Consider the following 247,251-nt stretch of genomic DNA (forward strand, 5'->3'; position numbering starts at 1 on the left):
CAGCAGCGCTGGCCAGACTGGAGAGCGAGTGAGTGCTGCACACTGAGCCAGGCCAGTGGCATGGGAGGGGAGCCCTCAGGGGGAGCCAGGGGCAGAGGTTGCACTGTGGCATGGTGTGGTGAAGCAGGACACCGTGAGAGGGGGGAGCGAGAGTTCCAGTCAGCCCTAAGGGCTGGTCTTGGCTGTGGAGTAGCGGGGCTGGAGTATAGGCCATGCTCTGTGCAGCTGGCCTAGGTCTTGGAGGAGTCTGGTTAGAACTCTAGCGAGGGGCTGCCAGCCAAGAGGGTCTGACCCCAGCTCCCTACAGATGTGCCCAGCTGAGGACACTCCCTTTGGAGCAGCTGGTAAAGCAGTGGTCTTCAGCCCAGGAAGATTCTGCTTACGAATGCTCAGCCCTGGGTAAGATCCAGTGCCTGGGCCGCAGGGTCAGAGGCAGCCCTTGGCACGAGCCTGCATGTCATGCGGCGGGGGGGCCTCTGCATGGTGACTGCATCGACAGATGTGACGGGCTCCCACGTGTGATGCCAAGCACGCCTGCATGAAGGAGAACATTAGGGTTGAGTGGAGATTGCACCAAACACAGCCCTCCTCCGCCACCAGCACCCACAACAGCAGGTACAAGCAACAAAAAACAATAGGGGACACCTTCCTGTTGCAAGGACAAAGGACTCAGTTCCAACCATCAGCCTGGCACAATGCCCCATGGGGCTGCCCTGCCCCCCAGAATCCAGAGCAGGAGAGGTTGCATATGAACATGGGTCTGATGTTGAGGGCGGGAAGGCGTGCAGTGAATGCATTGAGTTGTGCGTTTTCCCTTCCCCATCATCCAAGCGGTTTATTTTGTCTCAGGTTGTTCATTTGATATTTTGGACGACAATCCGGAGCATTTGGCAACCAATTCGACTTCCCCACGGCTCACAGCTGAGTCTGTAATTGCTGAGCATCTGCTCAAAGGATTCAGACAAGGAAATGACTGATAACCAAACAGCTGAAAAGCAAGCGTGGAATATTGGAAAGGACATTGATCGATACAAAAAGGACCCCAGCAGGCATAGTCAGGCAGAAGGAAAATACATTGGAGCCAGGGAAGTGCTTTGCCAGCCTTTATGTATACTGTGGGTTTCTATTAAATCTCAAACGCTCCAGAGATAAAAATACAGCCTTAGACTATTACAGGGTTTGGAGGTATTTATAATTGTCAGGAACTGAGCAAATACAGATATTCCTAAGTAAATGCTATCATTTACAGGGAACAATTTCATCCATTTCTCAACATGAAATATTTATAGGCATGTGTCTTCTACAAGTGTCTCCCTATTCATCTGCAAAAATAGAAAGTCGTGAGCACTTTACTAGCTTCCTTCTAATTCGTAAAGCTGTTTGGACAAATTGTTTTCCACTGCAACACGTTCAGTCTGTCTAATGGTACATTTATAGAGTTCCTTCTCCCCACCCCCCAAAAGGATCCCAGTGCAACATGCAAACTGTACCAAGGGCTGCTTCTTCCACCATTGAAATGCAGCCACCTCTGGGGTACAACAGAGTAGGTAACTGCATGCAGGAACACTGTACTACATTTTAAGCAGGAAGTAAAGAACACTACCCAGCTGAAATTATCCAAGATAGAATAGAACTGGAAAAGAGCTATTGTCAAGTTGGAGAAACTCTTCCTGGATACTATTGCACTAAGAAAATCCCACAGACACATCTAGTAAAGATGGAGAAGGATCGTCTAGTGGTTAGGAGCTAGCATGGGGCTTGGAAGAACTGGGTTTAAACACCCTGTCCTGCCTCAGACTTGCAAACCTTGGCAAGTCACTTATCCTCATTTCACAGAGAGGAAACTGAGGCACGGGGAGACTAATAGCACTTCCCTACTTCCCAGGGCTGTTTGAGGGTAAAGGCAGTAGATTGAGTAACTCATGGAATACCACACTGAGGACCCTACAAGTTTATGACAAACGGAGCGTGAAGTTCACGGGATTGTGACTCTGCTTTTGTTTACTTCCTTCTTTGTGCATCAGCAGCAGTAACAACCTCCACCCCACACTGGGAGCAAGGTCTGGTAAGACCCCAACCTGTCTGGCTGGCAGCTCTAGACACCCAAGTCCTCCAACTAACCAGACACCAAAGCTGTAGCTGCCCCCCCCATTTCTAGAGCCGAGGTGGAGGGGTCAGTGCCCCCGGCCCATTCTGCCCTGGGCATCTCTATCACAAGGTGTTCGGAGACCAGCATCTCCTATCATGAGGGGCCAGCCAGCCCTTAGAGTACCAATGTTTGACCATTATGCACCTGGAGCAAATTCAAATGCTCTAGAAGTAAAAGGCTCCTTCTTGTAGTCCATCCCCAGCCCCCTGAGCCCATCCAGACCACTTGTGCAATAGCTGTGCCAGGGAGGCGCAGAGTGTATGACCCCACTGGGCATATACGGTGGAGTATTGGATGAAGGCCAGCTAAGCACCTCATGGGGTGGAGGAAGAAAGGATTAAATGTATTACCCCACTAGGAAAGAAGTCCCCTCCAAGCCAACAAGAAACCCAATGGTAGTGGAACCAGACAAAGCTTTGCAAGCAGATGGGGGGGTGGAGGGGGAAAAGGTCACACCATGAATTAAGCTCTTAATCTCAACTAAGCACATTACAGATCCGCTCATCAACAAAAATCTAATTATTATGTGTGAGGCCAATCTTAATTGCTTGTCCTTGACATGAATAATGCACCACATAAGCCTATTACCCAGTGTAAGCCTATTATTGTTATTATCACACTCACTGTCAAAAGTATAAAAGTAAAAACAGTCAAACGGGGGGGGGGGGGGAGGGAGAATAATGTTACGCAATTAGCAGCAAAATGCCAGACAAACAAGCTCATTAATTCTTAAAGCAAGTAAGCACCATCAGTGATTGTTAGATGTACATTTGGGGGCTGGGCAGGGGATGAACCCCCTTCATGAACACAGGGATCCAATTCTCATCCACTCCTGACATAATTCTACAACACATTCACTCTGCTGTTGAAAGAAGCCCAGAGCGGTTTGGGGCTTGGGTCTGGTCTCACACTGGCCAGCCCATGCTGTGAGCTGCTTTGTTGGAGCAGAGGGGAGATAGAGGTTATGGCTTTCCTGGCTGGGGGTGATTTGGATGCAAACCTCCCCAGCCACTAACAGGGCATGAGAGTGCTTTCTAGCATTATCATTGCAGGGAGGAACTTGGGGAGCAAGGAAAGAACACTGACCATCAGCATGTAAGAAGAAACCATTTGCTTTCTGATGTCAGGGGAGCATAAGGGGTTTCCCTGGTTGCATTTGTCACCTGCCCTAAAACATTCCCCCTTATGAGCCCTGTCAGGGGGATGTTTGTACTCACCCCTAGAACACTCCCTCATGGCTGGGCACAGTATAGCAGGCTCTCCTTTTCTAGCAGCCACAACCGACAGTCACTGCAGTCCCGTAGTGGTCTACCTCTTCTTGTAATTCAGCCCTCTGGAGAGGTCATGCTTTGTCATCATCCCCCACCAGCATGACAAAGGTCAGCAAGAGAGTCCATTCCCTCCATGCAGGCTCACACCCTCAGTACTGGGACCAACAGTCCATGCACTTTTTCCTCAGGACTCCCGGTTGTCCCCTTCTCACATGCTCCTTGCCATCTACCAGCAGCTGGCAGGGAAGCCAGGCCCAACTACTATAGAGGGCTCCACTCCAGAGACCCTAGGACAGGTTGTGAACATTCAGTCCACCAGAATCCTGCCTACAAAGCCTTTTCCCCTGGGCTTTCTCCTCACCCCACCAGAGACTTCCAGCATATCTTCACTCCTTGCTATCAGGAGAGTAATTGCTCAACTCTCCCTCCCCAAGCTTCTTCTACTGCAAATGTCCTCTATTTATAGCACTCCCAGCCCCTCCCCAGCTGGGCTGCATCATTAATTAGGCTTGGCTCACCCTCCAGATGCAACCAGGTGGGTTAATTGGCCTCTCTGACCTGCATTATTCCTTCACCCCCTGTGTGAAAGTAAAGTGTTGCTCAGCAGGAAAGGGCTGAGGAACAGCTTGTGCGACCAAAGTCCCTGGGGCATGGCGCTTTTCTCCATCCCCAAGAAGTACCACAGCTCCTGTATAAACCAGCCTCTTCGTTCTAAGCTTCGGACAAAGGCAGGCGTTAACTAGCCCCACTGATCTCCAGGAAGTGATGCCAAACTTCCACCAGCTGAGGATCTGGCCAGTTGCACTGGGTTGGACCCATGGCCTTGATGTCATAATGTGCCGTCCCCAGTGTGTGACGGTCAGGAGAAGGAGTGGACTGGCCTGGGTTTGGTTACTTCCCTGAGATAACCAGTTCTCTAACTGCCTAACTTCTACAGTAACCCATCCTCACAGTGATTGCACGTGTCCCTTGGTAGGGGGTAGGGGCCTCCCATCACACCCCGCACCCACCTCCCGTGCATTGCCTAGGGGCTCATGCACTCGCTCTCTCTGAATGACAGCATGGGAGAGAGAGAGAACTGGATAATTGCCCCATCCCTTCCCCAGGCTGATGCTGCAGTCGCCCTGGTGCACATTGTGTGTCACTATCTGTTTGAGCCTCCCACTGACTTTGGGGAAATGAGCAAAGCCCCAAAGTGGGTAGCTCGTATCTGAGCCAGCCGGCTCCAAATCCCCCTTGTAAGGATATTCTGTAGAGCAGCAATAATGAGCAGGTGTTTCAGGATGCCGCAACTCCCTTTGACACGGGAGCTGTCAACAGCAGAAGGGCGGAATGAGACTGGCTAACCCCCGCGGGGAAGCAGGGATAACATGGAACAAAGCCGTTGTCCCACCCCCGCCCCTCCTCCTCACACAACTGTCAGGCTGCTGCGTCCAAAGGCAGCTTCTCATCTGCGTGGCGGCAGACAAGCAGCCCAGGGGCCAGAGTCTGTCATGCCCACGCCGAGGGACTGCAACACAGCCGCTAACACGCACATGGGCCCCAGCTCAGCCAGCCTGGCCCCTAGAGGGCATGTGTTAAAGGCGTGGAGAAGCGCTGCTAACTTTCCATCCTCCTGAGAGCAAGGGACTGGTGACACTTGCTAGGTCGGACCCGTAGCTCTGCCAAGGCACCCCAGCCCGGCCCAGCAGCCCCAGGCTAATCCAGCTCTGGGCACTGGTGCCTCTTTCAGGGCTGCTCAGCCTTGAGCTCTTTTACTAATCCAGACGTATGGCCCCTCCACAATTCCACTTGCACCACCTTGGACTAGTCAAGTCATGGGACCCTCTGCACAGCAGCACCCCAGCGGCCCTCACCTCACACACCTCTTTTGCTGCCCTTCAGTCCTGACTACACAAGCCCTGGTAGCACAGATCTGGGCCCCGTCCCGCCACGCTGTCAGTGCCCCTCAATCCGGACCCACAGCCCCCACAGTCCAGCCTTGGGCACAACACCTGCAGCAACACCCGTCTGTCTCCTAGCGTGGGGGCTTGGTAGGCTAAGCAGCTGGGTGGGAAAGGACACCCTGGCAGCGTGGGGCAGCTATTGATTGCATGCTGGGGGAGCGCTGGGCAAGTGAGTTACATGCCTCCCTTCGACACTGTCGGAGGCTGGGTTTCGGGAGTAACCCACAAAGACCCGAGTGGTCCCCTGGGCTCACCCAGTTCCTAGTGCTGCAGGAGCTGCCCCCAACTCACATACAGCATCTGCTCAGGCAGCCTTTCTCCGCAGCATTCCCCTTCCCCCTGCCACCTCCCTCTCAGCAGGATGGGGCGGAAAGAGCTGGTGCGGGCATGCAGCCGAGGGCTGATGCACACAGCTCTGCCAGATGAGACGCATTCACCCGGGCTGATGCAGCAGTGGTCCAGGTAGTGGGGTCCAATAGCTATTCGCATCTGCTCTGCACACCGAGATAAAGGGGAATCGATCACCATGACAGAGGGTCATTAGCCATCCCACGGCTGCTGTGCAACCCAGGCAGGCCTGGCTCTGCAAGTCAGTCATCTTGTTAGCATCGCCCTGCTCCTGGGGAAAGCCAGCCCAAGGAAGCAGAGCCCTGAGCCCAGGGCTGCCAGGACAGTGTCAAGCCAGCCCCCTCCTCCTCCTTACCTGTGAGTTGACCCTCTCCTCCCAGGTTGAGCCCCGGGGGCTATCCCTGGAAGGGGGTCTGTGCAGTCAGTGTGCCCCATGGATCCATGGTGGCCTTCTGCCTCACCTTAAAACAGCTTTGCCCTGTCCACACACAATCCCAAATGCTCCAAGGGGCTTGGGATCCTCCCCTTCAGCCCCATCGCTGTGAAGTTCCCCATCACCCACTGGTGGAGAAGAGCCAGAGAGCCCCAGGCTCCAGCTCAGTCCTTAGCACTGGGGGCAAGCTTCCCTACAGCCTCCCTCCTAGTCCTGCCAGGGCTGAGGTGTGGGGGGGGGGAAGATGAGGGCAATCCATGCTCCGTGGGCTTTCTCTGCCAAGGTGGCCAATGAGGGGCCCATGCAACCTGGGACACATTCACCTGTGCATTTATCTTCTGGGCTGAACCTAGTGTCTCCCAGACCTTCCCACCTCCACCACTGGCATAAAAAAATCTCTGCATCCCATTCTCGCTGGAAGGACAGCGTCAACAAGGAGCATCCGTGCCCGTAGCAGAGCATGCTGTTGCCCGGAGGGACACCTTCAACGATCCCTCTCACTGCCCAGACATGGGGCGGGTTGTTCCAGGTCCTGTCTCAAATGCAGCCTACAAAAGGCACATCCTCAGTGGAGGGTTCTCTGCACCCCACCTGGCCTGTCTCTCTGTCCATCCATCATCCATCTACCCTCCCCTAATCTCAGTTTCTTCTGCAGGAACGTAGGCAACAGAAGACCCCCTGGCCCAAATAGGCACCATGGCTGGCCATGTCAGCAGAAAGACCAGACCCAACTTGCCTCTCTGCGCATTACCCTCGGCACGGGGTTGAGGTCATCATCAAGGGGGTGGGCGGGACGCTTGCCTTGTTCATCCCCAGTCCATGCCAGGCCTGGGCAATTGGTTTGTTACTGCAGAGTTACATGGGAGCACTGGGCTTGCTGGTGGGGTATGGCAGGGCAGCGGGCGATTCTTTCTATTCTAAAGGCACAAACCCGGCTGTGCGAGTCGTTGAAGGGGAATTCCCATCAGAGTCTCAGGGACTTTGCAAAGAGACAGGACGCAGTGAAGGCAGTGACCTTTTGGGGCCAATCAACCCTGGCTGAGCCCTTGAGCAGCAAAGTTACTGTATGGGTGTTTGACTGAACTGAGCTCTCAGCTGTGAAATTCAAGCTTCATGCTGGCAGTGGCAATGCCCAGGCTGGCACCTCTCCCCCATCATCTGAAACCAAACGCTGGCCTGTCCTGAGCCCGGAATCACACAACTGCTGCTTGGCTCCTTCGTGTCATTTGCTAATTAAGTCCCCTAATGAGAAAATCGGGATTCAGGAGCCGGCTAAGCAACGCTCCTTCCTGCACACGCACTCCGTGCGAACTTATCACTAGTCACAGGATGTTTACAATAATTTTTAATTTGTGCAATTATTAATCATTTTTCTATCTGCCTAATTTGCATAATAATTAGTCTGCTCAGCATTTGCCATGACTGTGAATGACAGTGTTTTAAATTAAATTAAGATTTTAATTTTTTTTAAGCTAATCAAAGTCGCCTTGTGACGCCAAGACCGGGGCCACTGCCCTTCTAGAAGCAATAATAAAGGGATCCACTCCTGGGTGCTGTTTGCTTTATCCCAGAGGCTCCCATGGCATTTTACAGCCTCGCTGCAGCCAATAGCTCTGGGATGGAGGCTGGCAGCCAAGCAGGACACAAACCAAGGACCCTCTTACAAGACATCCCATGGGGATTTGATGGCCTTTTAGAGGCCTCCCGGGCATGACGCAGACACAGAAAACTGCATGGAACATGGCAGGATTAAGGGCCAAACCCAGCCTGATGGGAACCCCTGGGTATGTTGGCCGTGAGGAGCTAGACATTTAGCCAAGGTCATTGGAATGCTCTGCGGCTCTGGGTTCCAGGTTAGAACCCAGGGCTCTAACCTTTGCCACTCGCCTGGCCTGAGCACCTTTGCACGCACCCACACGTCATTGGGGCACAAGGAGGTGGGAGGCACAAGCCCTTTTGCTGGGCTGGGGAGAGCCAGTGGTGAGCCGGCAGCTGAAGTACCATATGTTAGTAGCTAGGGTTGTTTGTCCACCTGAGATAAAAGTATCCAAAAGTCAAACCCAAAATTCTCTCTCTTATACTAATATGTGTAAACAAAGGATAAAGACATTGTGTGTGTGGCTTCTGCCTGGCCAGATGGGTTTGCTAGTATAATGGGAAGAGATAAGGGATAGAACTAAAGTGTTAGAGGGAATGATGGGAGTGTAATATGAGCATACACTGAAAGGCTGCCTGACTCCTTTCTCAAGCCTAAGATAAGCAATCAGCCAGGAGAGGAAAAGGGAGATGGGGGGAGGAGGGGAGGCATAAGAAACACTAAAAGCCAAAGAAAAGCCTGGCCTTGGCCAGAACACAACCTCACTCCTTACCCCTCCCATGGGATACAAAAGAAGGGTGGGACAAAGACCCCAGACTCATGACCCTCCAAAACAGAACATGACTGTAAGTTGTCAGGGGCGTGTCTAGGGGTGTGCATGGCAGGTATATTTGGGCCTGCTAAGGAGAAGGAGGTGGGAATGGGGACACAGGCAAGGCTCTGTGGCATCAGAGCTGGTAGGGAAACACTGGGAAATAGACTCTGCCAACGTATAGAGCTCTGGACATGCTTGCTTGGAACTAACCCCAATAAACATCGCATTGCCTGCACTTCAGACTTCTGCTCTTCTGCTCTCTGTCTGCATGACAAGAACCAGGGGAGGGGGTGAAGAGAAAGCCCTCTAACACTGTACAGCCCGCAGCTCCTTGTTGTGCTCTAGGGACTCGACCCAATGCCCACCGCAGTCAATGGGAAGAACCCCATTGCCATGTGATGCACTCACCCCACCCCAGACCTCCCCTCTGTTGCAAACCCCTCCCAAGGGAATAATCAGGGAGTAGCTTACCATCCCTATCGCCAGGACGGCTCACCCACCCGCTGCCTCGCTGGACACAGGCAGCTACCCCTGAAATACGAGCCTGGCGAGAGAGGACATCTGCTTGCCTGGCTGGCTGAGCAAGAGGCACATGTCCTGTCCATGTGGGAGCCCTAAACGTTGCCAAGCCAGCCATTTGGTAGCACAGCGTCTCTCTTTAAGGCTCATTAGAACCAGGGTTCTTCACAGAGTGTCCCCGCAGGCCACCTGAGTCCATCCACTTACATTCCGGCATGAGCACATCTCTGGCCTGCATCCAGATATCCTCAGGTAACGGCCCCTGAAAGGGGTCGTCCCTCAAACATTTCACCAGGCCACCACTTTGCAACAGCTGGTATCATTCATCCCATGGCTAGAGGGAGCTAGGAATGAATACCGTGTAGCATAGATATACACAACCCCTGGGAACAATGGATGCAGACACAGTAAAGCACACAACAAGGATACACACAGCCTATGCATGCCTAAAACTGCTATAGCACACAGGCACCATGCACTCAGCAACGCAGCTGTTTGAAGCAGGGACCCATTAGTGATCTGTTTCTGCACATTCTGATCTGACTTCCATTCTGTTCTGTAGCCCAGCACAGCTCTCTCAGACCAGGGCCTTCTGACAGCAAAAACCAGATCCAAAGCATGTGGGTACTGTAAAAACAGAACTCTGTATCTGCAAATAAAGAAACGCAAGCCACTCTGTTTTGCACAGACCAACCCATAATGCTTTGTGGCTTTTTGGGCGGGGAGGGGACGACATCACACACCTGAGGTGGAAATGTGGGGAGCAGGATTCACAAAGAATACAGCAGGTGTGCATGATAACACAACTGCCTCAATTCTGGATCCAAATATCCCTGATATCCAGAGGTGACTGGATCTAGGGGACTGGTTTGGTACCCAGCCCTGCCCTGATTCCAGCCTGACATGTAAGATCTGGACACTTTCCTAAGGGCACCACGTTTAAGGTACTGCAGGGCCAGCTACTGCCAGCTCCAGTGAGGAAGATGAGGGGTGTGTGTAAAATCTTCCCTCAAATGATCCCCAGGCCCCCAGCTGCATTAGCACTAATTAAGCACAAACATTAGCAGCTCAGTTCAGTGCCACCTGATTAATGACACTGTCAGGTGGGAGTTTTTCACTCTCTGAAGGCAAATGACCTGTGATGTCAGCTACCTGGTATTGTGTTAGGGGAGCAAAAGTCTCCTGGGAGGGCCGTGAACCTCCACCACTCCTGCCTGGCAGCTCTCGGGCAACAGATTCATGCTCATGCAGGAAGAGAGGGGTCAGAAGGAGAAGCCAGAGAGCTGAAAGCCCATCGCTGCCCCTCCCAGCGCAGCAGGTGTACGGACACTTACAGCAGTCAGGCATGACCAGTCTGAGGGCTAGTGAGAAGCTCTGGCTTTGCCACTGATTTGCTGGGTGACAAGTCACTTCCCCTCTCTGTGCTAGAACCCTGTGACCCGACCCGAACCCAGCCACAAGTGTTGAGAAAACAAGCTGACCCTCTCAGGGCAGCTTTCCTCCTCCTGGGATCAGCCTGGGTCAGCCACGTGCCCCCCCTCGTGCCAGCCACGGCCACCTCGCTGCCCTAGGTCCAGAACGGCAGCGCCTCTCGCTCTGGAGGGAGTGGGGCATGCAGCCACACCAACCCCAGGGGCAACTCAAGTTTGTGTTGGGGTGGAAAATGACACAACCCTCTCAAGCTCAGGTGGGCTTAGATCCAGGTCAGGCCCAAGCAGACCACTACTCTGTGCCTCAGTTTCCCCACCTCTAAATTGGAGATAGAGCCCAGGAGGTGAAAGCCTATAAAGCCCTTTCCGTCCATCCCAGGAGGGCTGAGCGCTGGACATCATGGCCATGGAAGTTGTATTTTTAAATAACATCATGCCAGGTGTTTGCGGAAAGGCCCATGCTGCCATGGGACCTGGCCACCCTGCACAGGGGGAGCTGTGACCCCCCACCCCCAAGCTGTGGCTCTAGGGCTGGTTAGACACTCCAGGCCAGTGGTGCCAAGGGGGCAGGGCTGCAATGACAGACTCGCACTCACCCCCCACTCCCAGCCCCTTGCAGGCCCAGGGCACAGATAGCTGGTGTCAGAGTGCCCTCTGGTGGGCCCGCAGCACCTCGACTACTGAGACTATAATATAGCTCTGCACCTCCAGCTAATTAGCGGGGAGCACCCTCGGGCAACCCACCTCCAGCCTGGGGAGCCAAGGTCATCTGTGAGGGAAACCGCCCAGTGCAATAATGGGGGCGTGGGCTACTTGGCAAGAGCCACGTGGGGCTCGTGAAGACTGAGCACTGAAATGGGTTCCAGAGGGAACAGGGCTTCAAGGAGCCCCACCCATCCTGGCTCAGGGGGAGCAGAGGCCTCAGGAGCTGCCCTCCCCCCGACACACACACACCGCCAGGCAGGGAGGAGAGAGGCATCTCCATGCAGCTGCCATTGTTACTACTTCTCTGGGGCAAGGAAACTAACTGGGGGAGGGGAAAGCAGGGCTCCTCACCCCCCAAAAGCAGCCAGGAGAGCACCCGGCACAGAGGAGCAATGCACGCTCCACCTGTCCTGCAGCCCCCCCTGAGCACAGTGCACTGAGCTTGGAGGAAGCACCTGAAGTGTTTGAATGGAGGATTCCCGTCCTGATGGAGGCTTTCAGAACAGGCAGGGGACAGCTCCTGGCCCCTTGCTGTCAGCACTTCCCCCCATGATGGGATAATGCCCCCTCCTGAGCTCCTGGCTGGGGTAGGAGTTGCATGGGGCCTCCTGTGCCTTGCTTCACCCTGGGGTCAGCCCCCCACCAAAACAGCCTCAGAAAGGTGTGATGGGACAGGCTCATGCACATGTTGGAAACCCCTCGGGCAGCAACTGTCCACTTCTGAGTGCAAGTTCCCTCCCTGCCCTCCCCAGCTCAGCCTGGCGTGTGGGCCGAGCCATCCCCTTCCTGGCCCCTGCTCTGCCATGAGATATGTCACTGAGCCCTGCAGCAGCCCCAGCCTTTAGCTTCAGCACCTGAATTAACAGCTAGCGAGGCCAATTCTTCAGTGCCGGGGAGGGAACTAGTTCTTGGTCATAAATTCAGCTGGAATCCAAAGAGATTTCAGAGGCTTCCCTGTTTTTTCTAGCTGCATCATTTAATACTTGAGTCAACACCTGAAATGTGTGCTGTCCCTCTCACGTCCCGCGCTGGCTGGCTGTAGGGCTGCTCACTGGCGCTGACGGGCCATGCACACCGCACAGCGGCTTCTGAGGGCTGGGCTGCCTGTTGGGTGGTGGTTTGTTGTTGTGGGGCTGTTGTTGTTATACAGCAACCCCCGTTGGGTGAGTGTAGGATCCGGCTTGGCTACTGGGCAGCCAGGGCTGGTTTCAGAAATGCTTAGAAAGCCAAACAAGTCCAATAGAAGCTGGGAGGTGAGACCGACATTCTCCCTCAGCCCTGAGAGGGCCTGGAATTAAAGCAGAGGAGATATGCTTGTCTTTGAGCAGCTGGAAATGGGTATTTCCTGCAGCAGGGCGTGGGTGGCGGTTGGGGACTAACCCCATTACACTCTGTGCAGGGTCAAGTCACAACAGCAAGTAAATTATATAGACACACGTCACCAAACATCATTACCGGAGAGGGTGGGCAGCCCTGTGTCCATCAGCACCACTGAACTGCTCCTTCACTTTCACAGGACTCGTAAGAGACCAGCCCCCGAGGCAACTTAGGGGTTTTTAATGCATTTTGCTGGGAGTTTGGTAAACTCCTGAGGGAATGGGCTCAAAAGGGTGGGGAGAGAGAGAGATGACCTATGTTCAACTTGGCCAAGTCTCCAGGGCTGGAAGGGAATGGTTTTCTGTTCTGTTTGTTCTCGGATCCAGTCCAGTTAAGAAGAACAGCAAATACTGTCAGACTCATAAAACATCTGAGAGCTGGCAACACTGTACATTTATTATTAAAAGTCCCAAGCCTGGGACTCAGGTTATTAGCTGAGGATCCCGCTTTAAAAAAAAAAAGACAGACAGCTAAGTTCCTGTTGCTCATGGCTGTGGAGAAAAGCTTGAAAACATGAACCCAAAAGCAAATAAAAATAACCGTTGTCTCCAATTACTGAGCAGTTACCCCCTTATTAACCAGTGAGAAGGAGACTCTTCTGCATCCTGCCATTAACATCTTCCAGGACCGTTCAACTTGTTAATGAAACAGTGCTTCAAACATTTAAATGACTGATGACACTCAATTAACACACTGATTGGCCTCTCGGCTAATTGGTGCTGGCTTGGCCAGCTTCTTGTTGGTGGTGACTTCAGCCTTGAACGGGTCCTCAGCAGCTCCGGCCCCAGGGAAGCCGTTGGCCGGATCAGGCAGCTTCCTGCAGCCATGCCAAAGAGCTGGCTCTGGAGATGCAGACCCGCCTTGAACAGTGCTGGCCAGTGGCTCTCCAGAGTCCCCCAAGCCTGGGGGACATTCTAGCTAGCGTTAGAGAAGCAGCGTGGAAGGTACCGGCCTGGGAGTCAGCAGCCCTGGGTCTAACCCCAGCTCTGCTGGACAAGTCACTTCTCTCTGGGCCTGTTTTCCCCTCCCTTCCTTTCACTATGCAGACAGGCCCCTGCCCCAGAGCTCACCAGGTGTGCACAGCACCTAGGGGCCCCCGTCTGTGAGTGACTGTCCCCTGCCAGAGGACTGCGTACTTTCCCATGGTTGTTAGCGGCCCTGTGGAGCCCTGCTGCTCCCAATCCTGTCTCAGTTACAAACCTAGCCTGGGAAACACAGCGCAGCCCTTCCCCTCCTCTAAGCTCCTAGTAACCTGGCATTCGTGGGGTTGCTAGAGCGGCATTCACATTCAAATCACTCTTGGGTGAAAGGCAGGAGACCAGGAACCATAGCAACCTGCAACACACACTAAACCCCTAAGCTCAGCCCAAACAGAGACTCCATAGAGCCCAGAAGCAGCTGCTCAGAGCACTCCTGGGTCCGTACCGCCAGCCCTGTAGCCCGTCATCTCTAGAACCAGAAACTGCATCTCATGGGTGGGGGGCGGAGGGATTCCCTCCGCCTGCCTGACCCACAAAGCCTGGGAGATGGAGTCCCTGCAGTTCGCTTGTCTCTGTGAACTCTGCGACTGTGGGTAAGTGAGCGCCCGAACAGGCACAGACAGACACACGCCCTTTGTGTATTTTTGCTTAAGGCTTCGAGAGCAAGAATTGGTTCGTTTCCCCACTCCACACACACTAGCCCTGATCTTAAGCAAAAGCTGCTGGCACTGAGGAGTGCAGGCAGGCTAGAAGCCATGGGCAGCACACAGAAGGACAGCAGCCTGCTCTACATCTCTCGCTGTAGGGCTGTCTCTCTCTCGGTGTTAGTATGGAGCAGCTTTACAAAGAGCTATCATCACTTGTACTGCAGCAGTACCTAGAGGCATGAGAAAGTCTCGGCCCCACAGACCATCCACGTGCGTGTGCATGGATGTATTCTGTCGCGTTTACCCATGTCCCTGGGGACTTACAAATTTTAACCACCTCTTTTCAGAACATGACAGAGGCCTGCAGCTGTGCCCTGAGCCGTGTTGGTAGTGGGAGTTGGGCAGTAGCAGGCGGGGGGGCAGGGTCATTTCACAGTATTTGGTAGCTTCCAGCTCCTACCTCCACCACAGGAGAGATCTCTTCCTCTTACCAATAGCATCCGTCTCCCCAGAAGCTCTGAGAGATGCCAGGTGGAGGGAAGCAGTTCTGGGGGTGCTGAAAGCTGCAGAGCAGCTGCCACCCCGCTGCCCAGCACACAGCTCCCAGTGACCAGATCCGGCTGCCTGAGCAGTCACCTCCCCTGGGGCACACAGGCTGGATGTGGAGAAGGCTCCCAGAGGGGAGGGGAGCCCGGTTTCAGTTCCTCTCTCTCAGCTGCTTCTCTGTCACACTCAGTCGACACAAGCGCCACAAGAACTGCAAGAAGTGGAGCCGGCCAGCGCCTCAGGACTGCAGGCGGCCCCAGCTGTCCCATTACAAGGCAACTTACACCCAGCCACCAAGTAAGCGAGGGGAACCAAAGCAGTCTCCCTAGTTTTACACATGCCCCGTGAGCCTCCCGGTCACCTCCTCACTCTTCCTCCCCTCCAGACGTGCATCCTCGAAGTAGCAAGAGGCCACTCCGCACCCCTCCACACCCCAACCCCCCAGCCATGGCCTTCAGCACCACGCAGCGGGCAGAGTTCATTCCTTGGGAGCTGGGCCAGAGGACCAAGCCGCACGTCCGGGTAACGCCAGCACCGCAGCTGATCCAGGCTAGGTTCCTGCCGTCCCCCTCTCCCGAGAGAGAAAGAAGAACCCCTTTCTCCCCCACCCCAATGAGAAGGCCAGGGCTCTACCCCACCCACACACCTGCCCTGGCAAGGCCTGCAGGCCAAGGGGGCTCTGTGAATTAAGCCACGCGTCACCCCTCACGAGGGGAGGCGCCCTCTGCGGCTGGACACTCTGGAACCCAGTCAGCGCCAACGGGGGCTGCACTGCCCGCTCTCCACTGGGCCCGGGTTAGCTCAGCGGGTCGCTCCCTGGGAGTGGCGTGGGCCCAGCCGCCCCACGGGGAGGAGACAGGCTGACCTTTCTAGCCCAAAGCACGGGGCGGTCATGTTTTGCAGGAGGCGTATCAGTGCCCAGAGGAGCCCTTCCAAAGCCAGAGTCTGTACCGCCTCCACTTCCCGCCCAGGGAGCCGGTCGTGGCCAACCTCCGGCGGCCCCCGACTCACAGGCAGTCCGACGGCTCCGGCTTCCCCCACACCACGACCACCAAGGAGAGCTACAAGGGATGGCGAGTGGAATGCCCAGCCTGCTATGCAGAGCCGCCAGCCCTGGCAGGTACCACTGGGACCCCCCCGCCCCGCCCCCCAGGCTGAGATCGGCCAAAGGGGCTGCATTAACTTGGGGTGCCCACAGTCCACGTGCCCCACCCCTGAGTCCTGGATCTGGATAGTGCCCTGAGTGCTCGCCGGCGCTACAGAAGCCAGGAGGGCCTCTCCAATGCCAGACACCGGGCCCACAGTGCCTGCCACGGGGCTGGGCTGTGCTGGACTCCGTGCCCGGGAACACGCCCGAAACCCAGGGTTCAGCCCGACCCGGTGCGCTGGGAACACTGAGCAGCACCAGCCCTGTTCTCTCCACCCCAGGCGCTCTCCTGTCCCCTGACCAGGCGGCCGAGATGGAAAGCACCACACAGCGAGAGTTCACGGAGAAACGCGTCCCCAGACCGGAGCTGGTCAAAGGCCTCCAGGCTCAGCTCACCATCGAAGGTAACAGAGAGGATGAAAGCTTCCAGCCCCACATCCACATGGGCCCGGAAGCAGGGCTGCCCCCGCATAGGCTCTGCAGCACGCAGCCGCCCTCGCCGGGATTGCGCTCGCTGTTGGCGTCTTAGCAAGCCCGTCTCCAACACGTTCCCTCGTTTCAAGCACGGCCCTGCTGGTTTTATGGCTCCCTCTAACCAGCTTTGCTGGGCACAGGCCCGTCCCCCAAACATCCTCCTGGTCAGGGTTTGCCTGGCCTTGCCACTTTCATAGAACTGCCCTCCCCAGGCCCACTGGCCCCTCCTGGGGCTCACCACTGGTTCGCGCTCGTGCCTACCTTCTTCCTGACGGGCCGCGGGCTGCGTCGCCCCAGGTACCCCCTTCCTCCAGGCCCTTCTCCCAGCTCACTCAGGGCTGTCCCAGCCTGTCCCAGCTCCTCTCTCACGGGCTCCTCCCAGCTGCGTTCTGCACCCAGTGTGCAGCCAGCTCCAGGCACCCGGGACCCATCCTTAGCCTTGTCCCCATCGCACCCTCAGCTGGGGCTACATCCGCCGGGCCACAGCAGGGCTCAGCCCAGGTCCCCTTACGGGGCTGACCGGCCAGCCTGCCACAGGGCCCTTTTCCTCCAGCCCCAGCGGCTCCCAGGTGATACAGTCTCGGGCAGTGGTGCCCACCCTGCGGCCCAATCAGCCCAGAGCTGTGGCCCATGTGACAGCCACAGGGCCACACAGGGAGTATTGGACGCGGCCCACAATGGTAAACAGGGTGAGAGCCACTGGTCTAGGGCAAGAGAGGTTCTCAAGCAGGGGAACACCGAGGTTTTTCAGGGGGTACATCAGCTCAGCTAGATATTGGCCTGCTTTTACAACAGGCTACATAAACAGCCCTCGTGGAGTCAGTACGAACTAAAATGTCCTCCAGACGACGACTTGTTTACACTGCTCTATAGACTAGACACTGAAATGTAAGTGCCATGTTTATATTCCAAGTGATTTATTTTACAATTCGTGGTAAAAACAAGAAAGTCAGCCATTGTTCAGTACTGGTGTGCTGGGAGAGAGCTGTATTTTTAGGTCTGATTTCGTAAGCAAGTAGTTTGTAAGGGAGGTGAAACGTGGGGGTGCGCGCCAGACAAATCAGACTCCAGAAAGGGGTACAGTAGCCTGGGAAGGTTGAGAGCCCCCGGTCTAGGGGTACATCTACACTGCAAGCGGCAGCAAGTCTACGGACTGGGGCTCCCGTTCGGTGCTAAAACCAGCTGTGTGGAGCTTGCGGTTGGACCTCGGGTGCTCACCCCGGTCCCTCGGGTTCTGAGCCCAAGTATGAACAGCTCCACATGATTCTTAGTTCTGTAGCACAAGCCCTGAAGTCCCAGGCTCTGAGACTCACTGCCCCTTGCAGTGTAGACACACCCCAGGAGGCACTACGCAGGAAGGCAGGGATGGGGCTGTACCATACGCACAAAGCAGCACAAAGTTTCAGAGACTAACGAGCATGGCAGAGCTGAGCTTACCGGCTGGGGGGGCTCGTTTCCATGTCATTTCTCAGCTGCCAGCCCAGGGGCTGTCAGAGTGCTGAGACAACACTGAAAGCCTGGGCTGAGCTCTCTCTGGGGTACTTTCCAAACCAGAACTTGGAAAAGCTTCCCCATTCTCCAGCCTGAGTTTACTATCCAACAAGTTTGAGACCAGCTGTGAGATGTATCGTTTTATTAATCTGGCCTAAGACATGGGATGCTCTTGATTTCTGCAGCCCCTCTCACTAGGGTTGGTGGACCAGCCAAACCCTGCTCCTATAGAGAGGGGTAGCCCCTCCAAAGACTAACATGGCATGGGACAGTACATTGCTTTCTGTTCTGCTAGGTGATCATGACATGACGACAACCCACCAGAGCACCTACCAGTCTGTGCCCTTAGGGAAGCGGGTAGCCCAGTCAAGCGATAAGGGAGTAGTGCCAGCAAGGAAACGAACACAGGTGGAATACATGACCAAGTACCAGAGTGATTTCCCAGCATGCAGCTTGTTACCTGCACGGATTTGGCCTGCTCAGCCTCCTCTGGACAACCTGGCAATCAACCAGGGCTTCAGGTGAGTGCAGCTACCAAGTAACCCCCATGGGCAGGGTTTTATGGGAATGGGAAAACCCCAGGCAAAACGAGGGGTTTGTCTCAGCATTGCAGCAAGGGGGCTGTGGATCCCTCAGGGGGCAGAGCAGGTAAGCTGAGCCTTTGACAGAGAGCTAGCACAAGGGCCCTCCCCTCCTCTCAGTCAGAAGAAGGCTGCATCCAACCCCAGCAACAAGTTTTGGGAAGAGGAAGAAAACAGGATTTTGTTCCTAAAAACAACATTGCCAAGGGCTTTGAGATCCTCAAGTGAACAGTGCCCGGCGGGTATTCACTGATATTAACGCACACACTTACCAAACGCAGGAGCTCAGTGTTGACCCCATTTTACAGATGGGGAAACTAAGGCATGGAGCAATGAAGTGACTTGCCTGAGGTTGCACAGCAAGTCCTTGGCACAGCCACAAATAGAACGCAGGAGATGCACAGTGATGGCTGGTGGTGCAAAGCTCTAAGGAACACCTGATTCACCTTGCAGCTGAAGTGTTTCCCTCTTCCACCCAGCACAGATTTTCAGACAGTGCAGAGGGAAAGCTACCATGGCTGGGACACCCGCAGATACCCTCGTGCCAGCCTCACCAAGCTGAAAGAGGAGCTGGCAGACTTGGGGAGAGAGTGGGATGGAAAATTCAGTGGAGACACGGTGACCAAGGTAACGGGAAGGAGAGGGGGGTTATATGGAGATCAAGGGACTCTTTGAGCAAAGTTAATTTCAGTGAATGAATAAAGATGATTCTCACTGACACAGTGGGAATAAATCTAGTGATTAGAGCACAAGGTCTAGGAGTCCGGGTGCCTAGGTTAATTCCCAGCTCTGTCACTGCCTCGTTTTATGAGCTTGGGCAAGTTTCTTCCCCTCCTGTCTGTAAAATGGGAACAGTGACACTTCTTCGCCCCACAGGCTGGGAGGCTTTGAAAATCTCCTTAATTAGCCAGCGTTTGTAAAGGGGTAAAGGGGTGTGGCCCATGCAGTTCCCATTGATGAACTGGTTGGAGATTCTTGGACAAGCCATGCCAGAAGTTCAGGATAATTATATTTTGCATTCATTCAGTAAGTCAGTAACTCTAAGCCAGCGTGCAGGGTCAGGTGGGACCAGTATCTGGGCACCCCTTGGCTTTTGTGCCGAGGGTGCAGTGGTTGCTTTGTGCAGCATGGACAGAGAATCCCTTATTGCAGTGATCCTGCCAGTGGGGAAAAAAGGAAGCTAAAGAAAAAATGAGATGGAGGGAACGCTGCCTGAAACACCCCCCCCACCCTTGGGTATCAGTGTCACTTTCCAGTTTTGTCCAGTCCTGCCCCTGCATGGCAGAAATGGGCTGGCTCCCTCTTGCCCTGGTGTCATTGTGACCCAGTAGTAAACCATTGGTGTAAATCTTGCACTCAGCCATTCCACTCCCAGCTCCACACCTGGAACAGCAAGTGGCATTTCCCAGGGCCGCGTTCTCTAAGTACCAAGGGACAGACTTTTAAAAAAAGAGAACTCTGCAGTGTTCTCAATAGGAGCTACAAAGTGCAAAACTCTTTTGAAAATCTGGCTCTGCCTCTTTGCAATGTAGAGATGAAAAGTACTATAAAAAGCTTGTGGTTGTTTTCTGACTCTCTCTTTGTCTCTTTCCAGCTCTCTTACCCTCCTCTGCCCTTGGACAGGCCTCTGGAGACCATCCAGTGGCCCCCCACGGTGCTGAGATCCCTCCCTGCAAAGTTTGACGATTCCACAGCCCACAAGTTCTTCTTCAGAGACTGGGGAGTCCAGCCCCGAATCCGGCAAGGCGACCCCCACGATGGAGTCTACATCCGACCTCTGGTAATACGATGGGGTCAGGAGACAGCTCCTGCTAAAGGGCTGCCCATGGCTGGTACCCTCACACAACACAGACGGTCCTGTGAAAGCAGAGTGCATCCAATAGCCTCAGCACAGCCTTGTACACCAGACAAATTCCACAGGGTACCATAAAGACAGAGGCCACTGTCCCATGAATGATAATGTGCTTGAGAGAACAGCAGCCAAATTTCAGTCAGGGTCCTACCGTGGCAGGTGCTGCACGGACTCCCCAGGCATGCAGAGTCCCTGTCCTGCAGAGTTTATTATCTGAATAGACACATGGAGAGACACATGGGGATTCGAGACACAGGCAGCGGGATAGCTGCAGATATCACCTTTAAAAGAAGAAGTGTGGCACTAACATGATGGGAGGTGAGGCAGGGAGTTGCTACCTGGGCCAAAGAGGTGTGGGAGAGGAAGCTGGTGGGCAGGGAATGAGGGAGTGGAACAGGAGCTTGGAGCAAACATCCAGTGAGGAAACAATGACCGGAACAAAGACAGCCCTCTTGCTGCAATGGGTAGGGCTGGAGCTGGGCACCCTACTGCTGCCACCAGCCAGTCTAGGTCGTCTACTGCTCCCCCCAAGAGGGGCACATCTGAGACAGCAAGAGGTGGAGGAAAGCAGCCCTTAGACAAACATTCACCAAGTTAAACCTGGGTATTTTGAATGCTACCCTGGCAGCACACACATGCTACTTTATGTCCCAGACCCCCTAGCAAACAGCATTCAGGAACATCCAGAAATATAGACGGCAGAATCCAGACAGGCCACGTCTGTCTGCCCCTCGCACAGCCTATTGTATATTTACAAGTGCCTTACCTCATCTGTTCTGTGACATTGGCAGTGACAGAGCATCTACAACTGACCGTGGCAACAACAGGGGAAAAACCCTGCTTCCTTGCTAACATATTTTAATATTTCCTAAAAGCAATTTCCTATCGTTCTCCATTTATTTCTTTTTCAAATGTAATTACCTCTGCTCCGCATTCAGAATGGAAAGGAAGCTGACAAGTTGCTGGTATCTCTAGTTAGCAGTTGGCTCATGTTTAATGTAGCCATTGTTTGGGCAGGGGCCACTTTGATAGCGTCTCCCAACACCGTGCAGTATAAAATACAAAAAAAAGGGACTGAACTCTGTGACTGTTTGGATTTCTAGGCCAAGTTTGAAAGCCAAACTACCACACACAGCACGTTCCTGCCCCAGAGAGCGGAGAAGGTGAAGAACTGCAAACCAGAGCAGAAACCAATCCGAGCACAGGGAAAGCAGGATTTCTCCACCGTCCACAGGGAGTCTTACAGGTACGGCTTCTTTCGGTGACTGAGTCCAGGCAGGCCATGGCAGCATTCTGATTGCTGCCATGCAACAACGGCTTCGCTTGCACTAGGCATACATCCACATAACTGGATTCTCCACACTCTCTTTCAGGCCAATCCCGCTCCCAGTCTGTCGTTTGCAAATGTACTTGATCCAGCAACAGCAGCAGGGAAGAGAAGCAATGAATTCTCTTGTGCCCGTTAAAGCCTGATATGCAGTGTAGATCCAGGTCCCTCAGCCAAATCAACTCTGTCCCCAGGATGCTAATGGGCAAACAATTACTAACTAGACAATTTGATAAACTGTTTTTTGTGCATCTTAGCAACATTAAAATGGCATCATCTAAAATCTCTGAGATTGAGTATGCCTATACTGCAGAGGTGTGATTGCAGCTCACACAGAAGTACACATGCTAACTTTAATCTAGCTAGCGTGGCTAAAAACAAAGACGCAGCAGCACAGAATAGATACACAAGTACATACCAAGGGTTCTTGGCAGGCTTGTACAGCCTGCATGTCTTCGCTGCCTTTTAGCCAGGTTAGCGAGATTAAAGCTAGCGCGGGTAAGCAATCACCTCCGATCACAGTGCAGATGCACACTCAGAATAGCTACTGTTAATCTGGCTGTTGTGCATGGATGTGGTATTTGTTTCTTAAGATACAGCAATACAAATGTAATAGTCATTGAAATTACACAATAATTGTACCTAATTTCATTGTATTTCCTGTTTGTTTAAGGATTCTGTAGGAATTTTACCTTTAATAACTTCTAATATTTTAACACTAGCTTTCAGAGTGTGTTAGCCTATTATTTTGCATTTTATTTTAAAGATAATAAAAACTGTTTGTGCTTAGTGTTAGCACTTAAATGGTCCTGATTAGACAGATATGCATTCCTCAGCAAAAGGAGCATTTCCAACTTTCTCTCTATCTGAACAACGCCAAACAGTAGTTTTCTGCAAAGCTGGAGTAACAGAGGAGCACCAGCAGCACGTGACTTATCAGAAAAATCAGATGACAAAAACAAAAGTATATTTACATACGTCTATCTCAAGAGGGCAAAGGCCTACAACTTACATTGACTTAAAAAATCCAAGGGTTAATTTTTTTTAATCAATTCAATCTTAATTGTAACTGTTGTGAAAGATTATAATATGATGTCTGCGCCATGCATACATTTATGCTACACGTGTATTTGTGTTTGGAGCTGGTCTTCACCAGGAACTTAAATCGGTAGAGCTACTTGTCTCAGGGGTCTGAAAAATCCACACCCCTGAGAGACACACCTATGCCGACTTAACCCCCGCTGTAGGTTTAAAGTTTAAAAAAACCACCCCGCACAAAGAGCCAGCTAAAAAACAAAGTTATTATTTACAATTGTACATCCAGGTTACAGGACTGCTAGAAATTTAACCTGTTAAATAAAAAAGGAGCATGACCTTTTGACCAGGAGAAAGCACCACCCCAAGAATCACATTTCCTAAAAAAACGTTTGCAATATACTTCCCACCCAGCACCCTCATGCAACATGAGACCCATGGGAGCCTAATTCCTATCCCAAGACCCAGACTGCTACTAAGGCAAGGGCCTTCCATGGAAACAGCTGGGGCATTCAACACCTTCTCTCTGCAAAGTAAACAAGAGAAAATTCCAGCTGCCTGTGAGATCAGAGGTGCTTTCTCAACAGGAGGGACCAGGCCACATTGTCTCTCCCTTAACTGTGGCTCAGAGTCTTGGCAGAGCGGTCATCTGTTCTGAAAGTTAGATTTCAGGTTTAAACGAACATGCAAACAGCAAGGCTGTGACTATGCAACTGCCAAGCTAGCTTGGTACTATCAGACTGTTCGATAGAGACCAACCCCTTGCCATCAGATACTCAAAAGAAAATCACATTCAGGGTAGTACATTTAAACCCACCATTACCTGCATCTTTCCATAAGCAGTTAAGCCAGACCAACTGCCAGAGCTTTTAGCCAGGATGGGTTTTTTGTCAAATACAACAAAAGAGTTTCTCCCCCACACCCCTCTCTCCAAAAACCCCATTTAGGAAGGGACCAGATAGTGATGTTACACCATATGGAACAAGGCATTGTAGGAAATATTCGTCTACTTAGCTTAGCTCACAGCTAAGAGCAGGAGGGGCTTCTGCTTTACAACTTTCACCGCCAGTCGAGGAATCCACACATTGCAGGACAGAAAAGCCACTTCAGGGTCCTTAGCAATGACACCAGGCAGACTTTCTGGGGCACAACAGCGACAAGCCAGCTGATGGTATTAAAGCACGAGCTGCCACCACTGCCTACAAATACCTGTTGAGCTCCCCACAGCTGAAATCTCAACTTTTGGTTTACAATCTTGACACGCAAAAGCATAATTATTCTATGAAGTAGTTTTCTTTAATCCTCTCCGCACCCCAGAGAAGCACCTGAGATTTGGGACACAACTGAAAACCAACAGATCCCAAAAACACCTCCAGGGGACCAGGAGTTTGGCTGAAAATAGGGTTACAAATGTACTTATATATAATTTGTTAAAAAAATATTAATGCCAGAAACTGGTGTCTCTTCTGCAACTCACAGCAGGTCCAAGAGAGCAGAACAGCTCCTGCAGGTAGCAGGATACTGCACTTTGCCTCTGCATTCAACCTGTTGGCTGCTCGCAGTAAAGCTGTAGAAGTTCTTCTCTGTGCTCAAGGGACCCAAAGTTTCCCCCTTCTCCTCTCTGCCTGCCTGGACAGAGTGACCTGTTTTCATCCTCTTCCAGGAACATCTTGAACTTTCCTTTAGAGGCAGCCTTGTCATCCCCAGGTAGTCCACTTTAACACTAAATGCTATGGAGAAGAGGTGTTCAGGGAAGAATAAGCCATTTCTTACAGCTCTTGCAACGGCATTAGGTGTACTGAGGTCTCTCTTCCTCCCCGCCAGGGAGCCAGGAGCAGTCTTCCATTTGGTTTTCTGTTTTGTTTACATGTCCTCAACACTCCATTTATATGCAAGCTCCTGAACTGCCTTCTTGCTGGCTAGCCTGGCAAAGCGCTTCTGTTCAAACCCATTGGACCTACAAAATAACATCAACAAGAATGTGGGTTGGTGCACAATATACTTTACCAAGCTACTTCTGAGAAATGAAACCTTTCGGAATGACCAGATTGCTCAAGCTCCCCTCCATTTCTAGATTGCTGGCTCAGTTTCAGCTCCATCCGTAGTTAACAACAGCTGGTGCCATCTGGTGGCAGTTCAGTGGCCACTGTACAGCAAATTAGGTGGGACTCCTTCCAGTTTCTAATGATAGATGTCCTGACTGCAAAAGCCACGTATCCCCACATTGGCAAGACGGACAAACTATGGAAATTGGTCTCCCAGCTCACCATAGCAAGGGTCTGCAAATGTCAGCACTGAGGCATATTAGCAAGGGGGAGAGCAGGGTGTGGAAAGCACAGATGGTAAGAAAATGGCAAGTATTTTCTGTGAAAAATTAAAAACATACATTTCATGGAAGTTTTTGATTTTTCATCAAAAAATGAAAAAAAAGTTATATTCAATACAAAAAAGACCGGTTGAGGTCCTCCTCCCACCTCACTGGGGAAAAAAGAGGGGGAGGATGGGAAAGGGGAAAAGAGGAAGGGGCATGCACCTGCAAAAACCTGAAACCCAATAATTGGTCATTTCAATTTGACCAACGATTTGTAAAATTGCCAACGCAAACATTTTTCGGTATCACTGAAAAGCCATTTTCACCCCCCAAAAATTCAAGCAGCTCTAACGAGAAGCCTGCAGTGCTGCTTACCCAGGCTGCTCCCCTTGTGCTGGTCAACAGAGGACTCTGGTCTTCCGGGGCGTTGAGCCAGCACCTCACTCTGGCATGAAATTCACATCATTAAAAAAAAAAAAAAAAAGCTTTGGAAGCTCATTAAGCCAAGAGACTGTGTGCAAACGCCTTTGTGTGCAGGCAGTACAGCATGCTTCTCCTGTGCCTTTGTCTGGGTTATCCCCTGAGCTAAGGGTAAGCTCTTCAGGGCAGAGGCCCATCTACTACCTCTACCGCCACAAACTTAACAGGAATGCCTACCTGTCCACTCCATCCCAGCGATACCCAGGCCATAAGTTAAACCTGTTCAGGGGAGGTGCTGGTCCATTGTACCTGGGCTTCTCTAGAGACAGAGAAAAGCAGCAATATAATCCATTACTATTTCAGCCCAACCATGTGGTTATGTTAACATCAATCGAAACCAGTGTACACACACAAGCGCTGAATGCTGAGCCAGCCCGCCAAGCACTGACCGTTATTCATGGAGGCAACTTCCAAATGCTGCCTTTAATCTAGTTTAACTCTGTTGGTTCATAAGACCATAGCACTGTTGTTCACCTGGTCTCTAAGCCAATCAGACCACAGCTGGCCAACAACAGTACAGTGAGTTATTACCACTATTGCACTAACATCCACCAGAAACAGACTGATCTGTTACGGTGAGTCTTGTGCTGTGTATTTATTCACAGCAGCCTTGTTCACCAGTGCAATCACTGGAGCCCTGAACTGCCATAACAAATACAAACCAACCTCTCTTATCCTTGCTCTCTTTGGCTTTCTTCTTTTTGATGAAGTTAGCCATGGGGTCCCCTTCTCTTTCCTTCTCTCGAAGCATCTGATCCAAGTCTTGGTCATCAATGTAACGAGCCAATGGCTTCTGCATCTCCTTTACTGCATCCTCCACATTCTGCTGCTGCTGCCTACTCTGAGCCAAGCTTGAAAAGAAACATATGAAGTCTTATGTTAGAGCAAGTCAGACCCAGGGCACATCCTATTGCTCGCTCAGTGTGCTTGGCTGACTGCAATCCTGTGCTACCAACAAGTGTACGGCACTCACAATCCACACACCAGTGCTGGACAGGAAGATTCAAGAGATCTCTAAGATGACAGAGAACATTTGGTGTCCAGGTCACAGGTTCAAATCCAGAATCTCAGTGCCTGGTCAGTGCTCCCTGGGAAAGGAGTCCAGTGGTCTCACTCCAGTCACAAGTGGGCCTGCATCCATATCACTCAAACCACCATCAAAATGGCCATCTTTGTTGGAAACAGAGGTGTTACATCATTAGGGGGAGGGGATATTATGCCATGGAACAGAAGGACTGAGCAGTTTGCTATTGAACTCTGGGGCTTCTTACCCCTTGCCCCACTTGGCATAGAGCTCATCTCTCTCAGATTTCGCCTCCGCCTTCTTCTGCTGTTCAAGTCGTTCCTGCATAAGGTCCCTCTTGCGGCCTGACTTGTCTCGAAAGACTGTTTCAGCATTTTGGGATTCATCTGAAGACATGAGAAGTTGCAGGTTAGTCATTTTAGAACATTTCCAAGATCTCAGTCAATTCAGTTAATCACTTCTACGCACTTCAACAGCCTTGTGTTTTGCTTGGCTGATGTATATTTTTTTGTTTTTAAAGTATTCCAGCCTCAGAAAAAGGTCACCAACCAATAACGACAGAACCACAACCACCAGTTTCTAGCCACTGACCACAACTGTCCTTGTAGGTAGGCCTCTTCAAATCTCAGTCTGACCCTGTTCTTTTAAGAAGTGCTCCCTGAGCCTGCCTAGCACCCTGATGCAAGTCCCAAAAGCTTCAGCCCTCTCTATTATTATTTCATGGGGAGCAGTGCTCGGGGGTGGGGGGGGTTCCACCATTTACATTTCATTTACTTTACAGGCCTAGGGCCCTTTGTTTTCAGTTTTTATTTAATTTTTCCCAGGAATTTATCAGTGTTTATTACCACAACACCAAAAACAGGTGAAAATCAGTGCAAAAAACTATTAATAATGTTTCTAGGTAAGCATCAGGATTTATTTTGGTGAACGGAAAGATGGGAAAAAAGTATTCAGTAGATGGATTAATGCTTTGAATTCCGTTCAATGTGGTTTGCTACAGAACTAAAACAACTCAAAACACAATGCCACTTCTGAGTTTAAGAAAACAATATATTGCTAATCCCCAAACAAAACTTTTCATTTGAATAAACAGTTTACTGTTGTAGACTTAGAACTATTAACCTATAAATATTTACATTTAATAATTGGGCTACACCATTTGCCGCGCATACACTCAACTTCATCCTTTTCTCCTGATTTTGGGGTTTTTTTAAAATTTTGAATACTTCCTTGTGTTCTGAAATGTATTCTGACATAGATTTTAGTTTTCTTCCCATTTTAGTGTGTCAAATCTTTAAACCGTTAGCTGCTAACAGCTTGAAATGTGTACGTGGTCGGCATGAGATTTATCAGTATGTTCGGATGCACACACACGCACTTCAGAGCTTGCATGAGTGCCTGTTTGTTTATTGTGTGTACCTTATCTAGGTTAATACGTAGCCTTACCTCAACAAGTAATTTTGCATGTACACACACGCAGAGTATTGTATTATCGTAATACATATATCTCATGCAATGTCTTGTATTTTCCTAATAAAACAAGTTATTTTTTATGTATTTGAATGATACAAAAGTATGATGAAAATGAAAAAAAAAAAGTGAATACTTTTTGTAAAACCTGGGACTTTTTTTTAGTAAAAATCGATTTAAACTGAAAATGAAGGGGCTTATACAGGCCCTTCGAAGGCCTTTCAGAGTGCCTAGATGCTACCCCACAGAGAATCACTTCAGCCAGGGCCCACCACACCCAAAACCCCTACGACTAGAACAGAAAAAAGCAGTAGGAACCAGGCTGTAGGTTGAAAGAAGGTTGATGCCCATTACAGTCTCATTAACTCTTTACCTTCCAAGTGTTTGTTATTTCTGTCATGTCTCCTGTGCTCCTGCTGTTCTCTCCGCAGCAGGTCAGCTGATACCAAGCCAGCTTTACCCCCAGACAGCATCTGGTTGGTCTACAAATCCAAAAGGGATACCACACATTATCACTAGCTGAAGGCTGTGGAGGCCCATCCATGTAATGAGCTGGTGATCTCAGTCCAGTTCTTAGGAGAAATGCCCGTATCACCAAGCCACCTCCCTCCCCGGGGCAATAACTGGCCCCCTTGTGGGCACTCTCAGCAGACACACAAAGACTGAGTGGGCCAAGAGGACAAAGCTAATCACTCATCCTTAGCAATGCTCACTGCAGGACGGGGTGAGGCAGGTAAGGAGGGCAGTGTTGGAAACGTATACCTTACAAGCTTACCCTCTGATCCTCTCCTCTCTCCCCCTGGAAAGATCTTTTAGAATCTGGGCCTCGACGAGGAGGCAAGAGGCCAGGAGAGGTCCTTGAACTGTGGAGTTTCTTTCCAGCTGCCTGACTCCTTCGGGGAGGAGATAAATCAGAATCCGAAGATGTGTTCTGATTCCTCTTGGGAGGAGAGAGTTTGGAGTGGGAGTCATGGTGTAGCAGGCCTGGTCTGCGACTGTTCCGAAGGGGGGAAAGGTCAGAATCAGAGGAATCCTGGGAACTCTTCCGTGGCAGTGAAGAATCAGAGTCATGCCTCTTGCGCCTTTTAGGCGACAGAGCCTGTTTAGGCTTTTTATTGGCTGGAGAAACGCCTGCAATAATATAGAGATATCAAATTATAGTCACAGAAGAAATACAGTTTGGAGCCCTGTAAAAGCCTGGACACGCTAGCGTCTGTGGTGCATCTCTGCAGAGCTAAACTAGCCAGTTTTGGAAACCAGAAGAAATGTTAAACATGCCATGTGATAACAGGGTACACAGACAGCTAAGCCCTGCCTGGGCACTCCTTTTAGAACTCTATATCAAAGTCTAAGAACAGCCCCAACTGGTCCTGGACATTATTTTGAAAATCCCTCTTCTACACCTATAAAAATACTGGTAAGTACTAAGGTATAATCAGCATTGCTCCAACAGCTTCGTTCCTGATTGAGGCTATTTCCCATCAGCATGGGCTAGGTCAGCTGTCCCTAAGGCCACCTCTTCACGTGCAGGGAAAAAGGATATTGTTAACATTCACTAACTCGTGTTTGAAATATTCTTCTCTTTCCATGGGGTTCCTTTTACTCAAATCTGCCTCTGATATCGGCACTTGGAGTTGATTTTTAACCCCTTGCTAAGTCTGTGCGGAACGGGACTGAGAGACTTAGCTTTACCATTACAAAATGTTCGTTACTGGGGATTTTTGTACTTCTTGTAAGATAAGTCCAAGTCCTACCATCTTTAACTTACCAAGAGAAAGTGTGAAACACTGATTCCAAATCCCACGACTGGCAGCAGTGTGCAAACATGGTCACAGACTGGGGCCTGACAAACGTTTAGAAATAACACGAACTTGAGTGACTTGCTGTTCCCAAGAGCACCCGGCTAGCACTGGATGATCTCATACACACTCACCTCTTGTGCTGCTTTGTTTTTTCAGCCCACTAGGTGATCCAGTTCTCTTTCTCTGACATGGTGATGTGGCTAGGTCAGAATTGTCTCTGTTCTTCCTGGGGGGTGAAAGATCTGGAGTTATCTGCCGCTTATGATGTGATGAGGACTTGTGTGGGAAGCCGGATCTCAGATTAGATCGCTCTCCTTGGATTCCTCCTGGTAGCGATTTGTCCATAGTTTTGTTGCTTTTTTTTCCTGACACTGAGTCGCGGCAGCCCCGGCGGGGCGGCGACAGGTCCGGCGAGTCGCGGCGGCCCCGGCGGGGCGGCGACAGGTCCGGCGAGTCGCGGCGGCCCCGGCGGGGCGGCGACAGGTCCGGCGAGTCGCGGCGGCCCCGGCGGGGCGGCGACAGGTCCGGCGAGTCGCGGCGGCCCCGGCGGGGCGGCGACAGGTCCGGCGAGTCGCGGCGCTGATTCCTGGATGGAGACTCATCTGAAGAATCATGACGCTGCTTCGTGGGTGGAGAGATCTCAGGCGAATCATGGCGACCTCTCCTGGGAGGTGATGGTTCAGACGAGTGTTTAATTTTCTTTTGTTTTGTGGTTTCTGAACTGGAAATAAAAACAAAACAAGGGGTTTGTAAAGCAGCCAGCGGGGTTTAAAGGGTGTTAATAGCCCTCCTGAATGGAGTGCTGGTTACCAATTCACATTTGGTTTTCAGTTTCACAGACAGACGTTCACACAGATTAATTCCTGAACTTGTCACCTCTGATCTGTCACTACCACACAAAAACCCCAAAAGGGCTCCTATACCTGGGCCCTCTGAGCTCCGGCCGGGTTGGCATTTAAGTTCTACCAGAATCACTTTATGACCAACATGATACTTAAAATCTGTTTCAGCCCCTTCCACTATTATGGGCAGTCGGAATGTTTTCAGGAGTCATACGAGAATATAAAGATCCCAAGGCTGTTATGAAAACGAGGGAACTCTACTGTCCTCATCACATTCCAGCTTTGCTTGGCAGCACGCAGTCACCAACATTTTCCCTACATATTTAAATGACTATGGAATAAATCTGCTTCCTGTGTTCAAGTGTTGTGTAGTATTTCTGTACACTGTAATAGACAGTTACTGCGTTCTCCCCCAGAGATGAATGCATTTTAGGACTGAATAAAGCAATCCTCATATATCCCTTTCCTACATCATAAGGCTTAACTGTAAAGTACTGTGAGACCCTGTGATAAAAGAGGCGACGCTGAAAACAAAGTATTATACAAAATAAAAAAGAACCTGGTAACCACAACCCCAGGCAAAGCCCCATACCTTGCTGTAGACTTGGCAGCTAGAGAAAGGTCTGAGCTTTGTGAATCTTCATTCTGATCTAAAAAAAGAAAAGATCATCACTTAGATTCTTGTCATAGTGGACCACAAGCTAAATATGAGTCAACAGTCTAACACTGTTGCAAAAAAAGCGAACATCATTCTGGGATGTATTAGCAGGAGTGTTGTAAGCAAGACGAGAGAAGTAATTCTTCCACTCTACTCTGCGCTGGTTATGCCTCAACTGGAGTATTGTGTCCAGTTCTGGGTGCCACATTTCAGGAAAGATGTGGACAAATTGGAGAAAGTCCATAGAAGAGCAACAAAAATGAGTAAAAGTCTAGAAAACATGACCTACGAGGGAAGACAGAGGGGACATGATAACAGTTTTCAAGTACATAAAATGTTGTTACAAGGAGGAGGGAGAAAAATTGTTCTTCTTAACCTCGGAGGATAGGAAAAGAAGCAATGGGCTTAAATTGCAGCAAGGGAGATTTAGGTTGGCATTAGAAAAAACATCCTGTCAGGGTGGTTAAGCACTGGAATAAATTGCCTAAGGAGGTTGTTGAATCTCCAGCACTGGAGATTTTTAAGAGCAGGTTAGACAAACACCTGTCAGGGATGGTCTAGATAATACTTAGTCCTGTCATGAGTGCAGGGGACTGGACGAGATGACCTCTCAAGGTCCCTTCCAGTCCTATGATTTCTCCATAAAACGAGAGCACATCTCAGGACTTGTGAGGTACATGCTTTTTCTGTTGGTGTTTTATTTTTCAGCTTGCAGAGGCAATACATTCAGGGGAAGGGAATGGAAAGTTAGCCCAGATGTGCTCCCTAGGTGAAGTCAGACAGGGCTCCCTGCAATCAACTAAGAGGGCCCCTGCCCTCACATCTTCTGCAGATGATGACTATGCTCACTTTCACCCTCAATTCCATCAATGACAACCTGACAATTGCAGGGCATCACCTTGCTGAAGTCAAGCTGAAGGTCTTGGCTTTATCTTCAAACCCATTCACAAGTACCCCCATCCGCATCTCATCCTGTGTCCCACTGTATCCCATCAGTCCCTCTGTTCTCTGTAAAATGCCAGTCCGGAATCTCTCTTCATTTCCTTCTATCACTTTCCACGTGCAACTTTCCATGATGCCTCTTTCCTGTGGAACACCCCTTCTAAGCCAAACCACTTCTCTTTGGTCAAGTTCCTCCTGAAAGCTCTTTTCTTCTGTAAGGCTCATAAGACATATGTATTGAAATGTGGAATGAAAACCCTATAAAACCTAAGACTTCTCCATCTCTGGGGTACAGAGTGTTTCCTATTTCCTACATATCTATCTTTAAGTGTAAATTAGTTGGAACAAGGACTTACTACATTTGTGGGTACTGTACCAAGCTGAAAACTTTACTGGGGCTAAAACAACCACAACCACCACTCCAAGCTTACCTCCTAAAAGCTTCCATTTATTGTTTGTCCGGAATTCTTCCATCCGTTTCACTTCTTCTGGACGCTCATCAATAAACTCTGCCACCTGAATGTAACGTAGCAGTGTTACAACCAAAGAGATTTTCTACTCAAAAATAAACACACTCAGGCAACTAATGTGGTTTGCCTGTAAACCTCCATTATTCTGCTGCACAGACTTCCTGTACATTGATATCAAAACATACAATATTGCTAAAGCCTCTGACTATGTATTAAATGCTGGGTTGTTCTCTGTAACTCTAGAACAGAACACATCCCTTACTACTTAAGTTGCAAAGTCTAGCTCACAACATCAATTGCACAGGCTTATTTGATTTCATTACAAGAGGTTGTTTTAAAACTTTCCAAATATTTCTCTCATCTGTTGCTTTTGTTTTGGAACAGCTCTCCTCTGCTTCTTTTTCATTTAAAAATCAATCTCTAAAGACCCACCATGCCAACCAGTCTCAGATCAAAATTTAGATTTGGCTCAAAAACAGAAATTAGCAAAAAAAAAAAAAAAAAAAAATTATCAATTCCAATGGGAACTTTGTTTGTTTGTATTTGTTTGAAGGGAAGTTTTAAATCTAAACAGTATCTGTTCACAAGACATTGAAGATGGGCTACCACAAAAGAAGCAGTAAGTGAAACTGATCGGTCTCATTAAAAATCTTTCAGTATCTCAGGTGCTGTTAGTAACTCAAACAAAGGCTTTTAAAAATATGATTGTTAACTCAATAACATCCTACTAAAAGTTGCTAGTTACAGTCTGTCTACCTACAGTATGTCATTGGAACCTGAACTAGACAAAGCACAGGAGAATATGCTCTAGCACAGTAATTCTCAACGAGGGGTCCGGGGCCCCCAAGGGGGCCTCGAGCAGGTTTCAGGGGGGCCTCCAAGCAGGGCTAGCATTAGACTCGCTGGGGCCCAGGACAGAAACCCAAAGCCCCACTGCATGGGGCTGAAGCCCAGGTCCCTGAGCCCCACCACTCAGGGCTGAAGCTAAAGCCTGAGCAATGTAGCTTTGCAGGGGCCCCTGTGGCATGGGGCCCCAGGCAATTCCCCTGCTTGCGACCCCCTAATGCCAGCCCTGCCTTTCATATGCAGAAAACCAGCTGTTGCAGCAGAGGTGGGCTGGGGAGTTTTTATAGCATGCTGGGGGGGCTCACAAAGGAAAAAGGTTGAGAATCTCTGCTCTCGGAAGCAATTACCCCAGAAGAGGGACATGAGTCATGAAGCATAATGGTCTCTAAGTGCTTTTCAGTTACTTTTAGACACTCGCATCCTCGATTCTCTATGGGACGTGTAGTGTAACACAGCCCTTGTGCAGCCACATCTTTCACATGTGCTCTGGGACAAATCTGACACTGATTAAGGCCAACAGAGTTGCACCCACTTATGCTATTGGTCAATTTTACTTCCTATTTCTGAAACATCTTCACAGAACAGCAGCACTGCAGGGTCAGCTGCTCTTTCCTTTTGCTATAATGTTGTTTTGTTAATTTTTTTAATGTAAGACAGAGATGTAGTAAGTAACAGTCCCTATCACCAACAGCTTAGAAACCAAATGCTCCCTTTGCTGACAGTTGTACAAGGCCTAGCAGAACGAGGCTCCAGTCTGCTTTAAGCTTTTAGATCTACCGCAATGCATATATAAAAAATCTGAATGCAAAGTATTATTCTTTCTAGGATGCTAATGAGATCTCTCTATAGTTAAACCAGACAAGTTATTCACTTTGTCCACTTACACAGGCAGCCATTCCCCCGGGCACTGCTTGGCAAGTGTTTCCCCCCATGATGACAGCAGGAAGTTTGTAAGGGTGCTCAATAAAATCAGTAATTTGGTTTTTGATAGCACAAGCCTCCCGACCCTTGAGTACCCACCACAGGCAGATCCCCTTCATCCTCTTCCTCCTCCTCTTTCTCTTGTGCAGCAGAAATGCTATTCCAGCTCACATCATCATCCACTATTCGCATCCTGAGAGGAGGGGGAGAAAGGTAGTGGCATTAGGAAAGGACCATGGCTCAGGGGAGTGAGTACAAAGCAAATGAATGAAGCAATAAGGGGCATGTGTGTCCAATGTACGCAACTCAGGTGGCAGGCAAAGAAAGGACCCTCAGAGACACGGCAGTTGCATTTTGCATCCCCCTAGTCTACTGCTGTGAGACCAACCACCCCCAATCAGCCACCTGGGGGTGATGCTCTAGCTATACCTCTCCCCATATGCAGTGAACAGGGCAGGGGGAGCAAGAAAAAAAGCTACACAAGCCCCAAGCCCCAAACACACACTGGGGATGGGGTAGACACAACGGTTCCGGTCTCAGAGGGGAGGAGATGCCTGGTGGGCCCCCATGGTTAAGGGTTACTTGGGGATCCTTCAGAGTGGACGTGGGGGAGGTGTCTCAGATTCATAGATTCCAAGGGCAGAAGGGACCATTGTGATGATCTAGGTTCTCATCCTGCAGCCCACGGGCCGCTTATGTCCCAATCGGCACAGAGCAGCAGCCCATGTGACATCCTATGGGCCACACAGGTAGTATTGGATGCAGCCCACAAAGGCAAACAGGTTGAGAACCTGGATCTCCTATATGGCACAGACCAGGGAATTTTCCCACAATAATTCCTAGAGCAGATCTTTTAGAAAAACATCCAGTTCTACCTTTCTCTGCTAGATTGAAGAGCCCATTATCACATATTTATTCCCCATCTAGGTTCTTACAAACTGTAACCAGGTCACCCCTTAACCTTCTTTTTGTTAAGCCAAATAGACCGAGATCCTTCAGTCTGTCACTATAAGGCAATGGCTCTCAACCTTTCCAGACTACTGTACCATTTTCAGGGGTCTGATTTGTCTTGCGTACCCCCAAAGTTTTATCTCCCTTAAAAACTACTTGCTTACAAAATCAGACATAAAAATACAGATGCGTCACAGCACACCAGTACTGAACAATGGCTGACTTTCTCGTTTTTATCTTATAAGTGTAAGATAATCAACTGAAATATAAATATTGTACATACGTTTCAGTGTATAGTCTATATAGCACCGTAAACAAGTCGTTGTCTGGGCTTTTTATGTAGCCTGTTGTAAAACTAGGCAAATATCGAGATAAGTTGATGTACGCTCTGGAGGACCTTGGCGTACCCCTAGTTGAGAATCGTTGCTATACAGCACATTTTTCAACCCTTTAATCACATCCCTAAGCGCTGTGGGGAAAATCCTTGGGGGGGGGGGGTCAGGGAGCCTAGGAAAAGTCTGGAGGAGCCAGGGGAACCCTTAGGGCGGGAGCGGGGGGGGTCCCTGGGAGCAAGAGGGGACTAAGGGCTGGGAGAGCCTAGGGACCCCTTAGGGCAGGGGGGTGGGGAGGGGGGTCCCTGGGAGCAAGGGGGTCCCTGGGAGCAAGGGGGACCCTTAGGGTGGGGGGGGTCCCTGGGAGCAAGGGGGGGGGAGCTAAGGGAGCCTGGAGGCTCCTTAGGGTGGGGGGCGTCCCTGGGAGCAAGGGGGACCCTTAGGGCGGGGGGGGTCCCTGGGAGCAAGGGGGACCCTTAGGGCGGGGAGGAGGGGGGGGTCCCTGGGAGCAAGGCGGGCCCCACTGCGGAGCTCGGGGACCCGGGGGCAGCGGCGCGGGGCCCGAGGAGCCCCGGGGGCGGGACTTGTGCCGGGGAGCCCAGAGCCAGGGGGCCCCCGGGGAAGACCCGGAAGCGGGGGGGGACCCGGAAGCGGGGCCACTCACCCCCTGCCGCCGCTCCCCGGCGGTTTCTTCCTCCGCTTGCGCCTGCCGCCCTCGGGCCCGGCCGCGGCCGCGGCCCCGCCCAGGTAGCGCCGCAGGTACTCGGCCTTGGACAGGCCCGGGGCCGCCATGGCGGCGCGGCGCGGACGGGGCGGCGACGGGGACAAAACGGCGCGCGGCGCGCACCGGAAACCGCCTGGCCCGGCCGCCGCACGTGGGGCGGGGCGCGCGGGCGCTTCCGGCGGGGGAGGGGCGCGGGGCGGGGCTCCTGCAGCGAGGAGTTCCCTTGGTCTCCGCCGGCTGGTGCGCGCTGAGCGTCCGTGACTGAGGGAGCGGGACTGGGGGCAGGGACCGCCCTAGGCCGCAGCGGGGTAAAGTATTAAAACTGCCAGTCCGGACATTAAAAGCCCCCGTCAGGCCGGGGGCCCTGCTGGAGGCTTGGGCTGGAGTTGAACCAGGATCGGGAACTGGGGGCCACGCAGCCCAACTGCAGGATGGTGGTGTGGGTATTCTTAGTAAGAGGCAGGGACAGGGCCCCTGTAACAAAGAAAAACTCACAGCAGGTCAGGACCTGGCTGACTTCTGCTTTTTAAAAAAAAGTTTAGGACAAAAGAGGGAGCTTAGCTACAGGGTGCACGCAGCGGGTAGGGAGCTGTGGAGGGCCCCTGCCGGCTGCCATCTACAACCAGGGGGAGCTTGCAGCTCCCATGGGCTGAAATCAGATTCTGTGGCTTGCACGACCTCCATGAAAAAATCATAGCCTTAATTATAAGAAGACAGCCTCCCCCTTTACTGCTGCAAGTGGAGCATAATAGTGCAGTACAGCTGCCCCGCTTTCTCAGGCTGAAAGTCAGACAAACCCATCTATTGTCAAATTATTCCTTTTTTATTTTGAGCAAAGCTCAGAGTACACTGAACTGCGTCTACACTGCCAAACCCCTCACTTGGTTAAGTATTAGCCATAATCAGAGATTGTGTTGATCCACCACTAATTGTTTTGTTAGCTTTTCCTCCCAAGATTCAAACCCAAGCTTCTCTGTGCCTGGAGTTCTCAGCTGTGAGCTTGAGGACATGCACAAAAAAACAAAAATGAGACATGGAACTATGCAAAAGCAACACTTTGTTAATTAATACTTTACATTGGAACACAGTGTAGAGAAGGTGAGGGTAGTTTTCATTTAAAAACAGAAGTGTACCATCAGTCTGGAGACACTAGCTGCAGAGCCAGCTGCTACTCAAGGATCTAGCACCAACTGCTGCTGGAAGAGGGGTTCTACTGATCCCAGTTAGTGCATGCACAGGAAGACAAAGAACACAACTGAAACCCAAGCAAAACAGGTTTTTTACATTTTTCTTTATGCAAGTATAAACCTCCAAAATAAGGTAATTAACACTCAACTTTTGACTTTAAAGTCTGCCCACCTGCCAACTTCCAAAAGGTAAATTAAGCATGTGTAAATTAAGCACAAAAAGCTTGCTTCCAGTGCAAGATAGGCCAGGTCCTTAGCCCTATTACAATAGTAATAACTTAGTGACAAGAGTTTGGCTTTTCTGTCCCTCCATGTGCTGCTACCGCTCAGAGGTCAGCCCAGTTTCATAGCCCTCAGTTCTCATGTCATTGAGGCCCAGCTCCTCATTCTGTGCAAACGTGCGCTCATAGTGCTCCACTTTTAGCTCTGGATCTTCCTCTGGAGCATAGACGTTCTTTGGTTCAAAGAGAGAAAGAAAGAAAGTTAGTTGTGCTTTGGTATGGTCAGAGCCTCGCATACTTACATGCGCTGCACTTCTCCAGCAAGTTTCAGCCAAAGGATCACAAAGCATTTTACAGATAATAGTTGAGCCTTACCCTCCCTTTTAGGAAGGCAAGGGTCAGCCCCCTTTAGAAGTGAGTTCTGTGAGGCAGAGAGATCAAGTGACTTGCCCAAGCTCCCACAAGTCAATAGCAGACAGAAACAGACCTTAGGCTCTTAACTCTCAGCCCCTGAAGAACCACGTATCTGCTTTTTTCCTACCACCACCACTGGGATCGCCTCCTAGAATGGAGCTGACCGACGTTAAGGTACATGGAGGTGAAAAACCAATTCTCTTCCCACCTCAGGTCACCCCCAAAGTGGTTCCTTGGTTGTTTTGAATAGCATTGGGTGGAGGGTGCATCTGTGGATTACTGCATTCAGAAGACCCTAAAGGGAAGTCTCATCATAAGTGCTCAATACTCTACCTGAAGGTAGCTGTTCCCTGCAGGATCATCCAGAATGAAGTGAGCCTCCATGTGACCCTCCATAATCTGAGGAAATGGAGACAGATTAACAGCCAGGACCCCACATGCTCCATTTGAGCAGTGATCAATCAAACCTAAAATCCAAGTCCCTGCTGCATCTTGCAGGTTGTCAACATCACACTCAACCTTGCAGAGAATGCTACCTCAGGAGCTACAGACACCTTATACACCATTCTAAGAATGCGCAGTGCTCGACAGACAGCTAGGACATTTCCTGTGTATACCAGCATTCACTCAAGACAGGACATGCTTCAGGTGAGGAGGCTTAGAGCTGGACAGAGTTCCAGGCAAAGGAAGCAGCAAAGCACTGCTGTCATGCTATCTAGTCCCTGTTCATATTGTGAACAGTTGCAACATTTGAAGGTTGAGGAGTCTGGTGTAACAAACGAAGAGTGTGTGTCCCAGCTCCATCATCCAGGAAACACACAAGCCAATGGTAATCTGCAAACAGAAGTGCAGCTTCTCACAGCTGTCCACACTGGATAATATGGCTGGGCCTTGATCTCCCAGCATGCAGTGCTCCATCTTGACCCCCATCAGTTGAATCATTGCATGCTGGCAGACAGAGCCAAAGCCCTATTACATTACTCTTCTGAACACTGACTATCAGAATACGAGTACAGCCAGTGACGTGATCTATGTCCATGATGTATATAGTTATATGTACTAGATTTGGAGATCCTATGGCACGGAGGTGCCACAGAGCATTAGCTCAAAGTACATAGACAGTTCGCCCCTTTTGGCCTGGACTGTGCTGCAGCATGGCAGGTTTGTCTCATTTCAGTGACAGGAAAGCTCTGCCCAACACTTAGGTGGCCAGAGGAGGGATATTAAACATCTTTAGTCTAGTTTGTGTGATGGTTTGAGGTCAGGGCAAGTTTCAGGATTACTGTCTTCATTGGGTGTAAGCATGTTGTGTTAGGGGATGCTCCCTGCCTAATGATATATGGTGCAACATCAGTGGTCCTGAAGCAGGAGCCACAAGCCCCCTCCCTGCAGAAGGCTTATAGCATGGCTACACAGGACATTGGTGGAAGGTGGGAACTGAACAGGATGGCAGCGTAAGGAGGGGAAACTTACATGCCTGCTGAGATTCCACAAAGTTACACACTTCAGACTTGCAGCAACGCTGCCAAAGAACACATCTGACCAGGTCATTTGCCAGGTTCAGTGTGAATAGGACACCAAAGCTACTAACCTGATACACCTTCCTGCCAAACTCTTGGAGCTTCTCCACTCTGCTTGGAGTAGAGCTGTCCCCCAGAGTGAAGGGGTTTTTCACAATCTGCAACAGAAAACAGGCTCCTTCACATTCTGCTACACTGAGTTACTACTGCAGAATACTTCGTGGTACCTGCATGTGAGCGATGCCGCCCAGCCTGGCCCACGGCATTTGGGGAGCCCTGGGAAGTGACTAGTTAATAGGAGTTGGCAGCTGGCTATGATAGCATGCTGCTCTAGGCAACCCATAAAAGGCTTTTGAAACCTTGTTTCCTTTAGACACAAAGGGCTTGTTCCTATCTTTACATCAGTCAAGGAGAAGTCCTCAGCTCAGCGGGGTGTCTTAAGAATCAACATCTACAGTGAAGAGGCCCTGTACAGAGTGAGCTGGAACCAATGTGCTGAGATCTCTTTAGCTCCTAGATCAGGTTCTGAAGGCAGAGGGACACTGTCCATTCCATCTACTATGGCCTCAGAAGCCCACTTCTACAGCCTGCCTTCCTGTGGGCATCAGTGCGCCAGAACAGAGCAGGCATTAAGCTATGCCACATATCAGAGCTACCCTCAGTTGTTCAGATGGAGAGAGGCTGGGATGGCAACACATCCAGAGTCTAAGGAGGGAGTGATTGATGCTGCTCCCAAGTAACCCTCTGAGAGATGCACTGACTAGCTCAGGGGAGCAGGATCTACAAGAACAGTTGCTGTGAAACATGGAGAAGGGGAGGGAGGAAGAGGAATTCTGAAGGACAACCCACCTCTCCCCAGAAGAGCATGAAAGCCACTGTGTCTGACGTGCTCCCCCCTCTCCAGGCAGGGCGAGTGAAGGCTGCAGCATAACATGAATGACTGTTCAGTGGTGCTGCGCACTTGCGCTACATACCCAAGTCTACAGGAAGCTACAGGTTCTCAGCATTTAGAGTCAGTTCATTGGCGCGGGGGGGGGGGGGGGGGGTCCTATGCATCCCAAATGCAGCTACAGGTACAAACCTCAGCTAAACAGGAGCTTAATATACACCACTCACCAGATCTCGGATATCTTTCAGCAGCCCCTCCAGAGTGGTGAATTTCCCCCCCAGTGCTCCCATGCCAAGCTCGAACTCCAGCTCTGGAATCTCCACGCTACACGTCTCTGACTGCAGAGAGACACATGGTATGCTTATTTCCAGGTCATCCAAAAGAGTGATGTGCTAGAGAGCAGCTTCCATCTGAGGGATTCAGCGGTGAAGAGCCAAGACCGCAGAAAGTCTATGGTGAGCTGGGAATAAATCCCAGAAGCCCCAGCTAGACCCCGCTTCCTTCATCAGTAGGGCCAAATTGAGAGAAGAGGTCCCAAGAAGTAGCCACACACACATTTAAAGATTATCAGGTATCTGAAGGAAGAGATTACCTTTAGTATATCTCTTGTCATGTCTGAAGGGTCTGTAACATGAAGGGTGATCCTGGTACCCAGCGGTTCTATTGCTCCTCCAGATTTAACCTAGAAACAATCTGTTAGAGTTAGTTTACAAGTGACAAAGCATTCAGAATACTTTAAAGCACACTGTAGTGGCAAGAGGATTAAGAGTTGGTGTGTATGTCTTGCATTTAAGACTCTGCATTGGGCCAGCCAGATCTAGGGTCATTTAGGGTCAGTACCTCAACCTTAGGTTTAGGACAGATTTTGGGGGATAGAAGAGTTAGTCATCCAAGTCAAATACTTAGTGGATTAACATGTTACAGCTGCAGGTATTTGTTCCAATGCTAGCCACTCAGCTGCTGTGGTCCTACCCACCCGAGTTTTCTACAAAAGACATTTAACAAACCCCCATCTCCCCCAGTCTCCTCTGTCCGATATGTAATCCAGGAAGCCAGATTATGATCAGGAGTGGGGTGCAGGCAGGGGACAGACAGAAAAGTCCATCCCTTTGGAGAGCACAGGAGAAGGCTGGCATGTTCTGAAGAAGACATGGTCAGGTTTGCAGCTCACCTCATTCGTCCTGTGCCCACAGGCCTCGCAGTTTGTAGCCATGATGACCACTTCCTTGAAGTGTGGAATTTCTGGGACAGACCGTTAGGGAAGTTTGCCTGAAATAAGAAACCTCCAAGACAAAGAACTTCTGTCTTCCTTACACAGGACTAAGCTACCTCCCAACGACAGGATGCAACTTTGTTCAGAAGAGCAGTCAAAGGAGATTAGCATGTCAGTGCCAACGCAGGTGCTGAGCACCAATTCAGAGAGTCCTGTTCATAGGCACCAATAGGTTTCCAGCCTTTTGTTCCTATTTAATGGGATCATCCATTGAGATTCAAACATGAGCTTGTTTCCAAGCCCTAAGTAGCTCTTAGATAGGTCTCCAGAGTCAAAGGCTTTGCTATCCTGGGTCAGACATTTAAGCCTCTCTCTGGCAGAATACAGAGCCATAAAGCACCAGGCCTGTGCACAATACTGACCACCCCCTCTCGGCACAGCAGGAAAAGGTCAACTTGTCCTGTCACACCGTCCCATCAGAAGGATACGCACTAGCTTCATGTTAGTGTTGGCTGGGGCATTACATTCAGGACAGTTTGTGTTGAACTGCAACACCTGCAATACAAGAACACGCTGAAGGGTCTGATCTGTTGCACTATGGGCACTTACTTGCCTAAAGACAGATACCAAAGACTACTGTAACCGGGAGCAATACGTGAATTTAGCTTCCATCTCAATACTTATGGCCCTGATCACTGTAGCTTGGAAAAAATTAGTCCAGCAAATGGGGCAGTTTAGGTATCGGTATCCCTATGTCTGCGCCCACTACCATATGTTCCTCGGAGCAATCAGGACACAGCTGCAATCCAGTTAGAGAGCTCCAGGTGGCCAACCAGGAACATTACTCACTTCATTCCTCAGATCCTCCACAGAGTCAGCTGGGTTCTCATCAGTCTCCTCTGTCTGAAACAGCATAGAGGCCAATATCAGTATGCCAACTCAGAGGCTCAGATAATTATACCTCATACATCTTCCCATTCATGGATCTCTGAACAGACTCTTTGGGACAGGATGGAAGAGAAGAATGCCTCTGCTACTCAGCAGCATCCCCTCTGGCATATAAAGGAGGACACAGATTAGGATCTGAAGGGGGCATTTTCCTTTCCATTATGGAAGGCTAGCACCTGAATATAGGCCACGGAGGGCAGGAATGAGGGAAGAACTAACACCTGCCAGGCCTCCCCTCACTTCTGACTTTTAGACACCTTCCCCACCCAGACATAATACCTCCAGGCCAAGCATAGCATCCTGCTGGGCAGTCCTCCTGTAATGTGTAACCACAAGAGCATCATCTTTCTGCGGCGCACGAGGATTCTCCACAAAGCTATTACCTGAGGGGTCGTCTATGATCTGACAGAGGGAAGTATAAGAAAAGTCTTCAGGAATCCTCCTTGTTTTGCCCCCAAAGAGAGGGGCAGATGCATTTCCCCACCCTCCTGCTAATACTTACAAAGGTGAAAGAAGAATCCACTTCCTTCAGCTGCTTGAGTTTGCCAATAAACTCATCTATTTTTCCTGCTACACCTTTGTCTGCTGCCTGTGAAAGGAGAGATACTCAAGATCAGATCGGATCTTTGGTACCAGCCTAGACCTTCAGATAGGCCTGTCACAGGCACACAGTGCCAAGCCAAGAAGCGTTCTCAGCTCGTCATCTAGCAGAGGATGTGTAACTGTGATAGTTACAGAATTTGTAGACAAGTGTAATCCGTAAGCGGACATCTGTTTTGAGATTACCTTCTTGAAGCACCTTACCCTGCGGACTGGCTGATCCTGCTCCAGGCCAGCGACAGCTCTGTCAATTATTCCCTCGATTGTGGTAAGAGCTTGATAGAGGGAGAAAGCAGACCTAATTACAGTATTAAGTACACTAGAGCAATGTTGTTAATCTTCTAAATTTATGATCCCTAGCCCACCAATCCTTCCTAGAACTATTTATTCCCACAGATGGGAAAACAAGAACTCTTAAGAGCTCCTGCTTTTTGGCCTGGTATTTCTAGTCTCTTCCCTACTCAGGCAGCACTATCCAGCTGCAGATTCACCATGCACATGTCAGTGGACAGAAGCCCAGACCTCCAACAGAAGAAGCTGCTGCTGCCAACATGAGAAGCATTCATGAAGGAAGAGGCGCCTCAGGGCTAGGCTGTGACACCGTCTCCAAGACACTGCAGGATTTGGGAGAGCTAGCTTTCCATGCTAGACAGTGACTAGCAGCAGGATAAATTGGGGTCCAGAGTACAAGACAGTAATACCACAGAGCCTAGCTCTACCCACCTCCATCCATCATCCAGTCAGTCATCTCAGTAAAGCTGTACTGGTGTGAATCAGTTTATGCCCCAAGATCCAAACCCTGGTCTAGGCTAGGTCATACTCAGATACAGGGTAGCAGTCTATTCCAGTAGCCAAAAGTTGTTGCTGTACCAACACCTTTGCTAAATTGCTACCAGCCACCCCAAGCCGCAAACGAGCTCAGATTACATACCTACCTCCTTTCTGAGAAAAAGCAGGAATTTCAAAGTCTAGCTCTGGGATCCTAGCCGTGGCACAATCTGTCTTCACCACTTCCCTATTCATATCCTGGATAGAACAATGTATAGGAAAGATTAAAAACAAAGCTACAGCAGGCCAGGAACCCTACACATGCTTAGCAAATAAGAATGAATTCAACCCTGAGAAGCACATTGGGAACACAGTGGTAGCATCCTCCCACTAGAAGATCATTCGCACACAGAGCCAGTGAAACCAATGTTTCCACTCACTGTTTCCCTGGGCTGCCTCTCCCACCAGTTATTTGCCCATTCAACTTAAGTGTAAGTTACACTTCAATGGTGGCCACCTTAAGCCACCCCCATCTCCTCTGCCCACCTTGTAAGTGCAGATACATCAAAGCATCAATGAACCTGACAAAAACAACAACCTTTTCTGACGATAGATGCCACGCATCAGGGCAAACACTGATCCACTGACTGGCTCTCCCTTCCTCAAATGTTCACAACGTCTCCACAGAACAGCCTGTTTTAGCATGCTGTGTGGACATCTTACACCAAAGTACTTCCCAGAGAGTCAGGATCCCATTAATGAGCAGCTGGTAGTGCCTCATTAGTTACTTTACAGTAGTCAGACAAGCAGAATTGCTGCCATATTATACTCTGAGGACAGCTGTGCTTTATCCACAAGTAGTGGCAGTCCTAGGGTCCTGGTTAGAACCTGCTTACCTACATTCCATCCCTTTCAACCTGCACTATAGTTTCAGTCAGGATGCACAGGCACAAGCATGGTCTTCAGCCATGCAGACAGCCCAGGATCAGCCACTAAATTTCAACAGGCAGTGGAAGGGTACCCTGTGCTTATCCTGTGGGGCACTCCTTCCCCCTTCAGTGGCTGGGCAATACACAGGTTGATGAACCTGCTACAACCTTGACTAGGAGAAGTGGGTCGACTAGCTCAGGCAGTAGGTGTTCAGGCTTTCATAGCATGAGGCCCCAGATTCAGTCTCCACTATCAACAAGATACTCAGGAGCTTCCTATTATATCACAAAGTGCTGAACGCCTAAAGTCAGGCCATTAGTATCCCCCAAGCGGAGGCTTTTGACAGCTTTGCTGGTTTTCAGCAATTACGTTTCGACTGATCCAGACAAGGCCAGCAAGCGGCAGGCGGCAACTAGGCGACCGCAGAACTGCCAGGGCACCCTCCACCCAGCAGTGGGTGAAGGCTCTCCCCACCACCAGGTCGGGCCCTGCCGCCCCCTCCCGCCCGGAGAGGCGGACGCGGGGGGGCCATGGCTCACCTGCCGTGCAGTAACAGCGAGGGCGTAGCGCACCCCCTGCTCCTGGATCCGCCCCGCCGACTGGATCTCGGTGTTGGACCAAGCACAGCTGCCGCAGGTAAAGGAGCTGACGATGATCTCTCTGAAGAAGGGGATCTTGGTGAGCAGCAGCCGGGTCACCCCCTGGAAGAGCAAAGCCAAGGGAACATGGACCCACCGGGGCGGGGCGGGTGCCCCCCTCACGCCCGGGCAGGGGAGCCGCCCCCCCCCCGCGGGACTCCTGTACCCCGCTCCCAGCCCGGCCCCCGGCCCCCGCGCGGGGCGAGCCCCGGGGCGGCCGCTCCCGGCCTCACGTTGCGGTAGCAGCTCATGCAGAGGGACTCGATCTCGTCCGGCTGCTGCTCCTCGTCCTCGGCGCTGAGGGGCCGGAACAAGGGGCCGCCCCGCACGGGCTCCAGCTCCCCGATCGCCGACATGCTGCTCGCCTTCGCCTCCGCTTCCGCTTCCGCCTCCGTGCCGCCCTCTGACCCGGAACTTCCTTGGCGGGCCCCGCCCCCTCTTTTAAAGCGGGGGGGCGCGGGCCCCGTGGGGAGGGAGGAACGCCTCGGCGAGGTCACGTGACGCAGGGCTACTCCCACACAGGCTTGAGGGTCGGGCGAAGGCCTCCGCCTGGCACAGGGGATGGCGGGAAGCGGGGAGCGCACGCGTCAGCAGCCGATGCACATGAATGGTCTGGGAAGAGGGGTGAGCGGGGAGGTGGCACAGTTTGCAGACGATGCAAAATTATTCACGGTAGTTAAGTCCAGAGCTGGCTGACAAGGGGTCTCGCGACCCCGGATCACAGGGCAACGCAATGGCGGAGGAAAACCAATGTTGAGAAAGGCAAAGCAGGGCACACTGGAAAACATCATCCCAGCCAGACCTAGAAAAGTGATGGGGGCCTAAATTAGCGGTTACCACTCGAGAAAGCGATCTTGGCGTCACTCTGGATAGTTCTCTGAAAACGTCCGCTCAGTGTGCTCCCGCAGTCAAAAAAGCGAACAGAATGCTAGCAACCACTAGGAAAGGGATAGCTAGTAAGACAGAAAATATCACAATACCACTATATAAATTCCTAGTATAGCCACATTTTGAATACGGCATGCAGCCCCCATCTCAAAAAAGTTATATTTGAATCAGAAAAAGTACAGCAATGGCCAACAAAAATGCTTAGGTGTATGGAACAGCTTCCATATAAGGAGAGATTAAAAAGACTAGGTCTGTTCGTCTTAGAAATGAGACAACTAAGGAGCGATATGATAGAGGTCTATAACATCATGAGTGGCGTGGAGAAAGTGAATAAGGAAGTGTTATTTTCTCATAACACTGGAACCAGGACTCACCCAATTAAATTAATAGGCAGTAGGTTTAAAACAAACACGAGGAATTGCTTCACACAACTCACAGTAAACCTACGGAACTCATTGCCAGGAGACATTGTGAAGACCAAATGTATAACTGGATTCAAAAAAGAATGAGATAAATTCATGGAGAATAGCTCCATCAATGGCCATTAGCCAAAATGGTCAGGGACACAACCCGATGTTCCAGGTGTCCGTAAGCCTTTGATGCCAGAAGCTGGGTCTGGACAACTGGAGATGGCTCACTCAGTAAATTGCCCTGTTCTGTTCATTCCATCTGAAGCATCTGGCCCTGGCCACTGCCAAAATACAGGAGACTGGGCTAGATGGACCAGTAAGGCCATTCTTATGTTCTTGTGTTATACCGAGTGCCCAGATGCTGAGCTGGGTTTTGAAGCCCAGATATCTGAGCACAAAGTAGTAGAGAGAGACAAAGCAATGTGACTCCTACATAGCCTTTAAAAGTCTACACGTTGTGATAATGTATTCATTGTACAATTTCAACAGAAAAAAAGGAAAAACCAACTCCAAAGAAATCTAATATGTAACTTTATTGAAGCAGATTTGACAGTCGTTTAAATTGCAGGGGAAGAAACTATAAAACTGATATAGCAAATGGCCTCTCAGTACTGTTGTGGCAGTGACTTACAACATCCAAACACCTGAATTTTTCCCATCAACTGTTCCATAAAAAATGCTGTGACTATAGAGAGGGATATTTTATATATACACAGAATGTGCAAGGAAAGGGTTAACACTGTGGAGTAACCTACATAGGATGCAGTACACTAGCAGCTTGTACTATGCACTCTAGTAACACACTGGAGATTGTTAAAGTCTAGAAGTCCAGCTTCAAGAGTTTAAAAATAATTCAACATTTCAACTCTGTATTAATCCAAAGATATACAGTATGGACCAGATTCTGGACCTTTTACTCCCACTGACTAGTACTTACTCACCTGAGTAGTCTCACTGAAGTCAATGTGAGTAAGGTTTATAAAACTGGGCCATATATCTAAATGTATATTTATATACATATATACATATATAGTGTATGCTATAGGTCAGAGGTTCTCAAATTGTGGGTTGGGGCCAAAGCTGTTGTTAGACTTGCTGAGGCCTAGGGCTGAGCCAAAGCCAAAGCCACCACCCGGGGCTGAAGCCCAAGCCCGAGCCCCACCACCCAGGGCCAAAGCCCGTGGGGCTACGGTTACATGCTTCCTGCCCAGGTCATAAGTCCTTGGGCTTCAGCTTTGCCCCCCTCCCCTAGCCCGGGGCGGCAGGGCTGGGGTGGGCTTAGGCTTCAGTCCCCCCTCCTGGGGTTGTGTAGTAATTTTTGTTGTCAGAAGGGGGGTCATGGTGCAATGAATTTTGAGAATCACTGCTTTAGGTAATTACAGGTGTGGTACTTATTCCCTCTTTCCTGCTGCTGAGATAAGCACTCTGACCATTTGGCTTTCAAAAGACCGCAGCAAAGATGGTTTGTGGAATTATTTTAGTAAAATTGCATGATTTGATAAAAGGAAAAGGAGGACTTGTGGCACCTTAGAGACTAACCAATTTATTTGAGCATAAGCTTTCGTGCTCACGAAAGCTCATGCTCAAATAAATTGGTTAGTCTCTAAGATGCCACTAGTACTCCTTTTCTTTTTGCGGATACAAACTAACACGGCTGATACTCTGAAACCTGCCAAATGATAAGGAGTCACAGAATTGTATCCTTCTGACAGAAGGTGACTTTGTGGCTTTATCTTTCTAAGAGAGAGCAGGTTGCAGTGTTTTTTCAACTGCAGGGGACTGCTGGGCAATGATGGAGGGGCTGGCTGAACTCCCATCAGATTTGAGAACTCTGGACTAGCACTGCAACTGGACAGAGCTGTACTTATGTGGCACGAGGAGCCATGCTGATGGCATGTTATTGTTATAGTTGTCCACGTCATGGTCACAGGTGTCCTTAGCCAACAGTGCAGTAGAGTAGGACATGACTTCTTGACAGTTTTTCTTTCCCACTGGCATGGTTTAAGCATGCCCACTAGCACACGCACACACTCACACACACCCCTCTCTATACACAGGTACAGGATTTCATTGTAAATCGCTGCTTTTCTCATTTAAACTCTGGGAAATATCCTTCCACAGAGAGTCAAGCCGGACATGCAAATCCTCCAGAGGTGCTGAGCTGTCCTGAAACTCCTCTGAGTATGAGGACAGTGGAGACAGTTTGAACTTCATTTCTTCTGTCTCCCGGTCAATGGTCCTGGTGAAGTCATCTATCTGGAGGAACGTGTCCCTTCTGAACTCCTCGATTCTCTGCTGCACTTCTTGAGCCAGGCCCTCCATGTAGGGGTCCACAGCCCAGTTAGGGTCTACAGTAGTGCCAGCAATGTGCTCCCTGAGGCCACTGGGGTAAAGGTGCAGCTGTTCCTTGAGGTGGTTCAGATTCCTCTGGATCTTCTGGTGGAGATCCCTGGCATTCTGGGTCAGCTTCTCAGAGAGCTCCTGGATGTACTGATTGAATTTCTCTGGGCTGACTTTGGTGTGTGGGGTGACGTTTCTATGGAGCTCTTCCATGTTGCGGTGGATCTCAGTCACCAGTCTGGCAGCGTACGGATGGAAGACTTCCTTCACTTGGTCAGTATGAAAGGCTATTTTATTGGCATACTGAGCCACAAACCTCTGAACTTCATATACGCCTTCCAGGAACTGGGCCTTCATGTCTCGAGTTGGGGTGAGGTGCTGCTGGAGCTCCCTAGATTTCAGCAAGACCTGGTCCAGGAGCTCTTCGGTGAATGGGGTCAGCTGGAAGCGAAGTGCTTCCAGGTTCTTGCTGATTTTCTGGTGCACCTCATCCACATAAGGAGACAGTTTCACCCTCAGGCCTTCCAGCTCCTTCCTGATGAGCCTTCGCAGGCTGTCGGAGTCTTGGTAGAACCGTGGCTGAAGTCCTCTGTTAAGTGGGGCCAGTTTCTCAAGGAGATTTCCCATGTAGTTGACTCCTTCTTGGATACTTTCTTTCACTTTTCTGTAAGAAGCAACAGACGCACACTTAACTGCCTGAGCTCTGATTCCTTGTCCTAGCACTTTTGTCACTTTACTAGAAATAATGGCTGTACAGTTGAGCGCTGCATTAAGAAAGGGGGCTCTCAAGGATATGTAAAGCACTAACTTTTCACCCCTTGAGACCTGGGCCTTGCGTCATAAGTGAAGATGAGTCTGGTGGGTCTCATCTTAGATTAGTCCCTTGTGGACTTTGCCCATAGAACAAAAACTGCATGGCAGAATTCGTCATGAGTCTAAGCTCAGGAGAGGCAAGCAGGTAGTGCGATAGATTAGGAAAGAGGTGCATTGGCAGAGCTGGGGTGAGGGTTATGAGTGAACAGCAGGGAGGGGACGCAGGTCAGGAATGAGGGGCACTGGCAGAGCATTGGGGTATCACAACTGCAATAGAGGAGTACAGGGAGAGAGCCCTCAGAGAGCTGTTTGCATAGCACTTGCCTGCGGTGTTGCTGGGCTAACCAATATTACTAGCCACGCCAGTCTCGCTGCCCTGTCGCAGCAGAGAACCCTTGCCTGCCATCCTCACTCCCGGTCTTGGCTGCTGGGCCAGAGCTCATGTTCGCCGAGCTGCAGGAATCACTTTTTGGTTTCCACTGGGCTTTTCTTTGTTTTATTTCAGTCATTATTGGGTAGGGCCAGCTGGGAGATCTCCAGCCACATAAGGAGCCTGGATAGTATTGAGTCAACTGATGACACCTGTTATTTGTTTTTGGAAATGCCAAAATGCCTATATATATATGAAGGTTTTAGGGACACTATACCTCTCTAAAAATCAATCAATAAACCAATCAGCCTGGAAGCAATTGGAAGGCATAGTGCAGGAGCCAGATGTGCTTGGGTCTCTGACAGGGCAAGGGGCTTCAGGGTACTACCTACTAATTCTTTAACCCCAGAGAATGAGGTACTCACTTGATCTCTTGGTCCAGCTTCATGCTCTGGGTATGTGCCATGCTGTCCTTGTCATGAGTGAGCTGGCTGAGGTAATCCCAGAACCCATTCCTCGCCTGATCAGCCTGAGAAGCTGCATGGGTGGAACAAGAGCATTTAACAGAATGACCTCAGGAGAGCCTTGGTGGCAAACCATGAGCTTGGTAGCAGGGAGGTGGCATGGAGGAGCTCTGTGAAGGGAAGACCCAGTGTTGGGAGCTGGTCTTAAACTGATGGAGCTCACAGTCTGTAATCCTTGAGACAACATTTTATCCCTGGGATGGTCAGGAGTCTTCTCTACACTGACAAGTCCCAGGGGCGCCCCCTCCCCAAAGTAATAAAGGCCCTGATTTCCAGAGCTGCAGCCCCCACTAACTTCAGTGGGAGTTCTGGGTGCCAGGCCCAGCATAACCAGAAGGATTCGTCGGGGGGCTGACTCACATGACACAACGGAAGTGGAGGCCAGTGACACATGTTGGGTCCAGCGGCAGAGTCAAAGGAACAGTGCCTGAGACTCCCGTGACAGGGTCAGAGCTACCCTGCCTTGGGGTACAGCGAGAGCATCAAAGGAGCAACACACTGGGGACCTGTGACTGGGCCATCTTACTGCGACACCTTTCTCGTTTGGGGCAAGATGGGTCAATGGACTTGTCCTCTTCTGTTCCAAAATACTATCTCGCTAAGCTGCATCCTCTTGTAAGCAGCCAGGGACCCCTGCCGCGCGGCTGAATCTCCAGCGGGGCAGGGAGACCTTTCACCTTTCATGTCTAGAGCCAGGAACTGAGTCCCTGCACATTGTTATGGAGAAGACCACCAACCTGAGAAGGTGGCCAGGAGCAAAGCCAGAAGTGCAGCTTTGTGAGGCATGGTCTGTCTGGTCACTAGGCGGGGACTCTGCGGAGAGAAACCAACCAGAAAGCAGTTAGTGGAGTTCCTGCCACGACCCAGGCTTTGCCTTCACTTTATCGGTTCATGGGTGGGGCCAGGTTCATTTTCCAATGCCTGGATCTTCTTTCTGGGTTACTGCTTTTTGCAGTGACTCTCTTTAGATTCAAACACATTTCAGGTGGGGATTTAAATTGCAGCTGGATGGCACAAAATCCAGATAGTGAATGTAAAATACAGCCAAAGAGACCAGATTCTGATACCCTCCCATTGAGTAGCACCTGACCACTTCATTGATTTTATTTCAGCAGGATCGCTCAAGGTGTAAGGTAGTCTCAGTGTGAGTAAGGGTATCAAAAACTGGCCCCCTTGGTCAGCAAGATAAACTGCCTCTGAGTGGGAGCAAATGATGCACATAAGCAATGATTCCTGGTCCATGACTAGGGCTCCCTAGGCACTATCATAATACACATAAATAAATAATAACCCAAGTTCAGTGGTCCTTGTGACAAGAGCACAGGTGACCTCAGTTTGCACTCGTGCATGGTAATCACCCCTTTGTGTCAATATCACCGTTGGTTTGAAATTAGTTTTTCCAAACGATCAGAGAGCTCAGCTCTGCCCTGGGCACTGTGTTCAAGACAATAACTCAGAAGGCAGCTTTGGGTGTCTAGGAACAACCTCAGGGAAAACCATTTTAACAGATCCGTCCACTGACGTCATGGAAAACTCTAAAGCCCTGATAGAGATTCATTTCCAAACTCCTTAGGGTGCTCTAACGTGAGACCACCCCCACACCTCACAGGTTTATGCCCTTGTGGAAATCCATACAAGAGCACTATACCTGACTAAAGCATCTTTTATCCAAGGCTTTCAAAGAGCTTTGCAATCTAAGTAATCCAGCGTCACAGGCCACTGTAGCACACAGTAGATCGGCATTGTTATCCCATTTTATAGCTGGTGAAACTAGGGCTCATAGAGATGTGACCTAGATAGAGTGTGTCAGTGAAAGAGTTGGGTCTAGAATTCAGGAGTCCTTCCAGTTCCCTGCTCTAACCACTAAACCATATCCCCCCGATGCAGAAATGGAACCCAGAAAACATGACTCCCAGTGTCCCTAAGCACTAGATAACATTTCAAGAGGTGGGAATAGAACCCATGAGTCCTGGCTCACAGACTTCTGCTCTAACTTCTACACAACACTCCCCGGAAAATGCCTTGAGCTGCTGCAGAATTAACGAATTGTATCACCTGCACCTTACCTAGCTGCTGTTCACCTGCTGTCCTCTGTGAGTTGGCCCCCGTCATATGCTGCTCCTTTATATATGGATCAGTATTAGGCAGAAGTGCTCAGGTGACAAGAGGTCCCATATGCCTCTGCAGAGCCAGTGGCTTTGGACCTCACTCCATGTAAATACAACGTGGAGGTTCAAAGACATTCTCAGGGGATGACGTGAGTACCAGTCATCTGACTGGCTCTCCCAGATCACTCACCAACCTCGCCCCACCCATCTGCCAGACCAGTTCAGTTCCAGCTTTCCCAGCCAACCACCTCCCTCCCCAGTGGCTTACAAACAAAGTTAACCCTTTGCATGCTGCAGAAATGTATGTGCCAGACAACCTATTGTGCTGGATGCTTTACAAACACATAGTGAGAGTCTGTCTGTCACTGCCCTGAAGACCTTACAGACAGACAAAGGGTGGGGGAAAGGAAGGGCTATTGTCCCTACTTTACAACTGGGAATCAGAGGCACAATGAGAGATGAAGTGAGTTGACCATGGTCACACAGGGAGTCTCTGACAGAAAGGAATTGAACCTAGATCTCCTGAGTCCCAGTCCGGAGCTGTAGCCACAGTAGGTTTTCTTTGTAGGAACCACCTCTCTGTATCTGTCTGCACAATGCCCAGCACAATGGGACCCTGATCCAGCTGGAGCCTAGTGAATATAAATATGAAATAGTAATAATTAATAACAAAAGGGAGAAAAGATTTGGGAAAATGGTGTCTTTGTGTCCTGAGCCATTTCACAACCCAGACAGCTCATCTTTTGCCCAATTTCAGCAAAATGGCTATTTTTCCATCCAGAACACCCAAAATTTAACTTTTTTGCATGTTTTATTCATGTATTTTAACCGCTGAAACAATTTCAAATTTTGTAAACAGTATTTTGAAAAGCATGGTAGTCACTGAAAAACCAGCCATGCTGAGTGAAAGTGGGGCCAGTTTAAAGTGAAAATCCACGTTTGAGGGCATTTTCGAAAACTGAGCCATTTTCAAACATTCAGAACAAATTGTGGGCCCCAGGTGCCTTTGACTGGCATTTCATATTCTCCACCCAGAGCTTCTCCTGAGGCTGGCAGGTTAGGAAATGCCCAGCACTCAGGAGGGTCATTTCATACCCGTCACCCCATTTGACATCCCCCTGTGTCTGTACTGATGTAGAAGCAGTGACCAGCAGCACACCGAACACAGCCAGGCGAGGCAGGAAGGAGCCAGCAAGAGTAGTCAGCCTGATGGCTCCAAGACATCTCCAGCACACAGGTGATCCATGGAGGTGTATGAGGATCCTACCTGAGCTTCACTAATACAACCAGATGCAGAGCCACGGGGCTCTGTGCAGCATAAACTGTGAAGGTGCTTCGATCTCCAAGCTGACTTCTAGACTGTGCACTACTACTAAGATATATATGTTATCTATACGCTTCCACTGGGCTCAGGTTGCTACAGCAAACCAAAGCAACGTAATAGCTGGTGAACTCTGGTCTGGGCACACTGGTGGGTTAGTGCAGGGCTGCTCACAAGCACTGGGCTGCTGGCACTGCATGTGAAATAGAAAAAAAAGCTTGAAAATATTTGTTTTGAGGGAAGTGAACCACACTCTGTAAACAGTGACAGGAGTAAACCCCCCAGACGCTGTCACTCCACGTCTGATTTGCTTATTCCGAGAATTGATCTGCAAACCTTTACCTCATTTAGCTTTTGTATCACATTAGTACCTAAGGCCCTTCTGGGAAACAAGCAGACAGGGTACTTCATGTTTTCAGCCTCATTCCCAGTGACAACATGTTATCTGCATGCAGATCAGAGGAGGTGACAATCCACGTATTTGGCAAAGTCCAGCCTGAGGCAAGGGTGAAGTTCCAGGCAGTCACTGTCCCTCCTCTGACACCAAAGTTCACCTCTCTCCCCTGAGCCATGCAAACAGGAGTGGCTCACAGGGCGCAGGGCTGTGCTGAACCCCCATTTTCCTCTCCACCTGACCCTGAAGTCACTCTCCAGCCTGGACAGGTAGCTGGGGAGCTGCTCCTGCGTGATGCTATTATAACTCCCTCTAATAGGGCACTTTCCAGCCCCCAGAGGAACTTGGCCCTAGTCTGTCAATTTCTTCCATTATTATTATTCCATTTAAAACATTTTTCATGTGACTGTAGCAGTGGGGCGAGGTGGCCTGGATCTAGGTCCTCTCCACATCTCCAGGACAGGAGCAGCCCTGGGAAAGCTCCGCAGCCTTAACAGAGAGCCTCACACTGACCCCTTTAGGGCTGCGAGAGGCGTTCAGTCTCCAGGGTCCATTCAGCCCCTCACCTCACTCCTGAGACTGCCCACAAGGGGGCCAATTAGTGCAGAGAATGAGGCTGGTGTTTTTGGTGACATGCAGAACCGGTCACTGGGAACTGGAACGAGGCCACCAAAGAGCCAGGAGCTGGGGACAACTTTCCGCCTCTACCTGCCAGAGCCGAAAAGCTGCTCAGAGAGGGAAGGTGTTTATTGTTTATTGATGCAGGAGTGTAGACCGCAGAGACCCCCACCTGAGAGCAGGGTCTCACTGTGCTGAGCATTGCACAGAGCTCACAGCCTAGGTCTCATGCGCCATTCCCACAGGCCTTCCCCATCCTTCAGTGATGTGCGTGGGCTTGTCTCTCTCTGCCCTCGTTCCCCAGCCCTGCTGCCCCCACGTCCACATCCCTCTCCTACGGCTCCACCTGCACCCTGCACCTCATGAAATTGATTCTGGTGCTGAGTTAACTTGTGTTTCTGACGGATGAAGGTGGCTGGTGTGGGCACTAATGATCAGGGCAGCCCAGCCAGGAGCAGGACATTGAGAGTCGCAGGTATCTAAACCACATAACTGGTCTGTAGTGCTGGTATTACAGTAGTGACTGAGACCCCATTGTGCCAGGCACTGTACAAACACAGAGCAGGAGCTTACTGGGGCACCTGCATCACTCTTTCCCTCTGCAGTGAGGTGTCCCTTGGAGTCTCCCATGCAAATACAGAGTCAGCTTAACACTGCTTCGTTTGTGAAAGCAGCCTGACTGCAGGTCAAAACAACAGATTCGGTGTAACTTTTCAGAGGGGTAGCCGTGTTAGTCTGTATTCACAAAAACAACCTTAAAGACTAATAGATTCAGAGTCACTTTGGGGAGTGGGTTGTGCACTCAGCAGAAATCCAACCATTATTTCAGAGGGGACGTGGGTTACCGTGACTCGTCTTCACAACTGCCTGAGCTAGCTTGCTGCTGCCAAAGAAAGCCCTCTCCTTGCCACCCCAGGGCCAATCACCTTACTCCCCGTTTGACCCTCCTCATGGAATGCTAATAGATAGGCCCAGCTTCTGGGGGCCCTTGGGCAACGGGAATGCCTAGTGGGAGCTAGATAACACAATACCGTTCTATATGCTGTTTGCCTAGCACCACGGTGGCCTGGACTTTAGCAGGGCTGTCCTTAGAGAGGCAAGGGGCAGTCTGAGCTAAAGCCAGTGCAATGCCATGAAGCTTCCCCTCGCTTCTATCTCCTGCAGAAATGAGGATGATGATGATGATGATAAAGGCCTGAGGATTGCTAGCAGCCAGCAAGAGAAGTCCTCCACCCACAGGTGTCAGATTAGCACCCCAGAGGAAATCAATGAGGCTGTAAAATAAAACTGACCTGCTTCAGCGGCTTCCTTCCTGGGGTGTCTGAAAGAGACAAAGCCCTGCTCCTCCTTCGTTGCTGACAGTGCAGCGTAAGAAGTCCAGGGCACACTCACACATGCATACGCACTCACACACACAGAGGCCAACAAAATTACAGAGCTGGGCTGACCTACCCAGAGTTATGAAGGCACCTCCTTGTTTCGGGACTGTTCAGAAGCTGGGAATGTGGCTATATAGTTTGGATTCAGAGCAACGCGTTCGCTTCCATTGCTACATCACTATCACGCCGGCCATGGGGACTGGATGGCTCCGGAGTGTAGGCAATCCACCCCTCTAGATTACAGCATCACAGAGGCCACGGGTTGGTACGCACCCAAAATGGTTCCCATGCATTGGCCATTGAGAGGCCTCGAAACAAACGGGTGGGTGGGTCTCTGCTGCAGGACAGGCATCTCCATCACTCACAGCACTAACTAGCTCCTTGTTAGCAGCCTCGGCCAAGGGGATGAATGCACAATGGAGCCTGCAGTCCCTTCTCCCCCCTGGAGAGGGAGCACCACCGTTGTCTGTAGCTAGCAGCCCTTCATGTGTCCGGAAACCACACTCCCTCAGCTGGGGGTGCTCCATGGTCCCTCAGACTAGGTCCTCGGGTGATGCAAAGCAGCATAACTGCATTGACCTCAAAGGAGCTGCACTGATTTACCCCAGTGCAGGGTTTGGCCCCTTGTCTGTAGATGAATGACACGCTGTTAGACTCGGAAGTGGGGCCCGGGAAACCAGAGTTCCCTGTTCCCAGGGCAGCAAGCGTCTTAGCCTGACAGAAGAGGACCCTGGGAGACCCCACCCAATCCTGGGACACAGGATCTGCTGCTCAGGGAAGTGGGGTGAGGCAGAGTGGAGGATGCACTAGAGCTCACAGCTGGCTGGTGGCTGCCAGGGCTCAGGAGGCGATTGTAAGGGTGTCACTCTCAGGTGGGCAAGCCAGGGGAAGGTTAATCCAAATTGAAAGTGTTTCCCCTTGGATTTAAAGTACCCAGACACTGCAGCAAGTGTGCTCCAACTAGCTCAATGTGTGGACCACAGCCTAACAGAGAGACTGTCTTGTGCACACCTCCCCTCCCTGCTTCCATCACCCAGCCCCACGCCCCACACTATTCATGACCATGCAGACCACCTTGCCTGGAGCAAGTCCCTTTCCATCCCCCACTGCCCAGACCCTGCTTCCCTCCCACTGGCAATCACCCAGGTGTATCCACAGGACATCCCAGCATAGGGCTTTCAACTGGTGAGAAGAAAGAAAGAAAGAAAGAAAGAAAGAAAGAAAGAAAGAAAGAAAGAAAGAAAGAAAGAAAGACCAGCCAATCTTTCTCACTCTCCCCTCATCCAGCCTAGTTTATCCCCCAGTTTCTTGTTCAGACTCACTGGAGTGCACTTGGCTCATTAATTTAACAAATTAGGCACTTCCTCAAGCCACTAGAGCTGGAAGGGACAGCACCTCTCTCCCCACCCCTCCATCCCCGTGCTCCCAAGGAAGAACTTATGGCCTGCAGAACCAGTAGTAGCAGAATGAGTGCCTTATCGGTCAGGCTAAGAGAGGGACAGAGTCGCCATGTGCATTGCTGTGTTGCAGTTTTATTTCAGCAGATACAGTAGGTGCAATTTTGGAGTGAGGGCAAGTGCAGGAAAGTCAGTAGCAGCACAGACAGACAGTCATCTAGCATGTGCAGGTCCCCTGGCATTCACGGCTCCGGGTCCCTTTCCCGCTCTGTGGCCTGAGCTGCAGAAAAGCCAGCATGCCCTTGAGCCTGTCCTGGGGCTGGTTCCCGTGCTCTTCGCCCCGGCTCTGAGGTAGACAGTGGCTTGTCTTGTGCAGTGGAGGTGAGGGTGAGCAGGTGGTGATAGGAAGCAAAGCCGAGCCCGCTCAGGGACCCCCTCAGTTTTCAATCTGCTTGATGGTGCTGAAGAAGGAGGCGACCTTGTCCCGCACGTCCTTCTCCAGGAAGCCGAGATGATCCTCCACTTCCCCAGCGTAGGGGCCCAGCTTCTGCTTCATCTCCTCCACCTTCTGCACCAGCTGCTTGTTGAAGGCCTCCCCGTAGGGGCCCACGGTTCGGCGGAACTCCTCAATCTTCTGTTCCATCTGCCCACTCAGGCCCTCCACGTAGGGGCCCAGGGACTGGCGGAGGCCCTCAGCATCCATGCGCAGCTTCTCCTTCAGCTCCTCGGTGTAAGGGTTCAGCTTTAGGCGCAGCTCTTCCGCGCTCTCCGAGAGCTTGGCCCGCAGGTCCTCTGCGCCCTTCTTCATCTGGAAGGACAGGCCCTCGAGCTGGCGATTGAGCTTGTCCTGCACGTCCTGGGCGTAGGGGGCCAGCTGCTTGCGCAGCTCCTCCACGTTCTGGTCTATCTTGACTTGGAGCTCGTCAGCCAAGGGCGCCAGCTTCTCTTTCATGTCTGCTACGTTTTTGTCAATCTGCTCCTGGAGCTGCTCGGCATAGGGGGCCAGGGCTGCCTGGAGGCCATCCACATTCTCCTGCAGCTTGTCCCGCAGCTCTTGGGCATAGGGGGCCAGCTGCTTGCGCAGCAAGTCCGCATTCTGGTTGACCTGGCCACGCAGCTCCTCGGCATAAGGGCTCAGCTTGAGCTGCAGGTCTTGGATGTTCTTGCTGATCTGCTGGTGCACTTCGTCGGCGTAAGGGGACAGCTTGAGGCGCAAGTCCTCCAGCTCCTTCCGGATCTGCTCCTTCAGCTTCTCCGAGTCCTGGCTCAGCTTGGCATGCAGCTCGGTGGCGAAGGGGATCAGCTTCTTCTGCAGGTCCCCCGCGTAGGAGTTGACGTTCTGGAGGTTGTCCTGGAAGAGGGTGCTGCGGGAGCAGGGGAAATGAAGCTCAGCACCTTGAGTGTCTTTCATTGATTCACTGACCACTCAAGCACTGCCCCCCCCCCCCGCAGCTCCTGTCCCCTACCCTGTGCCCTTGCAACTACACCTCACACATCTAGCGGCATTTCCAGGGCACCCATCTCTGTGCTCTCACCCCTGTTGGAGCAGCCCTTGGCTGCAGACCTGCCTCTCAGTGCCTTTAGGGAACCCTGTCTCTTCCAGCTACCCTGCTCCTGACTTTGGGGGGAGGCGATGTTTCCCTGCAAGCCTGTTGTCCCCATTGGTTTGCATGAGAGTGGGTCTCTCCCGCTTAGAGGGGCAGTGGGTCAGGCAGGCCATAAGCCCTTGTTACGTCAGGCAGCCGGCTTCTCTTTCATGGCTACTTTGTGCTCTGGTGTTACTGTTTATTCTAGTTGGAGCTCCTAGAGCCAGTGCAGAGAAACAGGGACCAGAGCTTTATTCTCTCCACCTGTGCCAGCCCCAGGAACTGCTCAGGCCCCATCCGTCCCACGGGTGCCAACACACCCCTCCCTACGGATCCCGGCGTCACCCACCCACATTCCCCCGCGGGGGCTAGGGGCCTGCTCTCCAGTGCACTGACTTGAGCTGCTTGCTGATTTCAGATTGCTGGATCTGCTCCATGGTCTCCTTGGCATTGCCGGTCAGCTGTGTGAAGTAATTCCAGACCACATCGGCCACCTGCTGGGCACTGACGTCTGCCTGGGCCCCTACGGAGAAACAAGAGCACCAGCGCTCAATGCCGTGTGCAGCCAGCCCTATGCCTGCCCCACCCCCCTCCTGTTCCCAGGGGTTTCCTTTCCATCCAGACTCGCAGGGATAGCCCAGTCACATGCCTGAGGCCATGTCTCCAGGTGAGGCCCTCCTCACTCCCTGGAGCCAACCCGAGCAGGGCAGGAGCAAAGAGTCCAGAATTGCCATGGCTCTGCAGAGCAGCATGCTGGGACGGGGACAGGAGGCAGCTCCAGAGGGCCCCCAGCCCCGAGGGCTGCACCGGCCCAGCAGGAGAGGCTGCTCTCCCTTACCTGTGATGGCGAGAAGTGCCAGAGCAAGGGTGGCAGCCTTCAGAGACATCTTGCGCTGTTTGTGCTCAGGGACTGGCCAGGCAAAGTGAGCCACGCTGCAGAGAGAACAAGATGCGTCAGTCTCCCTGTGCACCCTGACCCTGCTCTTCCGGCAGTGCCCCTACCCTGAGCTGAGCCCCTCGCTGTCACAGGGCAGGGTCCGCTTGAGGTTCTGCCCCTCCTCCAGTCCCCCCTGTCCCTGTCCCCCCCCGAAGCACCCCTTCTTCCTGCCGGGCTGAGCTTCCCGCAGCTCAGCCATGGCTGATGCTGACCTGGGAACTGCTGCAGAGGCTGGGATCCCAGTGCCCATCTCACCCACCCACTGACTCCTCTGGACAGACCCGTAGCCACTCGTCTCCCTGGCTGCACCCCTGGTCAGATGCCCCTGCAGCCTTTCCCCTGCAAGGCACTGTGCAGCGAAGAGCCAGGGACAGGGACCACTGCGGCCGTCTCAGGCCTCCTGCCGCAGCTCCCTGCCAGAGGGGTTAGGCTGCCTGCTGCTCCCCATCCCAGCCCGCTGACCTGTGCTGTGCTGCTCCTCGGCTGTGCCCTGCCGGCCTGTATTTATACCCCAGCCAGCAGCCCCCAGCCGCTTCCACGCAGGCTGGTGACACAGTCCCCAGTGCTTGGACTTTAGTAAGGGCCCAACGTGGAAGCTCCTGACGTGTGCGCGGGTGTGTCGTTATCTGCTGGGACGCGATGCTGGAGATAGCGGGGGAGCACTGCACGGCAGCCAACGGGTGTGGAAACGGGAGAGGGAAATGCAGAACTAGACCCCGCCCCGGCCATTTGCTGGGCTCGTGTCTGGGACTTTCCACTGAGGTGGCCGACAGTGTCCAATATGGACCAAGCCCGAGGGGGATCCTGTCTCCCTCCTCCTCAGCAGCTGGGGACAGGTGTGTTCATCAGCCCAACACAGCAGGTAGCTCTGCACAGCTGGGAGGGGGCTGCCCTGGTAGGGTGCACTGGGAAAGCGCTTTTTATTTCACAGGGTCAGGACCAAGAGTGAAGCACATTTTGCCCAGCCAGGCACAGAGGCCAGGTCGAGTCCTGGGCTGTCTGTCTTCTCAGCCGATACAGGAGGGGAACTCTCAGCTGGCAGAAAAATCACTGGCAGCCTCTGCTGAGAAAATGCTCCCAGAAAGAGCCTGCCTGCCCCCTGACCCCCCTGGCCATCAGTCTCCAGCACTGCTTGCAGATGCGCCTGCTGAAACAATTTGCTGTGAAGCTCAGACGCCCGTAATCCTGCTTGCAGGGGGGATGTGAAGCTGCTGCATGGTGGTAAGAATGGGGCGGGGAGGCACGCAGAGCACTCAGGCTCTCCTCCTGGCTCCGCCACTGGCCCTGAAGCAAGGCTCATCACCTGGCTCGGTGCCTCAGTTTCCCCTTCTTGTAACGTGGGCAAAGTACATTTAATGTCAGTTCCACCCTTGGGCCCTCATTGCCCCCTCCCCAGCCAGCTTTGCTGCCCTCATGGAGCCCAGCTCCCAGGTGCACTGGAGTCCCTGTCCAGACTGAAACGCTGCCAGAGCCACCACACCCAGGCTCCAGACGGCCTAGCAAGGGGCCCAGTTCTTATACATCCGTCCCGGGATTTTAAGACGAAAAGTCTCTGTGCTGAGTCCCTCCCCAGGGCGTCTGGGACATCAGCTCGGCTCATCGCTAGGTCATTGCAGAGCACAGGGGCCACTGGGCCAGAGCCGCAGCTGATGTGAAGCAGTGCAGTGACTCCGCTGGATCTGCACCGATCGCCACCCGCTGGGGATCCGACCCATTGTTTGTCATTCCAAGACACCCTCCAAATGGTGGGTGTGTGTGTGTGTGGAGGGACATGCGTGACGACATATCGTGCAAAAAGATGTCACTGTGACCACGCTCCAAAACTCAGTGTGGGTCCTTCTCTCCCCCACCCCATGGGCCATTTCTTCAGGCACTGCCTAGCAGGCCTGGCCGCTCCCCAGGCTGCAGGTGGCCAGGTGATGGGCTGCCACCCCAGCTCACCTGGATCAAGGGTCCCAGCTGAGGAGGGAGAAACCAGTTCCAAGAAGGCTAAAGAAACGTCAACAGCCCAGGCCTGATTCTCCAGCTGCCCAGCAGGGCGGGTGCCAGCAGTGCACGCTCGGGTCCGATACGGGCAGCTAGGGACGGAGCGTGCGCCCAGCCAGACCCGAGTGCTGAATGCCTGTGTGCCTGGAGCTGCAGACAAGCACGCAGTGTGTGCACGGGGGGAAGGGGCGTGTAATGGTTCTGGGAACACTGGGACCAGTGCGACTTGCTGCATATCCTGTGCGAGGAGGCAACAGGGAGCCTGGAGGAGGGAGCACGCCCAGGATTTCTGTATGAGGCGTTGGCACTGGACAGGTCTTGGCAGACACAGGCCCAGCCCCACTCAAACCCCACAGCATGCTCAGGGCCAGTGTTTGAGGAGGCTGGGGGCAGGGTGTGGATCAGGGGCACAACAAGGTCTCAGGAGCCCAGTACAAAAAGAAACTGATTTTGGAAGCCCTCCTGCCCCCCGGCCCCAGCTCGCATGGTGTCCAGCCTGGCAGGGGCCGAGGGGCACATGTCAGAGGAAGCCGTCAGCGCCCAGTAAAGAATAATTGCCCAGTAGCATCCCCCAGGAGGTGGAAATGTTTCCATGCTGCACAAGGCCAGGGAGCCCTAGGAATCGTTAGCATAGCGGCCAGCAATGCAGGTGCTGCTTGTCTAGCATTTCCTTTAGCTTTGCCTCAGCCAGGGCCTGGCCACGTGCTGAGTGTCCCCAGCTCTCACTGACCTACCCAGGAGGGGCCGTGCTCAGCACACTGCAGGATGAGGCCCAAGACGCTTTGCCCCAGGCAGCAGGCACAGTGCCCTGCTTGCCACGGGCCAGTGATGGGTGCAGAGCAAATCTAGCCTGGCCCAAACCTCCAGCTGTGTTCCAGGGCAGGGCGGGTTTGTTTATGGGCAAAGTGGCTATTTGGTTTTCCTGCCCAGAGCAGGGTCAGTCTCCCATGGCCATGTCCCACTGCTCTGCTGGCGTCGGGAAGGGCTGGATTGAGCAACATGGTCTGTGGGTGTTTGCTAACCAGACACTGGTGTCAAAGTCCTGGCTTCCAGCGTGGTACTGCCAAGGCTGGGCAGGAGGCAAAGTCTGAGTGCACATTGGATGCACCAAGGCTCAGCTCTGCTCCACTCCTGCCTCTCAGACTGTTACTTAATGAGGGCAGGGGGCCTAGGTGTGTGCTGTGTGACGGAACCAGAGCAAGCCAGAGCAGAGGTGCACTGCGCACACTGCTACCACCTGGCCCTGCTCACGCACTTCAGTCCTGATTTACAGAAAGCACCGTCTGGTCTGTCCCATGTTTCCCAGACAGCTCTGCCGATGCACCTCAGCCATGAACCACAGCACCCCCCTCTCCAGCCCTTCCCTGTGCCCAGCTCTGCCAATGCACCTCACCCTTCACCCATAGCACCCCATCTCTGCCAGCCTTCCCTGTGCCCAGCTCTGCCAATGCACCTCACCCCTCACCCATGGCAGCCCCGTCTCCAGCCCTACCCTGTGCCCAGCTCTGCCAACGCACCTCACCCCTCACCCATAGCACCCCCGTCTCCAGCCCTTCCCTGTGCCCAGCTCTGCCAACGCACCTCACCCCTCACCCATAGCACCCCATCTCTGCCAGCCTTCCCTGTGCCCAGCTCTGCCAACACACCTCACCCTTCACCCATAGCAGCCCCGTCTCCAGCCCTTCCCTGTGCCCAGCTCTGCCAATGCACCTCACCCTTCACCCATAGCACCCCATCTCTGCCAGCCTTCCCTGTGCCCAGCTCTGCCAACACACCTCACCCCTCACCCAAAGCACCCCCGTCTCCAGCCCTTCCCTGTGCCCAGCTCTGCCAACGCACCTCACCCTTCACCCATAGCAGCCCCGTCTCCAGCCCTTCCCTGTGCCCAGCTCTGCCAACGCACCTCACCCCTCACCCAAAGCACCCCCGTCTCCAGCCCTTCCCTGTGCCCAGCTCTGCCAACGCACCTCACCCCTCACCCATGGCAGCCCCGTCTCCAGCCCTACCCTGTGCCCAGCTCTGCCAACGCACCTCACCCCTCACCCATGGCAGCCCCGTCTCCAGCCCTTCCCTGTGCCCAGCTCTGCCAACGCACCTCACCCCTCACCCATAGCACCCCATCTCTGCCAGCCTTCCCTGTGCCCAGCTCTGCCAACACACCTCACCCTTCACCCATAGCAGCCCCGTCTCCAGCCCTTCCCTGTGCCCAGCTCTGCCAATGCACCTCACCCTTCACCCATAGCACCCCATCTCTGCCAGCCTTCCCTGTGCCCAGCTCTGCCAACACACCTCACCCCTCACCCAAAGCACCCCCGTCTCCAGCCCTTCCCTGTGCCCAGCTCTGCCAACGCACCTCACCCTTCACCCATAGCAGCCCCGTCTCCAGCCCTTCCCTGTGCCCAGCTCTGCCAACGCACCTCACCCCTCACCCAAAGCACCCCCGTCTCCAGCCCTTCCCTGTGCCCAGCTCTGCCAACGCACCTCACCCTTCACCCATGGCAGCCCCGTCTCCAGCCCTTCCCTGTGCCCAGCTCTGCCAACGCACCTCACCCTTCACCCAAAGCACCCCCGTCTCCAGCCCTTCCCTGTGCCCAGCTCTGCCAATGCACCTCACCCTTTACCCATAGCACCCCCGTCTCCAGCCCTTCCCTGTGCCCAGCTCTGCCAACGCACCTCACCCCTCACCCAAAGCACCCCCGTCTCCAGCCCTTCCCTGTGCCCAGCTCTGCCAATGCACCTCACCCCTCACCCAAAGCATCCCCGTCTCCAGCCCTTCCCTGTGCCCAGCTCTGCCAATGCACCTCACCCTTTACCCATAGCACCCCCGTCTCCAGCCCTTCCCTGTGCCCAGCTCTGCCAATGCACCTCACCCTTTACCCATAGCACCCCCGTCTCCAGCCCTTCCCTGTGCCCAGCTCTGCCAATGCACCTCACCCTTCACCCAAAGCACCCCCGTCTCCAGCCCTTCTCTGTGCCCAGCTCTGCCAACGCACCTCACCCCTCACCCAAAGCACCCCCGTCTCCAGCCCTTCCCTGTGCCCAGCTCTGCCAACGCACCTCACCCTTTACCCATAGCACCCCCGTCTCCAGCCCTTCTCTGTGCCCAGCTCTGCCAACGCACCTCACCCTTCACCCATAGCACCCCCGTCTCCAGCCCTTCTCTGTGCCCAGCTCTGCCAATGCACCTCACCCTTCACCCATAGCACCCCCGTCTCCAGCCCTTCCCTGTGCCCAGCTCTGCCAACGCACCTCACCCCTCACCCAAAGCACCCCCGTCTCCAGCCCTTCCCTGTGCCCAGCTCTGCCAATGCACCTCACCCTTCACCCATAGCACCCCCGTCTCCAGCCCTTCTCTGTGCCCAGCTCTGACAATGCACCTCACCCCTCACCCATAGCACCCCCGTCTCCAGCCCTTCTCTGTGCCCAGCTCTGCCAATGCACCTCACCCTTCACCCATAGCACCCCATCTCTGCCAGCCTTCCCTGTGCCCAGCTCTGCCAACGCACCTCACCCCTCACCCAGAGCACCCCCGTCTCCAGCCCTTCCCTGTGCCCAGCTCTGCCAACGCACCTCACCCCTCACCCAAAGCACCCCCGTCTCCAGCCCTTCTCTGTGCCCAGCTCTGCCAACGCACCTCACCCCTCACCCATAGCACCCCCGTCTCCAGCCCTTCCCTGTGCCCAGCTCTGCCAACGCACCTCACCCCTCACCCAAAGCACCCCCGTCTCCAGCCCTTCTCTGTGCCCAGCTCTGCCAACGCACCTCACCCCTCACCCAGAGCACCCCCGTCTCCAGCCCTTCCCTGTGCCCAGCTCTGCCAACGCACCTCACCCCTCACCCAAAGCACCCCCGTCTCCAGCCCTTCTCTGTGCCCAGCTCTGCCAACGCACCTCACCCCTCACCCATAGCACCCCCGTCTCCAGCCCTTCTCTGTGCCCAGCTCTGCCAACGCACCTCACCCTTCACCCATAGCACCCCCGTCTCCAGCCCTTCTCTGTGCCCAGCTCTGACAATGCACCTCACCCCTCACCCATAGCACCCCCGTCTCCAGCCCTTCTCTGTGCCCAGCTCTGCCAATGCACCTCACCCTTTACCCAGAGCAGCCCCATCTCCAGCCCTTCCCTGTGCCCAGCTCTGCCAACGCACCTCACCCCTCACCCAAAGCACCCCCGTCTCCAGCCCTTCTCTGTGCCCAGCTCTGCCAACGCACCTCACCCCTCACCCAAAGCACCCCCGTCTCCAGCCCTTCCCTGTGCCCAGCTCTGCCAACGCACCTCACCCTTTACCCATAGCACCCCCGTCTCCAGCCCTTCTCTGTGCCCAGCTCTGCCAATGCACCTCACCCTTTACCCATAGCACCCCCGTCTCCAGCCCTTCCCTGTGCCCAGCTCTGCCAACGCACCTCACCCCTCACCCAAAGCACCCCCGTCTCCAGCCCTTCCCTGTGCCCAGCTCTGCCAACGCACCTCACCCCTCACCCAAAGCATCCCCGTCTCCAGCCCTTCCCTGTGCCCAGCTCTGCCAACGCACCTCACCCCTCACCCATAGCACCCCCGTCTCCAGCCCTTCCCTGTGCCCATCTCTGCCAATGCACCTCACCCCTCACCCATAGCACCCCCGTCTCCAGCCCTTCCCTGTGCCCATCTCTGCCAACGCACCTCACCCCTCACCCATAGCACCCCCGTCTCCAGCCCTTCCCTGTGCCCAGCTCTGCCAACGCACCTCACCCTTCACCCATAGCACCCCCGTCTCCAGCCCTTCCCTGTGCCCAGCTCTGCCAACGCACCTCACCCCTCACCCAAAGCATCCCCGTCTCCAGCCCTTCCCTGTGCCCAGCTCTGCCAATGCACCTCACCCTTCACCCATAGCACCCCCGTCTCCAGCCCTTCCCTGTGCCCAGCTCTGACAATGCACCTCACCCCTCACCCAAAGCACCCCCGTCTCCAGCCCTTCTCCTGCACTCTGGATCTGCTGATGCACGTCAAGTCTTGACCTGCCACCTCCCCAGTCTCCCACCCTCTTCTTGACAATTATGGACCATTGTATGAAATCAAAGTTTGCTTTTGTGATGTGTCCAAATGTGCACCAGGGAACAGACTGAGCTTCAGGAAGTTCATTCTCCTTGTGCGCTAAGGCGCTGTGCAGCCAGCTGCCAGAGGCTCACGTTTACCCTTGGAATTGCCCCTCTCTGGAAACAAACTGGACCCAGAAAAAGGAAAAGCTAAAAATATACCTGCCTGGAGAAACCATCAGTGGGCCAGGGAAAGAGCGGCACCATCCCACCTGCAGTTCCACCAGCTCAGCCAGCGGAGAGTGGCGAGCCCCTGGGACAGCATCTCCAGCCCAGCACTCCCCACAGCGCCCTGCGTGCTGCCAGCCCAGAGCATCCTCGTTGCTCCACGCAGCCAGGCGCTGCAGGAACACACCCGCTGCTCTGCAGCTCGGTCTCAGCACAGCCCCAGCCCCCGGGAATCCTGGCCGGCATTGGGGCACCCAGTGCAGCCCTAGAGAGCGGCAATTGCACACAACGCTCCCATAGGGCCCCTCCCAGGGCAGCACGGAGAGCGTGCCGAGTCTTTCCTCTCTTGCTCATTGCAAGGCTGAGGGCCTGTCCCAACCCCCCACTGGGAAGGTGAGTCCAGGCTGGACATGCATGTCTGTGACGTGGCTGCTGGCCACAGCCCTTCTGCCCTCTCTGAGCGGGCGAGCCCCCTCCTGTTGGTAAGGTGGATACAACCACAGGTGACCAGGCTCAGAAGCAGGATCCCAACCGGGCATGGCTAACAGGGTCCCCTCACCCAGCACAGAGTCCCCGTTGGGCTGGGACACAGCCAGTGCCCTGGCTAAGCATTCCTCCTGCCGCCACCGCCCTGGGCACCTGGCAAAACGAGCTTCTGCAAACAGACAGGCCCCCCCCGGCCTCAGACCCGAGACTGGGGGCAAATGTGCCTTTAGCCCTCTGGGAGCTTCCCCAGTTGTGGGGCCAGTTAGCTAGTGTACGGGGCAAGACTAGCCCCGTTCCCCTGGCCACACATCCAGCTTGCCCCTCGTCCCGGGGGCTGCAGCCATGGGTCTCCTTCATGACCAGCATGCATGGGGGGGCCTGTGGGCTGGGGGGAGAGCTATTTCCCACCCCCTGGATGGCACTCGCTGTCCTGCCGTTGCCTGCTTGAGTTGCTGAGTTTCCCCTCCCTCACCCTGTGCTGTAGAGCGCCCCGCCTTGTAGGAGACTTGGCTCAGGGCTGCGGGATGAGAGTAGCTGCTCAGCGCTGAGACAGGGCTTGGAATGGGCTCCCCCACTCTCCCCCCGAGGCGTATTCCCCATCTGACATCATAGCCCTCTCTTTGTGACATCACAGCTGTTTCCATGGCGGCCGCTTATGATGTCACAGGGTGTGGTTAGGCCCTAAGAAGCAGGCGATGGAGCCTGAGCGTAAGACAAGCGACCGAAGTGCCGAGGGAGACCTGGAGAGCGCCAGATGGGCACAGCTGCAGGCGTCAGCGCGAGCCCCCCCCCCCCCCAAGTTTTGCCTATTTCACATTTAAATGTCTCCCCACAGCTTGTCCCCCAGCCGGTTGCAACCCAGAGCTTCCCCAGAGATGCACCCCGCTGACCTCCCTGGCTCAGGCTGAAGCTCCCCTGTGATGTGTTATCACCGGTTCACAGTACAAGGTGACTGGGGTGACAGGCTCGCGGCAGGGCTCAGGAGGGATGACACCACCAGAGTCCAAAGAGCCCCGGCTGCTGCCCTGGCTGTAGAGGGCCCGTCTGCACGACACCAGGTAGCTGTGAACCAGGAGACCTCGGGGAGGAAGGTGCCAGCAGCAGCAGGATGTCCCGGCTCATGCTGAGAGCAAAGCAAATGCAAACCTGCACTGAGGAGTGGGAGGCTGGCAGGGCTGGTCTGTGCAAGTGGCTCATACCATCCCTCCCCTGCCAAACCCAGCAAGGCTGGAGACACAGAAAGGATGAGCTGCTTGTTACAGTGCTGGTGGGGAACCCAGGTGTCCTGGTTCAATGCCCAGAGCTACCAATTATTCCCCCTGTGGGCAAGTCTCTCTGCTCCCCACTTGTGAAAAGGGGGAACTTCCTGGGCCGGCCTATCTGCTTAAACTGCCAGCTCCTGCGGCAGGGACTGTGTCTGCGCAGGACTGGGACATCTGTTTGCTGCTGTAATATGCCTCAGGGGCCTCCCCTCCAAACCTCGACCCATCTCAGCTCTGCTGGAGCCTGGGCTCCTTTCCGCTGGGCATGCTCCAGCAGTGGGGCCCTGCCTGGAAGCTAGCAGGGCTGTAGCTGGTGCTTATGGGGGTCAGTGTGGCTGGGGCATGACTGGCCTGGAGCCCTGGGGGCTGTCACCTGGGCCAGAGCCAGAGGGTCATCCGAACAGAGTCACCCTGCTCCTCCTCTCCCGCCCTGGGAGGAAGCAGGTTGGACTTGGGTCTCCACTCTCCGTGGGGGAGTAGCTGGCCCAGACCCAGAAAACTCATCAGTAACCAAGCAATCCAGCTTCCCACGTGGGCCCTGCTGCCCTCTCCCCGCTGCTGAGGAGCTGGTGCCGCCCCTCCCGCCAGCCAGGACAATGGGGGAGCAGCCCAGGCCTCCCACAGCTCTTGGTGCCTTCAGGAGCCGCTCTGCTGAGCACAGGGCCAGCACGCCACCCGGCAGGGCAGTCCTGCCCCAGGCGCTTGGGGCAGCTAGCCCAGACGCTGCCTGCCCCCAGAGCCAGGGCAGACGGTGGCTGGCCCCAGTGCCCTGCCCGCCGAAGCAAGCTGGACGCAGGCCACTGGAGGTCACTCTTGTGCCACATAGAGATTTGCAGCCTCCCCTGGGCCCGGCTGGTCAGGGAGCTGAGGACAGGCTGGGGAGTGGAGCATCTCTGTTGGCAGCACTCACCTGGGGCCCACCCCCAGGAGGGGAGAGCCAGATAAGGCAGCGGCTGCAGGGAGTTAGGCTCTCTGCAAAGCAGGGATGGGAGCCCTGTCACTGCTCTGCACTGATCACCACAGGGCCTCGCGCTGCAGTGTGGGTGTGGGTGTGTGTACAGCCTTGGCCCCGGTTCGCTGGGGGATTTCTCAACTCCCTGAGGCAGCCTGACCCTGAGTATGCCTGGCAGCAAGCAAGTGAGCCATAAATGCAACCCCCCTCTTCGGTCTGGCCAAGCCACCCCACTGACCTTTGCCCAAACGTCCCTTGGAGGCCGCTTCCTGGGGCGGGTATAAAAGCGTGAAGCTGGGGCACTAGCTGGTTAGCAAAGCCCAGGAAGCAACGCAGCCAGGTAAGCCTGGAGTTTGACACTGTAGATTCTGGGGCTGGGGGGCCATGGCTGGGGCTCGCACCCACTAGAGGTGAGTCAGCTGCATTTCAAGCCGCAGAGCATCACTGCAAAGGAAAAGCAGGCCCGGCTGCAACGGGGGAGGAGGTAACAGGGAAAAGCCAGTCCTGCCCTCGGTGAACCAGCCTCCAGAGTCCTAGTCGGATGCTCTGGCAATGCCGCTGGGCAGCAGCTGCTGCCTCGCGCTAAGCTCTGTGCACACCCATGTGCAGCGGGTGCAGGCGGCTGCCTGGTCTGCCCTGGGCAGGGGCACTCTCCACCCCCGGGAGGTGTGTGCAGCTTAATGGCACGACCCCCCCTTCCCCGCCCCCGCAGACAGGACCATCAAACCTTCCTGCGTGGGTTCTGAGCCAGCTGCAAAGCACTGCTCCGGGGCCTGCGTGCCCGGCCAGGCTGAGGCTGGCAGCAGGGCAGGGGCGGTGGGAACAGCCCGCGTCACCGGCTCCAAGCAGCGATGCTGGGGCGAGCAGGATGGGACCCAGTCTGCCTGAAGGGACTGTATGTTCTGCCTGCTGTGCCTGGCTGGGGCCGTCAGCCCCTCTGCCGGGAAGCTGCCGGCCTCTCTCCCTGGCACACACACGCTGCAGCCTGTGGACTCAGAGATCAGGGCGCTGGCGGGAGCTGCTGCAGGCAGAGACCCCAGGCTGTGGGCTAGCGCCAGCCCAGCTTAGCAGAGCCAGTGTGCATGTGGGGAGACAGTGTCCTTCCCCCAGCTTGGTGGTGCTGGGCTGGGGCCTGCGTGGGGGGACAGAAGGGGGTGCCTGTCTATTCTGAGCCCCCTTGAGCCCTGTTGGCCGCTCTGCCCCCTAGCTCAACTCGTGGCAGCCGCTCGCTTCCTGGCTCTCCACGTGCCAGGCTGGAGTGGGGCTGGGGCGTGAGCGCTGGCCCTGACACCGTGCAGCCGCTGGCTCCCGGGGCAGGCTGTGCCTATGTGTCCACAGGGGCACAGCAAGAGGCCTGGGGGCGGGCACGTGCCCTGAAGCCAGGGGGGCTCGCTGCACCATACCCAGCAGGGAGCTGGCTGGCTTTGGATCCCGGGGGCGTTGGGGCAGGGGGCATGGGAGGGAAGTGCCATTACGCCGGGTGGGGGGGCTGTCACTGGGATGGCCCCTGCAGCCCTTCACGCTCTGCTGCTCTCTCCTCAGCCCGCACCATGAAGGCCCAACTCCTCCTCACGCTCCTGGGCCTGGCACTGCTCGCTGCTGTGGCACGTAAGAGCCGCCCCCCATCTAGGGGCGAGGGGAAGAGGGGGAGGAAGGAATCGGGTATAAGCAAGAGATGGGAAGAGTGGGGGGAGGGAGCAGGTTGCGGGGTGAGGTGGGGACGAGGAAAGGGGCATCACGCAGCCCATGAGTTGGAGGAAAGCCCCATGGAAGTGCTGTTAGTTACAAGGCAGCAGGAGACAGAGAGGGACTCACAGAAATGTGGGGCTGGAAGGGACCTCGAGAGGCCACCTAGCCCATCCCCCTGTGCTGAGGCAGGACCAGAGAACCTAGACCGTCCCTGCCAGGTGTTTGTCTGACCTGTTCTTAAAAACCTCCAGTGACGGGGATTCCACAACCTGCCTTGGGAGCCTGGTCCAGAGCTTAACTAGCCTTAGAGTTAGACATTTTTACCTATTATCTCACCTAAATCTCCCCTGGCTACAGATTAAGCCCATTTCTCCTTGTCCTGCCTTCAGTGGACATGGAGAACAACTGATCCCCGCCCTCTTTATAACAGCCCTTAACATATTTGAGGACTGGAATCAGGTCCCTCCCCGTCTTCTTTTCTCAAGACTAAACAGCCTGGTTTTTAACCTGGCCTCGTAGGCCAGGTTTTCTAAATCTTTGGTCATTTTTGTTGCTCTTCTCTGCACTCTCTCCAGTTTGTCCACATCTCTCCTACAGAGGGGCAGCCAGAACTGGACACAGGGCTCCAGCTGAGCTCTCCCCAGTGCCAAGTTGAGCAGGACAATTATCGCCCTTGGCTTACATAACGACACTCCTGTTAATACCCCCCAGAACCTCCCCCCCCCCCGACACCCATGGCTTGGTCTTTGCTTGCAGAGGCGGAGGCCCCCGCGGAGGAGGAAACTGTCTTGAAGAAGGTGCAAGATTATGTCCAGCACGTGGCTCAGACGGCCAAGGACACCTTAAGCAAGGTCCAGGAATCCGAGTTGGCTCAGCAGGCCAGGTGCGCCCCCCCATCCCTTCTGGCCCAGGGGTCTCCCCCACCTCTCTCCACAAGCCCTTCCCCTTCCCCTTCCCCTGCCTGCCCAGGCACAGCCAGCGTACGGAGAACCCTGGCGACCAGGCCAGGGGCAGATACAGGGCTGGGCAGTGCCCAGCAGCCCCTGGAGCTGCAGAGGTCTGCCCCAGTGCAGCAGAGAGCAGGAAGCCCCTGGGAATACGCTGGGGTGTTCCCCGTGGAACACGCTGGGGTACAACCCTGGGCCCAGGAAGCCAGTGACAAAGCTCTTGGGACCTTGAGTGTCCCACAGTTCCAGGTGAGGGCCATGGGCGCCGCAGGGTCAGCACCCAAGTCACACCTGTGCTGGCTGAGGCCCCCTAGAAGCTGGTCTGCTCGCAGTGCCTCTCCCACGAGGCAAACACCTGGCCGGCTCTTGTACCCAACCGCCTGTGCCAGGAGCTGGGGGAGGGAGCTGTCACGCCGAGGCAATGGGGTGCAGCAAACCCCAAGCACTCTGACTGCTCCAGAATATGCAAACTGGTTAATCCAGGGGCATAGGCACGAGACAGAGCAGGTCTCAGGCTCAGGCCAGTCCCTCTGAGGACACAAAATACCCCATGAGTCTATCTTCTAATTGGCAGCTCAGTGAAAGGGCAAGGACTGAATGGGCCATGGACAGATGGTCCCTCTGTGACCCCAGGACAGGATGGGGGAAGCTGGCATTGCCATTACCCCTGCTGCACTTGTTCTGTGGCTTAAGTGCACCAGTCCCATCAGTCCAGCATGTTCCCCAGCCCACAGGGGGATGCCTTGGGGACAGTGGGTTTCTCAGCGTTTCAGGCGAGGCAGCATGATTATAAAAGCCATGCCCTGAGCCTGCACTGCTTATTAAAGCAGCAGTTTATAGCACCAGCACAGACCCACAACGCCCAGTAAACTGTCCTTCTCTCTCTGCCCCCCCACGGGTGTAACTCCCAGCTTGATTGCACCGTCATATTATTAAAGTGGCTATCTTCAACCTTTGAATATAGGCCCCCCTTTAATATAACCTCCTCCTCTGTCCCCCCCCCCCCGGTGTGTTTAACCCTTCAGGGACTGGGTCAGTATGCGTGCTGAGGACGTACACGAGTTTTGGGATATGCTAAAGGACAAGTTCACTGCGCTCTGGGAGCAGCAGTCACCTGGGCAGTGAGCCCCACATCAGCAGCTCTGGTCGGGTTCTCAGCTGAGTGAGGGCAGGTGCAGGATGCGCAATGCAAATTGTAACCAGAGCGACTCCCTGCTCTGGGCAGAGAGCCCAGCATCCGTCCACCTAAGTGCTTTCCCACCTGCCTGTCTGTTCAGTGACTCAATCTCCACTCAGCGTGGTGTGGTCATATTCTACTTCCACTAGGGCACAGGAATTTTGGTTCCAGCTAGTGTGTTGGTTTGGAGGGCTGGGTTTTTTCCCCCCTTATAAAATATCATAACTCAAAGTTTGTCATGTGTCTTGCAATAAAATGAAGTAAACTTGAGATGCATTTGGTGGCCTTTACTGGAGTGTTGCAGAGAGAGTGTGAGTGCGCACAGCTTGTACGCAGTAAACTGGCTTCCGGGAGCAAGCAGCACAGCGTTTGAGAAGTTGGATGCATTCTCCGTGCAATACCCATCGTTAGGTAGAGGCAGTGCTTGATGTGGGCAGGGCACCTCTGGGCTTTGCTGCATCAGTTATGAATAAAAAAATTGCTTGAACACCGGGACCCCTTTCATTACAACTTCAGCGCTGGGTCAGGGAGAAAGACTCATCGGAACCAACTAGGATTCGGGAACAATTGCCCAGAATGGGATTTACTGGCCAATGAGCCGCCACCCCCCAGGCTGGGACTCAGGTGAGCGCTCTGGCTCCCAGTCCAGCCTCGACTTCAATCCTCCAGCTGTGCACGCAGACGCCCATGCTTGGCACATCCCAGCTCGCTGCATGGCAATGAACAAAGTCAGCATTAGGCCTTCCGTGCATGCCCCCCTCCACCCCTTGTGGCACCTGCTTCTCTGGTACCTAGGAACCGCAGCTGCGTTTCTAGCTAAAGGACGACAGGGGATTGGGTGCTGGTTACCTAGTGGAAACCTGGCCCCACGGGAAGATGCTGCTTTAACAATGGCAGCCTAGAATATGCTTTGAGGTAGAGAACAAAGCCACTGCTGTGGTTGGGGGCTCCCCACCCGAGACACAGGAAAGGGGGCTGGATTTTCAGAAATTGCTCAGGATCAGGCCCCTTCAAGGTGTCTGAAAATCTTGGGCCAGACCGCAGGGTGGCTGTTCTCCCGGCTAGCGTCAAGATGTGGGTTTGTCTAAACCTTCAGCAAGTGTAGGCGGGTGGGCGGTTATTGTACGCAGAACCCAGAGCTGTGCAATGCAGCCACCCCCTCCCCTTGCAGACACACGCTGCTGTGCGGCAGACCCCCACAAGGGACTTGTGGCTGGCTCTGGCACCAGCGGGTTGAAAGCAGACGGAAACAAGGCCAACAGGGGGCATAAAGGCTCAGGCTACAGCCAGCACTGCAGGGCTGCCAACAGCAGCGAGGAGAGCAGCGCACAGAGCCCTTCCGCTTTGCTACAGAGGGGGCAGCGGGCACCAGGGCCTGGCCTGACGCCCCATCTTGGTGCGATGCTGGGATGTGTGTATTTGGGGGGGGGGGTGAGGGCACACACCCACGTACGCACACTAACCACCAAGATGGCTACAGGAGCACGAACACCTGAGTTTGCAGGACCCAGCTCACGCCAAGCTAACCATCCCGCCTGGCTCGGCTCTGGTGAGGCCTCAGCTGGACGAATCAACCCTTTGTGCCTGACCCGCTCTGGTCCTAGCCAGCTCCGCTAACAGCCCTCAGCCCTGACCTGCTACGACAGCTCCAGACCACCCCTGTGACCAGCCAGGACCAGAGCCTGCCCCCAAGCTGCCAGCCCTGGCCAGCTGATGCTCCCCTCGGCAGCAGGTTTATAACAGCCCGGCTGAGGGCATCCCCTGCACAAGGGACAGGGCTGAGCTGGAGGGGCTCATTCCCCTGGGGAGCTACAATGGCCTCGCACGCCATGTCTGCTGCCCAGCGCACCCCAGCCCCACAGCCACGTCTCCCCCTGGAGCTCCCAGAAGGCTCCGATTGGGCTGGGCTTTGCGCACAGGCCCCTCAGCGGCTGGGTCCTGCGGGAAGGCGATTCCGATCAACGCCTCTTGGAAAGAGCCGCCCTGGGGCAACCCCCCGGCTCAGCTCAGGGTGCTCTGCAAGCCTACACTAGGATTGCTGGACTGCGGGAAAGGGAGCACCTGGGAGGGCTCCCCACAGGGTCCCCTCGCCCCCTCTCCCCTGCAGACCATTCCTCTTCCTGCCCCCCACCATCCCTCCTGGTCTGCACAGCCCTTCCCTTCCCTTCAGTAACCTGCAGCCCATGGACCCCCATGAGCCCCCCTGGAGCTCCTATGTCTTCTCCGCCGCACAGGGCCCTCAGTCTCCCATTTGGTGCTCCCTGCCCCCCACAGTGCACTCTTGCCCCCTGAGAAATCCCCTGCAAACACAAGCTCCCAGTAACTTAAATCACTTTTATTTGACAAAACAAAGAAACAAGAATGAAGAGTTCTGCGGGGTGGGTGCGTGGGGGGGGAGGTTGGGGCAGGTGGGAGCCCCGAGCCTGGAACAGGGAGGAGAGCTCTGGGAAGGACGTTCCCAGCGGACTGGCCTTCGCCCTGTGCTGGTTTCCACCCCAGCCCCCCGCCCCCCAGCAGAGAGACCCTCGTTCGACAGCGATTGATCAGTAAGTGACTGAGCCCCAAAGGGCTGAGACAGCTTGGCCCAGCGCTGGGGGCGCCCAGGGGGCAGGGGAAGGGGGAGGCGAGCACACCTGGTGCCTTCGCCCAGATGCGTATTAGCAGCAGTGGAATACAGGGCAGTGGCTGATCAGTTGGGGGTCATTGTGGCTAGGGGAGGGGGTGTCAGTCCCTGGCCCGGTGCCACTAGTTGGCCTTGGCCAAGTTCTTTCGGAGGTTGTCCAGCAGGTTCAGGAAGCGGGTCTTGAGGCTCTCAGCATAGGGGGTCAGGCGCTCCTTGAAATCCTGCACGAGGGGTGTGACCTTCTCTCGGAAGGCAGTGAGGTGCTGGATCACCTTGGCCTGATACTCGGCAGCCTGGGGGATGCCCTTCTCCCGAATCTCCTGCAGCTTCTGGCTCAGCTTCTCGCGCAGCTCATCGCTGTAGGGGGTCAGGTTCTTGCGCAACTCCTCCACATGCCCACGCAGCCGGTCCCGGGCCTCCTCAGCCACGGGGGTCAGCTTCTGCTGCAGGACCTCCACCTTCTGCTTGGTCATCTCCTTCAGCTCCTCACTGATGGGGGCCAGCTTCTGACGATAGACCTCCAGCTCTTCCGTCCACTTCTTGTAGAACTGCTCCAGGAAGGGCTGGATCTTCTGTTTCACTTCCTCCATCTCCTTGGTTAGCTCCTTCCTCAGGGCCTCAGTGTCCTTCACCCACAGCCCCCAGGTCTCCTTGTAGTAGGGAGCCAGGTCCTCTTGCAGTTTTTGTGCCGCCACCGTCAGGGAGTCCAGGTTGTCAGCCAGCTTCAGGCTGCAGGGGAAGACAGCGGGGCCGGGGTTACATACTGCTGCACGGCCTCTCTCCTGGCAAAGCCCAGGGAGGCCCTGGAGATGCAGCCTTGTTCCCAGAAGGGATGGGACGGTACAGCCAGCAGATGGGCTCTGCTCCCAGCCACTGCCTTGTCATGGGACTAACACTGGGAGCTGGGAACTCCTGCGTTCTAATCCCAGCTCTAACACTGACTCCCTCTGGCCAATCACCTCACCCCGCAGTTCTAGAAGGGTTCACACATTTTGGGTGCCCAGCTTGAGATGCCTGGGGCCTCAGAGTGGCTGACACCTCAGGTCTGGGTCAAGTCAATGGTAGATTTAACCTCTTCCATGCCTCAGTTTCCCCAGACAACCTGGGGACGACAAGGCTCACTCAGTTCTCTGGTGGTGGAAGGAGGGAGAGTGCTAGATCCACCACAAAGGTGAGGGGTGTCACAGCTGTCAGCTGCTGTGCAGTGCAGGCCACTGGGCACCCCACAGTGCCAGCAGGGACAAAGCCCCCCTTAGCTCCAGGGGCAGGGCTTCTGTGATCACCACTAGCTGCTGGGTCCTAGGGCCGGACACACACAGTTGAGAAGTTCCCATTGCAACCAGCAGAGGGCAGTGGCAGCACGTGGGAGACGGCTTCAGGACCAGGGGCATCACAGCCTGCAAGTGTGGCACAAGGCTATAGGGCCTGGCGCTGACCTCCTAACAGCCTGCTCCTCCCCAGAGTCAGCTACTTACTCAAGCTGTTTGCCAACTGCAGAGGTCTCAAACTGGGCAATGGCTTCCTTGCCACTAGCCTTGACTGTCTCCAGGTAGACCTGGACCATGTCCTTGAAGCGATCCAGGGGTGTCTGGGGGTCCTCATGCTGCCAGAAGTGGCGGGCCTGAGTCCCTGCAAGGAAAGCACAAGAGGGCTCAGGACCAGCTCCCCAAATCCCACCCCGGAGACACTCACCACGCGGCACCTCCTGCCCAGGTCAGTCCCTGGGCTGGAGCTGGAAGCTGCTTGTGTTACCAACTGCAGGCTTGGCGGACGGTGCCCCCTGGGCAGGAAGGGTTCCCTGGGGGAGCCTGGCTGGTTTTACATGTCTCTGGTTTGGGGAGGTTACAGGCTGGGTCCTTCAACTGGGGCAGTGGACTTACCTGGCCCAGCCCAGATTATAGCTCCGGAGCTCCTGGTTCCCAAACCTCAGCTCGCTGGCCCACCCTGCCCCTCTCTCCGACCCCTGAACATCCCCACGCTCTCCCTGCTGCACATAGCCTCGTCTCTGCTCCCTGGCCCAGACAGGTGCCCGGAGGCTCTGGGTGCTGTTTTACTGCACCGTCGTCTCCAAACCACTTTTAGAGTCACTCTAAGCTGGACGCCTTCTGCAGAGGCTGCTGGGCCTGGCCCCTTGCACAGCAAGGCACGCGGGCCTTCCCAGGGCTCTGACTTCTGGGGTACCACATGCCCTGGGCTGAACACAGCTCCTCCACCCTCCCTGCTCAGGGGTGTCTGGATTCACCCCGCCTTCGAGTTTTGTGCTGGTTTTTGGCCCTACCTGTGAGGAACACCAGGGCGAGGATCACAGTGCCTGCTCTCATCTTTGGCTGTCTCTCTCAACCTGGGGAAGGCAAAAGCGTTTGGGGCTCAAGTGAACAAATAGAAACTGCTTAACAGAGCAAGGAGCTGCCAGTCGATGATTAATCACTGGAGGACGGTGACAATCTGGAACAAGCCTGGCTCCTTCTGTCACTATCCCCCAGGGGAGAGCCACTTACCCACCTGGCATTGCCCCATTCTGCCCCTGCCCATTTAAGGCAGCTCAGGGCTCTGCATCAGCCTGACTGGCAAGACCATGTAAAAGCCATTAGGTGCCTTTACAGCAGGGCGAGCAAGCACCCAGACAGAGGCAATGGGTGAAGGGTTCATGATCTTTCTGCTTCCCAGTTATGCTGCTGCTGATTTAGTTCTCCCAGGGTGGGGTGAGGATATCCCCTCCCCTCCATCACCTCTCACAGCAGTTACGCTCAAGAGCAGGTTTAACCTCCCAGGCCAGAGGGAGGCCGCACAGAGCAGCGCCAATGCTCCAAGACAGGGCAGGACTCCCCAGCTCTCCCCAGGAACAATTCCCAGCAAATCACACCCCTAGAAGGATTGAGGCACTTACCAGTTTCACTGCCTCCCGCTGCTGCTGCTCCTCTTGAGTGTGGCTTGTGTGTCCCCAGTGCTGTTATTTATACCGGAGAGGGGATTTATCCTGGAGATAAGCTCGGAAAGCACTCCCAAGTTCTGATTATGTGGCGCTTAGAGTTCAAGGATCGAACACATCCCCGCTGTGGATGAGTGCGATCAAGGAGCAACTGCCTGGGAGGAGAGGCCAGAATAAACAGGCTCCTGCAGTGGGGGCCTCCAGACCAGCAAGGCTGTTTGTTTACTCCGGCTGACCCAGATTTTCCACCAGCCACATTGGGACCCCTCCCTACCCCGGCCCTTCAGAAGCCCCTGAGATTCGATGGGAGCCAGTGAGCAAGTTTTGCATCCTCAGGGATTCAGCCTTGTTTTCCCAGGACACCTCACACCTGTGTGTTTTTCTTTTGAAACAATGAAATTTGCACTAGCCACCATGCGCCCCCCCATCCCAGCTCTAAAGTAACCACTTGCAGGTTGCCCCGGGTGCCCAGCGCAAATGGGAACCTGCCAGGCAGACAGCGCTCAGCCCTGTGGTGCTGTGTGCAACGGGGAGTGTAGGACCACTGGAATGGAGACGGGGCTCAAAGTCTGGAATACCAAATGCTCTAACCTCCCACTACCCTGCCACGGCTTCTGACAAACTCCCTCAATTCCCAGCCTTGGCGAGAGAATGGCTCAGCCCTGAGGACAACCTCCAGAGCCGAGACCATCCTAAGCCAAGCCACCTACCTAAGCAATAACCTGAAGAACATGGGGCTCACCCTAGAGCGCTTCCCCTTTGGCCTGTATGGGGCCAGGGGACAAGAGGGCATCAGGCCAGGGAATCAACTCCATTTTTGGGCCATTTAAACGGACAGGATTCCTCACAGCTATAGCAGGAGGCAGCCCTACCTGTGGAGTGCCCCTTGGACAGCAGGACCCAGAATTCAACGGGCTGCAGGACGTGTAGTGTGGAGGTGGGGGAGCGAGGGGCTGCGTCAGCCCTGGGCAGCAACCTGGCAATTGGTGCAATTGGTCCAATTTGCTCTTCACAGACATGGGCATGAGCTGCTGGGATAATCCAGCAGCAGAGACAAGGGGCCAGAGAATTCACCCAAACTGCAACCAGGGGATGTGAACATGGGGCCGGCAAGGGCTCCTGCTGAAAGACGCCAGCATGCTCTGGACTTACGGCACCAGTTGCTTCACCATCACACATGGCTGTCCAGCTAGCTCCTGCTGCTCTGGTCTGGCTCAGAGAGAAATGGCATTGGGACAGGGTGGAGCTGGGGCACTCAGGGCAGGAGCTGCCCCAGACAGAGAATTAACAGGCACCTGCTGGTCTCCAGCCACACCAGTGCTGGGGATGCTCTGGGACAAGTCAGTCCCTTTCCCCCGGCCCAGTCAGACTTTCCTGGTGGAGTTTTGGACACACTGTTTTCAGTCCTAAGGCCTTTCTTTATTCCTACCCTATAGACCTCATTCCCCCTCCAGCTGTGAGCACCCATCCAGCAGTCGAGGCAGGCTCCGGCGGATCGCTCTTGGCAAGGCCCGGCTGGGGCAGGAAGGGCTTTTGGTGATTCACCAAGTGACTTCCTTCCACCAGCACAGCGACACGGTGGAACAGGGGGGCTGTCCCGTCAGGAGAAGACACCAAGGAGTTGTTACCGCCCACAGGAATAGACCCCAGTGTCCTGGCAACAACTCCACAGTGGGCCATTATATCCCAAATCACTGAACTCCCCCTGCAGTTTCTGCTGTATATGTAATTCCCTTCTCCTTCCATGAGGGGGGTCCTACTGCTGGTACCAAGCAGGTGCCTTGCTCCACTCCCCAGGTGGTTCCTTTTCTGTTCTGGATTAAATCTCTCTGCCCAGGGCACTGGACTCACTGAGATGCCATTTAACTGGCAGCTTGTTCTGTTTCTTCACACTCTGGCTTGGAAGTGAGACTAGGGGGTACAGGAGACACAGGTAGGATGGATGGATACCGCCCCCTACTGAAGCTGTGATAGAGTAGAGCGATCACAGGAGAGTTCAAGGGGGGGAGGGGGAAGAGCAATAACAGAGGTATAGTTTGGTCATGCTGGGATAGGACAAGCAGCCCCCAGGATTGAGTTTGTCATCAACAGAAACTGGGGAGAAAGAGCACGTGATAATGGAGGGAGCGCGGAGGAAAAAGCAGCAGTGACCCACATCACAAGTTTAAAGGTCTGGTGTCACAGAGTCCTGGGCAATGCTCTGGAACTGCTCCCCATGAAGTCAGTCAGGACTCTGGGGAAAGTCTCCTTTCTGTGAGCAGCCTGTCTGCAGGACACACAGCTCACACAGCTTCCACCTTCCTGGGTCTGACCTCGGAGCATTCAGCCTCCTCTGCCCCTCCGTGCGCTTCCCACGGCGAGTCCGCCCAGGCGGGGCTTTTGGGGAAGCCAGAGGGTCCTGCACCCCAACTTCGCAGTCAGACGTGACTCTCAGCCAGCCAGTAAAACAGAAGGTTTATTAGACGATAGGAACGTGGTCTAAAACAGAGCTTGTAGGTGCAGAGAACAGGACCCCTCAGCTGGGTCCATTTTGGGGGGCAGAGCGCCAGACAACCACGTCTGCCCTTCACTCCATGTCCCCAGCCAGCCCCAAACTGAAACTCCCTCCAGCCCCTCCTCCTCTTGCTTTCCCCTTTCCCGGGCCAGGAGGTCACCTGATTCCTTTGTTCTCCAACCCTTTAGCTCTCACCTTGCAGGGGGGAAGGGCCCAGGCCATCAGTTGCCAGGAAACAGGGTGTCGGCCATCCTCTGTGTCCAGACCCCTGCACACACCTGCCCTCTAGGGCTCTGCAAGGCTCATACACCCTTACCCCACCCCCTAGATACTTAAGAACTGCCTAGGGGAAACTGAGGCACCCCCACACTATTCGGAGGAAACATTAAGAACAGTCCCGCTTAGTCACATCTGGTCAATATCAATAAGCCACTAAAAGGGTGAGAACCTGATGGATTTACTGTAGTTCTAACAGGAAAACAGGGAAGGGGTCAAGGATCACAGCAGCCTTAACTTGAAGCACACACTTAAGTGCTTGCAGAGCCCCGGCCTTACACTCTGCATTGCAAACCCTGAATAGGAGTTGCACAGTTCTGCTGTGAGAGTATCTGAATGAAACCTGGCACCTGGACTTTCACCTCTGCTGAGGTCCCCAGAGCAGTGGGGACTCATCTGCATGCACAGGAGGTGCTTAGACACAGTGAGTGATCTTACAGATCCACAACGTGAGCTTTAGACAGGGCACCATCAATTCCCACTTGGAATCCCTTTGCTTTAGGCTGTATCTTCTCTGCAGGGCCAGGGCGGGTAAATGAGAGATTTCAGAGAAAAGATCAGAGTACAATTACCAGGAACCTGAAGGCACTATAAAATTCAGGCACTTCATTTAATCATCTGAAGCTGGGATAAATTGGCCAGAGAGACAGAACATGCAAATCCTGCCCATATCTTCTGAGTAAGTTTATTATTAACAAAGCAGATAAAATCTCATACCAGAAGCCATTGAGCTTCTTAAGTGAGGTCTGTGCTGCCTTTTAAAACAACTGGCTGCATGTGGATGCACAATGAAGTCGATCCATTGACAGTCGATGTATCAAAGGTCACCTAGCCTAGGGAAGTGCTTGTCCATTTGGAAAGAATGGGCAAAGACCGCAAAGACCTTCCCACTCCCCAACAGCCTCTGGCACTTCCCTACGCCCAGCCCCTGACCACACGCCTTCCAGCAATGTGTTAGCACAGTGGTTTCCAACCTTTTTTCATTTGCGGACCCCTAAAAAATGTTGAATGGAGGTGCGGAGCCGTTTGGAAATCTTAGGCACAGTCTGCAGACCAAAGGTTGAAAACCACTGTGTTGGTAAGTTTCCTCCTGAGGTGTTCAGCTCAGGTGGTGCTCAGCAGGTCAAGGGAGTCTGTTTCCACATGTTATGCAGGAGCCCCCATTCTGTCCATTTCAGCTTTGGAAAGTCAGATCACCACCGGCAAGGGTGATTTCATATGGCAGGTTGGATAACAGACTGAAACATGCAGCAACTGGAGAGCAGCCAACCCTGGCACACTGCAGCTTTCAACTTCTGGGACGCTATTCAGAGAATCCAAGTTGGGCTGGCTTCTCCTTTGCATCAGATATTGAGCAACAACACAAACAAGAGATCACAAGATCATAATCATGATTTTATTTGTCATGATCCCATTGTCCAACTAAGTTACTAGTTGCAAGTGACCCACAAAAAAATGGACTAAAGATTTACTGAAAGTTGTTTGTTTTTAGTCCAGCATAAACGAGGAAGAAAAAATACTTCGGACATTTCCAAAAAACAGAAATAATAGCAAAGTATATTAATATACATTCAACATATACTGCGCGTATTGATTACTACAATACAAAGCAATGATAAAAAAGTGTGATACGGCGAAATGGCACGGTTAAGCAAGTCCCTGCTTTTCTTTTGGATGGCTACTGTAGGGCGGCTGTCAACTCTCCCAGAAATACGTCATGTAAACAAAAGGAAAACAAATCAAAGATACAGAGCAATGTCAAAAAGCCTTTCAGTGTTTCTTGGTACCCTCTCACTGAAGTCCGGCAAGCCCTGTCTGGGTCCCCCACCCCCCTAACACACACCACCTATTTTACATGTTAAAGAAATGTAACTTGACAACTACACACCAATAAAACCAGAGTGACATTAGGCTTTCTAGAAACATTGACCTGGGAGATACTGTTTGTCAGCTGCAGATTTCTTCTCTCCCCTCCCCTCTCCTTTTCTTCTAATTGCAGGTCCATTTATGACAATTGCTGGGGGACTTTGGGGAAGAGATGGTGATAGCAAATTAACCTTTGCCATGCTGGTCTCACACTTCCTTCTGTGCAAATTCAGGAGGGTTGGACTGATTTTTCCTTTATTTAAAAAAAAAAATTCCCAAAAAAGTGTCAATAATAGGAATTTTCAGTTGTAGCTTTTAAAGTTCCAAAGGCAATGATGACACAAAATACTCCCTTAGCCCCAACCACTGGAGGGGGCATTGGTTTCTATCAGTCAAGGAAAGAAATGAAAAAGAATGACAAAGAAGAGATCTATGCACGTCTGAATTTGTATAAAGGAGAACATCACTTCTGCCACTGGCACAAGAGAAAAAAAACAGTCACAATTACAATGTCATTAAAAAGAAATAAAATACTTTGAACAAAAGGTGCAAGTCACAATTCAAATAGAACAGAATCTAGTTAAAAATTTCTCTCAAACAGAAATTCCTTTTGTCTTTTATTAATTATAATAATAATAATAATAATAAAAACAACAACATTTACCATAAAACAATTCCTACATGATCAGGAGGAAAAGCTAGAAAGACAAAGGGAAACAACCTGTCTTCTTTACTTTAAACTGAAAAAAAAAAAAAAAAAGGGTCGTACATGGGTTTGAAAGGAAAAGGTATTAAAAAAGGAGGGGGAGGGGGAAATTATCCTTTTAGCACAATGACCAAAAATAGAGAAAAAGAAAAGCAGACAAAGATGAGAGAGACAAAGCGTATTGCACCACTGGAAGAACCAGTGGGGTTGGGGACGCAATCTGCTCCGCAGGTCAGATGGGGGTGGGTTGGACAGGCTAGCGTCGTGGTAAGGGAGACTGGAGTTGCTCTTGCCCCAGAGTAGCTCTGGGCCCCACTATCAGTTCAGATGTAAAGGATATGGAAATAAAACTACAGTGTGGCCTTCTTCTGCCCTTGGGGCTGGGCTTCTGGGGCATGGTGTGAGCTGGAACTCTGGAAAAACGACTCTGGTTTTGGACTTGGTTTTCAGGAGCTCTGCTTATTGCTTGCCAAAGGACAGAGCTTCAAATTCCCTCCCTGCCCCTTGCTTCCCCTATTCAGGCAGGCTCCAGGAAGGCATTTGTCCCATGCTCTCCTACTTGTCCCCAGAAAAAGATGATGTTGGACAGGTCTTAAGAGCAGGGTTGGATGAAGGGGAGAACGCCTGAGTCTGCACCATCCATGATGGCCTGGACCTTCGCATTTAAAACCCCCTCCAAACCAAATGCAAAACTCAAGTTCCATCAATCTTTTCACACAGGGTGTAGGACTCGGGTTCTCTGGTTAGCTCTGTGATAGCTGGAGTTACAGGCAAATATGGCAAAAACAAAAGAAACCAAAAGAACGACACACTGAGGAACTGATTATGAGGAAAAGAGCCATGATATTTCAGTGAGAAATACTATGGCGATTTGGCGCAATGCTGCTAGATACTGTTGGTTTAAAATGGACCTTTTCATTTCAAAGCTGTACACAAAACCTGGAAAAAAGAGAGAGAGAGAGAGAGAGGGAGGAGAGAAGAGAAGAGAAGAGAAGGGGTGTTAAAGGCCAGGACAAGAGACAGACATTTCTCCTTAAACATCCCTCTGCCCGCCCCATGCTCCAGCCTGACAAAGCCGGCTACGTGCCCCGAGCGCTCATGCTGCCAATGCCACAAGGGGCTTGAAAGAAAAGGGAGACGTGCACAAGGAGGGGCTGCGTGCCCCATGGAGGTGTGCCCACTGCTCCATGTAGCTGACAGGATCACGCAAGTCCACAGACTACCATCTTCAGGTGCCATGTCCTTCTACCAACAGCAGCGGCGGCTCCTGAAAGCTGCCCCTCCACGGAAAGGGGACGAGCCAAACAGACAGGCCTGAGTCACTGTACAGCTGTTCAGAGAGCTGCCTCCTGGCTCCCCCCGTCTGGAGTCCACTCTCCCCACACACACCACCGTACAGATGGGAAATATTGCTGCCCGGGCTTATTCTTGCACCAGCAGCCAAGGCCTTCCCTCGCCACTCCCTGCACTCCCACCCAGAGACTCTACAAAGCAGAAGCACCAAGTAGCTACTGAAGGTCACCAGCAGCAAGTCTACGAGGGCGGCACTGTCTGCAGTGCAAACAACTGACCTCTGGAAGCTCGGCAAGGACATCCTCTATCTTAAACTTCATTCTCAGACCCACAGCTAAGGGAGGGGCAAGGAGTTGTCTAGGGAGATCTAGCCCATGGGCTACTGGTACTGAAGATCTACCCTAGAGGCAGAAAAGGGAAGATCTGAACTTACAGAAACAGAAAAATACTCACTCCCTCCTTCCTGCTACACCCCAGCCTGCTCCATCCCAAAGGGCACCTCCGGGTGCTTGTAGCTCAGGAGGACGTCTGTAATACACGTAGATGGATAACAAGAGGTGTTTAAATGCTGGCTGCCATCAGCTAGATTTGGATGCTCTTGACCTTCCAAACTTTCCCCACAGTCTGCAAGACCAAAGAGTAACATCAGAGTTTGTAGGCGAACGGGAGAAATCTCTCACTGCTACTTGGGACACTGGAGTCTACCAAGGGCCCAGGAGAGCAAAGTTGATTGAAGCTTCTGGCAGAGGGCTCAGGCAGGCCTGAGGTGCTGAGTGTGGGTCAGGGCTGGCATGCAGGGTTGTCCCTCATTTTAACAGAAAGTCGTTGCAGTGAGCATGACACAAATCCAGGACTTTGCCGATGTCACAACTACCTAAGAAGTCACACTGTGCTTTACGTGCTACAGCCCAGCTGTCTCCCTGCTGCTCAGAGAGTACGGGAGAGATGACAACAGACCTTGAGAAGAATGGAGACGAGAAGCGTGTGTGGAAATTTACCTGGAAAGGATTCCAGCCAGTAGTGTGCGCTTCACAGGAATCCAAGACAAGTGTCACTATACACGGAAGCCACTATGTGCTTGAAACTGCAGCACAACCCAGAATGACAAGCGTCTGTAAGGGCTGCACCAGAAATAAGCACCAGCACATGCTCTGTGGGGAGGTTGGTAACAGTGCCTAGAGTCAATCAGTGCAAGCTTTCGACACACAAAAGGCCAATACACCTCAACTCTGACCTGCAACTCCTCCTGATCTTTCAACCTCCACAGCTCTGCCAATGCAGATCTATTATTCCAGCCCTTGGCCACGCTTAAACAGAGAATGCCAACTGTACCATACTCGACAGTATTACAACGTGCCTAGTACACTGCTGGCTCCATGCACAGGAATACCACCAAGGGAAGTGACTCTGTGGTGTGGACCCATATCTGATAGACCAGGATGACACAAATCAGCGTCGCTTCTGACCCAAACCAGATTGCAGCAGAATTCAATCACCTCTGAAAGATGCCTTTTCAGCCCCAGGGAAGTCCTTACCCTCGCTCTCCCTGGCATGTAGCTGCTGGCTGGCCATGAGCGATGACTGGCTGAGTACTGCATCAGACATCCGAGCAGAGCTTAGTGCTTTTCCAGCCATTAAACTCATTCCAGGCAAGTTATCCAGCTGGACCTGAGGAGACGGCAGAAGGAGACAGAGTCACACCCCAGTGCTCCCCCAGGATGAAAGGAGACAGTCACAAGTGCACATTTTCTTCCAGCACCCTAGTAAGTTATAAGGAGAGTTACACCAGGGCTTGACTATGCCAGAACTGCTTCAAAACCCCAAAGGGCTGATGTACCCGTACGCAGTGCAGCTGTCCTTGCGCCGATCTCTCAATGGCTGAGACCGCACTGCTAGGTTGTTCACCAACATTGCCTGGCTGGAAGTTTGGTTCTTTTGCAGATTATAAGACACTCCGGGCTGTATTCATCCCTGCTTTAACTCAAATGTTTTCAGCAGAGGCACCCTAGGGTGCACTTGACCCTGCAGGAAAATTTCATATGGACTTGGGTGTATGTGGGTAAACTGGGCAATGCTTGTTTAGCCACAGGTAGGAGATTTCACTTTTGGGTTGGTCTCTGCTAAAAGCACTTGAAACACTGCACAGTACACAACGGACATGCAGTAGAGATGTTCCAAAGGCAGAGGGGGAAGCATTGCTCTGCACAGCACTGGATTCCAAGTTAGCCCCACAGGGTTACAAGCGGATCTGTATTTGGCTAGTGAATGGCTTATTTGCTCAGCCCTAGAACGCACACTTCATAGTAAGTTTTACACAGTACATAAGGCCTGGCAGCCATGAACCTTCTCAAACCTACATAGGCATCATCGCTGTTCTGTATGGTGTGATGTCTCTGCAGAGTCCTGGGTCTGTGGTGTTCAATGGAAGCTGGTCTTGCAGAATAACCCAATCCATTATGACTGGGCATCTCCATAGCTTGTCCTGGAGAACTTCTGTCCATACAATTCCCCACAATGGATTCTTGGGAGTTAGACAAAAGAGAAAGGGGATTAGTATAAAGAAGCCAGCGGTTTCCTGAGTGGTACAGAACATGGAATAACTGCCTTAATGCAGAACTCTGGCAGGATCTCAGAAGTCAGGGGGGATGAATTAATCCAGTAGCCAATGAGGACTGTGCAAAAAGGATATCAACTGGACATATATTTCTTGTTCCTGACTGAGAAGCACAGATTTGTTTTTCCTTGACTCCAAAGACCATGTCTGGGCTGCTCTATTCAAGAGGCTCTCACGACCGGCTCGACTATTGATCCCAGTCACAGCTCGCAGCCGACCGGAATCACTTCAAGAGAACTCAGAGGGAAGAAAGCACAATTTCTGTCTCAACCAGATACATAATATTTGAGGAGAAAGAAACGTTATCACAATGCCGGGAGACACCCACAAAACCTCGTTCCTGTCCAGGTACTAAGACAGCCTGTTGCTCCCACTTATTTGAATGGGTCAGATGCTCCAAAAGAGACCACTCCAGAAAGAGATGCTTATGATTTCCATATAATGAAGGTCCCAGAAGGGCCATTCTGCATAACCTTGGCAAAGGGAGTTACCGATACTAAATCTGTATCAAACCGCTGCTCCTTGCCCTTTTCAAACATGTTTGTAGAAAGCTGAATATCTGGGCAAGTTCCTGCCTGGCAAAGTCCATCCGTACCCTGCTGCAGGAGCTGCTGTGTCGGAGGGCAAAAGTTACATTTATATCAAGCAAAAACTCATGTTACTAAAGGTCGCATCGGACTCTGAATGAACGAGGAAGCCTGGAAGCCTATCCTCGCTCACTTCTGTCACACACTGAGCAGACTGTTCCACCTACCAGCCCTCTCTTTTTCTGAGGCAGGCAGAACAAGCCAGCTGCTCATTACACAAGCTTTACAGCTCTATGGGCCTGATACTTGGTGAAATAATGGGGATCAGTGATGTTGAAAGGGGAGCATCCACCTGTCAGATCATCAAGCGAATCTGCTGCAAAGGCAGGATACACAACCTCTGGTGGGGGCCTACCAGGCATTCAGCTGATGTCTATCCAGGCCACTGCGCGGCACCACACAGCACCATGAAGAGGCCCTGGTTCGGTTTTCCTACTCTCCAGACCACCAGGTGTTGGGAATACTCAGGGACAATGTGACAACTCACGGGTCAGAGGAAAGGACCAAGCACAACTCTGGAGCTGCACTGAGTAGCTCCTCCATGTCTCCTTGGGCACAAGGACGGCTGACTCAGGGCTACAGAGCTCCTACCTCCTTGCCTGGGGGAAAAAGAGCTGGTGGTGCCGCGAGGTGCCGCACTGCTTTGGAGAGGCCCTTTCCAGAGTCAGTATTGGACACTCGGGGACAAATCCAACCTGGGTGTAACACTGTTGGTGCCTATGGAGTTACACCAGGCATAGCTGTGGTCTCTCTGCTTTGGCAAGATGTCATGCCTGGCAGTTATCGTAAATGGCCCTGCTCCCAACAAAACCTTTAGCAGAACATCCATTCGTTTCAGTGCCATCCGGACTGGGCCCCAAACTGTACTGCCCCAGGAAACTAACACAATTCAGGCATACGGGGGGACCTGCAACTGTCCTAAGGAAGATACCACATTTTAGCAAAAGCAACAATGGGGCCTCCCCATTCCCAGTAGAGAACATCTGTGTCTCACTCTGCAGCCAAACAGCACTTCAGAGTCTGGGATTCCTGCTCAGCGAATGGGTCTAGACTCCAGGTCACTCTGCATGAACATGTCCTGGCTCTCACAGACGAGTTGTAGCCTTTCATCACTAGGTACAGAATCTGGGTTCACATCTCCCTCCGCATGAAGAATGGGGTTTGGCAGCCTCTTGTGCCAGCACTCCCTTTGCCCACAGTCCAATCCGATCTAACGGGCATTATCCGTGATCAAACCAGCTTGCGACTAAGCTGGCAGAGACAAGTGTTGCATGTGGATCAACTTGACTGTCTAGCCGTACTATTCCTCAGCCATGCCAGTTCACTAGCCCCTCCAGTGTATGGCCTCCCCGGTGTTTTGGGGGCAGGGAGGGAGGAGTTGAAATGCACTGATCATGCTGCTTTATATCACAATGACATGGTACTTCACCATGCTGAGGTGTTATCGGAGCAGATTTTGCAATAATACAAGACTGGGTCTTGGCTTTGCCTCCCTCTGCACGGCCACAAGGTTAAGTTCAGTTACAAGTCTCACTTTCCTGGAAAAACAAAACAAAACTTGAGTTACCCTGGAAAACAAACGGTTGGAACGAGGCAGTGAGAAAGAACTGCCACCCACCCACAGCTCTGGCTGCTGTTCAAACTGTGGGAGCAGTTGCCTGAGTGGGCAGCTCACAAGAGCCTGCAGCTATCAGCAACCAGCCTGTAAGGGCTGCACAAAGAACGTCAGTACAAATCTGGAGTGAGAGAGGAGCACAGTTAGCAGCCCGTGAAGCCCAGTAGCCCGCCTCCACTAGGGCAGCCCATACACCTGAGGCTCCAGGGAAGGGAGGCGTTCCCTTCTATACAAACCGCACACGGAGCAAGAAAACCATTTAGCACTTGCAGCTGCCACTGCTGTCAGCACTTCTCATGCTTAGGCCCAGATTACACAGAGGCTGGGAGGCTCACATTTGTATCCACGTTTCATTGTAAACCCCAATCTGAATTCTTTCCGTCCCCCAGCAGCCACCTGAGCAGGGTAAAGCTCCATGGCGGGAGTCAGTTATCCACACGTGCGCAAGACAGACAGCTTGGTTTCCAATTCCCCGCATGGCTTTAACACAACATGGGAGACAGCGGTGATTTAGTCCTCCACCACATTAGTGAGTAATCTCCAGGGCTGCTGAAGGTGTTTTGGGGCTGGCACCCTGGGCTGGGCAGCGTTTCCAAAGCTGTACAGCATCTGGGGCACAACGATGCCCCGCAAGCGAGTCACTGAATCCAAACCTAGTGGGCCACAGCTGGTGGGAGCCTTCATAAGGATTTAGGTGACAGGCAGCAGTAAGCGGTGGCATGGCCCAAAACGCTACGTAACGTCCCAACACACTGTTACTCTTCTGTCGGGCAAGTACGTGGACCAAAGTACTCACTGGGCACGCCAGAGAACTGTAACCAGGAACAGCATACTCCTCAGTTTATATACTGGCATGCAAGTGACCAGGAAGTGGTTCATAATCTCTCAAGCAAAAATATCAACTCTATTGTTTCCACAATACATTTTCCTCTTAAGGGAAATTACAATTTAAAACCCATTCAAATAACATTGTGAATGTAGCTAGGGGAGCTCAAAGACAAAGTCTAACCTTTTGGGCGGGGCGGGGCGGGGCTGGGAGGAGAAAAAAATTATTCAAGAGAAACCATCACACAGTTACACTTATTTGGGTTTAAATACCCCCCGGCCGTACTCCCCCAGTTGCTCTTCAGGGGCGCGTGCACAGAGCTGCTGATAACATTGGAGTTGTTTTGTATGCAGCCGATTGGAAGTGAACTCTTTAGTGCTATTTACATTGAGGTTTTATTTCATTTAATTTGTACATAAGAGTGCTTGGGTCACTTAAATGGTAGCTCAGTTGGAGCGGGAAGAGTGTAGGCTAGATTCCAACTGGGTTATTAAACACAAGGAGGAAAATAAAGGTCAGGGTAGCTACACCTTTGAGTACAATCTACCATAGTAACACTCCAAGCAGCCACATGCGCACTCCCTCCCTCTTTCAGAACTGCTTGCACAATTCATGGTAAATGTTGACTTCTCTTTACTCATTTACAAAGTCTTGCAGTCTAAAGTCCTACTCTCCTGTGTATCATGATATTAACAGAGCAATTAGCGGGGCACAAGCATGGCTTTTGGCTTGTTTAGTCATTCGCACCATTTTACATGGAGTTTATTTAGCTGTGTCAATAATAAAAATGACCCAGGTCAGTAAAATGAGGAACTCAAAAAAGAGGAGTTTCCGGAGCCTGCTTGCACTCGGACAGCTCTCTCCTTTACCAGGGCCATGCCTGGAAACTGCAGCACAGCAGAAAAACGGAGGTCTGACAGGACCAGCGCGTTAGTGATTTAAATCACCAAATGCACAGTGACGGCAGGCCACTCCTTGCCCTAGTCCTTGCTCTGAAGGACCCCTTTCATCTCACATGCCCACCTGCTTGAACGCACAACATGACAAAATACCTGCGGTTACTGTCTCAACATTAAGCCATGCCTCCTGAGTGGGCAAAGCACCAGCACAGCAAGGGAGTCAAGAGAAAGCGGGTGGCTTCAAATAAGATGCATCTCATTCCTACAGCAGATATAGCTCTACCCTGCTCAGGCCTGCCAGGTGGTACTGCTCAGTGCCTTCGCCCCTCTTGAACGGGTAGGCAGGTGATGAATTCTAAACACACAGAACTACAATGCAGGGAGAACAGTCATTTAAAGAGACCGCTCGTCATGCTGCTCTGTCACCATAGTTACGGTGGGTGGGGAGACCAGGAAAGGGGACAGTAGTTTCCACAGGACCAAAAACAGGCCTGAGGGACTCACTAGGAGCAAGTTTAACAACCAGTTTTCCTAAAGCAGATCATTCAAGCTCCCTCTGGGGCTACCAGTTAGTGCTCTCTGTTACTGTAGTGGAGGGAGCTGGCCCAAGAAATGACACTGTGCACTACAGGCTACATTTCATTGACCCTTGTAGCACTGCCCGGACTGTGAAGGAGGAACCAGTCACAGCTTTGGGCAGTAGGGATAATACACATATTCCCTTAATTTGGGACACTAGATTTTTTTAATTAAAAAAAAAAAAAAAACAGATAAACCACCCAAAACTTTGCAGCTCATCTCTAAAGGCAAAGCAGGAATCCAGGGTCTTTTCTCATTACCTGCAGGTTAGAATCATCAAATTCCAAGTCCTAGGAGTCTGGGAGTGTCCCTTTATTATTTAACAATTCTCCTCCTTGTTGTTTGGTACAAAGTTTGTATGAGTCCACAATTTACTTACAGCCTTAATAGCCAAAAGACTCCAGAAAATACTGCCCTAAGTTGACTGTCACTGAAACTCCTAGTTCTGTCTGATACACACAGTCATCTCTGCTTGCACGTGGGGTGTATCTGCAATTGGAAGAGGCTGTTTCATGTACACAAGTAGCACTAAGTCTTACCTCTGCTGGGCACCTTATTCCTACTGAATCCGGTAGCTGGCTGATGTCTGTAATGATGCGTCCCCAATTCCTGCCCCTGATTAACAGTTCCTAGCAGAGATTCTGGGTCCCCATGCCCTCCTGCATTTAAAAGCAGTGGGTTCTCATGGCCACCTTTGGTCAATGTATTTGAACTCTTATTGTCCGGAAAGCTGTCCCTGGCACCCTCGCATGCACAGTCCTCCTCCATGCTCTCCGAATGGATCAGAGCTGGCTGGGGTACATACCCATGGGGTGCCCCTGCCGCAGATACCTGCTGGATACATTCTTGTGCCCTGATTTTTAAGAGCTGTTGGGGGCTGTTGTGATGGTACGTGTCAGCATTCGGATAAGGCACAGACAGCGACTGACGCTCTGACAGGTTCTGTCCCATGCTGGTGCCCATATTCCCAGCATCTCCTTGGCTCATATGCCGGAACAATTCTTGAAATTCTTGCTGCTGTTGATGCTGCTGCTGCTGCCGCCGTTTGATGAGCTGTGCAAATTCCGCAGGGGGCAGTCGCAGGTCCGTGTGCCCCGTGAGCGAGTGCCGGGGGGAAAGCAGTCCTTGGAGGACGTGCGGTACCTGCTGGCGTCGGCTGTAGTCTGGCGGAGTAGGGGACAGCAGTGCCTGCTGTAGTGCTGATGCTGTGTAGTGCGGCGGCTGCGGCTGCTGCGCGCTTTGAGGGAAGCTGGGGAACGGGTCCAGTTGAGGGACTTTCAGGGCTTGCTGCGTTGCGGGGAATCCCACCCCTGCTGATGGGCTGTAGTTGCTGGGGGATGCACGGGCCTGATCTGAGAACAGGTGGGGATGTAAGTGCACCTGGTCATAGTTAGCAGGGGGATACCTGTTCATGTTCAAGCTGCAAGGAAGAAACAACAGCGATTGTGTTGCAGCAGCCAAGAGTAAACCCATGAACGCAGAGGAGGCCACCACCACTCAGGCACTCTGCACAATCTCCCAACCAACTCCAGCAGGCTGCACACGCTCAGGGTGGTGGCTTGAGGGCCTAGCTGGAGTGGAGCAGAGGGGACCAAGGTTTGTCACCCAGCAGCTCTTTCTGGGAGAGCTGCAGAGACAATGCACTCAGACCCTGAAGAAGAGCACACGCCCCAGGTCATCAATGACTCCGCAGGGCCAGGTAAGAAGGAATGGTTGAAGTCTCTGGAGAGAGCTGGGGGAACGTAGATGGGGAAAAAGGTGTTGTGAGAGGCAGAGCACGTCTGTCGGAGCTCTTGAAGCTAGTGTAGGCTCCGACCAGACCAGGCACAAAGGGGAATTAGGAACAGTCTCTGTACTTCTTTATTTCTCCCCTCTTATTAAAGCACAAGACTCTACTTGAGCAGCAACCTGCGTTCCTCGAGAGAAAGCTGGCTTCCTATCCCGCACGGCTCAGGAGTTGTGCTGACTTCACACAATCCTCGCCCCCCGGCTGTCAGAGCACCCACCCCACTAACAACGCCCTGAAGTCTAAGGGTCTGGACTAGGATCACAGCCAGCTCCGTAACATGGCCAGTGCATGGCCTGCTGCTGGCAGCGAGTGCTGCGCTCAGGAGACAGAGACAGCTCGGCGCACGGAGCCATGGTGGCAGTACTCGGACTGGCCCTATTTCTTTTCTCCTCCCTTCTCCCCTCAGCGCCTCCCCAGGTTAGCAGAACAGCTGGAGAATGGCCTTACCTGTGTGACTCTGCACTATCAGCACTGAGCTGCTTGGACAGTGGCCTGTGACCATACGTGAGAGAGGCCATCAGGTTAGCTCGATGCTGCATTTGGATCTGATTGGCACTCGGGTTGATGGACATGCCTCGTGGGTGAGGGGACATGCCCTGCCCTGCCACAGCTGCCCCTTGCAGAAGGTTGTTGCTGAGCATATCCCCGGGCTCTTGCACTTGGATGGTGACCTGCTGCGGCTGCGATGGCTGCGGCATGCCCATGCATGTCAGTGCCACGTTCGGGGGCGGGGAACAGTTACCAGACTGCTGGAAGATCGCACTGTGGGAAGGCATCCCTTGGAACTGGGACTGAGATGCTGCACCTACGAAGAACAATCCCTTTGAGTAACTGCACTGAGTTATTGCAAGGCTTGAGAGCACGTTCTGTTTAACAGCTACAGCGTCTGACGCTATCGGGGCCAGAAGAAAGATTTTCAGAACCAAGCTGCATTTCAGCAGGTGATGAGGTGCGCGCCTTTCCTGACTATTCGCAGCTAAAACTTCATCAGACTACAGCCACAACCAGAAATACGTGCAAGGCAAAAGAAACGATACCAGTGCAAAGTTATCTGCATAATCAGAGAATAATATCCCTCCTCCCCGCCCTCAGAAATTATACACACGGATCTCAGGACATGAAATATAACAACGTATTCCAGCTGGCAAGATCCACTGCAAGTATTCAGATAACACCAGCCCCTTGTGCCAGACGGAGAATCTTTTACATTGGCTATCTGCGCCAGGCACTAGAATTTGGAAAAGACATGAACTGTTTTCCCAAGTGCTTTAAAACCATAAGGTTCTGACAAGTGGCCTGCACAATAGGATGACAGATGGCTTGGTATACTCAGTGCTTACCATGAGTCTGTAGCATGCTGCTATTCACAGGAGGGGGGCTGCTATTTGGCTGCCTGAAGAGATGATTATTAGGGTGGTTTGGGGGTGGACTAGATGGCTGAATCCGTAACCTACACAAGAAAATAAGCATCTTCGTAAATCACTCTTCCTGATAAAGATACTTGTTCAAGTTTTAGAACTGAACTCTAAGTGCTTTTAAAAAAAAACAAATAAATATAAAAAAAACTCCTTTAGAATCTTAAAGGCTTTGCAACATAATTTCTGTTTTATCTTCATTAGCTATCTGGATAAGGGAGTATGGCCCAGTGGTTAGTGCACAAGCCTGGGACTCAGGAATCCTGAATTCTATTCCTGACTCACCATGACCTATGGCAAGACTCTCCCACTCTGCCTCAGTCTTCCTCATCTGTAAAATGGGATGATATTTGCTCGGCAACAGAGGGGATGGGGAAGGGTCTAAAGAGTGTTTATAAATGGCTTGGCATACAAGGTGCTAGAGAAAGTGCTCATGCTATTATTGAAAAGCATTTGTTTTCAAGTTGGCCAACAAGCAGCTGTTCCGTGTCAATTTAAAACAATGTTGTGTCATCAGGTTACTTTCAAGGTTCTCTTGGTCAGAAATGTTAAGAGCCTGATTGCCAGAGACATGTGCTCCAACAGCTCCAGCTGCAGCCTGCACAGGCCTCTAGGAATGAGGACCAGTTCTCTAAGGTTATATGCTCCCAGCTGGCTCTGGGACAGGCCCCAGTGCATCACTGAGTGACAGCTTCACCCTCTCCCCCCTCCCAACAGCACTTTGCCAAAGCAAACCCCTTTCTTTACCTCTGCAGCTGGTGAGTGAGCAGAGCTGGCTGGTTTTCACATGGAGCTTGCAAGGGTGGAGATGGCTGAGGTGGGCGAATACAATCCTGAGCCAGGCACCAGAAAGGAGGGGAACAAAAAGTTATTTGCAATTAGTCAGTTCCATCTGGATTGAGAGAGTTTGGACCAATAAATTAATCAACCTGAGACAGAAGCTCTCACTATCCTACCAGCTGTGCATGCATTGTTTATGAAAAGCCTTCCCCCTTGTTCCTCATTACAGCAGGTCGAGCAATCTAACTTGCCACATATACAGAAGTTTTCCTCCCTAGTCCCACGGGGCCATTCAATACCTCTACCTGTGACACTGCAGGAAAACCTGGTTAGGGTTCAGGGACCATGGTCCCGGTTCCAGTACCTGAATCTGCTGATGGAGAATTTGATGATGCTGCTCCTGCTGGTACAACATGTGTTGCTGCTGTGTCTTCTCCAGCGTTCTCTCGTCCATATGCCCACCGTACATCTTCTGCAGTTGCTCACACTCCTGTAATGAATGCAATACACGCACAACGTGATCTCTTCCTGCACAGCAACCCTGCTGTGCAAAACGGCTTTCACTCTGCAGTCTCCTTGGCTGAAAGAGCCAGAGAAAAAGAAGAAACTGCAGGACAGAAATCCTAATCCATGTAGTTAGCAGCATGTGTGTGCCTAATACCAGGGTCACTCCAGCTCTCTCCTACAGTGGGAAAGAAATAGATGCTCATGGAACTAAACTCACGGGCTATTTAGTCTTCTTACACCGCAACTGCAAGGAGTGCAAGTGAAAAGCATCAGACATGAAAACCCCAAGATTAAATTAGCATCTCATGCTCCTGCTGTGCTGCACAGGGAAATTCCTCTTTCAGGGCACAATCCAACTCCAACTGAAATCAACTACAAGACTCCGACTGAGGTCAAAGAGAGGACTATGCAATTTATGCCACAGCAGAGCAAAATGGCCTTTCAATGAATGTTGCATGGCATGCTATGGGACGGCGATGGAACTTCACTGCCATTAAAAACTGGTGAAGGTACCAGTGGCTTTTAGCTGGAGTGGCTAAGAGGATTTTCAAGAGTGTTCTTCAGTCTGGTTACTCTGTGCAGCACCACGGATTGTCATTCAAACCAATTAAACAAGCAGGCCAGGACCAAGAACCAACCATGTCAACTTTGAAATGGGATTCTGGGGACTGATTTCACTGTGTGCGAGTCTTGGGAAGAAACTCAAAGACAGTGTCTAGGGAGCACAGGTATCAGGACCCACATTCCTCACTTGAGCCTGACTTCTTGGACCTTATGTGTGTTTCTACAGTGATATGTCAAGTCCCCAGAAAAGGGGGAAGCCCCCAAGGCTGCAGCAGAGATAAAGAGGATGATGGCAATTCTACAAAGCACACTCAAATACGCAGAAGGGGGAGGATAAGCTCCCCAGCTGCAGCTCTGAAGAATGTTTGGATCCAGGAGACAATGCAGTAGGAAAGGTTTCCTCCTTTTTTCCTCTGCCAGTAAGTCAGTGACCTAAGCTGATCCACTGCATCCCGCTTCCTTCCTTTACCTGCTGAAGCTGTTTGATGCTGCTGTTATTGCCCATTTTCTCCAGGTGGGCTTTGAACGCCTGGATGCTGGCAGCACCGTCGGAAAAGCGGCGAACAGGAGAGAAGCGCTCAGTGGGGAGATGCAGGGTGTTTGAGTCCTTGTAAACAGAGCTAAACACATGGGGAAGTGGGTTAGTGATGTCAGCTGAAAAACAAACTCAGCTACAGAGACATTTCATTTACATCAGCTCTGCCAAGTTCTGCCTGCCCAGAAGCTCTGTTTCAGAGTGAGAAGTAAAGTGCCATTAGTTTATTCATCACCAGCAGGGTACAGGATTAGCAAGTCCATTTGGTGCTGGGGTAGGTACATTTTCTCTAAAATTTTGCCAGTCTGATTTATATCCTAACTAGATTATAACTGGGGCACCAGTCTGTAACTGACCATATGACTTGGCCTGGCACTTGGTTCCACCGACCTGCAGAAACCATTCAACAGCTAAGAACGGAAAGGCGTTTCTCCATCTGAGAGCCGTTTTCATTCACCATGCCTCAGAGTTTACACGGTGACATTTTGCTAAGCTGGAGCGTCCCTATATTCCAGTGGGATGGGAATACTCTGTGCTAAGAAAAATTGTTGCATGTTCATCTATCTGAACTGGGGAAGGAGGAGCCCGTCAGGAATGCTGCTGCCTTAGACAAGGTGATTCTGCTGCTAGGAACAGTTGTCTCTCTATGGCAAGGCCTGTTCTCTAAGAGGAGACCTTAAAAAGCTCAGCTGGAGCTTGCCTGCTGAGTCTAACTCTAAAATACAGTGGGCCAGCACCTTAGGAATTCTAATTTAAACAAGCCCAGAAGCAGGACCAGCATAACAACCTCACCCCCAGTCCTACCCCAGATGCTTTATTTGCAGGTACACCTAGAGAGAGACTTCACTGAGAGAAGGGCAAGGATATCCCATGGATACCTGGGAAAGGAGGAAAACTGGAAAATACTAATTGGTGCATCAATAACCCTAACATGTGTGCGGAATGGAGGCTTCCCATTCGAATGCCAAAAAAGCTTAGACCACCACCTAGCAGCAAGACCTGCCCTCTCTCAGCACACACACAGGCTTACAGGATCTTCCGCTTCCTAGATGACACATGCTAGTGAACCTGTCAGACTGGTTTATTCCAAGCACTAACATACATCAGGCCTTGAAGATGAGGGAATTTTGATCTGAACCTGTTCTACCAAATGCTGCACCTCATGTGACTACAGAGGGATGGACTTGGGGGATGGGGGTCAAACAAGGAAGCTGCACTTGTGGGGGGCCTCAAGACAAAACCAATAATGGCAAAACAAAAAAGTTTTTAAAACACTTCTAAGTCTCCAGTACGCGCAGATAAAACCTGCCGTGTCACAGCACCAGTGGGTGGGGGTGGATAAGATTAACACCGCAAGGGCAGGAAAGGGTCTATCCTGCAGCCACTCTGAGCCAGAGCAGAGGCTGGCATCTGCATTCAGAAAGGCACTAAACCCAGTGGGGGGGGAGGGAGAAATGTGATGACTTTGCACAGAGAGGGAACCCTCTTTCACTGCTAGGGGCTGTCTTGTTTCAGATTCTTCCCCACCCATCCCATCACCTTGAATGCAGAGTCAACCAGCAGCCTAAATGTTTGGTGCCATGCCATCATGAGACACACATCAGAGAATAAATGGACCAAGCCTAGTACCAGGGCAAATGGTTGTAGAGGAACTTATAACAGTTCCCTCTCAGTTCCCTTCCAGAACTGGAGGTCAGAAGACATTTTTCCAGGAACAAACTTCCCTTTCAATCTGGGTTCCCATATATGAGTCAAACCCAAGCACACGCATCCTCAAGAGTACCTCTTTAAGAGTATTACAAAACACTGCTCTCTCTCCACCCAAAAGCAAAAACTAACACGTGAGGACCCAGTTAGTTTCTCTCCCCAGATGGGTTTAGCTTTGTACCAATTCAATCCAGACAGAAAATGAGCGGACAACACCATGGCTGGAGCAACGGTCTTTGTCTGTGAAAGGCCCTTAGGGAACAAGTCTTTAGAGCATCCCTGCGGATGGTTTGGTTGTAAAACAAAACAGAAGATAATCTAGCTCCATATAGATTCATAGATACTAAGGTCAGAAGGGACCATTATGATCATCTAGTCCGACCTCCTGCACAACGCAGGCCACAGAATCTCACCCACCCACTCCTGCGAAAAACCTCTCACCTATGTCTGAGCTACTGAAGTCCTCAAATCGTGGTTTAAAGACTTCAAGGAGCAGAGAATCCTCCAGCAAGTGACCCGTGCCCCATGCTACAGAGGAAGGCAAAAAACCTCCAGGGCCTCTTCCAATCTGCCCTGGAGGAAAATTCCTTCCCGACCCCAAATATGGCGATCTGCTAAACCCAGAGCACGTGGGAAAGATTCACCAGCCAGATACTACAGAAAATGCTTTCCTGGGTAACTCAGATCCCACCCCATCTAACATCCCATCACAGGCCATTAGGCCTATTTACCATGAATATTTAAAGATCAATTAATTACCAAAATCATGTTATCCCATCATACCATCTCCTCCATAAACTTATCGAGTTTAATCTTAAAGCCAGATAGATCTTTTGCCCCCACTGCTTCCTTTGGAAGGCTATTCCAAAACTTCACTCCTCTGATGATTAGAAACCTTCGTCTAATTTCAAGTCTAAACTTCCCGATGACCAGTTTATATCCATTTGTTCTTGTGTCCACATTGGTACTGAGCTTAAATAATTCCTCTCCCTCTCCGGGATTTATCCCTCTGATATATTTATAGAGAGCAATCATATCTCCCCTCAGCCTTCTTCTCGTTAGGCTAAACAAGCCACACTCCTTGAGTCTCCTTTTGTAAGACAGGTTTTCCATTCCTCGGATCATCCTAGTAGCCCTTCTCTGTACCTGTTCCAGTTTGAATTCATCCTTCTTAAACATGGGAGACCAGAACTGCACACAGTATTCCAGGTGAGGTCTCACCGGTGCCTCGTACTAACACCTCCTGATCTCTACTGGAAATACCTCGCCTGATGCATCCCAAGACCGCATTAGCTTTTTTCACGGCCATATCACATTGGCGGCTCATAGTCATCCTGTGGTCAACCAATACTCCAAGGTCCTTCTCCTCCTCCGTTACTTCTAATTGATGCTTCCCCAGCTTATAACAAATTCTTGTTATTAATCCCTAAATGCATGACCTTACACTTCTCACTATTAAATTTCATCCTATTACTATTACTCCAGTTTACAAGGTCATCCAGATCCTCCTGCATGATATCCTGCTCCTTCTCTAAATTGGCAATACCTCCCAGCTTTGTATCATCCGCAAACTTTATTCGCACACTCCCACTTTTTGTGCCAAGGTCAGTAATAAAAAGATTAAATAAGATTAGTCCCAAAACTGATCCTTGAGGAACTCCACTGGTAACCTCCCCCCAGCCTGACAGTTCACCTTTCAGTATGACCCGCTGTAGTCTCCCCTTTAACCAATTCCTTATCCACCTTTCAATTTTCATATTGATCCCCATCTTTTCCAATTTAACTAATAATTCCCCATGTGGCACAGTATCAAACGCCTTCCTGAAATCTAGGTTTCCCTTGTCTAAAAAATCTGTTAACTTTCTCAAAGGAGATCATGTTGGTTTGGCACGATCTACCTTTTGTAAAACCATGTTGTATTTTGTCCCATTTACCATTGACTTCAATGTCCTTAACTACTTTCTCCTTCAAAATTTTTTCCAAGACCTTGCATACTACAGATGTCAAACTAACAGGTCTGTAGTTACCCGGATCACTTTTTTTCCCTTTCTTAAAAATAGGAACTATGTTAACAATTCTCCAGTCATATGGTACAACCCCCGAGTTTACAGATTCATTACAAATTCTTGCTAATGGGCTTGCAATTTCGGGTGCCAATTCCTTTAATATTCTTGGATGAAGATTATCTGGGCCCCCCAATTTAGTCCCATTAAGCTGTTCGAGTTTCGCTTCTACCTCAGATATGGTAATATCTGCCTCCATATCCTCATTCCCATTTGTCATGCTACCATTATCCCTAAGATCCTCATGAGCCTTATTAAAGACTGAGGCAAAGTATTTGTTTAGCTATTGGGCCATGCCTAGATTATCCTTAACCTCCACTCCATCCTCAGTGTTTAGCGGTCCCACTTCTTCTTTCTTTGTTTTCTTCTTATATATATGGCTATCTAACCTTTTATTATTGGTTTTAATTCCCTTTGCAAGGTCCAACTCTACTTGACTTTTAGCCTGTCTCACTTTATCCCTTCATGTTCTGACCTCAATAAGGTAGCTTTCCTTGCTGATCCCTCCCATCTTCCACTCCCTGTAGGCTTTCTGCTTTTTCTTAATCACCTCTCTGAGATGCTTGCTCATCCAGCTTGGTCTACAACTCCTGCCTATGAATTTTTTCCCCTTTCTTGGGATGCAGGCTTCCGATAGCTTCTGCAGCTTTGATTTAAAGTAATCCCAGGCCTTCTCTGCCTTTAGATCCATAAGTTCTTCAGTCCAATCCACTTCCTTAACTAATTTCCTTAATTTTTGAAAGTCAGCCCTTTTGAAATCAAAAACTCTAGTTGCAGATTTATTTTTGTTAATCCTTCTGTTCTGTTTGAACTGAATTAGTTTATGATCACTTGAACCAAGATTGTCCCCTACAACCATTTCTTCTATGAGGTCCTCACTATTCACCAAAACCAAATCTAAAATGGCATCCCCCTAGTCGGTTCAGCAACTACTTGATGAAGGAATGCATCAGCTATCGCATCTAGGAAAATCTGAGCCCTATTATTATGACTAGCACTCGTCCTCCAGTCTATATCTGGGAAGTTAAAGTCTCCCATGATCACGCAGTTTCCGTTAGTATTTACTTTATTAAAAACATTAAAAAGGGCTCTATTCATATCCAAATTAGATCCTGGCGGTCTATAGTAGTGCTTCAAACTGAATTACGTTAGACAGACAATTGGTACTTTAAATATTTTATGTATGTACAGAGGTCTCTGTTGAAGCCTGCTCTGAAAGACAAAACGGAATCTCTGCTGGAGAAGCTACCCCTTGCAGGAGTAAGATTCTCATTCATGTTGCAACATTTCCAGGATGTTAGTTCCAGTTATTTTCACATATTCAGCCCTGCTTGGTAAAATGTATTTTAATTAATTACAATTTGAAATATGTTCCAACTAAGGCTAGAGGTGGCTGGCTCCCATGTTCCCTTTCTGCCAGTCAGCAAGCCAACCTGTCCATCTGACCTTCCAACTCTGTAATGGGCAGCAGAAGCAAACGAGGAAAGTGAGCATTGTGCATCAGGTTCCCAAGCATGCTAGGATGATGCACAGTAACACTGCCCCTGGCACTCCAGACTGGCTTTCTAGACTAACGTATTTTGAGACCTTTTTAAGTACAAACCAGTTTCAAACAGACTAAGTTAAGCACCAGAATAAAAGCTGACAGCTGTCCACGAGCCAGTACTTTGCGGTTTACTGCAGGTTTTGCCACACTACAAGACACAGCCTTCCACTAGCTATGTCTGAGGTGTACAGAGACTTCCAGGCGCTTGGTCTGGGGCCAGATTTGATTTTCAAGTTCCTCTCTTTTGATCTCAGGCATGTCTGTAGTTCCACAGGCTTACAGGCCTCTGCTGCGACATGTAAAATTGTGAATCTGGAATGAGTCAATGCTATCATGTGCATGTGAAAACAGAGGAGCAGACACATGATGAGAGCCAGAGGGGGCAGGGTAGGCTTGGTCTAAAGAGCCTTATAACAATACCTCAATGGCTTCATTTAAACCTCCATTCTGAAGTGACCCTGGAAGCAGGACATACAATATTTTCTGTTTATTTACTTTGCAACTGTTTTTCTTCTCTTCCTATAAAGCACTCTGTGACCCAGGAAATCTTACTCCTCATCTCCTGCCTCCCTTTCTACCCAGGAGTAAGTCAAGGGTTATCTTTTGCCTTCTAGAGTTCCAGCGTGGCACCAGTGCTGACTCAGTCTGCTCAGCGTTCACCTGTCTCTGCTGATTCCACCAACGCTCAACTCAGCAGGGATCTGGCTGCAATAAAGAGCGCTGTGACAAGCTTGCCAGTGAGAGTTGGTGAGAGGATTTAACATGAGCACAAATCTGGTCTTCTAGGTAACTGCTTTCTCAATTGTTCAGCAACTGACATCAAAGAGAAACGAGCACGACTGTTTACATTTGTGTTACACCCTCAGTGCTTTGGGGTTGAGGTGCAGTTTTTAAGCGGTGTCTGTGGCAGTAGCGTCTCCAGTTTGCTGCAGCATTGAAGGACTCTGTAGAATTAATAGTTCTCAAAGTCAGGAGGGCCCTTCCTCCAGAATTTTAGCTCACTTGGATCCAGTTTTGCAGCAGTTCCCTCAGTCACAAAAGTTATAATTGTTCTCCCCCAACCCTCTCCACCAGAGGATTGGATTAGAAACAAAATGACAAACAGGGAGCTTTGCATGGAGATTCTGCAGTGGAAACACACAACTCTGGTGCAGTGAGGTTTCTAAACCTACGTATAGTTTACTCCCGGTGCAGCCTTTCATACAGCATTCCACTACTGAATATTCCACAGCAGATTTACCACTCACTACAGGGTTGAGCCTACTAGTTCATTAACAAATCTTTCCACTAATCTGGATCGCTTAATCTTAATCCCAGCCCCAGGGCTAAGGCAGCCATCCTGGCAAATCATCTCCAGCCACAGAAGTGGGACTGGAGGGGAAGAGCCAACTGATCCCTGCCCGTGAGTGCGCCATGCACTTAGCAGGTGAGGAGCCTATATCTGCTCAGAAATGAAGCATGTCCAACAGGGCCAGCCAGCTTCTGCTTTGGGGTCTGCTCCTTTCTTCTTTTAACCCCTTTATGCCAAGCTGGATTTTTTCTGCACTCCATTCAGATGACATCTGAGCGGGTTCCCTGGCACAGAGCTGCCCGAACGGCCGGTGCCATTACTCACCGGTGCTGATCGGGTACCAGGTGTGGAGCCCAAGCCCGGGATCGAAAAGACTGCTGTCCTAGCTGCCTCTGCAAGTCTGGAGGGATTTCAGCTGTAGGGTTGGTCATTGCCAGAGTGTGCCTTTTTGACCTATTTGCCAAGTATCTGCAACAAGCAGGAGCACATTTTATAAATGGAAGAGACTGATGGGAATACTCCAAAAGGAGGGAGCAGAAGCAGATAATCCAGAGTAATTAGGAAAGAAAAATGCTCGCTGCAGTGTTCAGAGCCTGCTGTGAGTTGTAGAACACCCATGAAAGAGCAAACCGTACTGCCAATGCCTGTCAGGTTAAAGGGACGTTAACTGCTTAGCGGAGGACTGAAGTCATAGCCAGCTTTATTCCAATGCCAAACTTGGTAAGAAACAGAATGGCCAATCATCTCAGGAGAAAAGCTCTACTTCATCTCATGGGGAATTCTCAAGCACATTCATTTAGATCTAGCTTCAGTGACTATTTAGTTTCTGTAGGGATTCTTTCCCCTAAAGTGGCGCTAGTCTGAAGGGTAATAGCACTGTCTGCCTTACGTAATATGCACTATGCCCGTGGGACTGTTTGCGTGAGTAACGCTTACAGCATTTGGCCGGAGAGCTCGGCACAGCGCAGACAGATGCTGTGCATGTTTCCCTGCATGGCTCAGCCTGCCCACTTCAGTCCTCACCTGCGACATTCTCAGTCTGGAGTCTGAGCAGAGATCAGCACGTTGAATGGTCCCACATCAGATGATGGCATTTACGACATTGCTACCACTGCTGGAGATTAGGCTGTGGCCTGCTCTTTGCACTGTGTGTGTGATCTAACCCAGATCTGAATGTAGGTTCTGAGGGAGGAACAGCATGTGTGTAAGTGCGCCATCTAGTCCCCACTCCTGGACACTTCGAGCAGAGTCTGGGAATCAATGTACGGAGGCTGCACCAACGATGCCTAAAGCAAAAATGGCGAGGGAAAGTGAGGAGCTAATTCAGCCCATTCCCTTCCTGGAGCAGGAGCCCCGGCTGTCTAAGCGCTTCCACTTTCGGCTGTAGACAAGTTCAGGGCTGGTTTGGGGATTTTTAGCCCTATTTTTCCCTGTGTGTTTGTGTTGGACGCTAAGGCAGGAAGGGCCTGATTCAGCGAGATGGCAAAGGACGTAGCTACCCTTGGATATTCTTCACTCTTGGGCAGGCACCTCTCTCAGGTGCTAGCAATGGTGGAAATGCTGACAAGGTTTGAGGACAGAGTGGAATCAATGCCTGTACCTGGACTAGACTAACCCTCCCACCATTGCTAACGCAGGTGAAGCTGCACTGGTGATGAGTTATGGCTACAAAGATTCCTGGCCTACACAAAGCTAGAGGGTAAAATGGGGGTTACAAATACTTTGAGTTGATTTCTTTTTTGTGTCTGTAACTAAAACCTGTACAGTAGGGGAAACAGCAGCACTTAAAACTATGGCTCTGCAAAAAGCATTATCCATTGACACAAAAAGCAGCAAGTTAACAGAATGAAGAGTACTTAGTGGTGTGGTGACTTGCCAAAATCTGAGCCATTAAATGTTTGAGATCCATTTGATGGAGACAGGGAGAGTTTCCCAAAGAGCTTCACAATTGCGGTTTGCTACAATCACTTTATTTCATGGCTCCAGGGAACAATCCACTCATGAACTGCAAGTGTTTGGGTGGAAAAAAACGTTTTGCAAGCTCTGAAGAGATGCGATTGTGCCCTGGGCATGGGGAATGGAATGCACACTATTTCAAGGTCAGGCAATCTAAAACAAACAAGGGCAAAAGTTGCTCTGCGGTCATTGCAGAGGGCATTCAAACCAGTGTTCTGAAAAGATAAATATTAGCTTCTGTCCCTGGTGTTAATACTGTTTACTCTTCTACTGGTGATTAGTGGCATGTCGCAGCGTAAGAGGGTGGGGAGATGGAGGGTTAATGTGCACTCATTAGCACAGTTGAAGCTTGGTCCCGTCCAGCGGCTATGAAGAATGTGGCGTAAGCGCACACAAGGAGGATTTGGGGGTAGTATTTTCAAAAGTAGCTAAGCCCCATTTTCAAAGGTGACTTAGGTACCTCAGAAACGGCATCCCACTTACAGTGAGACTTGGGTTCCTAAGTTCTGCATACATTTTTGGAAGTTTTACCCTTGGTCTCAAAACCCTACCTGCCAAGCCTGACTCTTACAACCTTAAAGGGTTCAGCTGGAAGCGGAGATTTTAAAATATGGGCACCCTAAGCTTGGCCAGATGAGGACACATTGGCAATTTGCCAAGAGCCGCAGGGCTGCATCTTATTTGCCCAAAATGGAAAACTCTGCAGGTTTGTTCAGCTTTACAGTTTGGAGCAGTGTCCCATGGACACTGCAGGTCCCAGATCTGAGCAGTGCCATCACTGGAGACTTCTGACGCCAAGATACAACGTTCAGCATTGACTGAAGGCAAGTCTTCTTTGTCAAGCTAGAGCATGGCATGCTGGGGCCTGCAGTGTCCGCGGGCCATGCCTCCATAATGAAGATGAGAATGACCATGGGTGGCACTGTATAGCTCCTTGGGCCACACTTTGGCTACCCAGAATGTGTAGACTCCTAGCCGCTGGAAGCACAGGGCGTTCTTTAATGTGTACTATGTTTGGCTGTTTTCTAAGGCCAAGTAGACAAGGGAATCTTGGCACATGCCCTGGACAAGCCACTGTTGTACCCAACTTCCCATTGCCATTAGAACCCTTCTGTTTTACAGCACTGAGACCAGTGGAGTTTACAAGGGCTCTAGGAATATTATGGGGAATTAAATGGCTTTAGCAGCAACTCCCTCACCTCTATACCTGCCTGCTGCCCACCCGGCAGTTATTTGCCTCTTTCTTGGAAGGACAATATCCGTAAAAGCTGAGAGAGAGCCTGTTCTTGTCAAGTTCCTGCCCACCAGAACTGGGGAAAATCCATGGAACTTAATAAGGAGGATCATCTGCACCAGTTGCTTAGCAGAAAAAGTAGCTACACAAAAACTACTCTGCAAGTATTAGCAAGGACTGTTAGTGTTTTCGGCTGGAGGAAGAACCCCAGTACGTACTTTGGCTGGGGAGAGAAGTGACGTTTCAGAGTTGATATTGGACCACCTCTCACATGTCGGAGCAGACTGTTTCGGGACCTACTGCTATGGCTAGAAATCTAAATGACTACAGATACCCAAGTTGTTATCAAACTCACTTCAAGGCATCAGAGTTGGATGTTTACTGCAGGTCTCGGTCCAAAAGCTGCACAGATGAAATGAGACCACTTCCCCAGTCACTCAGCAGGGATGAGGGAGGGTGCAGTGTCTTAGCACTCACTATGCAGGTTAGTTTGGTTTGCATGCTGGTACACCCTAAGCAAAGGAGTTTAGTGCTCAGAGTTTCTGGATAACCTATTGCTCAAACAGCCTGCAGAATTTCAGAAGCTGTCAGGTTATTTTACAAAGTTATTCATTTGCCTGTTAGTGTCAGGTAGAGTAATTGCCTGGCGTAAACAGGCACCCATAAAGGAAAAGTTGAAACCTTCACCATAAATCAACACCTGCAGCTTGGGACGAGGTTGATTTGTTGGGTTTTTTAGATCAGCTTTAGGGCACCATAGGGTGAGCCTCTCCAGCAGCACAAGGGGAAAGGCCAACAGATGGGATGTTACCTCTGCACAGCTTCCTGATCCGGCTCCCCATCGGAGCTCTCCTCATCCACAGGGGTAACTGCTGGCACTGCCTGAGGAGAGAGGAAAGGGGAACCATGGGCTCCAGAAGGTGGCTTATTCAACACTATCTTGGGCTGCAGAAACCTGACCTTCTAGAAGAACAATTAAGGACCAGACATTTGGGGGCACTCAGAATCCTCCTCCAAAACACACCCTCACCATCTCACCCTTACACAGTGCAACCTATATAGGGGCGGCTTCTTTTGGTGCTAGCAGGAAATTCAGTAATACACATACCTCCAGGGGGAAGCACTGCCCACATTAACACCCCGGAGATTAATACTGGTAGATTTTCCTTTCTCTGATAAATAAAGCAAGAGAGTGGCAAAGAAACCTTAGCGAGAGAGTTACAAACATCATGCTCTTCTCAGCACTTCTGAAGAGAAATATTTAAATTGCTACTAATAAATGAGAAATAAAAGGCCCGTCAGCAGGTCACACTCCTCACAGCAGCAAGACGCCTGGCCTCTAGTGCTAGCAAGTTTGTGCAGGTCATTAATGGAAGGAGGAAGATACTCAACTGGGCAGATTCCAGCTGACAACCCCAGGAAGATCCCAAGACAACAAAAAGGAACAAAGATTAGAAACCTAGACAGTGAACAGAACATTAATCTTGGAAACATACAGCTACTCCCCAGACACAGACACTTCCAGTGGGAAGCAGACAATCAAATGGGGGGCTGGCTTGAGGAACACATGTGCCCCCAATGGTCAGCACTGCTCAGATAGGGGCTAAAGCCAGAAAGCCAGGCATGCCAATTCTGAACATAGGTCTCCCTGGCAGCAGTGTCACGAAGGAGGAGACCAAAAGCCAGATGCTAGGCAAGCAGCAGCGTCCAAGGATCTTGTGAGATAGGGAAGGGTTGCCAGGAAAGGAGAGGTGCTTGTGATGCATGTGGTAACTGAAGGGCCAAAGTAGTTTAAGTTCCAGGACCACAGGCATCGTGGGAGAGGGAGGCTACCAGCCCTTCTCTACGCTGCACCGAGGAGATGACACCAGTGACAGCATGGCCAGGAATTTGCTGATACTGGCAGTGAAGCCACCATCTGTTTTAAAAGGTTACTTTGAATCCCGCTTCAGCTTTGCCTCTGGAGAGCAGGTGGGTAGAGAGGGCCAAGGAAAAGGGTGAGAAAACGCTCCCAAAACAGAACATTATTGTAGGATGAACGTCCCGAGGGAAGGAAAGCTGAAGCAAATGGCAGGTGGCGAGTCCCTGCCAATGCTGGGAAACTGGCATTTCATTCCCTGTCCGCCTCTGCGGTTCTTTTGCACACGCCACTCCAAACCCCAGCTTTCACTGCCAGTTCTGCCAGCAAGAGGACGTGTTTGTAAACATGCCACCAACTCTGTTCTTCCTTTGCTACTTACTGGAGTCATAGTGACGAGCGGGGAAGGGCCTCGAGGACGCTTCAGCAGTTGTTGTGCGTGCAGCTGGATGTTGGCTCCACCGTCTGAAGCCCGCCGCCCTAGAGGGCCCATTCCATTCAACAACTGTAGAGTGGGGGGCTGCAGCAAGGACTGCTCCTAGGAAGAACACAGGGGACTTATCACCGAATATTCCTCCTCCTCTAGTGCCTCCTGGAGGATCTTAGAGCACTGTATAAATACCAAGGGAACAGCCTAACTGGCCTTGGGTGAGGCGAAGGATCTTCAACACCTTACTCCTGGGGAAACTGAAGCAGAGTGGTGGAATGACCTGCCCGAACTCTCTCCGTCAGTGGCAGAGCTGGGAGTAGAACCCAGATCTTCCAACTTACAGCCCTGAGCTTCAGCCATAAGGCAGGCTGGGCCTCTGGGTTTCACACGCTTGGAAACCAAGGACCCCGGTCTGATTTGCTACTAAGATCACTGATCTCCCCCGCCCCATCAAACAAGTTTCTGAATTTCAAATTGTGGGGTGTTTGTTTTTACTCAGAACTACAAGAGGGACAATCCCAGGCGGTAAGCGACATCAAATAGAACTAAGGTCCAGCCTCAGCAATCAAATCGATCATTAAACCTATGGAGCAGACTCGGGGATTCTCCAAGAGCTGCAGCCTGTATCTCCACGTAGCACTGGCTCCAGTTGTGGGGAACATACACAGCGGATGGTACCTTGTACTCCAGCTGTCCAGTCGGCTGCAGGTTCTGCATAGGCAGCATATTGTGCATGAAGTTCATGTTTGGAGCCACCTGCAGGAACGGAGCCTGGGGAGTGACACGAGGGAAGCCTGGCAGGAGCTTCTGGAGATCTTCCATCACTTCCGTGCTGAGCAATCACATTCAGAAACATAGGACTTAGAAATAACCCAAGCAAACCAATCTACATGCTTGCTACTGTCAGCTATACTTCTCACTGGCTTTCACTCTGGATTTCTCCGGCTCAGGAGTGGGGCCTGGACCTAAGTGTAGCAAGTTCTTCATTTTTAATGTGCCCTTAAGGTTCTCAGAATTGGGATTTTCCAGGTCTAACCATTCATGCAAAATACAATTGCACTTGGCATCATGACACTTAGTCTCTAGACACTAAGATATTAAAAATAAAGTAGCTCATAGCTTTCCGACCTCCTTTGCCTCTCTGGCCAACATGGCCCCCAATTAAACAAAGCCAGCCAGAAATAGCAACTGATTCATTGAGGTAAAGAGGAAATCGTGTCCCTGCCAGAGAGGCCTGCCACACAGGCCACTGGGAAAGTGGATTTTTCAAGTGAAAAGACATGGATTTCTGCCATTCAAGTGGCACCCGATTCCCTTCCCCACCCAGCCAAGATCATGCTTTCGAGCAAGAATCCCACCCTGCCATCCCATTCACCACAGAGCTAGATATGACGGGAGCAGGAAAGCAAAGGGATTTCGCTCCTAAATATTGAAGGGTGGGGTTTTGACGTGTTTTTCCCATATGAATCCATCATTTTAATAGATTATATAAAACCTCTGACCTTTCAACAGGAGCAACCCAAAGGTGTAAGAGCTTCTTACAACCTCCAAATCAAAACACTATCCCATACTCAGGTGCCTCCAAGAGGCCATGGAAATCCAGAGGAACATCATCCATGGATTCATAGAGAATGCCGTTGGGGTGGAGAGGGACCCTTAAAAAGGCAGGAGCGGGTCCCTCTGCTCCTGCTCAGGAGAAAGAGCTGGATACTAACCGTGGGTCTGCGACTCCAACAGTGTGCCTTCTCATTGAGAGATAACGGACCAGGGCTTCAGGGGATGGCTCTTCCCCTTCATCACTGTCCAAGTTCATTGTTCCATCAGTCTGGGGTGGGGAAAAATACAAGAGATTTTGAAATCAGGTGCCATAAGCCCAGCGTGTCATGAAGAAAGGGCGCTCACAGGAGTCAGCAATGGAAAGCAACTTGCCTCTATGATCTGGTTCTCAGGGTTGATGAGCTGGACTTGTGGCACATTGATACTCACGGGGTTGCCTGCCTGTTCCGCCTGCAAAGCAGAAGGAATCAAAACAATAAGCAACTGGGGGGTTTCTTTTCCCTTTTAAAATCTGCAGCCACGTTCTTTGGGTTGTGACGCTTCCTACTGGTCAGCCACTAACAGCCCAGGTAGCACAGCGCTCTTCAGGGGGGATCGCCTTCTTCCGAACACATTAGCCACTTGCAGAAGGGATCCCAACTCCAGGTTCAACTACATCTTCCTCCACCTCTCCCACCCATGCTCCCTTCCAGACTCCTGCTATTGAAACTCAGATGCATTCCCAGATGCTGCACAGCAGATACTGGAGCATTTTCATGAAAAGCAAAACAGGGTTAGGCTCCAGCAGCACGTTGGCCAGAAAATTGCAAACCCCAAGAGAACAGTAACATGGACACACATGAAAACTTACCACGCAGGCAAAGAATCTTCTCCTCTCTCCTTACCAGGGTGAGGATGGTCATGAAGGAACTCAAGTTATTTTACTTACCCAGCTAAACAAACAAGCTCTGACCAGGTTGAGCTTTGCAAGGCTGGGGGAAGTTACGACTAAACCTGCAGTGATGAAATGACCCCATCTATCTGAGACCCACCTGGATGTTAGCTGGTGTGGGGAAGGTCATGGTCCGTGGCATACTGGGAGGTGCTGTAATGCGCAGATTCTTGTGTCTCTTTAATCGGTCACAGAGCAGGCTATAGATTGCACTGTAGTGATCATAGGCATCCGTCCTTAGTGACTAGCAAGGGAAGGATAAGAAGAAATCCATTTTTTTTTCTAGTAATGAAAATAAATCCCCTTCCTCTCCAGACCCCCTCTGCAGAAGAAAGTGTTAATTGGCAGGTGTGATCAGCCACCAACATGACATTTACCAGCTGCAGGCGACAGCCCGATAACAGAGGCACTTGCAAGCTGGTTCGAGTTACCTGTAGCGTGCGCTCTTTGTCCAGCCCCATCTCCACCATTGCTAAGAGCACGTCTTCGTTCAGTGGTTCCATCTGTCTTTCAATCTTGAGGTGCTGACATTCTGCTATTAACTACAAGGGCACAGAAAGACTGTCAGTGCTCAGCACCCCAAGGGCAGCAAACGTTCACTAGGTGGAACACGCCATAAACCACCAGTGCCACAAGCCTACAGCTGGAGGGCCCGCGACCCATGCTGCAGCTCGACACGGTATCTGAACACTGAGGGTACAGTGGCCTGCCTGGACAAAGCAGGAGCAGAAACAGCATCTCACTTCACACTAGCATGAGATCTTGGGGGCCAGCTATGGCCCATAGCCAATGCAACTGGAAACCAGGATTCCAGGTATGGTATCAGCAGGACAATCAAAGAAACCCAATAGCCTAGAGATACAGAGACTAAAAGAATGATGATGAATGATCTAGAGTCCAAGAGAGGAGAGGGCACTAAGACAAGGACGACAGCGAGTCCTTGCGGGGGGAAAGAAATAACAGCATACTTGCACTTGGGAATTGTGAACTCTTAACACAGGACATTAATTTGGTTTTGAGCCACTCTAATGGTCTCCAATGTGCACACACGGCCAGTACTGTGCATACAGGGCCAGTACTCAGCCTTCCTCCCTAAAGCCCGCATACTGGATTCCCCACACCCTTTCACCATGTAGACACACCAGAGCCTTTCTGCCTGCTCACCCTGTCAAACTCTGCATCAGCTTCCCCGAGCTTCATCCACTTGTGTTTGCAAATCTGTTCCATTGACAGGCGCTTACTTGGGTCCAGCACCAGCATGTGGCGGATCAAGTGCTCACATTCTACAAGAGAGCAACAAGAAAATGAGTATTTCAGTAGCAAAGGGCAACACCTCCCGAGGGACTCAGCTTTGCATTGTGTCAGGAACAAGGGTATTTCTTCAAAGTAACGGACAACAACACTACTCTGTCTACAGGGTCATTGACGAACAGCAAATATACACATGCCTTGTGTCAGGCCTGATTCAGTCTTGGACACAAGTGTGGGATTAAATTCCAGACATTTGATGTCTGAGTTTAGCATCTACAAGGACTAGGCACATGCTCCATGCAAAGCAAAATTAAAACAAGATCTCCAGCTCAGCAGAGTTAAAGGGACCCCATGCGGCACTGTGCCACAATAGCCCTCAGTCCTCAGCTGACCAGAAGTTAGTAACTGCGGGAGGTTTTGCAAGGCACAAGGGCAGAAAGACCCCAACTCCCAAAGGACATCAATGGCTTCTACCACTCAAGAGCATGGGTTTTCTTTTCCTTATAGCGACGTGCAAGACAATGTTGGTGCAGACCCTGCGTTCGTACAGCAAAAATCAACTTTTGAAGTCTATGGTAACATTTTTATTGGATTTAGGTTTTGCAGAAGCTTGCTTTGAAAGCATTGATATTTGGGGCCAAATCTGTCTGTCTGTATATCTTTGGACCAGAAGAGCTCTGTGTAAGCGCAAAAGCTTGTCTCTCTCACTAACAGTCGGTCCAATAAAAGACATTATCTCACCACCTCCAATATCCTGAGACCAGACAACTAGACCACCACTGTATATATACCTTTAATTCAGTATACTTCTCCCCTATAAACCAGCCAACACTGAAGTCCAGTTTTTGAATGAAATATGAACTCCCTCTTTCATTCAACAAGCAACCATCAGAATCAACCCTGTGATGTTTGTTACAGCCTGTAGGTGGCCCTCGTCTACTCTCCACATACTTGTTTACTCTGGCAATGCAATACAGCCCATATTTCAGGGTTGAAGGGCAAACCACAATCACCATCTAACAGGCTGCCAAGGCAGGATTACCAAATGCAGACTTAATGCAGGAAAACACATTTCCCCAACTTCCTTACAATAACAAGCACCACCACCACACCTGACTTAAGCTTACACCATGTAAACTGATGACAAGTGCAACCTGAAGCCAGAAAAAGTGTCTTATTTTCAAATTAAATTTTCCATTAAAGCATTCTATAAAATATGAGCTGGCGTCTCCCCCAATAAAGATGGAGCCTTGTCTGCAGTTAACAAATTATACATTTTCGTGAACATTATTTTTCCTATTTACAACACAAGAATCTCTAAAAAAGAACGCAAAAAGAAAAGGAGTACTTGTGGCACCTTAGAGACTAACCAATTTATTTGAGCATAAGCTTTCATGAGCTACAGCTCACTACATCCGATGAAGTGAGCTGTAGCTCACGAAAGCTTATGCTCAAATAAATTGGTTAGTCTCTAAGGTGCCACAAGTACTCCTTTTCTTTTTGCGAATACAGACTAACACGGCTGTTACGCTAAAAAAGAACGAACACAGCATAAAATTAAGATGCAAATTCACAGGCAGATGTTTTTTAAAAAACTATCACAACTGGTTCAATAAATTAAGCAGCAATTTTGATGTAAAGGAATAAAACGCAAATTGTTCCTTTCACATCAGATCTAGCCATAAACTGCTTAATTTTTAAATACTGCATCTTTCTTATCGCAGCCATTAAAAATGCCCAACCACCACACTGAATTCCCCGTGTGGAGCCTCTGCCAACTGCAGCAGCTACTGCTCACACCACTTATCTAGCTCGCACATTATGCCGGCTGAGTCTTCAGAGCAAGAAAAACCTCAACATATTTCAGTGAAAGAAGATACACAGAGATCATTTTCAATGGAGAATGCAAGGCACCAGCCCTTCGACAGCAGAAGTATTAAGTTATGAATGGATCCTGGGGTGGAGGGGGGAAAGGGTGTTACTGTGTCTCCTCTCTAAGTGAAAAGCATTGTGGCTGTCCCAGAGGTTGGACAGATCTGGGAGTGCTTTAGATGCACTACACATTTTAGTACAACATTTCTGCCTCAGGGCAAGTATTAGATTTCTTTCAGTGAAGTCCCAAGGACTCAGGATGGAAGCATAGCAGTTAACAGCTAAGCCAAGTGACTGCACATCACAGGGCATGTACAGGGCAAGGAGCGATCAGCACATCAGGAGATAAGGTGGTTTTCATGTGGCTGATGCATGCCAGTTGTCACATGGTACCCCAAAGCAGTTTGCCTATGGGTCTGCGAATCCAGAGATATGGGTCTGTTCCTAAGTCTGCTACTGACTCTGCCTAGGCAAGTCACTAGATTCATAGATTCATAGACATTTAGGTCAGAAGGGACCATTATGATCATCTAGTCTGACCTCCTGCACAACGCAGGCCACTTTTTACAGCTTTAGTGGGTTTAAAGAGAATTTTTATCGGAATGGGGCTTTGTTGGAGTTTAACAGAGACACAAACAGCCATTCCATAGACATGAAACTAATGAGACTGAAGAGCAACCAAGGGCAGCACAGTCGTCACTGCCGTACGCATTACAAGGCCTTGCAAATTCAGCCATCATAGGAATGTTCCAACGAGAACTCCTAGGACTCCTAAAGCAAGGCACTGAGGAGGGACAGAGGGTGAATTAACTCTCTTTAAACCCTTCATTGTTGTCCAACTAACAGGAGACAGCTGGTGTGGCTGAACTGTCGCTTCAAGTGTTGCAGGCTGAGGGCAGAGAATGTCATGAATTCTTCATGGTCACATGAAGTTGCACAGTGCTTAGCAAAAGCGCAAGGCACTTGTTAACCAGGAGGCTCAGAAGGGATCTGTTGGAAAGTCAGAAACCAGGGCAGTTTAAGCACCTGTAAAGCAATACTAGCTACACACAGCTCTTCAGCCACTTCTGTTCTCAGACTCATGGAGCTGCTGAACATGCCCTTTCAAATGGCTCAGGCCACCCCTCCAGGCATTCCCGCCCTCCCTCTTTCCGCAATGTGTCACTCATGAGCTAAGACTTCAAAGAGGGCCTCAGTCTGGAGAAAGCCCAGAAGGAAGAGGAAATAAAGCCTCTATGAAATCTCTAGAGCATCTGCTTCTGGCAAAGGGGATTATTTTTCATGAAACAAAAATGCTGAAACAACATTAAGGCTCTAACTTAAATCAACCAGACCAAGGAACTGTAGTTAAGGGTGCCACCCTGTACCTTCCTCACCCAGCTGTGCACTGCAAAGATCTCAGACCATCAGATGCTCCTACATCTGACATAAAGGTGGCTTTGCACCTTCTTTTATGCCACTCCCTATGCAAGAGCCAAGGTTTTGTCTCCAAATCCACATCTTTGGTGAACCCTCCCTACAGAGGTCCCTTGACTAACTAGCTCTCCATGGCTTCTTGCCTTGGCAGTGTTATCCCATGCATCATTCCCGGATTAGACTAATTTCCCTGCTTTCCCTTGTTTTTGTGACATACCATGTAAGTGGGCCAAAAGGAATAACTGAAGAAGTCACTGATTAGTACATGCCAAAGAATCAAGGGCCGGTGGGGTGTGGCGGGGTGGGAGGGCAGGGGGATATAACTGACAGTGACGTTTAGAATTCACTGGCTTATCTTTGGTTTGGTGGCAGTTAAGCTCCGGATACTCAAAGCTTCAGGTTGGGAAGCCTCAGATGTAGCCGGCAAGCTAAACTGTATGGGACACAGAGATTAGGCAGGCTTCTCAGGACTCCCCATCCTGCAGAGATAGTGCACCAGAACAGGGAGAAGGGGTTTTTTGTTTAAGAGAATTAAAGGGTCCAAACGAGAAAGCCATTCACATAGAGCTACGGTCAATGGCTTCCCTGTCTCCAGCCACAGGCTCTTCAGAGCACAACTCCAGTGTATTATGGCTTAAGAGCGTAGCAGAAAACTGCTCTAGGAAACCTATCTAAACAAAGGAAGGTACCACAATCATCTGTGGCTGTTGGGCTAACCCAAGGACTCTGACTTCCCAAAGGGGTTGCTGTGCTCCTGTATTATGCCACAGTTACTTTGGATCTGACAGCTGCTATTTTGACATTGGAAAGGTGCAAGCCATGCCACTTTGCAAAGCTGACTTGGGAGATCACAATATACAAGGAGACAAGTATTAAATGCTATGCCAATTAATGTCCCTCATCATCTAGCCTGAAGCCCTGACAGGAATTGAACTGGGCCCAGCACATCGAAGATGGGCCTTTTGGCTGGCTTCTGTTTCAGTCTCTAACGCGCAGCTCTGATCTTGATTAATTGAACTCAGGGCTGAGTGGTGTCTCCACACATAGAATCATAGAATATCAGGGTTGGAAGGGACCTCAGGAGGTCATCTAGTCCAACCCCCTGCTCAAAGCAGGACCGACCCCAACTAAATTATCCCAGCCAGGGCTTTGTCAAGCTGGGCCTTAGCAATTTTAGCATGCAAATTTAGCAGTAGCTCTGCATGCTGCATTCCCCAAACACATTACAAACTATGCTACTTGCAGTCCCAGTGATAAAATGCTTATGTTGTGTTGCTTGTAATTAAGTCACAACAAGTCTAATCAATAATGATTCAGCAATACTGTCAACAGAAGATCTCTATTCTCTCTGGCAGCGCAATTATTCACTGAAAATTAATTTTCCTTTAGTTAAACACATGCCCTTTAATGTTGCAACTACAAGGTGGTGATCTGCTCTTAGAGGCTGAGTACAGTACCATGCTGAGCATTCGCCATCAGATTATTTGTGCACTCACACAAGTACACCAAGAAGGCAGATCTGAGACAGGCACAGTGCACGCAGGAACTGGGAAAGCTTCCCCCCGACAACTCTGCCAATCCACTTTGATCATGCACTAAAGCAGCCCCTGCTGGGTTTATTCCTACACACACACACTGACCTGTAGCCCAGCCCAGGCTGTCCCTCCTCCAGTGTACCTTCCACCTCCCCCAGCCCTGGCCTACAGCTGGTCTGCTGTTCCTGAGCTTCTCTCCTAAATTCTGACACTGCTCCTTAGTCTGGATTTGCAGCACCTGCTGCTATTCCAGGCTTAAACCTCTTATATGCAGTCACTGTGAATTGTGCCTAGCAATGAGATGTTTTGGAAAAATGGGGAACTCTGATGAGATCAGCAAACCTCCCTCAACTGGAACCTAAGTCAGGGTTTGGACCCAGGTCTCCAGAAGTGATAGACTACATCATTTAGGGATTGTGTTGCTAAAATCAGCCCAACCAAAAAGCAGAAATTAAATTCCACTCTTCCTCCTTGAGAGCAAAGGAATCTGAAATCACGTCCTATTCCCCCAGTCCAGCCCCGTTTTTAGGCAGATATGCTGATGGGAACTGTCTAGCACAAGTGGCCATGAAAGCACCCTTAGCACGAGTGCAGCTTATAACTAATGTTGGTTTCAATAAACTCCAAAAAGTCTAAAGCTAAGTGAAACATTCAGATTGACGTGAAGGGGCTTTGGTAACGTGCCTTCCCACAGCACACATGCAAAAATGGATGCTGCTTTCCTGGAAACTGAAGTGGTTATGTAAATCTAGTGACCTGTATAAAGCCTTCCTCCATATTCCCGAATGAGAGAGGCTAGGGAATTGCATCATCATCATCATCTTCTGAAGAGCTAGGACCACAGTGAAGTTATCTATCCACCTACGCTACCATGGCAAAGAATCATGAAGCAACAGACTAGAAAGAGCAACATGCTTATTAGTCTCCTCAATTTTACACCCTACAGCAGCATTTCAGCATGGCTGCACAAGCACACAAAGCCTCAGCAGTGCCTGAGCATTAGCTAAGGAACATGTAAGTTACAGGATGCTGAACACTTCACTTTATGTCCCCTTGTTCTTTTCACTACTGAAGTCAAACAGTTTTCTATGCTGCTCTTAAGTACAAGCTGCCTACAATTTAGGGCAGACATGTTTGCGCTAATCTCCTCCACAACTCTGACTGTGCAGTCCTGGCTTCCACGTAAGCAGCAACTGCCAATGGTGCCAAACTGTACAGGGAAGATGTGAGATAAGCAAATATGTACACAGGATTAGGATACGGCCTTTCAACTCATCTTTCAACTCCAGATTCCCAAAGATGAGAGCCTGTTGAAGTAACTCACCCACTTGGCCTTCAAAGTATTTTGTGCATGCATGTAAGAGAAGGATTGAGGGTGTGCAGGAAGTATGCATTTCTTTTCCTTTGTCTCTCCCCAATGTATCCAAATGACTCCTCTGGTACTTGAAAAGGAACCAGTGTATTTGAGACAATTAGTCATGAATGAGAACTAGCATGCCCTGCCAAGATGAAAAAACTGATGGAAACAGCATAGCACTTCAGTATTTTTATGTCTTGTCTGGTACCGTGGGAAGATCAGGAATGACCTCAAGATGACAGGCATTAAAAACAAAATATTTAAAATGCACTCAGAGCAACTAACATTAAGAATTTGCAGCAAACAGAAATGTGGTAATCTGCAAACCAGTCTCCTGAGGGCGTCTTTGAGAAGGAACATTCAACCCTAAATTAACACACTAAACACCACAGCTTTGTTAAGGAAGCACTGCTTATTAATAATGAAAGCTCATGTCTGTGTCATCTGTGTACTGTACAAGTGTCATTTACAGGACTGATGTATGCAAAAGGCTCATTTAGACACTATCTTGCAGACTTGCAAAGACAACAAGCCACTCTGGACATACTCCAGCAGAAGCATGACACTCCCCGAGCTTTCACAATGCCAGGGATATTTCAGCTCTTGAGAACCAGGTCACTAGTGGTCACTGAAATGCAGTGAGAAAGAGAACCAAATGAGGCCAGTCCTGAGACAGATGGGAGTTATGCACAAGAATGTGCTACACTAGCAGCAGCCCTTGAAGAAGGCGGCATAGAGCAAGCAGGATATTGTAGTTTCACACAGCTAATGTGCATGTGTGGAGAGAAAGCTGGGGGGAAAGGAGGAGGAGAAAAGAAAACACTATCTGCAAACTCCTGCTCAGCACTTCAGTCCCATCTACCTAGTGAAGAAATGGATTTTTAAAAAAATCCCTGCAGCCTCCCACCACTTGTCAAAGGAAGTGAAGATCAATTTACGGATATCTCCTGGTTTCCAATAGCTATACTGGTACGTACATAAAGTCAGCAACATATTTAAATTAGATCTAACTGACTTTTAAAGGTTAAATGTTTGAGCACAAAGAAACAGACTGGAGCCCTTTTACACATTCACAGGTGAGGCTCTTCGAGGAATGAAATGCAGGTTGGCTTTATGGCGATGTGGCTCTGTACTAGCCCTATACTATGTTTAACTACTAACCTATTGTAAAGGAACGAGAATAGAAAGAAATCAAGCTTGCTCAGTAACTAGCCGTCAGAAAAGCAGGTCTCTCTCTACTCACAGAGCTGTAGACAAGGAGATCCAACACACAGCCATTTTCAGAGAGAACTTGGTTTTATTTTAAATGGAATCAAGCTAATCTTTCAGGAGAATTTCTTTTTGTTGAGCCTAGAACATGCTCCATTCCAGCAGCCCATGTATCTGTGTCCAATAAGTAGACATGTACTCCAGGGGGTTCGCACAGAAAATGAAGACAAATTCAGGATTATTAACAGAATTTACCAGAGGGCCTGCAAAACTCTCCTGTCTTAGGGAGAAATGGTAAAACGTTCCAGATTCCTAGGGCCTGGTGTGTTTTCAGACTTTCCACCTTACAAGAGCTACTAAAAACCTGCCCTCACTAATATTTTAGTCATGTATTGACAGCAGTCTATGATATGCAAGGTTAGATAGATGGGAGCTGAAATTTTCAAAAGAAAATGGATTTAGAAGTTCTCTGGAATTCAGAAATCCACACAGCTTACACGTTAGATATTAGTGCTCACCCCATACAGCTACTAGATGGGTAGAAATGTCCTTTATCTGAAGATACAAACAAAATAAATAAATTCAGCCAGCTGGTATTGAAGCTGAACTGTTCCAAAGACACTCAGAGCAGGAAGCCTCAGATAGTGCCTGCGAACAAACAGTTTCAGAAACCTCAGTGCAAACAAATCTGGCCTTACCTGTGGACATAAAAAATGGAATGCGAAATTTTCCACTAAGCACCCTTGCCCGCAGATTCTGCAGAGTACTCCCATCGAACGGCAGAGCACCACAGACCAGCACATACAGGACCACACCAAGACTCTGTGTTAAAAACAAAGATTTGACACAGATTAGCAACGTCAAAGGGGACATGAGAGGCTCTGCAAACTGCAGAGAACAGCAGCAAGTGCAGCTTTTGGAAGAATGCAAACACAATTAGGATACTGTCATGGTTTAGCAGCCCCCAACTAATCCCAGCTCAACCTCCCAAAGACATCTGTTGAAATGATAAGCCTGAGATAGGCCTGCTCTTAGGCCTCAAAAACAAAGGGTGCAACAATCCTAAAATCCCAGCCCTCCATCACCACAAAGGGAGACTCTGGGTAACCATCATCCCCAGTGTAAATCCACTTGGTTCAATAGAGTTACACAGTTTGTTAAATTCAGTTGTGGCTCTGTGGCGACTGTACGTCCACACAGAACATGCAGAGCTTAACTCATGCCGTGCTTCTCGCCCACCCTCCTGGACCCCTTCTTAAAGCACACAGATGATCCGGCCAGGAAAATGGAGGGATGGCAGGAATCGCACAGCCACACCAGAATGGCAACAAACCTCATGCCCAGTTTCGAACTAGGATTGTAAAACTGCTATAGCCGTGCTTTTGCAGAGCTGTTACCAAACAGCTAATGCCTGTAAGGGAGACTGTTTCAAACTACTAATTGATGTGGGATGGGCAGGCAGCTGCTAGCATTCTTCTTGTGGGCCTTTTGCCTTCATTGTGCCCTTTTAAATGCTCTGTTCTGAGGGATATGATCTCTACTTGCTACAAATAACTACACCAGGTCAAACCAGGTAACAAGCAGAATAGCCAACTTCTCACTGGTACGTATTAAGAGAATCTAACTCTCTTAAGACCAAATTAAAACGTACATATATTTCTACACAACTCCTAAAATATTAAGTACAGTGCCTTATAACAAGAAGCATGCAATTTAATAGCTGGAATAAAGCTACATTTCTTTGAATAACACTATTTCCACAAATGGGTCCTTCCTACAAGACGTGAATTCAGTGCTTTGGAAGCAAAGCCACATGTAAAAAGCAGCGATATGAGATCAAAGCAAAATACAGATATGTTCACCGCATACCCAAATGTCAACCTTTGGCCCATCATATTCCTTCCCTTCAAAGAGCTCGGGGGCTGCGTAGGGGGGACTCCCACACCAGGTTTTAAGCAGCTGGCCAGGTGTGAAGATGTTACTGAACCCAAAATCTGAAAGAACAATGAGAGACTCGATTAAAAGAGGAGTACATGACCCATTCCAACTGCTGTATGCATCGGATGGTGTTTGTGTAAGCAAACGGCTGAGAGACACAGTCCAGTGAAGTCACGTGCAATCCCACAATGGCTGACTGCCCCTTGGATCACGACAGGGAAAACGGGAGGGAGGAAGAGCTGCTGCTGATCTGTGCACTAAAGTGAACCCAACCAGCAAATCTGCAGCTTCTAATAGGGGGTACAGGGGACAAACGAACAATAGAGGCAGAATGCTGACAATAGCATATCTTTGCCTCATAAAATATACACACCATTTATTTAACCTCCTTAAAAATGCCAGGAACTTAGCACTATTAGGACTGTGTCAGAATCTGCAAATACAGCCATCTCGCTTATTATATACACAGTTCTTACAAAAAGTGTTTTTCTTCCATTTTATCAGATACACGTATCAGCTCTTGCAGGAGAGACATGTTCTAGCAATTAGACTTAGCATTAGGATTTCAATTTACATTCAGAAGACGCTACATGAAGATTTTTCATCGGTTTCTAGTCTCCACTCTCCCAGCTGTCAGTTTCAAAAATCTCACTCTCACGGTCAGAGCAGGTGTTACAGCTAGAGCTGTTGAAACCAAGATAAGCTGAAGATATAGAGCAAAGAGAATGGGAAAACTGGGTTTTTCATTTGCCAGAAAGTGCTTGATTCTCTTCTGGCAACCTGGAAGCCCCAGTTATAGGGCACGTCTTCACTGGCAACGTTAAAGTGCTGGCTGTGACAGCGTTTTAACGTGGCTTGTGTAGTCACGAGGGGAATAGCTCCCAGCGCTCGTGCACCATCTACCCTGGCACTTTACAGCACTGCAACCTGCAGCACTTAGGGGGTGTTTTTCCCCACCCCTGAGTGAGGAAGTTGCAGCGCTGTAAAGTGCCAGGGTAGGCAAGCCCATAGAGGACAGTTCTCCAAACTAATCCAGCCATTCAGCAACAGCAAACAGTAAACCCGGAGACTGAAGTTAAGAGAAAAGTCTTGGTAACCAAACGGCAAGCTGTGGCCAGCCATCCAACCATTCAAACAGCATTTGCGCTCTGGGGTGATGACGGCATTCCACATTGATTCCTTTGCCACCTCCAGTGTGCCGTCCAAATCCCAGAGGTGGTTTCTGCATGTGTCTGCACGTGTGTGTAGAAAGGGGTGGAATTTGGGAGACAAAGGTCTGCATCTCATACATACAACACTGTTTCAGCTCAATGGATATTAAGGGTTCCCCTCCCCCATTGCATCAGCAAAAAGAGCTTCGCCCAGAACATGGCATCATTAACCATTTCTTCCCTTTTTCGCTCTCCAGCCAAGGAAAAAAAAACGAAGTAGCAAGATGCAGGAGTACTATCCAAGGGGCCACACAGCCAAGATTATTTGCAAATTGCTTTGCCTTTGGATGTTTATGCTAATAATGCCCCAGTATGAGCACAAATGACGTCAATGCACACCAACCACGGCCCACATCAGTAACACACAGTTTTCATAGGATTTGCATGAGAAGCAAATCTCCACAAAGGCCTTTTGAGAGAGATGGTGTAAAAGTAGGGAAGCCAGTGAGGAAATAACCCATTTCACGAATTTGATGTGAACAAAACAAAAGCAGGGCACCAAGGTGCAAGAGCTAGAGTACAGCTGGTAAAAATAAAAATTTCTTATGAAGAATTTAATAAGACTAACCTTGACTCCCTAACTACAATGCATTGGGGGATAACATTAACGAAACACAGGCTCCAAGCTTTGTACTTCGAGCAGAATTAGTCTCAACCTAGCACTTTGCTAGGTTAAAATCTGCTCTCTAACAGACCAGTACAAATATGGAGAAATGGAAAAGAAATTGGCCTATGGTATTTATGGAAGTGGCAAGGTGTATTCAAGATGCAGAGATACCAAGTTTCAGAGTGGTAGCCGTGTTAGTCTGTATCAGCAAAAAGAACGAGGGGTATTTGTCGCATTTTAGAGACTAACACATTTATTTGGGCATAAGCTTTCGCGGCCTAAAACCCACTTCATCAGATGCATGCAGTGGAAAATACAGTAGAAAGATATATATACACAGAGAACATGAAAAAATGGGTGTTGCCATAACTAACGAGACTAATCAATTAAGGTGGGCTATTATCAGCAGGAGAAAAAAAAACTTTTGTAGTGATAATCAGGATGGCCCATTTCAAACAGTTGACAAGAAGGTGTGAGTAACAGTAGGGGAAAAAATTAGCATGGGGAAATAGTTTTTACTTTGTGGTAATGACCCATCAACTCCCAGTCTTTATTCAAGCCTAATTTAATGGTGTCCAGTTTGCAAATTAATTCCAGTTCTGCAGTTTCTCATTGGAGTCTGTTTTTGAAGTTATTTTGTTGAAGAATTGCCACTTAGGTCTGTAATTGAATGACCAGGGAGGTTGAAGTGTTCTCCAACTGGTTTTTGAATGTTATAATTCTTGATGTCTGATACCAAGATAGGAGCTCAATCCTTTACACAGTGAAGGTTTTTTCTTCTACTTTCATTTTGCAAAACTGTCATGAACATTTCCCAACCCCAGCACATAATCTACTTACCCATGCTTAAAAATCGTGATTGATAATGGGAAAAAAAAAGTTTTATTTGACTTGTTCATCAAAAAAGTTACTCCCCGTGGGCAAGCAGAATTATGCAACTCTGGCTTAAAACACTGAAAGCATTAGCATCTGGATAGACATACACAACTGCCGAGTGTATCAGACAAGACTTCCATATTTCAAAGAGGGAACTATGAGAAGAACCAACAATGGCAAGCAGCTATCTTAGGGACTCCCAGAGCTCCCATCGCCAGAGTATCTCAACCCTGCACAAAAAACCTACTTAACTTTGATGGTAACATGTTATTCCATACCCTGCAACTCAGTGCCAACCTTCCTCCCCATCCCAATCCCAATCCAAGTGTTTCCGCTTCTCCAGCGATCTTTGCATTTTTCCATGCTGACCCTTATTCAGAGAGCTCTCTACAGGATGTGGTCCATGGGACTACTACCCTCTTCTCTTTCAAATCCCTACAATGACATCTACAAAAATATTAGCCAGCTAACTGATGGGGGCTAGTCATGGTAGGGGATAGCTGACGATAGTTTACACTAACTTAGAAAGAAAGAATACATTCACTTTATCCTTGTCCCACCCTTCAGTAAACTGCTCGTCATCTTACAGAGAATAAAAACACCAGGGCTGTATTTCTTTTAATGGATGGGGCCTGGCACATTGTGGTTGCTACTGAAGTACACTGTGCATACCACACAAATAGTACAGTTCAAGACCAAGAACTGCTTCAAAAATCAGCAAACGGATTAATATAATAAACACAAATTAATTTCAAACCCATCACTTGCCAATTCCTTGGGTTTTGCACAATGTTGGGAACCAAATAAATTACTCTGGGTTGGCAAATACAACAACATTCAGCCCGAGGAGGCTGATTCACAGAAACAGCACACAGCTTGGAGTTTCTCTAGTCCACCTCTGAAAACCTTTGAAATGTGCTCTCATGCTTACAGTGGGACGCTTGGCAAGTCACTGAATTCTGACTGCCAGGCAAGCACTAAAGCCTACAAAACTAGGCTGCACCTTTAACAACAAACCCTGTGAAATCAAGTTTAAATGCAAGTTTTTCCTCAAATGAATAGGCATGTGCTGAAACCTTGGCAAGCTGGCTGACATTCTGAGCAAGCTGATATGGTTTGGTTTTTTATCCCTAGCATTCGGCAGGAAGTCAATGTGCGCCAAAGAGCTTTAGAGCATTCTTGGGAACCATTACCATATTAATAGTGAGCTCTTTGCAGCTTGATAATTGGGGGGGGGGGGGGGGCTGGTGTGGAGGGGAAGAAGAAGAGACAGATGACACACAGAGGTGTGAAACAGTAGGAAATGAAACAAGAAGACAGGCAACAAAACCACAGCTCCTGTCTCAAAGTGTTAAAGGCAGAACTTAAACAAGTTCCTCCCCACCCAGTTGTTAACATGAACAAGTCTATCATCTCCACCACGAGCTGCAGCCAACCTCAACGGCAAGTAACCAGAACTACAACCAAGTTCAAGCCGAGAATGTTTTGGGAAACCATCCTGGCTAGGCCTGTCCAAATGGCCGTGGGAACTCAGCTCTAACCCCTGGGGGCCGCTGACAATCCCAGCCTACATGCAGAACATGCACATTGCTATGTGGCGCATACAGGCTACTGGCAAGTATAAAAGACTCAGGCCACGTATGCGAGTGACAGGTGGGTGAGAACTCAATGACATGGAAAGGCTCAGACACAAACAATAGTATGAACATCTCAGAGAATCAGCTGTTTCAGTACTCCACCCAGTACTGATGGCAGATTTTAAATGCCGGCACCTCTCTGCTCACAGTCCATTTTTAATACATTTTTTTCCCCAAAGACATCTTAAATCAGAGCATCTCATTTGACAGAAGAAACACTTGTTGAATAACTTAGGTCTAGTAGGACGTTTAGGTGGCTTTAAATAGATTTGGTCCTAGTTGAACACCTAACCAGATATTGTAGAAACAGTGATCATAACTGTCACTTCTACCAAGGATATAGTCCCAGGCACATATGTAACTGGGGCTAAAAACACCACAAATACCTCTTTGCTTCAACAGCAGGATCAGGAAGCTCACGGTTGCAAGCCTTCGCTGCTACTCTTGAACCAAAATTATCAGTACAACAAACAGAAGAAATGACTCAGGACTCTGGAGTCAGACATGTAGGTAAGGCAGCCAGCTGGAGCCTAGGAGTTCATTTTGCATTGTGGCTGGGTTTCAGAGGGGGAAATAGCTCACTTTGAAGAGCTTCCTCTTTGCACAGTATTTCAGACCCCACCATGATCTGTGGTGAACTAGAATCAGATGGCTCTCTTTGATATGAAGTCCTGCTGAACAGCTGGAAATAGTTTTCCAGAACCCACCTGTGCTTAATGAACTGAGGTCAAATGTGGGGAGGAAACAGTCTTCTTAAAGCTGTGTGGAGCAAGGAAGGAATACCTGTGTGTGTGAGGATTTTAAAAGCAAAACTCTGTTTGTTAAACAAACATACTTACAGTCTATGAGCACTGCCACAGACTAAGGAAAAATACCTGTTTGCCTACAGATCCACCAACCAGAGCACAACCAGGAAGCTCGCTGTCCACAAACAGAAGGAAAGGGAAAACCCTTACAGAGCACTCTTACCACTGGTTAGGACTGAATGTAGCCACAGCAGCTGGGAGAAGGGGTCTTAGGAAAGCCATTTTTATTATCTGAATCAGCTAGCAGTTAACTAACCCAATGGCTGGCACAGCAGAGGAAGCTCTGCAATAGGCCAGGAGGAGGAACTCCGAGATGGATTAACTGTGATATTTTCTAGCTCCATTTCCACAGAGCACCAGAACTAGAACCAGAAGCAGACATAACATCTGTACAAATAACTGGCTTTTGCCTTCAGAAGATGGAAGAGGCTGAGGATGCATTCTTGTTAAGCGATGGCCTTACAGATGAGATCCTCTTCTGAAAGTGGCTCCCAGGAAGGCCCAGGGGTTTACCAAGTGTCGCAACCCCTGGATGAACTTTTTGACTGCAAGCAAAGAGAAGCACATTGCCAAAAACTTCTGACTCTCACCCTTTGAGAAGATACACTGCAGAAAAACCCTCCATGGGAAGAAGAAAGCTAGGCAGCAAGGCAGAAACAACATTTGTAGGCTTAAGAACATGCTTTCTGTTCACCTGCAAGTGAGAATAGCCACACTGCCAACTTCCAGTCATTGCTACCGCATTTTACTTAATGGCAGTTACTTAACAGTATTGCACTTACCAATCTGTAACCATAAAAAGAACACAAAGCCACATACAAAAGCCCATTACAGAATCAGTCGTAGAATCATAGGACTGGAAGGTACCTCGAGAGGTCATCTAGTCCAGTCCCCTGCACTCACGGCAGGACTAAGTATTATCTAAACAATCCCTGACAAGTGTTTGTCTAACCTGCTCTTAAAAATCTCCAAGAATGGAGATTCCACAACCTCCCTAGGCAATTTATTTCAGTGCTTAATCACCCTGACAGTTAGGAAGTTTTTCCTAATGTTCAACCTAAACCCCCGCCCCCTGCAATTTAAACCCATTGCTTCTTGTCCTATCCTCAGAGGTTAAGAAGAATAATTTTTCCTCCCTCCTCCTTGTGACAACCTTTTATGTACTTGAAAACTGTTATGTCCCCTCTCAGTCTTCTCTTCTCTAGACTAAAGAAACCCAATTTTTTCAGTCTTCCCTCATAGGTCATGTTTTCTAGACCTTTAATCATTTTTGTTGCTCTTCTCTGGACTTTCTCCAATTTGTCCACATCTTTTCTGAAATGTGGCGTCCAGAACTGGACACAATACCCCAGTTGAGGCCTACTCAGTGCAGAGTAGAGCGGAAGAATTACTTCTCTTGTCTACAACATTCCTGCTAATACATCCCAGAATGATGTTCGTTTTTTTGCAACAGCAATACACTGTTGACTCATTTTGCTTCTGCTCCACTATGACCCCCAGATCCCTTTCCACAGTACTCCCTCCTAGGCAGTCATTTCCCATTTTGTATGTGTGCAACTGATTGTTCCTTTCTCAGTGGAGTACTTTGCATTTGTCCTTATTGAATTTCATCCTGTTTACTTCAGACCATTTCTCCAGTTTGTCCAGATCATTTTGAATTATAATCCTATCCTCCAAAGCACTTGCAACACCTCCCAGCTTGGTAACGTCCACAAACTTTATAAGTGTACTCTCTATGCCATTATCTAAATCATTGATGAAGATAGTGAACAGAACTGGACCCAGAACTGACCCCTGTGGGACCCCACTCACGCCCTTCCAGCCTGACTGTGAACCACTGATAACTACTCTCTGGGAATGGTTTTCCAATCAGTTATGCACCCACCTTATAATAGCTCCATCTAGGTTGCATTTCCCTAGTTAGTTTATGAGAAGATCATGCGAGACAGTATCAAAAACTTTACTAAAGACAAGATATACCACATCTACCGCTTCCCCCTATCCACGAGGCTTGTTACCTTGTCAAAGAAAACTATCAGGGTGGTTTGACAAGATTTGTTCTTGACAAATCCATGCTGACTGTTACTTATCACCTTATTATGTTCTAAATGTTTTATTCCTTAGATATTTTTAAGGTCAGGCTTGACAAAGCCCTGGCTGGGATGATTTAGTTGGGGACTGGTCCTGCTTTGAGCAGGGGGTTGGACTAGATGACCTCCTGAGGTCCCTTCCAACCCTGATATTCTATGATTCTATGTTTGCAGATTGATTGCTTAATTATTTGCTCCATTATCTTTCCGGGTACATTCCGCTTATAGAGCAATAGGAGCTCACTGGGAAGTTCACACTGGCAGGAACTGGGGAGTTTCCCATTACCCTCCAATGAGTGATTTGCAAGTTCCTGTAAAACTGCAGAAGCTGGAGATCGCTTTGCACATAATGCTAAAGATCAGCCATAATGCACTTCAACAATACTAACCATCTCACAGAACGCTGCTTCCCACAGAGCTACACAAGCAGCACAAAAGGAACTACACAAAACACCACCCCTTTGCTTCCTTTTTATCTTGTATACTTTGAGAGGCAGTGTAGCCTGGTATTCAGAACAGGGGACTGGGAAACAGGATTTCTGGATTCTATTTCCAGCTCTGCCAGTGACACTGTGTCCCTGGATAGGTCACTTCAGCTTTCTGTGCCTCGGTCCAGGTCTATGAAATGAAGAAAGAACAGACCTACCATATGCAGGCTTGGGAAGCCCTTTGAAACACTCAGTTGAGGGGAGCTACAGAAGTAAAATCATCTGCCTCACAGGGAAGAGGTTTTTAATTTAGAGATTGTTAAAGTAAGGCTTGGAAGTAAGGTTCTGCTTATCTTTCATCTTGTCTGTACAGTTCTATGTATTTTTGAAGTATTCTTTCTGGGGGGTCCTGCAAGAAAAAAAAGATCAGCTGCTACCACTTTTTGTTCTTGACAGAACAGAATCACCAGTGTCAAATTATAATTGATGGGGTCTAGGGACAAAACTAACTACTTGGAAAATCCTGTACTGTAAATCAGCTTTTCCAGGCTGTTCTTCAAATCACTACCAAGTCTCCCTGCCAAGTAAAACAACACTACCACATGGGTGGGAACTATCTTCTAGACCATTCTGGGAGCAGAGATTGGGAAGGAGAATAGTTTCCAGCTTCCTTAGGTTTAAATAAAAAAAAAAGTTTCCACAATTTTCAAACATTCACATAACTTGTCAGCATGTTCATATGGACATTTCTTCAGGGAATCCAGCCGCATTTCAGATTCTGCCAAAGTTACTTCTGAAGAGCTTTTTAAAAAGTGTTGTACATGCAGGAATTTTTCCCACTCATCATAAAAGAGGAGGCCTAAAATCATTTGTAAGTGTATTTGCACACGGCAGACATAAGAATATACATCAATCATAAATAAGGCTATGATTTTGTCACGCATTTTTAGTTAATTTCGTGGTAGAGGTGCGGGGATGGGGGAGGGGGGAGAAGGGGAGACCCTCTAGTCATGGAAAGTCCACCCCCAGAGGGGTGTTGGAACATGAGCCCAGCCCTGCAGCAACACCTCTGGCTCCCTGCTCCAAGCATTGTGATGTATGCAGGTTTGGGCTGTTCACCTTTCCGTCTCCATCAGCCTGCCACTCACATGCCACTGTCTGCTCTAAGAATATTTTAATTCTAAATAGTGATAAGCAAAAAGACTAGGAACAACATATTTGTAAAGAAAGTTAAATTCCTCTACCACACTTGTGACCAAAATACTGCGATTTAAACCTAGAAAATGTACATCTTGAGATGCTGGCTCAATAAAAAAAAGTTCCTAAACTTGGTAAATCAGGTCAGTATTAAAATTGCTCCAGACTGACTAGTTCCATGCCAAGTCACAGCCTGAAGCAAGTTTCAGTCAAGTTATAAATCCTTCTAAAATGGGTTCTATAATTAAAATGCTGACAAACCTTTCACTATTTCAGCTCTGCCAGGTACTACAATACGGATATTCACCTAGCCACTGAAAAGGAAAATACACACACACACACGCACACTATAGAGGGGAAAAATAAATACACAGGGAGGGAGAGAAAGGAATCATTCACATCGGACATCAATCATATGTGCCACCACCAGAGCAGCTGTTAGCATTACACTCCGGCCACTGGGCTAGGAGAGAAAGATGAAACTGAGGCGCTCTCCATGGATGCCTATTTATCAGGACAGCATGGAGCTCTTTCCACAGCTTTGGCATTTGCTGGGATCCATGCATCAATGGAACTAAATGGATCGCTATTAGCCGTCCCAAAGGGAAAGCCTATATGGTGAGGTGGCCAAATGGATACAAGACCTGCTTTTGTTTTGAGCAGACATTCACCATTCACATGTATCTATGTGACATTAAGGACTAGTTGGTGTATCCTGATCTAAGCCCAGAGAGTTTAGGCCGTAGACTGAGCTCAGCCTCTCTGGCAGCAAATCTGTGGAGCTGGACAGAGCAGACATTTTCATACGGGGAAGCAATACAGACGTGAAGGTCTGCGCTGAAACAGTTTAGAGAGTGCCTGAAACGCGGGCTTTACTGGCAGCCAAGCTAGCTGCAAAATATTCACCCATTCTACCAGGACTTATTGACGCATGCCAGAACAATAGAGGCGTCTATCATTGTGCAACGAGCCCGTTGCTGGAAACGTGTACATGGCCTTGTTGGATCGTCTTCAGCTTTCCGCTTTGTTCTTGATATACTGCTAAGCGAGACGCTACTGTGGTGATTTTCTCTCTTCCACACAAATAGAAAGGAATTGATCAAAATCTCTTTACTTTCTCTTACCTCTCTACCCCTAAACTTTGCCGTCTTTATTTTTTCACACTCCCTGCCTCTCACTCACCTTGCCCCACTTCAGAGAAACCCTAAACTGACAACAGGACCCAGCCTCGAGGTCAGCCTCTAGTTGTGTCTCGCCCATTGGAAAGGGGATTGGAACACCATAGCTTTTGTAACACCAGGCCTGCCTGCAGAGTAAAAGCCCACTCTTTACCAGCATGAAGCGGGATATAAATCAACATTCTATAATTTATCAGAGGAGTAGCCGTATTAGTCTGCATCCATAAAAACAATGAGGAGTCCAGTGGCATCTTAAAGACTAACAGGTAATCTGTGAGTCTTTAAGGTGCCACCGGACTCCTCATTACTCTGTCATTTGCTGGCTTTGGGCCACACAGAAATCTTAAGTTTCCTTTAACTGAACTGTGCTTCCTCCTTTCTGACTAGCATAAACAGCGAGTGCCTCCGTTTAACAACTTCTAACAGCGGTTGCCTTCCTCCCCCTCCACTAGCCCCCAGCTCACCTGCTATTTTGATGTTTAGGTTAGCGTCCAGCAGCAGATTCTCTGCCTTCAAGTCTCTGTGAACGATGTTACAACAGTGACAAAAGTGGACAGCAGCTACAATCTGCTTGAACTTTCTCCGGGCTTCTTTCTCAGCCATCCGTCCATGGGCTACCAGGTGATCTGTAGGGGACCAGAAAAGAACAAATGGTTATGGGCTCAGGAAAGACAGGCAGGAAATGGGCATCTGGTGTACAGCTAACAAGAGATGTAGAGGAAGAAAAATAAAACGAGCAGTACTTCACCGTGATATAATCTCCCTCCATTAAGTAGTACAAGCTTCAGTCTAATTAATGCTTAGGTTACTGGAGAGCGCTAAAACTCACTCCGAGGATAGAAGAGCATTTTTCAGCTACAAGGGGCAAGTTTTCATGGGACAGATGATACTCAGAACTAAAGACTAACTCCTGCACTTTCTCTCACACACACACACACACACACCAGAGGAGGAAAGGAAGAAACCACCCAGCAAGGGGTTGGGCCTAGTCCGGGGTTCTCCTGACTCAACGGGTGCAAGATTGGGAGTTGTGTTAGGGCTAATAAATGGTGTCATTACTCATGCTGTCTGCAAGGCAAGAGAAGTGTCAGAAGACTGGAGATTGGTCTGCATTTAGATAACTACACTCAGCTGTACAAGTAAAGATACATTTTGGAAGTATTAAACCTCCTGTACAAGGCTCAATCCAATCTCTATTAGAGACCAAGATACCATTTAACGTGTGTGTGGGGTAGACTGGCAGACATCTCCCTACAGAACCATTTGGTGCTGGCCAGCATCAGAAACGGAATCCTAAACTGCATGGACCTTAGGAATTGCCAGACTAGATCAGATCCATTTTCTTACAATATAAAGGTTCATATTTTATCAACAGGATTCTAGTGACTAAACCCTATGACACAGAGGAAGAATAGGAATACAACTCCCTAATGTATGCCCAGTTGTATTTCGGGAACTGTTGCAAAAATGAAGTGAGGAACATTTTAAAATGTGTATCCAGGAATTTGCCACCCTGTGCTTTAAATGCTTGCTCAAATGTCTAGGTGTTTGCTGTTTTAATAAGTGACATTCATGTTTTTTATATATCTGCACAAGTGTCATGGAGTAAGACTTTCTGCATATCTAATTCATTACTGCAAAAGTCAGGTAAATACTGCTCCTGGAGAAAGTCTGGGTACTTAGACATTTTGTTGGAATATTACCTCAATTTGTTTTAAAAAATAATTTCATTTCAATGTACCATCTGCTGACGCCGGCCTTGCTGTTGGAAATGTCCTGTCCAAGTACTGACCCAATTGGACCCTACTTTGCTGATAAGATCAGAATGGGAAGCGGCACAACTGCAAGCTAAATCAGTACACTTTACATTTAAATACCTTTACAAGTACAGAGCTTTAAAGAGACACGATTTATCCCAAGAACAATTGTGTCCAACTACTTGATTCTCAGTTTTGGAGAGAGAATTTCAACTGGCAGAAATACAAACCCAAATCCACAGGCCTAGCCAAGTACCCTGATGCTTCTCTACAAGCCTGCACATGGGCAGGAAAGGTGGACAATGAGATGGAGAAAGCAGATAGATTATTGTAGGCAATTGAGACTGTCAAGGGCAAGCATCTCTCAAGAACCTAAGAGAGATTTCCCTGAGGCTGCGCCAAGCAAAGCAGCATTCAAAATCTACCTCTTCTATTTTATTACAGCAGCAGTTCTCAGTCTGTGACCCACGGATTATTCAGTGTCCACAGAGCACCTGGGGACAGTCTGAACACCTGGCAGGTTATACTATGCTGACTCCACCTCCTTGCTTCTGTCTTCTACTACAGGCATTCCATGCTCATCTAGGTAATTGAGGAGACAGAGAGGAAACAAGAGCCAGAGCCTCCATCAGAATTATTAGAAATAACGAAGCAGTTTCCTAATATTTCTTTGCTCTGTGAGGAATGGCCCTAGGTGTTGCATGATTTGCAAATGGGGTAGGAGGAGTTTCCCACAAGGGGACCACACTATGAAAAAGCATGAGGAATCCTGGTTTAAGGCACACTAACCAAATATCCCAATATTTACAAGTTGTCATGTTTCCCTTACAAATGGGAAGAGCAACTCCACACACAACCTTATACCATTATCCTAACTTGGGCCCATTCTCGATCTACAATAGCATGCATTAGGAACAACTACACAATAATGCATCTATTTCATGTGTTTCAGATTTAAAAAGCTGGCAGATAGCTACTGCTTGAGATATGAAAAAGTTACCGTAAATTAACACTAAGTGGGCATACAGTTCATTGCACCTACTGAAAACAAGCTACTGCCTCAAATTCTGAAACATTTGGAGCATTCATTCACTAGCTGGACTTCAACTTTAAAGTTGTAACTTTCTTGGTTCAAAACAATAAGAAAGTTAAGGACATGCCCATTATCTTTCATATCCTCCAGGTTAGCTACATAGCACTTTAGGCCATAGTGGGGCTAAAAATCAAGTTATGGAACAGATTAACCAAGCACCAAACAAAACCCATGAGTACTTTTTCTTCTTACTCCTGTCTCTATATACTTGAGAGAACATATAACTGTTAATGCCTAGAAGCCTTGAGAAGGAGTTCAGAAAGAGTGTGATAGGCTACTGGAATGCTCTCCAATCCCCCACCCCCATGAAGCAGGGTGCCAGAATCACACAATCTCTGAAAGAAGACAGAGATCACTGACCTCTTGTAATGATGCTTTATGAATGTACAATGCAAAGAAATGTAACAAATGAAGGCTCAACATCACATCCTCCCGCATTTCAAGAGGCCATTTATTTTAAGTGAGCTGTTGATTTGACCTCAAAAGGCCCCAAGCCCAAGGCCTGATTGCTTCAATATATTTTACTTCATAAACTGCATTAAATCGGAGAGAGCTTGAAAGAGAAGTCCGTTCTAGAGAATAAATACAAACCACTTCTGAAGGTTTCCCATCAGGTGGCTGCTTTGCCAAACCACCCATTAATTAAAATACCAGAGACATAATTGTCTTGCAATAAATACTAATTACAAAGATCCATCAAAGCACTTCTACTTGCTTCTGATGAAGAGTAATTCATTTCTTTTGGGGCTGATTTCTAAGGCAGTTGGATAGAGTTGGATTAATTCCCCCCCCCCCAAAAATTGCTATTTAAGTTTAATTTATTCCTACAGCCACGTATGTAGTAAGCACATCTGCAGTGTCCCCTATTATGATGTGACCCTTCAAACATTTCCTACCAAGTGCAGTGCCTATTACCACATGTAGTCCCACAGATCCCATTAAGCACTATGCTTTACAGTAGATTCTTTACTCATGTGAGTTGTCACATTGACAAATGGAGCCTGGTTCAATGTAAACACTCCCATAGTTTTCAACAGGCTATGGATCATGTCCCAAGCAAATCAAATCACTCATGTGCTTCAGTCTTTGCAGGATTGGGAACATCATTTGCAAATGTAGTAAACACACCTGATAATGCAAAACTCCAGATTCTGGTCTCTCAACACTGAAAATCCACAAGTGAATTTTAAAAGGGTTCTCAAGCATTTTTGGAAGGTTCCCATGAGCATATTATGCTCTATCCAGATTCAAATACCAATGAGGATGAAAACATGCAAGAATAGAAACTGTACTTTGGTCATTGTTAAAACCACATTTCACAACCTAGAAAGCAATTGCCATTTCAGGACTTCTGTTTGTACAGATTTCAGCTCTTCTAATCAGGTTCTAAGAAATTTAATCAATCTTAACTATATCAACCAGGTAATACCACTTATAAACAGACTGGAGGGATGACAGGACTTGTAATTTAAGACCATAGTTTGTTTATTAACACAGATTTTGGGATGGAGTTTGGGATTGCATATGAGGCAGTCTCCTATCACCCCACGATCAGGTCAGCTTCTGCTATGGACAACTGCCATCTTTACCGTTTGTTTTTCAGCTTGCTTAGGCATCATTTCTCAGAACTCTACCCAAACATTCAGATTTACTCACACATTTTGGTTTAATGAACACTTCAGAGTTTGATTCTCAGATGAAACTCCCCCAGACCTGTCTGCACACATAGCACTGTCTGCTCTTTCAGCACGTACTGCTTCATTAGACTGCACAAATTCCTTTAGACTTAGATGTGAAATTTCACTTCCATGAAGAAAGCCAGAGTGGAGGCCCATCCCTGAGCTTTGCACATAGGCACTGCATTTGCAGACATGCTGCACAGGCTCTAGAAGAATAAAAACAATGAAGCTACAGAATACTTCACATACCACTGAAGGCAACTGTATTCTGAGATTAACCACTGCCAGCTTAGTCTGCAGAACATCTCTTGGACAAGGCAGGTCACAGATGCCTGAACCTTGAACTGGGGGCCCAGCCACCTTACTCCCAAGTGCATCAGGTCCAGAAGCAGAGGCTCTTGCTGCCGAGTTCCAAGCATTCAATGTTATCCTCAAGTGCAGTCTTCTGACCACAAAGCCATGTGTGACTCCACTTCAGGTTCTTCTCTAAAAGGATCTGCCCTGCAGAGCTCTAATATCAAGAGACCAATCCTGCTGCTGCTGACAAACAGAGACAGGATCAGGCCCCAAGGGAAAAGGCATAAGGCACAGCACTGGTACTCAGCAGATTCCATTCCTGGGTCATCTATCACACAGAGGACATGTGACACTTTAATAAAGGGTGCAGGGTACCTGGAGACGCTGTGATAAAAAAGGTCTTAGAGCCTGACCTTCTAGCCAACCCCCTTTCAGTGACTGGCACATCAGGAGTGTCATCTTAATTTGTATACTGGTAGCACCTAAAGCTCGGGGTTCACTTGTGCTAGATGCTGTACACACAGTGAGAGGCAGTCTCTGGCCCAAAGAGCTCACAATCTCAACAGACCAGATAGACCCAGGACAAGAGCAGAGACAGAGAGACCAAGGTCAAGTGACTCACACAAGGTCACACAGCAGTTTGGTTCCAAGGCCACAAGCCGCCTCACTCCCAATCCAGTATCCTGCCCACTGATCATGCTGCCTCAGACAGTTTTCCCTTAAAAGTACAAAACACCACTACACGGACTCCACCAGTGTGGCACGTATTACTGTTACATCCGCTAAAATGCCTTTCAATTAAGATTAGGGGTGGAAATACTCTCCCTCTCCACTTCCTCCCCCGCCGCCCCGTTTGCTTACTCTATGCATTTAACAGCACTTTGAGTAGTCAGTTTCATCCTTTCCCCTGCATAGCCAGTCCATTTCCTGTTTTGTGGTTGGTCTGAGAGAGAACCTTTCTAAAGTGATTGCAAACATCACAGCCACTGGTAGGGAGACTCAGGAACAGGTGGGATCTGAGACTCTTTTTAACTCACCCTTTCAAAACAAAGTGGATAGTATGCATTTAAACACGTGAACATCTCTACTAATATTCTGAAACATGAATGCCCTGCCCTTCCAACTTGCACTCGCTCTCATGGACCTCTTGTTGCATTTCTAGAGAAAAGGCTAGGAATGTTTTTAACTGAACCAGTTTAGATAGTCTGTGTCTGAGACTCCATGCAACACAGGAATCCGGTAGTTCTAAAAGCCACGTTCTCCCTCAAGAACTGCAGGTCTATCAGCACTCAAGCACAGGGATTCCTTCAGAACTGTGAGCCTTTGGGCAATGTGCCAGGCGCAGCTACGTAAGCCATGCCTCAATAGCTCCCTTCTTCTGGGAGCTCCTTCAGCACCTTGGTTACCTTGAGTAAAGACAGGCTCCCTTTCCTGCCCTTTCGCTTTTGAGGGTATTCCACTCTCTGGCTGGAAGGGGACTGGGTTTTCTGCATTTTCATAGCCAGCATGCTCAAGACATTCTGTGTTTGTGGCTGATACAAGAAACACCCTCTTGATTGTACTACAAGAGCTGCTAACTCAGGTGTATTTAAGTTCCTTCCATTTCCCAGGACATTCCACTGACTTTCAGTCAATATGCAAGAAAATGCTTTGATGACATTTTTAGCCTAACTGCAGGAATGAGCATCTTGGATTATTGGCACTAAAGAGGTGAACCAAGTTAGGACGGTTTTCTGCACAGCAGAACATGCTCTAAGTGAAGTAAATTAATGTATAAAATTATATTGTCAAGCAGTGCTTGTTAGAGTAACTGTCACTGGTTACGGTGCCCCTCAATGGGATTTTACAAAGCAGACTGAATAATTCTAGAGGAGTATAATGAGGGGCATTCTGAATCAGAGCAAAAAAGAGAAGCAGAGGCAATCTAGATGCCAAATTATGTTTTATTTGAAATCCACTGGGGTACAGTACAAATCAACAAAGTGGGGAATAGTCACCAGTAAATCAGTTAGTTGTTTTAGCAGGAGCTACTATTTAGGTTTATCATAAACTACTGTAAATTATTACTGTTATCTCCTGTATCATAGAATATCAGGGTTGGAAGGGACCTCAGGAGGTCATCTAGTCCAACCCCCTGTTCAAAGCAGAACCAATCCCCAACTAAATCATACCAGCCAGGGCTTTATATACTAACTACTGTCATCTTAATTCAACTCACTTTGTAGTTATAAATTTATATTTATGAAATAACAGAATTTTGAATGAGAAGATACAATGCATTAGAACATAAACCCCCGAGTTATATGCTCCCTATTCAGTTTCTCAGTTTTCAGCCTCTGTAAGCCCAGAGTTTGGAGGACAAATTCTTAGGTTGTTTAGTTATAGCTTGAGCAATTGTCTGGTGCAATTTTTATTTACTGTTGTGAGTTCCAGCTTAAATAAAGACATGTATGCTTTGATCCAACATGTTGGCTTCTTGACTCAACATTTATCCTTCACGCCTTTCTGTCTTATAGTCCACCCCCCACCTCCCGACAAATTTCTGTATTCCTGTCGCTTCACCTTGTATGCCTTACGATACCATCTGGGCATTGTGTTTTACAATCCTTACGGTTTTCTTAATTCTGCTACAGCACACTTCCTCCTTATTTCTTGTCCGTTTCTCTTTCATTACAGAATATCTTTTATTATAGCTTATTTCCTTCATATTTCATTCTTGCTTTATCTTTCTCACCGTTTTCTGTTTTTCTAAAAATTTCTTAGTTAACTGAAGAGTCTCTAAGTAATTTTCCTTCTCATTTAACTGCACTGTTCTTCCTTTCTGTGTTCCTCTTTTCCCCGAATAGCACTGTCTTCTCTCCTCCTGGGTACTGTCCCTACTATTTCTATCATCTCTCTTTCCTGTCCCTTCTGAACTGGGCTTTCTCCCTTTCAGCTCTGTTCCTGGCATCCCAGTGACCCAATTCAGCCCCACTGTCCCTATCCTCTGGCTCCCCACTTCCTGCACCCCTTCTTTTCTGATGCCAGTTACTGACTCACTGGCTACTGGCCTCTCTCCCCCAACTCTAGGCAGCCTTCCTCCAGCTGTTTCCACTACTGTGCTACCTGTTTGGAGCTGCGCTGGGGTAGGGAGCAGGAAGGCACTCTGCCACCTCCTCTCTGCCATGGATTTCTTTTTCTCCCCAAAAAACAGCCCTGGGCTCAAGTTCACCCCAGTTCCACTGCCCAGAAACCCTTGGAGTTCTCCAGGCAGACCTTGAACCCACCCAGAGCAGCTGGCTCCCTTTTCTAAAAAGAGAGAAACAATTTGAGGCTGCTTCTGAGCAGCCAACTTGTGCTGCTCCCATTACACATTTGGCCCAACAGCCTCCAGTACCAGTGGGGCATTCACTAGCACGTGTGAGCTTACTGATGATGCTCAGAACCCTTCTGGGATGGCCTGGGTTGCTGTTCTGTGTGCCAACTGCAGGCTCATTCCATGGAGGAAGCAGCTTGCATCACTCAGCAGCTACCTCTGGATGGGTTGACAGGCACAGACAGGCTCTGAACGGTCAGTGGTTCACCCAGGAGAACTGTAGCCCATACATTACCGCCCTCCCCATACACAGCAGCTCTCCTCCCCCCCATGGTTGTCAGTCCCTTATCCATTGTGCGCTCTCTCCCAGGCTAAATGAGCATCCTTCCCCTGGCCAAGGCATCTCTGCATTCCAGTGCTTATTAGACAATAACCCATTCTCCTTCAATCACTGCCCTAGAGTTTCCATTTTTTTCCACTAATTCCATATTTTTTCAAGTCTCCTTCATTTCCTATATGATTTCTCAACACACAGTATTCAATTTGTCATAATGACCAATTAGAAACAAAATGTCCTCAGACAGATGTAGCTAATTCCAGCCATGTGAGCACTCTGAAGGAGTGTAATAAACTGGATAAAAAAAAACCTTTTAGAAAAACAAATCAGTTGCAAAAATGTTTTTCATAGAAAAGAGTAAATATCAGTCACTGAGATAAATCCTATTAATCAGAACACAAGCTTGTAACTGGAAAAGTCAGACAGTCCCAAAGTATTCCGCCATATCATCCACCTATCTTACGTCAACAAATAAGATGACCATGGATAAGGGCACAGGACCTGGGGGGTTGGGTTTTAGCCCTGGTTCTGCCGATGACATGCTGAGAACCTGGGAAAGTCACTTCTCTCTGTGTGCCTCAGTTTCTCTGTTTGTAGAGTGGGGATAATGATATTTCACCAGCTTTAGAAAGTGCTGTGGAGATCTGCTGATGGCAAGCCCCATGTAAGAGCTAGGTATTATTAATAGTAAATATTTGAAGAAAAGAATCTTGTGAGTTATTTTAAGCTAATCTCTTAACTTCATTTTTGTAACTGAGGGTTGCAGAGTATTTCTTTTGGTTAATATTAACGAGTAAATAACTGAAACATGTGTTTAGCCTATTTTCTGTTTGACCTCTCAGGTAAAGGAATGCTGTCAAGATTGGTGGAACAAAACCGTGACCTACCTTTAAGAGATACATGTATTTGTTCACACTGTCAAACTGCCACCTTATGTGCCCACGGAACGTGTACGGGGCACAAAACACAATGATGTGCTTTGCAGTGCTTTGACCCTACAACAAACCACAAGCAGCTCTCCATCATTCCCACTCACTGTTGTGCCTGGCTGGTTTCATTTTGAAACGAATTATCACATCAATCTCAGCTGAATTAAAGACCTCGTTTACATGTGGGCCATTTGGAGGGCTTCTCAGAACAGACTGAGCCTGTCTAATGAAAGCTCAAGTCGACAAGTACAGCAGCTCTGGCTGGGGCTAGCCAGGACTATAGTTCAGAAGAGCTAATAAAGGACAAAAAAAAAGCTAAGCTTTGAATTTTGACATTCTTGAATACTGACGCCCTTTCGAGCCATACCCATTTACAGAACTTATTACCCCTTTTCCAGTTCAAGAATTGCATCCTATGCTCACTTTGTGTAAAATGTTACATTTTGGAAAACTTCTCAAAATCTATATAAAGACTTCAAAAATCACTTCAAGTCACTTTACATACAGAAAAGCCTCCAGTATGCAGACATGTATAATGCAATACCTCACACATTATGCAACAGAAATGATCCTTATATAGAGCAAGATTTCTCTTTCCTGAAATTTTCTGAATACAGAACATTACGCCCCCTTATTTGGGGGTTCAGTGCAATGGTTTCACTTTAAAACTTAGCTTGTATGGTCACAGATACTCAGAAAGCATCAAACAAGCAATCAAAAATCTCACAACATGGACATTTAGCACAGAGGGGGGTCTCCTTGGTGTTGCATAACAGTAGATGTGATTCTTGATGAGGCTGTTCCACCAATGAACCCTGTACCCTGCTGTGATTTTTGCCATGTTATGTGCATGGAAAAATGTTCTACTCATACAGCTGTAGGAAGGAAGCGTAGCTCTTGAGATCATGTTAGGACTGCAAGCTTGCAGCCTATTCCGAGCCTGCTTACCCACATATTTTGGCTGGATTGCCAACGGAAATTAAAAGTCACTTTAAACACTGAATAAGTGAAACCTTTCCCCTTCTCCAAAAACACCTTAGTCTTTTTACAGTAGCTTCACTGTAAACGAATAGCAGGGAGTTATCACTATCGCTGTTGTGAGAAGGAAGACTCCTCCAAAGACGTTCATGACTCCAAAAACGGCAGATACTTGAATGAAAGGAAACCTGGTAAGCAAATTTTGCCTACAAAAAGTTCTGTTTTACACCTTCTGATTTCCAGCCTCAGAATGACCCAAAACACAGAGCATAAAGGGATTTGAAGGCAGCCCACAGTACACAGACTATTTCTCTTGACAAAATGAAGATGCAAGATCCTCTTCAGTGTTGTAAATGCTAATGATTGCAAGGAAAGATTATTTTCCAAATGGGCTTCTGTTTGGTTCCCCCCCGCACCACACACAATAAATTGCTTCTCATGTTAGAACAAAATGTCTCACTGGCTACTTAGGAAACTTTGCTGGGATTCACTCTCTTAGATATAAAGTTGGGAGTTAATGGATCTTGTGTGAAGTTTGAAAACTGCCAGAACCTACTAGATGGAGGTAGAAATTGACATTTACCGTCTAGTACATAACTGACTACTGAATTCATCTGCTCACAGCCACAAGTGAGGATATAGTACGGGGCAATGTATTGTAAATTAGAAATTCTAATTATCTGAATTTACTACAGCATGAAATATTTTAGAAAACAATTAGATTTTCGCTTTCTATTTACTTACAGGGCTATTTTTGTAGCCAACAGAATTCTTCCAAGTCTGCATATGAGCTTGCTAGTACGTACACGGTTCTGGATAAGAGGGAAATACTTGGATTATATCTGCCAAATTCAACAGGAGGAAGGGAATAAAGAGATATTTTACCTCTTTGCAGTGATCCACAGAAAAGCAAAGCCTCCCACTGTGTGCACGTGAAGAACACAAACAATACTGCTACTTTGCTGTCATTAGCACCTCCTACAAAGAGTAAGCTCAACTTCACAAGTTTGCAGAATTATGGGGCATCCGACACTCCTTAATTAATGGCAACTTATATTTCGAGTAGGAGTTCTCAACCATTTTTTGAATCATGCCCCCACCTTTGTGTGTTTTTTTTTTTTAAACTTGGAGTCTGCCACCCACCTTAATAATAGTCAAGTATCAGAGGGGTCGCCGTGTTAGTCGGGATCTGTAAAAGCGGCAAAGTGTCCTGTGGCACCTTATAGACTAACAGACATATTGGAGCATAAGCTTTCGTGGGTGAATCCAATACGTCTGTTAGGTTAGTCAAGGTGCCACAGGACTCTTTGCCACTTAATAATAGTGAGAAGGATACTGCCACCTAGCGCTGCTAACGCGTTTCTACACCAGAGACCAGGCAGGTTGCCTAAATCAAAATGTAAGTCAAGTGGTACGATAAAAACACCCCAAATCTGTCACTCAGAGTCTCAATGCCACTCACGCAAGTTTGGCCCGGCCACCTGTCCATCATGAATTAGAAGACTCGCTGTGCCCCCCACCCCCAATTTGAAAATTGCTGCATTGGAGAGATAACAGAAGGCTCAGCCGGACAAAGTTAGGTTTTCAGACAATCTATACTTGTTGATTATCAGTTATAACCTGTTCCCTACTTAAGTTGCCCCTTCTTTGGAGAAGCAGGAATCAAAGGAGCAGTGGAGTATAATGGGAGAAGTAATGGATGTAGTTTCTTCCATTATAACTGAGTCATTAGCTATTAATTACAAAGGCATTTAGAAAATGTCACGATGTTAGACTTTTTATTTTATTTATTTTTAAAGGCGCTTTTTAGGTTACCAGGACTGTTACCAGTTATTTATCGTTCAAGTCTCTGGTTATGTACCCACAGATTTTTGGTTTGCTTTCTCTAAAGGAGGTAGTATTGTCTAGACTAGCAGTTAGAGCAGGGGACCATGCACAGACCAGAGTACTGTCTCTGTCAACATCCCAAGGCCGCACAGTGATTTATTCAAGATCTCTGTGCCTCAGCTTCCTTGGCTGTAGGCAGCAAGTAATACTTGCCTACATCCCAAGAGTCCCACAAGGACTTTGAGATCCTTGGATAACAAGTACTATAGAAGTGCCAAGTATTGCTTTACTTGCTGCTGAAACATCTGCCTTCCCTCTCCGACATGTACAAGAATAGCAAGGAAGCTGTTCAGACAGCAGCTATTGCTTACCACACATTATAGCCCTTCCACATACGACAGGAGTTCAAATAAAAGCATTTTCCTGGGATCCAGGTAAAAGGAACAACATTCAGGATAAAATGGGAAAGAACTGTATAGCATTTAGCAGATTTCAGCCCCCAGGAGGTGCTTTTATGCTGGCGTAACTAGGACTTGAACTTTTCAGATGAAGTTTGTAATTTTGCCACAATGAATTTGCTATGAACTGGTGAATCCCTGCTTCATAAAGAGCTTTGTCCTTTGTTACACAGCAACATCTCCTCCAGCAAAGTCAGAGCTTTTCCTTATCTTAGGGCAAACATGAATGTTGACGTTAAAGGAGATGGAATAACCTCAGTACTGACTGAACAGGAACGAGTCAGTGAAGACTAAATAAAGAGAACGCTTTGGCTTTAGCAGACGTGTCTCTAGATTTCACTCCACACCGAGATGAGAACAATGTTACCGAGAACTGGGTTTAAACAAAGTTATTATGTGATTTTCAGACCTGTTTTCCTGACCAAACTGAACAAGGATTTTTTCTGAGACTCATGCTAGCTAAACTGCTACAGACCAACCTTGCAAAATACTGACTCAGTTACCCGGGGCAAAGAACTTTGACATGTGAGTAAAATATCATCATTGTAAAAAACAATTTTGTGATTCTAAGACAGTTATATAATATGGTTTTCAGACAAACACTACTCAAGAAAACAACTAGAACTTTGTTAGCAAAAAACGGAGTTTTAAAATGGACGCTTCTAGGCTCTAGATTGCAGGGCTAACAGGTCATAAAAATATGAGAAATCTCAGAAATCATACGATTTGAAGTATAAAAGACTGCAGAGCTGTAAGACAGCCTGTCAGCTTAGACGTCACTAACATCAAACACCAAAATCACAGCTGCAGCCAAGAATCTCACATGACAGCTTGCCAGGAAGTGACGTTTTTAGCACCTCTTTAAAAGGCAGTTCTGAAACCACTATGCAATACCTTTAATCCCAAGTGTCAGCATGCGGCTGAAGAAAAACGGAACTGCCTCTATAAGAATGAACCCCTCCCATCCCCCGAGAAAACATGGAGATGATGCCCTTTTAAATGGCATGGCTTTTTTTTCCTGTAAGTTAAATGATTTTATTCTTTATTCCTTTGTCAATGGAAGTTTCCAGGGCTGAAGGACAGATAGGAGGCAGCTATTTTCAGCTTACTGTAGTTGACCAAGTATAATATCAGATTAAAGAATGCAATAAACGTACTTACCAAATATTTCCCCTCCGCTAGCATATTCTGTCACCAGATAAATCATCCTCTCAGTCTCCATAACCTGGACAAACAAGGATACAAAGTGACAGCTAAAGAGACTGCCCAGTGCAAAAGGAAATGAAGCTAATTGGAATTTTCTTTTGTTACTTGTAACTTTGACACAAACTGCTTTCAGCAAATTAAAAAAAAGTGATTGCAATGCTTTAGAGAGCAATGGCAGGGGTGGGGAGGGGAAAAATAAGAATGATTATTAAAGGGACTATTTTAAACACTACTTAAATCCTTCTGCATCCCACCCACAAAATATTCAGTTGCTAGTCTCCACTTGTTTCAAGAACCTCAGAGACTTCTCTGGGCTGCCAAGACTGAAAAGTTCACCTTAGGTATTAATCATTCATCACTCTGAAACACTCAAATAACTAGGAATACTTTTTTCTAAAGGAAGGACTACCTCCAGAATTAGTAAGTGACTTTCAAATGACTCAAGATCTATCCATCATAAAAGTGACTGGCTCAAGCGCTTTGCTCTAGGGAACCTTCACATTTAAGCGAGAAGACAATGCCAATCTTTATACAAGCCTTCCAGGGCTCTGGGTGCACACGGAGCTCTCCAACAAATGAAGGCCAGTTACAGTATCAAGACTGGTTCTCCCGTTTTCAGCAAGTCAATTAAAATGCCAAAATTAGTCCCCAGGAAAGGTCAGATAGTTCCACTAGAAAGCTGACTTGCTCTAGTAGCCATAGAATAGATGACCAGGTCACGGAAAGTTTCTCTTTGGCCCTACCATGGTAACATCACCCCGGCCGATGGGAGCTGGCAGAGGTAGCTGCCCTGGTGATACCAGACTATGCCAAAACAAGCCGAGGTGCGGGAAGGGATTTCAGTTTCATTAAGAGGCATGGCCCAAAATAATATGTTTTAAACAGGCCAATTTCCTGACCTCTATCGACACTAAGAGCATTAATACTAAGAGAAGATTCCAAATCTAAATGTTCTTTTAGCTATTCATGCTCAGGGCTCAAAACTCTCACCTACCTGAACGTGGAGTAGGCAGAGCAGGGACACAGAGCCGAGGGGCTGGAGCTCCATGTTCCTTCTCATGAGGGAAGGGGCAAGCCTGGGTGCAGATGGGCATAGGGGCAGTGATCCTTTCAGAGGAGGGATGTGTAGAAGAAGAGGACAAAGCAGCCTTGAGCCACTACTGCTATTTTAGGCCAGGGGAAGGAAAGCCAGGGAGGAAAGTGGCTGGAGCAGTTGCTTTTTTGCTCAGGATGGAGGACGAGGGTCAGAGAGTGAGGCCGCCCAGGTGCCACTACTCGTTTAACGGGAGGGAACGGATCTTCTAGCAGCAAGCTTTGAAGTGTGCCCACAAGTGCGTATGTGTGGGTGAGTCCACATGGGTAAGCTGGTGGATGTCGGTAAAGACAAGCGATTGAGGGGATACATTAAAAAAATTATAAAGTAATTCTCTGTTCTTATTTCCCTCTCCTTCCTTCCACTTCCCCAGAAATCCAAGAGGATTTCAGTATTAATGCATTTGCACAAAACAGAGAGGGAGATCTCCAGGGAAGTGGAAGGAAGGAGAGGGAAATAAGGATGTGAAGGGAAAGAGGGAGCATTACACTCAAAGCATTGTAGCAAGATCCAAGGGTGGGATTTTCAAAAGCATTTGACTGATTTAGGAGTACAAATCCTATCGACTTCCCATGGAGCTGTACTCCTAAGTCATGGTCGTACTTGTGAACCCCCTTCTCCTAGGATTGATAAGAAAGCATGGAGAGACGCCCAACTGGAACAGTTGGCCTAAGAAAGATCAGACACACAAAGCTCCCTTTCAAATGTTTATTAAACAGGAAGTTGGCTGGCAACACACGATGATATGCAATACATTGATCTGTTACTATTGTAAATTGCAAAGCACTGGCTTTGGCAACAGTAGCTTTTATGGGCACGGCAGCACACCTTTTCACCATGGCTTCAAGGACTAGTCCTTGGGCAAGCTGGTCTCTGGAAAATTTTCCAAGCCTCAATTATGCTATTAATTTTACACATTGCTTGAAACTTGAACAAAAATTAAGGAAGTCAGTTTCATTTTCCAGTTCTCAATGCTGAAACAGTTGGACTGCAAACCCTTCAGGTGAGCTTGGTTTAACATCCATGTTTCTGCAGGATTTTTAAAGTCATGAAAACATTTTGATTGGGTTTAACTTTTCCACGAAGTCTAAATAGTCAGCCACATTTGGGATGACAGTTCCTCTCATGGTGTGAGAGACACTAAGCACTTCGGCTCCTGTTAAAAGTTTGGGCTTGAAACATGCAGCCTTCAGATTAAAAAAAAAGATGCCCAATCTGGACAATTGCAGCTCTTTAACCAGCAGGTTTTGTTTCTTTTCCGAGAAAAGCTAATAAATGAGTGTAGCAGAGACAAGCCCTTAGATTCAGAATATGCTATCCAACTTTACTCAATTGTCATGTGATGTGGTTTACAGTTACCACTTAACAGTTATTCCACATGTGTGCAAACGAAACATATGGGTGTTTTTTACATCTTCCTGTTTCCAGGCAAACCTGGTCTCTTACATTTTTTCAGATAAGGGAGACACCTTCTCCTCTTGCATTTATTGGCTTTGAGTGTTACAAACCTAAAGAAATGTGCCAGTCAGATCTTTAGTGAACGGCTGGGGAGGAAAGGCTTTAATGACAAGAGGGCTTTGATTTCAGGTTTAGCAGGTGTTTTATAACCACCATGCACCATTTCAAAAATCAGAATAAAACTTCTGTGGAAAAAGCACCCCTTAGAACAGCCAGCTGAAAAACACCACACAGAGGATGCTCTGTTCTCACCCTGGCGGAGCGGAGACATGGTTGCCATCTCTTGGAGTATTCTGCCTGGGGCTTTATATTGCATAAAATAGGTTGACAAGAGCTTTTGACTCAAACAAGTGTTACAGACTCCAGCTCTTCCAGAGACAAAACTGCCTGTGCATTGTCACCCTGCACAATTCTTCCAACGGCTGTCACAGGCAGCTCTCACCTGGCTCTTTGGCCCAGGTACCAAGTCATTAACCTTTTTCACCCAAGATTCTCAGTTTTATTTCCTCTGAGTCTCAATAGCCACCGACTGCAGTGAGACATGAACTAGAAGCAGCTCTGCCTCAACCAGACAGCAGCTGTTTCTAAGGGAGGGCAGTCTCTACCGATGCACATGGTGTCCTCTCTTCTTGGCAAACATACAGAGCCCCCCATTAAATCACAGGGGAATAAACCCCCTAAATATTGCAACTGATACCCCAAATGTTCAAACTGCGTTGCCAGCCAGCAGAGACAAGTAGCTACAGACACCACAGCAGACTTTGGGTTCTAATGCATCTCTGGCAAGCCACTCCCTTCTTATGCTAACCTTAACGCATGCCCAGCCTGAGAAGACAACAGCATTTTCCCTACTTCATGATCCAGCCCTCAGGAACGGCAGACAGGCAAATGTGACAGTACAGTCCATTGGCTCATGCAGAAGCTCTCTCTGCTTTCCAATTTAATCCATTGTTTTTAAAGCAGGAAATAAAGGGATCCTACTTGTTTATTCTGTTTCTGCATCTTCAGCTCAGCAGATTGTAGGTGAAAGGCAGTTCCGCTTCAGCCTGTCAACCAACAGGCAATATTGGCAGGATACAGGGAAGTGAGTTCTTTTCCACATGTCACTAACGGCCTGATCAAGGAGGTCCAGGATCATTTACAAGACATTTAAAGTTTCACCAAGGGTTTAGTCCCCAATTAGTTCTCCACTCACTTCACTTGGGTGCCACATCACTTCTGGCCTCCACAAAGGGACTGGATCCCCTCTGCTGTCCTACTTGACCCTTTAGTGCGAGTGGCACCTCCAAAGCAGTGTGTACAAACCCACACCATTGCACAGACCCGAGGCGCTCATCCACACTGCGTGCAGCGGGGACCTTTCCCTGGTGCTTTTGTTTCCCCAAGTAAGGAAAGTCAGAAAAGCTGGAGAAAAAACTGCAACAAAATACAGAAGTGATGCTACCACCATTACTGTCCCTGATCACCGTCCACTGAGGACAACACAGCTGGTCTAAACAGGGAAACTGAAAGGCGCACAATAGCCATAAACAAACGGAAACCAGCTGCCCTCAGAGGACATTTGATCTTCCAGTAAAACAGAGGATGAGCTACTGAAACACAGGGACTGGGGGGGGGTGTTAAAATCAAGGTATTTTGTAACCCTGAAAATAAAGATTTTTTTCCCCACATTTTACTCTATTGAAAGTATAGAGACCGCCCTATATGTGATACTATTGCACAGGGTCAGCCTGTAGCACAGCCCGCACCGGGAGGGAAAAGCCCACTATACAATGCTCATACCTGATATAATCTGATGATATGTGGATGGCAGAGCATCTTCATAATCTGAACTTCTCTAAAAATCTTCTTGAGGTTCTCTTCATCCAGCTGGGTCTTGTCAATGATCTTTATAGCAACCTGGCAAAGAAAGAAAGAAATGGGTCACTCACTTAGTGACTATTCAGAATTAATTTTAATTATTTGTATCACCATACTGTCTAGGAGCCTTCATCAAGGACCAGGGCCCCTTGGTGCTAGGCGCAAACACAGAACACACATATGGTCCCTGTCCCAAAGAGCTCACAGTTTAAGAATTGTCTAGCTGATTCAGGAAAATTCTCCCGCTTTAGTACAGACTATACTCCATCAACATGCAGGAGATGTATTTAATTTTCTGATAGTTAATGAGAAAAAAGAACATATGCCACTGAAGTGTGCAATGCTGATCTTGAGGTTTCATGTTTTCCCCTCTTCCTATAGTATCTGAATGCTCACCCTAGCATCAGCAACTAGTTGGAAAAGCAGCTTCCTGGAATCCTGGATTGAGTCCCCAGAAATTCCCAGCTGCCATTTGTTCAGTTTACAAGTCAAAAGATGACTTTCAGCTTGTCGACACCGCATCTTAATTAACATACAAGCAGCAAGGCTGCCAGGTTAAGTGCTGACGAAAGGTGCCCAACTCAGCCTGAACACTGAAATCCTGTTTGTCAACAGAACAGGAACCGCACAGGCAGCAACAGTGCAAGAGACACACACACACACTTCACCCACCAGCAATGCTCAGTCACCCCTGATCTGGACTGGATTTGAACCAGGCATGCACATAATTACCAAATCCCTGAACCATAATGGGGGGAGGGAAAGAAAATAATTTAAGGAACCTATAAAAATTGGTTTAATCTTATCTGGGACCACAAACACTGACAATGTCTTAATCACACAGTTATGACACAGCGTCAGTACAAGGCAAAGTTAAGTTTGTTGGGGTGCCCTAATTGTGCATTTCCTTATCTTAGCATGTTTGATTTCTTTGATGTTGACCCTTAATAGTGAATTTCCTGTGTTTATAATGCTTAGTTTTGGGATCATTACAACATTCCCTGCAATATGTTTTACCCTAAATTACCGATCTTTACTCTTATCTTTAACTCTACTTTAACATAAAATTTTGCCGGGGAATAATAATTCAGATGGGAAGGCTCAATCTTCACACTCCCAAGAAGTAGGATTATTTTAATTCATTTTTATGAATGACGCCTCAGTATAGAAGTGGGAGAGGCTTCAAGGGGGTAGGAAGTCAGTGAGAAAACTGTAAGGAACCAGCAAACTTTGCCAGCTTCGATCAAAGCAAAGTTGAGAACAGATGACTGGCAGGGTCAAGCCAGCAAAACCTTTCCACCTGCAGTAAAGCACAGCCAAGAAGTTCAGCGTGCCAGAGAAAAATCACTGGTACCTTCCAATGCCCATCATCAGAAACCATGGGGATAGGATGTAAAATGGGGGTGCGGGATAGGAGGTTTATTTAATTTAAAAAAACCTCAGCAGACAATAACAAAAAAGCCTTCCTTGATCTCAGTGTTTTCCCAAAAAGATTATTAATTCATGATCAACTGAAGCATCCATCAGAAACCCACACAGAAGGAAACTGACAGCAGTGCAATTTACTTTGTGCTTTTTTTTGCATAACAAAATATTACCCTATTACATGTAATAAGTGGAGTAGTGAACATCAGCAAGGACAGGATGGTTTGTAAAAATCCCACTGTAGGCAGGTTGCCAGTTAGTTAAGTGTTTGGACATTTAATTGTTCAGGTATGATACTTTTTCATGAAGTGCAACCTACAGTTTTTAACGTTTCTAATTTAGCAAACCTTACTACACCTCCATCCAGCTGATCTTTAAAAATTCCATATCACGAAGAATGCCTTTGCTTCCACCCCAGACAGCCTCCTTTCCTCTGCTTTCCCATCACTTCTTTGCAGTGGTGTTAAACTGCTCCTCTGCAGCAAGCCTCACCAACTATATGTGCCTGTATTTGAGGTATCAGTGCATCACATTCCAGAAGATGAAACTCCACATATACCACCACCTGCACAATCCAAAGCATATTGGTCGGAGATGGACACATAAGCTGCCCTCTTCCCTAGCCTCATTCAAACTAGTCTGAATCCCCATCTTCTTGTTACAGAAGCCTGAGTTTCTCTCTCTGCATCCACTTTACTCCACAGAAGCTATCTAAGCTCACATGCCAGCTCTAAACCTAGACACTGTGATATGTTTGATCACGCTGCCCAACTGCATAGAAACTGGGTCCTCATTGTTATGAAACTAGCATCAAAGACAATGTGAATGATCCATCAGCTTCTAAAAGATGGATATGTTTTCTGCTTAGATGGAGAACATTTAGTTTGCGATGAAAATCTGTTTAATCTCATGCCTGGCTTTTTAATAGGTGCTCATTAAAAAGTTAAGCTATTTTTAAACAATGAAAAAAGTGATTAGGTTAAAAACAAAGTTAATTTTTTGAATGCCAGAGTAAAGTGTCTTCTAAAAAGTCCCATGCTTGTCTATGCATACAGAAGTAGTGTTTCTTCCTTTGAACTCCTTTCTACTTATCTGATCCAGTAGTAACATGTAGGCAGAGCACACAAGGCTCAAGGTTCAGATCAGACACAAGAGTCAGGTCTATTGTCTGAAGCCAAAGAACACACCCATCACGAAACACTTCCCCTCTAGTCCTCAAGGGATTTGCCTGTGGAAACCCAACAAGGGTATAGTGCTGGCTACACAAATATGCCAGGGAACTGAAATAGGCAGGCACTTCATGAAAAGTAACACTTCATTTTCCCAGTTTTGAACTACATTTTTAAAATATTGAGCTACACTGGAAAAATTAAAAAGCTCTTTTAAAGCGTGCCAGTAAAGGGACTGGGCTTTGATCGGATGAGAGCAATGTGTGTCCATCATACATGGAAACAGATTGTTTAATTGAAAGCACCTGGATAAGGACAGATGTCTGTTCTGCAAACTGTTTGAGCAGCTGCACACTGCTATAGTCTGAAGAGAGAAAAGCTAGCTCTCATCGCATCACTATCCACAAACCATGCCAGAGTAAAAGGGTGAGCAAAATGGAGTCTGCTCTCAAAGACAGAAAGGAATATCACAGACAGATGCTGCAGGCATCTGTAGCAATGCTGCAAGTCAAAACCCTCCGCAGCACACATCCACACACAAAATATGCATGGTCCATGCTAACCAAAACTCCGCCCCTACTAAAAAAAATAACCGGGACACTTGGCAATGCAAGAGTGACAGCTACAGTATGCCAACAGAAGATGAGCAAAAACAAATCCATGATTTGGGGATCCACCAACAAATTTTCTTGTTTAGAGCTGGCATTTCACACTAGAAAAGAACCACAGTACAACAATCTGTGGTGATATTTCTTTGATTTGCTATAGTGTTATTTACAAAGACAGCCAATGTCAAGGAAGGGTAGATACCATAAGCCACCAAGTCAGAGTGGCATGGAAACACACATAGCAACACCTTTGTAAGGATGTTCCCGAGGTTTGATTGAAAACCAGACCTCAGCCATACAGCAGACCAAATGTCACTTTTTTTTTTTTTTTTTTTTTTTTTTGCAATACTGAACATTCTCTGCAGATTCCTCATTTTGGCCAGAAACTCATTCCTGGGATGATTGGGCTTCAGAAAGCGCAATGGATTCCTCCCTGCCCCTTTGCTGGGAGGCTGTTAGACCAGGGAGTAGCAAGATACCAAGAAGCCCCATTTTGGATTTCATTTCAATGTTTTACAAAAATGTTAAAACCACACAGAAGTGCTTGTTCGGGGAGACATGACTTACCTAACTACATTAAAAACAATCAGAAACAGTGAACAGGAGAACCTGGAAATCCCAACTACACAACAGCTTGTTTGTAGTAGACTACAACATTCACTTAGAGGGCAAGTGTTTCACATACTGGGACATGCCATATCAATGGACAAAGAAACTGCACTGGCACGAGATCTGAAACACATATTCACTATTTGGAAGTAATCTGGGAAGCCAGAGAACAAGATACCCATCACATTATGAGTTGCATATTCCTACCAAATGCTGCTATCAGTTGTGGAGAGAGGAAGAGAGGGAAATGGATTGCAGGCTCTTTCAAAATCTACATTCCATCAGTAAGACTGTCCTGAGTCCCATGAGCACAGCTACATAAGATAGAACAACTTTATTTGTTGCTAGAGAAAGCTCACCCTGGTCCCTTCCCAAAACAGCTACAGACCTACAAGAGGTATACCTTTTAAGTCTTAGCATTACACAACGCGGTGACACCCCTCCTAGCTCTGTTTTAAAAGCAAAAAGGTCCTGGGGGCAGCGGCTGCTTTTGAAAGGGGAATGAATGAGATGTATGTGGGGGAAAGAGGGGTAAAATGTAAAAAGGTACTGAGAATATGTTTCATAGTGACTTAGGATCCTTGAATCAGGATAAATAACTGCTAGCTGAACAGTTACAGGGATTAGTGTGCATGAAATTTCACATCCATGTACCACTACAGGCTACATGAGTTAAGGGCTTTACTCTGGCATCTGCACCTTGAATGCAACAGACTCATATTTCATGTGGAACTGAATGTTACCATAGCAAACTGTAAACAGGCATGTAAACATAAGGCTTAAAACACTAAAGAACATGCCTAACGGAGGACATTTGCTACCTTGGAATTGAACACTTGCTCTATCATGGGAAAAGCACTTTTCAAAAGAGAAAGAACAGCCAGATAAAGAGGAGAATCCGAAATACCCCAGGAGAACAGGGGTCCGACTTTAAGCTCCACTAGGCAGGAACATGTCTGCGTGTCCTGTACAGCAGCAAGAACATCAGCACTGCTCAGCAAATGAGCTATAATTTATAGTAAACATAATCATAATAATAATTAGCAAAACGTTAACTCAGCCAGTCACCTGGATGTTCCCTAAACCTTTTCTTCCATCTGTTATGAAAACTTACCCTCCACCAAAACTACTTTACTGTTCCATATGCAGTAGACCCTCAGAGTTCTGAGCACCTTTGAAGTAGAGGTTGTTTGTAACTCTGAAATGTTTGTAACTCTGAACAAAACGTTATTGTTGTTCTTTCAAAAAGTTTACAACTCAACATTGACTTTGAATCTTTACTATGCAGAAGAAAAATGCTACTTTCCCTTTAATTTTTTAGTAATTTACATTTAACACAGCACTGTACTATATTTGCTTGGGGGGGGGGGGTCTCTGCTGCTGCCAGATTGCGTACTTCCGGTTCCACTGAGGTGTGTGTTGACTGCTCAGTTGGTAACTCTGAGGTTCTACTGTATATCTGGAATAGAAATTTCAAGTGTACATTTTAAAAGTTCCTCAGAAAAAAATATACAGATTACAGTTTTCTGCTTAAAACTATTACTGGTTAAAGCCACTCAGTTTCGTAGTAATTGCACCCACCACACCTCCATGTCCTCAAAGTCTGAACTTCCACCACACCTTCCTAAAGATCTCACCTGGCGCTGTAGTTTCAGAGTTCACAAGGATGGGGTAGACAGTACAATGCCATCTGTCCATCCCCTAGAATTAAGATGGCCCAGTGGGCCAGCCAGCTACCTTCACACTGACAATCCCAGGAGGAGGTCATCTCCCCTCAGTCTCTATGGGGACTGTTGTGGGGAGAAAGTTAACGTAGTGAGAAATGATCAAGACTGAACAAACCTGTCCAATTCACCAAAAGGTTCATACACCTCAAAAAAGGTTTGCTTTTTTTTAAATGAAGTTTCGTAAGGCTCCCCTCCTGACTCAAAGCACAGCCCGGAGATCTGAACTGCAGCCTGGCAGTCAGGACATAGTTCTATTAAGGGTCACTCCTGACAATCTGATAGACTCTGGAGTTTTGAAGTTACGGATTTCAAAGAATAAAAGAGTAAGTGCTTTATCTATAAACATCACAGCACTGGATCGCTGGGAAGCCGAGGTGGGATGGGGGAGGGTGTCTCTTAACTAGGTACTGGATTCTTTACTTTACACAACCGCACTATTTTAAAATTTAAAATCTGAAGTAATGCCCTAGAGTCACTGAGGGTGTCTATTACAGCAAAAATGGCAGACAACCCAGGGCAAGCTGTTGGCAGATTCTCAGGGTCACATGGAATGGCAAGTCTGCCACACACATACAAACAATTCCAGCTCTGGTTTCAAAAGTCACTCCTGCTAGAAATGACAATGTCCGGCAAAGCAATCTGGTGACTGGGATTAGAAGCGGCTGCCTGAAACAGAGTTAGAGCTGAGGGACGGGTGAAATGGAAAAAAATTAGGCCCCTTTCTCCACTTGCTAAAATTGCAGGGCACTAACAAGCTGTGATTAATGAGGTGACAAATTGCTGCTGTCATGTTCTAGGCTTGCAGCATTCTTCAGAAGAGTAACTTATGTTGTGCAGCAAATATGTGAGCAGTGCAGATTTTCATTAGTTACACTTTTGATAAGCCGACAATATGTGGTTAAGAGGACAGCGCTGAATGGCAGACTGGAAAGCTAAAGGAGTCACATGGGATTCAAAGATCTCACAATGACATTCTTTTCGCTAAGAGGATTTTCCCAGTAAGAACAAGCTTTTGTAAAGCTTAAAAAAAGGGGGGGGGCGGGGGAGAGGGACTTTCTTCAGATAGTGGCAGTGAAGATGGCACTGAGAGCTATCAGAGGTTTAAAGGGAAAGCACTGTACATGGGACTAGGTAGAGTATTCCTGAGCAGCTTTATGTTTTTTAAAGTCACATTTCAGAAGCTATATATCTGCTTTAGGGAAATCTGATAAAGCCATATAGCACAGCTGCGTTAAGCTGCTGGACATTTCATGGCCCAATGCAAGACAGATACGGACAGTATATTTTGGTCAGTGTCTCAAATAAGAATAACTGAATTATTACGCTGTCCTCTCTGACATCATCTAACTGGTTACATTAGGAGCTGGTCTGCTATGTTACACGACAGTACGTGTGAGATATGAACTCATTACCCAGCTGCACTGCTGTGGGCTTAATACACTATCTTTAATAAAAATATATCAACCTCTAAAAAATAATTGCAGTCACAAAGGGGACACAGAAAAAGACCACCTAGAAGAGCTATGCAGCACTGTGGTAGCCATGTCGTTCCAAGATACTATCAAGAGAAGGGGGTGAGGTAATCTCTTTTATTGGACCAACTTCTGCTGGTGACAGTGTCATGCTTTCAAGCCAGAAGAGCTGTCATTTAAACGCTTGAACTCAAAATTTACTCCAATGGAAAAGCCCTTCAACAGACCAACACATTCACCTTAAACAAGAGACTGGGCACTTTCTAAATGAAGGTTCTTCACAGACAAACACTTCGGTAGCAGATGTACATAATAGAAAACGATCACTGTATCTTGGGAAAGTCTGGGGGAAGTTACCTGTGTGACAGACCCAGAAAACACAGAGCCTCCTAGGAGCTTGTAAGAGGCAATGAGGGTTAAGTTGGTACAGGGAAATTTCTTGGTTCTCTCTCAGCATGGAAGCAAGAAGGGCGGGGGGAAGTTGGGGGCTTAAACAACGAGGAGTCCGGTGGCACCTTAAAGACAAACAGATTTATTTGGGTCATGTGTCAGTATATTTATGCCTGCATCTGTAATTTTCCCTCCATGCATCTGAAGAAGTGGTTTTTTACCCATGAAAGCTTATGCCCAAATAAATCTGTTAGTCTTTAAGGTGTCACCGGACTCCTCGTCGTTTTTGTGAATACAGACTAACATGGCTACCCCTCTGATACTTGGGGGATTAAGAGCATTTTCAAAGAGACATGCTGGCGTTTCCCAGCAGCCTAATCTCCTTCCTCATTACCGATTCAGGATTTCACCACAGCAAAACTGGCTCTGACCACATCAGCCAAGCTGACTTCCTCCAAGGCCTAGTCACAGGGAAACAACTGCAACCAACACTACCCTCCCTCAGAATGACAGGTCTCATCAAAAACTACCCACCAAAGAAAGCAGTGGAGGAGGTTCTTTTCACAATGGTTGGCCAGTGAGCCCGAGCACAGACAAGAAGCATCACACCATTTAGCATGGCACCTTGAGCACACCAGAAGGTGGAAGGCAGCAATGTAGGAGGGAGTTAGCTCTCCTTAGTTCAGCACAACTACTGAAAATTCACACAGGGAGGAAGTGCTTCTCACCTCATGGAACCAGAATGATGCTGAAATTTAAAGAAGACATTGACATGGATACTGATCCCTGCCACAAGTCAAGTCAGAAGAGGCTTGTGACTTAATCTGAAACCTCAGCCTGAAAAACAATAATTCATTGTTCCTATACCATGAGATAGACTCCCTACCATGCGAACCATCTACTGATCATACGAGGTGCAGCCTTCTGTTTACCTCTGGCTATGTCTACACTCAGGAGGCTACAGCTAAGGCACTGTAGCTATGTCGCTGTAGATCTGTAGCGTAGACACTTCCTACAGCAACGGAAGGGGTTTTTCCATCGCTTAAGGAACTCCACCTCCTTAAAGCCATGGTAGCTAGGTTGAGAGAAGCATTCTGCCATTGACCTAGCTGCATCTATACTGGAGATTAGAAACTTAAATTTTATTTCCCTAATGAGTGCCTGCTCATTTCATGAGCTGCATAATAAAATGTTCAAGTGAGTGATTAACTGACTTCTCCATGATGTCTAATGGCCAATCCTCCTTACAGATTTTTGGATCGTTAGCTCCCTTAGAAGGGTTGCAAGAAAAATGTCAATCAATGGCACTGTTTTACATAAGAAACCATGTCAAGCCTCATTAACCTACTTTCCCCAGCTGTCCCAATATTGTTCTAATACGCTGGCATGGCACTGAACTATATTCGTACTCTGGCTGGAGAACAGGTCGTGGGTAAGATTTCAAAAAGGGCTTAAGTGACCTACCAGCCTAACAGAACTTTGCCTAAGTCACTTAAGCACCTTTTGAAAATCTGACCTGGTTGTCCTAACCGTACTCACAGGTTCCTACAGATCACATAATACGCTGGGGGGGGGGGGGGGGGTGAGATCCAGCCAGAGAGAGAAACGAATGAGATTTTAAACGCGTGTGATAATAAAACAACACTCACTGACCAAACCAAGAGTCTTTGCTCTCTCTCATTGCCTTTCCCCTTCCCCAACTCCTTCAACACCATACATTTTACTCTCAGCTTTCAGTGGGATATACTGCAAGAGCATATTACTGTTTCCATGGGATGCCTCAGGTGATTTGTCGTGGGACACGGAGGCATTACTTACATATATGATATTAGCACAAAGAGGTCTTAATCAGGATCAGGACCTCATCATACGAACATGTAGTAAAGAGACGCTCCCTGTCCTAAAGCATACACTATCTTGGTCCATGAACAGATGCTACAGGTGGGAAAGGTGAAGATGGAGGATAGGAGAATTCAGGCACATTTTCGTATAGAGTAGCTGTGTGCAGAACATAACCCTAACCAGCCCACTGCCTGCAGAGCCACCCGTCCCTGACAAAAAGGTAGTTTAAGTTCTGTAGTGACCTTCGTTAGTTACTATTTCGCGGCAGTTTGGAGGCTTATGTAAGGAGTTGGCGCTATCAGCCTAGGTCTTGATAAACAAGTAATCACATCTCTCTCTCTCTCTCTCTCAAATGCCTCCCACCGCAATCAACGTTCCTGTTGGCAATCTCTGGAAACAAGGCATGGGCTGGATCAATAAGAATGATAAACTAGATCTCCATTCTTAGAGGAGGACCTTCCAGGGCAAAGCAGAGGTGTACAGCCTAGGCAATGTGAGCAAGCTTACACTGCAGCTGCTTCTGCTGTAAAGCAGCGCTTCTCAAGCTATCTGATGTGGGGGGGACCGGCAAATTTTCTTCCAAAGTGCGCACAGACCGGCACCGGTCTGCGGACCACCACTTTGAGTAGCACTGCTGTAAAGTACCTACTCTGTGGAGACAGCACATCCGTTTCCACTGCTAGTAACCCAGCTTCTCCACCTGCATTGAATTGCTATTTTAGCTTCAAAGACAAAAGTAGCCCCACATTGATAATGAGCATCAGAAGAAGTGTGGGCAACTCAGGTTTCCCACTACAAAAGAAAGGAACATTCATAGTGAAGGAGCCAGAAGTAATAAGACTCCCACAATATTCCGTTACTTATCTGAAAAGAAACAACGCCTCAGGAACCCTATACAGCTTGCTGAAAGCTGGCAAGCACCATCTTCAGACCTTCTGTTACCATGTAAAGTATGTGGGGAGTAAGGTAAATGAAGTGTAAACCAGACTACAATTAGAAGTGGAACAAAACCATAATCCAATTTCTTAAAAAGTGAAACACTAAAACAAAATAAATTGGAATAATTAACAATTCCATTATCAAAAGCTAATGAAGCTTACAGATTATAAAAACCATGCCAGCTCACAGCATACGTGCTGTTACCAACTAATAAAGCGTTCCTTCAATTTCTAAAACATTTAAGTGTTTTCTCGCTCTCTTGGATCAGACTAAAATTTAACCTAGTAATTTGAGAAACAAATTATTATATAGGAGAAAGGTTATTTAAGCTCAAGACAGCAATTCAGGTGAAGAAGATACCTCTTCAAACTAAGAATTGCACTTTGGGGTCTTGCTCTCAACAGCCAAAAAGAGAGGGGTTTCAAGGTGGTTTTCAATGGAATGGTGCTCTCTATTTTTTGGATTCTAGAGCCATATCAAGCGTGTATGAATTTGCCAGGCAAAAAGCATTGGAAATTCAACTGCAAAACATTATTAAAGGAAAACTAGACTGCGAGGCTTTCAAGGGAGAGGCATTGAAACCCTACATGGAGAAGCCCAGAAAAAAATGTTCCCTTATCATCGATATTGACATAGTCACTCACTGAGCTGAACATGAAATCATACCAGACAAAAACTAAATTTAGGACAAAATCAGCCACTCAACATTTTCAGTGCAAGCCTCATGGCAGCACAAGCAACCATGGAACGTTCACAAAGGTACTAACTCTTGGGCCACCAACCTAATGCAGCAGCAGCAGAGTATTCAGAAGTGCTTCAGCTCTCACAGTCCTCTCAGTTTGTATGAGCTAATGCAATCCAGCACGAGGAACCCATTGACCCTAGGGTTAAAACCAAGCTCCTGGGGCCTCCCAAAGCCTTTGGGTCTTATAACTGCCTGCCTTGCATCCAAGGAATCTGTCTCTGCAGTGTTATCTCTACGGCACAGTGAAGGCAAAATACTCTTCCAACTCATAAAACTCAATCAGCCATGGGTTTAAAAACCAAAGACTGATCCAACAGGACTCATTTTTAAGAGCACAGGAGACAGTCTTGGACTGCTCAATACGAAGTGCTCTGCCATCGTGCTCACAAATCGCACAGTGCTCAGATAGTTGTCCTAGCTGCTCATACAGCTCCCAAAATATGAAGACTTAGCTACAGGCAGGACGGCTTTAAAGCAGCCACAGTCCTCAGAATAAACTAACTCTGAAAGGCTTGGCACTTAAAAAAAAGAATTTGAAAAACAACAAACGCATAATTTCCATTACTTATGTTTTAAGGCCTGAACACTACTCTGGTCAGACTTCATTATGGTACAAGAACAGGTACTAAGTGAGCCAAGGACTGGAAATGTGGTAGCAGTGGCACAGAACAGAGAATAAGTAGTAATACAAAACCTGCTTTCTTCAAGTGAACAGAGAAGCAGTAGCAGGGAGCAGAGGAGACAGCCTGATGAACCTGCATATTGAAGAAGAGTCAGCTGCAAAATCGGGTGGGACAGCAGCCAGAAGGAACATGGAAAGGGGAGCACAGTGTGCCGGGATAAGTAATAAGGAAGAGCAGTACCTGAATATAGATAGAGGAAAGTGGGGGACACTTAATAGTCAGATAACCCAGGAGAGGAACAGCTCCTCCTAGTGAAAACTCAGACTGATTTTGAAATCCACGAAGTCAAACTATCTACATAGTGCTAAAAGAACAGACAACAGTGAAATAAAAAGTGATGGAGCCATTTCAAGTATTCCCTACAGACTTCAGAAGACCTTAATTGAGCAAGTCGCTATGCAATCAAGCATTGAAAACTCTCTTCTTGGTATCTGTCATCCTGCCAGGAGATGGGCCTACGAACCCATCTCAAGGGTCTGCAAATGAACTGCTAAAACATCTGATCCCATTGACTTTAATGGGACAAGGATGTGACCTTATGTGCATATTGTGGCTATGTAATGAAGATGAAATGGAAATATTTAGCAGAAAGTTAAATTGCATCCCAAACGTTTTCCTTTTTAAAGAGCAGTCCTTGAGACTGCCGGCTTTGGCTAACTCTTGCTTTTTCCTTTCCAAGCTTCCAAAAACCACCGTCGTCATTACCAAGTATACAGCCAGAAAAATTTAAATTGCTCTTTTTTGACCCATAATTTCCCAAAGTAGATCAGGGCTGAATGTCATTATTGGGTTTTTCATTCTTTCAAACTTACTGCAGTGCAATGAGCCATCAGGGATGTAGTAACTGAGGCAAAATGCTGCAATAAATTTCAAAAGCACATACAACTTCTACTTTTAAACAGTTGTGTTACTAAGAATGTTTGTGCTCCTACAGTGCTCAAAGGACATCTCAGAAGGCAAACAGACCAAAGATCTTACTGAGTGATTGTGTAATCATCAAAAACACAGCTGCCTGGAGAACAGAACCAATTCACTATTCCACACACAAGCATGGTCTCCTAATGCAGCTATGCTCTAATGCAGGGGTCCCCAACGCAGTGCCCACCAGGGCGCTGGCGGCATTTCGGTGGCGACGCTTCTTCCCGCTGCTGATTCGCTGCAGCAGCATTTTGGCAGCAGGGTGTTTGGCACCCGCCACAGTCTTCTGGGAATAGCAATATGCTATTCCCACAAGAAAGGTTGGGGACCACTAATGGCTCTGTCTTTAAAATGTCAGCTATCATTTTATACGCATGCATTAAAGATCAGTGGGCTCTCGCCAGTGGAAGACAAGGTTTACAACAAATTAAAACCCTTTTCCATTGTCATTCAGGCACAAAACATTGAATAATATAGAGGAGGAACAACAAAAAAAAAGGGCCATTCGCTTTAAAAACTAGTCCACCTCAGATATATAGTGTAGGAGAAAGGCAGGCCAGAATATGAGAGTGAAGAAAATAACCCGCTATGATTGCAAAGAGATGAGCTCATGAACCAGCTAATAGCAAATGCTGAGTTAGTGCTAAAACCCTTTCCAGTAAAGGAAAGCAAAGAAATGGGAAGTCAGAGGATTACATGCAACCCTGTGTCAGCAAGTAACAGTGCAGGGCTGGGGACTTGAAAGGACATGCTGTGCTTTTCCCAACATTTATTGGAAAAGTTCCTGGGGAGGATTTTAAAATAGCAAATGTTAATTCACTTCCAGTTGAAGAAATCACACATCTTCATTACTAGACTTTTGCTTTCTAATGACAATTACAATGACGTTCATCAAAACACGTGTACTGGCTATGTAGAAATGGGATGTCTACTTGGACGGCTGCACAGGTGCATATTTGTGCTAAGTATAGAATTCTCATATTATGGTCATAATTACCCTATGTCAGTGTGCATGATGGGCACTATCCTACTCCCAAACAGAAGTGCTATTGGTGTAACTTCACCCATAGCAGGGTGTGACACTACACCCCATATTCTTCACAGTGATATTATGATGACATGATTATAGCATAATTATGATGCATTGTGTATAAGACCGGTCATGTGAGATGTTAATGGAAAAGTTATGATTCGCTGAATATGATTATCCTATTTGTATGTATGTATCATTTTTATATCTGAAGTTATGAATATTGACTATGTATCTGTATTTCAAATGTAGTTACACCTGGGTGATGCGCACTAGGCAAGATGCTTTAAGTCTAGATAGCTGGTTGGGAAGAGCCTATTCAGGGTAATGAGCCATTGGGGAAAACAATAGGCCTTAGGAGAAGCTTATCCCCCACCTGGTGAGCCTCCCCGAGGACACACCAGCCAGCATGTAAGTAATGGCTGCTATGACTCTACAAGGGCATGTGACCAGGCCACATGACTCTGGACTCCATTTTGGGGTGTCTGTATTTTTCTACAAACTGGTCTGGGAACCAAGTTTTGGAACAAAGTTCCCGCTATATGCTAAAGCTATACAAGGCAGGGAGTGACATCATCTCTTGTTCTTCACTCCCCACACAAGAAAACTCCTGGAAACACTTAAACAAAAGACTGAACTGGGGGAAGTGCTGGACCCAGGCTAAAGGGATTTATAGCCTGTGTATTAAAAACCTGGGGATTCCAAGCTGCAAAGCAAGTGCAGCTTGGGCTTTGAGAATCTGCTTGTACCATCACTCAGCATAAGAAACTACTTATTCATACCCAATCTATCTAGTATATTAAGCTTAGTTGGCATTTTTGTCTATTTGCTGGGTAATCTGCTTTGATCTGTTTGCTATCCCTTATAATCATTTAAAATCTATCTTTTGTAGTTGTTAAAACTTGTTTCATGTTTTAATTTAAACCCAGTGTGCCTTTAAGTGAAGTGTCTGGGGGAAAATCTCAGCTTGGTTTAACACAGGCTTGTTGCATTTCCTCTCCACATTGAGGGGGAGGCGAACTGGATAATCAATTCATACTGGTTGAGGTTTGGACCAGGGCAGGACAGTACACCTCTAGGGTCCTAGGCCTGGAAGCTGGTGGTTATTTTGGCTGTAGCCTCTCTATTGTTGGTTTATGCAATGGCTGGTCAGAGAGACTGCATGTAATTGCTGCTGGGTGTGTCCTTACCTGTGTGAATGCTGGTGGAAGTGCAGGACCAGGAGCAGGTCTGCAACATGTCACAGCAGCACAGTGTGAGAGGGAGCCCAGGTCCGTGGGTCAGAGGGCTCAGTGGTACCCCAGTTCTAGGTGGCACCCTGGGGGGAACCCATCACAAGGTGCACACATACACACATAGCCAGAGTGCCTACCCAAAGAGTTTACAATCTCAAAGGGCAAAGACAAAGTGGTACGACGTTACCAGTTGCACATTTAGTTATCATTATTCTATTTCAATTATTGCAATATCTGCTACTATGATTGGTAGGCTTATTCTCATTTCAGTTGAGCTGGTTAGACAGAGCACTGGAGGCCTCACAGGACTTGACTAGATACCCAAGAGGGCAACTGAAATTCTGAGCAACATTCAATTGTGTTAAATTGACATTTATGTTAAAGAGTGTGAGAAAAATCTTAGAATAAATAACTATTGGTTACCATGAAGTATACAGTACTGAACAAAGAGGAACTGTCTCCCAATTTAGATATTTGGAGAGGAAGATTAAAATAATTTAGAGAGATTTTCCAGCTACAGAGACCTGCATCCTCCATTTAGAGTTCTCATATGCAGTTATTAGTTGGTGGTTTAAAAAAAAAAACAAAAAACAAAAAAAAACACACACAAAAAAACTACTTCCCAGTAAGACACTGGAAGTTGGTGGAAAAACCACTTGAAAAAAAAATCAGCAAAAAGAACGAGGAGGACTCGTGGCACCTTAGAGACTAACACTCATTTGGGCATAAGCTTTTGTGGCTAAAACCCACTTCATCAGATGCATGCAATGGAAAATACAGTAGGAAGATATATACCCAGAGAACATGAAAAAATGCCCCTCTGCCACGTACTTTGGCCAAACCAGACAGACTCGACGCAAAGGAATAAATGGACACAAATCAGACGTCAAGAATTAGAACATTCATAAAACAGTCTGAGAACACTTCAACCTCCCTGGTCTCTCAATTACAGACCTAAAAGTCGCAATTCTTCTACAAAAAAAAACTTCAAAAACAGACTCCAACAAGAAACTGCACAACTGGAATTTATTTGCAAACTGGACACCATTAAATTAGGCTTGAATAAAGACTGGGAGCAGATCGGTCATTACATAAAGTAAAAACTATTTCCCCATGCTAATTTTCCCCCTACTGTTACTCAGTACCCTGAGTATTACCCCTACCTTCCTGTCAACTGTCTGAAATGGGCCATCCTGATTATCAATACAAACATTTTTCTCCTCATAGCCCACCTTAATTCATTAGTCTCGTTACAGTTGGTACGGCAACACCTTTTTTTCCCATGTTCATGGTGTGTGTGTGTGTGTGTGTGTGTGTGTGTGTGTGTGTGTGTGTGTGTGTGTGTGTGTGTGTGTGTGTGTCTTCCTACTGTATTTTCCACTGCATGCATCTGATGAAGTGGGTTTTAGCCCACGAAAGCTTACGCCCAAATAAATGTGTTAGTCTCTAAGATGCCACAAATACCCCTCGTTCTTTTTGCTGATACAGACTAACATGGCTACCACTCTGAAACCTGAAAAAAATCTTTGCATTTGAGCCTGAGACTACAGAAAGGAGGAGTTAGCATTCTGACCCCTGAGAATAGACTGCCCTGTCTACCTTAAGTGACTGAAGCCCAAATAATAATTAATTTGACACCTGAAAAGTTAAACAGTCAGGGTGGGATGCTGTTACATACTTCCCTGAGTCAGTGCCATTTCCATACTCTCAGTTTGCATAGCAGCAAGCTCAAAGAGGGGAAACTTGTAACCAGAACTATCAGAGCCTTCTCACAGTTTCTCCACTTGTTGGCCTCTCTACTTTCCAACTAATATCATGTTCAATTCTACATAGTCAAACCCAGAGATTTGTGGGGCCAGAAGATTTTATTTTTCAAACTCTCTCCAGCAAAGTTCCTGATTAGCAATTGTGCACCTTCCTCAACCATTGGATGGCCAACCACACAGGTGTTTGGAATTTAACAAGACTGATAGATTTAAATCAACGTAATTTAAATCACCAGTGTTAATCATGATTGAAATAAGCAAGCAGAAAATCTTGATTTAAATCATTCATTTTTGCAGTCATACTTTTAGTTATTTTCCTAAAGAAAGGTTGAGATCATTAAAACACTGATTTGCAACTAAATACAGCCTTGCCACTACATTTGGTAGTTTTTGCTCACCAGCAGGCTACACTATATCTATGCACCTTAGAGCAGGAAACAAAAGGGCCTGGGTACACGGGAGTCTTTACCTCTAGGGTAGACTCAAGGCACTTAACACATTTCTGAACGTTTGGAGACTGTCCAAACTAGCCTTTGTTCCATGATACAAACGTCTGAAGCTCACGTATCATGGATCAGCAGAGGTAAACCACAAACATTTGTATCCAGGATCTAACATCTGGGGAGCATCCAGCCTAGCCTGCTACAAGCATGTTAATCACCATGAACTAACTAGCAATAAGCTCTAGGTAAAAAAAATAAATAAAAGCCCTAAAAGACAATTAATACAAACATCCTGTTTATTGATTTATATTGTGTTAATATTCATACATGCTTGCTTGAAACAAATACTGTCCAATATGCAACAAAGAAAATAAATCCATGCTGGCACTTCAAGTCCAGACAAAGGAAGCAAAGAGAGAGGCTTAGACACCTGACCAAAAAAGCACTGGATCATACACTGGCTATGAAAAACACACTGCCTACATATTACATTCAAATAGGGAGACTACAGCCATCAAGTTTTTCACCAAGCAAAGCACAGCTAGCAGTGATCAGCCCACGCAAGCCGGTTGCTTAACGGAAAGATGCTGAACAGAAAGTGTTTTGTTTGACTTCTTGTGTAACGTGACCTTTCCAGCTGAGGCAACTAAAGATCACAGTGGGACTTGAAGAGGAAGCCCATGCGAAAACAGGTTCGAAAGTGTAACTATTTCGTTAGTAGCATTCATTACAGATACTCCTCTACAGTCCATCTAACCAAGCACCAAGCTACCAATACGCAAGCGCTCCACTATAATTAAAGCCAAAAAACACACACTTGCTCAAATTGAGAAGGATGGCGGAGGATGTTGCACTTCTCAGCTAATTCACTACAGAGAATATTTTTGCAAAAAGCACTTGAAGATTTAAAAACCAAACAAGTCTGCATAATTAAATCCCACATGGAGTATTTATTTCCATATGCGGATCACAGCATTTTCTGCCTATCTACACAGGGAAATGATAAGAGCGTTCTAAAAAGTATTATTCATATAGTATTACCTATTTATGACATCCCTGAAGAGACAGAGTTGGAGCATATGCCAACATGGGTATATCGGTACCGCCCTCTCAGAGTATAGAAGGGTTGATCATCAAAAAAGCAGTTCAAAGCCACAGGAAGACTCGTTTAATTTCCTGATCAATGAGCAAATGCAAGTATTATCCCCATCATTCATCCTCAGGAGAGCTGAAAGTAACTTTCTTTTTAAGTTTAGGACTCACAAGTGGATGCTACTGTATTAAACTGCAGCTGCTTTACAGTGTGATGCTTTTACATTGATCTTTCTGATTGCAAGTGGAGGTACTTACACTGCCAGAGGTGTCTTCTCCTCACAGCCACATCTAGTTGCCAGTAACAATTAGTAAGAAAGCTATAATGCCTACATTTCTTGTGCCAGATTTAAAGTTAATGATATCACAAATTCAGACATAAGGGAGGTATTCTTAAAAGCACTCAGTAGTGGCCTATTTCCACTGAAATTAATGGTAAAACTCCTATGACTTCAATGGGAGCAGAGTTAGACTAATACCCAGTGCTTTTGAATATGCCACTTTAAATGCTTTGCCAGAATTAAGTACTTTATGGGACACATTTTAACAGTTACGCATATGATCACATGCAAAAATAACTGGGGCAACCTTGTGCTCAACTGGAATGCACGACAGCTGTGCACACTAAGGAATCTGCAGGTGCAAATGGCTAATGAGATGCCTAAGATGCATTTTGTAATTAATATTTCAAAAATCACATTATACGCATGCATTCTATGTAAATTCAGTGCAGCAAGGAGCTCCCACCAACACTGGAGGAACAAGTATACTCAGTGCGAATAGGTTACATTTAATAAATTAATGAGTTACTGTTTATCCTTCTAGGTTACTGTTTAGCCTTCTAAATTAAGACACTAGAAAATCTAGAAAAAAAATTCTTCTTGTTTACCCAAGTGTTACCTCGCTGAAAATTATCACCACCTGACACAGTCTGATCAACCCTGCAATTTTCATCCATGTCTAGTCAAGTTTCAGTTTGTGAATGGGGTTCTGTAACAGAGGTTGCCTGCAATAGCAAGAGACTAGACTCAATGACCCAGAAGGTCCCTTCCAGTCCTATGATGCCTCTCAGGTGACAGTGAACAACTTTTGTCATTTTTGGAAAAGCAGCAGTGTTAATACTGATCATTCAAATTATAGATGTGATGCTAACACTACCGTCCTTCTTTCAAAGGCCAGCACCAAGAAGTGATAAACTGTCAGAAACAGCATCAGAGTAACAGCTGATCTCAAAAGAATATTTTGGCTTTAGATTGACTGCAAGTGCATCTTCAAACAAACAATTTTCTTGTCACCTGTAGTGAGGAAAGCTGAAAGTCAAAGCTTCTCTCTGTTGTATTAATTTAGATGGAATACAGGGGCCCAAAGACGTCAACATAACCCAGTCACTGTCCAACATTAAACAGTGTTAAACAAGATCCAGGGTTTGTTATAGGGAGACTTCAGTCTGCTTAGTCCCATGGCAAACACATCATTAAACATCCTTTTAACCTTTTATTAAAGATAAAGAAAAGAAGGAAAAACCAGTTAAAACAAACATTTGGAAGTATTAAATAAGGCTTTCATTTTAACACTCCCTTGTTCCCTTTTTCTTTAGCTGGGGAATTTTTAGAAGAAAAAAAACCCCTTGTTTGACAGTCTCTTAGATTGTACGAAAAGTGGTAATAACTGTCCTTTGGGGGAAAGCAAAAAGAAATGAGTTGAGATGGGCTGGAGCTTGTTATTGTTGCTATTTAAGTCCAACCCCATTTCATCCAAGGTGATGTTTGGGATTTAGCTGGAGCTGGCAGAAGTGGCAATGTCATCTGGGTCCCACTCTCAGGCCAGGCCAGGCCAAGCCATCACTCAGGATCAGGATAACAAAGGCCAGGGTCCTGATGAAGTCGCTCACTCCACTAGCCTTTGTCTGTTCTTCTGCTTTTTCCCCTAAAGAAATATTTCTTTAAGGACCCCAAAAAAGGAGTGATGGGTGGACTAGCCCATTCCCTTAACTATTTTGTCCACCCGTTGGCCTAGTATCCAACACACCAATTTTGGTTTGTTAATTTCCAATTCCACATCTTCTGTTTTCCCCAAGCATGATTTTAAAGTAGTCCTTGAACCATATCAGGAGGCCCTTTTGTTTAGACTAATTCAGTCTCTCTCCTTTTCGTACCTTTTCCCTTCATCGTTTGTTATAGGTAATCGTGACATCTAATGAACTTCCACATTTCTACAGGTGAAATTACAATTAGAGTCAGTCAATCTATAGGCCTAATTATCACAACGTCTCCAAAGCTAAAAGCTCTTAGTTTGTATTTCACTTGCAGGTATTTTGTATTCTAGGGTTTGTTACAAGGGAAGTTTACCAGCATAACTATACTGGCCTAATCATGCCTCTAAATTTTCCTGTGTAGACAAGCCCCTAGGAACATCAGCTCTTTCCATTGTATCAGCAACTCACCTTATTCACAACAGCAGTCACAACAGGCGGCACTAACTAATGATCCGACTGTGTAAGAATACAATGTGATTATTTAGGAAAATCAGAATGGTCAGAAGTAGGAGTCCTCCTTTCCGCCTCAAATTCCATATGGCAAACCTGTCACATATGAACTAGAAGTGCTCTTGCTCCAGAACATCGAGTCCGCAAACATTCCTTTCTCTAAAGATCGACTAAGAGGGCATATGCCCTAGTACAACAGTGTTATAACCTGTCACCACTGTAGATCGGGGCCTAGTTACTGAGTTAGTTCAGAGGTGTCAGTTTAATCTTAGAGAGGTGTTAGTATCACAGAATCACCACACAGGGAAGTCTGAACAGGAGGTCACAAGGACTGGTTATAGCACAGTGCACACAGCAGATGAGGACAGAGATTCGCTGGCAGAGCTGTGGGGGAAGCCAAGGACTGGAGCACCAGATCATGCTGCAGGTCAAGCCTGAGGTGCACTAAGCTATGTGGGGAGTCATAGCTGATGTCTTCCTGAATATCATTCAGTTAAATGGTGCAGAACAAGCAGACAGATCCTTTTAGCTGCAGCTTAATAAAGGCTACATCCAAATGCCAGTGTTAAATTAGGTTACCCAGCAGTGCCATTTGCTTCAACCACTGATGCGCTCAGCCAGATCTCCCTGAGAGAGCAGATATTTCTAATCAACTCCAAGACCTGAGCTTTTTCTATATTTGAGACGTGCACATTATGTTTGATATGATTTCTTTCTGCTTTCCATTCCACTAGGTCTCCTAGACTGATGGGAACAACAATATATGCCCTGGAGAGATAGAGGGAAGCCAGTTAACTGTATCCTTCTAGCTACTCTCACACCATGCCAGATACCTTTGAAGAGCTCAGAAACACAGCTCATTTGGAATAGATAACTCCCAGGGGAGTGAGAGAAAGATACAAGGGCTTCACTGAGCCTTCCACTGGATTCCAACAGCACATAATACCAAATGGAAACTTAAGGAAATCGGAGACAAAGAAAAAAATGACATTAACAGTGGGAGTGAGCTTGGAAGAGCTGGAGAGCTACAACATAACTCTGGTACACCAGTTTGACGATGCCGTGCGATATATGCACACAGTGCATTACTATGGAGACTCAGTAACAAACAATAACTATTCCTCGATGTCCCGTAACACTGACTCAGCGCTTACACTATCGACCCATTCCTGCCAGAGAGATGGAGCACATCTGGCACATGTGAACAGGACCCATGTGATTAGCACTCTGGTCAGTTCAGATCCATGGACTCCAGAAGAGATACGTTACTAGCTATAAGAGAAGGAGTACTGGTGGCACCTTAGAGACCAACCAATTTATTTGAGCATATGCTCAAATAAATTGGTTGGTCTCTAAGGTGCCACAAGTACTCCTTTTCTTTTTGCGGATACAGACTAACATGGCTGCTACTCTGAAACCTGTCATTACTAGCTATGTCGTACCATATTACCCATTGCTCAGTCCTAATGACATAGCAAATGTCACCATTTATGCCCAACACCACAAATATGAGGGTGGTGCAGCAGTCCCATTGCATTCCACACTGACAACCAACAGTGATCAAGTCATTGCACAAGCAAAAGCAACAACCTCTCCTGTTTCAGGAATTTAAGTGGGCAGTTGGGCCTGCAGGAGTGAGCTTTCACAACAGCACAGGAGGTAGAAAAACCCCTGGGGTTTGCCCACATATCCCACCACACAGAAAAGTTTAGGTTCAACCTCTTACGTTCTTTTTCCACAGAGTTCTTCAGACATTCATAAGACAAATCTACTAGCGAAGCTTCTTCTCTTATTTGCTCTACAGTCTTAAACAAAGCCCAGATAAACAAGCAAGACATAGTCTGGGGTAGGCAACCTATGGCACGCTGCCAAAGGCGGCACACGAGCTGATTGGCAGGGGCACTCACACTGCCAGAGTCCTGGCTACCGGACCGGGGGGCTCGGCATTTTAATTTAATTTTAAATGAAGCTTCTTAAACATTTTAAAAACCTTATTCACTTTACATACAACAACAGTTTAGTTATATATTATAGACTTATAGAAAGAGACCTTCTAAAAACGTTAAAACGTATCACTGGCACGCGAAACCTTAAATTAGAGTGAATAAATGAAGACTCGGCACACGGCTTCTGAAAGGTTGCCGACCCCTGACAGTCATTCAAATGGCAATGCACGTATTACTCACATCTGGAGCCACTTTGCATTGGCATATGCACATTAATCAATGCTGGAGACAAAGAGCTGAACTTCAGGCTTTTGTTGGTGACCTTACATAACAAATGCTGGCTTTGTGGTGTGCAGCTGCATTGCAACTCCTTGTCTTGGAGTGGTCAGTCTGATGGCTCAGGTGCACACGTTTCTCAAGTGAGCTGTCACCATAAATCTGCCTGTGTCTATGAGGCCGCTAATAGAGTAACCTATCCACAGGTAATAGTTGTGAAATTTGCAACAAGAGAAAAGGTCCCACAAAGGGGGTATTTGCTCTTCAGTTTGACAGTCTAAGAAGGTAGATAGCAGGGCACCTTTTACTGAACCAACGTAACCTCTCTTTTGACAGGATTAAAGGCTAAAATGGAGGAGTCTCCTCTCTAACAGGAACTGATTAGCTGGCCTTCTGTAGTCTTCTTTCCAGCAGTTCATATCGATACAGAGAAATATTTTTAATCTCATGAGAAGAATAAAATTGCCAAAAGGAAAATTCTCCATTGCACGTATGAAAATGACTGAACAGATCAGCCCAGGCCATTTTATAGCAAACCGGTGGCTCGAAAATAAATATTGCCAACACCTGAAAGATGGGAATTTGAGGACCAAAGTGTTTGTGCATGAAGAAATTGCATTTGCTCAACAATGAAGTTCTCACCTTCTCCACATCCTCTCCAAGACCAACACCACCTCTTGTACTTTGCAGAACATGAAGAAAATGCTGAGGGCATTTTGAGAAAAGTCAGTCGTGCCAATTCCTCTAGGTTGTTGTGACTTTCATACTCTACTTGTCTGAGTTCTGTACTCTGCTGTGACCGTTCTTGGCCCGCAGAGGGACCAAGCAGTTTTATCCAAAGGACAAAAGCATAACATTCAGACCGACAGTTCAATATGCCAGCTAAACACTGAAAGGAGATTGCTTTCAGGTGCCTGAGAGCAGCCGTCTATAAACAGCCCTGGATCTCTGCATCTCAGGTAGAGTGGTTGGTGTCTCAGAAAGTAAATACAACCAGAATACTTGCTCTTTATTTTCAAGTTTAATATTAAAACTGTATTGCCTTTGCAGTCTTTCCTTTGCAAAAAACAAAAAAAAAAAATACAAGCAAGTCTACACACAATATTCCTGTCTGCCATTCCATTTGTGCTGGGAGCTCAGAAATCACAAGCTAAACAGAATCATACTTGGTCAGTATTTAGAAGTGAGATCTTGAAGGAAAAAACCTGTGCTGTGAGAAGTACATTTGGTGGCACTCTTTTCTCTGAGTACTGAATATAATGCTCTCGATTTGTGCTAAAGAGTTCTGTGCTGCTAGACATGGCATCTTCTGATTAAGACACCCCTTGTCCCCCCCCGCTGCCCCTTGCAGTCATTAGAGAACCCACAGCATTTTTTGTATGAGCCCTTGGGAGATCTCAATATTACTTTTCCTCCCAAAATTCCCCTTCTGGTTTTAATTAGAGGCAGGATTCTTCTTCACTTCCTGTCTTAAACTACTTAATATGGTTGTGTGCTGTTAACTACCAAGTTCCACCCCAGAACAGTGCTGGATGCATTTCTGTGTTGGTCAGAGTGGATGTAACAATTCCTGGAGGGGCTTTATGAGACATCTGAATAAAAAAAAGCATGCGGACTGTATTATGTCCTGTTCCTTATCCCAACCCAAGTTGGGAGAGACTCCCTATAGCACTGTCATTTCTAGGCACAATGGAATGCATCAAAAGCGCCATGGCAGGCTCAGTAGAAATCCTTTGGTTTATGCATAACTATTTAAACATTAATGTCAAAATTCAAAACCAAATCCTTCTAAGAGTTTATTAGCAATGCAGTTCAGTCAGCATCAACAGTGAAGGGATTTCAGAAACAGGATTGACAGTCGGATGGCTATGAACTAATTTAGTCCTTTGTCTTCCTCCTACTCTATATGCCTATTCACTTTTGCAGAAACTCCAGAATTTGGGATGGCGTCCTTTGGCTGTTAAGCTACAGGGGGATGATGCAGCAGCACTGAATGCTGCCTGCCACACAGGAATATTACTGTATCAGGAATCACTGTCAGGTAGATCACAAACTCACCAGCACAACTGTGGGGTCGGGGGGGGGGGGGGGGGGAAGAGAGACAGAACGCGAGCAAGCGCAGGCAGAAGCAACATTGGTTAAAATAATTCTGATCACCATTTGTGAGATGCACTGTTGCATGGATGGGGAATTCTACTTCCCTTCTCCCACAACGGAAGTTATTTTATATGCATCTGAAGTCTGGAGTAAGACAGCTACCAACCTAAGGGGCTGATCCTACAAACCCTTGCTCACATCAGCAGTCTTTCCTCCTGAAGTCAAGAGTGACTACTAACCTCACTACAGGTTAAGATTCTTTGTATCTGATGTGTGGCAGGCCACTTGAATCCACTTGATTATTATGAGGACTGATGGCAATCCACTGAAGTAATGAAATGCATGTGAAAAGCTGGAAGACTTCAATCCAGATGTATAAGTGAAAAACTGCAACTTGTGAAGTCCAGTGTTGTAAACTCTTGCGATTTTATCGTGTCACGATATTTGGTATTTTTCTTAAGGCCCCAGCTCTTCACTTCAAGTCTTGTTATTTTGTGAGAATCTCCGCTTTAAAAAAAGTTAATTTCTAGCCTTGTGGTTGTAGAGAAAAGTTTGAAAACGTGTCCCAGTTGCACCCTCAAGGTTTAACAAACAGAAAGCAAATAAAAAGAATGCAATGTTTATTTAAAAAAAAAACACATGATTTTTCAACACTTTGGTGGAGATAGCAATACTGGAAACCATTGATATCCTAGATGTCCAATTTCTACATACTTGTCTAGATGGGGAAATTCAGCAGCATAATTAGATCTGTATAATTATATTACTACAGCTGCACTGGTACAACTCCCGAGGTGAACAATTTTATTCCCACACAGCCTTATACTAGAATAACTACTGCAGTATAATTATACTGGTAAGTTTCCCCAAGCCCCAAGAATGTGCATGTTTGTGAAAATGGAACTGAAGCTACTGAATTCCAAAGTTGAGTTTTGAAACTTTTGGCAGCAGGCAGCTTCTTAAAGAAAACAGTAGACTGCAAAGAGAAACATAACATTCCACGTTCTGGCAGCAGTGGGGCATGAGAAAGGATGGCAGTTGAGCACAGAAACTATGACATCTTGGCCGTGATGTAGCACTTCCAGAACACCAGTCACTGTGCGGAGTTCATCTAGCCAATTACCAGAAAATTTGCACTTTGTTGTACAGCAAGAGGTGAAAGTTTCTCTGAATAAAATTGCTCCTGCAGAGTGAGAGCGAGGAGTTCCACTGTCCGGGAGGAGAACGCTTGCCAAATGCAGAACGCTTCTCTGTTCTGGAGGCTGGGGAATGAAAGTAACATCCTGAAGGCTTGGGCACTCAACTGACTGGTTGAAGATTTTTGGAAGAAAGAAATTAGAAGTCAAGAATGTCCTACAAACAATGAGTAAGATAAAGCCCTCTCTCCCCCAAACTGTGCCTTCATTTCAGTGGAGCTATTGTAGTCTGTATTCAATATGACCCTCTTCTCCTATGCTCACCACAATCACCCCACACAGTCAGTCACAGCACTGCATTTCTACACAGTCCATTTCCCCCAGCCATTTAATTTCTTTAAAGAAAAATAAACATATATGGAGAGTTTAAAGTTACCTCCAGCGGCTGCTAAAAAACGTTAATGTAATACACCTATCATCATACATTTTGTTCACTGGGATCAGAATTATGACTGCTAAATTCCCCACAAGAGGCAAGGGAGGTATGGCAAGAGACACACTGAAGAGGAATAAACCAGCCATTTAATCATACTGCAAATAATACTCACTTTTGTAAAGCTGATAAGAGGTGATACAAGTGCTAAGTGGCATTTCAGTCTACAACAAGGACATAACTAAAGGGCAATTTTCAGCTGTAAACCAAGAAGCAGGTCTACCTGCAGAGCAGGGGAGACAGCCTAAGCAGTTTGCCCAGGAGCATGACAATCAACCTCAGCTTTGTTGACTTGATGTGTAGGGAATGCCTACATTGCACACTATTAGCATGATTAAACACGACTGGTCAAAAGAGTTAGCAGACATGATACTGATTAGGACTTAGCTGTCAGTACAGACCAGATCAAATCATGTCAGCTAAGCACAGTTTGACCCAGAACTGAAAACATTTGCAGGCTCAAGTGAGAGAAACCAGCCCTGCCACTGCCTCAGACAGTTTTGGAAGTGTGCATAAGATTTCTTATACAGTAGAACCTCAGAGTTACACTGCGGGAATGGAGGTTGTTTGTAACTCAGAAATGTTCCTAACTCTGAACAAAACATTATGGCTGTTCTTTCAAAAAAGTTTACAGCTGAACATCGACTTAATACAGCTTTGAAACTTCATTATGCAGAAGAAAAATGTTGCTTTCCCTTTTTTTGTTTTAGTAGTTTACATTTACCACAGTACTGTACTGTATTCACCTCTCTTTGTCTCTGACTGTGTACTTCTGGTTCCAAATGAGGTGTGTGGTTGACTCGTCAGTTTCTCACTCTGAGGTTCTACTGTACCACATTCTTCACTCAGGGTGGTGTATGAAGTCTCCTGGTCCCAACTGCTGCTACCCTTTCTTCTTTGGCATAGCAAAGGCTACAATTTTCTGACACTAAAAGTAAATGCAAATACATGGCAAGATTTAGCAATCCAAATTCTAGATGCTCAAATCCAAAGGATTCAAATAAAAGGTGTATCTAGCATTTCACTGCACTTTTTGCTATAAATCATCCCATTCTGTTTTCAATTTAACAAATCTGCATTGTATGCAATCTACCCCATTACCCTTCTATTTAGTGCTCTCTGTTAGAGGGAAAGAAACAGTCAAACTCAGAGGCTGGTCAAACTTTTGGGAGTATCCTCTAACAGTCTAATGGTTAAGAGTATGCATGTGCAAATGAGGACTCCTGACTCACTATAAGACTTCAGCTATCCCTTATAAAAAGATGTTAGTTAAGTTCCTGTGAAGTATCATCTGTGAATGCTTTTAAAGTGGGTCTACACTGTAGATAAAAACCTGCAGCAGGCCTGTGCTAGCTGACTTGAGACCACGGGGCTCAGGCTAAGGGGTTGCTTAATGGCGCTGTAGACTTCAGGCTCAGGCTGGAGCCAGGGCTCCAAGACCCTCACCCTTTGCAGGTCTCCCTTCAGCATAAACTGGCTACACAGGAGGCCTTACAGCAGTGCAGCTGCAGCGGTACAGCTGTGCTGCTGTAAGGTCTGTCGTGTAGACAGCCATAGGCAAAGTCTACATTGGCAGAGTTTTTGCGCTGTCAGTTTCCAAAGGTGATAGTGGACTGGTGAAAGACAAGCGCTGGTTTGTGTACTCACTTACTTCCACAGGCATCACAATGTTTACATTTGCAGCATTTCCATGATGGAGGAGAGCAGCGCTCTGAGGGCAGCTATCCCACAGTGCAGCTCTCTCCATTTTGACGATAGGTCTTGTGGGAAGGGGGGTGGAGGGATAGCAGGGCATCATGGGTCCCTGAACAGCCTCCTCTCCCCAAACACTGATCAGCTCCAGTAGCTCAGCATTTGCTCGTGGAGCAGGCATTGTCACCTGGCCAGGTAAGTGAGCACTTGCCAAGAAAACAGGAAGGGGAGTTTCAAAGTTCCCGGGGCTTTTCATGGGGAGGTGTGGACGTCTGTTTACCTGGCGTCAGAGCAGGAGAGTTGCTGGCCAGAGTGATCACCAAGGCACTGTGGGATATCCTGTGGAGGCTAAAAACTCTGTAAGCAAGAAGAATGTGTCTTCACTTGCACATCACCGCAAAAGCATCACCGGTAAGAGATGTACACCTCTCGTGAAGGTGGTTTTCTTTTTGCAATGAAACTTCTGAGTTTCACTGCAAAAAGTCATTGGCAAGTGTAGACGCTCCCACAGTTTTTGTGCAGAAAAGGGACTTTTTCCGCTTTAAATGGCAAGTGTAGACATGCCCTTAGGGAAAGTAACATTCAGAAATGGATAATACTGGTAAGAGTGAGTCAGTCTCTCTCTCTCTCTCTCTCACACACAGACACACACAGAACACTTCTAAGTTTATTGCCACGAGTTCTATTAAAATTAAAGTCAAGACTAATTATTGGCCTTGCCTACACACAGAAGTTTCACTAGGTTGATTCAGAAACTGGTTTTAGTTAATTTAGTTAAACTGGTGCAAACCCCTGTGTGGACAAACACAACCTGGTTTATATCAATTTATATTAACCAGCCTACATAAATCAATTTTAAAACCAATTTTAGTTAAATTGGTGTAACTTGCAGGCAGACAAGGCCTAAACCCACTCTTCATTCAAAAGCAAATTTAAGCATAGTGCCTCAGCCTAGTCCCAACTGGACATTTTTCCGTCACACAATTTGGCTTGCTGGCAGTCTGACTTGAGGCGCAGAGACGTGAAACAAATCAGAAATGAGGGGAGGTGACGAGGGAAATCATGCTGAGGAAGTTACCCAGCACTGGCCCACATTCCAGGGAGCATGGGCCAAGTGTTCTGATTACCCCCATATTTTCATGACACTGGCTATGAAGGTAATGGGACATGTCTGGAAAGGCCTAGTCAATCAGTGATACAACGCAGGTTGCTCAAGTCTTATCTGCTGTCTTTCCCACACATGTACAGAGGTGCACATCACACTGCACGTGGGAGTCGAGATGAAAAGCAGCTTGCATGTGTTCAGCTCTGCACCTCATCATCAGTGGAGAAAAGCTGAGCGTCTGAGGGGGAGAGAAAAGAGAAGGGGGAGAGGTGCAAGGACGTCATCAGGGTGCACAGATCCTGCGGGAGGCCAGGTTGCCTGGAAACAGAATAGGGAAGAAGAGGAGGAAAAGCCATTAGTTGGAAGAAAGCTGAAATGCTTTTTATAAAGCAAGTTCAACCCGTGCCTCAGCAGGGCCACTGTGGGGAGTCTAATCAGCCCGGCTCCAGATATTCAAGTGTGTGCAACTGCTGCGGAGACGGATTTTTTAAAAGTATATTTCAAACTGTACATTAATCACAGTGACCAATTCTATCATCATGTGAAATGTGTTAGTGCACTAAAATGTGTGAGATGTAGATTTATGTTTGCTTCGTTTCGCACCAGTTAATAGAAAGATCGGTATAAACTCATTTGTTATAGCTCATGACATCACAGTCTAGAAAAAAAAGTTAGAGTCCTGTGACAACAGCTATCAGGTCATCATGTAGTCTACATCTAGACCTCCAAGTTTATAAAAGCCATTCTAGAGATCTATTCTGACCCCATTTAAGCAATCAATAAGAAGTTAATACATGGATTTTACTGTACTGATTTTTTTTTATTTATTTATTTTTTTAAACACCCTGTGGAAGAGCAGACCAACAATAGTTCATCTACTCTGTCAGTTGGGCCTGTCTGTGCTAACGTGAGGGATACCTAGTGTAATATTCCACTTCATGAATGCTGAAATCTGGATGTATCTGAGAATGCTGGGAGAAGATGCTGTAAAACACAAGACACTGTCTCCATCCACTGGCTAGGAGAAAATCACACCCAAGCATTTGTACTGGTATAGTTGATTGATGAGAGTTAGCCACTATCAGAATGAGAAAGGCACAGTCTGTTCCATCATTGGTGGGATGCCAGCTGAATAATATTATGGTTAATTCCATCAAACGAACAAACCAACAGCCCTGTTCAACTCCTCTGTACGCCACTGACCTGGGCATCCCAATGAACAGGTAATGGTGGGAGTACACAAAGGAACTCATTAATTTGTTCATTTATAAATGACAATCACCTCTTCACTTTAGGGCTTTTCTACAAGCAGGATATTTTTCAGTTTTACTGTTTCTACGGATAAGACTGCTAAGGTAAATACATAGAGAGGAACATCTGAAAAAGGTCTCTAGAACAGGAGCTGTCTAATGAGTGCCTCGCACTCCAACGAAAGATTATTATTCCTCACACCTGACTACCTGTTTATGTGTGGTTTTTAAACTCTTTGAGATGCACTTTAGATTTAAGACACTTTCTTTAGATGCACTTCTAAAATCTTAAGGGCATTTTACTGCAAAATTGTCCAACAGCCAATACTAATAAAACTAAAAACCAACTGTCTCTAACAAGGTCAGATCAGTGAAACAACTGTGATAAAATATCATATTAAAGTGATAGGGTATCCTGTAAAAGAAAGAGTGCATCCCATTAAACTGCAAACTGATTTACTGTTACCGTGACCAGAACCAATTGACAATGGGAGCAGGACTCAGGCCAAACATTTCAGCTAATGTGTCCAATTCATTCCGCCTGCCAGTGTCAAGACCAGCTTGTAAGATCACCTGTCTCTTAATGAACATGTTTCTTAGCTTACTAATGTTCTCGCTGCTGTCAGCAGAGCTGGAGGGAATGTCAGCCCAGCAAGACTGTTACTCACTGACACTACATTAGAGCACAAGAACATCAGACAGAGTTGCTTAGCAGCAGTTTTGGAAACGTAGTCACATGCAGGAAGAAAGTTGTCACAGCCGGCTGTGTACCAAGAATGTCGAACAGCAGCAGCCACCCGTCTCTCTGCTGAGTAACTGAACTATACAGAATAGCTTCCCTGCAGTGTGTATGAGGGAAGATGGAGGAAGAGCCATGCTCAATCTTTTTAAAGTATGCTTTGGGAACGACCAACCCCCCAATACCAGCACAGAGCTGTTGGGATACTGGGAATACAACAGATTTTTTAAAAAGGGATAATACTGTAGCAAAGTCCGCTAAATATACTCTTCGCTCAAATTAAGACACAAACAATGAATACTTTTTGATGACACGGAAAGAGCTTGGGGTCAACATTAATAAAGCTGTTTAGCAAACAATCAGATAATTATGAAGCTGGAGAGAAAAAGCTATTCTAGTCATGCTTCCTCTGATGGCCAACCCGATTGCTACTGGGTGCTTTACTGAGCAGCCTGCCCAAGGTCTTTGTACATGATCTGCAGAAGTTAAAGAAATGTTTTTTCAGGCCCTGTAAGATGTTCAAAGCTAAAGCAACAGCCTACACCAGATTTAGAACATGTCATACCTGAGACAGTGTTATGACCAAATGATCAATGTGAGATGTACATGTGAAATGAGTGCAGAATATTGAGCATGAATGGCTTTGAAAGGAGAATTTTGTCCTAAACCTGGGAGATCACAGCTCAGAATTTATTGACATGGTCATGCACTAGTAAAAATGATGACAAGTTTTTCAATACAATATTAGGGCATGACTGGGAAAAAAAACCCATAGTTTAATAACCATGCGCTTTCATCACTGACAATTGCCAAAAAGTGTATGTGGGGATTTTTCCATCATCCAGTGATGAAGTTCACAACTGGAAAGTGACTGCAATGACACTTCTAGACATTGAATAAACCTGGCATAAAGGAGGAGGGGGAAGTGGTTTCTTTTCAGTCCAGTATTTTGACAACCAAATGGTGAGAAAAGAAAAAGCAGATGACAGCTTTAAAAAAAAATAAAATAAACTCCATAGATTCCAAAGCCAGAAGGTACCATCATGATTATCTAGTTTGACCTCCTGTATACCACAGGCCATAGAACTGACCCAAAGTAATTCCTAGAGTAAATCTTTTAGAAAAACATCTAATCTTGATTTTTAAATGGCCAATAATGTAGACTCCACCACCAGCCTTGGTAAATTGTTCCAATGGTTAATTACTCTCATTGTTAAAAAATTTAGGTCTTATTTCCAGCCTGAATTTGTCTAGCTTCAACTTCTAGCCATTGGATCATTTTCTATCTTGTCTCTCATAGACTGAACAGCCCATTATCAAATATTTGTTCCCCTTGTACATACTTGTAGACTGATCAAGTCACTCCTTAACCTTCTCTTACCTAAGATAAACAGATGGAGTCAAGGAGCTCAATCCACGATAAGGCACAATTTCTAATCCTTCAATCATTCTCGTGGCTCCTCTCTGAACCCTCTGCAGTTCATCAACATCCTTCTTGAATTGTGGACACGAGAATCAGACACTGTATTCAGGTAACAATTGCACCAGTGCCAAATACAGAAATAAAATAACCTCTCTACCATCCTGCAGCAAAAAAACTTCAAGACCAGACTTCAAAGAGAAACTGCTGAGCTTCAAAAAGAACAGGAGGACTTGTGGCACCTTACAGACTAACAAATTTATTAGCGCATAAACTTTCGTGGGCTACAGCCCACTTCATCGGACGCATAGAATGGAACATATAGTATGAAGATATATATATATATATACACACACACACACACACACACAGATAAGTTGGAAGTTGCCATATCAACTGTGAGAGGCTAATTAATTAAGATGCGCTATTATAGGCAGGAGAAAAAAAAACTTTTGTAGTAATAATCAAGATGGCCCATTTAGACAGTTGATAAGAAGGTGTGAGGATACATAACTTAGGGAAATAGATTCAATTTGTGTAATGACCCAGCCACTATGCTGAGCTTCAGTTCATTTGCAAATTTGACACCATCAGCTCAGGATTAAACAAAGTCTGTGACTGGCTCGCCAACTACAAAAGCAGTTTCTCCTCCCTTGGTGTTCACACCTTAACTGCTAGAAGAGGGCCTCATCCTACCTGATTGAACCCACCTCATTATCCCTAGCCTGATTCTTGCTTGCATATTTATACCTGCCTCTGGAAATTTCCACTACATGCATCTGACGAAGAGGGTATTCACCCTCGAAAGCTTATGTTCCAATACGTCTGTTAGTCTATAAGGTGCCGCAGGACTCTCTGCCTCTCTACTAGAGATTCCCCTGTTTACGCATCCAAGGATTGCATTGGCCATTCTGACCACCGCGTCACACTGGGAGCTCAAGTTCAGCTGATTTTCCAACAAGACCCCCAAATCTTTTCCAGGATAGGAGTTCCCCATCCTGTAAGCATGGGCTATATTCTTTGTTCCTAGATGTATATGTTTAGGCATAATAAAACTAATTGATTATTTGCATGCAGTTTACCAAGCATTCCAGATCCCTCTTAATCAGCACCCTGTCCTCTTCATTGTTTATCAATCCAGTTTTGGGGGGTTTTTTGTTCCACTCAGGGAAGTTTTTAAGAGACATTCAAACAAGTTTCCAACAAGCACCTTCTGCAGTTTGCCATGATCAGACAGCAGTTTCTATGGAAACACAAGTAAGCATCAGAGCCAGTAAAACTCTTGTAAATTTCATACAGTTGTCAGTGCCCAGGATCACGCAGGCTACTGTAGTCAGCAGCGTTTTATATATCAGGGAGGAATTATCTTCGTTTCCCAGACCTTGTGATTTCAGGAAAGGAGATTCAGCAAACCAGGGCCAGCCACATCCTCACAGTGACGACCAACCCATCCAACACCTTTAATCACTTTAACGTATTTTATACATATAAGACACGTTATGGCACCGTGGGATTACACTCCTATTTTTGGAAAGGGAAAGACAATACTTTGGTGTGTTCCAATCACAGCACTTTGATTTCATTCCAAGCAAACTGTTCATACTGGTTCTTCTTGAGTGTGTTAGGCCCCAATAAAGAATTATGCCTGGGCAATCAACCACAGAGCAGATTTTTACCATTAGACAAATTACTGAATAAGCCCGAAAGTTTTGACACAGAAAGAACGAGATGTATACAATCTTTATTGATGTAAAGCAGCCTTTAACTCAGTTGATCATTGCTTCCTTTGGCTCCACCTGCAAGTTAGCGGTGTGTCTGGCAAGCTCCTCAACCTTCTCATAGAAATGCACTGCTGAAGAGTGAGCTGTGTGCGCTTATATACTAGGACCTCTGCCTAGTGTGAGCACAACAGCAGCGCCCATCCAGGTTGCATGGCAGTCCCTAATCTGTTCAACACCGTTATTGACCAGATGATGGAAACTGTCACTAGCCACATATTGGGAATGGTACTGCTATCTTCGCATCCAAACTAATCTCAGCAATTCCCAGATATATTTATGGAAGAAGCAAGTAAGCTTGGTCTTCAAATCAACTGGAAGAAAACCAAACTGAAGAAAGTGGCTGGTAGACCTCTACCCCTCTACGTAATCAATGGACAACGTGTTAAATTTGTCAACTCATTTTAGTATCTTGCTCTGTTGTCACTAAGAAGAGGAAAGTTGCCTTGCTGATGTGAAACATCGCATCAGGAAGTGTCATGCAGACTCTTTGGAAATGTCCGTTGCATCAAGGCCACATATCAACTCAGACTAAGATGCGTATCTATGAAACAGCAGTGGCTTCTATCCTTTTGTATAGCTCTGAAACCTGGGTCACATACATACAAATGTGCCAACTGGACTCTTTCAACATGAAACAGCAACAACCATCGAAGGCATACAGCATTTTAATCATGACACGAACGAGGACGTCAGGCATCAAACCAACTAGCCTACAAGGTCTTCCCAGGTAACAACGCCAGCTTAGGCGGCTTGGCCCTCTGCTCCACATGCTGGCGTCCATACCAGCCCACCAGCTTTATGCATTCAATCCAACAAAAGCTGGATGGGGAAGATCTCACAGACAGCACTGTGCATGCTGGAGGGATGTCATGACTTCCAGCCTCGCCGGCCTCAGCCTTAATACAGAGCAGGCAGCAGCACTGGCAGGAGACCGGGCTCTCTGGAATCAGGTGATCTGAAGTGTACACTTCACGCTCCATGAGCAGGAGACTTAATGAATGAATATACTTTACACAAGCATATGAAAAAGTACTACTTTGCAGAGTGGCCCTGTTACAGAGCTGGGGACTCCTGAGTTCTAATTGCTGCTGCTGACCAGCTGCGTGACCTTAGAGAAATCACCTCACTTCTGTGCCTAAAGTTTTCCCATCTGTAAGTGGGATCTACACCTCCCCCCAAACACATTTATAAGTCTTAGAGACAAAAGAAGACACCAGCAATGGCTAGATAAATGTTTTTTAAATAAAAACAGTTCCAACAATGCATGACCATACTGCTTGCATGTTATCTCTCTGTCCTCCCCACTTTGTCTTGGTAAGTTCTTCAGGGCCGGGATGTGCTTTCCTACATCCCTGTATACTTCGTAGCACATTTGGAGCATTGTTGTAATAAACAGTAATTAGTATATGTCTATATAGCATTTTGAAGATGTGAATGCTAAGCATTTCTTCCAGTATATGACAGGTCTCAGATCTCAGTAATTTCTCCAGTTTGCCCAGAAAGACATCTGAAACGTGTATTTTTAGAGCAGACAGAGCATCTGAACCAAATAAAGCAGGAAAATATGAAAAGGCAAATCTCATGCACCAAATTTTAGCTCAGAGCAGATTCTCAGGATCAAGTTATCAGCTCCTAAGCAGAACCACAGTGAACATGGCAAGAGTCCTTTAACTACAAGGCCAATATTGCCACTGTGATTGGTAGAGTATAGAACTCAGACATGTACACTATTTACCAGAGCTAACACAGGCCCCAATCCTTTGGAGTACACCCCATGTGCAGCCCCTCTGCCCACAGGGCTGGGGCCCCAAGCAATTGCAGGGGTCCACTCAGACAGAGCAGTTTGCAGAATCAGGACTTTGTAGTCAAGGACATATTTATAAACACACACACTTGTTCAAGCTACTGACTCACTCAGCCTCAAAATATTGACTATTTGAGATACTTTTTCAAAACAGCACTGTTTACATCTCAGAGATGCACAAATTTAATTCAGTGGTTTTATGTTTCTGCCAAACCTAGTAACTTTAGTCTGCATTTGACCCTGAGAGAATTGAAATGGTCAAATCACTCATACAAATCTGTTTAAAAGACTACAATACTAATTACAATTTCAAGAATGCAACAGAATCAAAAATATTTCCCTGCCAAACGCAAGGCCTTCGGTATGCCATCTCCACTCCCTGATTCAATTAGAACTCTCCTAATTAGCTGATTTAGTGCCTGGTAAAAATTATTGGCAAACAAGATCCATTTCAAAATCTTGTGGTCAATCCCACCACTCTGATTACACACACGAATGTTTTCAGATTGAGCAGGTAGAGGTCCCAGAGTTTAACAACAAAATGGACATTTTCAGAAAGGGCAACACTTAAATTGTAAGGGCTGAAGTCTTCAAACATATTAACCCTCAAAGAAAAAAGAGCACCAGAAAGCTGCAGCCCTGCCCAGCCTATACCTCACATGTGCTTCAAATCAGGAGTGCCATACAGAATTGCTCAAGTGTTTCCTGAAATCTCTGTGGTGCAAAGTGACTTCTCCCCACACCAGATATCTATTGTGGTTACTTGCACTGACCCAGAAGTATATTAGCTAGTCATATTAAAATGAGTTGCACTGAAACCTCAACAAGGTTACAGCAGTCTCTCTGCTGCAAAACCAGCAGGCAACAAGGTGGTAACGAAAATCCATAACTAAGTATTAGGATAACAAAAAGAAAATGAGTTCAGAACTTTTTAAACCTGACAAAAGAGGGAAAGGACCATCACAACAAGTCAGGAAACTCATTAGAATCATCCAAACCATACCTCAGTGGAATGGGTTTAACACCTGCAATCCATAGCCATGTTCATTTAACTTCCAGGTTTTGGTTTCTTCCTCATTATTTTACACCACAGTCAGTCATTGTTCCCTGCAATACCTTCTTCCCTGCCTCCCAAACGTTTCTGAAGGTCTCTGGAATAGGGAAGGGGCCATAAGGACAAGGTGGTAGTAGTAATGGCCAAGTCAAAGCTCACTACAGCCTATTACCCTTTTTAGGGCTGCTCTACATCCACCTTTTGGCTCAGAATTACAGGCTGCTTTTGCCTCTGAACCTTGAGAAATGCAACTTCAGTAAGATTTGTAAGATGTAAAGGACAGTACCAGAATGGCATTTTTCACAGCAGCTTATGTTTCATTACAAAGTTTGGTTCAAACAAAGCCATAGAAACTCTCTCTCTCTAAGAAGCAGAAATCTGTGGGGTAAAGGTACCTAATCAGAAACACATTTTCATTCAGTCCTTCCTCCCCAAACCTCTCAATAAGCCACAAACAGGCTCCTCAGGCTAGAGGAGATTCTAACACTTATTTCAATTAATAGTTTGCTTGTGTTGTCAGTGCCAAGTGTCTGCTTCACTCTTTACCCTTTGTTACTTCATTTTCTCCTCATGACAGCTTCAATTAGGTTAAATGCACATTTCTGGAGGCCCAAGTCAAAAATTAGTTTAAATTTTCATCTGTCTTATGACAAAGCCAGCTTTGAGGGAGGCCAGGTTTGAGAGACAGCCTTCTGCTGCAAGAGCTCCACATACTATCTTTTTAAAGAACTGGCTCTCACTTTGGTCGACAACTAACTCATAGGAGCTGACAGTCCATTTCTGGCACAAATACCTGGATTCAGTTCAAGGGATCAGAAGTGGTTTAAGCACTCAGCTAGTAGGCTACTCATCTAGAGGTGAAAAAACATAACTAAAACTCCATAAAGGAGCAGCCTCTGGGAGAAGCATAGTCAATTTGAGTGTTACACAACACCCACAGTGTTAATACTAGTTTTAGGACTATCTCACATAACAAATGTTCCTCTTCATTTGTGAGCCATAAGAAAAGAAGAATGAAATCCTATGGAGCTGGCTCATACTTAGGTTAGTATTTAGTAGACATGGAATATATTTCCATCTACACTAGTTGTGTAAATCGCTACCTCATCTCAATGGCAGAGTCTTTTACATTCACGGGATTGCTACAACCTCTCACCTTCTGGAGGGATCCCACTCAGAAAGCTGGCACTTGGTCTCACAATACAAAGTACCTTCCCTCCCACAAACACATGTGAATAGAGTTTGCAAGTTCCAGAAAGGCATTCCCCCCCCCCTTTTATTTTTAAACCAAGATGGCAAGAAATCCCCCCCTCTCCTTACTTTCAATGGTTGAAACCAAGTGAAGGAAAAGAGAAAATCTGTGAAGAAAGGGTTGTTGATCTACTGGTCAGAGTAAGGGACTGGGAGGAAATCTAAGTTTTATCATCAGTTCTGGCTGATGTTAAGTAAGTCATTTCCCCCCTGCCTCAGTTTCATGACCCTGTACAATGGAGCTACTATATACCTACCTCATGGGGTGCAGTAAAGCTTACTTCTTGTTTAGAAAGTTTGATCCTCAAATGAATGGGGATATAAGAGAGGCACCATATCATTATTTGTACCCAGATACTACACAGAGTGCTACCAGATAGACAGGAGGGAGGTTAGGCTATGTGTTTATGACTCACCATTGCAATCTGTTGGATCACAATTATGCTATATAGGAATCCTTTTAAAAGCTCATCCATGTGAGGAGGACATTAGGGGATACCTCTTGAGGAATAGCATTATACTCAACACCCTACCACTTTCAAACACTTATGTAGGACCACTATGGCCACAAGAAGGAATGAGCTCGGTGGGCTAACAGCCTTCGCATAACTCGCTGGGCTTGGGGTCCCCAAGGTGTACAGAAGAATGGGTCCAGGTTGGGGTGCAAGAATTAAAAGGTTCTGTTCCTTGTCAATACCGACGTACATTGTCAAAACAAGTCTCTCTCAGACTCTGAACCAATGTATCTCATGCCTGGTTTCCAAATGCTTGTGCAAAATACAAAGTATGTGTTGTGTGTGTCCTGGCTTAAGGTCAGGAGTGGCAATGAATTTCGTGGTCTAATGCCTGTAGCCTCCATTCATGCAGTTACAATGATGATACATGCTATTTCCGAAGAGTTGGCTCTCGGCTGCAGCCCAGGACTCAGGTGCCTTTGGAGAGTTTCAAGGGGAAGTCGGAACAGTGCCTGAGCTCTCTATGTCTGGCTCACATCAGTGTTATTATAGTTCCCAACTTGCATGAGCAATTGATACACCCACCAATTCCATAAGATAAAAAGTGAGGGGCGTGTGTGCGCTTTCTGAGCTGGGCGACATTGCTATTTTGGAGGTGGATTTCAGAATTGTGGTTTGAAAAAATCTAATTTTAGCTTTTAGTCTGCTACTGTAAATCAAATTCTGAAGAACTAGGCCACCAGCCAACACATGAACATGGGCATAATAAGACTGGGCTTCCACAGATATTTGGTGTGAAGAATATTGTTCTTAAAAGATTTACTTTCTTGGGAATGTTTAAATACTGAAAGATAAACACTGAATCTGAGCCATGCACTAAATACAGGTAAATGCAGCAAGGGCACGTGGGTATAAAGCCACAGCCTGGAACTCACTCAATGCCTCTTCTTGTAAACCCTACACTCAGGAGCCTGCAGAGAACAAAGCCTCTTTAGCCTCACACAAACCGCAGGAAAACAACAAACAAACAAATCCCACCTCAGGAAGCATTCTGGGGTCTTAAACAAAACAAATCTGTAACGCTAAACTTTATACATTTGAATTTTGGATTGTGAATTTTTTCTATTACACACACATGCTGCTACAGATCAGTTAACTACTAAAAACTCAGGGAATTACTAATAGATTTATATTTGGCCTCTACATTAATGAAGGAAGCAAGCTGGTTTAATCGTTAGAGTAAAGGTCAAGAAATCAGGATTTGATTTGCTGCATGTCCTTCCCAAGGCGACTTGAGTGCCTCAATTTCTCCATGTGTAAAATGGTGAGAGCATTGCTTACTTGCCTTTTAACCAGAGAGCTTGGCTCTATAAATGCAGTGCATTATTCCTGTTTTGTCTTCTGGGGTTTTTATCCATCATGGTGAAAACCAGATAAACAAGTACCGATACTATGCACTTAGTGATGTTTTGTTTTAATTAGACTTGGTAAGCTGGTCAGTTGGACCATTTATTATTTGACCATGGTCAAATACTGTCAAGTATTCAAGCCAGAATGCCCTGAGGTAGGCAGCAGCCTACCTTCCTGGTTGCATCATGCTGCCTCTATCTGTTTTAGAGCTTCATTTCTTTGTGCTTCACATATTTCTAAGTTAAAATGACTTAAGTAACTTGTTTTTTGTAATTAGGCATAAGTATCCAAGGCTAAACCTACTATAAACCATGAAGTCTTACACTTTTGTTAGTGACCTAATGCCTTAATGCTTTAAAATATTTGACAATATTTAACCACTCAAATGACCAATTATTTTTGGACTGATCAAATGCCCAGTTCTAGCTTTAATAGGCTGAAGATAGTAACTTTCACAGAAAAACCTGATACAGATACTAAATTAGCCTATCATAATAAGGAAAAGGCGTTTAAACAGAAAACAAAGTAAGAACCGTGTAACCAAATTAGCCCCAGCTAATAAACAGAGAAGGTACAATGAACAACGGCTCAATAAATCCTGTAAACAAGATATGTAGAATGCAAAACTGCAGATGCATGTTGTACTGAGTGAACTTTGTATTTCAAAAACTCCATCCATTCACAACTGCATGTGAACAGGGCAAAAAAAAATCAACAGCACAAAAGAATCACTTTGTGGTGCGTGTTCTTCTTCCACACCTGTCAAACTGTTAAATTCTGCTTTCTCCACTCACAGAGGATTCTACTCATCACTTTTCCCAGGAAAAGCCAGTGTGTCACCTATTAACACTAGTGGGAGTGAAAACTTGTACAAGCCCTATCTGTATCCCCTTCAATTTAGCAATGGGAGGATGAACCCAAAATCCTCTGCTGGCCAAATATATTAATTTTAAGTTCTTGTTCACATGCTAAGTGCTAATGCAGGCAAGTTTACCATATATTTCATAGTTCTTACAGGAGCTCTGTTGTATAGTTCATTTTAACATTTCTTCATCCCACAGAGCCATTGGTATTTTCTTCTAGTAGCACAGGAAGTGGGAATGGCTACAGATTATGCCAAGAACCCATTTACCAGTTTTTGCTCAACTATCCTTGCAGAAGTACATCCAGTAAGAAGAGAGTGAGGTGTCTGACAGTAACTGAGCATCCAACGCTAACCAGAAACACTCAGGAAACTCAACCATGCAGAACAAAACCTAGAATTTAGTCATCTAATTTTGTTAGCTGGCTGCATGGAATTTTGTAACCAAAGTCAATTTAAGATGGCTCCAATACAGAGATAACATGTTAGCACAGAACTGGGAGACGCATAGACACAAATTGAGAAAGCTAGACAAACTCTAACTTCATATAACACATGATCAAACTGGTTAGTTCAGTCTGACAGGGCTGGCCATTTAGCTCAAGACTTCAGACTGACTGAAAGCCACAGTTCTGGTTCCCTGCCTCTTATTTCCCTTATACATACAGAAATACCTCCAAGTGCTGCTGCTACAGGGTAACTCAGCACAGCCAGAGTGAGAAGGGCACCTCCCAAGGCTCTTCGCAAACTTGGCAGGTTATGTGAGAATTGGTACAACTAGGGTGGGCAAGCTGGAATCATGAGAACAGTTTGGGCTCCTAGATTAGAAGCCTGAAAAATTGGAAGCGGCACGCCATTTGTTTAAATTACCTTCTGAAGCCATGTTCCACATGTCAGAGTCTACAGTTGCGCTAGTACCACTGAATGCTACCAGGAATAAATTGTTCCAAGATGCACATCTGCATTTACCAAAGATCAGACAGACAGGCTGCCAAGTCAGAATTTGACTCTCCCTATTCACTGGATTTTCTAAGACACTTCTAACTGAAAAATTCCAAAATGGCAACCTGGAAATGTAACAATATTAGAGATATTTTTAGCATTTTTATTGCCTTCATCTATCCAGTTCAAGGCAAAGGCCTTCCTAAGGTGTCATTGGGTATTAGCTTTAGGTCAGCCAAGACCACAAGACTTAAAACTCCCTCTTTACATAGGTACTTGTATGACCCACATGGCTGTAGTGACCGAGATCTTGTTATTAAATACATGGCAAGATCTCTCTTCTCTCCCCCACCACCTCCAGCCTACATGAGAAAGAGCTCAATTAATTTAAGAGGGAGCTTTCAGGTCTCATGCAAAGCTTTTCACAACCCAATATGGAAAATTTATTGAGGGACAGCCAAGTCAAATAAATTGGTTTTGCATTAAGTTCTCAGAGCCGTGAAGTCCATGGTCACGTCTCCCTTAAAAGGAAAGATTTCCAGTTTAGGTCCAGTTCCTGCAAAGAAAACCTGTCTCATGAATTCAGGACATCCCTGTTGCGTTCAATTCCATGAGAACCAAGCTGCCAGGGAGGCCCATGCACTGACATAAGACAGGTCATCTCTCAGGTACTAGGACCAATCCCAGAGAGGCCTTTCACTCTCAGGACACAGACCTCAACCTGGACTGAGTTTAATAGGGAGCTTGTGAAGACATCAAATCATCAGAGATGGGCTCACAGTGACCCACGTTCCAAAATGCAGCTGACTGCCTGCTTAGCATCAGCGGGAGATCTCTCAGGGTGCATGGCTTCACTCCTACATATAAAAAGTTGCAATAAGTTGGGCCTGAAAGTCACAAACTTGCATCACTGGACAGTGCCACACTGGATTGGAACAGGCAAAATCTTCTCACCAGTTGCAGATGAATACGGACGACTGCCACCATGGCTATTCAGATAGCTGAACTCCTACAAGTCCAAAATGAACATCAAGGTTGTCAACCAACTGAATCACAGGGCAGACACCCTCAGCAGCCAGAAGCATTACAAAGGAGACAAATTCTTTGAAGCACTTCCTTCTTCCTACCAGCATTGCCCCATTCTTGTCTGTCTGACACTGGGAGTCCACAGTGAACATAGTGCACTCTTTTGAAAACCTATGCAATGCCCACCCATAGTGTCTATACTTCAGTCTCTAGCCTTGGAGCTTTGCTTCAGCTTTGAGTTTCTGCTCCATTTTTACTGTACATATGCGTAAAAAATGTTTTGTTGTGAGTGAAGAAGGGTTCAGACTAACAGCTATATTGGATAACAGGTTGCAGTAAAACTAGCTACTTGCCTTCTAAACCAGGAACATCACAAGACTGCTACGTAAATGTCAAAACCCATGTAGTTCACTGGATAGCAGTTAATCTGTTTGTTGCTTGCTAGTTAACACTGTGACAAGCAATCATGAAAGATGCATTTGTATCAGATTCCTCAATAGTGCGTCAGTACTGTATGCACTGAGACACAGACAAATCCAGCAATTCTCACCCAGCGGCTCAGACAACCCAAGCCTATATGTGCTCTAAGTGTCACAAGCAGCCAAAACATATTTTTAGTGTCAGGTTTTGATATCATTTCACATAGTTCTGAGTACTCTGTTCCCAAGACACTGTTCTTTGTTTAGGTTCTGAATGGAAACCAAGAGCTAACAATGGGACACTTGCTTCTTAATCATTAACTTACATCATTCTCACCATCTCAGAAAGCATTACCTCAGGCACAAAAAGCATGACCCTGGTTTTAAGAAAGTGTTCTGAATTCCCAAGATTTCTATATTGGATCAACTTTTATTTACAAGCCAGCCTCTACAAAAGTTGAGCACTGCGCCTCCACAGTAAGTCTCCAGTTTTTAGGATTCAGTTTATTCCACAACCTATACATTGGTCAACCCATTTCCAAAAGGAATATAATGGGTTCTGAGAGGAAGTCAGTTTAACAACTGACTTAACAAGCCTGGAGCAAGGAGAAAAGATTTATGGCAGCCTTGCAGGATAGTCCAGGAAAAGCTACCAACCCAAGCACAATACCTTGCTTATTCATAGTTGACACTTATATTTTATTCAGATACTAAACTTGATTACTGGGCCTTTGCTAGCTAACGCAATGTGGCAAGTCGGATTTTTGTTAGGTCAATGTGTCCTTTTGCTTAAACAGATGGGCACTAAAAGTCCAAGAAGCTGGAAAAAGTTAATTATCAGAATCAAGGTTCATATTTAAGAATTCAAGAGCTACACAGACTCCATAATCCAAGATCTTTCTACATATCTGCAAAGTTGTACATAAATGCTACATAGCTCTCCACTGGGCACATACTGAACCAATTATACAGGAGCCTTGTAAGACCCACACAGCCTCAGGAGCTACCACATTATAGATCAATGCCCTTATGTAAGACACAGTGACGTAAATACATTCTCCCTTAACACATGGAGAGTGCAGGATGAGTGAGCCTGAAGGAATCTCAGATCACATTTCCATCCTTCTCTACTCATTCACTTGTATCATTTTCAATGACCTTGCTCTCCAGGGACATATTACCAGAAGTAGCTATACAGGATTTCTATTACCTTAACATATGCCAGTATCTTGCAAGGCGGATTAGTAATCTTTCCTTCTTGTAATGGAGACTGCAAAATGCTAGTATATTTACTGGTTGCGAGATTAGAAATGCTAGTTGAACATCACCACTGCCGTCAGTACTGGAAACTAGAGAAGAAAAAATGTCACTATCTCAGCTACAATATGATCTTATTGGAAAGAGACAGAACCAGAATTACTTGGATTTCATTTTACATTCTTCAGGTAGGATAGTGTGGGGGAAAAAGCACTGACTGGTAAAACAGTCTTCAAGACAGGCACTACTGCCCCCCGCCCCCTTTTTGGGAATGAGAGTGTGCGGGGGGGAGGGGGGAATTCAGAGTGGGGGTCCCACAATGAAGTCTGATAGTCACACCAATTTGGCACTATTTAAAAAACCCGTATGCTCTGAGTATTCTTTGTAATGTGCTAGATGATACTCCACATGTAGGATCTCATTCAAGGACCAACTTGTCTATATGATTTTAAAAAATTAACTCTTGAACAATATATATTCTGTGTAACATCCCTCCCAAAACTACCCCGAGTCACCCAGTCTTCTTTGACCAAAAAAGTATTCAGCATGAAAGTCAGTGTCCTGAGCCCATTAGGCTAGAGCTGGGTGAAGTTTTTACACACACACACACACACACACAGCAGATTCGGGTCAATCTAAACATTTTGCACATTTGTGTTGATTTTGCCAAATTGCTTCAGTTGGTTAAAAAATCCAGGAAGTTTTGATTCAAAACAGTCATTTCTTGTGATTTCATTTTCAAAAGGTTCTAAAAAGCTTCAGAATCTAAACAAAGTTTTGCTTGACTTGAAATGATTCTCTCCCCCCTACACGCACAATTTTTCAGATATGACAGTGAACCAAAAGAAGAGCTCTGTGTAAGCTCAAAAGCTTGCCTCTCTCACCAACTGAAGTTGGTAAAATAAATATTACCTCACCCACGTGGTCTCTCTAATATCCTGGAACTTAACACGGCTACAACACTGCACACAGTGAACAGAAAAAAGTCAGTTATTTATATAGCTCTACGTTACAGGCACATCAAGTAAAATAAATGTGCCCGAGATAGCACCAAAAAAAAAAAAAAAAAAAAAAATCCAGCCAGCCAGCCAAAAACCACCCCAACTTCCTGGTAGGGCTGAAGGGAACCTTATAGGGTCATCAAATCAACCCCTAAGGGCAGGTTCGCCCCCACAGTAGAATGAAAGCCAGAAAGCACAGAGAGATCAAGGAGTGTTGGGAGGTGGGGAGTAGGGACAGCTAACCTGCTTTATACTGCCTCATTCCTGTGCTTGCTTCAGAGGAGCAGAATCTGGTTTCTGAACCGTATGAGCACAGCGGTGCATTGCTACCATGACCACACACCATGTGCTGCAATCTTTCCAGGAAAATCTCTTTCAGAACAGGCATGTATCCCAAGTGCCTGCCTTCTGGGCAAGGTTTATTTGGAACTCTGAACTGTAATGCATATGCTTGCATGGCTGGCTTTAGTACCCAGAGTATCTTCCAGTTTGACAGTAAGTCCGTCATATACATTTATTTAAGAAAAGTGCTGGGGACAGCAGCCTGATGAGGAATGTCACTGTCAGGAGCTACACACTGCAGAAAGGGTCAAGAATGTGAAAACTGGTATCTACTTTCCTTACCCAAATTCCCCCATAATATTCACCAAAGCCAGCCAAGCTCAGCAGCTGCGAATAATTCCTAAGCAATCTTTTCCCAAGCAAAGTTAGCCAAACCCTACCGTTTCATCAGAGTAAGAAGAGTAGAGCCAGTCACTGGGCAGCCTGGCCACTCACTTCATGGAAGCTTCTGTTTCAGAGCATATAAACCATATCTGTCAGTGCAAGCTAAACACTCTCCATTAGTTAGCAGAAACCCCTTTGTTACTATCACTGCAGGCAAAAAGACAGCCTCAGATTCACACACGCAATTTACAAGTACACAGTGCCTGATTCCAGTGGAATTATCCACTAATTAATGAACCCACCTCCATTCGAACTTTGACAGGTTTTGGTATGAGGGAGGAGAGAGAGAGAGAGAAGAGGCAAATGACTCTAGTATGTCTCAAAAGTATTTATGAGAAGGAAGACAATTGCCCCTTGTCTGTCCAGAAGTGAGAATTTTTTCAGCCATGTAAGGTTTGATTTCTATTATTCAGGTATAAAATGGAAAAAGGGCTTCTATTCCAGAGTATAATAAGCAGCTTTCTAACACAGTATCTTCCACTGGGTAAACAAGAACTTTTCACTGGTAATGGAATGCTGGGTTTAACCACTGGCAGATTCTTAGAAAATAAATAAAAGTGACATCCGAGATAACTATAATACGCTAGGGTACAGTATGTTCATCTTTTAAAATAACCACAGCACTGCTAAAGAGTAAGTCATTCTCACCAACAAGTCTTAATAAAAATGTGTTTCTTCCACTCATTACAGGCTACAGTTTCCCATAATTATGCATCTCATTCTGCCCATCAGCCCAAAGACAAGACAGCCAGTCTCTGTAGAGACAAGTACAAATCAAATTTTAAAGAGACTAACCGTGCTGTCATTATATACAAATGGCCTACAGAGACCAGAAGGAAAGCAGTGACACTGTAGCAGGAAGAAAAAGAAATCAATTAAGTACTTAATATTTACACTACACTTAACTGTTAAAACTTAAGGAGAGATTCACAACATAAAAACAAAGACAGCCCTGTGACTTACTGGCAGAGTAGGACTGGTGTAGCTAAAGCACCATTCAGCTTTGATAGTTACTCTATGGGACAGAGAAAGTGAAGAACATCCCGCGTAATGACCTCAAAATAGTGTAAAATCAAGCTATTTCTGTCATTTTAAATACAAATATTTCCAGCCTCTCAATCTGTGCCATGGAGGATAACTTTTGTATCTAAAATATTTTAATATAGTATCTGTAAATCAATTTGCTTGATCGGCAGTTCCTAAACTACGATCCATGGACCACTGCTCATCCTTGATCTGGTCTGAAAAAAGCAGACAGAAGTTGTCACGGAGTTCCCGGGCAATGCTCTGGAACTGCTCCCTACGAAGCCCATCAGGACTCTGGCGAAGTCTCCTTTCCGTAAGCAGCCTGTCTGCAGGACACACAGCTCACACAGCTTCCACCTTCCTGGGTCTGACCTCGGAGCATTCAGCATCCTCTCTGCCCCTCTGTGCACTTCCCACAGCGAGTCCGCCCAGGCGGGGTCCTGGGGAAGCCAGAGGGTCCTGCACCCCAACTCTGCAGTCAGACGTGACTCTCAGCCAGCCAGTAAAACAGAGGTTTATTAGATGACAGGAACATGGTCTAACACAGAGCTTGTAGGTGCAGAGAACCAGATCCCTCAGCTGGGTCCATTTTGGGGGGGCAGTGAGCCAGACAACCCCGTCTGCACTTCACTCTATGTCCCCAGCCAGCCCCAAACTGAAACTCTCCCAGCCCCTTCTCCTCTGGGCTTTGTCCCTTTCCCAGGCCAGGAGGTCACCTGATTCCTTTGTTCTCCAACCCTTTAGCTCTCACCTTGCGGGGGGGGGGGGGGGGTGAGGGGGGGAAGGGCCCAGGCCATCAGTTGCCAGGAAACAGGGTGTCAGCCATTCTCTCTGTCCAGACCCCTGCACACACCTGCCCTCTAGGGCTCTGCAAGGATCATACACCCTTATCCCACCCCCTAGATACTTAAGAACTGCATAGGGGAAACTGAGGCACCCCCACAATATTCAGAGGAAACATTAAGTACAGTCCCGCTTCGTCACAGAAGTAAGGACCACCCATTGCAAAAAGGAGTAGGAAACAAGGAGGAGCAGTGGCCCACAAAGAGGAACATAAGCCTTTGCCGTAGCTGCCAGAGGAAACTGCGTAGTTGCAGATGGGATCCTGATTTGGAGTTTGAGAGGGGATATGATCTGTGCAATTACAAATGATAGGGAATGCAGGACAAGAGATTCTCCCTGTAATAACATGTGGTCCACACTATAGGAGTTTGACAACACCTCTCCTAGAAAATATTGCCAGTACTTCGAGAATGTGTTGGGTTACCCTCATGCAGCCTCTCAGAGATACAGTAACCAGCATTATTAAATGCATTGCTACACAGGCTTCAGCAGGGGTAGCTTTAACACTGAGCTGTGTCGTTACTAAGGAACATACCCCATTTGAGGGTGGCATTTAAACAGCTGTAGCCGTGGAGCATTCAGACAACATATGCTGAGATGCTGTCCATATAAGCAACTCCCAGGGAACAAAACAGTCCAGCTGTCAATGCTACTGGGTCTCAAGTTTTCACAAGCAGAGTTCCCCAACCCAGAGCCAAACTGAGCCCCCAGGTCAAATGCAAGAATAGTCCATGTGTGCAATCCAGCCTATGAAAATGCTGCTCTTAAAACTTCTCCCAAATAAATGGATCGAATGACTGTATCTCTAGCATAACAGCTTTGAGAGAGCACAATTGAAGGCGAGAGGGAGAGCTCACAAGATGCTCACATAGCACCTCATTAGAGCATAGTTAAATGCACCGGTTACGATAGGTTTCAGAGTAGCAGCCGTGTTAGTCTGTGTCCGCAAAAAGAAAAGGAGGACTTGTGGCACCTTAGAGACTAACCCATTTATTTGAGCATGAGCTTTCGTGAGCTACAGCTGACTTCATCCGATGAAGTGAGCTGTAGCTCACGAAAGCTTATGCTCAAATAAATTTGCTAGTCTCTAAGGTGCCACAAGTCCTCCTTTTCTTTTTGCGGACACAGACTAACACGGCTGCTACTCTGAAACCTATAGTAACCGGTGCATTTAACTATGCTCTAATGGTTTTTACTGGTTACTATAGTGACTCCTCTAGTGATGCTCTCATATCTCCCTCCATTCATCTTACTGTAAAATGAGAACTCTTGGTTTTGTCTGTCTAAGGGGAAACTGGCTCTGAGTGAGGGTAAACAGTGCTGCTCAGGGCCTCCAGGGGGAAGAAAAGACACCCAACGTCATGAAAATGGAATGTGAGAGAAAACTAAATGTAGAAGGCATGGGGGGGCGGGGGATTTGTAGAGGTAGGACAGCATTACAAACCCAAGCCTGCACTCAAGTCACTGAAAACACGAACGGTGCTTTTAACAATATCATTAGCTTCATGCTTAAGTTCACTTTCATTGAGGGTCTTGAGAGATACTTTGGTTTACAAGAAAAGCTATGCATGTTAATAAAATGATTCATTTGATAGGAATATTCAGTCATGCAGATGCAATGGAAAAATCTAGAGATTAAAATGCTCCATCTACCCATCCAAGTTTAAAGGTTACAGTAGCATATCTTAAACATATTACTCATCCTTGCTTCAGATGTATTCCACTGCAGAGGAGATGTGAAAAAATAAAGCTGAATAGTATAAATAGCTTTCATTAATTATAGGTACCAAAACAACAAGGGTATGAAGATATGAAGAACCTGAAACAAGATCTGAAAGCACTGACATTAGGCCCCATTTGCTCAACACCAGGAAAGAGTCACTTCCTGTTTGAACCTTGTCGGTAGCAGATACTCTGGATAGTTTTCTAATCCTCTCCTATTGTCGCATTAGAAGACACCCTAAAAGTACACAGCGCTCTAAACAAAGAATTTCATTCGCCAGCCTAAAGAACATACAAAAAAGTAAGTGTCTGCACTGAAAAATAGTAACCATTCATTCCATGCACCATGCTAGGGCTCAAAAGATTAAGTAATAGCAACAAAGCCCCAATTTTCCTGCACAGAACTCCACACACATAGTGGGGAGAGAGCCAGGTAAAATGGCCCAAAATAATTTGTTAGAAAGTAAAGAGCGAGAAACCGTACATACTGAATTTCTTACATACTGGATATGTTTGATACAAGATTTAAGACTTCTTAATACACCAGACCCTCGCTAAAACGCAGGATTTGGGATCCATGCGTGGTACTGCGTTAACGCAGGGACCGTGTTAAAATGAATTCCAATTAAAGTAATTAAATTTGGGATCCATAGCCGCCACCACGTTATATGCAAATTTGCACTGTATAGACACGCGTTCTAGCAAGGGTCCGGTGTATCTATTTTTGATCTTGTTTGCCAGTCTCTGGGTTCCTCAGGTTGGGACAATCCCACACAGAAAATGGTCTTGATGGTCTACTTGAGACATTTAAAAAGCCATTCTCAAATCCACAAGCATTCTGTACCCTCGTGAGGAGCGAAGAGGGAGATAGCTACACATCTTGCATGGTTGTAGAATACTCAGTTTTCTTACTTGTCTTTATGTGCCTTTAAAGCAATGGTCAGAAAATGTAGATCTCCAAATTAGAGTTCTTCTAACCCGTCCCTAAAACGGTTTGTAAAAGAATTTGAGTTGGCCAAAATCAAGTGGGGTATCAGTTCTGCGTCACACACATTCTTTATCAAGGCTACCAATGATACTTGCAGGGAGATGACCTCCAAGTCTTTAACTAATTTTATGATCCTGTGACTTTATGGATTCAAAATACAAATGTACAAACAACCCCACACTTCTCCACAAAGGCCAGCATGCTCCACCTTATCTTCCTGCAGGAAGTATGGGGGTGGGGGGGTAGACATGTAACAAGTTTATTTAACTACAGCAGGGCTTCTTCAGAAGCAATAAAGATGGCCTAGTTGTCCTGTGGTCTGTTGAAAGACAAATGTTAGAGTTCAGAGATATTTTTGGTTCACTACAGAAGTAACATTACTTCTCTTCTCAATGAAGGCTGATATCCATGTGTTACTGAGACTAACCTCCATCCCTTAAGGAATTCTTTTTTGCTGCTAGTCTTTCGATAAAAGATTTTGGTTACTTAAAGCTCAGGCCTTCCCTCTTTAATACGAAGTAGTTTTATGGCGGAATTGGGATATGGAGCTCACTGCTAGGACAATGGTCTGGATGCAGCTCAAGTTGCACCGAACTGAAAAGGTATCATCATCCAATGGCCTTTCAGGGATGGAGGCAAAGCTGGTGTTCTCAGTCTAGCTGCCAACTGGAAAGAGTCTACAGTACAACACAGCTTTCACCCTTGCTGGTCTCAGCCGAAAGGTCAGGAACTGAATGGGCATGGAAGTTAGCATCCCTCTTCCCCTTGATGTACTTCCAGCAGCTCAGGATTGCGTCACTATGTGGGACAGCTTGCCTTAGTATCACACCCATGTCCACATGAGCTGTCACTGACATTTCAGGAACACTCAATTCATTTACTGTAACCCACACACATCCCCTTTCTCCCATAGCAAGTCTGGACATTGGGCCAGTACACCATTTTTCCATAATATCATCTCACGTTTTTGGAGGAAGTGTCATTCACTGTCTTTAGCAGAATTTATTTCACCAATTGTAACTAAGTAGGTGAACAGAGACGGTTCATTAGTTACCAAGTACTTTTAAATAACCTTAGTTTGCTGACGACTGCTCTCTATGTCAAATATTACAGGACCAGGCTTGTTTTCTGTAATAATGACCTAGTAGCCTTTTATTGTGATAGCATGCCCTGTTTGCTTGATTATAGGATCAAGTGGCTTAGAATGCTTAGCACACTAGTGCCTGAGAAAGTGAAAAGGGTCTGTATGCTCCAGTGTTTATTTCTTCTTTGGTGCTTCTTTGCTGGCAGGTATTTAATAGATTGTCTTTTTGATAGGAACTGTAAAAATAAACAGTTCTCTTGCCCTCAGCCATGGTTTAGAGTTTTGGTATAATGTATCTTCCCTTCTATCGTGCAGGTCTTTCATAATGTAGGTTCTCTCTTTCACGAAAGAGGTTAGTTAATTTCAGGCATGAGAGATATGAAGTTTCTTAAGTTTCATAATGGATTTAACTAGTGCTTTTCCAACCCACAAGGAGCCTCTGTTAGTTTTCCCATCAACTGGTAAAAGTATACGAACAGACAGCAGACCACTGTATACTTAATACTCACACCAAAAGGGTGGACCCAGTATGGTAGAGATTGGAGTACCCTTGGGTACACAAGACATTCTCAAAGCCCATCCTGACATGGACCTTTACAATGAGATCTATTAAACCATTTTATTGTAGAAGCCCCCAGAAGCCCCAGTCAGTGTTAGGCCTCCACAGGACTAAGCACTATAGTAACAAGGTCCCCAACCCCAAAGAATTGACAAGCTAAGAAGGCACGTGACACACAAAGGATGGTACGAATACAAACATAAGCAGTTTGTGTGTACATTTACTGTAATTTATAAATAGTCCATTATCCCATCTGATCCTCAAATTAAACCATCACTAGTTGTCCAATTTCTTATTGGCATTGCAGCCCGAAGGATAACAACTTTGCATTTACACATACTCTTCAGCACAGGATCTCAAAGCCACTTAAAGGTGGGTGAGAATTACCCCTTTCAGAAAAATGAGGCACAGGGAGGGGAAGTGACTTGCTCAACAGTCACAGATGCAGTGGCAGAGTCAGATTCCAGAGGAATTTGGCTAGTTAGGGGAAGGAAGGGATGAGGCTTAGGCCCTAGCTAGTCACCTAGACACAGAGTCCCTTCTCCTATAGTGGAGTTGCTGTGGGTCTCCTCAGGACAGAGAGAACAAAGAGGAGCCTTAGCAAGTAACCCTATTTGGGGGATAGAAGCCTAGAAATGTTGGTCCCCAATGGGTTGGATTGGGAGGGAACCCCAGAGAAGAATGACGACACCCAGAGGGGAACGGTTAGGCCACTAGTCTTAGACTCAGGAGACCCAAGTTCAACTCCCTGCTCCTCCACAAACTCTCTGTAAGACTTTGGGTAAGTCACTTAGTCTTTTTGTGAATCAGTTACCCATCTGTAAAATGGGAACATGACCCTACCTCACAGGGGTAATGGGAGGTGCTCATAGTATGGTAATGGGGGTTATGTCAGTGGATAAAATAGACAGGGAAAGAATTTTGATTGGTGCTGCCCTAACTGGCTTTGAAAGTGCAGATGCTACCAGATAAAGGCAGGAGTATTGAACCACCTCTCTAGATGCACTACCAGAGGCAGACAATCTGGATATGGGTAGAAGGGATGTGGCCAAGCCCCGGAGCCACGTGGACAAGTCTGGGCAGCCTTCCGCATCTGCAGGAAGAAAGGTACAATCACATGTCTCAGGCTAGAGGAGTGGGTTGGGATCCAGAATTATTATTTCAGTCTCAGTAAAGCTGAAGTCGAAGACACTTGGTAAAATGCCATTTAAGAAATCCTAGGGCTTAGCAGGATTCAGCAGGTTTAATCAAACTTAGTACCGTGGGAGTAAACAATTCTCAACCAAAGTGCTATACTGCATGCTACTACAGAGGAGGCCCCAGCTCTGTTTAGGCGCTGAAAGGATAGAAGACTAAGTAGAGATTTTTGCTGATTATAGCCAAAAACAAAACAAAAAACACCATACAGTAACCTTTGCTTGAAGGGACTTGGAAAGGAAAAGGGATGGGAAGAGCAAAGAAGGATGCAAAGACGAAGGCAGGAAGTCCTTTAAGACAAGTTTTATCCTTCCTTCCCTCATTCACTGAGCTGGGAAGGGAAAGCTGCTTACCAATCCAGAAATAAGCAGTAGTCACAAAATATTCCTTTAACAATGCATGACCGGTCTAGTTTTAAAGGTTTCAGAGTAGCAGCCGTGTTAGTGTGTATTTGCAAAAAGAAAAGGAGTACCTGTGGCACCTTAGAGACTAACCAATTTATTTGAGCATAAGCTTTCGTGAGCTACAGCTCACTTCATCGGATGCATACTGTGGAAAATACAGAAGACGTTTTTATACACACAAACCATGAAAAAATGGGTGATCATCACTACAAAAGGTTTTCTCTCCCCCCACCCCACTCTCCTGCTGGTAAAAGCTTATGTAAAGTGATCACTCTCCTTACAATGTGTATGATAATCAAGGTGGGCCATTTCAAGCACAAATCCAGGTTTTCTCCCCCCCCCCCCCCACCCCCGCAACAAACCCACTCTCCTGTTGGTAATAGCTTATCTAAAGTGATCACTCTCCTTACAATGTGTATGATAATCAAGGTGGGCCATTTCCAGCACAAATCCAGGGTTTAACAAGAACATCTGAGGGGGGTGGGGGGGGTAGGAAAAAACAAGGGGAAATAGGTTACCTTGCATAATGACTTAGCCACTCCCAGTCTCTATTCAAGCCTAAGTTAATTGTATCCAATTTGCAAATGAATTCCAATTCAGCAGTCTCTCGCTGGAGTCTGGTTTTGAAGTTTTTCTATTGTAATATCGCAACTTTCATGTCTGTAATCGCGTGACCAGAGAGAGTGAAGTGTTCTCCGACTGGTTTATGAATGTTATAATTCTTGACATCTGATTTGTGTCCATTTATTCTTTTACGTAGAGACTGTCCAGTTTGACCAATGTACATGGCAGAGGGGCATTGCCGGCACATGATGGCATATATCACATTGGTGGATGTGCAGGTGAACGAGCCTCTGATAGTGTGGCTGATGTTATTAGGCCCTGTGATAGTGTCCCCTGAATAGATATGTGGGCACAGTTGGCAACGGGCTTTGTTGCAAGGATAGGTTCCTGGGTTAGTGGTTCTGTTGTGTGGTATGTGGTTGCTGGTGACAGTCTCTACGTAAAAGAATAAATGGACACAAATCAGATGTCAAGAATTATAACATTCATAAACCAGTCGGAGAACACTTGAGTCTCTCAGGTCACGCGATTACAGACATGAAAGTTGCGATATTACAATAGAAAAACTTCAAATCCAGACTCCAGCGAGAGACTGCTGAATTGGAATTCATTTGCAAATTGGATACAATTAACTTAGGCTTGAACAGAGACTGGGAGTGGCTAAGTCATTATGCAAGGTAACCTATTTCCCCTTGTTTTTTCCTACCCCCCCCCGCCCCCCTCAGACGTTCTTGTTAAACTCTGGATTTGTGCTGGAAATGGCCCACCTTGATTATCATACACATTGTAAGGAGAGTGATCACTTTACATAAGCTATTACCAGCAGGAGAGTGGGGTGCGGGGAGAGAAAACCTTTTGTAGTGATAAACACCCATTTTTTCATGGTTTGTGTGTATGAAAACATCTTCTGTATTTTCCACAGTATGCATCCGATGAAGTGAGCTGTAGCTCACGAAAGCTTATGCTCAAATAAATTGGTTAGTCTCTAAGGTGCCACAAGTACTCCTTTTCTAGTCTTAAAGACTCAAATCAGGAAGTTAGCAGCCAGGATGAACTCCACTTTATGTTCCTTCAGGGAAATAGCTACACAATCTAATCAATTCAAAACCCATCAGCAACCTGCATAAAATGAGTTTGCTAGTGTCATTCAAATTCCTGTTGACAGATATTCACATCAACAAAATCAACCCCTATTTTTAGGAAGCTCAGCAAAGCGGCCTGGGAATGGACAGGCTATAGCATGAACTTTCCTCTCACCCAAAAAGTGGTCCCTGAAAATCAGGGTTTAGACACACTGGCAGAAGATTAGATGTCCCACCCCCCCAGCTTGTATTCTCTCTTCTGTCAATAGCAGAGACCTCTTGTGCAAAGGGCTGGATTTGTCATCACTCATGAAGTTATTCACATGCATTATTTCACTCTTAAACCTACCTTGCTTGTGCACATTAAGCAAACTATATTATTCTAAGGTATATACATGTAAGATGTGTTTATACAGTTATGGTCACAAACCTTGGCCTCTTCGTACCTGGGGGGGACTATTATTTTTCTTTATATATTAGTTTGAGGGGACCCTGGTGAAGGTCACATGTGTAAGAATCAGCTTATTTTTATTTACTTAGTATAGCAACGTTTGTTGGGGTTTTTTGGTTTTAAGAAACCCGTGGAAAACTGGAGAGGTAGTGAAAGACCAGGGATAGCAGAATACCAATTTGAAAAAGAAAATAAATGACTCTGGCTATTAATCATAGAATCATAGAAGATTAGGGTTGGAAGAGACCACAGGAGGTCATCTAGTCCAATCCCCTGCTCAAAGCAGAACGAAGCCCAACTAAATCATCCCAGCCAGTGCTTTGTCAAGCTGGGCCTTAAAAACCTTCATTAGGAGTGATTTATAACATTTTTAAAACAAGAGTTGAAAGAACACTATGAAATCTACAATTCGGAACAAGCCAATAACTGAATGTGCAACCTAAGACGTCTTTTCCATCTTCTGCAATTCCTTTGGCAGCGTCACCAACTCTTGTGATTTGTATTGTGAGTCTGCTGGTATTTGGGTTTTTCCCATAAAGCCACAGCTTCTAGAGACAGGTGACTAGGTAAGAAGCTCCACTTTTGTTTTTAAAAAATAAGTTTCTGACCCTCTTGATTGCAAAGTAAAGTGTGAATACAGGACTCAAGTGCACCCCTAAAAATTCAGAAGCCAGAAAGAAAAAACGGTGCTTTTTACTTTAAGTCTCATGATTTTTAAACCAGTCCTATGATTTTTGAGGTTAGCTATAGTGCTTTTGTTTCCTCAAATTTTAATCCAATTTGAGGACACTGGTGAGCTCTTTCCAAAGCCCAACGACCTTACTGCTCATCTTGACAGTAGAGCGCTCAGACTGCTATAACAGCACATTTTTAAGTTCAAGTCAATTGAATCCAGAGGTGCTGCATCTCCAGCAAGAGCCTCAACATCCGCTAGTCCAGATAACGACTTGAGTTTTCAGAAACTCCTAGCAATTACTGCCTAGGGAAAATGAACTAATGAAGCTGCAGCTTGACTGGCTACAGGAGATTATTTCGGTGACTGACAAAATTTGGAGCCGCCTGGGTCTCAATTAACTGATGAGAAAGTCACTAATCTTGGAGTTAACTGTGCAATGCTTTGCCATGATATCAGCAATCAAAACTGTTTTTAGGCAAGGTCCCCAGGGCTGGTGCTTCAAGGAAATTACCTGTACAGACGGATACCTGAATCAGTCATACCAGCATAAGAGGCAGGGGAGACATGTGGAGGGAGGAGAACAAAAAGACTTCAGGAGAAAGGCTTTAGGAAGTTGGGAGATGACTTGTAAATTGGGGACATTTACATCCTTCTGTATTCCTCCAGCAAACATCCCTCAGTACAGTTTATTTTGGAGGGAACTGAGAAGATGCGGGAAGGCACAAGATGCCAAGACATAAATAGATTACAAGGGCGGGGATTTAGCAGTTCACTACAGTGATAGGTAATTTTCCCCACTCCAAAATTTTGAGGCCCAACTGTCTAAAGAAAAATTAAGACCAAATGAATGTTTGGGGAAAATAGTTTCTAAATTGAGACTGTCAGATGACAAGTTTCAACCGAGAGCACTTTTTAAAAAAAAAGTCAACACCAGTTTATGGGACAACAGACCCAACCTTACACAGAATTACTAGTAACAGCTAGCATAGCCATAATGTTCATACGGCACAAGAGTGGACCAACTCCACTTAATAAATCCTGTTCTTTTATCAATGACCTAGGAAGTATTAAAACAGGCTTATGACACACAAAGTGGTGCAGTAAATTATGTGAATGTTTACTACAGAGTGAATAATATAGAGTAAGTCCCCCATCTCCAACTGAACACTCCATAATCTAGTGTTCCTCACACGTACCATGGATTACCAATGGTTCTGAGGGAAATACGGTCCACTCAAAGGTTTATCAATTCTAGTTTTAAAACATTTCCTGGTAAATTCCTCCTGCTTTTTGTTCATATTTGCATTGTCCTCTAGAAGAGGCTCTTGTCTCTAAAGATTCTACTGTTGGATTGCTGGTATGAAAGGTGGGTTTCTTGTGTGAACATGAGGCAAAAAGGATTCTCAATGCAAATTCTAGTGGACACATGTCCCGTCACAGAAACTGAAAACTCCATTTTGTAGTAATTGGTTCCTTGATTGATGATTTCAGCAGACACCGCAAGAACCAAATGCATCATGAAGACGAACTATCCCCTCTTAACGGAAGCCTTCTTAGTGCTGGTCCTTCCAGAACAGACTTGAAGCATGCTGTGGAAACTTACACAGTCACTGAGTGGGCCATACTTGGTCTTTAAGTAAACAGAAGACTACTCCACAGCTGTTGATCCACCACCTTTTGTATCAGTAAACATTCAGTACAGACATAGCTGTACTCAAATCATAAGTTTAATGAGCAGCCATAGGCATAAACAGAGGCTCCCACTGTACATTTATCTAGATGGGATGGGCCAGCCACTACTAGTAAAAGGCAGCCAGTAAATATCAGCCTGATAGGCACCAAATGGACCTCCACGGCCTTCATCCATTGAAAACATTACTGCGCAATGTCCTCACCAAATATATAGGAAGAAATTCAAACTTCAATCCAAGCACATAAGCCTGTACAGACACCCCATTAGTTTACTTTTTAAAAATGTGCACACACCACGATGCAAGGATCAAGGAACTATTAAGACAATCGCTACCTCATCCATTTCTTGCATTCTTGCTTTGGTTGTTCCCTTATCACCTAAACTTCTTGTCTAAATAGACTGTGAGCCCCTAACAGAATCTGTCATCCTGTCTCAAGTGCCATCAGCCCTATAGATTTCTCATGGCCCCATAAGAGCTCAGCTAAAGATGTTCCCTACTCCTGTTGATTCATCTTTTGTCATCCTTGTCCCGTCACTTCTTTCTCAACCCCTTAGTCCATAAGGGAACCATCCAAGAGGTAAATTCACAAGAGACTAAACTAAAAATAGTTATGTTTGAGGACTAGGAATCCCCGCAACTATGAAAGAGAGCTCCCATATGAAGCTAGAGCCTGTGATAGAATGAGCACAAGAGAAAAGCTAGTGAGATTACATCACTTTGAAACCCAAAGATGGAACGTGAGCTGTAACTGGTGCCCATTTTCAGGTGGGCAGGTAGTTTTTGGTTGGGCACGACTAATGCTCAACATCACCCCAGTCTGCATCAGCACAGGATACCCAACTAGACGGACTGCTAATTAGATGAAATTCCCACATTCCTATTTTACTTTCCAAAAGGCAGTTTGTATACTTCACTGACAGTTTCCCCATTTAGTGTGTTGCCAGCTATGGCAATCTTTTGGTTGTTGTTGTTTAAGAGTCTGGCCATTTTGTTTCTTAAAGCTCCAGCTCTGGGAGTCATGTAAATACATCAGAATTTTAGCTTTCATGGGGGAGGGGGAGGGGGGAAAATCACCTTTCAAGCTTTTTCCCCCCACTTACCAGGAGGGCTAGAAAGTGTGACCCAACTGCACCCTAACTGTTCAGAAACCAAAGAAAATGAACCCAAAATGGTTTAAAATCTCAATTGTTGCAGGGCCTGACTCGTGCTTTTTTAGTATTTAGGGTTGACAATACTGAAGGCCCAACATGCCCCAACACTTGGACTCAGGCTGCTGTGCCTACAGACCAAGGACCGTATCAACATTTATGTAGATCTGTCTCTAATGATGTGCTGCCCTTTCTTTTTGCCTCTTTCCAACTGAACATTTTTTCACTAGAAGTTTACACAAGGTTTAGGTTCATCACCAGAGAACCTTTGATTTTAGCGATCAGACTGGTTAGATCTAGTCCTGTCCTCTCGACTCCCCTGCTGGAAGAGAGATAAGATTTCACAGATCTAGACACACACACACACACACACACACAAAAGGGGTCACCTATTTCATAATCTCTAGGCATCCTCAAGGTAACTGAAATACCCATGTCCAAATAACATTGGCATAATGAACAATAATCCTGGTGCACTCTAGTTATTGCATATTTGAATCCAAGGTGAGTGGAGGTCGCAGTGGCCTTGGGTTGACGCTAGCATCTTACAAGAAGCCCAAAACAGTGGCTAGCTTCATGCTTAGACCGGCACATGCTCTAGTGATATGCATGCACTAGGATCTCCAGGATAAACATTGTGATAGCCAGCAAAGGCAAGGCATAACACCCAAGGGGACATGGAGGAACGCACTAAAATAAACCATCTAAAAACAGAAGTATATGGGCCCGTACATTGTACTCTGCTACTTCCTGGCCCTGTTGCTATATGATGTATTAACAAGCCAACTCACTCTCTCAGGCACAAAAAGCAAGAGGTGAAAGATTTTTATTTTAACAGCACCCATTGTCATCTGCTAGTCAGTTCTGCTTCAACCTCTACACAGTAGGGTGTATTTGGGAGGGGGTATAAGAGAAGTCAGGGTAATATAATAATACTGCAAGACAGTCAGACAAAGAGATTATGGATGAACAGAAGCATGAGTTTCACTTAGAGTTGTAACAATTTTGTACCTCATGAGACAATATTGCCTAACTAGTCTAGATTAATTTTGCCACATGTGGACCATTGAGGGTAGTCCTACTTGTGCAACTTTAAAATCTAAAACGATGAACTTTAAGTGTCACCCAACTTACTTTGGTTTAGTGACATTAACGTGCATTTCATAATGTTTTGAGAAACTGAGTTTTATTAATCTGTTTAAGATATGATGGACAGCAGCTTTTGAATTAACAGCAAGTAGCTGTCCTACACTGGATGGTTTCTGAAGATACATCATAAACTAGGGCGTGTCTACACTACAGCCCTCAGATGACCTATGTTAGGTTGACTTACAGCCACCGCAATAATTACTGTGGTGGCTGACGTCCACACTATCCTCCTTCCGTCAGTGGTGTGCATCCTTAACAGGAGCACTTCCACCAACTGAAGAGGGACAGTGTGTGGGGGGCGGGGGTGAGAGACAGCTCTGCGCAGCTCCCTGCCAGGAGCCCCGCTACTCCCCTGGGCTCTCAGGCTTCCTGGTCCCAGCCGGGAGCAGCCACCTGGGCTTCTCGGCTCCCTGACTGGGGAGCCTCCAAGCAGCAACCTGACCGGGAGCGGGGAGCTGGGGCAGCCAGTCCCTAGCTTCCCTGCTTTCTTGTCAATTTCATAGCTCCAGTATAGAGTTGTGAAAGTGACAAGATGTAAGTAAGGCAGTATCTACCCAGACACTGTCTCCCCCTAACTACACAGACATAACTCCACCTCCACAAGAGGTGGAGTGCTTACTTTGGTGTAGTAGGGCGCTTATATCAGCAGGACAAAGCTGTAGTGTGTACACTGACGTAACTAGGTCAACGTAAGCTGCCTTACATCAATTTTACTGTGTAGCGTAGACCAGGCCTGAGTCTCAACTGAGGTAAGAAAATTCTGAAATCAATTACATCAATTTGAAAAAATCTGTGAATTACCACTCAGTTATGTCTAAGTTTAATCAGCATCTCCCACTAACAACAAAGCTTTATGAGAACATGAATAAGTCACATATGAAATCAAATGAATCCCCATTCCCCTCCCCCACTACTTTGGTTCCTAGCATTGCTCTGCATTTTATGTACCCACAGAAAGCAATTGGGAGTTTGAGGTCCCAAAGGAATACTAGTTTGGAACCTTGGGTCAGGATTTTTTCTAGTTAAATTAATCCCTAAGGCAAAAATCTCAACCACACCAAGTCAGTGTTTAGATCAGCATCTCTGCCCTCCTACTTACTAATGGTTCTATTAATAGTGGGTTTATAACTAGGTTACAGCATTGAAATTAAGCATTCTTCAATCATTCTAACGCAAAACTAAGGTTTCCTTCTTTCCAACACAAGGAGGAATGATACCATGAACTGCATGCATGTTTAGATATTCAGTATTTTTCTTTACAAGGCTCCAAAACACAGTTAGTCCAAGTAACTTCTCCCTCTGCCTCCGACACCCTTTGAATTAATCAGACAAAAAAGTTAGTTCAATGTAAAGCGAATGATCCAGCATTACACCAGCTCCAATACTTAAGCTTCTAAAATTTCAAGTTCCACTGTTAATAAAATAGAAAGCATTTTACTGTTTACCTTATTTCCAAGTGCTTTTTTTAAAAAAAAAAATATGGCAAAGTTAAGCTTTTATACATGCCAGGTGTCTACGCACCATCTCCTGTTTAGACAAGAGTACTTGCTCCCATGACTATTTTAATAATGACTCATTCCAACAAGCCAGGGCACCCTGCTAGACCACACCCCAAGCTGCTGACTTAAGAGTTTGTGATGCAAGCCTGTTAGGAAACAGTGTTTCCCTCTTGAACGCCAAGAGGCACAGACCTGGTCATTCAAGGCCATGGAAACAGGACGCGTTGTTGTACCTCGGCTGTTCTGGCCACAAGAAGAGTCCTGCTATTTTACGTAACTCAGAATAGTTTTAAGAGAATTTTTCATGCAAGTAAATGTTTAACACAGACCATTATACACCAGTAATTTAAGTCTAGCATCAAGAGCCAGGACAATGTCTGCACAGAAAGACCTATGTGAGTTTTAAATGAACTACACTGTTAACAAGAGGCTAAAAGTTTTGGGGGTTTTTTTGTTTGTTTACAAACTAAACTGGTAGCACAGAGGTCTAATAGGAAGATTCCAGTTCAATCGTCAATAGCTGCAATAGCGACCTGGAGGGTAAACTTAGAAAGAAAACAGATAGGCTAAGTTGATTACAGAATATTCCAGTTTTTATTCAATATTGCTCAAGCTGTTTTGATCTTTAATATTTGTGTTTCATAAAAGTCAAACCCTGATTGAAATGTCTTTGTTCATCCTCCAAAGGACTTGTGATATGCCATGTGCAGCTCCATCATGCCTCTTAATTCCACCCGTTTGTAGTTATTCCTGAAACTACAACAGTATCTGTTTCAGAACATAAGCCTGCATAAGCCTCCAGAAAGCCTTTCCAGTGGAACCATTCCAATGAATTCCACTTTTGTTCCATGAAGCATATGAGAGAGTCAGAGTCCATGACAAGTGCTAGCAATAATTGCTGTGTCAGTTTCCACCTCTGCCTGGAAAGAGCAACACCTGTAACTATCTGTAAACTATAATCCATTTAATACTCTGCTTAAAGATGAAGAAAACAAGCTCCTGAATAAGAGCATCATATGAACATCAATTAGGAAACTCCTGCTCCAAGGTCTGCAGAGTACATATAGTGAGTTTCAGCATGACCCTCAAAAATGGCCAGTAGAATTTCATGAATGATTTAAGAATTGCTAACGAATACTTCACATTGCAAGGTCATTGATTGTCCTTTAAGAAGTGAGTATCTAGGTATGTTTGAAGGTAACAATAAGTAGTACATGACGAGATTCTATCACCTACTAGAGCGTGATATCAATGTCACCGTGTTCTCCTTGTAATCTGTTGCTGATTGCAAGACCAGTAAACACTACAGTAGATTAAACATCTAATAATCGCATTAGTACTTTAGCTCAAAGTTATTCACAATTTTTAGTGAGAGTAATTTAATTATGCCCATCATTACAGAGGACTAGACAATCAAGCACCTGGCACTCTGCTGCATGAACTATAGAACTAGTTAGGCAAAATTGTCTCTCATGTGGTACAAAACCGTGTAAACAAGAGTTGATTGGCTTGCAGCATATGAAGATTGCTAAACAGTTACAACTCTAAGCAAAAACCCATGATGCTGTTCATCCCTGATCTCCTTGTGTGACTCTCTTGCAGCGTATTTTATCAGCCTGGAGATCACAATGCTGAAAATTTACCTATTAGATGAAGCTGAATCACTAACAGTGTTACTGTTACTCATACTCTGTTATTTAGAAACAATCATGATGATCAGGTCAGTATTTTGAACAGGGATTTGGAGATTTTAATACTTAAATCCATTGTAACTTTAAAAAAATAACCCAGATGTTTTGCAAAGGTCAGAGCCAATCAGCAGAATTCACTTTTAATCTCAACTTGCCAAAATGCAAGGCTGCCTTATTAATCCTTTAATAGCAAGGCACCTTTACTTGTCCAGGAAGCATTAAAGGAGTCTTGTTTGCAAGTGGGATGTTTGCAACTCATGCAAGAGTTTCAGAGGCAGACTATATCTGCACATCTTCAAAAGGTCTCCATCTTGCCATGCACATGTTTGACCTGCTTTCCTCTCATCCTGCTGTCAGGCTGTACTCTTGGCTCGGAGACTGTTGCCATGGTGAAAGCTCTGACACATTGACTTAGTTTTCTCACAGATTTCCTGCAGTACTGAGAGCTACTGAAGTACAGCATCTCATTGTAGATCACTAGGGTATAGAGGCACAAGAATTCTCAAGGTCAGATGTGACTTAGCCATATGCTCTTTTCCAGCACCTTCCATTTCCACACTGTGGGAGCTGTAGTCCCAGCTACACCAATTAATGTCACAATTTGTCCTGTCTACATTAGGATTTTACATGAGTCATCTCTCTCATTGTAAAAACGCTCATTTTTCCTAGCACTGATATGGCCGTGGGCTTTTGAAAATTTTACCCTGCATCCTTAAGTTAAAGGCAGCTGGTTTGCAAATGAATGTATTCACTCGGGCAGTCACTAGAAGTGTTTGACCACCCTACAGAGCTGCTGCAAGGCCTCCTTCTTCAAGCATTTTGGAGAGGTTGGGAGGCAGGCTACAATTGTGATCAATGTACTGAACAAAATACCCAAGAAGAGGCGAGAAGTTCATTATCCGAGTCTAATCTTTTAACAGTTTACTTTTCATGAAGTGCCCAGACCACTAGAAAGGTGCTTGAAATAAATGTCAGGTCTAGAACCAATTTGAAGAGTCCCTCAAAAGAATTTCCTTTCATGGTTGTGTATAAAAGTCAAGAAAAACCTATGTCTATTTTTTAAAGGAAAAAAGGAAAAATCTTCACTGGGCTTTTTAGCAGGAAATGAAATACAAAGTTTTGCCTACTTTGGAATGAAAATTTATATCTGACCTCCTGATTTTGAGTGCAACACTAATAATTCAACTCTTGCTGCTGACCTCTCAAACCTCAGAAGCTGAGAGTCCCCTGCTATCATGCACGTTTTCATATCATTGTCTCTTCACGCAAGCTTTGGGGGGAGGGATAGCTCAGTGGTTTGAGCATTGGCCTGCTAAACCCAGGGCTGTGAGTTCAATCCTTGAGGGGGCCATTTAGGGATCTGGGGCAAAAATTGGGGATTGGCCCTGCTTTGAGCAGGGGGTTGGACTAGATGACCTCCTGAGGTCCCTTCCAACCCTGACATTCTATGATTCTAAGCGGACACAGTAGGAGACATGCAAGATCCCTGACCACGGAAACAGAGCAGGATTTTTGTGAATTTTGATCCTTTGTTCACAATTAGAGGACTGCACGTTGCCACAAAGTGAGCAGTAACTTTAGGCCTACCATCCTTCAGTGCACTTTTAACAAAAGACACTAGCAGCTGTCTCCTACTCCTTCTTATGGAGACCCTCCCCAGTTCAGTGGGCAACTTTAGTAAATCCCTTGGACTTGCTCAGTCTATTTCAAGAGAAAGGGCTTAGCATGTTATGACCAGGCAACTCTGTCCTGAGGAAAACCAGACAGTATTTGCAGAGGACATTTGATTTTTTTTTTTGCCTACCCACCTTTGTTTTAAACAGCTCTGAAGACTGAGTTGGAGTTTTCAGATATTGGCAGGACAATTTATAAAATTGGTGTAGTGCACGCTCTGATTTATCCTTCACATTTCTCTAGGTGGTTTTGGTTGTTTAGAGTTGAGCACATCGGTGGGGAGAATGGTGAACACATACGAGTCTTTACTGCAACCACAATAAAGTTAGGATGAACAATCAGCATACTTCCCTGGGAAAGTTGCCATTTTGAGTACATTTCATTTGTTTTCCCAGGTCTCCTCTAAAAGCTATTTAAAGAGAGTGAGTAATTTGTTATTCATTTAATTCATTACACACTATCACATGGGCATCCAGAGCAGGTCTGAAAGGTTAGTGGCTATAATCTTCAGTCTTAGAATATCTCCCCTAAACAGTGATGTTTTCCATTCAGCTAAACTAGGGCACTTCCCAATCTCCACCTATATGGGTCACTTCTCTTTATACTCCATTGGCCCAATAAGTGAAACTGACAACCAGTTTTATCCCCTGAACCCAACTGGAATAAGCAGCACATTTACAACTAACACAGTTGAAAAAGTGAGGTTACATGCAGGTTACATGTCTGGCAAATGACTAACTGCAGAAGCAGCTGAGTGGGAAAATACCTACATTCAGACTTCACTATGCGTTTAACTATGAATTGGTATTCTTAGCTAAACTAAAAAAAATTAATATTCTGTTCTGACTGAACAAAAGTTTCCCCATATAAGTCAGCCAGTGTGGGAGAAGGTACACCCCCTGCTTCTCTGCAAGGGCAAGGGTTTCTCCAGAGGACATAGAACACCCAAACAGCAGGGAACGTTATATAGGTAACTATTACTTTAATTCCCGACATCAATTTGGTATGATTCGAAGTAAATTACTAGCAGCTGAATTAACTGGCAGAGAACAGAAAGTCAAAGATTTATCTGAAACACCCGAAGGAGCTCTTGTGAAAAAACCCTTGAAGTCAAAGATTAAATCTGCACTGAGAATCAGCAATGAACTTGACTTTTCAAACCATGATCTCACTGGCAACCAATAAATTGCTATATATTAGTGACAACTGGCTAGTTCAAACAGAATGTTTGAGATGCAACAAGCAGGCTCTGTGCACGGCTAATAATGGATTTCACTATAGCCACTGGTCATAACAGACTTGCATTTGTATGAAATTTGTTTATTAGTGCAGAGTAAAATGGCACTGTGTGTACTAACTGAACTTACAGGAAAAGATCTACCACCTCAGAGTAGCTACAGGCCGTTGTTACCAGCCTCAGGAAGCAAGAAACCAAGGTCCAATTTGAAATGTACCCCAGAAGAACGCTATTCTGTTCATGTCACCTTGTTATGACAAGATAACCCAATCTAACTCAAATGGTATTTTATCCATTCAGTTTTGATCTAGGAAAGGCCAATATGATTCTCTATAGCAGCCCTATGAGTGTCAGCATACTATATGGCAAGTGTGAAAAAGCTTATTTGAATTCAGTAATGTCTCTAGCTACTCAAGTCCAAGAGATTCCATGCCCTACCACCAAGGCCACTATTTATCAGGGACACTCCAGGCTAGATGATAGCCGCCTGCAAGATTCTAGTGCAAGGATATCCTTCAAGCGTAGTATCTTAAGAGAAAAAATGAAGTGCTGAGACCAAGACTTTTTACCCTTCGTTAGTTAACGCCACTGCGTTGGACTTAATGTTGAGATAATCTAAAATTTAAGTGCACACAGAACTATGCAGTTACAGTAACTGGCCAAAAGTAGATATTTGTCTAGAGCAAAGGCACTTAAGGACCCAAATTAGAGATCAGTGCCCCACTGTACAAAGCACAGAAATAAAGACAGTCCCTGCCCCAGAGAGCTTAACTTATCAGTCTCATACTACATAGCTGCAAGCCTTTAGACTTAAAGCAAAAGTCTGTTCAGATACTGTGCATCTCTTTTTCACTGATAAGAACAGCCACAAATAAGAATCCACTGCAATTTAGCATATTATCTTAGGAGATTTTTATACTTAGCCATAAGTACACAGAGCTAACAGGATCTTCATTTGTAAGCTTATTCCTTCAAAGCCTGTTGAAGACTTAACTAATTTACTTAGTTTCAGGTGAAATTTGAGTTTTGGTGTTTCCAATTCAGCTGCTTTTGGTAGTCTATTAAGAAGTTTACGACTAAATATATTGCCATCTCTAGAGGTACCACAAACACACATGGAAAATAGCTGATGAGACCGAACAGGATTCCAGTGAACCTAGTTCCTCAAAAGCTGATGAGAGGGGAGAAAATTTGGAAGCATTTCTGTCTAGAAGACTGCCATGTTTTTTTTGCATCACTGAACTCTATTGACAATCCTTTGCCAGTCACACGCACAATGAAAATGTTACTGTTCCTTCAATGCTGCTCGCTGTTATACCAATTGCCAACACTACATCACACAGAGTTCTCAGGGAATATGAATGAAAGACAAAACCAGACAGTTCAGTATTTAAACACCCTAACAGGACAGAATGAAGAGAAACTGTACTAAGCAATGGGGAACCTTAATGCAGGAAACTGGTTTTACAAGAGATTTCCTACATAACTGCATAACCTTTAGAAATGTTATAGAACTACTGACATGTTTAAGTCTGGTACAAACAGGGGCTAAGCATGCTAGGAAAAACAGATATCTGAAGGGGACAGGAAGCACTAGATAGTATAGGGCTGTTTGTGTGGAAGTGTAAATATGTACATAGAAGGTAATGCTCAAGTCTCAAAACTCATATTTTAATGGAGGCACCTTGGTACAATTTTTCAACCCCCGTCTTATTCCCATTAATATCAAGTTATGTGTTTCCCTAAATGAACATGGACAACTGTTGAGGCCTGGCTTTGTCAAATCACTTTAGCCCTAGCTTCAGTCTCTCAGTTGCATACTGGCATCCTATGCAAATTTCCACCCTCCTCCCCCTCAATCCCATCTCCAAAATCTGATAAATCCACACAACGTACTAGAATTACATCAGGTGCTTTAAAAAACTAAAGGAAAAGCTTCCAAGTGGTAAACCATATACAAAGACAGCAAACAATTGAGAGATTCAAATGTATGGTGAAGAGACCAATTATATCAACTGTTAGTAGCCAAGATGTTTTCGGTTGTATAATATCAAAATAAGAGACTACCTAGAATGGCTCAGAGCAGTAAGATCCGTCATTTACAAATCAGTTGACTCATCCCCAGATTGGATCCCATGAACTTCTTCCATTGTTTTTAAACAGTTCTACAAAAGCTAACTCTCAGATCTTGGAGCTGCCAAGATAATTTGTCACTGAAATGTTATTTCTCATCATGTGCATGCATATGTTTATTACAGTAGGGATTCTTAGTAATTCTTGGCTCCCAGCTTTTTTGTGGGGTGGCTTTAAATCAGTGAAGCATTTGGTGCTGAAGATAAGTTGCACAGATTTTTGAACCCAAAGCAGGTAAGTCACTCTGAGCCAACCACACTTAATGGTGCTTTTTATGCACTGTGGTGGTGTGATACTGGTGAACAAGTATATCTAGGATTTTGGTTCCAAATCTTGTTGATCAAAAATATAAAGCGATAGTCACCCTATCTGCATACCTAAGATTGCCAATTAGTTACCAGGGTTACGAGGAGCTTGGTTTTTAACTCAAGAAATCTGTGTGTCATTACACAGAAGCAGGCAGCAGCACTACCTAACCCTGGTTTGAGTTCAGACTAGCCATTTCCTCGGTTTCCCTCCTTGGGCACTCCTATGTCTTTGACATGCTTGACACATAAGCCCTTCTTGGGATCTAGGTTTATTAACAAAGTTCAAAAGGAAACACAAACTCACCCCAGACTTCCTAGCTGGCTCACAACTTTTGATGCAAAGTTCTTGTCCCATTCCTACTGAGACTTTCCTTTCCACGCTTCATCCTTACTAGCCAACTCCTACTCCCTGCCAGCTGGCACCCGCAGGTCCTCTGCCTGAGAGCTAAAGCAAAGACAGCACTGTCCCATCCTGCTTGGCCAGAAGAATGGAGATCTTAAGATGCCGGGCATATTATCAGCATAGAGAGAGCACCTCAGTCCTTAGTGCCTGTCCTCTCCTGTGACAATAAAAGGATTTTAGACAAAAATTAGTGCCACAGCTTTCTTCTCAGAACAGCAAAGCTGAACACTATATCCAGAATTGCTGGATTAGGAAAAAGTTAACAGCTTTCCAATTAAATTTTAAATCAAATATTACCACAGTACCATATACTGGATTATAGCTGGCTGAGCAAGTATGTGGCTGATCTACTAATAATTCCCAGCATGAATTTTCATTACAGAATACATAAAGCTGCTGGAGAAAGTTCCAATAGTAACAGTGAAGTATGCATGCTGTATGTTAGTGTTAAAAGTTCTTCAATTCAACAGTATTTGGCTACTCTACCCTAGTACAGTAATGTCTTAATGGAGAGCCCATAGCCATATATTGGTTCCTTGGCTCATTTCAGTCAATCCAGGCTGTCCTGGGATATCCTGTCCATCCTCACTGATTAGTACTGACTAGTGAAGTGAAACCATTTCTTCCCCCACTTCCCCAAGATGCAGCCAACTTTGTGCTATATTTGAGCACAAACTGTGTCAATTCCATCGGGTGTGGGAGTTTGTGTGTTTGTATGATTTGACTATGAAATTTAGCTGAGGCCACATAATTCCCTTTGATGGCCATTGGATAGAATGAGAGGTTTCGCCTCAAGTATAGAGACACAGGAGTCAATTACCAGAAACATGCCAATGACTAATAATGAATCATAGTCCTTCAGGGGTTTCTTCACTTGAGTGTTAATGCAGCATATTAATCCCCTAGACTGGCATGGAGGCCTAGTCTGAAATCCATTGCACTTGTCTATTAACTAGATCATTTTAAAACTCTCTCCAGTTAAACCAGTGCAAACTTCTAATGTGGATACTCAAATATCAATTTAACCCTTGCTTATGTTAATTCATACAAAGTTGGTGTTGCTGAACTGACATAAGCAAGGGTTAAACTGATTTTGAGTATCCACATTAGAAGTTTCCACTGGTTTAACGGAAGAGTTTTAAAAATCATTTAGTTAAACCACTGCACTTTTTCATACAGACAAGGCCTAAGCACATCAGTGGCAATTTTATCTCTGTGGTACAGAAACTTGTGATTTTAACATCAATGATTTTGGGAGCACTGAAGTCACACCAAGCTCTACGCAGTGTTCATTCTGGATGAATGAGCAGGCATTCTGTAAGAGCAATTAAGAAGAGAATGCTGTTTAGAAGGATGTCCCCACCCTCTGAGCTTTCACTGATGAGCCGGACAAATTAACACTATCTGCTCTACTACACAGTTTCACCACTGTCCCCAGCCTGAGTTGCAGGAGCAATCTTTAGGGATGGGGAAGGGAAAAGGGGTTCTGTCTCCATGACACCTCAGACACTACTAATTAGTTATTTTGTTCTATCTAGAAGACTAGAGATGGCAAACAAAAAATTGTGATAATTAGGAGGCAGTAAGTGACACTTGTCAACTTGCTACAGTTCCTACAATCAAGTCAAGACACTAGTGAACAGAATTTCACTGCCTTCTGTGATTTATCTGCCCAGTGAGAATTCTAATCAGAGTTCTGACATGCTAACATTTGGGTGACGGGGCTTACCAAATATGCTTAAGCGGTCTTGCTAAATTTTTCTTTGTTGCAGATAGTAAATTTAGTTTTTTCATGATTTTGGCAAGGATAAGAGAAGAGGGGAGTGTTTGGGCTAGCAAGTTTACAGGAGAGTTGTATAAAGTTGCAGTACTGTGTGTGTTTTCTTGCTGTTAGAGATTTTTTCACAGATTCTCACAGTCTAATCTTCCCTTAAAAAGTTGGTATTTACACAGGTACTTCCTATTAGTGCTATTCCTCCACCATGAGGCGGGAGTCCTAAAGACCCTATGTCATATCTATGCCACTGGGGAGAAGACAAAAAACAATACTGCCACTTAGCCCCGTACTAAGAAGGAAGACACTAGCCCATTAGGACACTAGTTACCACAGTACCTGCTTTTTTTCCTCAGGGAGGCTATTTTTGTACCTAGCCTATGAAATAGAACTTTGATCGTCAGTTATTCTCTTTACACACTCAGCCTTCCTGCCTCTTGGCACACAGCTCCAAAGCCTCAACAGAATAAGCAATGAAATGCTGGGTTACTTTAAGGCAAAAAAAGTCCAACCTACAAATGCCTAGTAGGGAAATGCCTTCAATGAAAACATGATAGTCTAAGAGAACCCCTCACCCCAAATCTTCTGTTCCTTTTCAGCAAAGCTCATCCACACAGCTAGGACACAGATGTTTTATAAGATGGGAAGGGAATGCCTTAAGGGTAACAAGTAAACAAGATATAACCTTGCCTAACAAGCAGCCAGTGACAAGCTGGGAGAGCAGACTGCCTGAAAGCCATGCTTGAGTAGACTATTATCCCCTCCAAAAAATGCTAAGCAAGCACTAGGTTCTTTAGCCAGGGAGGCCAATTCATCAAATTCAAAATGAGAATGTTAAAGCCCTATCAGCTGGTAATGATACACAAATCCTGTTCTCAAGGTCTTCAGTGTAAGCTGTCACCATGACAGAGGCTGCTACACAGGGTCTCATGCTCAGTGTATATGCATTAATCTATTGGCTATTTGTAAATTCCTTCGTACAGCTCAGAAATGTATAGTGAAATGCTAGATGCCATCAATTCAGCATGCAATCAGTAGGTACTATCTATCTATCTCTCTCTCACTCACACACACACACACCCCCCACCCACCCACCCACACCCTACTGGTGTCCAGGAAGAGAGCACTAGTAGTTGTCAATGGAAGTGAAGAACAGTAAATATGCTGGACCAAAAGACCCTTTCCTTCTCTTAGGAATTCACTAAGCCTGGATATTCAATGGCTGAAGTACAGTGGCTCTTTTGGAACATATAAGCAGCAAGATCAGCACCATGTGAGTAACATTATACTGCGTGCCAGAGGAATTATTTGTGATTCACAATTAATCAGGGTTTCTTATGTTTGAAAGAAAAAAGCAGCAGAAAAAATGTGTACTAATGGATATTGATGAAAGGGAAAGTGACTAACAAGGTTACCATATTAGCTGCTCACATACTTCATTATGAAGCTAATGGCAAGAGTATTAACCTGTTTCTGTTCGATAAGATACAGAGCAATGGTGAATCACAGCATACTGAACCCAGTATAACACCCCTCCATGATCAGAACATTAGGAGTGCTCTGAGCAGAGGCTTTGGGGTTACCCCAGGGCCACATGCCTTATGGACATGCTCAAGATGGGGAACAACTGGGTTGAGCACGGAGCACTCTTCACTCCTCAGCACTAGCCCATCTGGGAGCAGCTTTATTTTCCACCTTTTACGGAAAACAAGAATCCAGGCAAGAAGCACTGTGGCTCCCTGAGCCTTCCGCATTCCGGAGCTACAGTGCCATAGTCACAGAACCAAGCACTTTCCATGGCAGCCCACTCCCACTGCCAGCTAAGTCAGCCAACCAGTTCTCATACTGCGTTTTAAGTGCTGTGGACCCACTTCTGTCTGAATTCAATGCCAGATTAATTTCTTTGCCTCAAAGTTATTCATGTACAGGTCTAAGCCTAGAATCTAATTAAGCTATATCTTTAATAGGCTACAAAAGAAGGAAAATGTTATTTCTATTGCAAATATTTGAGAGGCATTCCAGTTCAACAATGAGGGGCATCTCATAAGTAAACAGAAGAATGGACACATCAGTTCACCACTAGCATTTCCACTACTCTCCCAGCTTCTGTACCTGAAATAGCAGGTCTATGTCATGCCAAGGAGTTAAATTTACCCTGCAACCACCATATTTGAACGTCAGATCAAATTTTATTTTTTTTTTTTATGGAAAACATAAAACTTCTGTACTTTAGGTAAACAATGCTTGAATGAGTAATACTTTTTCCTAAGAGTCAGACCTGCTCTGGGCTCTGCATGTTATCTAGTTCTATGAACCCAAGAATACACATATTTTGCTGGCAGGAAGACAGTATGGTCTAGCAGATCAAGCACTTGACTGGAAGCCAGGAACTCCTGACACTGAGTCCTTCTGTGGCCTTGGACAAGCCACTTATCCCATGTTGGGGGAAACTGAGGCAAAGTTTAACACCTAACTCTCACTAATGATTGAAAACTCCAGTAAGTGCATCACAATGGGCTGTGAACTCATGGTAACATCTCAGTTTACAGAGAGGGCTTGACCTACATAGTGATGTGTTCCTTGTTAAAAACAAAAAACTAAAACACAAAAACAAAAAGTCAGAAACTGCTCAATAGCCTTTGGAAAGGCATGTAGTTATATATGTCCTCACAGCAGAGCTGGAGTAGATCACTGCATGCTGCAGCTGACAAAAAGGAGCAAAAGAGGTGCAAAGAGCTTTCAGGACTGTAACATCTCTGCTGTTGTGAAGACAGATTTTAAAATAATACACTAAGCTTTACGACACTATCCAGAATATGAGGGAAGGTGAAGGTAGATGTGCCACAGTATATGCAGTCATCTCTATCAGCAAACACCATTCAACTCTTATGAAAGAACATGGCATTAAAAAAAACCTCCAGTGTCTGACCAGAGTTAGAATACTAATAAAGTCACTTGGATGATTTATAAATGGAAATTGTGCAGCGAACAATCCATTCAATAGGTCACTTGGAGGATTTTTAAAACAAAAAACAAAGACTGATTCTTGTGAAACACCAGAACACTGACAGAGGAAGGGAGGACAGGAGGCAGGAAACAGAAATGGAGAGATGGAGCAAGATATCCTGCAGGTGCCCAATTAATCCTAGTCAGGGAAATAACTCCAGTTCCTGTCCAGCCATCAGAATAGCTCTGTTTTACCACATACTAGATTCCAAGTTTGCATAACAGGGCCTGAAAGTAAGTTGCTGCCTTAGTTAATATATAAACTGTCAAGCTATGCCTTTTTATTTAGTTAATTCCTGTAGGGATAATTATGACCCCAAGCATCCTGCCCTTTAGGATGATTAATGTTTCCTTTCACAAGTGTCCCCAACATTACTGATCCATATTTAAGTTGTGAAATTCAGTTGTGTAAACTACAGTCTTATGTCAGCAAGACATACCAGACCATTGTTGTGAAGTATACAGAACGTGGGAACATACTAGCTATGTAAATAAAGATGTGTCCTAGTCAGTTTCAAAATGGCTACAAATACTACTCAAGCTAAGTCAGCGGTTCTCAACAAGAGGTACGTGTTCCCTGAAGCGTACCGCAGACGTCTTCCAAGGGGTACACCAACTCATCTAGATATTTGCCTCGTTTTACAACAGGCTACATAAAAAGTACGAGGGAAGTCAGTACAAACTAAAATTTCATACAGACAATGACTTGTTTATACTGCTCTATAGACTATACACTGAAATGTAAGTACAATATTTATATTCCAATTGATTTTATAATTATATAGTACAAATGAGAAAGTCAGCTATTATTCAGTAATAGTGTGCTGTGTCACTTTTGTATTTTTATGTCTTTTTATGATTTTTATGTCTTTTATTTTTATGTCTTTTTATGATTTTGGAAGCAAGTACTGTAGTTTGTAAGTGAGGTGGAACCTGGGGGTACGCAAGACAAATCAGATTCCTGAAAGGGGTACAGTAGCTTGGAAAGGTTTAGCGCCACTGACCTAAGTAATGGGTTATGAGGTTTTTGTTTATTTCTTTTTTCAGGTGGGAAGGGGGATCTACAGTATTTAAATCAAGACATCCCCAGTGTCACATCAAAGTCATCTGAACTTGTAGAATATCTACACCAGACAGAAAAAGAATCAAACATCTCAGATCAACAGGTAATCTCTAAGTTCACACAACGGTAAAAAACTTTGAACTGTACCAAGCAGGTTAATCATCATCATTTAAAAGTTATCGACATTTGCTGTGATTACTTTTGGAAGGGCATGGTTCCAGTTTGAGTGTCACTGAAGAATAAAATAAGCTTCTTCCAATGAGAAGTCAGAGCATCAAATTTGTTAAGCAATTTGATTCGGCTGCATTGACTAATTGTACTATGCTTGAGTTTCATTATCAACAATGTTTTAGTTATTTGACTAAACGGGGTGATTTCACAAAGATTCAGTTTAAGTAATTTTCCTTGAGTCAAACAATTTGTTACTATGAAGAAAACAAACGCTTCATGGGTTTCATTTTGGTACTTTCAATGCCCTCTTAAACAACGGAGTTTCCATAACATGTTAGCCATTTCCGATTTACTTAACACTGATTCTTCCCAACAACCCCCATCTTTCTGACCGAGTTTGAAATATAGCTTTTTGATTTCCCCCTTGTTTGTACATCACAGTCAGCAATGTCCAAACTACTGACAGCTCCTGAGGACAGCAAGAACAGCATAAGAACAATATTGGGGGAGGACATAGGTCCTACATATGAAGTGATTTTCTTTTCTTTTCCCACTCTGCTTCTCATGCAGAGGTGAGTTTTGAAGTGAACTAGCTCTTCAGAACCCAGAGTATCCTGGTGCTGAAGGTTTTCAGTTTCCAGTTAGAGAATGGAAACCTGCTCCACATCTATTGGAGGAGAACCTGAAAGTACATAAGCTGCCACTATAATTTCTCTCTCTGGGTTTAAGGATTGGAAGCATCTAACATCTACCACCATACCATGCAATATATACAATGTCTCCTATATGGAAGAGGACAGTTAAGTTAACCAACTTCAGAATTACAGATGCAAGTGGCACAGGCCTTAACTTAGTGTAATGGCTTTTCATTAGTGGAGATTCAAGTTCAACCCATTCTTAGGTCATAAGTTATATGCATTTGGTTGTTTCAATACACGCACTGCTGGCCATCTGGTCATAAATAGGCCAGTCAAAGGTTAAGTTTGTGTTCATCTTTTCACTATCTCGCAAGATCTTTAGCTATTCACATGCAATAAACCAACTCACAACCTTCAATATTTCACAACCTTCAGAATTAACAATGCTCAATACAAAGCCTGACTCAGCTAGGAATGCTGAAAACAGGAGCTCAGTTAATAATTGAAGGGCTGATTTCTAATCAAGATGCTCAGTTTTCAGCATTTAAAGCAGCTGAAGTGGGAGCATTGCTGCTTCTATCAGCAAAGTTCAGGAAGCTTAGTTATCATCACTGGGCAAGTAACGATCAAGCCATAAGTAACAAAAGCTGAAATGCAGGCCAGACTGTAGCATCTTGCAATTAAAGGCAGAGGCATCTCTGAATGTTGTAAATACTACATAGACAAGAGCAGCTAATCCATTACTAAAAGATACTGTCCAGTAGGCATTACATTACTTTAGATTAAACTTTAACAGCCTCTGGGAGAAGTCCTACTCAGGCAGATGGGTGTAAATCCAGAATTTAAGAAAATGGAGGCATTACTTTGTAGTTACACCAGTGTCACAGCAGGATTTGGCTCCTGAAATTTACATGGCAATCAAAAAGTGTGCAAGCCAAAAAACTCTTGACAGGCTGACTTTCCCTTGCTGTCAATTTGCTGATATAATGGACAGGAGCATAGAAAAGATGGTCTGTGGTGGTAAGGACCCACAGCCCTGCTGGACCAGCATGGCCCCTGCTTAAGTTTCCATTAGGGTTTTCAGGACACTATGGCTTCTACAGAGGAACCCACAGAGCACTGCACTGTTGCAGCATGTACTGGCATATTCAGCACTAAAATCTGGAAGACAGAGGATGGGGTACTAAAAATGACAATATGATACTTTTATTAGTTGCTGGAATGTGACTTCTGATATGCAAATAAGTGATATACCCATCAGCTAATCTGTACCTCAAAATGACCTGCCTGCATACTGCAAATATTTGGTCAACAAGTCTTTTCTTCCTCTGTTTTATTCTTTACAGTTTATGGGATAGTCCTGGAAGACTCAAACTCTTCTTTAAAAAAAGATCTGGGGAAAGATTTGTCTTTAAACTGAAACATAAGTATTGCCCTTTATTAAGTTCGCCAACAACCCCTCCTTTCCAAAACAGTCAGCTCTTCTTTCAGGTTTATCCATGTGAAATTAATTAAATAAGAGTCAGGATCAAAGCAGTTGCATGGCATTGGATAGTAAAAACTCTTCAGAATGCTATTTTCACTCGTGAGAACCGACGAAAGGTCTGTGGTGAAGAGGATGGCACCAATATCACAGAGACAAGGTGGGTGAGGTAATATCTTTTATTGGACCAACTTCTGTTGGTGAAAGAGACACACTTTCAAGCTTACACAGAGCTCTTCCTCAGGTAACAGTCATTCTGACTAAACCCAACACTGAGACAATGACAACAGAGTTCAGAATCCACCATCCAATTGGGAAAGAGCATTTTCTGCAGCTTTTTTTGTTACCTGGGGCTGTACCAAAAACTCATATGCTAGACCAGGGGTTCTCAAACTGGGGACCGTGACCCCTCAGGGAGTTGCAAGGTGGTTACTTGGGGGTCACAAGCTATCAGCTCTGTGGGACTGACAGCTCCAAGCCCTCATTACATTAAATGACCCCCCCTTTTTTAATGTATAAGGGGGGGGGTCACATTCAGATGCTTGCTGTATCACTATAGATAAGCTATTACCAGCAGGAGAGTGGGGTGGTGGGAGGTATTTTTTCATGCTTTGTGTGTATAAAAAGATCTTCTACACTTTCCACAGTATGCATCCGATGAAGTGAGCTGTAGCTCACGAAAGCTTATGCTCAAATAAATTGGTTAGTCTCTAAAGTGCCACAAGTACTCCTTTTCTTTTTGTGTCAAAGGGGTCATCAATACAAAAGCTTTCTATCATCAAGGCCTGAGAATACTACATCAACAGGTGTTAGCCCTACCCAAGTTGTTCAGAGCAACAACTTCTTCTAAAGTGGACACAGGGAGGAATGAGGAGCCCAAAATATGTATGACATTCACACAAAACAAGACATGTCATTGGTTGGTGTCAGTGATACAGAGGATCAGGGTCTCACAAAACCTTATACTGAGAAATGCTTTCACTGTTTGTTTGGTGTTTTTTGTTTTGTTTTAAATAAACAGTTTTTGTTTGGGATCGAAACTTCCCCCTGAAAAGTTTGGAATTCAAACAGTGCAGCAAAAGAACCAGAGAGTGAAAGTGACCAATACATTTTCACTGTCCAAGCTGAACAGGGCAATTAAGAAATGCAGATTGTGAACAAAGCACAGACAGTGAATGATAGAATTTTAGAACCTTTCAGTTCAAGAGTTTTGATTCTCCATCAGCCTGCCCCGTCTGATTTTAACCCTTGAGCAAGCCCTTAAAACACAGCCAGGGACATTGTCCATCACTGTGTTCTGAGCCATATTGCACAAGAGGAACCTCAGCACAAGTAACCAGTTGCACATGGGAGCTACTGCTAACATAGTGCAGGGCTCCTGACACATCCCTGTGCAGCAGCAGTTGCATAAGCAGAGTGCAGCACCGCCACTGACCAGGGACACTGAAGCCCAGCAGCTAGCAGGGCATGGCCGAGCCCTGGAGGCCCTGACCCAGGCGGAGACCCAGCCGCGGGGGAGAGTCACTCCGCCCGGCCGCCTCACTCCGCCCGGCCGCCTCACGGGTCGGGGCAGCGCGGAGCCAGGGCAAGCGGCTCCGGCTCCAGCTGTGGGAGCTGAAGTCGGAGGCTGCGGAACGGGGAGCTACAGCCCAGGCACAGCACCCCCCGCCCTGGGAGACCGGGGGGGTGGGGGGGCAGCCCCCGGGGACCCCGTGTGTGGGGCTGGGCACACTGCGCCCCAGGGCATGCCGGGGTGACACCAGCCCCCTGCCGCGGGGGGGCGGGAGCCAAGATCGGACTCCGAAGCCAGCAGCAGGCCGGGGCCCCCTCCGCCCCCGCAGCTGCCCAGCCCCACGCACGACGTGCCGCCCCCGCCGACCTTATCCGCCCCCGGCCCCCAGCCCCCCAGCGCTGGCCGAGCCCCCCTGCGCCCGGGCCACCAGTCCAGCCCCCCGGACCGTATCCACAGCCCCCCAGGCTCCCGCCGCCGGCCCTGGCCCCCCCGCACCTTGGCCCGGGTCACCAGGTGGGTCGCCAGCTTCACCACGGCGAAGTTGCCCTTGCCGATGGTCCGCTCGATCTCGTAGTATCCGATGCGGGCGGGGCCCGGGGGCCGGGGTGGCGGCGGGGCCGGGGGCAGCCGGGGGCCGGGGGCTGGAGGGGGGCCCCCCGCTCCGCCGCTCGCTGCAGCCGCCGCCGCCATCTTGGTACGAGGAGCAGAAAGCCCCCCCCTCCCGGGGCTGCGGCACCGCGTGAGCTCATCGGCCCGGGGGCGGGGCCATCGCTGCCACGGCAACCACCGGGGGCGGGGCCCACTGACGCCAACAAAGCGGCCGCCGTTTCCACGCGTCACTCCGAGCGGAGCATGGCATTGGCTGGGCTGGGGCGGGGCCTAGAGCGGAGACGCGACGGGGCGCGGGAGGGGGCAATCCCTGGGGGAAGCCCCGCCGGGGAGTGTGGGGAAGCCCCCCCCGTTCCCCCATCTCCGCGGCCAAGCAGGCCCCAGCGCAATAGGGCGGAGCCTCCGCTCTCGCCTCAGGGCCCCTGGGCAACGGAGACCCCCTCCACCCCCAAACAGGGACATCCCCGCCCCCCAGCTCAGCCCCGCCCGTGGGGACATCCCCGCACGGGGACCCCCCCAGCTCAGACCCCCGTGGGGACAGCCCCGCCCCTTCCGCACCGGGACCCCCCCCAACTCGGCCCACGTGTGGGGACAGCCCCGCCCCTTCCCCCTGCACCGGGACCCCCCCCAGCTCAGTGCCCCCTCCAACGGGGATATTCCCTCCCCTTACCCCCTGCACCGGGACACTCCTTCAGGCCCTTCCCCCGTACTGGGACCCCCCAGCTCAGCCCCCCCCTCCCAAATGGGGACATCTAATGGACGAATCCAATGCACCGCTACAGACTAGGGACCGAATGTCTAGGCAGCAGTTCTGCGGAAAAGGACCTAGGGGTGACAGTGGACGAGAAGCTGGATATGAGTCAGCAGTGTGCCCTTGTTGCCAAGAAGGCCAATGGCATTTTGGGATGTATAAGTAGGGGCATAGCGAGCAGATCGAGGGACGTGATCGTTCCCCTCTATTCGACACTGGTGAGGCCTCATCTGGAGTACTGTGTCCAGTTTTGGGCCCCCCACTACAAGAAGGATGTGGATAAATTGGAGAGAGTCCAGCGAAGGGCAACAAAAATGATTAGGGGTCTAGAGCACATGACTTATGAGGAGAGGCTGAGGGAGCTGGGATTGTTTAGTCTGCAGAAGAGAAGAATGAGGGGGGATTTGATAGCTGCTTTCAACTACCTGAAAGGGGGTTCCAAAGAGGATGGCTCTAGACTGTTCTCAATGGTAGCAGATGACAGAACGAGGAGTAATGGTCTCAAGCTGCAATGGGGGAGGTTTAGATTGGATATTAGGAAAAACTTTTTCACTAAGAGGGTGGTGAAACACTGGAATGCGTTACCTAGGGAGGTGGTAGAATCTCCTTCCTTAGAGGTTTTTAAGGTCAGGCTTGACAAAGCCCTGGCTGGGATGATTTAACTGGGAATTGGTCCTGCTTCAAGCAGGGGGTTGGACTAGATGACCTTCTGGGGTCCCTTCCAACCCTGATATTCTATGATTCTATGATCCCCCTGCACTGGGACCACCTCAGCCCCATTGAACTAGGACCCACCCCCCTTCTCCTAAATCTGGGACACCCCCTTTTGGAACTGGGACACACAAAGACCCCCTCACCACCACCCCCAGGATTGGAATCTCCCACCTCTGTGAAAAATGCTGCCCACTCAGGTATCCTGGTAGGTGTGAAAGGGGATGAGTGGAGGAGGATGACCCTACTGCCCAACAGCAGGACAAGGAATTCAGGGACAACTCAATCTGCAGAGCCCAGGGTGTGTAAGGGGACAGGCACTGCAGGTGCAACAGGATCAGAGAAGGAGGCAGCAGCTTTAGGTAACTGGAACCAGAACTGGGGAGTTGCTATCGTCCTACAGACTGTTTCTCTTTTTATGAGCACCACATATTATGAAAAAAGAGAAGGAGGACTTGTGGCACCTTAGAGACTAACCAGTTTATTTGAGCATAAGCTTTTGTGAGCTACATCCGATGAAGTGAGCTGTAGCTCACGAAAGCTTATGCTCAAATAAATTGGTTAGTCTCTAAGGTGCCACAAGTACTCCTTTTCTTTTTGTGAATACAGACTAACATGGCTGTTACTCTGAAACATATTATGATTGTACCCATCATTGTGATATCCAAATGCCTTACTAGACATATAACATGTACAGTCAAGAGCGTGCATGTGCACAAGTTTCATGGTACCATTCGGTATGCTCAAGTTACTCCATAGCCAATATGAATCATTGGGTGTGACACTCGAAGTGACAGACTTGACAATGTTATCAAACACCTGTCAGCCACAGGTAACTAACTACAAGAGATGGGACTCAATGGTGAGGTCCAGGAGCCGCACCCTTGTAAGAAACTCACCCGCTCCCAATCCCAACCTCTGAAAATAGGAAAATGTTGAGATTCCTACAGTTCATGGACCCTGCTGGGGGCTCCATCTTTCAGTCTTTATCTAGCTGCTGGCTAGAATATACCAATCATCCTCCACCTGTTCCTTATCCTTCTCACCAAGCTACTTGAAGGGAAGATCTTGACTACTCTACCACTTCCCCTCTATGTTTTTGAGTCTTCTCCCATAAATAGCTCTATCTTCTGCCTCTGGCATTGTCCATAGCTGATCCAACCAACAGCAGGATGAAGCTGATATCATACTTGACAGTTTCTGTGAAGAGTACCTACGAAATTGACCAGCCTAGTTAGTTTCTCTGTAATTGCTTTACTATCATCTCCTCTTTGCAATCAGGCTGCCTTGCAATCATGAGGGCTAGAAACTTACATTTCTGCTGAAGTTGCTGTCTTAGATTCTCATGCTCACCAGTTCCCACTGGTTAGCTCCCCTCTCACAAGAGAAGCCAGCACATACTGGCATATCTCTGGAGACATCTGCTAAATGCAGCTATGGTGCCAGTAGGATACAATTGCTAGGACTTAGTGTCTTTTTTTAAAATTTAAGCTTTTGTGCCAAGTTAAAAATATTCCAAAGCTAGAGGATTTTCCCCATCAGATTATTATATGGGGATAAACCAGAACCCTGGATCCAAACATGCCTGAAATTTGAGAAGTTCTCAAAAAATCCCTAAAAATATTTTTTTTAAAGAGAATTCAAGGCACCAAATGTGACCCAAGAGCCTCAATCAAAGTAATTCTTTAAAATAATTTCTGGATATAGGCAAAACTTTCAGAGATAAAATTGAGAACAGTATTAATACCAAGAATACCTATATTTGTACTGGTTTCAGAGTAGCAGCCGTGTTAGTCTGTATTCGCAAAAAGAAAAGGAGAACTTGTGGCACCTTAGAGACTAACAAATTTATTTGAGCATAAGCTTTCGTGAGCTACAGCTCACTTCACTGGATGCCACAAGTACTCCTTTTCTTTTTACATTTGTACTGTTAACAGTTCCTCGCCAGTATTTATGGAGGGAGAGGAAGAATAATGAGTTAGTGATCCCTTCGTGCTCACTGAAGTCTCATCCTGGTGCTTTTGAAACCCCATGCTGCCAGCTTTCCCTATACTTCAAGGCAAGCAGCTTTTAGCACCCAACACCAAAGATGTTTTACTTTTAGTTATTTACCAGAACACACGCACCAGAAAATAGCTACCAGGAAGTCTGATTTTCCAGAGAAAGGCAAGTACACAGTCTGTTTGATTCACCCTCTCCTCTTGATTAAATATGATCTGTCAGTAAAAGTTACTGCCAGTGGCATCAAATGTGCTTCCTCGCCAGCCGCTGTAGTCACAGACTGTTCACGTACATGAGCCTATTGTCCTACGTAGCTACAGTTGTGGTTTTATTTTTGCCCTCTGAAGTTCTAAAGAAAAGTTTCCCTATGTTCTAAAAAGCTGCCTGCACAAAGAACTTTTGACTGTAGTGACCCCAGCTGGTAAAGCACAGCCAGTTGCAACTACAGGATGCTCTGGCCAACAGGCTGTTCATTATAACATGAATATCATTTACAAGATCCCATGCAATCTAGCATCCAAAGCTAATCCCTCCCCTTCATTAGTCTCCCCTCCCACATACCAGTACTGACCACAGAGGTCCAGAACCTGTCCCAGCTGCAAAACTAGGATTTAAGCCAGACTTTCACTCTATTCCAGAAGGCTGAGACCATCAAGGAGGAAGGGAGTGGGTTTTGGTGGGATAGTTGCTCCAGCCCATCATGAAAATGCCAGTCGCTAAAATTGTCTCTTGTCCATGTTGGTACCAATGCACATTGGTGCTGTTCGGCAGCAGCCATCACTGGGTGATCAGTGCACTACTACTTCAGGCTCCTCACAGCAGCTCTAATACAATTTACTAGATTATTCAGGTTTCAGAGTAGCAGCTGTGTTAGTCTGTATCCACAAAAAGAACAGGAGTCCTTGTGGCACCTTAGAGACTAACCAATTTATTTGAGCATAAGCTTTCGTGAGCTACAGCTCGCTTCATCGGATGCATTCAGTGGAAAATACAGTGGGGAGATTTATATACACAGAGAACATGAAATAATGGGTGTTACCATACACGCTGTAACGAGAGTGATCAGGTAAGGTGAGCTATTACCAGCAAGGGGCGGGGGGGGGACTTTTTGTAGTGGTAATCAAGGTGGGCCATTTCCAGCAGTTCACAAGAATGTGTGAGGAAGGTGGGGCGGGGGGATAAACATGAGGAAATAGTTTTACTTTGTGTAATGACCCATCCACTCCCAGTCTTTATTCAAGCCTAAGTTAATTGTATCCAGTTTGCAAATTAATTCCAATTCAGCAGTCTCTCGTTGGAGTCTGTTTTCAAAGTTTTTTTGTTGAAGAATTGCCACTTTTAGGTCTGTAATCGAGTGACCAAAGAGACTGAAGTGTTCTCTGACTGATTTTTGAATGTTATAATTCTTGACGTCTGATTTGTGTCCATTTATTCTTTTACGTAGAGACTGTCTAGTTTGGCCAATGTACATGGCAGAGGGGCATTGCTGGCACATGATGGCATATATCACATTGGTAGATGTGCTGGTGAACGAGCCTCAGACTCTCTCGTAGCCACTAGCTTCAGATTTTTGTCCCCAAGCTTCATCCCACCACCAAGAATTCTACAAAACAAGTTTTTAAATGGACTATGTAACTTTTTAGAGCTCTGACAATGGGAACCCTACTACAAAATCCCCACCATCTGCAATTATAACAACTGACTTTAATGGTGGGATTCTTTCTACGTGCTGAGGAGGCAATGCTGTTTGTTTTCAGGAGTGCTCAACACCTCCAGATTCTGTGGAAATCAGTGGAAAGCACAGCTGTTCAACACTGCTGAAAACCAGATCCACTGTGTTTATGGAATATTTGCAATGTTTCGTGCTCCACTGTTCTACAATTGTACAGGACTCTTCGCTATGCCAAAGTCACTGCCTAGGTCATGGGAGTTTTAGTACCTATGAAGCAGTGACTACAAGAAGTACAACTCTGCCAGTTACTCTGGGCCACAGCACTCCTGGTTATTTCTGTCCTCGGCTGCTCAGGCAACTCTCTCACTGCTCCATCTCCTTCTGTTGCACTGATAGTCCTCTTCTGGGCAGAAACTAAACTGCTCCAATTAATATCATGGGTTTATGATGTGGAAAAGCCTCACTCCACATTACTCTGTCACTAATTCTTGCAGAACAGTGTTTTGTATTGCAGGATGTTCTAATAGGTTTGATATAATATAGTGTGGGTTTTTGTCTAGTATCTTTCACTAAAGGCTGCGCAGCGTATTCTATTCAGTATATAGACTGAGACAAGGAAGCTACTTACACTGTATTCTAGAAGCAGTTGTGCTAGAGGAAGGAAGGCCAGTTTTTTGAGGGGTTGGAGGAAGACAATAACAGATGAGACGGGATACTGAGGCTCCAGGAGTAAAGTTGTATTAACAAAACTAGGTTTAATTGTGCATTGAGTTTAGATAATACAGAGGGGAATCTGTACAATGTGTCAAATTGAGCATTAACATAAATTCATTAGGCATTCAAGTTACATCGAAGCTGAGTTCTAAAACATTCCTGTTGGTCTGAAAGTAGAAAAACTAAGGAAAGGTAGGGATATTGAGGGTATAAAAGAAGACTGGATGGGCAGCAACAGAACAGTGAGAATCAAGGACAGAGGAAGCTATCTGGAAGATTACAAGAAACAGGGATTCAGCTAGAGAGTTAAGTTCCTACTTATCTATGCCCAAGGTAAAAATCCAAAGAAAAGGGCTAGAGGGAGGTTTCCAGCAGAGGCTATTTATAGCCCAGCCTTAAACAACAAAGACACATAAACCCTCCAAAAAAACCATTTAAAAATCTTTGAAGACAAGACAAGGAAGTATCAACTTCTCATTCTTCAGGGTTAGAGTAGCTATCACAGGACTAACCTTGGCCTACCCCAAGGGCAACAAAAATGATCAGGGGTATTGAAAGGCTTCCATATGAGGAGCAATTAATCAGACTGGGACTTTTCAGCTTGGAAAAGAGACGACTAGGGGGGATATGATAGACGACTACAAAATCATGACTGGTGTGGAGAAAGTAAATAAGGAAGTGTTATTTACTCCTCGTAACACAAGAACTAGGGGCCACCAAATTAAATTAATAGGCAGCAGGTTTAAAACAAACACAAGGAAGTATTTTTTCACACAACGCACAGTCAGCCTGTGGAACTCCTTGCCAGGGGATGTTTTGAAGGCCAAGGCTGTAACAAGGTTCAAAAAAGAGCTAGATAAATTAACTGAGGATAGGTCCATCAATAGCTATTAGCCAGAATGGGCAGGGATCATGTCCCTAGCCTCTGTTTGGCAGAAGCTGGGAATGGGCAATGAGATGGATCACTTGATGATTACCTGTTCTGTTCATTCCCTCTGGGGCACCTCGCATTGGCCACTGTCAGAAGACAGGATACTGGGCTAGATGGACTTTTGGTCTGACCCAGTATGGCCGTTCTTATGTTCTCTCCTCCACAGCTCCTGTTTTTTTGGAGGCTCATATTATAACACTGCCAATTTGCTCTGCTGGGGGCTTTTATAAGGAAATTAATTCTCATCATGCCTAGCAGCACAGTCTATGCCACCTTAGATGTTCCCTTTGATGGACAGGCACTCCAGCCAATCTGTTGGATAGCAGAACTTAAATCATTTTCTGTTAGTCCAATCTCTCTCTTCATCTTTCTCTGTTCATTCATCCATCATTTAATTCACTGCATAACAAGCTCCACTGGAACAAATTACCTGTCAGGCTTGGCCATTGGCCATAGCACTGTAGTCACTGCTGTGAAAAGGAAAAGGAAGCTGGGGCCCCAAAACAGAACCTCTCTTTCCTTACCCTCAGTCCTGAAGCTTGTACGCTGCTATGTTCGAGTCTCAGCATTCCTGGCAAGTGAGGCCAAGGTTTTACTTTTCCAGATTTTGTATTTTTTCACATATATTTTTGATTCTTTAATTACCATAGAAAAGTCTTGTGTCCTGCTAAAAATCAGGAGATTCAAAGTTTTCTCTCCCCCTCCCCCTGAGAAATCTGCAGAAGAAAGGGGCTCAAAGTACAGCTGAATGGACCAGTATGGCCCTCAGAGCCCAATATGGTGGTGTGTGGCTACCCTCTCCCTTTCAGCACCAACCAAGGGGAAAAGCTGAGCATTGCAGTTTATTACTGATGGCGAATTCAACTGGATGGGCCATTTCTATTCTGCTCACAAGGAGGAAATATTAGCGCTCCCTGCACTTAGCTTTTATTTTAAAACATGTAATTACAAATCATTTTTTGCCCGCAGTGCTCAGAGCCTTGGCACCTTGTAAATGAAACGTATAGCTCTGTGATAGGTTAGGTATACTAGGAAGAGTTGATCTGCTACAATGAAACATTAGTCTGCCTTATTCGCTATTAAAATGGGGTAACAGTATATCTATATCTTATCTACACATGCCTATCTATATCTACTTATCTAGCATGAGACTGATAGCTTTGATTACAGGGAGCACAGCTCTGCCAATGCACTCCATTCAGCACTGCAGCATCCCCTGTTATTCCGGTCCTGAGTCCACCCATCCAAACTTTGCCAAGGGCCTCAGTCTTAATCTGGAGCACCTCCATCCCTTCCAGCTCTGTGAGCCTCCCCTAACTCCAGACTAACCATTGTGCAATGGGTGTGCATACACAGGTACAAAAGAGCTAGGGAAAGAGCAAGTTAAAACCACTTCCTAGTAATCAGTTACCTATAAAGACTTCATTGATTTAGACACAGTCAGTTCCAAGTAAACATGTACATTGCAATTTACACTTCAAGGGCAATGAGTAATAATTACAGCCATTGTTATCTCTTCTTGTTTCCTTTTTCTACATTTCATTTAAGTCTTCAACAGTTCTCTTCCCTAGCATTAAGCTGGGCTTGTACTTTATTTATCTGTAAAGACGCTTTGTTCCTTTTGCAGTGCAGGCAAAATAATGCGTTTTTGAGCTTTTAGAAAGGTCTACAGTTGTCCTGGGATGCTTGAAATCCTGGGAGTTGTATCCACAGCTCTTCAGGGATGCTGGACTTTCGGGGCCAGTTGGTGTAGGGAGATCAGGCACTGGGTGCAAAGTCTGACTTTGGTCATAGAAAAGTTTGCTGGTCTCATTATAGCCCCCGTTTATATACTGTACATCACAAAACTTCAGAGCAATTTGGCACAACTGTCAGTCCTTGTCCAGGAAAGGCTCTGGATTAGAACAGCTTGGGGATGGTGCAGGTGTCAGGACTGAGGTGCATTAGCGCTGCTGTTTGGGGAAGCATGCACACCACTTACTGCAGCCCAGAGCACTGCAAAGCAGCACACGCCCAAATGTTCATGTGTGGACACTGTGAACAACACTCAGGCCAAAGTGCGGCAGCCCAATGTTGCAGTTTGCCTCTCTTTGGTCTTGTCATTGCTGCCCCTTAATTGGGACAGACAGAGGCAGGAGAATGGAGTCCAGAATAAAGTAAAACAGCCCTCCAAAAAAGTGGATGGTGGAAACTAAAATGGGCACCAGATGACCAAAGAGTGAGCAGCCTGAGGCAGTATTATCTGCCAGAGTAAGACAGGTAGCTCAGGGCCTTAGCGCTCAGTTGTTGTGTGGGCTGGGGTTCAAAGAGCTTTGTATGCTTCCACTCTAGATGTTAACGGAATCCAGCTTTTAACTCTAACAACTGACATCAAAATCCACAGGAGATGAGAATGTGAGGCCTGATTCTCCACTACCTGGCACCTTGCACAGCCATTTTCATGAATGCAAGATTTGGTGGCATTTTACGCACCCTTTTCACAGTTTGAAATGACAAGGTAATAAAGAAGCAGGCCTTGAATTTTTTCAGTTTTCTACCCCAGGCTCCTTCCTGCCCCTCTCCCTGCTCACTAACACACTTCCGCCCCATCCCCGCCCCAACACACCCATGCACTCAGTAAAAGACTTTGGAAACAAGACTTGTCAGTAAGTGATTCACCTGGACAGTAGAATGACCATGGAAACTTTTCTTATTGTACCTAGAATTCAAGGCCTACTTGCATCCCTGGGCACTCTGCCATTCCATTCACTACAGGGCAAACATCCCTGAGATGAATTTGACCCCAGTATTTAGGTGAGGAGAGGAGTGTCTATGGATCCCTGGCCCTATATAATTTTTTGGGGGGGGGAGGGAAGAGAGGAATTATCATATCATATTTCAGAAAGCTGGCAGTCCTGCAAAGAAAGAGGAGTGGGATTTGAAGGGAGTAAATTCAGGCACGAGATGTAAATAATGCAAAATGATGCCGTTTTCAGATGAAATCTACAATAAAACCCAAGCCTTTAACTCAGAGGGTGTCCTCACCCTCTCCTAGGTCAATAAACATGGAGCTGAGTGCTCTGACCTCATCATTAATTTTTTTTCATCAATAAATCTTCATTTATCTGCGTCTTTCGTTCATTAAGGACGTTCCACAGAACTTTGTTGTCAAGGTTGCCCAGGGAAACTGCTGAATTAACCTCAAGTGGTCTAGCTGTTGCTAACGGCAACGCTCTAGCTGCATCTTCCCATCAAACAAGAGACAGGTGTGCTAGTTACGTATTTAAAAAAATAAATAAGTGGCCAATTGCTTGTGGCCCTGACTTTATGTAATAAATATTAATCTTCAACCAGCCTGCATTGTGTGTACATGGGAAAAGTCTGCCAGATATGATGAGAATTCATTGCTGCTGTAAACATCAAGGGAACCTCTAGCACAGAGACAGTCACAGAGGAACATTTATGCAGTGCTTTCTTTAGATTTCCTCCTTTGGGCAGCATCTTTCATATCCTTCCCCATCAGGCAGCATAACCAAAGAATACATTAATTCTCCTTCCCCATCCCATCAAAACTGGCCAATGTGGGAGACACCCAGATTAATGACAAGCAATGAAAAGCGCCTCATCAGTGTCTTCTAAGTACACTTGGGAAATTATACAATTTACTCTGATTTTTTGGAAAAAGCAATAAATAATACAATAATTCAATAAACAGGTGATTTCTAGGAATTTCCACTGCAGGATATGCACCCCGCTCTGCTGTCACTTTTGTATAGGGAGATTGGGCACAGGGTGCAAAGTCTGACTCTGGTCACAGACATATTTGCTGGTCTCAGGTTCCCAAGTCACTTAGGTTTAAAAAAGGTACCCAAGGTGACTTGAATCACTAAAGGAAGCCTAAGATCACCCTCGTGGCTTTCAAATATTGGTCAAATATTTCCAAATGAGGGATATCACATATGTGACAGAGGAGGCCAGGGTTTCAAATGGTATGGAGTTCATTTATTTTAAACATGTATAAAGTTTTCTCTAACCTCACTTTTAAGATTCTAGGTTTCTATTATTAAGTATCACTTACATGGCACTATTAGTGTATAAAGATCTGCTTGGGTTTTCTCTGTATGATATTCACCAAATGATGGTTTGCAGGTGTGGAAAATCACACTTAGTTTTGATTCCTTTGATCCTTCCCAGATTCATCTTCAACTTTTAGATTTAGGTATCTCAGGAAATTCTCACTCTTGAGTGGTCCTTTATGCAAACTATATTTGGAGGGGTCTTCTGAGCTACCTCTGATGCCTAAATGCCATTTCATACATCCACCAGAGTCATAAATATGGAAATTCAGCACAATGTACATGCCATTCTTGTGGCGCATTCCATATAGCTGAGACAGTAATCTCAGTCCAGTTTCTAGTGGGCATGTGTCCACATCACAAATCCACCAGGAATATGTAACAATGTGCAGTCACTACCAGACACAGCTGGACTGAAAACAGTGGCTCCAAAGTGAGAGTCTCTAGATCCCATTATTGATCACCAGAACCACTCTGTCTCTTGCTGACATTTTGCTAGTATGTAATTTACATTTCTCATTGCTGAATTTTAAACCATTGCTCCTTGATCAGCTGTCTCTGCCCCTGTAAAAGCCTTCACACTGTTCATTCCCTCTATTATTGGTAGACACTTCTTCTGCCTCCCCTTATTTTCCTTTCCCTTACACTGGTATCATGGTTAGTTCCCTTGTAGAGTTTCTCTTCTAACCTGCAGCTGATGGACCAAGTGTAATCCGTAGCATCATAAAACACGTCCTCCCTCTAACCACTGGGGAAGGACACAGGTGATGAACTGGAGGATTTTATTGTTGGCGAACTCAATAACAATTAATTGTCCTTTCCATAATGGGTAGAATTTTTTAAAGCACCTAAGTGACTTAGGACTAGTGGGACTTTGGCTCCTAGGTGTTTTAGGTGCTTTTGCAAATGTTACTCAATATACATAATATTCGAATGGCTGTCCTGAAGCTGAACTGGGGATCATTCTCTGCAAGAGAAGGATAGGAGCAGTTACACCACTCTCAGCACCTTCCTCTTGCTGATTTAACAACGGCATTGATCGTCTCCCAAACCACTTTGGCCAGAAGGAAGATCACAACTACGACACAAGGATGGTATTTAGAAAGTGGAACTCCTCAGGGCTTCAAAAGGGATATAAAGGACCTAAATCCCTCCTTAAAAGCTAACCCCTGAGCTGTCAGATTAACAAAATAAAGCTCTTTAAATGGCTACAGTATTCATGCAATGTGTGATTCAGCCACTGAGAAATCAGGACTTGAATCAGGGGAACCTTTGTGCCACAAGTAAGCTGAGAGTGAGACTGTGTTCCTCCTTTAGGGCTGTCCTACTGCATAGGGAGTGGATATTTTAGGAGAATGGTGTTAGGATATAGTGAGGTTTCCATCTCTCCGTACCTCATTCAAATCCAGACTAGGTAAACAATTGTTTTCATTTGATGACTATATGGTGGCCTGCGTGGAGTGAATGTGGTAGGTCTCAGTTCACTTCCCAATGGATAGCTGTCCGCATCACACAGCCAGGAATAGGTACGAACTGGCTCCTTTGTTATCACTGAGTCCAAAAACCGAATGACATTCTCTCTCTCCTGTGCCTAGTCGTGCATAGAGAACTTTGGTCTCTAAAAACTAGATTCAATTTTTTCAAATATCTTTGCCTAAAGTTAAGCATTTAAATAAGTAACTTCATTTTTCAGAGATGCTGAACACCTACAGTTCCTATGGTCTTCAATGGAAAATCACTGGGTCAATTATCTGGATACCTAGATACGGATTTAGTGGTCTGATTTTCAAAAGTGCTGGGCACCCAGCAGCTCCCACTGAAGTCAGTAAGAGGTTGGTGCTGGGAGGTTTAGCACTTTTGAAAGAACGGCCATTAGGTACCTGATTTTAGGCAGCCACTTTTGGAAAGTTTGGCCTATGGTTGTAAACTGATGTGTGAGCACCCCCTATTGGCCAAGCTGCAGCTGAACTAGTATAGCCTTTTTTTATAGAACAGTGTTGATAGAACCAAAGCTGCATATGTCCAGAAAATGATGTAGATAAAATGAGCTTCTTAATTTCAGCACCGTTAGAAATATGGGGGGAAAGAACAGTGTTTGCCAAACTGACGAAACTGGCAACTAAAGAAATGTCATTATAATCCTAAGAGGGTGTTACAAATAATGGGGATAAAAATGACAACTTATTTTTAAAAATATTTAATAGTCTTTTTATAGTTCCAGTTTTGATAAACTTTTTTCTTATATATGTAAAGTGTATATAATTCTTCTGACAAATATTTTCTCCAAAGCAAATGTTAAAAAAAAGTAAATCACTGCCAGTAGCCCAAGGCTCATGAGAAACCATACAGCAACAAGACACTCAGATACTAAAATGTTGTGCACCAGAGAGAGAGATCAAACCTTAGTGCAGAACCCAGTGTCCATGATCACACGTGAAATAACAAACCAGTGCAGATGAGAACCTCAGCTGAAACAAATCTTAAATAAAATAAATCTTGTATTTAGATTGAAAGCTCTGTGTGCTTGTGAGCTCTTTGGGGGCAGGGACTGTTTTTTGTTTGTACACTCCCTAGCACAATGGGGTCCTGGGCAATGACTGAGGTCCTAGATGCTATAATAAACATAACAAATTCCAATCCAGTGAGGCCAGCACTGCTACACTGAATGATATCATCTCACTGCAATGCTGTGCATCATCATAAGAATGGCCACACTGGGTCAGACCAAAGATCCATCTAGCCCAGTATCCTGTCTTCCGACAGTGGCCAGTGCCAGACTCCTCAGAATGAGTGAACAGAACAGGGCAATGTCTCGAGTGATCCACTTCCTGTTGTCCAGGTCCAGCTTCTGGCAGTCAGAAGTTCAGAGACACCCAGAACATGTCCGTTGAAGCCCCCCCATGCGTTGCATCTAAAGAAGTCACTGAAACAACAGGTCATCAAATTATAGCAAACTGTCATCATATTGC

The 247,251-nt window shown here is 46.9% G+C and overlaps 8 protein-coding genes across 17 annotated transcripts; 2 read left to right on the plus strand and 6 right to left on the minus strand.

Annotated features, from left to right (window-relative positions):
- The first annotated feature begins 13,958 nt into the window (after positions 1 to 13,958).
- Positions 13,959 to 24,040, plus strand: LOC141976082 (uncharacterized). 3 transcript variants are annotated; one of them, XM_074936880.1, is made up of 10 exons: positions 13,959 to 14,162; positions 14,953 to 15,059; positions 15,148 to 15,284; positions 15,666 to 15,882; positions 16,191 to 16,313; positions 18,170 to 18,395; positions 18,935 to 19,082; positions 20,050 to 20,235; positions 21,411 to 21,553; positions 21,681 to 24,039. In XM_074936880.1, exons 1-10 carry the CDS (start codon positions 14,116 to 14,118, stop codon positions 21,778 to 21,780), a joined length of 1,434 nt encoding a protein of 477 aa, XP_074792981.1. In that variant the 5' UTR covers positions 13,959 to 14,115; the 3' UTR covers positions 21,781 to 24,039. The 3 variants fall into 3 exon arrangements, with proteins under 3 accessions (XP_074792981.1, XP_074792982.1, XP_074792983.1); XM_074936881.1 differs by lacking the exon at positions 15,148 to 15,284 and having other exon boundaries at positions 15,643 to 15,882; positions 21,681 to 24,040; XM_074936882.1 differs by lacking the exon at positions 14,953 to 15,059.
- Positions 22,704 to 37,714, minus strand: BUD13 (BUD13 spliceosome associated protein). Of its 3 annotated transcripts, none has more exons than XM_074936879.1 (11): positions 37,576 to 37,714; positions 34,535 to 34,628; positions 32,630 to 32,714; positions 31,191 to 31,248; positions 29,888 to 30,477; positions 28,730 to 29,085; positions 28,328 to 28,436; positions 26,732 to 26,870; positions 26,127 to 26,311; positions 25,638 to 25,719; positions 22,704 to 24,626 (listed from the first exon to the last, which is right to left on the minus strand). In XM_074936879.1, exons 2-11 carry the CDS (start codon positions 34,625 to 34,627, stop codon positions 24,533 to 24,535), a joined length of 1,791 nt encoding a protein of 596 aa, XP_074792980.1. In that variant the 5' UTR covers position 34,628; positions 37,576 to 37,714; the 3' UTR covers positions 22,704 to 24,532. The 3 variants fall into 3 exon arrangements, with proteins under 3 accessions (XP_074792980.1, XP_074792978.1, XP_074792979.1); XM_074936877.1 differs by lacking the exon at positions 37,576 to 37,714 and adding an exon at positions 36,383 to 36,510; XM_074936878.1 differs by lacking the exon at positions 37,576 to 37,714 and adding an exon at positions 35,670 to 35,834.
- An 80-nt stretch (positions 37,715 to 37,794) lies between these two features.
- Positions 37,795 to 46,159, minus strand: ZPR1 (ZPR1 zinc finger). Its single transcript, XM_074936883.1, has 14 exons — positions 46,004 to 46,159; positions 45,672 to 45,833; positions 44,370 to 44,460; positions 43,639 to 43,709; positions 43,337 to 43,423; positions 43,114 to 43,236; positions 42,736 to 42,789; positions 42,375 to 42,441; positions 41,845 to 41,915; positions 41,266 to 41,355; positions 40,901 to 41,011; positions 39,856 to 39,942; positions 38,598 to 38,663; positions 37,795 to 38,083 (listed from the first exon to the last, which is right to left on the minus strand). Exons 1-14 carry the CDS (start codon positions 46,124 to 46,126, stop codon positions 37,949 to 37,951), a joined length of 1,338 nt encoding a protein of 445 aa, XP_074792984.1. The 5' UTR covers positions 46,127 to 46,159; the 3' UTR covers positions 37,795 to 37,948.
- Positions 46,160 to 47,638: 1,479 nt separating this feature from the next.
- Positions 47,639 to 53,331, minus strand: APOA5 (apolipoprotein A5). The gene is made up of 4 exons (XM_074936666.1): positions 53,182 to 53,331; positions 51,853 to 51,928; positions 51,017 to 51,128; positions 47,639 to 50,072 (listed from the first exon to the last, which is right to left on the minus strand). The coding sequence occupies exons 2-4, from the start codon at positions 51,899 to 51,901 to the stop codon at positions 49,136 to 49,138; spliced, it is 1,098 nt and encodes a 365-aa protein (XP_074792767.1). The 5' UTR covers positions 51,902 to 51,928; positions 53,182 to 53,331; the 3' UTR covers positions 47,639 to 49,135.
- Positions 53,332 to 58,476: 5,145 nt separating this feature from the next.
- APOA4 (apolipoprotein A4) lies at positions 58,477 to 71,695 on the minus strand. Of its 2 annotated transcripts, none has more exons than XM_074936591.1 (4): positions 71,508 to 71,695; positions 60,757 to 60,851; positions 60,315 to 60,441; positions 58,477 to 59,696 (listed from the first exon to the last, which is right to left on the minus strand). In XM_074936591.1, the coding sequence occupies exons 2-4, from the start codon at positions 60,803 to 60,805 to the stop codon at positions 58,769 to 58,771; spliced, it is 1,104 nt and encodes a 367-aa protein (XP_074792692.1). In that variant the 5' UTR covers positions 60,806 to 60,851; positions 71,508 to 71,695; the 3' UTR covers positions 58,477 to 58,768. The 2 variants fall into 2 exon arrangements, with proteins under 2 accessions (XP_074792692.1, XP_074792693.1); XM_074936592.1 differs by lacking the exon at positions 71,508 to 71,695 and adding an exon at positions 61,318 to 61,336.
- Positions 71,036 to 74,864, plus strand: APOC3 (apolipoprotein C3). Its single transcript, XM_074936593.1, has 4 exons — positions 71,036 to 71,120; positions 72,323 to 72,388; positions 73,226 to 73,352; positions 74,442 to 74,864. Exons 2-4 carry the CDS (start codon positions 72,331 to 72,333, stop codon positions 74,539 to 74,541), a joined length of 285 nt encoding a protein of 94 aa, XP_074792694.1. The 5' UTR covers positions 71,036 to 71,120; positions 72,323 to 72,330; the 3' UTR covers positions 74,542 to 74,864.
- Positions 74,865 to 76,956: 2,092 nt separating this feature from the next.
- Positions 76,957 to 80,257, minus strand: APOA1 (apolipoprotein A1). The gene is made up of 4 exons (XM_074936746.1): positions 80,104 to 80,257; positions 79,495 to 79,557; positions 78,692 to 78,845; positions 76,957 to 77,945 (listed from the first exon to the last, which is right to left on the minus strand). Exons 2-4 carry the CDS (start codon positions 79,535 to 79,537, stop codon positions 77,339 to 77,341), a joined length of 804 nt encoding a protein of 267 aa, XP_074792847.1. The 5' UTR covers positions 79,538 to 79,557; positions 80,104 to 80,257; the 3' UTR covers positions 76,957 to 77,338.
- A 4,067-nt stretch (positions 80,258 to 84,324) lies between these two features.
- Positions 84,325 to 233,459, minus strand: SIK3 (SIK family kinase 3). 5 transcript variants are annotated; one of them, XM_074936935.1, is made up of 25 exons: positions 233,334 to 233,459; positions 152,861 to 152,977; positions 148,483 to 148,546; positions 135,136 to 135,297; positions 124,573 to 124,697; positions 123,402 to 123,525; positions 115,228 to 115,346; positions 114,495 to 114,605; positions 114,164 to 114,307; positions 113,505 to 113,582; positions 113,291 to 113,400; positions 112,254 to 112,407; positions 111,528 to 111,683; positions 110,099 to 110,169; positions 106,422 to 106,565; positions 99,425 to 99,575; positions 98,249 to 98,374; positions 97,852 to 97,937; positions 97,030 to 97,139; positions 96,137 to 96,494; positions 94,440 to 95,320; positions 89,138 to 89,301; positions 88,316 to 88,448; positions 87,234 to 87,404; positions 84,325 to 85,034 (listed from the first exon to the last, which is right to left on the minus strand). In XM_074936935.1, exons 2-24 carry the CDS (start codon positions 152,900 to 152,902, stop codon positions 87,247 to 87,249), a joined length of 3,771 nt encoding a protein of 1,256 aa, XP_074793036.1. In that variant the 5' UTR covers positions 152,903 to 152,977; positions 233,334 to 233,459; the 3' UTR covers positions 84,325 to 85,034; positions 87,234 to 87,246. The 5 variants fall into 5 exon arrangements, with proteins under 5 accessions (XP_074793036.1, XP_074793035.1, XP_074793037.1 ...); XM_074936934.1 differs by lacking the exon at positions 84,325 to 85,034 and adding an exon at positions 85,040 to 86,426; XM_074936936.1 differs by lacking the exons at positions 84,325 to 85,034; positions 233,334 to 233,459 and adding exons at positions 85,040 to 86,426; positions 180,211 to 180,367.
- Positions 233,460 to 247,251: the final 13,792 nt, after the last annotated feature.

The sequence above is a fragment of the Natator depressus genome, chromosome 22 (assembly GCF_965152275.1).
Source record: "Natator depressus isolate rNatDep1 chromosome 22, rNatDep2.hap1, whole genome shotgun sequence".
NCBI lineage: Eukaryota > Metazoa > Chordata > Testudines > Cheloniidae > Natator > Natator depressus.

Excerpts from the sequence above, each read along its gene's own strand:
- LOC141976082 (XM_074936880.1), top strand. The coding sequence starts at position 14,116 with ATGGAGTCCCTGCAGTTCGCTTGTCTCTGTGAACTCTGCGACTGTGG. Across the intron at positions 15,060-15,147 it reads AACTTACACCCAGCCACCAA|ACGTGCATCCTCGAAGTAGC; the intron begins GTAAGCGAGGGG and ends CCTCCCCTCCAG. Across the intron at positions 20,236-21,410 it reads GAGTCTACATCCGACCTCTG|GCCAAGTTTGAAAGCCAAAC; the intron begins GTAATACGATGG and ends TTGGATTTCTAG.
- BUD13 (XM_074936877.1), bottom strand. The coding sequence starts at position 36,510 with ATGGCGGCCCCGGGCCTGTCCAAGGCCGAGTACCTGCGGCGCTACCTG. Across the intron at positions 26,871-28,327 it reads AAATAACAAACACTTGGAAG|ATGAATCCCAAAATGCTGAA; the intron begins GTAAAGAGTTAA and ends TCATGTCTTCAG. Across the intron at positions 25,720-26,126 it reads AGAGAGCAAGGATAAGAGAG|AGAAGCCCAGGTACAATGGA; the intron begins GTTGGTTTGTAT and ends CTCTGTCTCTAG.
- ZPR1 (XM_074936883.1), bottom strand. The coding sequence starts at position 46,126 with ATGTCGGCGATCGGGGAGCTGGAGCCCGTGCGGGGCGGCCCCTTGTTC. Across the intron at positions 42,442-42,735 it reads TGGAGGATCTGAGGAATGAA|GTGTTGCAGTTCAACACAAA; the intron begins GTGAGTAATGTT and ends CTTGTATTGCAG. Across the intron at positions 41,916-42,374 it reads CACTAACATGAAGCTAGTGC|AAATTCCACACTTCAAGGAA; the intron begins GTATCCTTCTGA and ends GGTCTGTCCCAG.
- APOA5 (XM_074936666.1), bottom strand. The coding sequence starts at position 51,901 with ATGCCTCACAAAGCTGCACTTCTGGCTTTGCTCCTGGCCACCTTCTCA. Across the intron at positions 51,129-51,852 it reads GCTCCTGGCCACCTTCTCAG|CTTCTCAGGCTGATCAGGCG; the intron begins GTTGGTGGTCTT and ends CCACCCATGCAG. Across the intron at positions 50,073-51,016 it reads AAGCTGGACCAAGAGATCAA|AAAAGTGAAAGAAAGTATCC; the intron begins GTGAGTACCTCA and ends TGCTTCTTACAG.
- APOA4 (XM_074936591.1), bottom strand. The coding sequence starts at position 60,805 with ATGTCTCTGAAGGCTGCCACCCTTGCTCTGGCACTTCTCGCCATCACA. Across the intron at positions 60,442-60,756 it reads GGCACTTCTCGCCATCACAG|GGGCCCAGGCAGACGTCAGT; the intron begins GTAAGGGAGAGC and ends GTTTCTCCGTAG. Across the intron at positions 59,697-60,314 it reads GAAATCAGCAAGCAGCTCAA|CACCCTCTTCCAGGACAACC; the intron begins GTCAGTGCACTG and ends CTGCTCCCGCAG.
- APOC3 (XM_074936593.1), top strand. The coding sequence starts at position 72,331 with ATGAAGGCCCAACTCCTCCTCACGCTCCTGGGCCTGGCACTGCTCGCT. Across the intron at positions 72,389-73,225 it reads ACTGCTCGCTGCTGTGGCAC|AGGCGGAGGCCCCCGCGGAG; the intron begins GTAAGAGCCGCC and ends CTTTGCTTGCAG. Across the intron at positions 73,353-74,441 it reads GAGTTGGCTCAGCAGGCCAG|GGACTGGGTCAGTATGCGTG; the intron begins GTGCGCCCCCCC and ends TTAACCCTTCAG.
- APOA1 (XM_074936746.1), bottom strand. The coding sequence starts at position 79,537 with ATGAGAGCAGGCACTGTGATCCTCGCCCTGGTGTTCCTCACAG. Across the intron at positions 78,846-79,494 it reads CGCCCTGGTGTTCCTCACAG|GGACTCAGGCCCGCCACTTC; the intron begins GTAGGGCCAAAA and ends CTTTCCTTGCAG. Across the intron at positions 77,946-78,691 it reads GCAGTTGGCAAACAGCTTGA|CCTGAAGCTGGCTGACAACC; the intron begins GTAAGTAGCTGA and ends CTTCCCCTGCAG.
- SIK3 (XM_074936935.1), bottom strand. The coding sequence starts at position 152,902 with ATGAAGATGCTCTGCCATCCACATATCATCAGATTATATCAG. Across the intron at positions 135,298-148,482 it reads TAGCGGAGGGGAAATATTTG|ATCACCTGGTAGCCCATGGA; the intron begins GTAAGTACGTTT and ends GGTCCCCTACAG. Across the intron at positions 97,938-98,248 it reads TTCTCCATCAGCAGATTCAG|GATTGTATTCGCCCACCTCA; the intron begins GTACTGGAACCG and ends TGCCTGGCTCAG.